This window comes from Rhamphochromis sp. 'chilingali' (genome assembly GCF_963969265.1).
Source record: "Rhamphochromis sp. 'chilingali' genome assembly, chromosome: 5".
Taxonomy (NCBI): Eukaryota; Metazoa; Chordata; class Actinopteri; order Cichliformes; family Cichlidae; genus Rhamphochromis; species Rhamphochromis sp. 'chilingali'.
Genome location: NC_137932.1, coordinates 36746815 through 37035172, shown reverse-complemented (window position 1 = coordinate 37035172; position 288358 = coordinate 36746815). Strand labels below are relative to the sequence as shown.

General features: G+C 39.8%; 11 protein-coding genes and 2 long non-coding RNA genes across 18 annotated transcripts; 8 read left to right on the top strand and 5 right to left on the bottom strand.

The window, feature by feature from the left end:
- The first annotated feature begins 3596 nt into the window (after positions 1-3596).
- On the top strand, positions 3597-4591 carry LOC308397127. The gene is made up of 3 exons (XR_013971693.1): positions 3597-3870; positions 4096-4288; positions 4458-4591. It is a non-coding gene; the product is annotated as an uncharacterized lncRNA (long non-coding RNA).
- A 4453-nt stretch (positions 4592-9044) lies between these two features.
- mpv17l2 (MPV17 mitochondrial inner membrane protein like 2) lies at positions 9045-15221 on the bottom strand. 2 transcript variants are annotated; one of them, XM_080882287.1, is made up of 6 exons: positions 15133-15221; positions 14149-14367; positions 13615-13776; positions 13242-13318; positions 12701-12829; positions 9045-10165 (listed from the first exon to the last, which is right to left on the bottom strand). In XM_080882287.1, exons 2-6 carry the CDS (start codon positions 14336-14338, stop codon positions 10067-10069), a joined length of 657 nt encoding a protein of 218 aa, XP_080738413.1. In that variant the 5' UTR covers positions 14339-14367; positions 15133-15221; the 3' UTR covers positions 9045-10066. The 2 variants fall into 2 exon arrangements, with proteins under 2 accessions (XP_080738413.1, XP_080738414.1); XM_080882288.1 differs by having other exon boundaries at positions 15016-15151.
- A 3702-nt stretch (positions 15222-18923) lies between these two features.
- Positions 18924-42008, top strand: rab3ab (RAB3A, member RAS oncogene family, b). The gene is made up of 5 exons (XM_080883902.1): positions 18924-18996; positions 31217-31441; positions 37262-37380; positions 38099-38223; positions 38725-42008. Exons 2-5 carry the CDS (start codon positions 31217-31219, stop codon positions 38913-38915), a joined length of 660 nt encoding a protein of 219 aa, XP_080740028.1. The 5' UTR covers positions 18924-18996; the 3' UTR covers positions 38916-42008.
- A 1693-nt stretch (positions 42009-43701) lies between these two features.
- Positions 43702-46315, bottom strand: LOC308397209 (transcription factor JunD-like). The gene has a single exon (XM_080883016.1). The coding sequence runs from the start codon at positions 45553-45555 to the stop codon at positions 44734-44736; it is 822 nt and encodes a 273-aa protein (XP_080739142.1). The 5' UTR covers positions 45556-46315; the 3' UTR covers positions 43702-44733.
- Positions 46316-71888: 25573 nt separating this feature from the next.
- LOC308397600 (E3 ubiquitin-protein ligase rnf213-alpha-like) lies at positions 71889-140001 on the top strand. Its single transcript, XM_080883573.1, has 63 exons — positions 71889-71990; positions 72759-72877; positions 73773-74308; positions 76319-76518; positions 80322-80587; positions 80726-80982; positions 81369-81560; positions 81651-81843; positions 84191-84246; positions 84374-84533; positions 87316-87414; positions 87496-87618; positions 87781-87967; positions 88278-88451; positions 89139-89291; positions 90702-91312; positions 91699-91858; positions 91939-92156; positions 101055-101192; positions 101521-101673; positions 101765-103001; positions 103561-103745; positions 103900-104055; positions 104199-107759; positions 108339-108469; positions 109943-110038; positions 110139-110260; positions 110475-110588; positions 110712-110761; positions 111286-111436; positions 112355-112490; positions 112733-112918; positions 113833-113957; positions 114063-114223; positions 114788-114988; positions 115144-115331; positions 116526-116646; positions 117008-117108; positions 117211-117390; positions 118241-118386; positions 118587-118689; positions 118880-118994; positions 119546-119750; positions 119835-120025; positions 123510-123632; positions 123920-124030; positions 127455-127697; positions 128247-128346; positions 129138-129172; positions 129271-129374; positions 130929-131082; positions 131309-131483; positions 131667-131755; positions 131865-132116; positions 133832-133961; positions 134191-134268; positions 134632-134812; positions 135160-135364; positions 136038-136115; positions 136579-136776; positions 136900-136989; positions 137233-137411; positions 138031-140001. Exons 1-63 carry the CDS (start codon positions 71891-71893, stop codon positions 138182-138184), a joined length of 14736 nt encoding a protein of 4911 aa, XP_080739699.1. The 5' UTR covers positions 71889-71890; the 3' UTR covers positions 138185-140001.
- Positions 140002-143690: 3689 nt separating this feature from the next.
- Positions 143691-147385, bottom strand: lsm4 (LSM4 homolog, U6 small nuclear RNA and mRNA degradation associated). Its single transcript, XM_080883352.1, has 5 exons — positions 147269-147385; positions 146702-146743; positions 146243-146341; positions 145576-145756; positions 143691-144577 (listed from the first exon to the last, which is right to left on the bottom strand). The coding sequence occupies exons 1-5, from the start codon at positions 147269-147271 to the stop codon at positions 144462-144464; spliced, it is 441 nt and encodes a 146-aa protein (XP_080739478.1). The 5' UTR covers positions 147272-147385; the 3' UTR covers positions 143691-144461.
- Positions 147386-148689: 1304 nt separating this feature from the next.
- On the top strand, positions 148690-153682 carry LOC308397781 (pyroglutamyl-peptidase 1-like). Its single transcript, XM_080883890.1, has 5 exons — positions 148690-148845; positions 150560-150612; positions 151582-151698; positions 152296-152528; positions 153388-153682. The coding sequence occupies exons 1-5, from the start codon at positions 148812-148814 to the stop codon at positions 153581-153583; spliced, it is 633 nt and encodes a 210-aa protein (XP_080740016.1). The 5' UTR covers positions 148690-148811; the 3' UTR covers positions 153584-153682.
- A 5357-nt stretch (positions 153683-159039) lies between these two features.
- LOC308397152 (regulator of nonsense transcripts 1) lies at positions 159040-173149 on the top strand. Of its 3 annotated transcripts, none has more exons than XM_080882924.1 (24): positions 159040-159437; positions 159813-159955; positions 160615-160704; positions 161083-161250; positions 162691-162871; positions 162959-163120; positions 163451-163535; positions 163838-163936; positions 164108-164216; positions 164440-164599; positions 164857-164975; positions 165078-165242; positions 165358-165472; positions 165907-166050; positions 166307-166520; positions 166645-166762; positions 166958-167114; positions 167393-167535; positions 167756-167930; positions 168667-168745; positions 168828-168992; positions 169369-169589; positions 170204-170326; positions 170627-173149. In XM_080882924.1, the coding sequence occupies exons 1-23, from the start codon at positions 159267-159269 to the stop codon at positions 170321-170323; spliced, it is 3303 nt and encodes a 1100-aa protein (XP_080739050.1). In that variant the 5' UTR covers positions 159040-159266; the 3' UTR covers positions 170324-170326; positions 170627-173149. The 3 variants fall into 3 exon arrangements, with proteins under 3 accessions (XP_080739050.1, XP_080739049.1, XP_080739051.1); XM_080882923.1 differs by having other exon boundaries at positions 163451-163538; XM_080882925.1 differs by having other exon boundaries at positions 163451-163577.
- A 1-nt stretch (position 173150) lies between these two features.
- ddx49 (DEAD (Asp-Glu-Ala-Asp) box polypeptide 49) lies at positions 173151-179839 on the bottom strand. The gene is made up of 13 exons (XM_080882930.1): positions 179578-179839; positions 179271-179394; positions 178221-178306; positions 177727-177848; positions 177304-177491; positions 176709-176849; positions 176376-176451; positions 176000-176076; positions 175717-175814; positions 175554-175628; positions 175119-175207; positions 174863-174934; positions 173151-173404 (listed from the first exon to the last, which is right to left on the bottom strand). The coding sequence occupies exons 1-13, from the start codon at positions 179690-179692 to the stop codon at positions 173234-173236; spliced, it is 1434 nt and encodes a 477-aa protein (XP_080739056.1). The 5' UTR covers positions 179693-179839; the 3' UTR covers positions 173151-173233.
- Positions 179840-182064: 2225 nt separating this feature from the next.
- LOC308397261 (homer protein homolog 3-like) lies at positions 182065-238479 on the top strand. Its single transcript, XM_080883089.1, has 9 exons — positions 182065-182500; positions 212765-212921; positions 215120-215251; positions 215768-215875; positions 224611-224747; positions 227242-227398; positions 231508-231618; positions 232549-232629; positions 233967-238479. Exons 1-9 carry the CDS (start codon positions 182496-182498, stop codon positions 234150-234152), a joined length of 1074 nt encoding a protein of 357 aa, XP_080739215.1. The 5' UTR covers positions 182065-182495; the 3' UTR covers positions 234153-238479.
- Positions 194826-197051, top strand: LOC308397453. The gene is made up of 3 exons (XR_013971768.1): positions 194826-195418; positions 196121-196183; positions 196690-197051. It is a non-coding gene; the product is annotated as an uncharacterized lncRNA (long non-coding RNA).
- A 529-nt stretch (positions 238480-239008) lies between the features above and the next one.
- On the bottom strand, positions 239009-240959 carry uba52 (ubiquitin A-52 residue ribosomal protein fusion product 1). Its single transcript, XM_080883088.1, has 5 exons — positions 240914-240959; positions 240374-240485; positions 239898-239984; positions 239488-239590; positions 239009-239165 (listed from the first exon to the last, which is right to left on the bottom strand). Exons 2-5 carry the CDS (start codon positions 240474-240476, stop codon positions 239072-239074), a joined length of 387 nt encoding a protein of 128 aa, XP_080739214.1. The 5' UTR covers positions 240477-240485; positions 240914-240959; the 3' UTR covers positions 239009-239071.
- Positions 240960-249459: 8500 nt separating this feature from the next.
- Positions 249460-259568, top strand: arrdc2 (arrestin domain containing 2). Of its 3 annotated transcripts, XM_080882183.1 has the most exons (8): positions 249460-249560; positions 250382-250636; positions 256421-256638; positions 256737-256839; positions 256921-257177; positions 257267-257429; positions 257764-257924; positions 258195-259568. In XM_080882183.1, exons 2-8 carry the CDS (start codon positions 250384-250386, stop codon positions 258246-258248), a joined length of 1209 nt encoding a protein of 402 aa, XP_080738309.1. In that variant the 5' UTR covers positions 249460-249560; positions 250382-250383; the 3' UTR covers positions 258249-259568. The 3 variants fall into 3 exon arrangements, with proteins under 3 accessions (XP_080738309.1, XP_080738307.1, XP_080738308.1); XM_080882181.1 differs by lacking the exons at positions 249460-249560; positions 250382-250636 and adding an exon at positions 254524-255071; XM_080882182.1 differs by lacking the exons at positions 249460-249560; positions 250382-250636 and adding an exon at positions 254528-255062.
- Positions 259569-288358: the final 28790 nt, after the last annotated feature.

The following is a 288358-nucleotide window of genomic DNA, read 5'->3' as shown; positions in this document are numbered from 1 at the left end:
GTCTTTCTCTCTGGAATTTAAACCTCTCTTTTACTTTCCACTGTCAGCTTGTGCAACTCTTTAGATCCAAAAAAGTTCAGTTACACTCATAAAAGGTCTTGTGCTTTAACCAAACAAGGCTTTCATGTTAATGCCTCACATCTGAGATTCCCACAGCTTGTTTTTGTGTCTCTCTTAAAGGGTTAAAGGGTTTCCTCACAAAATATGAATCATTTACAGTTCTAATACAAACAAAACCGCTTGAGTGGTCACACTTTCATGTAGCCCATTTATATTTTCATTGGCAGGATGTCTTGGTAATGAGGTCCCAGTCACATTCTTATCCAGACGCTCATTTGGTTTAGCCTCAATCGCCAGTCCTCTTAAATAGCATGGCCTTTTTGGGTAATCCTCACCTTCGAGCCCTGGAGATGTTTCTCTTTATCTTTGGAGTGTGAGTCATGTGTCTGAGGAGCTCTGGCATGTTGGTACATAGCTGAAGACGTAGGTTAAAGGAAGTTGCTGGTGGGGTTTTCCAGATAACTGGCTGGGTAAAAGGTTTACGTAATCTTAACCTGAGGTAGCAACAAGGGACACATTACAGGAAAGTGAAAAACACCACATCAATGTTTTTATTTTCATTAAAACATCACAATTATGTAGTTGGTACACAGCATGTCATCGTCCCGATTTACAAAACACTGACTTATTAAATCATTTTGTTGAAATGGCAGGAAAGCATTCAAGTCACTGCAAAATTGAGTGTAGGATAGCAGATTTGCCACACAGACTCAGTGTGACAGCATTTCATGAAAAAAGTTACTTTGAGCCACAATTAAAATGTCTAGAAATATGACTTTTATCATTTTTGTGCAGGCTAGCTCAGGGATATTAATTATTAAGGCATTTAAAGCAGAAAGGATCCAATTCTATATTTGAATCTGTTTATAAGCATAAGCAAATCTGTTTACATTCATCAAGATTAGCAAGACAAAGTAGAATTGCACGTGTTTTTGTTGGAAATGAGTCCCGAGAATTTCCTGAACCTGGAAACATTTCTGATGTGACTAATGTGAATGGCCTGATATTAATTTTAGAGTGAACATAGAAATAATTAGCGGTACCTGTTTTAGTGCATACAAATACACAAGTATTTTTTCTATCAGTAATAAGAACATGAGCCTATTGTTTAGTGTTTTAACCATAAAGATTCTGTCAGTGGCCCCACAGTTTTTCTGATATTTCCAGTGCATAACACATTTATTAGACTACCTGCTATTAGAAAAACAAAAGAAAAATATTTTTGAACTGTGCCAAAAAGCTCATTTAAAACAAGTTTAAAACACTGAGGATGTCTGTAGGAAGTCAGAAATTAATCAAGCATGACGTTCAAGCAGTAATTGTTCTGTTCAAGAATGCAAGTAAGTAGGTTTTAATCAAAGTTAATTTAATCATAAACTAATGATGCCTTTACTCTTTTTATTCTATTTTTATAACAACAATATTTATATTTTAGCATTAAAAATATGATCTTAATTTAAGAGCACACTGGTGGTTTAACTATTACAGAATCATTAAAAAATGATTTTGGTAAGTACCAGAATTGTTAATTTATAACAGCTATGGCATAAACCTTACACTGGCCGGTGGTCTAAAACATGTGCTCAGCACTGTGACTTTTTGCGTCTGAGCTTTGCTTGCACAGAAGACCTCAGACCCCACAATTCATACATCATATATGCCACTCCAGATAAGATCACATTTGTACACTTGTACATTCCAGTTATGACTTTGTTAAAGCGTTATGTAAAATCGAAATCTGCACTCTTATTAAATCACCAGTGTAAATCTGAGTTGTAGTGCTTACAAGATTATACATGTCACCAGTTTAGCAAGCGTTATGTATGAAGGTTTACCTTTCAGGCTGATTTTCAGATTTTACTATGGAGGAAGCGACAGTTGTAGTTAGCTGATTACACTTAATTAAAACCAAAATGAATGAGGCCAAAATATTTCACTGGCATTGAATAAAGTGCTACGTAAAGCCGAGCCTGATGATGTCAGAGTCGTTCGGCAGGTTGGACCCGTCCCGGGCCTTCGGCGTCCACAAGCGCATTCTGTCATTTCGAGTAGTGGGCGAACGGAGACTCCTCATTCACTTTGCCCTGAGAGTTCACAGAAAACAAACAACCCATTCACAGTTAACCAGCAGTCAGCGTGGTGATAAAGTGCCTGCACTGAATGTCCAGTACCTGCTTTACCATCTGAACTAAAGTGGTTCTTTTACAGTACAATGTGTTCTGTTGTTTTTCTTTTATCCGATTACAGTGATAGGCATTCTTTTCCCCGTTCAGATTAACAATAGGTGAAGTCTTTGCGGTCCCGCTTTAGGCATATTAATGTAATTAACGTTAAGGACTGACAATCAGCTGACGGAGACAAGCCTCTGAAAAAACCGTCTTTTTATCCGTTTTAAATGTTAAATTAGTGAATGTGAGAAGGGATTACCATGTGAAGATGAGGTTGAGAAACTCCTGGGAAGGGAAGCTTAAATGTTTCATACTTATCTTATTCTCTTTTCTCATAATGTCAGGAATAATCAAAAGGAAATTGCTAAGAATGTGTGAAGAAAAAAAGCGTCATGGATGTGGTCATACATGGACATTATCTAGATCATATTATCCGATTTCTACAGGGGATTGTTTGTCATTTATTAACCCTGCAAGTTATCATTAAGTCCCGACCTGCTCATATTGGAGGATCAGTTGTTTTTTTTTAGCTCATGTTGTCGGATATGTAGCTCGTACGGTATAAAGTACACTCCAGCACAATGCCCAGTCATGCAGCAATAAAGATTTACACTCGTAGAACACCTTATAAAGAACACTGGTCCGTACAGCGCTGCAGGTCTTGTTTTGCAGCGGTTACCAGAATAGCAGTATTTTATTCTATTTCACACATATTGGCAGCCTCATTGTGGGTCATCTGAAAAGTCTTTGTGATATTGTCTCTGCACACTAGATACATACATGAACTTGTAAGTGCTCCGTAAGTGTGAGAGAGAAGGTTTGCTTTTCAGAAATCCCATTCTTGATTAGACCCTTGCTGCTGAGATTGAGATATGCCAACAGTTTAAAACTATCTGGCGACGCGCTGATGCGGCTCTAATGATAAGCTTCTCTTGAGAAATAGTCACCACACTTTTCACACACAGACAATCCACTCACACTTCCTGTTCGTGTAAATGAGAAACCACTGTCCTCATTACTAAGGAGACAGGAACAAGAAGAAGACGACATTTAATGCTGGGAAACTTTTACGTGTTACTCATGGTGGGGGGCTGACAGTTAACATCCCCGTGAAGCAAAATCCTGGAACGTGTTGGCCTTGCTCCAAATCCATGTTACGGGCAAATCCATGTTTTCTACGTGTTAACCAGCACCTGCCTCCCCCTGCTGGGATGAGTAACCTACAGCAGGCAGAGCCTCATACTAAAACTCATGAATTATATTCTTGAAACAATATTCAAGAAGTTTGTCATTTTGTGTGTTTCAGTGCTGATTTTTAAGATGTATACCAGACCTACAGTAAGATTAAGATTAGGATTCACCCTCTGGAACTGTGAATATCTGTCACGTTTTCTATCTCACCATCGGCATATCTTCGAGCCTCTCAAAATTGGATCTCGGCGATCGGATACATTTCACTGTGAGTACCACGAGAACGAGGGCGAGGACGATACAGAAGATGCAAATGATAGCGACTAGGCCGGGGTTTGACGCCAGGTCATCTTTTTCCCAGTCGGGTGAAAAACCTGAGGGGGAGACAAACAGAGAAACGATGAGATAAACAAATGCAATATTTGCTGGACCCAGCTGAAATTATACTAAAGTAAGAAGAAATCATATTTGCTTTGCACAAGTCACACCATTGGTTTTATGCCTCATTTATTAATTGACTTAAACAAACAACTGCCCAGGGGACTTTATTTGTCATGACAAATAAATTCCCCTGGGCAGTTGTTTGTCACTTATGGATATAGTTGTTTTTCTCATCACAATGCTTATCCAGTTTATCACAAGCCAGTATTCTTTGTGTTATTGTTCTTTTCAATAGATGCAGCCTTCCAAAAACTTATGATCATGATAACAGAGCTGATCAGAGAAGTCAGGGACCTCCGTGAGAAGTTCAGAGCCTTCCGTTAATCCTGCAGCACTGACCCTGTTCATGCTAGGGTATTGCCTCTGGATTAGCCATTTAACAACATAGACGAAATGAACTGCAATGACCGGAGGCAAATAAAGCAATGGTAAGTTCTTAAAGTTTGCTGATTTCTGCCTTGTGACTTTCATATTAATCAGCCTGGTAGTTTAGATGCTTTCTCCCTGCTGAAGACAATAGACAATAGGTTATTCATATTTAAGCTCTAATTTGGCTTTTTTTTTTTTTCCTTCTTTTTGTGTTTGTTTGTGTCCTAGATGGTCTGACTCAGCGGGTGGGGGTAAACGCTGTTTCTGAGTTTGCCTTCGCCCAAGCAGTGCAGAAATGTCTCCGCTACCCTTCAGAAAACATGGGTGGTGCAGGATGCCTGATATCCAGTTTGATCCCCGAGTAAACTAAAAAAAATAAGTGACCTGTATCCAATACATGTAACAAAGAAACTTTTTCAAAAATATAATAAATTACTTTGTAATTGATACAGAGATGTCTGTCATTTTTATTACATAATGCCAGATGCTTCATTTTATAGGGATATTATTATGGACATGACAAATTGTAAGACAATGTCCAGTATTTTATGGGTTTCCTATTTGGGGATCATATACAATTGTCTTTTTTGCAGGTTTAAGTATTGCTGGTAATTTGCAGCGGTTTTTTATTAATACAAATACCTTTTAAGTACTGATTTTTAATCATGACTTTATTGTTTCAATAGTAACCAAGGGTGCAAAAGTGATGGAAAATCAACATCAGAGTTCAACAGTGATTCAATATCAGAATCTGAGATTGTTTCAACATTAACAGTGTTTGAAAATTTGACGTTGAATCAATGTCAGCGTTCAACATTGATTCAATATCAAAACATGACGTTGTTTCAATATTAGAAAAGGGTGCAAAAGTGACATTGGGTCAACGTCAGATTTCAACGTTGATTCAATAGAAGCACCTGATATTGAAACAATGTTTAGTCAATGTCTCCTTGCTATCTGGGTCTTGTCATCAAAATTTCATTGAAACCTGAGAAGAAATCCACCATAACATGCAAATGAATTTAATCTGTGCATGCAAAAGCATTTTGTTTGTTTTAGGTCATAAAGTATGGCACTGCTATGTATAAATTTGTCCATCTGTATTGTTTCTCACTGTCCTTGAACCCCCAAACGTGCATTAATTTCTTTTAAAATGGCAAAAAAAGAGCGGACTGGATGTTTTTTGACCTGTGTCGGTTGTGTTCACAGTGGTGGTTGCAGTGATGTTTGGTGATGCTGATGCAGATGGGAGCGTTGTTTCAGTTGGCAAAGCTGTCTCATTTGATGTCTGGTTGTTTGCTGTGGTTTGAGGAGGTGGGCTGGGGGTGGTGTCGTCTGTCTGCTGCGTTTTTGGTGAAGCCGAAGTGATGATGGTCGTGGACTGCACTGTCGTTTCAGCTGTAGTTGGATGTGTTGTCGTTTCAGCTGTAGTTGGATGTGTTGTCGTTTCAGCTGTAGTTGGATGTGTTGTCGTTTCAGCTGTAGTTGGATGTGTTGTCGTTTCAGCTGTAGTTGGATGTGTTGTCGTTTCAGCTGTGGTTGGATGTGTTGTTCTTTCAGTGGTAGTCTGGAGTATTGTTGTTTGTGAGTATGGTTTGTTAGTGGTTGTTTGTGCAGTGGATGAGCTGGAGGAAGTGGTGGTTTCTGCAGAGCAGCAAACAGCACATAAATATAAGATGCTGCATTCACACCTTATTGAGATAATGATCAAGTGGTTTGTTGGCATCTTAAAGGTGCCAACAAACCACAAAGAAAGTTTTATTTACATTTTTCCATACTTGCACTGGATGTTTTTAATGCATGAGAGCACTAATGCAGACAAGCATGGCTTAATGCTGTGCACTAACCCTAGCCCTTCCTATTGACAGAGCATGGTGTTATTGTAATCATCAAAAAGTTCTGACACAAAATAATTGCTTTGTATGATTTTTTTCTATAACCAACTTTTAGATCATTGAATATCCCAGAGTTTGAATAGCAAAATACATATCTGATGTCTGACACAGACTAACAGAACGTTGCTGGTACTTAAATTTTTGGTAAACTCTATAATAAGGATATATTTCAGCTGCATTTTACTCAAAATTATTGCTGAAAAATCGTTTTATTGAGTGCAAAATATAGTACAAAAATAAATCCCAGGTGATTCTGAAGTGGTCATGTAGGCTCTTATTTCACATTTGATTCGTTTTAATCAAGTAACCCTACCTTAACCTAAATATAAGCTTTATTATCACAGATTAGAAATTTTGAATGCTACACCTTTAAATTCACTATTCTGGAGTTTTGCCACTATTACTTAAGTCACATGTAATTAACATGATAGTAATGATGCATTACGCAAAGCTCACTTTCATCATGGAACTCTGTAAGTTTCATCTTCTAGTCACCGCCCACACCCACTCACACCACGTTTATCATAAAATCATGTTAAGGAAGCTACGTATGTTAGATTCACATCCCTGAGACAATAACAATCTATATGTGCATCATCTTTGTGGCCTCGGACTGTTTATGAAGACGGTTTTAGATTTCTTTACGGAGCCGTGTGGGATTGAAGTTTGGCAGGTGTTTGAGTGTAGGCACTTTAGGGTTCAGGTTGGGGTCCTCATCAACACTGTAGCTGCTCTACCTGTTACTGTTTTACCCCTAAAATCCGCTTTGTGTACAAAGAAAACACACCGGAAAACCTTCAAACTATGACGAAGCTGAGATTTTAAGTGGTAAATACATGAGCGTTTAGGAGCTTTAAATCACATAACTGTACTTGTACAGTTATGCGATGTGGGCAAAGATCTAGAGGAGCTTAAGGTAAGAATGCTGTGACAACTTTCTGAGGCAAGAAACAACTTTAAACTTGACAAAAGAACAAAAACAAAGTAAATTTCAGAAAACTACGACATGCTGCAAGTGTCTAAAAGCAGATTGTGTTGGCGCATAGCAGTGGGTCAGGTAATATTAAAGCAATTGCAACGTGTGTTCAGTAAAGTGTTTGCCACAGGAGGCTCGACTTCAGCTCACTATCACTGATTAAATATTAGCCCCAGTCTACACCCAGGTGTGAACTTCCCCTTATGTTTTACAGATACACGCTTTACTTATGATATGAATTTTGTAGTAATGAACAGCAACAGAATGAATACAAATGTGTCTGTGACAACACACGGTTGCTTCTTATTACACTTAAAACAAGAGCCAGTGCCGCGCTGCCACAGGCAAACCGGCCGACTGTCTCTCACTGCACGAAGCTTCCTGTTTGCATAAATTTGCACTTCTACAAGACTTCAGCCTAACGTTCAAACATATAGAACACAAAATTTTGAGAAGTGAAAACTTGTTGAAAAATGCTGACTTACCACTGATGACTGTCGCTGTTAACAGGGACACCAGCAGAGTGAGGTGCATCGTTGCGGGCATGTTGAGAGGGGAAGTGGCTGGCAGTCATATCAGTGACATTCACAGACAAACGCACATGCATACACATGCGGTAACTACATCCTTGACAGCAGGATGTGCTCCAAACACGGGCTGTTGCATATCAAGCATTAAACCCTTCACACTATCAGTCAATATTTAAACAAGGTTGTGTGTGTTTGCTTTTGCTTCTATTCCTGCTGCAGGCAGCTGCAGATTAGTTTTTACTTCTAAAATAGATTTTAAACATGAAAGTTGTCTCATGCTGCCAGCTGCAATGACCTATGCTATCCCAGGTCTTTTACTCTGCACTGTGCAGGCTGCTTATGCTGCAGCACAGAGCTGGACACTTTATTTTTGATGAAACAAGAAAATCATTTTGTCCACTGCACGTTTGACACTTTTGTTGAATCAGGTGCAGTGGAGCTTATTTCTGCCTCGCATGTTATTCTTTTTAAGTTGAGTCTTCAACTTTACTTTCTTTCATTTTTATGCTGTTTTAAGGTTTTTGATATTGTGTACATCACTGAAACTTTATACATACAGACCAGTCGTTGTGTAAATTTGACTTCTTGGCATCCATCCTTCCCCTGAGACCATTTCTGATGAGGCCTCAGTGAACAGTAGTGAACAGTAGCTGAAGGGTCAGGTGTGTCTCTCAGGTCACGTTTCGGGTCTTTTCTGGATGTTTTCATTTTTCAAAACGACGTGACTTTCAGACATCGTTCATCTGCTGTAGATATTCAGTTGTCTCTTTGTTTTTCTTAGGTCACACTGCCATCCAGAGGTTCCCAGCTTAGAGCTCTTTAGGAACCTCCATGCTGGCACAACACAACACGCGGTGTTATCGTTGGCATATTTCAGACTCGGCCAAATAAATGGGAACAAATTATGCATTGTTGTGATGGGCTGCTAGCAACAACATGCCCTGCTAATGTTTCCTCTGAAAATGGTACAGAACAAGGACTGGAGTGAAAATGAGTAAAAAGGCAGTCAATGTCCAAAGGAAACAACTGAAAGAGATCTAGGGAACTATTGCTTAAAGCCACTTTAAAAATCCAAGAAAGTCTGGTTATTGTGAAGGAGAATATTTGAAAATGAGGGGTGGCTCAAGAATTTTGCACAGTATTAAAGAATACATTTATATAAATGTCATTCATATGAGAATAACTGTAACATTGTCCCTAATATCTAAACACTAACACAGTGATGGTAATAGCCTCCTCCATTATAAGGAGGGCAAATATAACCATATTTACTTTTGGGTTATAAAAATAAGGGGGGGGGGGGGGGGGGGGGCTTTATCCCATTTAATTCTCAATTGCTTCAATATTGATAACATGTTGTAACATAATGTGTCCAAACTAAAGTATATGGATAATTAGGATAGAACCACAAAAGTGCCAAAAGAAAGGTTTTTTTTTATTTGATTTGAATTTATGTGAAAATAAATTCTTCAGCATTCAGAAATCTTAGCAGACTTCTGATACATGGCTTCTCAGTTCTTTTACACAGGTAGTACACCAATGATGCATTTTATGTGGAGAACTCTGGGAAAATATTTCATATAATAAATACATTATACAAACGCAGCAGCAGCACCGAAGATGGTGTCGCTCCCCACCCTCACAGTGTTTATGCTAACACCATTTATACTGGTTTTTCTCCCCCCATCATCACATAAACTAAATCATCACTGGACCAGCCAAAGCTAAAAAATAAAAATCATCAATAAATTAAACTGGTAGAAATATACAGTCAGTTTTACAGTAACTAGTGAAAAACTACTGCACAGTTAAAAATTACTTATTTTCAACGGTTATTCTATGTGATATGACAAAATACAAATAGATCCATAATCATGCTTCATTTGACCTCAGAGGGTCAAGTTAAATGGAGTGATTGACATTAAAACAAACGCAGCACTGGATGATATATTAAGGCAATGTTCAAAGACGCGGTTTGCTGCTGAAGCAGTTATGTAGTAGAGCTCTCTCACATCAATATTGATTGGTTGTTTTTTTTTTTAAATAAAGCATATTAAAAAAAATAAAGTAAAAGCATTACTAGAATCAGATTTAAAATTTGGGTCCAATGACTTTTGGGACTTTTTAAACCTTCCCCTTAACAGCCGCTCAATTCACTCTGACAGTAAATGCTGTACCTGAGGGCAGTGAAACAGCTTCTCATCCATGCGCACATCATTCACACATAAACAGACACATTTAAACTCTTTGGGAGTTAAGAAGAAGTGTACCAGCACTTTAACTTCAAACTTCCCAGAGACGCATCAGTTTAAATCTGAGTGACCAACACAGGAACACACACTGTTGCATGAACACAACAGTCCGACAGCAGTTCCAAAGGGAGGAAGAGTATAAATGCATAAAAACAGCAACACGTATCATCTCTACTGAGCTTCTTTAAGCCTTCTCCTCCAACGGTTTGGACTGTGGCAGCACTTCCTTCTGTACATCCGCAACGTTGCTGTCTAATGCCAGCTCAGCATGGGGGTCGTCTTTCTGTCAAGACAATACAAATCAGTGGATGCATTGACATGATCAACATCACTTCACTTTTGTACATAAGTGATTAGAAAAGTCAGAGATGCAATGAACCTCATGGGCAGCGCTGGTGAGTAAGAGTCCCAATATACCGTATTAATCCTTTTGAGCTCATACTGAGCCTTTGTAGAGCCCCTCAGTTCACCCACTGTCAGCCTCCTGCTTAAAGCAGCTTTCCTCCGACTGGCTGCCTGTATACTGGAACCTATGGTTCAGCAGGGATGGCGTTGGCAGTACAGGGATGGCCTGTCTATCTGCAGGGAGCTCTGCTGTATGATGGAGGCAGCATACAAAGTATGTGGTGCAACCCATCTGTAGATCATTCCCTCTTGTGCTGTTGTTGGTCAACCAGCCGTGGAGAGAGAGTTCATTTGACATTCAAAGAGCTGAAGTGAAACTGTTACAAACAATGAATAGTGTCCACTGTAGCTGCCTGCGCTTTCCATGCTGCTTTTCTTAATCTTTGAAATTTTCTTCATACACAGCAAAATCTCCAGTGTTAAATTAACACTGGAGAGTGTCTATATGGGTCCACACCTCTGAGTGTTAAATACAACACCGTTGAGTGTTAAATTAACACTTTTGACAGTGTTATATGTTTGGAAAATAACTCAAAATGTTAGAAATATTCCAGTGTTAGAAAATCAGCACTGCTCAGTGTTAGCCATTGTTAATCTACAAAACTGACTAGGTTACTTTTAAACATATAACATAGAGCTGGGCGATAGAACGATAACGATATGTATCGCGATATAACTTTTACTCGATAGAGAAATTAAGCTATCGCGATAGACCTCGCCACTCTTGTCCTCTTTAAAAAAAAAAAAAAAAAAAAAAAAAAAAAAAAAAAAAAGGTCAGCCAATCCAAATTAAGTAGCGCAGAGCTGAAACCAATCACAGCCGCAGCATCACGTCGCGTGACTTGTTACGTACAGCACAAGTGCCAAGCCGCACGTGTGTTTGTTTGGGAAGCAGCCAGCGGGTAATGGAGCCAGCGCGTAATGGAGGAAATGAGTGTGCCGACTAGAAAAATCAACCGAGCGTGACCGAAGAGAAAACAGATGATGGTTCCAATGCCGGAGAGATTGTCGAACGGAAGAGCCATAGAAGTTCCGTAGTGTGAAGGTATTTCGGCTATTTCAAGTCTGACAAAAAACAGAGTAGCGTGCACTGTAAATGTGCCGAAAGCAAGTCTGGAAATACAATGAACTGGTGCATGCGTCACACTGTGCGCCACGTTATTGTTTCGGTGAAATGAATTTCTACAATACTGTTAATTCTACTCTCTGCAGTGTTTAAATGCTTACATATACACACAGTTACTGTCCCTCCACACATACGACTCGGTTCTGCTTCTATGCCCCAGCTTTGTTTACTTTTTCCCACCGAGGCTTCTAGACTTCTGATTGGCCAACATTTCTGCACGGTTAGGAATCTAGCGCCACCTGCTGCTTTGGCATGTTCATAGCAGCGTTTTCCTTCATTTCTGCCTTTGTGTGGACGGGATTATTTTTTAAAACGAAAACGGAAAATCTCCGTTTTCAAAAATACCCGTGTACGTGTGGACGTAGCCTCAGTCTCTGACTGGAAGCGCTAATTCGTCATTCGGCTTTTGTCAGACTAAAGTAACTGTTAAAACTGTTTGAAAAGCTAAGCTATACAACAAGGAGAGATTGAGAATTTCCTTTTAGTTCTCAGTTTATTTGATATTGACAAAAGTTAGTCAGTTTTGTCTGTTCTTCTGTAAAACAAACTAGATTTATTTTTAGAATTAATATTTTGTTTCTAAGTGGAATTGACAATTTAGTCTGTTTCGTTTGTTCTATTTTGAAACTTAAACGCTTTAGCGGCTGCCTTTTGTGTAGTTTGCAATATTTGCCTTTATTTATCTGAAAAAGTCTCATGTTCCTTAAGTACATCTACCCTGTTGAACTTATTATGGGAAATAAATATTTAAATAAAAACAAGCTGCTGATTATTTCACATTTTACTTGTGAGCAACGGCACATTTAAATCTTACAAATATAGTTATTTGGCTTATATCGTGATAGATATCGTTATCGCCTGAAATGAAAAAAACATATCGTGATATGAAAAAATCTCATATCGCCCAGCTCTAATATAACACTGTCAAAAGTGTTAATTTAACACTCAACAGTGTTGTATTTAACACTCAGAGGTGTGGACCCATATAGACACTCTCCAGTGTTAATTTAACACTGGAGATTTTGCTGTGTAGTTCTTCCATTTCTGGTGAACTCCACTGTCACACTCTTCCCTATTTCCGCCCACTTGTCAGTCAATCAGCATAGAGCAGAAACATACCATCTGCTTCCAGTGACACACAGTTTCAGCTCCATTCGCCATCCCAGAGGAAATGTGTATGCAGACAGAACACACACAGCTGGGAGGAGCTGCACACAGCACCGTACAGCTGTTAATTGGTAAAATAAGAGGTAACAAAACCAAAAACTTCCTGTGTGGTTGACTTACTCTGTGTTTGAGGTAAGAGAGGTAGGTGTCCCACCCTAAGGTGACAAAGTTGATGTACACGACGCGGAACTTGGGCGAGAGAAAGTAGAAGTTGATCATCTGAGCAGCGGGCCAAACACAGCAGTCTACCTGTCAGCAAGAACAACACACATAAGATAAACAAGCAGGTACTAATTACTCAGAGAAACAGACAAGAGGGGGGAAGTGTGCTCCGTCTGCTCAGCAGGTTACCAGCTGAGACTGGGAGGTTTTATCTGCTCTGCTGGGTTGGGTTTTTTTTTTTTTTTTTTTAACCTTCTGAGTAACAACAACAACCTCAAGATTTAAGACAGAAGAGCACAGAGCTAAATTACTACATGTAACTTATAGTCGTAACTCGTAAAGTTCCTCTGTTTGCCGTGTAGAGCACAGTTATATTTTATATTACTTAATGTTCAGCTACAGTTTAAACGCTAAATTCTCATCTTCTGTTAAAGACAAAGAAGAATTTCAGTTGGGATGAATGAAGAACAATTAATGTTCAACCTCCAGGTTTACTTACCTTGTAAAATTCCCAGAACTTGCCTCTAAACTCTGCCCATCCTTCGGATAAACTGCGCCCCTCCATGAGATCCATACCTGTGATAAACAGTTTTCTGTCAGACATGCGTCAACGCCACACTTTATTAAAACCACCCTCAGATAAGCGCTCTTATAAACATGAACTGCTAAATTTGAGCCTACTCGAAACAGATACCCTTTGAACCCCATATATGTCTTATACGCGGGGGTTTTCCTTACCCACATCTTTATGCGCAACCTTTGCCTCTGTACATGATCTCTCAAGTGTGCGCGTCACTGACAAACTGTTCATGTGCTCACACCCTGAACAACGTGTGAGAAGCAGGACTTAGTACCAGTAAAATCCTTCTCACCTAAAAAATACCACACGCCCAGGGTCGGGGAAGCAACCAGCTGGTCCACCACAACCTTCTTGACCAAGGTTTTGAGAGCTTTGCCCGCGTACACTCTGTCCAGCCAGATGTACCAGTAGTGCAGGAGAGGACCCATGGAGCAGCCCACGGCAAACATGCGAGCTTTGAAGCCAAACAGAGAACAGCCGTGCATGAAATAAATCATGATAGCCCAACATGAGATTATTACAAAATAGTAGGAGTTCCTTTTTATTTTGTAAGAATTGTTTTTTAAAAAGTGTTTAAGCATAATCCTGTTGGCAGAATCTTTACTGCTGACAACTACATTTGTTTTTGCATATGTTCTTTGGCATGCTCTCCTCTGTATCCCCAAATCAAATGATAATTCTAACAACAATGCAGATGCTTTTGTCCAAAATTACTTGAGTTCATTATATTTTTATTTTAGAAACTGTACAGATCTGGAGCTCTCCTGCATATCAGCCAAAATAAGAAAATGGTGTATGACATTAAATGCATAAAACTCTGTGTCACCTGTTCGGCTCCAGTCTCTGATTTTGCCAGGATCCCTGTGTTTCTCCCGAGTCTGCTGTAGGATGTCTCCCAGAGACAGCATCACCCCTCCACTCATGATATTGGTGACCAGCAGGTAGCGGCCTTGGAAGAACGGCCTCCAGGAGAACCGTATCCGGACCAGAAACTCTTTACCCGCACGGGGAAGCATGATGTTCAGACAGGAGAAAGTACAGTCATCTGTGGAGAAGAAGGAAAAAGACAAACATTTAGGGTTCATGCACGGAAAGCCAGCGGATAGGTAGATTCATTGTACTAAACAAATTGTAATAAAAGGAGTAAAACAAATGACAACTTGATCTTCCAACACAGGGAGAGAGGAAATATAATGCTAGCTGACACGTGGAGGCATGTTTGTTCACCTGTGAGTGTAAATGCACGTGCCTGTGTAAATTACCAGTCAAATACTAAAATATCGTGAGATTTAGCGAGAACACTACTTGGTCCCTATTATTTGTTGATTTTGCGCCGCACTGTTTTCTCACTTAAAACCTAAAAGCAATTTTATGTGCACAACGTATATTATATATACACAAACTGCGAACCTCTGTGAGAAGAATACCACATATGTAGTTTAAACACCACTACAGACTTTATTAATCTCCGAAAGTGCTGAAAAAGCTGTAAAGCTCCGAGTTCAAAGTTCAACTATCCAGCTGCTGCTCGTTAGCTAGTTTCTGGTCTAACAGCTCAGAGACGAACACTTTATGTTTTCTGTTTAAAACAATCCAGTCCCGGTCGGCACTGACGTTTACATGAAATTTTACATTCGGTTTTACAATGATACCAGTGAACGCGACATGCAACAGAGAGACAGATGAGGCGAACCTGAGCCGGTATGTGCGTTTCCGCGTAGATGATGCGTTTCCCTGACTTAACAACGCAACATTAATAAACACACTAATCCACCAGCAATGAAGAGCGAAACGACGATAAAAACCTTACAGGAAAGAGAAGTTTTTTTCTTGTATCCGCAGACTGCATCCACGACCTGACGTGCTCTTGGACGGGTGAGCAAATGACTGATTAGCGCAGTGATGTGATGGCGACACCTGCTGGTCGGGAGGAACAACGAAAACTCGTTGTACAAAGAACACCCACCCCCCACGTTCTTGGACACCCCACATTTCTTTATATTTTGCTTCCAAGAAGCCAGACTCTCGTGTAATTTTTTTAAAGTGGTTGTGAGTAAACGTTTTCCAGACTTCATGATAGTCTTTAAAAGCTTTTCTTGGATATTGGCCGTGTTTTCACCCATTTTGAGTCTAGTCCTTGTTCCTGACCATTTTGAGAGGGATGCTGTTTGTTTGTTAAGCCAGTTAACACTGACATATAAATCACTGAGGCATAGAAGTTACTAGATTCAGTGGATGAACGAGTGCTGTGTCCACACAAGGAGGAATATTGGGACTTTATGTCAAACCAGTGATTTATGGCCCCCTGTCAAATCATTTATGACTTAGGACAGTAATAAAGGAAGTAATAAAAGTTAATGGCAGTAATATTTTTTATGAATATCATAACATTATGATAGTTCATAATTCGGTAATAATCAATAATCATATGTCCCAAAAATATATTTTGCACAAGTTGAAACATGTGCAATCTTAAATAGAAATACAGTATATCTATCTATCTATCTATCTATCTATCTATCTATCTATCTATCTATCTATCTATCTATCTATCTATCTATCTATCTATCCATACATACATACATACATACATACATACATACAAATATACATATACATACATACATACATACATACATACAAATATACATATACATATATATGTATAGATAGATAGATAGATAGATAGATATACTGTATTTCTATTTAAGATTGCACATGTTTAAAATTCCAAAATAAATCAATTTTCCGTAAAGCAACTGCCCTGACACATGCCTTACAATTTACAGACAACAGTGGAAAAGCCTATACAGAAACAACAGTAGTATTTTATGTTTTTGTTTATTGAAAATGCTTTTAACTTTCCACATATTTTACATCTTGTGAAAAAATAGTTTAAGCACCACAATAAAAAAAACAAATGTGTTGTTAATATTCACACTTTGCAAAGCCATAGAGAACGGGAACCTTCTGGCCCTTATGTCTGACTCCACTGCTTTAGATAGCTTATATTTTATTATATGGTCTGATAGTGTTAGTAAAACACTTTATCAGCCTCTCCTTTACAACATACTACTGTTGCCCTGGCCGAATAAGCTGTGAAGAGTAAAACGTGTCTCTCAAGCTGCTCCCAGTTCTAAACAGCAGTGAATGGTTCTTGCATCACCTTATTCAAATGTCTGTGAGCCTCCACACAGGACAATGGCCCCATTAAGTAAAGACACAACACCAACAAAGCCTTTTATTACACCATTATGCAAACATTTAAATCGCTATAATTCAACACTTGCAGGTGCAAACAGTAGCGATAAAAAACACATTAATATTTCACTCAGTCGTTACCAAGGATAGGACACTGTTTGAGTTCTCCAATTATGTTTATATAAATAAATAAAAATTGTGAAATGAAAGCCATATTTTGATCGCTGATGTAAACTACTTATTACTATTGTATTATTATATTACTATTATATAGACTACATGCTATATATATGATATTACTATTATATAGATTACATACAATAGCAAATAGATAAGTAAAGTGCAGGTTTTTTTTATAAAGCATTTTTCACAGACAAGCAGTCAGTTGACAACAAAATACAGTAAAATAAATGAGAACATTCGGTGTTAGGTTTAGATGAGGACGTGTAGCTTGTTGGGAAAAAACTGATTTGATGGTTGTGTCTAAATACAAAAACATGAAAATTACATACAATACATGAAGCATTGAAACTTGACGATTTCACTTTGCTGAAAATCGTTTATGCAGTTGTTGCACAGCTGTCACTTAAAAGACGCGTTTGTCCGCTCAGGAACACTTGCAGTGTGTTTGTGGAATTTAATAAGGAAGAAAATAACAGCAACATAAGTGCATTAATACATGCTCATAAAAAGACACTGACCATAACACTGAATCGACTTTACAGCTGACCATGTTTCAGGCAGCAGGTCATCTCTAAACAGAATGTGGATACAAGCTGTTACTCCTCTCCAGCAAACAGGTTTTCCCAGTAAAATGCTGTCACCTGCTGACATAGTAACAGCACAGCAGAAACTGTGGCAGACAGCCGCAAGAATACTAACACGGTGTCTACAACTGTATTTTCTCTTGCCTTGGACACAGATAAAGGGCTGTTGGGACTAAAACACAATTAGGGGACTATGTGGCATGCTATATGTACATATGCCTATTTTCATGACTAAAGGAAAGCAACATTTCTATTTTTTTTATCCTTATTATCCTTTTAAAAATGTTATTGTGTCTCATTTCAGCTCACTGGCTCATAAATGTAAACAGTTAAACACTAAGATAAAGAACGTTGCTCTTTCTGTGGATACTAAGCATAATTAATAAGTTAAAAAACAAAACAAAAAATAATACTGAATGGCAATTGTTTAATTCCAGTGACATCATCATCACGTGCAATTTTCTACTAAATGTAGGCTATTCTTTAATAATCAGTGACATGCTTTCAGTATAAAAGATCCAGCTGTGCTTAAAATCAGTTTCTTGTTACTTTATAAAATCCGCTCTGCAGCGCTTACAGCTGCCTTATGGAACAGGCGTTGTACCTTACAACGCATCCGTATGAAACGTATATGAGTGTGATGGTTTTGCAGTGCATTATGGGACCGGTGTCTTTTATTGGGTGGGAATGGACTCAGTGGTTACTGCTGACCCCGTAATCAATAATTCAGCCTCTCCGGCAGCTTTCATCAATAATAAAAGACCGCTTCAGTGTTTGAGGTGGAATATTTCAGGACGCTGATTACGGATCCGGATTCGTTAGACAGGACGTCAATCCTTCTCGTACCCCTAAACCACGCCCATTTGTCATTCATTTATGTCGCCTTCACAACCCGAGTTACAAAACGACTGGAACTCGTTCTTTCCCTTTTCAAAATAAAAGCCAAGCTCAAAGACGTTGTTTATTCAAAAAGACCCTAGATATCCGTTATTTATTTACCAATCGCTGGGATAACAACTGCGTGTATGAAACAGTTTTTTCAACCGATGGACGCAGTTAAATGAGATAAGTTGGTTTTTGAGGCATGTCACTCGACTAAATAGTAAGTAACTGTTTTCATAATCACGTGAGATATAGGAATAAAAAAAAAAGTAAGATTTTAAAACCAGCGCTGTGGCTTCTCATTTCTGTCAATTAATTTCGTTGTTTCATTATTATTTTCCTGCATCCTGACCTTTACTACTACAAATACACGTACCTCATAACGCATACACACTTATGTAACAGTCTTAATGCAGAAAGCTGAGGTATTTGCCTGTGTAAAGGGTCTGAGTACTTTCCAACCCTGTTTAAAAAGTTCACCGGGTACCAGGTCTTGCAAAGGAAGAAAAGCATGTCGGTTCTGATGTAGGATTGTGCGTTTTTTCTCTTCACATTACAAAGAATTGTCCATGTTGTTGTAAATTTTGATCTTTACAAACACTTCTGTATATATATATATAGTAAAAAAAATACAGTCGGATCAGTTACTCAGTCAATCAGAATCGTCTTTATCTTTCAAGCACTTTGTACCGTTTAAACCAATCTGCTTTTATTTTGAAAAAGCCAACAGGATGTTGTGTCGCGCAACCATTCCGACTTGACAGTGAGTGGTGGTGTTTCTGCGGGTGCTGGACGTGGAGGATAGCAGCCAGATAGAAATAAAGGTGGGTTTTCTTTCTTTATTAATTTTGGAGTTAATGGAGATAAAATCGTACGTTAAATTTAGCGCATTTAGTGTCTCAGCTGCAGTTTATTTTAATCATCCAGCAGCATATTTCAGATGACAGAAGCCTTGACGTGAGATGCCTGCCTTAACAGCTGTTTCCATTGTGAAAACCATAAACCGGCTTCAGAATAACCCGTAAAAACAGGCTGATTGTTGTTATCTGTGTGGATGGATGAGGGCTGCTGCTGCTGCTGCTGTCCTGGATCTCTGGCTTGACTCACGGCCTGTCCTGCAGGAAAAGGCGTTTCACACTGTCCGATGGGTTAAATGAAGAAAACAGGTTTGAATGGATCTGAGGCAGGATCAGTGGAATACATTACAAACACACGTAGAGCACACTGCACGAGAGTAAACATATGAAACATGTGGGGGGGTTTAAACCTTTTTTTAATAGGTTACACATTTAATAGGTTAATATTCAAATAAGCATCATGACATAACTAAAGGTCGGCACAGAGAATCATTCAACAATCCGAATACCAGGATTACAGGAGTATTTAATCCGTGAAACGCGGCAGCCATATGGAGGACTGTTGTGTTCCAATGCTGAGGTAAAACACTGAGTCAGATCTCTGGGAGTAAGTACTGAATGATATGTTCATTCATTCACAAGAAAAAAAACAGACTAAATCATAAATATCGTTTTTATATATTTTAATTATGTGCAGCTAATGAAGGATATGGATGAAAGCACATATGAAACACATATGAAAAATGCATAGAGTTTCATCTGGTTTAGCTGCTGTTTCAAATCTTATACAGGAGCCTACTGAAAACTGTGCAGTGCAGTTGCATTGTGTCAGCCTATCAGCCTGCATTTTGGCTTTTAAGCTTAATCAATAAGTATAATACAATAAGACCGCAAGCATGTTCTTAGGCTTTTTTTAAAGAGTCTCAAAGTGAGCTCACAGCCTGCAGACCACATCTGAATGTCCTCGCTGACGGTAAACTTACTGGCTGAAGGCAGAAGTGACGCATCTGCTGCTTCACATGGCAAAACACACACTAATGTTGCCTGGGAGAGATGCCACTGATATGCAGGGTGGATGCCTTTTTTATTACATTTCAGTCAGTTTGTCAGCAGTAGTCTGAGATGTGCCTGTCTGAACACATGTGCAGAAAAACAGACTTAAAGATTGGATTTCTTGAGCTAATCTGTGATTATGATGCTTTAAACTATGATTATAGATGCTTTTGAACATTACACACACCCACATAAACACAATGTCTGAGAACAAAAGCTCTACATAAGCAGAGTACAGCTCAGCAGATTTAGGGGGGCGAGACTATTTTAATGACTGTAACAAGCTCTCAAAGATGTATCCAAATACAGCATCTTTCAGCATGAAGTGGGAAGAAGCATTTTCAATCAACATTATAAATTAAGCAATGCACTTGTGTACAAACACACATGACTACTTTTTAATGTCCCGGATTCACCTGCAGACTCTAGCCTCAAAGAGCATCTCTCACATCCTGGCTGCTCTCATTGCTGCTTTCTGTTTTCTGTGCACGGGGGGTTGGGGTGGGGTGGAGAATGAAGTGATGATATTTTTAGCTTCCCCTCCTCTCATCTGCATCTCCACGCTTCCTAGAGAAAGGAGGCACGTGATTGGAGGAAAAAGGGGTGAGAAATGCTGTCTCAGGAAAACTAGGAGAGCCACAGCAGCAGAGTAACGCCACTGCTGTCCAGTTTCAGTAGGTTGTTAGTTATTGTTTCACACGTAAGGCTGGTTAGTAGCTGTAAATGTTGCATCACATTGGTTTTAGTAAACATCAGTGTTTCTAGGCTGAGAAACACTGACAAGACACTTGATTTTTCTTTAACTTCCACTGCATCAAAAGCACCGCACAGAAAGACGGCGGTGCAGGAGGAAAGATGCAGACAGCAGCGTTTTGCTAAAGAGGTCAGAGGTGAAAAGGCTGCTGACTTCACTTTTAAATGGTGATCATCCAGCCAGATCACGCAGATTTGAGTTAAACAAGCCTCTTGGCCAGTGTGAACCGAGTCAGTGAAAGAAAAGAGTTCTGCTGCAGCATCCACACACCCATCGCACTGCATTCAGTCTAGTGCTGGATAAACACTGGAGCCATTTAATGCTTCTGCTCCTAGTTGTGAGTCTGGGGTGAAGATTATGGGTAAAAGTAGTAATGCTACATTAAAACAAGATCTTCTTTTATCAGTCAGTTTATAGATTTGACTTGATTTGACTATTGGGTCTATACGGAGTTGATTATGTGACTGTTTGTTGGATTCACAGCAATGTGTCCGTTTATAAATGCGTCATGCATTGTAATCTGAAAAGTAAGTAATGGAGAAATGTAGCTAAGTCATTAAGTGCAGCACTTGAGTAAATGTAATTCATTATTTTCCATCACTGTCTGTTTGTTCTAATAAAGGAAGGAAGGAAGGAGTTGCATTAGCTTGCCGTATTGCAGATATGGGGATCTCACCACTTTCATCAGGTTAAAGAGGAAGGTGGCATTGACCCCTCGATTAAGAAGTATTGATGGTGCCTTTTCAGGGTAATGTACTAGGACAAGAAGGAGAAGGATGCTGCAAGGTGGGGACTGCAGAGCAGGAGAGCAGATAAGAGTTTGATTTGAAGATTTGTTAAACATCGTCCCCACTATTGAAGTACCAGTCCAAACACAAAATGATCCAAATAACTGATTTATGAAGGAAAGCACCGTGAACCCTTAAACGAGACAATATTTTTACCCACCTGAGAAAATGTCCTCAATGAAAAAAGGTCCAAACCTTTAGCTTCATGGAGAAGTGACACGTATCCACTTCCTCGTCCTCATCTGCACAGCAGACGAAGATTGGAAAAACTCCAACAAAAACTGACATTTATGCTTCTGCCAAAGCCACAAATCAGAAACTGAATGGCATCCTTACAAGAACAATCATTCTGTGACACTCACAAAAATGTTCTAAACAAATGCAGCTTGATTCAGTTTGATGGAACAGAAATAAAACAAAGCAGGCGGCTATCAGTCAGAGCAGTGACACGTGGCTTCTTCATTGAGCGCTTGACAACCTTTGAAAAATGGAAGCCGTTTTTATAACAGATAGAACCTGTCCTGGTACAGGGACCTGCAGGGAGGACGACTTTTTTATTCTGTAAAAATCACAGACGCTCTAAGTTTCTGATTTAGTTATTTGTAATATAATCGACTGGGGATGTTAGGTTCACATAACCGTCCTCTGATGTTGTTAAGAGATGTGAAAAACCTCTGAGTGAGTCATCTCAGTAACCATCTTAAAGCAAGAATGTGTTTAGGTGATCTGGGATCAGCTGTGGATTAGCTGTCCGTCTGCACTAAGCCAGCCAATCCTGATTAGATGAACCTGACTGGCTGGCTGCAGGAGCACTTAGCTCCTGCAGGGACATCAATCTCCTTTAGGTGGCAGGTTTAGAGGGGGAGCTCAGTGATGTCATTGTCCAGCAGTGAAACCTATAACTGTCCTGATTGGATTAGTGTGGGAAAAAAATGGAAAAGACTTTGCCTGTGGCGTTAAGGTGTAACTATTGACAAAGTGCTATTGAGCAAAACAGAAAGACTCAGAAAACCAAGCTTCCCAGAGCTGTGACTTATAAAGATAGCTTATCCTCTTCCTTTATATCACAGTTTTCTTAGTGACTCATCCTGATCTTACATGTATATATATATACAAACAGAGACTTGAGCAGCCAATCTAATATTAAAACCAGAAGTCGCTGCGATAACAGATTTGGTTATTATTAGCCATCTCTGCCTGATAAAGCGTGCTTCCCTTCCTCCATCTTCCCTGCACTCTCCGCGATGGAAGGAGTTATCTTTGAACTCTGAAATCTTTTTTTCCTCCTGGCGTTTAGTCTCATCTCCTTTTTATTCGAGACCGAATGCCATTGCTACTTTTCGGATTGTGAGGGAAGATTTGGAAATTTCAGAGCCACTTTGATGGGACCCTAAATGTGCAAATGTACTGACCGTGTGGATCGGCATGCTATTGTAGTTTTCCATCAAAAACACACTGTGTGAAGCCTTGACTTAGACTCAGATATTATTATATCCTACTTGATGCCATTTAGCTTCAAATTTCTGTTGATAATTATATATATGTCTATATTATTTAACAGATGATGCAGATGATGACTGTCATGTTAGACTGGATTGATCCCTGTGGGGAAATAGGGATGTGAGTCAGCATAATCAGCAGCTCAAAGAACATGCTCAAAAATTCAATATGAAATATTATTATACCAGGAAAAAAAAGGAAAGGGAACAGGAAGAGGGAAGGGATGCATGCGCTTAACAGATGTTGTCACCATCTTTCATCTCAATAACCTACATAAAGGTCAAAGTGAAGTTTGATTATTATTTATAGCTTTGTTTTTTTTAATCAAAAGTGGCAGAAAAAAAGTTCCCGGTTCTCCAGCGTCTCCTATTTCTTTTAGTTTTCAGGCTGTTGCTGGATTGTTGGTCAAGACATGGATGACACTCTGGGCTGTAGAAGATATTGATTTCCTAAACAGGCGCAACAGATAATTGATGGTTCAGTATTAGGAGAAACTACAGCTGCAATAACAACAGGGGTCCCGGCATGGGCTTGTGAACCTTCAAGGGTTGAAATCCAAATATCCAGGCAGCTCTTACAGTGCACATACACCTGACTTGCTTGGAAGTTTGCTAGCAAAGCCAAAAGAAAGCAGCGGCATTCTGGAAGCTGAAAGGAATTTGCATAATGAGAATTTGTTAATTACTTTGAGATTAAACACAAAGGCCTCTCTCTATAAGCTTCTGTATCGAATTAGTGAAGGTTAAACCAACTCTCTTCCTTGCAGCTAATCTCAGAGACGCAGAGGAAAAGCAGCAGAAAAGAAGCAAAAAGCCTGCAGTAGTGTTTGGCAAGACCTACACTTCCAGCATTGGTTGGTCATTTTTAAACTCCTGGAATCCTTGCTGTGAATACTGGAAACAACAACACCGCAAAAGAATCAATAAGAATTTAGGAGCCCAGATTTTATGAAAAGGTTCTAAAACAGGTTGCGAATCACAGCACTAGGATAAATGCAGCAAATGTTCCAGAGGGGGTTAAAAGAAATATGAGCGAATGTGGGTTTTCACAGTACAGAAAGTAGAAGGAGATATAGTAATGCATCTAAACTGACTCCAAGACCTGGATTCGAATGTTTTTAAGAGCAAAACTTTGTGTAATTGCCTGACGTGCTGTCACTGTAACACTGCTGACTCGGCTCGGAGAAGCTCATCGATAACGAACACGTGGGCAGAAATATCTGCAGAGCTGAGCAGACCCTGTCGTGCAGCGGTAACAAGAGCAGATACATTTTTAATAAGGCTCGCCAAAGAGGAAATCAAACACCAAACCCTGACTGTGATCAAGTGCCATCTCACCTCCGGCTGGTTCACCGGAGCTTAGCCTAAAGATAACTGTTAAGTTATAGGTGTCAAATCTTAGACTCTTCCAACCTGACGCTGATATCATACAGCTCTGATCGGATGTGTCGGTAAGCATGCTAGTAGCCAGCTTTTCTTTTTTTTGAGATAAAAAAATATATATACATGTAAAATGTAATGTTTTAAACCAGGAAGTCAATCAGTTTAGTCGGGGATGGTTAGTGTCAGTGCCAAATCATAATAAATACCATCTACTGTACCATAGTAAGAGTAAGATGAAATATATGCTGGATTGTAAAGACAAAAACTACCAAAAAAAGTCCACTTGTTGTCTCCGGGGAGTAAAAACTCAGGAATCAGGAAGAAAACCTCACACAGGTCCAGGATGGGGTCTTAATGCAAACTAGGCCACATAACAAAAAAGATCAAAGTAGTGACATATGGGCCAATCCTGAGGCGGAGCTTTGACTTAAGCCTGCAAATAATACCCAGTTTCCTCAAGAGCTAAGCAGAATTGCGTGCATAGCAAACAATATGAGCATGCAATTGTATGACAGATAAATAAATTAGATTTTTGGGGCTTTTGTCGCTCAGAGAAATTCACCGACACCACTCCGTAGAATGAAGTGCTGTTAGTTGTAGGTGTGTCTTCATTTAAATACTTTTGCAAGGAATTCTGAGATGGAAGCGTCTCCTGTTGTTTAGGTTGGACCTCCGTTTGTCAGGAAGGGACAGGAAAAGCAACACTAAACCAAACTGATTGCAGATCAGTTAATCCAACACGCTGTTCATCCTCTTCAGCTGCACGTTTACTTTTTATTTTCTAATGTTTGTGTAGATTATGCTCATCACACTCAGTGAGTCACACTGCAGTGCCTTTGCTGTGACTGAAACTCCAACTATTGACCGTCAGCTGAGTGGGGTAGAGTTGAGCGGTATATGGTACAACTGCGCAGCATCAATCTCACCTGAAGTCAGTTGATCCCAGATTGAGTGAACAGGGTTGATTAAGCTGTAATAGTGATGATATCAGTGAACCCTAAACTACTTATTAGCTGTGAGCTTTTACAGAATAGAGTCCAAATGAAGAAATAGCTCTGAGTTCAATGTGCTTATGTGTCTATTTCAGTTTGAAAACAAACCTTTTTACGCAATTTTAAGGGGCAAAAATCAGTTTGACAAGTGAACTGAAGTGTTTACCTCTTTTGCTCCATATTCTTTGCAGTTTGTTTATTCAGTTAAATTGTCACCTTGTCTTTCCTGACTGCTATCTTTGTGTTTGTTTGTTTGGTGGCTTTTTGCCTTTTGTCTGATGTTCAGTAAGTGGGACTTTCATCGGATGATGGGCTTGTCAGTTGTTTGGAAAAGAAAAATATTCACTTTATTATGTTTTTGTGACTGTTTCTGGATATAGTCAGTCTGGATAAGATTTCTGGAGAAGTCTGACCATTTTGGCATTTTTTAAAGTTGTCTTGAGCTACAGGGCTTCAGGCTTTCTGAAGGTCTGTCTTTGGACACTGGCTGCTTTTTCACAGATTTTCAGTCCAGTCCTTGTACCTGACCAATTTCCAGTGAGTGTCTGGATCCTGGACTCATGCATATTAATATAAATACAAGCAAATGAAAACAATTGCATGCAGAGGTAAATAAAAAGAATGTAGAACTGATAAATATTGCACATTAAAAACACAGTCTATATGTTAGAGTTTTTTGAGTTCATTGTTCAGTATGGTTATGGTTGTAGGGTAAAAACATGGAGAAGGATCAGGAGAAAGGTAAAACACGGTGGAGGTTCTGTTATGGTTTGGGGCTGTTTCAGCCAGTACTGATTTTTCACTATGATAGTCAACCTAGAAATGCAGTAAAAGCAAACATGAATAGAGAAAACACACACAATGGAACCGCGTCAGTCATGGATTGGCCTTCCCAGAGCCCAGATCTCAACATTTTGTTGAGGCCAAAATCCAAAGTAGAGCTTTGAATGTCTTCAAAAAGCCCGGAGAACTATTACTGAAGACTATTTAAGGAAATTAAAAGAAAGCTGACTAAGTTTGTGAAAATGTACAAAATCTTTTTTGCCATATGTTCTATATTTTCATGTGTTTCAATAAATCTCTGCACCCATTTCCTGTATCCCCAGCAAAATAGAAAGAAATGGTTGGCTGCTTCATGGTTTTGCACAATACTGTATGTTTTTAAAAGAAACCTTTAATATCTAAAGTAGTATTTTCAAAATATATACTGTAAGGTAAAAGTTTAGATTTCTTTACTTGTTACTCAGTAAGTCTAAGTTAATCCTGCACATCCATAATTCTTATTGATTAGGTTCGGCTCTTTTGAAGAGTATGCATGTCTTATTTTTGCACACTCTTGAAGTATTCACAGATCCTCCGAGCTGTGAGGAACTGTTGACGTCACAGGCAGAACAGAAGCCATCAACTAAAAAGATACTGGCAGCCATGTGGCTGCTGCATTTTCCGATGCTCTCAATTTAGCAACCTGACTAAATCCTATTTACATGAAACAGCTTTATGAATGTTTATGAATGTTTTCTGTGATCCTCTGTGCAGCGTTCTCACAGTAGGTTTATCACATCTCGACCCACCTGCTTAGCCCTCGTTTGCATAACAGAATGTGCTGAGGAAGGGTCGGGGCTTCTCCATTATTTAACAAGCATCTCTGTGTTCCTGCGTGTAAGCCGATAGGCCCGAGCTGTGAGGACTGAGCACTTGTTTTCTTTGTTCTTTATTCTGTCTGAGTTCTAGTGTTCCGCTGCAGCCGAGTCGAGATAACAGTCTAAATATAGAGGCGGGTGAAGGGACTGAGTCCTGTGGGCTACAGTCATCGTGCTCTGAAGAGTCACTCACTCTGTTTTCTAAATCCTTTTAGGTCTCGTAGGTTTGAATCTTTGTAGTCCTGGACAGCGAATGCAGTAACGTAACGGCAGTGTAAGTTTCAGTGAAGCTGCTGTTGTTCTTTGGCTGACTGTTAGAGCAGATCTGCAGCCCAATTTAAAACACAGCAGTAGTTTGACCTTGCTGAATAAATATGTAGAACTAGCTAATGCAGTGCATAAGATTCATAAAAAGGTTCAATGTATAATAAGGAACTTTGAGGAAATTTTGGATTTTAAAGTAAGTGCTAGTCTTATATTTTTATGAGATTGTGTTCCTCAAAAGAAATATGGTCTCATTAATAACTGCATGTTACACCTTTAGATGGGTTTGAACCTAACACCTTATACTGGAAACCAAGAGAGTGGAGGTGTCTACAGTTCCTTAGGTTAGGCGCTAACTTAAACTGTGAGCTAACTATGATAGTAACCAGAATCATAGTTAGACCCCAATCTAAGGACTAGAGTAGGTTATTTTCTTAATTAGGAATATCTGTGTCTAAACCCAACTAAACTTTGAGTGAAAAAGGAGGCAAACAGTGAATCAAAGTCTAAAAGTTGTCAGACACATCTGTCCCTGCATCCTTCGCCTGTCTGCATCCTAATGTGGACTTTTTTTAAATGCCTCTGTTAGTCATTTAAAAGAAGCTCGCACGGGCTCTTTCAGACAAAAGGAACAAAGGACCATTATGACTACATTTTTTTCATCCATCGTTTAAAGTAAAACACGGTATTTCAGTATTAGCAAATGCACCATACCAGATCCTATATTGGCTTTACAATGAAGTCAGGATGCTGAACAAGACTCGTTACAAGTGAGCTCGGTGCTCACTCGAGCTCACACCCTGCTACAGCTTTCCAAGAAATTAATTAAATCTGAAGTTTATCCCTTTGAACGTAAAGGTTTCATGCTGTACATAGTTCATGGTTAACATAGACGTAGAGTCCCCCAGAAATCTGTTTGAGGAAAATGGCTAACCATTCAATTCAATTCAATTCAATTTTATTTATATAGCGCCAAATCACAACAAAAGTCGCCTCAAGGCGCTTCATAGATACAGAGAAAACCCAACAATGATATGACCCCCTATGAGCAAGCACTTTGGCGACAGTGGGAAGGAAAAACTCCCTTTTAACAGGAAGAAACCTCCGGCAGAACCATGCTCAGGGAGGGGCGGGGCCATCTGCTGCGACCGGTTGGGGTGAGAGAAGGAAGACAGGATAAAAGACATGCTGTGGAAGAGAGACAGAGGTTAATAACAGATATGATTCAATGCAGAGAGGTCTATTAATGCATAGTGAGTGAGAAAGGTGACTGGAAAGGAAAAACTCAATGCATCATGGGAATCCCCCGGCAGCCTACGTCTAATGCAGCATAACTAAGGGAGGATTCAGGGTCACCTGGTCCAGCCCTAACTATATGCTTTAGCAAAAAGTTTTAAGCCTAACCTTAAAAGTAGAGATATTGTCTGTCTCCCGAATCCAAACTGGAAGCTGGTTCCACAGAAGAGGGCCTGAAAACTGAAGGCTCTCCCTCCCATTCTACTTTTAAATACTCTAGGAACAACAAGTAGGCCTGCAGAGCGAGAGCGAAGTGCTCTAACAGGGTGATATGGTACTACAAGGTCATTAAGATAAGATGGGGCCCGATTATTTATGACCTTGTATGTGAGGAGCAGGATTTTGAATTCAATTCTGGATTTAACAGGAAGCCAATGAACAGAAGCCAAAACAGGAGAAATATGCTCTCTCTTTCTAGTCCCTGTCAGGACTCTTGCTGCAGCATTTTGGATTAGCTGAAGGCTTTTCAGTGAGTTTTTTGGACATCCTGATAATAATGAATTACAGTCGTCCAGCCTGGAAGTAATAAATGCATGAACTAGTTTTTCAGCGTCACTCTGAGACAGGATATTTCTAATTTTAGAGATGTTGCGCAAATGGAAGAACGCAGTCTTACATATTTGTTTAATATGTGCGTTGAAGGACATGTCCTGGTCAAAAATGACTCCAAGGTTCCTCAGCGTTACTGGAGGCCAAGGTAATGCCATCCAGAGTAAGAATCTGGTTAGATACCATATTTATAAGCTTTTCAGGGCCGAGTACAATAACCTCAGTTTTATCTGAATTAAGAAGCAGAAAGTTAGCGGCCATCCAGGTCTTTATGTCTTTAAGACAATCCTGCAGTTTAACTAATTAGTGTGTGTTATCTGGCTTCATGGACAGATAGAGCTGGGTGTCATCTGCATAGCAGTGAAAATGTATTCTATGTCTTCTAATGATGCTGCCTAAGGGAAGCATGTATAATGTAAACAGAATTGGTCCTAGCACTGAACCCTGTGGAACTCCATAATTAACCTCAGTGTGTGAAGAAGACTCTCCATTTACATGTACAAATTGGAGTCTATTAGATAGATATGATACAAACCACTGCAGTGCAGTACCTGTAATACCTACAGCATGTTCTAATCGCTCTAATAGGATATTATGGACAACAGTATTGAACGCTGCACTAAGGTCTAGCAGGACAAGCACAGAGATGAGTACACTGTCAGAGGATATAAGAAGATCATTTCATTCTTGTGCAGTGTGCTGTCATATGCTTACTCCTTAATGGTGTTGCTGTTGGTGTAAATGTTAGGCTGGATTTTTAATAGAGTGTAACTTTGATCAAACATGTTTTACATAAATAATTAAAATAGAAAATTGTGGACGGGACTGGCTTTAAACTACATGGCTAGCTAGTGGGTACAAAACTCTATGCTAGCATGAAGTTCATCCTCATATACCTCCATCCACCGATGAGAATATTGCAATATGTGGTTGTGATTAATGCCCATGAAGCAAATGTGCATTGTGTAAAGCATACCAGTTAATCACTATCCTCTGTTATGCTGAGTCTAACAGATGCTGACAACGTCGTTTGTCTTAACATGCATTAAACGTACGACCTCTTCTGTGTTAAACAGCTCCTCTGCTGTTGTTTCAGCAGCCTCTTCTGTGTGTGTTTAATGAAATCGATGCTCATTAATTTAGCGTAATGTCCTGGCTGACAGTAGAAGCTGCTAATGCGTCTTAATGAATGCCTGCATTTTTATTTACTAGTCTGTGTATCTTTCGGACCCAGAATGTAGCATTTAGAGCCTTCGCTAATTGGCAGTGCCCATCCTTGTTCTTATTGTCACTGTGGTTCTTTGCACTTTGTACTGTGCAGATGGATGCCCCACAGTTTGGGGGTCCATCTGCCATCACCAAGAAGGATGGCCACCCCGTTCCACATCTTACATGCAACTATTTTTAACGTGTCATATATGGTTTTCTTATTAAAATGCTGGTAAAGGGAGAAATTCAAACTGGGGCTTTTGAGGTTTTGCCAGCAGCCCATTATCCTTTGGAAATAATAACTCTTTGGCATTTTTGCTTGAAACATTATTAAAGTCATTAAAGCTGATTAATTCCTTGTTAATTACCTAATCTCTGCATTTTCCTACTTCAAAGACGATACGCATTGTTTTCCCTAAAGCTTTATCAGATCTTCTACGCTGGTTTTCTAGTAACCCCAAGAAAATCTTATATTGGGTATTATCCTGACTGCTGATATCCATCTTCTATTTTCATATCTACACCTACTTCATATCAATTTGTGCTCTTTCTTGTTCTGTTGCTCATGATTTGTGCACCATATCTGAACAGTGTGAATCTCTCTTACTCAGAAAGCTCAGTTTGTCACTCTACAGAGTATTTTAGAAATGGAAGAAACAGAAAAATGTCATTTCTATTTCAGAGAACATTTACTGTGATCTTACAGTGAGGCCACTGCAGGAGTTTGGTTAAAGACTTTCTCTGTTGTCTTTGTCCACAGATGGCTTCAGCAACAGCAACCTACGGGCAGAAGGAGTCCTCTGACCAAAACTTTGATTATATGTTCAAGATCCTCATCATCGGCAACAGCAGCGTTGGAAAAACCTCCTTCTTGTTCCGCTACGCCGACGACTCCTTCACGCCGGCCTTTGTCAGCACAGTTGGCATCGACTTTAAGGTGAAGACTATCTACAGGAATGACAAGAGGATTAAATTACAGATCTGGGTAAGATGACAAGAAAAGAAAAAAAGTGCTATGAACCAAAAAGTATACCTACTTTGCTTACTAGTATCTGGTTAGTTTATATTATACTGGTTGACAGGTGTAAAGAAAAAACTGAGGTTCACACATACACACTTATGAGGGAAAACAAGACAACAGACACAGGGAGACAATATATATGCACCCAGATAACATGGGGAGACGTAAGTGATGAGACCCCAGCTAAAGCCAGGAGGAAGTTAAACCTAACATAAGACACAGTGAGCAACTTCTGTCAAAATAAAACAGGAAGTAACTAAACATGGAATCGTTAGCAGAGAGGAATTTTCACTTCATTTTAATTCAAACAGTCACAAACAGTCACCTCGAGGCCCTTTATATTGTAAGGTAAAGAAAGTACAATGATACACAGAAAGTCCCAACAATCAGATGTTCGCTTAACAGCAAGCGCTTGGCGACAGTGGGAAGGAAAAACTCCCTTTTAGCAGGAAGAAATCTCCTATAGGACAAGGCTCATGGAGGAGCAGCCATCATGGGGATGAAGCCATAGAGAAGGCTAGATTAACGGAACTCAGAACATAAACAGTACTAAATACTGACAGAAGCCAGATAACAAAGGTAACAAGAACTAAAGACTATATCAAGTTTTTTTAAAGATATAAAATATCTCTAAAAACAAACAAGGATTCAGAGCCCAGACACACCAAAGCCCAGGATGATGACAGATAATTTCTTTTACGTTGTTTTCAAAGTCTGCCCATAATTAGTACGACTATATGAATTTTTGAAAGTCAATGCATCTGGTTTGCTTTTGGTATTTGGTATATTTGGTGGTGTTGATTTGATCACTTCCTTGAGTTATTTCAATCTAGGACACACAGATGCTGTCCAATGAGAGGTTAACTTAGCAACACCAAGGAAATGCACCTGAAGTGTGTGTGTTTGTGGTGAGGAATGAGCTAATGCAAGAAGCACTGCACTTCATCACACGTTTCACACACATTTGTTGGTCAAAGCATTTATGCTTCCTTTTCTCCGCTTAGCTTTTCTGCACAGCAAATGCCCAGATGGGCTTACAGACAAGCATGAAATGTTTCCTCTGCACTGACATGTGAAATACATAAACAGGGTGTGTGGATGTGAGAAATAAAGCTGGGTTTCAGTTCCTTGTAAGTCTTTTTTTTCTCCATTCTCCAACTATTTTTGAAAGCAAGTGCAATGCCACAAATACCTTCCAGGAAGGATCGTCCTGCACGCACACACTTTTCAGACCATTTCGCCCCTGTCTATGACGTCAGGATTTTAACCTTGCCTTTAAAAATATTGTCATTGTCAGATTAAGGAATGTAGATATTCATGTTTTCCAATGGATTCTCATAATTGAGCAAATAAAAATAAAAAACAGGAGTTGTAAGACCCTGCCCCGTGGTGCTGTTTTATTATGCAAAGTCAGATTCCAGTGAACACACAGATTTGCACACACCGGTGCCTTCCCTGCAGCCTGCACGTGCAGATGAACACCAACAGAGCAGAATACATTAGACGGTTACGGTGACACGTCCCCGGGAGCAAACAATAAGGTGTTTCCTCAGATGTGTGTTTGCTTCTACGGGCGCGAGGGTTAAAGACAGCTGAAGCTCTAAACTGCTCTAAACTCTTTGGTTTGAGCTGCAGGAAACTGGTGTTTAGGTGCCATGCTGTAGACAATTACATCATTTCCACCTTCACACCAAAGTTCTGCAGCAACCAGAGCTGTGATGGTGAGCAGAGCATTGAATTTGTGTGGCTGTGCACACGTGGATCTGTTTTGTGTGTAAGGCTGCCTCTGTTGTCAGCCTTTCCCAGGTCTTGCCTCTGGTAAGAAAGATACAATCGGCCAATCGGAGAAGAATAAACCTAAGACTGGGTGATGCTCTCCCCTCCCCCATTACTACACATCTCAGAAGATGCCCCCCTCCCTTTCGTTTCTGTCTCACGCACACAGACACAGACACACACACGCACACACACTTCCTCCCCCACTGCTCAGCTAGCAGAGTAAAAATGAAAATGTTGGCATGAGCGCACAGTGCGTATATTTGTGCCACAGTGTGCAGTTATTCCAGTGTATGTTGATTTGTGCAGACCCGTGACATATACTTAGATGTCATACATGTTGTTTAAATGGCCACGTTTGAGAACGCGTCACGTTGCAGATAAAACTGAAGGCCTGAGAGGCCGTGTGGAGCTGCTTTCACAGCGCTCATGACAGCTGCAGTCCAAAGTAAAGACTTCTGGTTAAACGCGACCAATCAAAAAATAAAATAAAATAGAGCTTCAGAATTACCAGATTTATAAAGGTAGACAGATAGGATGAACTATGATGACACTAATATAATCTGTTAGCTGACATCCAGTAAGACAGACATATACACACCGGCCAGTGCTCAGACCCTCCTTTGTTGGAGCTCCTCCATTAGATGTCTCTAGGCTCACACACACAAGGGGAAAACAGCAGAGATGATAATGTTGCAGCTAGTAACAAAATATTATCCGTTCTCTTCTCCATTAAAATGCTATAGGCTACATTATCTCTTGCCAGTTGGAAAGATTATCATTTTATATTCCGTGGTAAGCCCTTAACTCTAAATTTGATGCTTAGCTCAAATATGAATAGTCCAGTGTTCATTATATAACACCACTCAGTGCTACCTACACTGACATTTTAGGTATAGAGCTGATGCACTTATCCAGAACAACTTGCAGCACACACTTAGTGGGTGAGCAAAAATAGGGTGCAAGCTGCAGTTGCAGAACATTATACAGTAACCATCAGTTTGGAAAGCATAGATCAAAGCGACAGCTCTCTGAAAATGCAATTTTCTAGTGACCCGAGTGTGATAATGTATGACTGAGTGAATAGATATATTCATGTCACGCACACACACACACACACGTACTCATCAGTTTTTTGTGCACATGATGCTTTTTTTGTGTGTATTTATCTGGTTATCAGGACTTTTATTAAAAATGTGTTCTTGAAATTGAATTTTTCAACAGATTATTGAAAGGTAGGCATTTAGTTTATAGGAGCGTGTGTGATAAAATGTACCTATAGCAGTAATGATTTAGCTAAAAGTACGAGTTCTTTTGACACAATTTCAGCTTTTTCCATAGCTGATTGTTGAGATTATCTTTGTCTTTCCTTCAAGTAAACCCTTAAAATGACTTAATAAGGATTATAAGGGTTTACTTAAAAGATTAATTCACTTTTTTCTTTCACTCTCTAATTAAATCTTAGCTGAGAAGTCTGACACTACTATCATATCTTTAGCTGAAGCTTCAGGTAGCAGCTGGTTAGCTTAGCATAGTGAGAAAAAACAGACGAAAACAGCTAGCTCTGCTCTGTTTGAAGGTAACTGTTGCAGGTTTGACAGCTCTTTTTGGATTGGCTGAGGCTCAGGAAGAAAGGTTGGTGGTTTGAGCCCTGTCATCTCCAGTCAGCATGCCAAATGTCCTTTGGCCAAATGTCCAAACTCCACTCTTCGATGCATCCATCAGAGTATGATTGTGTGTTAATGTTAGAAAGAAAACACTTAAATCGGAAAAAGCTCACCTGTTAGCATGATTTAAGTTATTCTATCTACAAACCCCCTCAACTTATAAAACCTTTGAGATATGATTTATATCTGTGCTAAGTTATCAGCTACAGCTAGCAAACGTAACATAGGTAACACATGTACCTGAATATCAGTACTAACTAACAGACAGATGTAAGGACTCAAAGCAGACTCTACAGGCTGTTCAACAAACAGCTCATGTTTAATAGTGTAAGAAACAACTATTCAAGATAGAATAGAAAAAAATCCAAATTTGTCAAATACATAGGGAGGAACAACAGGAAGATAAACAGTCATCACAACAAAGACAAGCTGAAGCCATTAAATACACAGGTGGAATAATCAGAGACAAAGGAAGTACAACTAAATACAAGGAAGAAAAGACAAACCAAAACAGGAAGTAACATAAGAACCACTTAGAAACTTGACAATGAGACACAGGAGGCAGGAAAACCAAAGTCTAAGAAATTTACGTATGTGACAATACAGCGTTAACTATAGCTACAAAGAAAACTGGATCTGAAAACTAAAAGAGATTGTAGGCAAAGCTAACAATACAATCATAAAGAAACCAAATATATACTTTGTTAAATAGAACACAAAACCCAAAGAACACTGTAAATATGAGAAATCAATAAGTAAGTACAAAAACTCAGGGTCCATGACACTGTGCCACATGTTATTTGTCAGATAATTAAAAATGTCCATAAGGAACAATACTACAAACACAGTTTGGTCATTTTTACTGGGAGTGGCGCCTGGCAGATAGTGACCAGCTACAGCCTGCAGTGACAGCCCGAAATTTAAGCCTTAGGTTGAACTTCTGGTTGAGCCATAAAAAATGTGCCCATAGTACAACTGTTACCCAGAGAGAAACTACCCATAAAGGCCAAAGCCGACAGGGGGAAAGAAAAACTCCTATTTAGCAGGAAGAAATCTCCTGTAGAACCAGACTCATGGTCAATAGGCCAAATATGTCTTCATTTAAGTGTGTAATGGTTAAGCTCACAGAGGGAACTTTTAATTTTTGGGTTGAGTCAGTGTTTAGTTAGTGAAGTTGTAACCTGACCAAATACAGTATTTGTCTGGCTAATAACCCTTCACCATAACCCAACAGGCAAGAGAGAGGCATTGGTCACCTTAACTGACTCTTGGCAAGAAACTAAATAAGCACATTTCCCAAAATGCCATATGTGTGCTTGCAGAAGAAAAAAAACCCACACACATCTCTGATTGTGTGCACTGGCTGTATGACTATCCAAATGGTTTTGAATGCCAGTGTCAAACAAAGAGTTCATCCTGTGAAGTGTAAACCAGCATGAGACTTTTTTTTAATCTCTGCACCGACAGCTGAGGGATGCTGTTGGAACAGAAGCCGCTCAGCTTACAAGGTGAGGCAGGGTGTTGGCTAGCTGTAACACTGTGCTTTAATTCCCTGAGCAATAATCAGGGTAATGCTTGTATTACCTGCAAAAGTGACTGATTACATTAAATTAAACCTTTAAAACACAGTTATGTACTTGCCCGATGTGTCAAAGCTGTAAGTAAAGATAGGTTTTCTAATACTTTCTGCTCTGAATCGTCAGCACCTTTCCAACAGCAGTGAGGGCTGTAGATAAACTCCCCAATTACACCAACACACACGGAGCTGCTGTTTGCTTTTTCTACTGCTTTTTCTACTTCTACTCACAGTGCTGTGGGAGCGCACTGTGACATTAAAACACACACCTGAGCGATACACTGTGTCACATTGTCAGCAGGATTCTGGCACTGCTTATTCAGCAATATAGATGATGTAATTGTATTGCATGTTATCAGCTTTTCATTACCTGATTTAAACTGCTGTGTGAAGTATGAGGAAATATAATTCACATTTCTGCTCCTGGGTAACCAAATTGTTTCTTTAATTCTTCTTTTTTCAGCTGCCACAGTGGATCCTCTGTCTCCATTGTACCCTATCTATCGTACCCTGCCATCTTCTTCAGTCACACCAACCTTCTGCATGTCCTCCTTTATTACATCCCTAAATTTCCTCTGTAGCGTTCCTCTTTTTTCTCCTGTCTAGCAGCTCCGTCTTTAACACCGATTGCCCAATATGTCCACTATCTGTCCTCTCCACATGTCTAAAACCAATCTTAATCTCCAGACTCTCTTTGTTTGAGCCACTCTGCAGTAACATGATAAAAACAATCACTGTAATTAAATTGCTCTTTTCTTTCCTCAGGACACGGCTGGCCAGGAACGTTACCGCACCATTACCACAGCTTACTACCGAGGAGCCATGGGCTTCATTCTCATGTATGACATTACCAACGAGGATTCCTTCAACGCTGTCCAGGACTGGTATGTCATTGGCTGGGGTAGTGCTGATGATAAGGGGGACTACAACATATAAGCAAGTAGGATAAACACCACTAAAAAAAATATTATTTGGATGCTGTATCCTGTGTAAAACAGTGCTGTTATGTTCTTTTTAAGTTTCTGTTTGTTGCGGTTTAGGCACCAAAAATCACCCTCTATCGCTGTTTTTCTGGTGAGACAAAGAGTTGTGCGGATGATGAATGAAACTGCATCTAGAGATTTAGTATCTCTCTAGAAATAGATGCAGGGATACAGGGGGATAGAAGAACAGAGCCACTGATCCGGTTCAGGTTTCTGTCTATTTTAATAGACCACAGTATGAGCTTTCTGTCTCTGCAGAGTAATGAGATGCGATCGTGATATCTTTTCCTTTTTGTTGTGCTATATAACCTGACCAGCACATCACAGAGGACCATTCCATTTATTTTCCACCTACTCGGTCATACCTTGTTGTTGATATTGCCTGTGTTTATGGGCAATTCAGTCTTTAAGTTTCAGTATGGACTTACAGTAAAATCAAATAAATCACACTGATCCTTTGATTTTTATTGTGTGCGTGCACAATTTGAGAGTTTTTAGATTCAGATTCATTTTTTTACCTCTTCAATCAGTGCGATCCTGAATTTTGGGGGAAAAAAACCCTTTAATGTTGCATTCAGACGTCCCAGCCTTTGACTTTCCTCTCTGACCCCGCCCTCAGGTCGACTCAGATTAAGACGTACTCATGGGACAATGCCCAGGTGCTGCTGGTAGGAAACAAGTGTGACATGGAGGATGAGCGAGTGGTGAACTCAGAGAGAGGTCGTCAGCTGTCCGAACACCTCGGTGAGTTCATGCTGAACACACACACGCACAAAATTCAACCTTGCGAGTTTACAAGATATGTAACTTTTTATATTCAAATGGCTCTTTTGCAGACTAATAGTGCTTGTGATGTTTTAGGAACATGAGTGGAGTCTTCTCTGAGGCTGGTACCGCCTGATAAGCCAGGAAGGAGTTTGCAGTTTGCACTTTATCTGCCCCTTTGGGTTCAAACCTATCGGCCAGCTGTTGCTTTTCTGTGCAGAGTTTGCATGTTACTCCCTGTTCCCGTGTTGGTTTTCTCTGGCTGTTCTGGCTTCCTCCCGCAGTCCAAAGGCAAATACGCTAGGTCAAATTGTTGTAAAAGGTTATCTGTCTCTGTGTGTTAACTTTGTGAGTCACTGGAATGATCTGCAACCGCACCACCAAATGTAATCTGCCCGGCAGATAGCAAGGTGTATCCCTTGTTGACTGACAGACCGAACACAGCTCGGCGACCTCTCTCATGCTCTGTTTCTCCTCCAGGTTTCGAGTTCTTCGAGGCCAGTGCCAAGGACAACATCAATGTGAAGCAGACCTTTGAGCGCCTGGTCGACATCATCTGTGAAAAGATGTCTGAGAGTCTGGACGCCGGCGATCCCGCTGTCACAGGGGCCAAACAGGGGCCCCAGCTGACAGAGCAGCCCGCTCCTCCTCACCAGGACTGTGCATGTTAAAGCTGACTCCTTTCCAAAACCCTTTTCCACTGTCTTTCTCCTTGTCCTCCTTTCAGCTGGACCCCAGGTCCTTGGGTCTGTACTTCATCACCCGTTTCACTCCTTTTCCTGCTCGTCTCTGTAGGAAGATTGGCTAAAGGTCACAAGAATCAAGCTGAAAAGTGTCTGAAAAGTGTCTGAATTGGTGTTTTTACTGTGGTTGCTCCTGGTTTCTCTGCACAAATGAGCTAAAAGGTCATTCAAAAAGTGCAGGTGCTGGTATGATGCCAAAGCACCTTAAATCAAGCTGCAGTTTCAGACTCTTTGCAGCCTGGTTCTTGAAGCTTTTCAACCCGTCGTATGTTGTTTCCCTGATCCTCGGTGTGGTTTTACAAGAAGGATTTGACGGCGTAACGTACACCCTCAGAGTGCCATTAAAATCCTTCCCATGTTTACAGTTCTTTGTTTCATGTCAGTTGAATATCTTGGAAAAGATGCCAGCCTTGGATTTGGTGACCAAGAGGGCCACACTGCTCAGTTCGGTAGGAGTGGTGATCCAGCTGAGATCTGCTCGGTATCAATGTAATGCATTTCATATATGTCATTAAATGTCTCTTTTGTTGTCTCACCAAGTTTCAGAACAGATAGCAAGCGTTCTGTCTTTCCGTTGTTCATCTGACTATTTCGCCTTTTTTCATTTTTTACATTTCTTTTTGTACTTTGGCGCCCCCCTTTTTTTTCCCCTACAGCAAAACACTTAGGGGGGTGAGAGGGATGCGAACAAATTATAACTAAGTGAAAAAATAGCAAAAAATGAAGAGACACATTTTATTTAATTATATTTATTTCAAATGTACATATAAATGTTGTGCAATATATATATCTATATACATAACATCTACAGGTATGCATTTCTGGATAGGTATAAAGACGGTACGAAGCTCTGTGAGGACAGTATCTGGTATAAAAGGCCTGTTTGTTTGGAGGTTGTGTCGAAGCGTGTCTCCTGCGAGCCGCTGAATTTCACTCTTGTTTATGTCTCGTGCTACTTTCAGAAATAATGCACCATCATAAATCGAAACTTTCTGCTAAATTACTAACAAGTCTAAATCCGTCTGGTGTGGTTTTCACTGCTGTGACACGTAGCATCGTTGCGTAAGTTCTATTTTAGAGGAAGGAGATGCATTTCTTTTTCAGAATAGTCTTAAAGCCATTTAGGTTCTCAGTGTTTGTATAATAGAAAAGGTTTTAATGTGTCTTTGTCTTTGTCACTGGAAGATAAAGGGAAAAATAGGAGGCTGTCTAAAAAGCATCTTTGTGCAACACAGTTGAAAGTATTTTCCATCAGGTGGAAAAAATTCTGCAGATACCTTTTTTTGTAAAATACTGAAGTTGAGGTCATGTAACAGCTAAAACCTTCAGACTTCAGGCTTTCATCTCTTTGATTGCTGTCCTCAAATATAAAGACACTGAAATATTTCATCAATCTTTGAAGGACAAGAGCGATGTTACTTCTTTGATATTCCAGGGTATTTTGCTTTCTGTTGGTAGCTTGCCTGCAGGCAGTGAAAGAAACATCAGGATAGATTAGGATGATTCCCAAAACGGCCAGATTGGAGTTTGTTGTGGTTACTTGGCAGATCTACTGATCTTTGACCTCTAGGTGAGTACAGTATGCTGGCTTGCTTTCAAAATCATTCAACAACTACAGTCCTGAGCTTCTGTCTTGCTGGTTGAGACTTACAGAGAGTAGAGATCATGCTGACACATGGTACAGCACCGTAGCGAGATTCAAGACAGGAAAAACATGTATGGCAACATGTGTGGGGTGTAATCCGTATATATGTGTTTGATTGCATTATTCTGAAAGAGAACTCGTTTCTTTTCTGGACGGAGACAGCGTATCAAATAACATGTTGACTCCTCGTGTTTATCTGCTTAATAAAAAAACACTACGCGATTAATACCACTAACACCTCAGTATTACGGATAAATGTGGGCTCTTGTGTGGGCGTCGGTTTATTTGTGTGTTTGCGTTTGATCTCAGTCTTCAGGTAAATTATGGACCGCACTGTTTAAATACGAAGCAAGCGTAAAGCAGCTGAAGGCTCGAGCCAATGCAGGAGTTAAATATTCAGTACTGGGAAAGTATTTGCACTTTGGTTTTATTACAGTTTTAACGGTTAAAACTGGCTTACTGGGTATTCTTTCTTTATACTTCACCAAAGATTGCTTAAGAAGCAGCTCGCTGTTTTTGCTGTGGGGTGCCAGGTCGAGGAGTGTAACCAATTTTAAACGTTTAAACAAGTAATAAAACAAGTTCCTCACAGGGAAATATTGTGAGTCCTGTTCATATCAAAAGGATTTCATATCAAAAGGATTTCATATCAGCGTTAACCCATATTGATGAATGGGATGACATCTATGGACTGAAAGGGCAAAGCGCTACTGGATGAAAATCAGTAATGAATGACTTTGTAAAGCTCGTGTCTCATGTTTGGCAGGAACTTCAATACTATAAAAAACTGAGTCTCCATTCAGAGTGGTGTTATTAGAACAGGAAGTGATTTGGCCAGTAAATATGACTATGAACTGCGGAGATGATTTTGATCCTGCATACATTTTACTTCTTACTGGTTGTGACTGTTTCCTTTCTGGTAAAATCCAAAACTTTGAACTGTTCTCCTTTCTAATATGTCTTCCTCTCCATATAAACCCTGTCTGTAAATACTCTACCTTTGAGTCATATGTGTGGATTGTGTTGTATTGACTCAGGCTTGCATTGAAAAAAGAAGAAGAAAAAAAAGACCTGAAATCCCCCAAAGAGCCATGTTGTACTGTACCCTGCATTCATTTCTAGGCCTGCTTGTGAATGAATGTGTCACTCAGCTACGAAGCAATACACACTACAGTATGTACACAAAAACAAACGCCATCCAGCTTGGTAGAGGTTGCCGACTGTAGAGCTTCTACTAGCACGCAGAAATAACATGTGACTTGATTTGGTCTTGTATCACTGCCTCTTCAGTTCCCTCTCAGCCATTTAAAGTGAGAGAATATGCTGTGGATGTTTTTATCTGTACTTTGTGGTAAAACAATAATTAAAAAAAAGTTGCTAACATTCAGTTTACTGTGGTTTTTGAAGTGTTTCTGCCCTCAGTGAATGCTTTTACCTGGCGCTTCTTCAACATCCAGTGAGGTTTTTACTCTGAACTTAAGATTCAGATTAGTTTAAAATAATAACATATGACAGACGCTTGAGTCACCAGGATTTAGCATGAAATTGTCATTTTGGTGGCAAATATCTAGCTGCTAGTAGCTTCAACATCCTCAGGATGTCACTCTTTCACTTTTCATTTTTGAAAGAAATTTGAAGAAAATCTCAGAAACTAGTCAGTGTCCGTCAAAGACCCAGAGACAGAGAGAAGGGCATTTAAATTTTAAACAACTCACCTGCCACTTTATTAGGTACATTTGTTCAATTGTTTGGTAACATATATGTGCAATCATCCAGTCACATAGAACCAACTCAATGCATTTTAGGCATACAGTTCAAACCAGACATCTGAACGGGGAAGAAAGGTAATATAAGTCACTGTAAATGCAGCTGATAGGCGGGCCTGATGTATTTCAGAGACTGTTGAGCTATTGAGATTTTGCCATGCAGCCTTCTTTTGGAGAATGGTCTCCAAAAGAGCAGCAGTTCTCTTATCAAAAAGCCTTAATGATAACTGAGATGAGAGGGCGTCAGCAATTAAAATGATTACATCTTAAACAACCAAGGTATGCAGAGGAGCATCTCTGAGTGCACAACACACTGAGTCCTGAAGCAGATGGGCTACAGCATCAGAAGATCGCAGTTCAGTCAGCTAGAAACATTAAACTGAAGCTATAATTCACCCAGGCTCACAAAAACTGGACAGCAGAAGATTACAAAAAATGTTCTCTGGTCTACTGAGACTCAGTTTCTGCTGCAAGATTGAGAGGATTATACTGATGGCTCATTTAAACACCACAGCCTACCTGAGCATTGTTTCTGACCATCTATCCCCTTATCACCACAGTGAACTCATCTTCTGATGGCTGCTTTTAGCAGGATAACACATCGTGTCACAAAGGTCAAATCATCTTAAGCTGCTTTCTTGAACACTACAGAACATGGCCTCATAACAGTCACTGGAAGCATCTGTGGGCGTGGGAGATTCTTATAATTTCAGAATAAAATATTGGTACAAATATCTACAAAACAGCTGGTTGAGTTCTGCTCGGAGTTGACAACATCCAAATAAGTGATTCAGGCAGCTGTCATGATTTGGAGCTATCAAAATAAAACTGAATTAAACTGAACTGAATAGATGTGCTGGATGAATCTCGTCCACTGCCACGAAGGTCAGAAACATTTTGTCCTAAAATGCTCTTGTTTCATTTGTAATTGCACAAATAACCAGCAGAGGGGGAAATCCCCCAGCCTGATGCTTTTATACAGAAATCTAAACAACAGATGAAATTATACTGCCAAAATGTGTTAATGCAACACTGAATCACTAATTCTGAACAGCAAGATAAAATTACACTCCTTAAAGGGATCATTTCCATAAAGTGGCAGAGAAAAAAAATAACAGGTAAACAACAGGTAGTTTCACAATCATTCGAAAACTAATCTTAATGTAACTGCCCTTCATGAAACTGACCATGAAGCCTGACCTGTTTAACACCTTATTTACTGTAGACTACATGTGACCTTCATTACGTGCAGGTAAAACCCCCCCAATAAAAAACAGCGAGGCTGGCTAAAATATGGAGGAAACAGTGTTTATTGCCCAGCAGCATTTATTTCAAACACAACCGCATAAAGCCGAATAACTGTAGGCTAGAGGTGATCGCAACAGTCAGCGCAAACAGAAAGATTACACTCTTCTTCACATTTAAAACAAGAACACATTTGCAGTAAAGACTCGGTAGAGTATTAAAAAAAGAAAGAAAGAAAGAGAAATACACAAGTGTGCAGGTTACAGATAATAAACACTGATTAATTCCTCATGTGAACCCAGCGACATTCGAGTTTGTCAGCAACATGCAAATTGTTCCCTACAGAAATCCACAGCATGTAGGCTATAAGTGTAGATCAGATCTCATGTATCAAATATGGGTGTGGTTGGCGTTTTCCCTTCTTCTTTTTACAACCAAATCCCTCATATTTTAAGAATATCAGAATCATAAATGTGTATATTATCGTAGAAACACTGTCTGTCTGTTTGGTCCAGCTGACGACTGCATATAAGCAGTCAGTAAACACGTATACGCGACTCTTTCTCCCATTAGGAAAGCCCATGGCATCATTTCATTGAAAATACTGGCAGTTTAAAGCTGCCTTGTTCAATAGTAAACATACATAGAATTAGTTATGTAGAATATATTAGAGGCAAATGCCCTTCATTTCGGCACCAAAATAAATACACCAATTTGACTTAAAAATCAAATACATCATATTGATTTGTTCTATCCGCCAAGTGGGGGCGAGTTTGAACAAATGGTCGAGGAACGCAAACACAGTTTGACTTGCTGCTGGCTGGTATCCGCGCTGAGGTCCATGTGTTGATGTATTTTGTGCCAGGTGTGTTTTACGTTTGATCAATCATAAAAGTTCAGTTTTCTTTTCGATTTTTTTTGTTAAACAGACGAACATGAATGTACAGTTTTGGCCTACGTGGCCTGGCATTCATCCCCTGCGCGTAACGGCACACATCTGGGCTACGAGACACACGGAAACCCCAACATTAACAAAGTCCAAGGAGCTTATAAGCTGGTCAGTGGCCCAACAGCAGGTTAGTCCCTCCGACTAGTGCACTTGAACCTCGTGTGGCAGCAGCTGGCAACCGCTGTTCACATGGGTGAGCACCTTCTGCTTCAGCTGGGCCACTTGCTCCCTCAGCAGGCTAGCTGTCGAGGCCAGGTCGGTGTTTTGGGTTTTCAGCGATTTGACCTTGTCCTCCAGCCTGGAGATGCGCTCCAGTTTGCGCCTCCGACACTTGGAGGCTGCGATTCGGTTCCTGAGCCTCTTCCTCTCGGCTTTGATGCGCTCCTGAGAGTCCATGTCGATCGGAGACAGCGGCGGGCTCTCTCCGAAGCTCTGAACGTCGGGGACCGTCTGAGGCTCCTCCTTCAGCGGCTGGACCCGAGACAGCTCTGGCTGCGGCGGGGCTGCCCCTAAATGATGTGACGGAGGAGGCGGGAAAGGGACCGTGTCCGTGGTGTAGTTGACAGTGGTTCCCAGCGGCCCACTGCCGTAACTGTTCAGGTTCGTGTACACCGGTAGATCCGGCTGCACGGTGACTGGGGCGATGTTAGCCCCGAGATCCAGGGTGCTGCTGGGCGGCGCGCCTCCGTTCAGCTGGTTCTGCTTGTGTAAATCCTCCAGCGCCTTCACGAAGCCCTCGGCGAACTCCTGCTCGTCCGTCACCGTCTTCGGGTAGAGGAACTGGGAGCTGGTCGGAGTCGTGGTGACCATTCCGTTGGACTGGATGATTAGCCTTTCCAGCTCTGGAGAGGCCAGCTTGAGCAGCCCAAGGTCCGGGGAGCTGAGGATGCTCTCAGCGTCGCGGAGGTGCGGTTTCAGGTCTGCGTCGTCCGCCAAGCTCAAGTTAATATCCTTCTTCATCATTATTTCCGTGGGTACAATGACAAGTGGCGCTGCTCGACACTCCCTCAGAACTGTGTCCTGCCCATAACCTCACAGAGACGAACCGCGCCGGGAATGATCTGCTCTTAAAATGAATACAACACTTGCAACACTTGTGTGAACACCCCGTGTCGCTCTTCTCCTCTCCTACAGGATCTGAATACACGCCCGCGCGCACCGCCCCGAGCTTTTCTAGCCTGGCACGTTCCATTATGTCACGCCGGAGCGCGCGTATTGGATAGAAATTACATTTTCCAGTCTTATATTTGAATAAAAGGACGGGCCGAGCAGAGGATGCAGACAGAGGTCTCACTCAGCGTTGGTTTCAATAGTTTCTCTCCCACCCTGGTTATTTAGTCTCCACTTTGATTTATGAGTCATCCAGTTTAAATCGAGCATTACGCACACCTAAAAGCAGATCACTAACAAAAGTGGCTCAGAAATGTGTGCCGTGGACAGACTGAGTCACCCTGTTAAAAGTGAAGTAGTTTGTAATTACAGTTAGATCGATAAGATAAAGGCACACTCTTTTATAGTTGTGCACTTGTCCACCACCACAGTGGATTATTAAATCAAATGATCAATATAAGACTGAAGAGCAGACTTTCAGCTCTAACTTGAGGGATTAAAAAATCTTACTTTAACTGCATTTTATAGCTTTTTGTTGATTGTAATTTTAGATATGACGACCAAAGTCAGAAAAGTCTGGATGAGGCTTAAAAACAAATAAACTAACAAACTATTTGGTTTATTATTGTCAAAAAGGAATGCACTGACCAACCTGGCTTTATATATATATATATATATGTGTGTGTGTGTGTGTGTGTGTGTGTGTGTGTGTGTGTGTGTGTGTGTGTGTGTGTGTGTGTGTGTGTGTGTGTGTGTATATATGTATATATATAAATAAACCAGCGGTTGTAACGAACAGGAAGGCCAGATCAAACCAAACTTTTTAGACAAAGAGCCTGCACAGTTCTATAAACATGACAGATGAAACCAGAGTTAAGTTGGACAAAAATGATGGGAAGAGAAAAGAAACAGCTCATGATCAGGGGAGTAACACATTATCTGTCAAACACTGTGGACATAGTATTAAGGATATCAAATGGTTAATGCCTCAAAGCATACTGCAAGAGCAACCCAAGAGTTGCTCAAGGAAAAGAAATGAGATATTCTTCGATGGCCAAGTCAGTCACCTGATCACAACCCAACATGCTTTTCAGTTATTAAATACAAAACTGAAAGTACAAAAACCCACAACCAATCAGCAAAAAAGTGGCTGCAATGAAGGCCTGACAGAGCACCTCAAGGGAGGACAGAATTTTTATCCAAGCACTGAAAACAATCCTTATATTTAAAATCATGTTAAGTTGTTGAATGAATGGTGAGCCTGTGATAACGAGGGACCTGTGTGTAAAAATGGCTTTAATTCCAAAACAGTATTTTTTTTGTAAAACTTCTCAAACAGCTGAAAGTCTACAAACTGTAAACGTTGATTGATTTGTCTTTTTTTGTTGTTTTCTGTTTTTTAACTCAGTCTTCAAGAGAAACAGTAGAATATGTTAAGCCTTATATAATATTCCAGATTTTCTGTATGCTGTTAAACATGTAGTGCTTTTACTCTCATTCTACCACAAACTCCAGTCACAGCGAGGGACAAAGTCAACTTATGTGATTAAACATGTGAACCATGAGTTTGTTGGGGTTTTACAGAAACCCTGCTGTCCACAAGTGATCATGCCACATTATTTTTTAACACTTGGATTAAATGTTATTGCAATTGTTGCTGTTTATTGCTGTAGAAAGGAAGCTGGACAGGCCTTTAAACCACTCACTGAGAAAAGGGGTTTAGTGGGTTTTCCCAAAACACAGCAACAGTGGCAATAACAGAGTGCACGTCATTCCTCTTGCATGTGAAACGAAGTCAACAAAAACACAACATGTACCATGGTAAATAACAAATATTGTAACTTGACGATAGCTGCACTTCAAGCTTAATATGATTTAAACTTTAATCAAATGTAAAACAAACCCAGTAATGATTAAAGATCGTGTTGTACCAGGTTCATTTTCTATCAAATATATTTTTAAAAAATGATAACAGCAACACTGCACATTAAAATGGAAATGTCCCTTTGCACAATTCTGGATACGAGTTGTGGTGACCCATTGGTGAATCTGTGTGCTCAGACTTAATACTTTTCTCAGAAAAGAGCGTTCACTTCTGTTTTGTGCTCTCAGTCAGCGATTTTAGGACATATCAATTAGGGGAAGTTGAATCTGAAACTGGTTCAATTTCGACATTTCCTCTGGTCAGTGAACAGTTTCCCGCTTTTGGTTTTGGTCTCGCATTTTGTTCATTTCTTCTCTACTTTGGAGTTTCCATTTTCTGACACACATTCCCCAATTTTCTTTTTTTTTCATTTGTAAAGATATTTTTAAAGTCAGACAGTTTTTAAACATCTCCATAAAATCAATGTTGTATACAGCAACAACACTTCAAACAACAGTGCTGCCACTTCAACAGCAACTGAAAACGACGCAATAAATTAGTTTGAGTAATCATGGCTTGAAGAAGCCTGTATTGTTTGCCCTCCTTTTCATGTGGTAGATGTGATTATTTCTGCTTTGTACATAAAAACACGGAGGGGTGGCTGAACCGACCATGATTTAGTCAGCTGATGAAGAAACCCTGGTTTCACTCATCGGCAGTTGTCTGGCTTTTAAAGGGTTACAGAAAGTGGGTATGTGCGTCACCGGTAGGCCCCATCCATCACTGCAACGCTCTGTGCGGGTGGATCACATGATGGACTCTGTGATGTCAGATCTCTTAACTTGGCGGAAATGGAGGTGGGGGGGAGTAAACCAACAGAGGAGAGATATTTTTGTGTATGAAAGAAGTGAGTGGGGGTGTTGAGACTGGAGGCTCTAGCTGGGAAAGGATGTACCTCTCTCTCTCTAGCTTGCTCTCTCTTTCACACACACACACACACACACACACACACACACACACACACACACACACACACACACACACACACACACACACACACACACACACACACACACACACTTGTTTTCATATCTTAGTGAGGACAAAAATGAATGCCTAACCCTCACTCTCAGCCTAGGAGTAACCCTGACAATAAAACCACATTTTGAGTCTCAAAAATGCCTTCAAACCCATGGGGATGGGCATCAGTGTGTTTAGCTATTCTCTGGTGAACAATGGGCTTGGACGTCAGTTCCTTAATCATTAATATGCAAATCCTCATGACCATAAATCAACAACCCCTGATCAAAGCTCACTGATCAAAAACCACTGATCAATGGCCATGAGTACCATTCACAGAGAGTTGGGGAATGGCTGCAATCACAGGATTGTAAGATGGTGAAAGATGTACCCTTAGGCCCCCTCCTCAATTCAGAGATGGTCTTTCCCTTTTCATGTAAATGGCCTCCTTGATTCCCTGCTCAAACCGGCATTCCTCCTTGTCCAGGATGTGTATATCCTCATCCTTGAAAGAGTGTCCACTGGCCTGTAGGTGTAAATAGACTGTGGAGTCCTGGCCTGAAGAGGTAGCTCTTCTGTGTTGTGCCAGCCGCTTCGCCAGAGGTTGTTTGGTTTCCCTGATGTATAAATCATGGCAATCCTCCTGGCACTGAACTGCATACACTATATTACTCTGTTTGTGTCGGGGGATCCGATCCTTGGGGCGGCATTGTGCGCAATAATTACTAAAATCTCACCTGTATTATAGGAGGAGCACCGTCTGTCCTCAAGTTGTCCTGGACATACGGATTGGCGTCGGCTACCTGGTTTGATAAAACTGGTTTAATAATTGTTGAGCTCAAAGTCACTTGGTTTCTCCTGCTGAAAACAGTACGTCCAGATAAGGAGCATCGACTTTCTGCCATGTGGAAGTCAGTAGGTAAGAAATTGATCTGAAAAAAATTAAAAATTAGAAAAAAAAAATATATATAGTGTCGACTAAACCATAAACGAGTAGATAAATACATGCAGGATCCAGGATCCAATCTCATATTGATTTACACACTAACCGCATTCTGATACCGATTCCTCACATCTCATTGGAAAGTATTCCAGTAAACAGAACTTGGCTAAGAGCCTTTTTACTGTAATACATGCTTGTCATGTGATTTCTGAATGCTCTGGAGTGTTTCAGCATGAGTCAACAAAGACGCTGTGGAGCAAACTCAGGTCTCCAAGAATAATTTTCAAGGCTGCATGTTAAGGCAAACCACTATGAGCAGTCAGGAATGCTTGGTATTATTTATTGTAATGATTCCTCTGTGCTCCAAAGAGCTCATTGGTGCATTGAGCAAAATTGATGTGTGGTTTGCACTTTAAATATTAAATGTGAATAAAGGAGTAGAGTAGCATGGATATGAGCTCTTTGAAGGTCTTACAAGAAATCTGTGTTGACCTCCTGTTTTCAACAACTCCTTCATTTAAGTGCTGTAAAGTTTGAATAAATGAAAACATATGTGATTCTGCTGGAAAAACTTAACTGAAATGTTATTAAACGATGCACACGTTTGTATTTGTAGTTGCTCGTGCTGATCTCTGTAAGTGAGACACTGCCTGCGTTGCATCGTTGCATGTGACACTGTGGGCATCTGTGTTCAAAAATAAAACAGATGTTTAAAAAAAAACATATCTCAGATCTCATTTCCTTTTGTAGCACTTATCTTTCATGCGTAATCATTCTGGTTTCATAGAAATATACTGTACTAGTATCTGTGGTACTGTGACAGCATTTGCCTTCCTCCTACATAAATGTCAGAATTGGCAGGCATTTTAATTTCCAGCAACCATCAAATATACCGTTCCCCTTCATACGGCAGTGAGCCAGGCATGTGGAGGTGAACAGTTAGCAGGATTCAAGCTTATCACATACGCTTTGTTTCATTTTTTTAAATCATAGATTTGAAGCATTTTACACTTAAACAGAAACAAAGGTTCAGTGTGTTGGGAAGCGGTTAGCACTAATGCTTAACAACACCAAGGTTCCTGGTATAAACCTCCAGATTAACTAGAACTTTTCTGTGTGGAGTTTGCATGTTTTCACAGTACCCGTGTTAGTTTCCTCCCCCAGTCCAATAATCTGTTATGTATGCAATATAAACATCACGTTTTCCCCTACAAACACGGCGATAAGCTCCAGCGCTCCATGACCCAAAGTTAGAGAAGTGGTTAAGAATTGTATATTGACTTTTTTCTGTTCCCTACTGAAGTGCCTGGGATTTTAAATGTGATTAAAAGCATCTTAAAGATTCGCTTCCAGTATTTCCTGAAATAAACTCATCTATTTAGTGTCTAATTAGTATTCATTCAGCATTAGATGGAGTTCAGTAACAATCCTTAATAATACAGACACGCATGCAAGTTCCACTAAGCTGCTCCTCTGAACCTACTGACGTAGTTTCAAAGTGTAGGTGAAGTTCCACACTCACGGGGGATGTAGGAACTGTGTGCGTGCGTCTGTAACGCTGCTCGGCATAAAACACACCGGCATCCACAAAAACACGCTCTGACAATTTCAAGCAGGTAACCACAAAACCTCACGGGCCCACACCTTTTCATAGTTATGCATTAGGTGATGAAGAAAAAGGTAGCATTTGATATTTGATTATTATTATTTTCCACTACATGCTACTGTTTTCCACTGGATGTTTTTTCTGCTATGAGGGAACAAAACATTTAACCCCAAAACCAGTCATATTTTTCAGTTCTTATTGGGTTCAACCTTTTAGTTTAATGGTCCAATCTGATACCTATTACATTATGTTTCTGGTACAGCATTACTGTTTTTCTCGATGATGCTTCCCTTAGTAGCGGTAAGGTGTTCACAAAGAGTCTCAGTGATCTCAGACAGAGATTTCCATCCATTTTCCAGATCAGCTTTGAAACTGAAAAATGTAAATTGCATTCTGTGAAAAAAATAATCTAAGGCTGAGGCTTTTAATCAAAACTTTTATGCTGAATGTCAGCCCAAAGACATTTAGCGCTTTCTAAAAATAACAGCCACAGGTTTTGCTCCACACGTCTTTATCGTGATTGCCTTTAAAGATCATTAAAGCCTCGAGAACAACAGTAGGACGATAACAGGTTGTCTCTCACGTGTGAACAGAAACTCAACTGCTCAGTGGTTGATACTGCCACCTCACAACAAGAAAGCATTGGGTTTGAGAATCGGTCCAGATGGTTTCTGTGTTTCGGCATCTCATGTGGGTTTCCTTCACAATCCACAGACATGCAGGTCAGGTGATATGACTACTTTAAGTCGCCCACAGGCTGGCACATATAGGTTCACATCACAGTGCATCACGAAAGTAGTTACATCCTCCCACTCTCTGCCAGAATCAGCCTACAATAAATTTCCCGGTCCATGTTCTTCTTTTGTCAATAAACTCAACCTGAAGTGACGATTTGCTGTGTGTTTTGCTTTTTTTTTTTTTTTTTTTAAATCTGTTGATTCAGTATGTCACTCCTCAATATACACAGCTTCTTAAAAATAATGCCTATTATTTCCAATATGTAGCCTATCTATGCCTTTAGTTATCTTTACAGACAGTATAACCGGCCCGATCCATTTAGCATAGGCCTTTCATAAGAGTCTATTGTAGCAGTTTAGCAAACCCCCCAAGGCCCACCATCCATCCTCCAGTTGGCTAACTGTTATTCATTGAAACTGATAATATATTACGAGTTATTTGCTGTGATGCTATAGGGCTGCAGACTTGCCTTGGCACATTTCTGTTCAATCATAACGTGGTATTAGCATGACAATAGCTTTAATCAATCAGTTTTCTCTCATTACTGTACGGCAGCTCTGCCAGACATGATAACAACCTGTAGTGGGAGTGGACTGCTGTTCATCAGGTGTGACAACATCATGACATTTAGGGGGTGTTGTTTCAACTCTTGGATTTTAAAGTCAAGTTCTCAGCAATAAATGAGAGCGATAACAGTAAAGCTTCCCTCTGGCAGAAGTTGCATGTTTTTTCTGTTTATATTAATTATATCTTAGTTTCATGTTGTTTGTGGTTTTGACAAATTTTCCTTTTAGTATTGTGATAAAACGGTCTGGAATTGACTTGATCAGAGGAGCTGACTTGAGGTCCCTGATATTTGTTGCAAACAGTAAATTTGATTTAACTTTAACTCAAATATCTAAAAATGCAGAAAAGCAAATCCTCAAAAATTTTATCAGTGATATTTTCGTTCACTTGTATGTATTTATTTCTGTTATTGAAGGTCACGTTTTTATGCTCAGATGTTTGGCAGGATTCAGTGAGTGAATCTAATCAGCATCATTACAAATATTAAGTAATGTCAACTGTACCCTCATACACACAATAATAACATGGACTGAACCACCACTCACAACCACTAGCACTTTATATAGCCTCTGTAGAAATTATCCACATATCTCACTTATCTTAACTGCACTACTGTATAATTCTGTGTAATTAATTAATTCATTCTACAACTGTTTATAACCTGCATAGTTCCCATTTCTGTATAGCTGTATATCTCATATTTCTGTATAGTTTTTCATATTTGTATCCTGTTCATAGCCTGTACATAGCTTGTACTCACTACAGCCTGTACATACTTATAGTTATAGCATATTGATAACATACCTTCATACCGTGTACATTATAACATACCATTATAGACCCATTTCTGTAATATACTTACATATCTATATTATTGCTAATATATATTGTAATATATCTATATCATGCCTAAAGTACTTCTGGATGGATGGAAACTGCATTTCGTTGCCTTGTACCTGTGACATGTGCAATGACAATAAAGTTGAATTCAATTCTATTCTATTCTAATGTCTGCTATTACGTATGTCTAACATACTGGATGACTGTAAACTTACTATCTTCATGGAGACTTTGGTATACTTTAATTTTTTTTTCTTCACAAAAACAACGTCAGACAGGAAAATGGCATGTATAGATCCAAAATCAGATTTAAAAAAACTAAAGTGAATGTGAACCTTAGGTTTAATATTTTAATTTCCATTTTATAAAAGTTTCTTCCGAAGTAGTGTGAACATTCTCGAGCATCTGCCACCTCTCTCTCTTTCAGTCCCACATTATTAAAATGTGTGACTAAAAAAATTAGTCAAAAACAGCAGCTGTACATTTTGCTTTTAACATTTTGTGACAAACTGCACAGAAGCAGCTTCTGTGCTGGGTGATGTTTGTTAGGCTGTTTATTTACTGCATTTATGCTCACTCCCTTTAAGTAGTTCGCTAAGTACTACAACAACCACAAATTTACATCTGCACTGTGAACAAATCACAGGGATGAGAAGTGCAAAGGAATGTGGTGAAGTCAGCTATGAGCAGTGTTGGGTAAGTTACTTTAAATTAGTAACTTAGTTACATTACTAGTTACTTCTATCAAAAGTAACTCAGTTACTTCAAGTTACTCGTTACTTTCAAAGTAATTAGTTACTAGGCAAAGTAACTTTGGATTTACTCTGAATTCTCTTGTTAATGTGTTGCTTCCCTAACTGGATACCCAGCAAGATTGCCAGTCTTCGAGCTTGCTTACACGTTAGCACTATCCTGCCACAAGTGCACTGTGCCACCTACCAACAGAAAGGAAAAAATAATGTGCATATTTCCACAAGAGAAATCCCACGCCTGGACCGTCGTCGACTGCCGGCATGATTCTAGCCTACGTCACAGCATCATGTGCGCTTTTTACATCCAACACAAAAACTGCAGTTGTGGTGCTTTCGATTGTACTCAGAACTCGGAAATTCTGCCTTTCGAGTAGGAAGATGTAGGTAACACCAGACTGCCAATAAGCTTGTGTCTTTTTTTTTCATTGTAGCTGAAGTGCAGTTCCTTTTCAGCTCAATACAAAACGCGTAATATTTTCTCTGAGACGATTCCGTTTTTTACAGCACAGCTGGCAACTCTAATAACTAACCTTATGAACAAAATAAAGTTCAATATCAGTAACATCATAGCACCCGCCCAGCAGTATAGAAAGTCCGTCATGCTAGCTAGTAGACAGTACGAGTTATTGTAACTGACTGTAAAAAGTCAGCACAACGAAAATAAACTCCACCTAAACTTGGTTTATATCTGACCCAGATAGACTGCAGGTCATAACATCTTACCTGAAGTTCAGTTCACCTGACACTCGGACCGATGGCCGCCTTGGCTCTCTCCTCCTCCCCACCATCGGCCCACTGAATCCAGCTATGGCTGCATATGTGTTAAGCAGTAATTTCTTTTTATAGAGGGCTAGCAAAACAACCGTTTTCGAGGGCATTGCCATATTGGAATCCCGACTTCTCTGACGAGGCTAACCAGAATGCGTTTACTTGAGGGTCTGTGTTCCGATTCCTGAGGTAGGTCGAACGAAACACACAAAGTAACGAATAATGACCCTATCGAAATCCCAGTAACGATTAACGCGTTCCTGATTTTGGCATAATAACTAGTTACCGTGCTCGTTATCACAATAATAACGTAGTTACTGTAACGCGTTAGTCCCTACACTGGCTATGAGATTCCATTATTTTCTTGTTATTGAGCAAGTAGATTTCAGTAATAATGAAAACAACACCAGACAGGAGCATATTATGAAATAAAGCCCCGATCAAAAGTTTAAGACCGCTTTTTGCATGGCTGGATCTTAACAAGGTTCCAAGTAGAGCTTCAACATGCAATAAGAAGAACTGTGAGTAAGACAAAACATTTTTTTGAGCATGCAGTTTATTGAAAGCAACGCTTAAACTAAAACAGGCTGTTTTACAGCTGATCAAAAGTTTAGGACCACACCTCCAAAAAACCCCATAAATCCCCAAAATATAAATCAAAGTTCCAAACATGAACTCAATAATGAGCAGCGCCACCATTATTGTTGATCACTTCAAAAATAGGTTTCCATGAGGTGAGTTTGAACTTTTCCCTAAGTGGTGAAGATGCCTGCACGAAGGGCATCTACTGTCTGGACTGTTGTCCATTTTTGTATACTTCCCTTGCCATCCATCTCCAAAGGTTCTCAATTGGATTTAAACAGGGGAACACGCAGGATGGTCCTAAAGAGTGATGTTATTCTCCTGGAAGAAGTTCCTTGTCCTGCAGGTATTGTGTACTGCAGTATTGTCCTGTTGAAAAACCCAGTCGGTACCACAAAGATGAGGCCCCTCAGTCATGAGTGATGCTCTCTGCAACATCTGGACATATCCAGCGGCCGTTTGACGCCCATGCACCTCCTGAAGCTCCATTGTTCCAATGAAGGAAAAAACACCCCAGACCATTATGGCCCCCGCATAGAAAACATCCCAGGTGGGATCTGCTTGCCATGCCCGTAACGTTGGAAACCATCAGGACCATCATGGTTAAAGTTTTTCTCATCAGAGAATAAAACTTTCTTCCACCTTTCAATGTCCCAAGTTTGGTGCTCTCTTGCAAAGTCCAAATGGTCAGTTCTGTGGCGTTCAAGGACACGAGGCCTTTGCAGACGTTTTTTGTTTTTGAAGCTCTTCAGTCTCAGATGCCGTCGGATGGTTATGGAGTTAATGCTTATGCATTTCAACAACCCAACCATGTTCAAGGAAAAGTTGTATTTTTTTTGCCTTTGCCATCAGAACATCATGACAGTGTGACTACCTGACAGAAGATGACAATGAATTCACATTTTTTGCACAGATTTGGCCTTTTAAAGGCATGTGGTACTAAACTCAGGACTGTAAATCATTCAGTAGTAATTTGTACAAAACCTACCTATCAGATTTAACAATTTATTAACTGGAGTTACTTGAATGCTGTGCCAGATCTTTCCAGCTGACTTTGACCCCTGTATGTGTAAATATGTATATTTATCAGAAGGGAAAGAACCATTGAAAGAGGAACATAACTGCTCTGATCTGTGGGGCATACAGCACTAGGTTATTAAAGTTTATCCTACAGATGCTTACAATTTGTTTATTTCTTGTATTTTAATTCTAAACATGTACACAGGATAGCTTTTACCTGACCAGCATGTGCAGTATGGATGATCGTGGCTGTGGCAGATGCTTCAGGCCCATCCAAAAATGTCACAACAGTATAGGACACTGATAGCACAGTAGGTAGAGTGGAAGCCCTGTAATCAGAAGGTTGGGGGTTCAAATCCACTGAATAGTCACCTTGAGGTACCCCGGGCACTAGATTGGTGACTGCCTACTGCTTCCCTGAGTGAAAGGGGTAAATCCAGTAAGGCATTTCCCCATGGGGATCAACAAAGTATACATTATTACAGTGCCCCCTCAGATTTTTCTGGTGTACTTTTACAAATATCAATTCAATTTAAGTCACGCAACTTAATAATTAAAATATTAAATAGCCAAAACGATACTGTAGGAACAGCCAAGCATGTATTAATTATTCAGTTAATAATAGCTTACCGATTATACCAACATGACTGATTTTAGTGCACAGTGGACTTTAGTGGGAAGTTAGCTACTGAAAAAGGTCATCATTAGCTCATGAGGCAGACTTAAAAGCATTTCACTTGAAATTTGCAAAACAAATTTGCTATAATTATTTCGTACATTTGAATACCGGTTCTCTTGGTTTCCCATGAGCTTCTTTACACTTGGATTTTTTTGTGTAGGCTGTAGAGATAGCAGCATTGATTTGTCTTGGGTGGGTTGACCTTTTCTAAATTTAGTAACCAACATTTGTTAGCAACCCACTGATGTAGGTAGGTAGTTAGCTATAAAACGTAAATAAATAAAGAAAGACTTTACACGGGCCTATGCTGGTTTAAACTTATCATTTTGAAGGAGTTAAAGGAATCATCTAAAAATACTGATGAAGTCCTTACATGTGGATTGCCTTTGAAGCAGTGTAGATCTTGTCCAGACCAAGACCAGGTTATCACAGAAAGACCACAGCAGGCGAGCAGGATCAAAGGACACAATTACAATACACAAATAAATTAGACAGTCTGAGGTGATACATATTCTCTGTACTGATACACACCAAAGATACACACATTAATACTTTCCATTTTCCTTTTCTGTTATTTGTAGATTTGACATCACCTTAATTTAAAATATTCTGTAACATATTTTTTATCATCCAATACCTGCTCATTGTTTTCTTCTTAAATTTGCCAGCATAGCATAACGATAACTAAATTATGCTGTGAGTATATAACAGTATAAGCTAGTATAGTATAGTATATTCTTCAGTTTAATCAGTGCTTAGCTTTTCAACTATTAAACCACACAGGAGAAAATGGAGCAAACACAGACTCATTATTTTGTAGTAAAATCAAAGGAACTCTGCATAAACATGATGCTAGGGTTCCTCTTTCAGGTGTTCGCCTACTTTGGAAACTATTGCTCATAAAAGCGTTACTTGTCATTTGCGAAGAATGTCAGGGTGTGTCCTTTATAACAAGAATCATGTCTATACCATAATCAGAGCGACCACAATTGATAACATTTGCCAGTTACTGTTGTTGGGAGACTAAACAAATAAAAGTGTTAAATGATTAACTTCGCCCTGGGTTTAGGGTGTGCACACTAGCTATTGTTGCTACATAAGATAAACAGAAAGATGCGGTATGTGGCTGTGTCAGGGACCAAGCAGTAAAGCATAAAGGACACAGGTGGTTTTAATTCAAAAAAGGGGTTTTATTGACCCAAAAATATGAAAATATATTTAACAAAGCCAAAATTTAAACAGGCAGAACAATAAAAGAGGTCAACTCAATAGACTAAACTCAAGATAATAATTAACAATACAAAATACAAAACAATTAAACAAACATGAAACACCCCCCAGGCAATGAAGCATGTGGTGCTATCCAATTAGGCTGTCAGTGGTACTTCAGGTCTCCCAGCCCTTTGCCACACCTTTTGCCAGACAGGAGGAGAAGCCAACCCCCAGGTAACTCAAACAAAGAAAGATGTATTAATATAACATAAAACAGAACTTTGACCTTGCAAGGTTAATATGTGTGCACGCCATATAAACATTGGAAGGTGTGATGGAAAAATAAACACATTTAATAAAGAAAAAATATTGAACAATAAGTAGAATATTTTAAAGTAGTGACTGTAAATTAAACTAAGGTGAATCAACTGGTGGTGAGGTGTGGAGCTTACCATGTGTGGCATGCCATCACAGGCTGCTTTGACTTTTTTCATTTTTGCATCCATCATGTCCTTGATTTGTGGTATTTTTGTAACATTTTCTAATCCCACTCACCTTTATCTCCTCACATCATTATTTCAGTTCTTCCACTAAAACTAACTGCATAAACTGCCTCCTGGTTTCAAAATGACTTCTAGGTTTCCTTCACAGTTATCCTTCCTATCACAACAAATAGGAAGTTATTAAGCTAAAGTGACCTTGAGCAAAACAGAAGATTGGAGCTCTACTGACCCCTGATTTTCATCACATCTCAGTCTCATAGATAAAGAACAGATATTCGAACAAGATCACTCAAAACCTTCACAGGTACTGTCACCTCAGCTCAAGGGGAAAACTGTGCCTTGAAAGGAACAGCTTTTCTGAGAGATGAATGGAGCGAGAGAGAGAGAGAGAGCGTGTGGAGAGATGTTTCCTGGCAGGCTGGGATTAGATGCGCTTCCATAAATATGCTGGGCAGCTTGGTATACTTTGTGCCCACTGGTAAAAATAGGCCTTCTTCCCAAGGGAAGTGATGACGTTTGCAGCCTGCCTGCATCACCAGCCACGAGTCGGCTTCATCTTCATACTGGAACAGCACAGACACATTTGTGGGGGGGAGGGAGCATCAGTGATCACCATGGCAACACATGCAGAGTGACGCAGGTAAAGGCAATAGAAAGGAAAAGAGGTAGTGATTGGCTAGCAACTGCTGTGGTGTGTTTATGTGTGTATGTGTGGGTGGTAAAGAAGAGGAGGAGGACTCAGTAGCCCAGAATTGAGATTAGCATACACACACACACACACACACACACACACACACACACACACACACACACACACTCAGTGTCCAAGTCTGTTAGCACGGTCAACAATTCAGCCTAGGAATGAGATGATGTGATTTAGCACGCTGCTTGAGCAGTGACTTCAGAGGCAGAGGAAAATTGTGTTATTTGCCTCCCTCACAAACACCATCCTGGATATTATGCATGCATACATTTAGGAAGAAATATTCCCCACACTCTGATTAAATGCTCTCAAACTATGCAGATGTTCTATTTCAGTCCTCCTAAATTACACCTTGTTGGCAATATGGTTAGTTTTACAAAGCTTTGTGTCACATTCTTTACTGTCCTTTCTTGTAGAATAGCCTCATTTTTGTCATTTTCATTACAGTCTAATATAAATATGCTTTTAATGTTAATGTGTTAGACATATAACTGAATTTACAAATTATCAACACTGTTGCCAAAAAGCTGAACATTGTGACATTTGCAGTGATGTGTCATTTTTGTTTTTATATTCTTAGCATTTAATATAACGAAGAAGGTAACAAGTCACTCCAGAATACTCTGCAGTAGTTTGGTACTGTGTTGGAAAAGAGTTTTAGCTTGCAAATAAAAAATGAAATGTTGAAATGTTTGAAAATGAGGTAAGTGATCATTTCTGGGGCTTTTTTTGTTTTGTTTTGTTTAGCTGAAATTGCAGTTCTTAATCAGCTGCAGTTAGTATGTATGTATATTCAACTATTTGTGCAATGTAACTTTAACTTCTCATGACTCCTGAATATGAACGCTTTTATGTTTTACATAGTTGAGGGGGATTTTAGATTGATCAATACTGTCACCTAATGGCCACAGTTGAAAATATCTGCAGATAGTTGGAGATTTTTTTTTTAAATGCATGAAACAAAACCATTACTGTAATTGATGTCCATCTAATTTCAGTAGTAAACACAAAAAAGTATTATTTCCAAAGATAGATTTGTTATAGACATTGAAGCTATTTTCCTGAAATGAATATGGATGTAAGAACGTTCTCTTTTCGTGCTATCAAGTATAATCATTTTCTGCTAGTATGTGAGGGAAAATATTTTTGTGTTTTAAACAAAAACAAGTTGAGATGATGTTAGTTTTTGTTATGTCGAAATTCAGGGCTATTCAAGTCTGGCCTAAGTCTTATGTCTGAAAGACTGCAGCAGTCCTGCAGTTGGTTTAATGTCTTACTGAATCATTGCTTACATCAAATTGCTTGTCAATCTTAATACAAATTCAGCGCAGCCATGACTGAACACATGTGTTATAGTATACAGGTAAGTATGAGTGTAATTCTCTGGAAGACAGAAACAGGCAATTCTCAACTAGTAGAGTCATAGATAACTATAAAAACAATCACAATAACGTCACCTTATCAGCACAAGAGGTCACTATACACCATAAATTTGCTTCCATAGCACATGCCTTACAAGTTTGCTAAAAGTAAGGCTCAAACACAATCCTACCAACATAGCATCAGGAGTACTATAAATAATCTATTCATTATTTATAATAGTATAACAGTTATGACAACAGCAATAACATAACAACATTATGCTACTTATCCTGACAAAGAAAGAAAAGTAAAGCACAATTCAATCACAAGAAATTGCGTTACAGCTGCAGCACTCTAACACTGCTCCATTCAAACTGATTTCACTGTGTCTATTTCCCGCTTTGCCTCTCCAAACCATGAAGACACCAGGCAGAAGCTGCTGTAAGACGCAGTAACAGCAGAGGGAGATATTTCATTTCAATTCAACTAAACTAAAAACTTAAAACTTTTTAGGATGTAATCCAGTATACATAAAGTGTAGCGCTATTTGATTTGATATATTTCATTAAAAAAAAAACCTGACAGCTGATCAATTACTCCAGATTAATCAGTATCGTCACCTAGCCACCTAATACCCACAACTGAAAATGTCTGCATGTGTTGTTGCTTTAATTCTTAATATTGACTGAAATAATCTTCAATTATTTTACAGGTGACAATGAATTAGCAGTTATGTTAATGAAAGATTAATAGTTTAGGAACAAGAACTGAACAATATCCTGCCTTCTAAAGTGTTTTGTTAGGGTTTAAGGCATGCAATTGCAGCATGCCTGGACAAGGCTGTTGTGGAAAACAACCAACCGTTTACTGTAAAGGAAAATGAAAGTAAATATGTGACTGAGTAAAGGACAAACACACATAGCAGTTCAAATATTCAAAGCCAGCTATGTAAGGAAGAAGCACAAACGAGGTAGGTTATATACCAATCATCTTTACTAACAATAATAGTCCATTAGGCTGCTTTTAAGATTCGAGTATGTAATATTAAATATTAGGTTACTCATAATCTTTAATAGCATTAAACTTAACATTACACTACTAACTGAAACATAATGTATTCCCTTTCATCCTGTCCTGTATTCTAGTTGACAAATAAACAGGAATATGTTATTAATAAATTTATATAAATCAGTCATGTTAACTGTTACAGTGCTTCTACACACAAAATGTTGGATGACTTTAATTCATATGTAAAATATAAAAAAATACAAATGTAAATAAACAAGATAAATAGCTAATGAATTTGATGGAACACAGTGTAAAAAAGAATTCTGCAAGTACATTTTCTGTTTTTTTTTCTTATGTTGACAGACTTTCCATAAATAGTAAAATAGAAAATTCTGTAGCTTTACAGTATATTCTCTGTACTATTTAGGATATTTGCACATTTAACAATATCCAGAGTACCTTTAAGGCAGAATCACTGCTGTAGTTGTTTTGGCTCAGCCAAACAGTTAAGGTGTGTCTGTGAAGGTTCTCAGTCATCCAGGTCATCGTAGTCAAAGGAGCTTGCAAAGAAAAGCGTCTGGACTTCTTTAAGTTGCTTGAAGACGTTTCACCTCTCATCCGAGAAGCTTCTTCAGTTCTAAGGTCAAATGGTGGAGAGTCCCAGATATAAACCTAGTGGGAGTGACCCCCCACAGAGGGACAAAAGGACCCCCTGATGATCCTCTAATCGCCTGAGCCAAGGTGGGAAACTGGGCGTGGGTCCCAATCAGCCAGAGTTTCGGGTGTGTTCATTGTGAAACCTGGCCCCACCTTATCATGCGAATTCCTGAGGTCAGATGGCCCAGGATGTGAGTGGGCGTTAAGGCGTCTGGGAAGGGATCTCAAAACTGGATTATAGATGGCAGAGAGTTGGTGTCGTAAACCCCCGCCTCTGTTCAAAGATGGTCGCTCACAGTGGACATAGATGGCTTCTTTCACTCCTCTTTCAAACCATCTGTCCTCTCTGTCCAAAATGTGAACATTGGCATCCTCGAAAGAGTGTCCTTTATCCTTAAGATGCAGATGGACTGCTGAGTCTTGTCCTGTGGAGGTGGCTCTTCTGTGTTGTGCCATGCGCTTGTGAAGTGGCTGTTTGGTCTCTCCAATGTAGAGGTCTGAGCATTCCTCGCTGCACTGTACAGCATACACCACATTGTTAAGTCTGTGTTTTGGCGTTTTGTCTTTCGGGTGAACCAGTTTTTGTCTGAGCGTGTTGCTGGGTCTGAAATGCACTGGGATGTCATGCTTGGAGAAAACTCTCCTGAGTTTTTCTGATACACCGGCTACATAGGGGATGACAATGTTGTTGCGTCTGTCCTTCTTATCCTCCCTCGCTGGTGTCTGGTCTTCTTTTCTGTGCCTCTTTGCTGACTTTAAGAACGCCCATTTAGGATAGCCGCACGTTTTGAGTGCTTCCTTTACATGTGTGTGTTCCTTCTTTTTTCCTTCAGGCTTAGAGGGAAAATGTTCTGCCCGGTGGTGTAGGGTCCTAATTACTCCAAGTTTGTGTTCCAAAGGGTGATGGGAGTCAAATGGTAAATGGTAAATGGCCTGTATTTATATAGCGCTTTTCTAGTCCCTAAGGACCCCAAAGCGCTTTACATATCCAGTCATCCACCCATTCACACACACATTCACACACTGGTGATGGTAAGCTACATTGTAGCCACAGCCACCCTGGGGCGCACTGACAGAGGCGAGGCTGCCGGACACTGGCGCCACCAGGCCCTCTGAGTCAAAGAGGAGGTACTGGTCCGTGTGTGTGGGCTTCCGGTAAACTTCGATGTTGAGTTTGCCGTTCTCTTCAATGTGCACAGTGCAGTCCAGGAAAGGCAAACAGTCGTCCTTTGTGTCTTCCCTGGTGAACTTGATGTTTTTATCCACAGCGTTAATGTGCGTAGTGAAGGATTCCACTTCTCGTGTCTTGATTTTGACCCAGGTGTCGTCCACATATCTGTACCAGTGGCTGGGTACTCTTCCTTTGAAAGAGCCTAGAGCCTTCCTTTCCACTTCCTCCATGTAAAGGTTGGCTACAATAGGTGACACGGGGGAGCCCATGGCACAGCCATGTTTTTGTCTGTAAAAGCCTTCGTTGTATTTGAAGTATGTGGTGGTGAGGCAGAGGTCTAACAGTGTGCAAATCTGATCGGGTGTGAAGTTGGTCCTGTCCTCCAAGGAGCTGTCTTCTTGTAGTCGTTTTCTTACAGTCTCCACGGCCTCCGTGGTGGGTATGCAAGTGAAGAGAGAGACTACATCAAAGGACACCATGGTTTCATCTGGATCCAGGGTAAGTTTCTGGACCTTGTCGGTGAAGTCGGTGGAGTTCTTGATGTGGTGTGGGGTGTTCCCCACTAGAGGAGCAAGGATGGTAGCAAGGTGTTTAGCAATGTTATAAGTGGCTGAGTTTATGCTACTGACTATGGGTCTGAGTGGGACAGCTTCCTTGTGGATTTTAGGAAGTCCATAGATGCAGGGTATGGCATCCCCTGGGTAAAGGCGGTGATATGTAAGGCGGTCAATAATTTTGTCCTTTTCAAAGTCTTGAAGGCAAGCTATAACTTTCTTTTTGTAGCTGCTTGTGGGGTCTCGCTTTAGGGCTTCGTAGGTATTGTTGTCACTGAGGAGAGTAGTGATCTTTGTATGGTAATCTGTAGTGTTTAGGACCACGGTGCATCTTCCCTTATCAGCTGGTAAAACAGTGATGTTGTGGTCTTTGCTCAGGGAAGCGACGGCCTTCTTTTCCTGTATTGTGAGGTTGGATGGAGGGACTTTGGCAAGAAGAAGCTTCTCGGATGAGAGGTGAAACGTCTTCAAGCAACTTAAAGAAGTCCAGACGCTTTTCTCTGCAAGCTCCTTTGACTAGTTAAGGTGTGGTTTACACCCATGTCTGTCCACTTATGATATACTTTACATATGCAGTCCTTTATTGCCTCACCTTTGATTAGTGATGTCATGTATTTAATATATATTCTTAGTGCTTATTTGCTTAGTGTCCTTTCACCCAGTTAAGAAAAAGTAAACAGTCCTACAGCCGACACAAGTGGCCTTGAAGGGTATAGCTCAAAGAGTCAAAACACAGTCTCATTATCAAGGAGAGGAATTTGTTGTTTTCAGCCAGCCTCGGCCTTGGGAGCCTTCCAGCAAGATCATTTCCATATAGCTTTCAATAAGGACAATCGGGCTCTCTCGAACCCAGGCTTGTTCTTGAGAAAAGGGTGTCAATTGAGGGACCAGTTGATCATATCCACATGCTTTAGGTTTTAGAGAACAAGACTGAGCGACTCTCTGAGGGTTAAAGTTAGATTAGACTAGATGAGGACATGAAAACCCAAGCAGGAAAGATAAGATGAGGGAGTGGGAGAAAAGATACAACTGCCTCCATTAATACTACTGTATTAAAGGTGATAATGTATCAGAAGCAATTTTGATGATAAATTAATAATTCAAAGACAGCACGGTGGCATGGTGGTGAGCACTGTTGCCTAACAGCAAGAAGGTCCTAAGATCTGCTGCTTTTCTATAAGAGTAAAGGCATTTTTTCCAAAGACAAACACAGTCCCGCTGTGTTTGATGCTGTTTTTGAACATTTTAGCTTGAAACACAGCTAACATAAGGTGTAGGATAATTTGAAGATGAGGGAGTTGGCTATCCCTGCTCTATAAGCAGGTATGGTCAGTTCCAGTATTGTCACCTAATGACCACAACTGAGGATGTCTGTATGAGTTGGTGCCTCAATTTTCTATTAAGAGCGCTAAAAACCCCCATTGAATTCCATCCCATTTTTTATGTTACTACTTTATTCCAGGTGACAATAAATTAGCAGTTAAAATGATGAAATTAATATTTCACTAACAAGGACGATACTCCTTTTCCCCAGCTCCTCGAATGTGAATGTTAGCTGCTGTTTGCTGTGTGTGAGTAAATATAATAGGTTTTCTCAGTAGGTAGGGTGGAAAAAGCCAAAGCAGTCAAACCTGTTACTTCAACTGTGACAGCTTAACTTTATAGAATCAGTCATTACTTTGGCTATACAGTGTTAACGATGTAAGGAGAAGAGCAAAAATGCTAGGTTATCCAATCATTATTCTTACAGGCTATAGTGCATTAGGTTATGTGCAAGATTCAAGTGTTGTTTCTGTAATATTAAAGGAGGTTAGCCATAGTCAAAGGTGTTTTTGTAGTTATATTTTATGATAATATAATTTATAATCTAACTTTACTCTTCCTAGTAAATTTGAGTGGGTCTCCAGTATATCTGGTAATGTGTTATAATTAACAGAGTAATATAAAATTACTTGAAATTAATCTTTTTGTTTGTTTGGGGTTTTTTTTGTTTTGTTTATTTTATTTACAGTGTTACTACACACATAACGCAGGATAACCTAAATGATTTGGTAGAAATTTGCATAACATCAGAATATAACTATAAATAAAAACTAATTTGCAAATAATCTTTCTTTGGGAAAAGTCTGGAAAAACTTTTGTGTACACAAAAGGGAAGTAAAAGTTTTAATGCAGACGTACAGTGGGGCAAAAAAGTATTTAGTCAGCCACCGATTGTGCAAGTTCCCCCACTTAAAATGATGACAGAGGTCAGTAATTTGCACCAGAGGTACACTTCAACTGTGAGAGACAGAATGTGAAAAAAAAATCCATGAATCCACATGGTAGGATTTGTAAAGAATTTATTCATAAATTAGGGTGGAAAATAAGTATTTGGTCACCTCAAACATGGAAAATCTCTGGCTCTCACAGACCTGTAACGTCTTCTGTAAGAAGCTTTTCTGTCCCCCACTCGTTACCTGTATGAATGGCACCTGTTTGAACTCATCATCTGTATAAAAGACACCTGTCCACAGCCTCAAACAGTCAGACTCCAAACTCCGCCATGGCCAAGACCAAAGAGCTTTCGAAGGACACCAGGAAAAGTATTGTAGACCTGCATCAGACTGGGAAGAGTGAATCTACAATAGGCAAGCAGCTTGGTGTGAAAAAATCAACTGTGGGAGCAATCATCAGAAAATGGAAGACATACAAGACCACTGATAATCTCCCTCGATCTGGGGCTCCACGCAAGATCTCATCCCGTGGGGTCAAAATGATCATGAGAACGGTGAGCAAAGATCCCAGAACCACACGGGGGGACCTGGTGAATGACCTGCAGAGAGCTGGGACCAAAGTAACAAAGGTCACCATCAGTAACACACTACAACGGCAGGGAATCAAATCCCGCAGTGCCAGACGTGTTCCGCTGCTGAAGCCAGTGCATGTCCAGGCCCGTCTGAAGTTTGCCAGAGAGCACATGGATGATACAGCAGAGGATTGGGAGAATGTCATGTGGTCAGATGAAACCAAAGTAGAACTTTTTGGTATAAACTCAACTCGTCGTGTTTGGAGGAAGAAGAATACTGAGTTGCATCCCAAGAACACCATACCTACTGTGAAGCATGGGGGTGGAAACATCATGCTATGGGGCTGTTTTTCTGCCAAGGGGACAGGACGACTGATCCGTGTTAAGGACAGAATGAATGGGGCCATGTATCGTGAGATTTTGAGCCAAAACCTCCTTCCATCAGTGAGAACTTTGAAGATGAAACGAGGCTGGGTCTTCCAACATGACAATGATCCAAAACACACCGCCCGGGCAACAAAGGAGTGGCTCCGTAAGAAGCATTTGAAAGTCCTGGAGTGGCCTAGCCAGTCTCCAGACCTCAACCCCATAGAAAATCTGTGGCGGGAGTTGAAAGTCCGTGTTGCTCGGCGACAGCCCCAAAACATCACTGCTCTCGAGAAGATCTGCATGGAGGAATGGGCCAAAATACCAGCTACTGTGTGTGCAAACCTGGTAAAGACCTATAGTAAACGTTTGACCTCTGTTATTGCCAACAAAGGTTATGTTACAAAGTATTGAGTTGTATTTTTGTTATTGACCAAATACTTATTTTCCACCCTGATTTACGAATAAATTCTTTACAAATCCTACCATGTGGATTCATGGATTTTTCTTTCACATTCTGTCTCTCACAGTTGAAGTGTACCTCTGGTGCAAATTACTGACCTCTGTCATCATTTTAGGTGGGGGAACTTGCGCAATTGGTGGCTGACTAAATACTTTTTTGCCCCACTGTACCTGTTACTGTACTGTTTGTGAACCCAGTTATTTAGATAACATCAGCTGTTGACGAATCTGCTAGGTTTGCAAAGTGTTATTGTCGTCTGGTCACATTCTTTACAACAGGTTTCTTCAGGTTTCACTCCCTCTATAGCAGCATTAGGGAACAGCCAGTACAAACACCACTTTTAACCATGACCTCAGTAATAAATGCATATTCTGTGGTATTCATTTCATTTCTGTAATCCCCTATATTTTCTGTATATAAGATTTAGATTGGTATTATATGGTTGGTTTATACACCTTTGTTTGTGTGTGTGTGTGTGTGTGCGCGCGCGCGCGCGTGTGTGTGTGTGTGTGTTTACTTTAAACACACAGGAACGAAAAAAATACCTTTTGTTGTATTTCTTCTTTCTTCTTCCCCTAACTTTTCAGCTTTTGTCTTTTACACTCTATATATACTAGATATACAGATAGATATTTTAAGACAGGGTTGGAATTGTAATCTGGCATACCGTGATGCACTGGCTGTACAAGCACTGGTGGCAGCCCATTCATTCAGTTTCATTTCATTACATATCATTTTCATGACAGTGTATTGCCCAATCAAATCTCTTAATGTAACCATACTTTTGCTGTGCACTCATGTGGCTTGTAGAAAAAAGGTTTACTGATCACACAATGGAAAAAGGGGTAAACCTGAAAGAAAACAATAATAAGAAACTAATGACAGATCTCCATTCCCACTGGTCTGCCAGCTTGCTTCACCAGCTGTCTGCTGACCAGGAAGGTGAGGTTTACTCCCAGCATAACATTTTCAAAACCACTGGCTTTCGCCACTCAGTGGAAGTTAATCATGGAATATAATTAACTGAGATGATACCTAACTGGTTTGTTTCAGTGTTTACCTAAGCAAATTTGTTTGGCTAAGATTGAAGTTAGGTATATCACTGGATACTTTTATTTAACTTTGTTTTTGAACTTATCTCACTGGAGTGCTGTCAGTATATTTGAAATAATTATTTAATTATTGTATGTTGCATGTGGGGCTCCTGATGCTCAGATTAAATGGTTGTTGTTGTTGTTGTTTTTTTAACTTTTATTCAGCTCTATTCTACACACCAGCTGTCTGTAAGTTTTGTCAGTCTACTTGAATAAAAATTTAAATCATTCTAACATCTGACCTGTTTGTTTTTGTTCAATAAGCAGAACAAGCTGTGGATACATGTAGAATGTAAGCACAGAGACAAGCAACACCTAATGAAAAAACAAAACAGATACCACATGCCTCCTTAGCAAGCTGTGTTGTCAGGTTTCCTAACTATATTTCTTCCCACAGTTTGCCATATTTTTTCTTGACAAGCTGACATTGTTAAGTTTATTTTTAATCAGGTGTGTCCTGAACAAAAACAGGCTTTTAGGTAAGTTAAACAGGCTGATCAGTTATGTGAATTATGAAGTGTAGACTTGAGGACCCTCAGTCTTCTTGACTTCAAAATCACCACTTCAGAAAAAATGCTTAGGAGCTCTGATTTCTTCAACTACAATAAAACTTGCGTTCAGTGCTGCAACATTTTGTACTAAAGCTCTGGCTATCATAGTCTGCTGAGATTGCAAACTATATTTTAATTCTTGGGCCTTCTGTTTATTTTCTTGATGCCTAAGATTAGCATACTTGGATCTATGCTTGTAAAACTAAAGGTTTCAAAGTGCTGGCATGAACTGTATTCCCCAAGCACCAGCATGGGCTCATAGCAAAGAAGACATACCAGCATGTTTCCCTGTAGCACAAACAAGCATTTGCATTTGCTCTGTCTTAAATTACTTTTCCAATGCATCAACATTTTGGTGTTGCTGATATTCCTTTTTCTTTTTTAAACTCAATGACTTGACTGAAAACTATAGAAGCTATTGTTTCTGCCACTGGGGGAAAAAAAAAAAAAAAAAAAAAAAAAAATTCCTGATTGGGAGAGAGCCAATTTCAGGTTAGTATCTCAAAAGTTATTTGACTTATTTTCTCAGACGTTTGAGTTAGTAAGTTGACATTTTGAGATACTAAAATCAAAGCGTTGAGACACTGACCTGAAATTTTGGCTTCTGGGTGGCAAGATTTTCTCCTTTGTCTTTTTTTTTTTCTTTCTTCAAATTCAGAGGTGGAAACAAGCTTCCACAGAAAACCGCTCTAAAACGCACTGCTGTTGAAATACTGCCATCGGGAGGCAGATGTTGTCATTACGTAGGACGCAAAAGATTCATTGTGGGACATGTAGTTTTGCACACAAACTATGGTCATTTTATTGCTTTTAACTTCCTGTGGGCCACATGAAATAATTTGGCAGGTGGGATTCACCTTGTATTTGGGTGGGTTGTAAGGTGTAGAATATCTGAAGAGGAGTGAGTTGGCAATTCCTGTGTTATTAGCAGGCAACACTTAGGCACGCTGTTAACTTACATGGACCCCTACAAACTTTTTGTTACTACACTGAATGTGTCAAACAATAAAGCTACGTTTTCTTCTTGCTATGCATATTATTTTAATAATGCATATGGTGTTGTTTAAATAACTTTAACTTAAGTCTAACTCTACTCCTGTTGACTGGGTTTGTTTTTATTTATTTATTTTTATTTTTTTGTCATATCTGATAAAAATATTACCCCAAAAATATTTTGGGGGTATGACTGAAAAAAGTGTCAAGACAGATCTTTTGAGTCTGTGTGATTATTTATCTGTCGATTGCATGATTTGAAAAACAGCCACACCTTTCACTGTAAATGAAAATGAAAGTAAATATGGGAACGGTTAAGCTATATTCTTTAGCACCAATGCTCACACAGAGCTGACTGCTGACAATGTAAGGAAGAAGAACAAACACGGTAGGACATCTAACAACTATCCTTACAGATAATAATAATGCACTGGGACATGCCCGAGGTTCAAGTATTGTGTCTGTAATACTAAATATTATCAGATGTGTTTTATTCATCTTTTATTACAATATAAATTGGTAATCTGTAACAGCATTTGACCTAACTGTATACTTCCTTCTTAACTTCTGCATATCCCTAATCACCATGTCCTGTATTGTAATTTAAAGATAAAAAGACAAACATTATGAATCTAAATAAGTATTTTTAACTGTTAAATGCTACTACATAATACAAGATGGCCTAAATTAATTTCATAAAATAAAACACTGTACAAGATTTTTTTGCAGCTATATTTTTTTTATAAAGCAATTTCTAATTTCTTTTGCAAAGAGAAAAGGATCAAGCTTTGAGTATAAGAAAGGCAAGTTAAAATTATGAATCAGCCCCACCATTACTGTAAATGAAAGTGAAAATAACTCTGTGACCCCAGTAAGCTATATAAAGTCTATTGTTGATAACAAAACACATTTCTTACTACTCAGGCTTTTACAATAGTACTCAAAAGTACACCTTCGACTATGACTTCAACAAATAATATGTAACACATTTCCAATGCTTTCACTAAAACCTGAACGTTATAAGATTTGCAAATGTATTGACTGTTTAAATAAATATACACACTCACATCTTCTGTTATCACATTGAATATGTCAAAATATAGAAATGCATTATTTTCAATAATGTGTGCAGTGTAGCAGTATTTAAAGTCTGACATTAAAATCATGTCACTGTAAATTGTTGACGGACAACAACGTTAACACAGATTCAATGTTTTAAATTCCTCAACACTGCCGCCTATTTAACTTATTATAACATACAGAAGATAAGATGATATCAATCAGTTTGGTAAAACAGTTTTTGAAAGAGCTTGAATTATACGTACGATGCTCAAGGGCATTACAATGTTTCTGTCATTTATAATGTTATTTTTTTCAGGCAATCATGTTTTGCACCGAATGTGGAACTCAAGTGGACAGGACATTTAAATTCTGCCCTGAATGTGGCAACAAGTTATTTCTTTTGTCTCAAAAAAAGGCTCAAGGTAAGTTTCCTGTTGTAATAGTACAACTTATATTAACCCTAGTTCAAGGAGTTCATTTGCAACCATAAAACAGTACGGTAGGTGGATGTTTAACTAGAATGAAAATGACAGTGTTCTGATAATCGTCTGAAACACAAGTATCGTCATTTCCATTGGTCTTCCCCCAAAGGGAGGGTGTATGTAATCAGTTTTGTTTGTTTGTCTGTTTGTTAACAGTATACCGTCCACAGTTTTCATTATTTAAAATTTGGTGAGAACTTCATAATACCCCCAATTTTTTATGGATTGTCTTCCAACTTCACAGCAATATACTAGGTCTTAAAGGACCTAGGTTGGCCAAGCATTTGATCTTAACTTTCCTTGTTGTCAAAATTGACTCTGAAAAAAAAATCAAGAAACCATATCAAGTAATATATCATACGATAGGGCATGGAGAGCTGTACAAGACACTTTTATTTTTCAGTACAACACCCTATGACATCCCAATGATGCCAGAAAGTTTCACAAAATAACACACCACAGGAATACATCTTAAAATCTTAAAAAGTTTTACAGCTTATACAAGCCAAAGATATCAGTCCAATTTGCTCGATTCAGTTAATCACTGGGTAAAGATAACAAATTATAGCATTTGAAAATGTAATGCTTCGTGGTCATAGGTCAAAGGTCATGGTCATATGAATAAGGAAAAAAACTGCATCATCTCCAATGCCATGTTCACTCTGAATAGATATATATAAAACTTACATAAAATTAATTGTTAAACAGATGGTGCCACATCGACACATATAATTTCAACCACAGCCAAGGAGAAAAGCCAAAAGGAGGATCAAGACCAGGCTCCAAAAGAAGATAAAGGTATAAAGGAAAACACCACCCAAATACAGGTAAAAAAAAAAAAAAATACTGTTTTACACCAAGATTATCCAGAGCAGTAAACACCCTATTAAAAATACAAGAAAATCCTTTTGCAAACCTTCCAAGTTTAGCTTTGACTGGTGTTTGTACTTTGAGCACAAGAACCCAGGTTTGCTCCTATTTAAGGGTTTTCTGAATTTTATAATTGTAATTGGTGGTGTTTCTTTTTCCCTCTGCCATGGTTATTTTATTGTACCAAGATCTAATTGGATTAACTCTAATTACTGTACAGTCATTATAAGTTTGACTTTTGTTTGAATTTCTTTTGAGTTATGTACTTGTAGGCATTTTTTGATTGGTTTTATTTTGACTCAGTATTACGTTTAGTCTTTTAGGATCCTTAATCCTTAGTTTTTGCTACTTTCTGTTAGTGTTTAGAATTTACATGTTATTCTTGCCTTCCCTAGTGTTCCCCTGTATTGTGTTAAGTGTGTGTTTCTTGCTTCTGTGTTTAGTTCTATGTTACTTCCTGTATTACTTTGCAAGTTCTTGTCTCTTGTGTCCTGCTTTGAGCTTTATTCGTCTACGCTGATTACTTTCAGCTGTGTCTTATTACCCCTGTGTCCTCTCTTCCCCTGATTAAATTGTTTGTGTCTTTGTACCCTGTATTTGACTGTTTGCTTTGTTTTGTCACACAACACAGCATGTGCTTATTTCCACCTGTTCTTTTTTAACGTTGTAACATGAAAAGCCACATTAAAGACCTGCTTTTTGTTAACTTCAAATGTGTCTCTGCTGTTTGCATTAGCCTCCCATCTCTCTACCCTTTTATAGCACAGTAATACAAAAAGTGTTTAATTTCTGCTTCTAGAAATTATCAATTTGAAATGGTATTTCCTGAACTAACTGTGTAGTTTTTTTCAGGGACAGTTGGCTACTGATGTTTCTGAGCTGGACAGCAAAGGTCCTGCATCATCACATAGCAATGCAGACCCAGCCACAGTGGAAAATGAGAGTGCATCTTCATCTCTTCACCAGACACAGTTTGACAGTGAACTAGCAGCTTGTGAGGAGAAACAGAAGCAAAATGCTGTGGCTGCTGAAATTAACTCTGACTCGTGCAGTGGGGCAACACCTGAAACAAACCTGTCTGTTCCTAAAACAACACCCTCCGCTACATCTGCCCACAGTAAAATACCAGCACATCAAACAAGGGATTCATCAGATATAGACAAAGATGACACCCCGGATCCATATCAAATTCCTTCTGACAAGCGAAGTGATGTTCATTCTGGACCCTTATTTAACTCCAAAGATTCCCCAATAACCAAAGAAGCTGAGTCTACTGTCCCTGAATCATCTGAGGACATATTAAAAGAAGCCAAGGCAGCAACACAGCCTGCCCCACACCAAGATGCAAACAAGACAACATCTCATGAGATTCAAAATCTCTCTCGGAAGTCAGCTGATACTAAAAACTCCATGAACACAGATCAAAATACGTTCACAAAACAGGCTGACAGGAAAAAAGACCAAGTAGGAGTTGAGACGTGTTATTCAGATGATCAAAATACCACAAATTCAGAGAAGTCTTCAAGACCCAGCCCAGTAACAAAGGACACCAGCAAAGACACTGAGGTATTATGAAGTCAAATACAGAGTTTTAACCTAAAACCGAATTTTATACAGAAATGCAAAACCATAGTATGAGGAGAAAATATTGAATTTTATAACAAAACAAATCATTTATTAAGGAATATATTTATCTAGCAATAGTTAAACAGGAAACCACAGATTTTTCTTTCTGGAAGTAAAACATTGTTTTGTCTGCTTGTTTCAACTTCAACTGCAGTAAAAAAAAAAAAAAAAAATCTCAAAAATACAAGAACCAGTTTCTCCGGACCTTCAAGTTCAGCTTCCACAATGTCCTGTTTGTCTTGTTCAGACAGTGGACTAACTTACTGGTTCCCTTTAGTTATGAGTTTGCAAAGACAAACATCATGTTTGAACTAAAAAGTGGCACAACTCTGTGTGTATTAGAGATAACATGTTATTAGGATTAATTACAAAAACAGTGTAGGCTCTGCTTCCAGAGAAACCCTATCTCAATAAATACTTAAAAATTTTAATAGGTATTTGGTGAACTAACTCTGTAGCTATTCTTTAGGTACAATTGGCTGCTGCTGAATCACAGCCAGACAGAGAGCATTCTACAACACCAGACAACATTGCAACCCAAGTTGAAGCAGAAAATGGAAGCAGATCCACATCCCTTCTGCAGACACAGCTAGAAAGTAAATTAGCTGCTTTCCCTCAAGGTATAGAGTCTTGTAATAAGAAAGAGGGACATCTTGCTGTGACTGCTGAAAGTGACTCTGAATTACGCAGTAAGGCAACACCTGAAACAAACCTATCTGTTTCCACAACGCCGGTAACAAAGGACACCACCAAAAACACTGAGGTATTCAGAAGTGAAATACAGAGTTTTAACTGACAAACTGAATTTTATTCAGAAATGTAAAATCATAGTATGAAGAGAAAATATTCAATTTTATAACAACAAAAATTATATAAAAATCATAGCCCAGTAACAAAGGACATCATCAAAGCAGTGAGGTATTATGAAGTCAAATACAGAGTTTTAATTGACAAACTGAATTTAATACAAAAATGCAAAATTATAACATGAGGACAAAGATTTTTAAATTGTAACATTTATGAAATGTTTTTTTCCAATCTGAAACCAATTTAAGTAATATTAATTACTTATCAATTTTCAGAAGTAGAAGGACTTAAGGAGTTTTATTTTTATTTTATTCATACATTAAGAAATAATTATTGTTGGGGGGTTTTTAACATTTTTTTTTTTTACATTTATAAGGCTACTTCCACTAACTCAAATAAGGACACAGGTGCATATCTGGCAAAAGAACAGCAACCAGGCAAAAAAGATGTAGTTGGCTCTAGGCCACCAACTTCATCCTGCCCTCCCCATCATAGTGATGTCCAAGTGGGCCATCAGAGACCACAAAAGTAAGTAACAGGATGTAGAATATACATATTTGAGTTAATATTTTTAACCATGAAATTATTTACTTGCTTCTTTCCTTTTATTCCAGTTCATCAGTCAGTGAAGGAATATCTATATATTTTCACGTTGTCGTTTCTAATGACTTTCATTTGGATCCAGAGAAAGACGTTGTTGTGTTAAAATCTGCAGCACTGTTAGGAAACTGGGATGCTTGCATCGAAATGTTCCCCAGGTATTTTGTTTGTTTATTTGTTTTTTCCACAACTGTTGCAAACCAATAGTTTTATATATTCTCCACCGGAAACCAACGAGAGTGAATTTAGATGTGATCAAATATTCCTATTTTTGCCAGTATAGAAACTATATTAGCTTTTATCGAATTATTACATTATTTGTCATCTGTATGTCCCATCTCTAACAATAACTTTCTGTTTAATAGGTCTCGTGGAGATAAGGGATATCTTGTTGAAAGACATGTTAAAATTCCCAAGGAAAAACTTCATGAGCGTATACCCTACAAATATGCAGTTTACAAGCACAGTAAAAAGGAGTTCATTTATGAGGCCATCTACCAGGAAGAGAAAAATGACTTCATCAACAGATGCCTGTCAATCAAACAAGAACTTTTAACAAGAGAAGGTGAATTCATCTTATTAATACAGATTTAGCAAATATTAGATTTAATTACTTTATTTAATAAATGGAAAAAACAGAGAAAAACAAAAAACCCTCTTTCACCTTAATCCAGTGCTAATCTCCAAGTAAGGATGGAGGCAACCTTTGGTCTACTTGGTCAAACAGCAGACATTTTCACTGGAGAGATGTTTATACTATTTTTACTCTGTGAGAGTATGGTTTTATTGTAACGAACCCTCCTCTGCAGTCAGTTGTTGACACCAGAACCACAATTTGCACATATTCTCTCCTCTGATACCACAATAGTTGAACTTTTGAAATACCTCAGTAAAGTATTTCTTGATAGTTTGCTAACTATTCATATGTACAATTTTCATTAGATTGAGAATTTGGTGAATTTTAGTACTGAAAGCGCTTTATCTACATGCCTCATTCACCCATTGACACCCATTCATACAGGCACCTTTTTTCTAAATTTAAGTGCTTTGTGTCTAACATTCACACATATTAACACTCTGAACACTTCGGGGAGCAACTTGGAGTTCAGTGTCTTGCCCAAGGATATTTAGGCATGCTGACTGAAGGTGGGAGAAGCCAGGGACAGAACCATCTTATTAGATGACCTGCTTTACCGCGTACTCCCTATTTTTTAAGCAGGAGCAAAAATAACTTCAGTGATCCTTTATTCGTTGTTTCATTAATTTTTCATTCACAAAAAAACAGCTCACCACAGTGACTTCATTGGTGTCACTGGAACACAGCTGTAGCAGCAAATGTACATCCTCAAATTAAAAGCCTGAGACCCAACCTTTCTGATAGCAACAGCGAAACAAGAAAGTAAGAATCACAAAAAAATCTGAAAATAAGTGTAATATGTTTTACATTGTCATGGACCACCAGATCTAACTTGTGATTCAATCAGTGAATGAAAATCAGGTTAGGACCGATTTTATCATGTAGGACTGTGGCTTATTCTCTCTATCAACTTAGATCTAAACCTGTCATGCAACTTGCTGTGGCAGGCAGTAGGGTTGTGCAATATGACGAAATATATCAGATGATGAAATTAAAACATCTATTGTTTCATATCATACGCTATCGTTTGTTTTGTGGTGTCACAAAATACACTGTTTACAGCAATAAATTTGTTCTCTTCTACCACCTACGCAAGAATCATGTGAAAGAGTATGGAGAGAGTTTACGGATGGCAAGCAAAAAAGAGCCGTCAAGTGCTCAAAATAAACCTTAGACCTACAGTGGGGCAAAAAAGTGTTTAGTCAGCCACCGATTGTGCAAGTTCCCCCACTTAAAATGATGACAGAGGTCAGTAATTTGCACCAGAGGTACACTTCAACTGTGAGAGACAGAATGTGAAAAAAAAATCCATGAATCCACATGGTAGGATTTGTAAAGAATTTATTCGTAAATTAGGGTGGAAAATAAGTATTTGGTCACCTCAAACAAGGAAAATCTCTGGCTCTCACAGACCTGTAACGTCTTCTGTAAGAAGCTTTTCTGTCCCCCACTCGTTACCTGTATGAATGGCACCTGTTTGAACTCATCATCTGTATAAAAGACACCTGTCCACAGCCTCAAACAGTCAGACTCCAAACTCCGCCATGGCCAAGACCAAAGAGCTTTCGAAGGACACCAGGAAAAGTATTGTAGACCTGCATCAGACTGGGAAGAGTGAATCTACAATAGGCAAGCAGCTTGGTGTGCAAAAATCAACTGTGGGAGCAATCATCAGAAAATGGAAGATCTCATCCCGTGGGGTCAAAATGATCATGAGAACGGTGAGCAAAGATCCCAGAACCACACGGGGGGACCTGGTGAATGACCTGCAGAGAGCTGGGACCAAAGTAACAAAGGTCACCATCAGTAACACACTACAACGGCAGGGAATCAAATCCCGCAGTGCCAGACGTGTTCCGCTGCTGAAGCCAGTGCATGTCCAGGCCCGTCTGAAGTTTGCCAGAGAGCACATGGATGACACAGCAGAGGATTGGGGGAATGTCATGTGGTCAGATGAAACCAAAGTAGAACCTTTTGGTATAAACTCAACTCGTCGTGTTTGGAGGAAGAAGAATACTGAGTTGCATCCCAAGAACACCATACCTACTGTGAAGCATGGGGGTGGAAACATCATGCTATGGGGCTGTTTTTCTGCCAAGGGGACAGGACGACTGATCCGTGTTAAGGACAGAATGAATGGGGCCATGTATCGTGAGATTTTGAGCCAAAACCTCCTTCCATCAGTGAGAACTTTGAAGATGAAACGAGGCTGGGTCTTCCAACATGACAATGATCCAAAACACACCGCCCGGGCAACAAAGGAGTGGCTCCGTAAGAAGCATTTGAAAGTCCTGGAGTGGCCTAGCCAGTCTCCAGACCTCAACCCCATAGAAAATCTGTGGCGGGAGTTGAAAGTCCGTGTTGCTCGGCGACAGCCCCAAAACATCACTGCTCTCGAGAAGATCTGCATGGAGGAATGGGCCAAAATACCAGCTACTGTGTGTGCAAACCTGGTAAAGACCTATAGTAAACGTTTGCCCGCTGTTATTGCCAACAAAGGTTATGTTACAAAGTATTGAGTTGTATTTTTGTTATTGACCAAATACTTATTTTCCACCCTGATTTACGAATAAATTCTTTACAAATCCTACCATGTGGATTCATGGATTTTTTTTCACATTCTGTCTCTCACAGTTGAAGTGTACCTCTGGTGCAAATTACTGACCTCTGTCATCATTTTAGGTGGGGGAACTTGCACAATCGGTGGCTGACTAAATACTTTTTTGCCCCACTGTAAATGTTAGAACAGGCTTTTTCCCACAGCACACCATGTAATAAATACTCCCAAAGAAAATGGCAGCCGTTACAACTTAAAAATATATAGTTTCATGCATGGGTCAAAACACTCGACTCCAGGTACACAACGCCCAGCTGGAAACACTTCACACAAGTCAAGTCAAGAAGAGTCACAGAATTTACAGAAAATGCACTATTTTGTGATATGTATCGCTGTTGGGATGAGAAATGTCTTATATCAAGATATGAGATTTTGGTCATATCGCACAGCCCTAGCAGGCAGGAAGAGGACCCAAATGCAGGACTAACGAACACAAAGAAGTAAACTAAAAGGGGCAGCTTTTATTAGGCTGTGACAAAACTCAAATACCAGAAATAAGAAAACATAGCCTAAAATGGAAAACTAACAACAAAACACTGGGAAACTAGAAACCTGGGACCTAGAAGCTCGGACCTGGAAAATATGACGGAACACACAACACATGGGACAACACGACAACAGGCAGAGGAAAACACGGGGCTTAAATACACCAAGGATAACAAGGGAATGAAACACAGGAGGGAAACGTAGCTGAGAGTAATCTGACAAAACAAGACAGGGAGGATGCAAAACTGAATACAGTAAACATAGGACGAGGGACTGTCGAAGTAAAACAGGAAACATGAGACCAACAAAGAGACATGGTCTTGACCAATGACTGTAGAAAGTCATTGGTCTTGACACTGAGACAAGTAGACATGACTGACTGGGGACACAGGAGATGCACGAACATAGAGACAAGAGAGACTAGACATAAACGCGGAATACAGGGGAGGCACAATAACAGAAACCTAGGGACTAGAAACTAAAGAAAGTATATAAAGTTCTGTGGTTATTAAAATTCAATATGCACAAGCCTAAATGTTCTAATCTTATATGCCCCCAAAAGTATGAATGGACCAACTGAATAATACATTTAACCATTACTAAACTTGGCATATTTTGTGCTTCAAAGGTGAATGGCATCAATATGATGATATGATCCATCCCAAATTAAACACTGCCTGGTACTGGAATACTGCAAAAAAAACTGTGATGGAAGGGAGAGACCAAGCTGGCTGGGAGATGTTAAAAATAATCTTTGATCTTCTCACAACCTGGAATGAACAAAATGTAGAAAACTTCTTTCTCCTGCTGCAACAGTTCATTCATACATACACTTATCCTCTACTTCATGATGGTATGGAAAAACAGTGGGGATTACCATATGGCTCAGAACAGGTAAATGATGTGTTTTATGTTGTGTTTTATGTTTTATGTTTCAACATATTACATCCATAATCCAACAGTATAAGATAAAGTACTGAATGTTTTCCAATGTTCCCATGTTTTCTGATATTCACCCTTTGCCTTTTCCAGATTAAAAACCTTCTAAAAAAGTTTCTAGAGGAAATTATTGGTCTTAGGGCCAGAAAGAAAAGTGAAACAGTACAATCCTTGCTACCAAATCTCCATGCAGGGATTATTGGTTTGCTGGTCTGCAACATGCATCTGAAGGACAGCATGAGAGATAAACTTTCCATTCTATGCCGTCTTCTTTGCCTGCCTGAATTGGCGCAGGGCCAGTTTGCCACTTTCTGGGAAAACTTTGCAAATCCTTTGACAGATAAAAAAAGGTAATTAGTGTGTGGTTTATTTTTAAGCATAAACATTGTGACAATGATTGTGTTTTTACAAAGATAATATGGGAGACAAGAACAAACCAGTTTAAAGTCTAAATTTACTAAAACATTATAAAATGTGTTTGTTTATATACAATAGTTACAAAGCCGCAATTTATCCGTTATCGTCAATTTCCCTACGGGGACTAACACATACACATTACATTATTACAATCTGATCAACCTGATTGGACCTGATTGGACTGGTGCAACAAACAATGTTTTGGGTTTTCCAGTGTAGTGCTCCTGTTAAAATATCTGGAAAAATGAATGTCTCCTGTCCTGTATTATGTGAATTTTTTGCTGGTCTTGTATGTTTGCTGATTTCGCTGCATATACAGAGTTGCAGATGCACTGGAGAACCTTTGCCACACTGCTATAAACCACCATATTGAGAAGTGGGTCTTGGTCATCCCTCTGATTCATCTACTGAGAGGAGAAAGCAAACCATTTGAGCCAGTTTCCCCAGTCTTGAATCCACAATCTGAATCTTGGAGAGGCTTGAGGGGAATCAAAGTACCCAGCTACGCACAGTAAGTGCTTATCCCCCATAAAGATGTTAAAATGTAATTAAATTTGTCTGGTCCCATTTTTTCTGCTCTGACCCTAACCCCTTTAACTAGAAATTGGATTGAGATCATGAAAGAACATGCATACCTGGCAGCCATTGATCGTCTTCTTGTGCACTCTTGGATGTGTCTCATACGGGTGGATGACCTAATGAGCTTCATGTCCAGTGTGAGAGTTGAACTACTAGACATTCTTCATTATTTGCAGTTCAACATCAAATCTGGCATAACTCAACCCATGTACAAGGTATTTATTCTTAAAACAGTTATTTTGTTTTAATAAAAACAGAGTTTTAAATAGCAAAGTGAAATTAAAATTAATATTAATATCAAGTTTTACTTATATTTAATATTATAGAACTAAGTAATACTTGGCTGTATAAAATTAAATTGTTGTCACGTCATGTAGCTTCCCTCAGTTCTATAGAAATAAATTATTAATTAATAATACTATTTAATTAATTATTATTAATTAATCAATTTTAAATTAATAGCATTTTATAATTAGTTAATATTATTAATTATTATTTTGACTGTGGCTGTTTTTAATATGAAAAAAAAAATTTCTAGTTTTTGTGAGGGGGTTTATGTCTGCTATGTGACAAGAGACTGAGTGTTGTGTTCAAAACTCCCCCAAGCCAGACAAAATACATAGATAACATAAATAATTAAAAATAAAATGAAACAAAAAAAATTCTAAACCCAAGTAGCAACTCCAAAAATGAAAGTCAACACTGACTTTTGATTTAATACAGGGTTATAATCCTCCTCTGCCAAGTTCTCACTGTAATCCATTTCGCAAATGAATGTTTTATTATGCAGATTTATTGGTTAAATTTATTTATAGCACTCAACTATTCTGATATGCAAAGACCTGTGACTGGCTAAAGTGCCTTGTCTCGTGATATATAGGGAGTGCAGAATTATTAGGCAAGTTGTATTTTTGAGGAATAATTTTATTATTGAACAACAACCATGTTCTCAATGAACCCAAAAAACTCATTAATATCAAAGCTGAATGTTTTTGGAAGTAGTTTTTAGTTTGTTTTTAGTTTTAGCTATTTTAGGGGGATATCTGTGTGTGCAGGTGACTATTACTGTGCATAATTATTAGGCAACTTAACAAAAAACAAATATATACCCATTTCAATTATTTATTTTTACCAGTGAAACCAATATAACATCTCCACATTCACAAATATACATTTCTGACATTCAAAAACAAAACAAAAACAAATCAGCAACCAATATAGCCACCTTTCTTTGCAAGGACACTCAAAAGCCTGCCATCCATGGATTCTGTCAGTATTTTGATCTGTTCACCATCAACATTGCGTGCAGCAGCAACCACAGCCTCCCAGACACTGTTCAGAGAGGTGTACTGTTTTCCCTCCTTGTAAACCTCACATTTGATGATGGACCACAGGTTCTCAATGGGGTTCAGATCAGGTGAACAAGGTGGCCATGTCATTAGTTTTTCTTCTTTTATACCCTTTCTTGCCAGCCACGCTGTGGAGTACTTGGACGCGTTGATGGAGCATTGTCCTGCATGAAAATCATGTTTTTCTTGAAGGATGCAGACTTCTTCCTGTACCACTGCTTGAAGAAGGTGTCTTCCAGAAACTGGCAGTAGGACTGGGAGTTGAGCTTGACTCCATCCTCAACCCGAAAAGGCCCCACAAGCTCATCTTTGATGATACCAGCCCAAACCAGTACTCCACCTCCACCTTGCTGGCGTCTGAGTCGGACTGGAGCTCTCTGCCCTTTACCAATCCAGCCACGGGCCCATCCATTTGGCCCATCAAGACTCACTCTCATTTCATCAGTCCATAAAACCTTAGAAAAATCAGTCTTGAGATATTTCTTGGCCCAGTCTTGACGTTTCAGCTTGTGTGTCTTGTTCAGTGGTGGTCGTCTTTCAGCCTTTCTTACCTTGGCCATGTCTCTGAGTATTGCACACCTTGTGCTTTTGGGCACTCCAGTGATGTTGCAGCTCTGAAATATGGCCAAACTGGTGGCAAGTGGCATCTTGGCAGCTGCACGCTTGACTTTTCTCAGTTCATGGGCAGTTATTTTGCGCCTTGGTTTTTCCACACGCTTCTTGCGACCCTGTTGACTATTTTGAATGAAACGCTTGATTGTTCGATGATCACGCTTCAGAAGATTTGCAATTTTGAGACTGCTGCATCCCTCTGCAAGATATCTCACTATTTTTGACTTTTCTGAGCCTGTCAAGTCCTTCTTTTGACCCATTTTGCCAAAGGAAAGGACGTTGCCTAATAATTATGCACACCTGATATAGGGTGTTGATGTCATTAGACCACACCCCTTCTCATTACAGAGATGCACATCACCTAATATGCTTAATTGGTAGTAGGCTTTCGAGCCTATACAGCTTGGAGTAAGACAACATGCATGAAGAGGATGATGTGGACAAAATACTCATTTGCCTAATAATTCTGCACTCCCTGTATTTCAGAATAGGAGCAGGAGCTGAAGTCTCTAGATTTTATATCCAGTGGCATGTGTGTTGTTGCCTTTAACAGCTATGTGTCTTCACATTCAGTTAATATCTTCTATGATTCTGATTACAGGTTCTGAAAAATTTGACATCCCATGTCATCAAAAGAGAAAGTCGCCAAAATAACAGGTACAATAAAAAGCCTCTGTCTTTCATTATAACCCAGTATCTCTGAAGAAGGATCAATATTGATTTTCAGCGTCAGTGCTGATAGCAGTCTTTCCTCAAACAATAATGTAATGTTTTCTTCTCCTAGTTTCGATGACAAAAATGGAGAGTGTTGCCTGAAAACTGCAGTAATGCTTCTTGGCTCTGTCTGTAATTTCACAAAAGGTCCAAATGACTCTGACCTTCCTCTCCACTTCCTTGAACTAGTCTGTCTGATAGCCAAGGTCTACGGCCACAATGATTCCCAGGTCAGAGCTGCTTGTTAGTCAGTTGGACTACCGTATGAGCAAAATGTCTTTATGTTTCTTTTAGCTAAACCTCAAAATTCAAAGAATACTTCAATTCTAATGCTTAAATACAAATGTAGATTTATCACATTGACAGCGTTTAGTTTATTTTATTTCATAAAGAAATTTACAACTGTTACAGACAAAAGAACGAATTCAGGAAGAGTCATTTTGGGAGACATTAGAAACAATGAGGAAGTGGCGAAGAAATACTTTCAGTAATAAACTGCTCAATGAATGGAATCATTTGCCGTTTTCTGTACCCAATGAAATAAAGGTAAGTAGAAATTGAGTAATCTTGTTCTCTGTTATGGTGTCATAAAAATAATTTATGACTTTTCTGCTCAGCACAGTAGCCACTTTATAGTGAACTTAGATATAGCTCATCTTACAAAACAAAAACGAGGGAATCAATGTACACTAACAGTCAAAGGTTTGGACACACCTTCTCATTTAATGGTTTGTCTTAATTTTTACTACTTTCTACATTGTAGATACAAACTGAAGACATCAAAGATATGAAGCAAGATATGTGGACTTATGTAGCAAAGAAAAAGAAGATAAATAAATCTAAATATGTTTTATATTTTACATTCCTCAAAGTAGCCACCCTTTGTTTTGTTGACAGCACTGCAAAGCCTCTGCCTTCTCTCAGTGAGCTTCATGATGTAGTCCTGAAATGGTTTCACTTCACAGGTGTGCCTTGTCAGGGTTTGTTTGTGGAATTTGTTGCCTTCTTAATGGGGTTGGGACCATCAGTTGTGTTGTGCAGAAGTGAGGTTGGTAAACAGCTGACAGCCCTATTAGATAACTCTTAGAATTCACATTATGGCAAGAACCAACCAGCTAAGTAAAGAGAAATGACAGTCCATCATTACTTTAGCAACAGAAGGTCAGTCAGTCTGGAAAATTGCTCAAACTTTGAATGTGTCCCCAAGTGCAGTTGAAACAACCGTCAAAAATGGAACTGGCTTGCATGAGGACCACCCCAGGAAAGGAAGACCAAGACTCATCTCTGCTGCTGAGGATAAATTCATCACCAGCCTCAGAAATCGCACCTCAGATTAAAACCCAGATGAATGCTACACAGAGTTGGTGTAGGGGGTGCTTTGCTGGCACCACTGTTGGGGATTTATTGAAAACTGAAGGCACACTGAACCAGCATGGCTACCACAGCATTCTCCATCCCATCCGGTTTGGTTTAGTTGGACCATCATTTATTTTTCAACAGGACAATGACCTCAAACACACCTCTAGGCCATGACCAAGAAGGAGGATGATGGAGTGCTGCACCGTGGCCTGGCCTCCACAGTCACCTGACCTAAACCCAATCGAGATGATTTGGGATGAGAGTGAAGAGTGAAGGCAAAAGGGCCAAAAGGACCAACAAGTGCTCAGGATCTCTGGGAACTCTTTCAAGACTGTTGGAAAACCATTTCAAGTGACGACCTCATGAAGCTCAGAGAGAGAGAATGCTAAGAGTGTGCAATGCAATCAAAGCAAAGAGTGGCTATTTTGAAAAACCTAAAATATTAAACATGTTTTGAGTTATTTCACTTTTTTTGTTTACTACATAATTCCACATGTGTTCATTCATAGTCTTGTTGCCTTCAGTAAGAATCTACAATGTAAATAGTCATGAAAATCAAGAAGAAACATAAAAGGAGAAGGTCTTGATTCATGCTCAATCATCCAGGGAAGTAAATCTGCAAAAGTTGATTTTATTCATCTGGACGTTTTCAGTGGGAGAAATGTTTCGTCACTCATCCAAGTGACTTCTTCAGTCTCAGCTGACTGCAGGTTTCCCCAATCTTATAAACAGTACATTTGCATAATGACTGAAACCTGCACCACTGAAAGAAAAATGGGATGGGAGGTCAGTTGCTTGATCATTAATATGTAAATTCTCTGGATATTAATGATGAGTGACGAAACATTTCTCCCACTGAAAACACTACGTCCAGGTGAACAGAATGAACTTTTGGGGATTAAAGGAGAAGATGTGTTGAAAAATATGACCGGTAGTTTATATATACCTTGTGGCCTCATCTTTGCCCATCTCAAAACATCTTCATAGTTGGGGACCAAAGCAAGTGAACAATAGTCTCATTTTGCTTTTAATTGCTTTTGTTTTGCTTCATTTTTGTTTTTAATTAAATGTGTACCACATTTATTTTCTGTGAAGTAAAGCACATTAATACAATATTTTTTTTCTACAAGAATAGCATGTGTGATAGGTGCATTAAAGTACGGATCAAGTGTGGACTTGATCCTTATTTAGGCTTACAGTCTGCTCTAAGCCATTGTTTTACACATATAAAAAGAGCCTGACATATCTACAACTATGAATTCGTTTTTGAAAAAAGAGAACTAAAATCAAACGAATTTCATGAAAAAAATTTTTTACCTCGCCTCTCCTTTTTCAGAATCATTTCAAGTCATTTATCATTTTAAATATAGCAACAAACAAACAATAAACAAACAGTAAATACAGTAAAAAAAAAAAAAAAACAGTAAATACTAGGACCAGTTGTTACTGTCAAGCATCTAAGTCTAATGCCACTGCAATTGGTGGTGGTGGTATCAGACAATCTTCTGTGAAATTTGAGCAGTTTAAGTCTTTTGTTTCCTGGACTGTAATTTCAGAGTTTCACATTTTCATACTTTTTTTTATCAAGCACAAGTTAACATGCCTATTAGTGGACACTGCAATAATCTATTAAAATGCACATCTTTTTTGTAGGTATGGAGCAATATCCTGACAGTATCTTTTAGTCGTGAGGAACACACTAAAAACTGGAGAAGTACATTCATGAAGGATTTTGAAGGCAAACTGAAAAAAGTAAGAATGAATTTTTATTTGAGTTGTCATCATTGCATGTGCACCTGAAAAACATATTGATGATATGTGCTTGTGTGCTAGGAAAATTATGTAAATCAAATTGGAATATACTGTACCACAATGGAAAAGGCGAGCAATACATGTCCATCATTATGCAGCACAATGGAGAAATGTGCACTGGAGGCAGTTGCACGTATTTGCCAGGTATGATTTCAAAAAATTTTGAAAAATGCTTATTAATTTCACATGATATTATTGTACATTCAATGGAAATTGAGAGGGGGGGGGGGGGGGGGGTTAATAGAAAAAGTTATAAATTCATATTAACACACACACACATTAACCTATTCCCTTTTTTCTGCTTAGGATAAATCTGGTGAAGGGGTGTTGAATCTTTTGAAAAGACATAATATCACAAAGTTTCTGAAGCTCATGTCTGTTGTTGTGGTGGAGTCATGGCCCAAAGTCAATGGAGAGTACATTCAAGGCGAAGACTCAATATTTGAGTATCTTATGAACTGGCCCATGGCCAAAACTATCTTCCAGTTGGCAGGTAAACTTTAAAATTGAAAAAAAAATGTACTACTACTCTTTATTAATGTCTAGATTATTGTTACTCTCTAGCATAATATTAATTGCACATTTCTGTGTAGTGCCCATTTCATGTTTATATTATATTTTACATAAATATGTGAACGTAAATGCCAGGCTGTGGGTTTGTAAGGCTGGATGTGTTATTTGTGTAGTATATCTATTTAACAAATTTTAGAAAATAAATGTAGAAAGCCATAAACAGACTTTCATTTTATTTTATCTAAAAAGTCAGTAAAATGTGTTTGGGTTTTTGTACTCTTGTTTTCCAGGTGCTAGAGAGGGACTGGTTGAATCATTTTCAGATGAAGCACAAACCATGATAGCTTTGGGGGCTTCAGCATTCAAATCTGTATCAGAAAAGTTCCTCAATGGAGACATTCAGTTTAAAGCTCTACTTCACATTTTCCAGAGAAAACGTGAATTTCTTGATTTGCTGAAGACAGGTGAATACGAATATCTATCTACTTCTGCCAGTTCTGCTTAGCATTCCTCTTTCTTTTCTTCACTCTTTTGTCTACTTCCCATTACTTCAGATTGTTTCTGTGCACTACTCTTTTCCTCTGAAGAGTTTTTGTTGTTTTGTGTTTGATTTGTTTTATTATTATTAATATTATTATTATTTCACCTTCTACAACACATCCCAAAGTATGAAATGAAAGTTATCTAGACATTTGAATTTAGTAACACAATTTGCAATTTTAAAAATGACGTTACATGAATAAACTCTCTACAGTTACATTGCAGTTTCACATAAAATGTAAAGCGTGTTATTGCTCCCAGTACCACGAACAAATTAATAACAGCCAATGTTCTTTAAAATCAGCAGAAGTTTGAATGGTCTATTTGATAAAATCTAGGTAAACAAAGATATTTGCATATTTACTGAATAAATGGTTTCTAATCTGTTTAATTCACAACCCAGGAATACAAAGAGGTGTGTGTGTGTGTGTGTGTGTGTGTGTGTGTGTGTGTGTGTGTGTGTGTGTGTGTGTGTGTGTGTGTGTGTGTGTGTGTGTGTGGCAGGAAATGTACAAGTAAAATGATAACAAAATTTCAGTTGTGTTATGTATTATGGAGCATTACCTTATTTATCTATATTTCTGGTCATCAAAGTGTTTATGCTTCTCCAGATGGTCTATGTGATGATGGTCGCTGCAAAGATGAGCAAAACATGAAAACATTACTAAGACTGAGGGAAGAAGAAGCAGCGGCAGTGAATACTGAAAAGGAGCGGGTCAAAAGTCTTCTGCAAATGTGCCAGGACGTTCCAGAGCATGTGAAAGGTGGGTGGTGCTAGCAAACTGAGAAAAAAAGAAGCTTGCAAACTAAATTCCAAAAATGTTGAGATGCCCTGTAAAATGTAAATAAAATCAAAGAACAAAACCTATATTTTGTTTACAGTAGATATAAAACATATCAAATGTTTACACTGAGAAAGTGTACAATATTAGGAAAAATATTAGCTTATTTTTAATTTGATGGCAGCAACACATCTCAAAAATTTGGGAAATTGTGCACCATCTGGTCTTCTTTTAACTGTAAATGTCTGGGAACTAAGAAGACCAGCGGCTGGACTTTTGGGAGAGGAATGTTATTAAATTTTTGTCTTACATAGTATTCTAACTGCTCAGCAGTCTTCTTTGCTGTAGCTTTTGTTTCATGATGCTTCGACGGTTTGCAGTTGGTGAAAAGGTCCCAGCATTTTCAGAACTTAATTTTTACTATTATATTTTTATATCATTATACTCTTTTTATTTAATTGTTACAACTATCATCTCAGAGTAAAAGGTTCACAGTTTAAACCTCCCTGTTCAGTGGAAGCTTTTCTGTATGTACTCTGTGGGTTTTCTCTGAGTACTCCTGCACATCAGGTGCTGTTAAGGTGGTGATGGAGCTTTTGGCCCTGTTCTAGATAAGACTGCAGAAAAAAAAAAGGTCTGATATCTCCTCAATGATAGAGATTTATTTTTTTTTAAAAAGAATACCTCTGGGACAAATTTACCAATGGTCTACATGAACATAAAGCATTTTTTTCGTGTTATAAAGTTATTCTCAGGATTTTCCAAGGAGGCATAATGTCAGTTTTGCAATGAAAGGTGTGGGCACAGGTTCTTTTATGCCTGGAATAGAATTTAGCTTTTCAAAAGCCAAACGTTTTGAAGAACATTTAAATAAAACATGCTAACATGATTTACAAAAGAATGATTTTATTGCGTCGGATACGGCAGTGACAGTTTCCAATCGAATGTTTTATTTTGCTTGTTCATATTACTGGGAGAGGGTATGTGAGCATGCATTTGGCCTGGGATGGTTCAAGGGTGTCAATGTGGTGCCAGAGCTTCTGCTGTGTCCTGAAACTCTTTTCTAAGACCTCACCCTGAATGTTTATAGAACCAATTCATTGTTTTGGGTAAGAAGAACATATCTTAGTAGTTTTTCATTAGAAGTGTGGACATTCATTTTTTTAACACTGTAAAAATAAATAGATCCATATAGGAGCCTCTGGAAGGACCGAATTCAGGAGGAATTCTATTGATCTTAAAAGGCTGTTGCTACTTCATATTGAAAGAGTGAATAATGAACTCTTTGGGTCTAGAAATAATTAAACTAGGAAAGGACTGGGAAAATAATTTTTGGTGTTATATTTTCACAGTAATTTTTATGCTTACATCTTTTCCACATCTAATCCACAGTTGATTTCAATGGATTGGACAAAAAGCTTGATCAGAACACAGATACAATGAAACTGAATGAATTTATGAAGGTCCGCACTCTCGATGGACTGATCTCTCCTACATCCGTAAATGTCACTTATTTCAATCTGTGTGATACAACCTGCCAAATGGCTTCAGAACTGAATGCCATCAAAGACAGCATGATCTTCAGAACATGCTGGAAAAACCAAGTGGAGGAGCTATCAAGAGACCAATCGGATACAGATAACACTGATAGAAATGAAGAAATCTATACCCTTGACCAGGTCTACAACAAAATATTTCAGAGCTGCTACAACAATTACAAAAAGCTTTATGATAGTCTAAAGAGTGGAGAACTTCTATTGGAAGAAATTGACAACATCTTTGAAGGCTATAAAGGAAAGTGTGAAAACTTGAAAAAGGACTTAGATATCATGTGCAGAGTAGACACATCTGATAACAGAACATGGATCAAAGAAAGGGTTAACCAAATTCAGCAATACCAGGATGTTCATCTAGCAGTTGAATCTTCCAAAATCATTGAGGACATCAAAAGCATGCTATGTCCAGAAGGGGACTTCAGTGTACTGGAGAGGTTGCTGCAAATGGTATGTTTAAAATTACTTAATATTATTAAAAACAAGGTAATTGAAATAAACTCTAGCACTTACCTGCAAAATATTCACATTTGACTTACTTTTGACTCCTTTGATGGATGAATCCAGTCATGTTCAGCTGAAGAAAATATATTCTTGATATATATTATATAATTGAGTTATTAAGATAAATTATCATCCATTAGTGATCATGTTGAACAACAGACACTGTTAAAAATCATTTTGATCTTGTTCTCAGATGTAAAATATTCTAAAAGAATGACAGACATGAAATGTGCGTGATTTAAACAACCATCATAAAACATTTATTTGGGGGTATAAATACTCTTCTATAAAATACATTTTTGTGGGATTTAATATCATTGTATATTTTTCAGAATGACTCCAGCTTCAAGAAAAACAACCTGAACTGCATTGATGATGCTTTCATAAATGCAAAAAATATTCTTAAAGGCATTACAGACAGTCGCAAGGAATGTCTTCAAAAATTCCTCCAGAGTAAAGATTTTATCCAGTGGATTAAAAAAGAACTTAAAGGTATAAAATATTCTATTTTTTTTATCATTAACAATTACATATAGAATTTCATAACAACTAAAGAATACTTGTAACTGCAGATATCAATGAGCTGAAAGTTTTTGTTGACCTGGCATCAATCTCTGCTGGAGAAAATGACATGGATGTCGATCGAGTGGCCTGCTTTCATGATGCTGTCCTTGGTTTCTCGTCCATGCTGTATGACCTGAAGCAGGATTCTGATTTTCAGAAATTCAATGAGTCACTTGCAAAATTGTGGAAGGCACTTGATAATGACAAAGATATACCCAAGAAGCTGGTAAGACCTTCCTTTATGAAATATAACTAACATCACTGCTATAAATGGATAGAAGTACTAACATTAAGAATATGTCCTGATTTATCACTGAAGCTGTTAAAAAATTAAAAACCTTGCTTCTTTTAAATATCATAGGGTATTTAAAAGATATTTCTTAATATAGATATTACTGATACTAATCTATATTAACAATATAATCAGTAGTCTGAGGTTGGATTTAGTTAAGGAACGGTCTGACTACTGTGGATGAATTTTGCTATATGGGCTGTGAAGGTTCTCAGTCATCCAGGTCATCGTGGTCTAAGGAACTTGGAAAGAAAAGCATCTGGACTTCTTTAAGTTGCTTGAAGACATGTCACCGCTCATCCAAGACGCTTCTTCAGTTCTAAGGTCAATTGGTGGAGAGTCCCAGATTTAGCTCCTAGGGGAGTGTCCTTCAAGAGGGACATAGACCCCTATCCTTGAAAGAGTGACCTTTGTCCTTTAGATGTAGACAGAAAGCCAAGTCTTGTCCTGTGGAGGTGGCTCTTCAATGTTGTGCTGTGCGTTTATGACGTGGTTGTTTGGTCACTCCAATGTAGAGGTCTGAGCATTCCTCATTACACTGTACAGCATACACTACATTATTAAGTTTGTGTTGAGGAGTTTTGTCTTTGAGATGAACCTGTTTTTTTTTTTTCTGAGTTTGTGGCTGGGTCTGAAGTACACTGGGATGTCATGCTTGGAAAAGACTCCCCTGAGTTTTTCTGATAAACCAGCTGCATAGGGGATGACAACATTGTTGCTTTGTCTTTCTGATCTTCCCTAGATTGTGTCTGACCTTCTTTTCTGTGCATCTTTGCTGACTTGATGAGTCAGCAAAGATCACATGTTTTAAGGGCTTCCTTTACTAATAATAATGATAATGTATACTTTATTGATCCCCTTGGGGAAATTATTCTCTCTGCATTTAACCCATTCACTCAGTAAAGCAGTGGGCAGCTGCAAATCAGGCGCCCGGAGAGCAGTGTGTAGGGACGGTACCTTGCTCAGGGGTACCTCAGGGTAGCTGTTCAGTGGATTTGAACCCCCGACCTTCCGATTATGGGCCGGAACTACTGAGCTATCCCTGCCATGTGTGTGTTGGAGGGCTTAGAGGGAACATTTTATGCCCGGTGTTGTAAGGTCCTGATTACTCCAAGTTTGTGTTCCAGAAGGTGGTGGGAGTCAAAGAGGAGGTGCTGGTCCAATGACATCTAGGTCAAAATCGAAACCCAAGAAGTAGAATCCTTTAATGCTCACATCAGTGCTGTAGATAAAAACATAAAGCTCACCAGGGAAGACACAAAGGATAACTGTTTGCCATTCCTGGACTGTGCTGTGCGCATTGAAGGGAATGGAAACCGTTGAACGTTGAAGTTGAGGTTTCCATCGGACCAGCACCTCCTCTTTGACTCCCACTACCCTCTGGAACACAAACTTGGAGTAATCAGGACCCTACAACACCAGGCAGAAAATGTTCCCTCTAATCCCTGAAGGGTAAAGGAAGGAACACACACATTAAGGAAGCTCTTAAAACATGTGATCATCCTAATTGGGCTCTCATCAAGTCAGCATAGAAAAGAAGGTCAGACACCAACTAGGGAAGATCAGAAAGACAAACGCAACAATGTTGTCATCCTCTATGTAGCCGGTTTATCAGAAAAACTCAGGAGAGTCTTCTCCAAGCAGGACATATCAGTGTACTTCAGACCAGCTCACAAACAGAAACTGGTTCAGATGGTTTGGAAGAGCACTGATAGAAGCCATCTATGTCCACTGTGAACAACCATCTTTGAACAGAGGCGGTGGTTTACGACACCAACTGTCTGCTCTCTATGATACAGTTTTGAGATCCCTTCCCAGATGCCTTAATGCCCACTCACATCCTTGGCCTTGTGACGTACAGAAATCACATGATAGGGTGGGGCTACGTTGCACAGTGGGTTCACCCAAAACCTTGGCTGATTGTGACCCACACCCATTTTCACATCTTGGCTTGTGTGATTAGGTAGAGGATCAAACGGGGGTCCATTGTCCCTCTTGGGGGGATACTCCCATAGGGCTCAAATCTCAGGCTCTTCGCCAAGTGACCTTAGAACTGAAGAAGCTTCTCAGATAAGATGTGAAACGTCTTCAAGCAACTTAAAGAAGTCCAGACACTTTTCTTTCCGAGCTCCTTAGACTTTTCTATATGGGCTTAATATTACAGATTTGTAATATTAAAAGATTTGTTGATCAAATATGGTAGATCTTTACAAAGTTGATGCAATATCCATGATTTATTGCTTTATAAATTTTTTAGATGTGAAATAAATGAACTTAGTAAGTACATTTATTTATTTATTTATAGAGTGACTTAGACCAGGAATAAAATGACACCAAAAAAGTGAAAAAACCATAGCCTGACTGTCAATTTAAAAGGATACATTTTTAGCTGCTTTTTGAAAGAGTCCACTGAATTTACAGATTGCAAAGTGGATTGTGGAAAACACGGAATTCTCTCCTCAATCTTAAAAAAAGATTATTCCTTTTTAAAATGCTTGTGAGTAAAGTAGCGGGACCAGACGGTTTATGTGCTGAGTTTTATAGAGAATCCCGAGAAATTTTAGCTGGCCCGTTGTTGAACATGTACAATGACTTCTTTAAAAAGGGTCTCTTGCCCAATTCTTTAAGCCAATATATCCCTTATACTTAAAAAAGGTAAGCTATCTGAAGATTGTGCCTCCTACAGGCCAATCTCTTTGTTGAATGTGGATCTGAAAATCCTCTCCAAGATATTAGAAAAACATCTAGAACTTTTACTCCCCTTGCTAATTAAAAAGGACCAAAGGGGTTTCATTAAAGGGCACAACTCATATAATAACATGCGTATGTTGTTGAATATGATCCAGTTCTTCCAACAAAAGTCTCTACTTGGTTTGGTGATCTTCCTTGATGCCCAGAAGGCATTTGTCAGTGTTGAATGGTCTCACCTGTTTTTTACACACTGGTTTCAGTGGAAATGTTATAAACTGGATTAAGTTACTTTATAACAATCCCTGCTCTGCAGTTCTCACAAACTGGGGTGCGGTCCTCCAACTTCCAGATACTGAAGGGAACTAGACAAGGCTGTCCCCTCTCCCCTTTGCTCCTTGCCTTGACCATAGAGGCAGATGCAGTACGAGCTCAAGTAGACATACTCAGGCAGACATACATGGTGTATCCATAGGACAAAGACAGCATAAGATTACTTTGTATGCTGATGATGTACTTGTTGTGTTGACTCGGCTGGAAACATCAATCCCCTCTGTGGTTGAAACTGTTAATAAATTTAGCAAGATCTCAAGCTATAAAATTAATTTCAATAAATCAGAGATGATGCTATTGGACAGTCTGAGACAAAGACCACGGGTCCCTTCTGCATTTCCCTTCACTTGGTCCTGACAGGGCTTTACGTATCTGGGAATTAGGGTCACACCTGCTTTTAACCAGATAAATAAAAGTAATTTTACGCCCCTATTTGAGCAGTTCAATTTAGATTTGGAGAGATGGAAGTCCTTACCTCTATCCTGGCTCGGTCATATCGCTCTTCTGAAAATAAACATTCTACACAGGCTACTTTACCCAATACAGATGGTTCCAACCCTTATCCCACCAAAAACTATTCAAATTCTAAATGGCTGGTTTACCTCCTTTGTTTGGGCAGGGAGGAAACTTTGTCTTAAAATATCCACGTTATGTCTTCCATCCTCAAAGCGGGCCTTGATTTAGTATCAGCTAAGTATCAGCTGAGCACCCATATGCGTATAGCTGCCGATTGGGTACAACAGCCTGCTCCTGTCTGGTTGGATATCGAGAGCTCTTTGTCCAACTTCCCTTTGAAAAATGTGCTTTTTGTGGGAAAACCTAAGACCTTAAGGATGTTCTGTTCTGGATCTACTGTTAGAGCTTGGCAAATGGTTCAAAACCTAGAAGGAAAGTCTCACTTAACATCTCTTTTCACCCCCTTATCCAACTATCCTCTCTTTCTGCCTGGGACCACTAACCCTGGCTTTCGGAACTGGGCTACGAATGTTTTTTTTCTCCTTCTTCTGACTTAATGCCCAGGTCGAAGCTTATGTAAATACAACATTCATAGGTACGACTTCTTTAGATATTTACAAGTGAGGGACCATATCCAAAGGGCTACAACAATGCGTAATAATCAAACCCTCTCTAACTGTGAAAAGCCAAAACCTTATTTCAGCCAAACCTCAGAACTTTTATAAAGAAAATTATGGCCTGTTAACAGAGTTTGGGGTCATGGACACAACTTATTTGAAGAGGACTTGGGAAAAGGAATTGCATATTGAGATTAGTGACGAGCATCTGTAATAAAGTAAAGGCAAGCCAAATTAAAATTCTACACATAGCTCACATATCACCTTCTCAACACCATAAATACAATTCAGACCTTTCTCCGCTGTGCCCTAAAAGTAAAATAGAGGTGGGCAACCTCACGCACTGTCTATGGTCCTGCCAGAAAATACAATTTTGGTTTGTCATAAAGCATGAACTGGATAAGATCTTCACCACTGACACTGAATGCAATCCATTCTGTATGCTACTCGGAGTGGCGAATGACCAAATCAGGGGGAAGTTTGGAAAGCAGTTCTATGGGCTGTTAACTTTCTGTGCAAGGAAATGTGTCCTTTTGAACTGGATCACGAACACGACCCCATCTAAGACTCAGTGGCACCGGACTGTACTGGAGTATGTGTCACTAGATTTCCTAAGATGCAAGTTACATAGTAAGGACAAGAAGTTTCATAAAATATGGGACCCATTTGTGGCGTGTGCCGGCTTGGATATTTCTGCTATTTTCTCACGGTCCCTGGTATAATACAAGCATGTCACTGCTATTTTACATATGAGCAGTGTTGGTTCAAGTTACTTGAAAAAAGTAATCAGTAACTAATTACCGATTACTTCCCCAAAAAAGTAATCCAGTTACTTTACTGATTACTTATTTTCAAAAGTAATTAATTACTTAGTTACTTAGTTACTTTTTAAAAACACGATCTACAACCTGAATAGGTGATGAAGCGATAGATCTTTCAGCCCAATTCTACTTTTTCTGCATAATCCATCATACAAAATGTAATCAAATGGAAAAGTCTCTTTTTAAAACTTGTTTATTAGTTTTAACCTTTTAACTTTATGCATCAAGCAAAAATGTAATTATCAGTGTTGGGTAAGTTACTTTAAAATAGTAACTTAGTTACATTACTAGTTACTTCTCTCAAAAGTAACTCTGTTACTTCAAGTTACTCATTACTTTCAAACTAACTAGTTACTAGGGAAAGTAACTTTGGTTTTACTCAGAATTCTCTTGTTAATGTGTTGCTTCCATAACTTTGCCAGTCTTCTAGCTTGCTTACTTGCCACAAGTGCACTGTGCCACCTACCAATAGAAAGGAAAAGATAATGTGCATATTTCCATGAGAGAAATCCCACGCCTGGACCGTCATTGACTGCTGCCATGATTCTAGCCTACGTCACGGCGTCATGTGCGCCTTTTACATCCAACACAAAAACTGCAGTCGTGGTGCTTTCGATTGTACTCAGAACTCGGAAATTCTGCCTTCTGAATAGGAAGATGTAGGCAACACCAGACTGCAGATGAGCTGCATACAGGGCTGGACTGGGACAGAAAATCGTCCCGGGAATTTTGACTAGAGACCGGCCCACTATTATAGGAAAAATTATAAAGCCTTTGAATGAAAACAAACGCTGTTGTGACAGTGATGAACACTGTTTTGATGGTATATATGCATCAATCTATCAATCGTTTGTTGTAAGATTCAGATAATTATTTTTTAAAAGCTAGACATTTTAAATGAGAATAAGAAAGAAAAATATTTCTTTGTGCCCCCCTCTCCCTGTTAATGTCCTACCTGCCCCCCTGGCAACACTTTGCTAGACCCGCCCCTGCACAGTTACCAGCTGTCAGTTACCTAAAAAAGGATCCTGGGGTTATTTGTCTCTCAGAAACAGTTCATAACTTCCCTTCAACTCATTCATGTCACCTAAAAGGTAAACCTGTTTCTCCATCACCTGTTCAGCTCTGATGATCCAGTAAGGACATCTCCTGGTTTCATCTTCATGTTTCCCTCTCACCACATAACCAAACCATATCATGACCAGCAGCTTTTTTACAGCTGTGGCTCCAGCAAACATCAGCTGATACTAGAAATTAATATTTAATAAATTCTAACAACAGCTGATCAAACGTGCTGCTGTTGTTTAGCGCGACATCCGCTGGTTTCCTCTTTCGGCGCAAAGTGGGCGATAAACAAACAAGAGCCGATCAGCTGATCACTGATCAGTTTTCATGACTGAAGTAGAAACGGGAGAGGGAGGGGGAGAATGAAAGAAGAAGAGGCAGCTGTGCAGCAAAGACACAGAATAACTCCAGCTTTGTGCCTTTTTCATTGTAGCTGAATTACGGGACAAACTGTTCCTTTTCACCTCAATAAGAAACGCGTAATATTTTCTCTGAATACCGGACGGGACGGTTGGCAACTCTAATAACTTATGAACAAAATAAAGTTCAACATCATTAACTTCATAGCACCCACCCAGCTGTATAGAAACTCCGTCATGCTAGCTAGCACGCAGTACGGAAAAAGTCAGAATAACGAAAATAAACTCCACCTAAACTTGGTTCATATCTGACCCAGAGAGACTGCAGGTCATAACTTCTTACCTGAAGTTCAGTTCACACTTGGACCGGCGGCTGCCTCGGGTCTCTTTTCCTTCTGCGTCCTTTTTTCTTCATCCACCTGCTGGCCTCCACCACTTGCTAATGTTACTGAATCTGTGGAAGCTCCGCGATAGCCACCACACGAAGTAACGAGTAACGACCCTATCTAAAGCCCAGTAACGACTAACGTGTTCCTGATTTTGGCATAATAACTAGTTACCGTGCTCGTTACCACAATAATAACGTAGTTACTGTAACGCGTTACTTAATAACGCGTTAGTCCCAACACTGGTAATTATATGCAACATTCTCTGACTGGAAGAAATTTGTTTAACATTTAAACTTATTTTCTGCACATTCCAGCACATAATTTTTTGTTTTTGTGTTTACACTCACTCTTTCAAATAGATGCAAGTAAAACACAGCAGAAAATAAATAACATCAAAGACTAGCGGTCCTTTTGCTCTATTTTCACCTGTAAAGCAGGAGTGGCGTAGGCCAGCGGTCCCCAACCCCCGGGCCTCAGACCGGTACCAGGCCGTAAGTCGTTTGGTACCGGGCCGCGAGAGTTGAGGCTCAGGTGTGAAATGTATAGTTTTCAGGGTTTTTATCGGTTTTCAGCGTTATTTTGTTATCGTTTTTCCTGGGTCTTTTCATGTGTGTTATGAATAAATCTTCTTTTTTTTGGTACCGGTACTAGTTTTATTTTGTTGTATTTATCCGCGACACCTTAAAGGCCGGTCCATGAAAATATTGTCGGGCATAAACCGGTCCGTGGCGCAAAAAAGGTTGGGGACCGCTGGCGTAGGCGGAGGTTTGCCCTAGTGCAGGTGTGCCGCAGCGGTCAGTTGAAGAATCCACGAGTTTCTCTGTGAATTTCCCATTACGTGGTAGCGCACTCCTGGTGCTTGCTTGGAAGTTTAGGGGGTTTTTTGCTGTAAAAAGAAGTTTTCTTCCCACGCACAACGGACACTAATGTTTTTGTCACTTTTTATGGAATCAAACTCAAAGTAAGGTCAGTACTTCCACGCTTTAAACGCTGCACGCTCATACTCTCTCCCGCACTCGATATATGATCCATTGTTGATCTGCACACAGCTGTTGCCACGAACGTCGCAAAAAAATCACGGTTTTAGTAACGCAGTAATGCAGCGTTCCTACGGGAAAGTAACGGTAATCTAATTACCGTTTTTGCAAGAGTAATTCCTTACTTTACTCGTTACCTGAAAAAAGTAATCTGGGCAGTAACGCGTTACATCTGATGGGCAATAACGCGTTACTTGTAACGCGTTCCTGCCCATCTCTGCATATGAGTATTGCTAATTGTGTCTCAACATCAAAGTGTCTTAATTTTCTATTTATTTATTTGTATCCTTGAGCTGAGTTGTTTGTTTTGTCTGTTTTGTTTTGGTTTGGGTTTGTTTTGTTTTGTTTTATGGTGGTGTTATTGTAAAGATTAAAACTCAATAAATGCCTTTAAGGAAAAAATGCTTATGAGCAGGACCACCAGGATCTATAAGAACTTTCTAAACTTTATACTAAAGTAGTTCCTAAGGCAGTAAGTTTGTAAGTTGTGTATAAATTCAATATTAACCACTGGACATAACAAACAAATAAAATATAAACTAAAACTGCTGTTGAATAAAAATGAAGAAGAAACTTAAAATATTCAACAGAAAAACAACCACATTTTGGACTACGCTCCAGGTTTGCCAAATATATTTTAATGTGGCACAATAACACTCTTATTACCTAACTGATTCTGAATGCCAAAGTGGCTACAATACTACTCATCCTCACCTTCATCAGGAGTGGGAGCAGTCAAATAGCAAATCTAAATAATGTAGATTACACAAATTTAAAGTTGTGTCTATTAAGGAATTATTTTGGGAAGGAAGCCTTCTCAATAAAAGGATTTATTTGGAAGTCAGTATACAGCAAAATAATTACTAAACCACTGCCACAAACCAAGTATATAAAAAGAAAAACTACAGTCTGTGATATGCTCGGGTTATCTCTTTTGATTTACCATGTCCGTAGTCTGGAACACATATTTCCAATTAACTCATCTTCAATTATTTTATTGGACATTTATAAAAACATTTAGTCCACCTAGAAATACATAAATTGTTTTGTTTGATGTCTCATTTCAGCGGGATACTTCACGCCACCTGGACTGGTTAACAACTGTTAGAGAAAGCCATGGATCTGTTGAATTTTCATCTCTGTCTCTGGCTACATCCATCAATGAAAGGGGAATATATTTTATCAAGGCACAAAACCAGAAAAAGGTACACAAATGAATTACATGTCAGTGTTTTATAATTTCAAAATAAATAAAAAATAGTTTTACAATAAAACATTGTAAAACTTTTTCTTGTAGTAGTTAGTGTCACCTTTTATGTGAATTTCTTTGTAATTTTATTTGAGTATTATGTATATAAATTCTAAAAAACAAACATATTTGAACAATAAATTTTTTAGATAAGTTCCCCTTTAAGCTGATTTTCCTGTTAACCTTTCACTGTACTAATGTGCGTATGTGCATGGAATCATAGTTTCTCGGTCGAAGGACAAACACACTTCTACAGTAATCATTTTTTATTTTTCCCTTTTTAGATTACTTTAGAGAATTCACTGACCTTGCAAATTGAGGATGGACATGCAAACATGACATATACCTATGAGGACCTGAAAGAACTGCAAAATAAACTTATGCTTATGTCTGGAAAAAAGCAACAAAATCAGAGCGAAGTGGAGCGCTTCACTGAGGTATGATTTTGTTATCATTTGCTACATTGATGTTTTAACAATAGCTTATATTTTTATGTCACCTGTAATCTAATTTCTTCTTCATATTCAGGTGTTTGAAAACATCCAAAGATTTGCCAAAGCATTCGTAGACCTTCACACTGCAGGGAACCCACTTTTCAGGTGTTGGGAAGCTAAGATTTTTTGTAAAACTCAGAGTGACCCATGTATCATTATGGAAATTAGGTTTTGCAAGACCCTGTGTGGCTTCCAAGTAAATGGAAACTTAGTTGAACAGCTTACGGCTCTATCCAAGAAGATGGAGATGTTTCTTGATGACTGGCAAAACTTCATGGACACACAGAGATTTAACCACTACTACTTAAACTACTTCACAGCAGAACAAATATTCTACTTGTGCAGTGTTCTGATTCCAACAAACATGAATGCAGAACTCGAAGACAAAGCGCTGATGATGCTTTCTTTTATCAAAGCAAACTGCACAACATCAGATGTCCGGAGTATTTGGAGAAGATTTTATAACCAATATGGCAAAAGGGATAATGAACACAGTGAGCCATCGTCACCCAGTGTTAGTCATTTTGCACATGACAGTGACTCAGCAGATGAAGCAGACAAGGCTCTTGGATTGAAAGAGTTGGAGGAGTTGTGGAATGGCTACATGAAAAACAAGGAAATATTTTTCCATGACTTATTAGACATTAGGAGTTTAGGACGTCTCTTGCAGTTGATGACAGAAAACCGAAATCAGAATGAGTTGGAAGATGAACCGGTACTCTCAGAGACGAAAGACCATTCACTCAGAAGGGAGTTTCCAAAAGGCCTAAAGTCAAAACAACCTAATCTCATAATCTGCCAACATGATGAGATCCTGACTTCAAGTATCTGCTTGTACATGACCAGTGACTTTGAGCCATTGCCAACTTATGATGAAGTGTTTTTGTGTACCCCTTCAACATCTTATGAACAAGTAGAGCTTTTCCTGAGAAGATGCCTCACATCAGGTGACACTGGCCAGAAGATTTACACAATGCTGTGGGCAGACCAGCTTTCCTATGATGTTAGCTGTGCAATGGAAAAGTGTTTTCAGAAACTGCATTCCCATAAAAAGGATTATAGGCTAGTGATCTTTTGCAGCTCTGATAGAGAGCACACTTATATCCCTACTGCCTTCAGTCAGTACAAAACAGACTTTGTGCCACAAGAGCCACTGGAAAAGATCCAGCAGTACTTGTCCCTTCATTACATCGTTACCTCAGATTACAAGAACGCCATGTTCAAAGGTGGCCATTCTCTGGGTATTGTTGCTTCCAGTCGTGCAGGAGTTGGTGAGTTTTAAATGTGACTTTCTCTCCGTCAATCCATTATGTAAAATAATTGTTAAGATGGGACATCAATAAAACCTTAAAAAATACATCTCTTTTTACGTTTATGCATAAATTTGCTCTAAAAGCTTTAATCCAGACTTTAATAAGGTTTTATTCATGCATTTTGCAATATCATCTACTATAGATAAAGACAATATGTAGTTCCTTTATCACATATTTTTTAGGGAACCCCATGTAATTTTGTTAAAGTGGTACACTCCTTTAAAATCCATCTTAAAGCATGTTTGTTGTAATTTAATAACATAGTTATTTACACAGCATACAGCAACTTTCAGATTTCAGTTATTTTACTTTAAAAAGTCCAGTAATGCTTAGCAGTTACTTTAATACTGACAACAAGTGCAAATATCTTTGAAATACGTTTTAGAATAAATATTATAAGTTTGCAGTATTTATATAGAAAACAGGGTACTGAATTGTATCTTGCGTTGTGTGAAAAATACAATTATTGACATGATTTCTGTCAACCAGTTAATAGATTGTTATTCTACCATTTTAGGCAAGTCACTGTATGTCCAAAGACTGTATGAAAAGCTAAAGAAATGTGCCACACAAGGAATGCCATTTAAGAAGTGCATCAGACTAACTGAACATGAGGTTGATGATAACAAGATTCTTCAGTTTTTGTATGACACACCACAACAAAATGATATTAAGGTGTTTCACTTTGATGTCACATCTTCGGTAAGTCATTTTTAAGTAGCCATAGTAAAAGTGCTATTATTTATGAAATTATTCAATTTAAATCTAAATTTTGATTCTTTGAGAATCCCTTAGCTAGTCATAAATTGCTTTATCTAGTAATACCGATTTTTTTTTTCTCATACGTTGTTTATAGGTGCAAAAAGGCCTGAATGAGCTGATATTCAAGCTATTCTTTTTGCGGTACCTGATGGATTCAGATGGACAGATGTGGCACTGCAGCCAGAACCACTTATATATCATTGAATTACTAGAAACCACAAATGATCAGAACAGATGTGCCACCAGATCAGTGAGTGGAGATTTTACTGCTTGTACAGTTTATATACAGATAATTGCTGAACTTGCGATTTGCAGCTTGTAGGAGAAGATGATATTAAGATTGAGAATAGACCTGAATGTTCTAAACATAATTATATATTTATATACTTTTAGGGACGAAAGGAAAACTTTGCATTCTTGGATGTTTTCCCAAAGGTGTTTTGCCGTCCACCAAAAGAGGTTATGACTTTGGAAATGCAGAAAGAGCAAAATCCAGACATGGACTGTGATGACCCCCTCATGGATGATGAATGTTTCAGGAGTGAAGCTTATCAAAGACCATACCAGTACCTCACACGTTTTCACAACAATGACAGTCTTGACAACTTTACTTACCGAGGCATTGAAGGGACTCATGCAAAGTGTCTTCAGATACTCTTAATCAATTGTGGTATAATCGATCCATCATGGGCAGAGCTGCGTAACTTTGTGTGGTTTCTTAATCTTCAGTTGAAAGACTGTGAGAATTCAGTTTTCTGCAAATTTGAGTTGGTTGGAGACACTCTTTGTGGGTTCAAAAACTTTGTGGTTGAGTTCATGATCTTGATGTCCAAAGACTTTGCAACACCATCACTATGCATCACTGACCAGAGCCCAGGGAAGCAACACATTGACATCAGTGGACTAAAAGAAAAAGATTTAGCTCCATTCCTCATTAGAAAAAGGTGGGAATCAGAGCCACATCCATACATCTTTTTTAATGATGACCACATGTCCATGACATTCATTGGATTTCACCTTAGGCCCAATGGCCAGAAAGGGGTTGATGCAGTAAATCCTTTGACAGAAGAAGTGATAAAGAAGAACATCATGACGCAACAGCTGTACAATGGCTTAGAACATCAGAGAGTTCCTTTCAATGCAGACTTTGATCAGCTTCCTAGAGCTGACAAGATTGAGCATCTGTGCAGTGTTCTTGGCGTCAAGTGGCCAACAGATCCCGATGTAACATATGAACTGACCACCGACAATATCCTCAAAATGATGGCAATTCATATGAGATTCAGGTGTGGCATTCCTGTTATCATAATGGGGGAGACAGGATGCGGTAAAACAAGGCTGATAAAATTTATGTGTGAACTAAGAAGATGTGGAGCACCAGCAGAAAACATGAAACTGGTCAAAGTTCATGGAGGAACTACGTCAGAAATGATTTATGAGAAAGTGAAGGAAGCTGAAACTCTTGCAAGGACCAATAAAGAGAATCATGATCTTGACTCAGTACTTTTCTTTGATGAGGCAAACACCACAGAAGCCATCAGTAGCATCAAGGAGATCCTTTGTGATAATTCAGTGCAGGGACAAGAGTTTTGCTCTAATACAGGCTTACAGATAATTGCAGCCTGCAACCCTTACAGAAAACATACAGACCAGATGATTGAGCGGCTGGAAGCATCAGGACTGGGTTACCGGGTTCGGGCTGAGGAGACTGAAGACAGACTTGGCTCCATCCCTCTCCGCCAGCTTGTGTATCGTGTTCATGTGTTACCACCCAGCATGATACCTCTTGTTTGGGATTTTGGACAGCTCAATGACACAACAGAGCAAATGTACATTGAACAAATAGTACAAAGACAGGTGAAGGCCAGCGCGATTGACAAAAACTATATCCCAACAATAATTAAAGTGTTATCGTCATCGCAAAAGTTCATGAGAGAGAGGAAAGATGAATGCAGCTTTGTCAGTCTGAGAGATGTTGAACGTTGCATGCAAGTATTTCTGTGGTTCCACAAAAATCACCCAATGTTTGCTGAAGCTCTAAAAGCCTTTTTACAGCAGCAATCACACAGACAAAAAATACTACCTGCTAGTGACAGAGTAATCTGGTCACTCTTGATGGCTACTGGAGTGTGCTATCAGTCCTGTTTGGAGAGCAAAAACAAATATCTGAAAACTATCAGCCAAATTCTTCCTGAGTATAAACCACAGAGAATAATGAAGGAAATTCAACTCATGCAGGACCTCCTGCTCAATGGTGTACCCATGGCTGAGACAATAGCCAGAAATGAGGCTTTGAAAGAGAACTTTTTCATGATGGTGGTCTGCATTGAGCTGAGAATTCCCCTTTTTATTGTTGGAAAACCAGGAAGCTCCAAATCACTATCTAAAACTCTAGTTGCGGACGCAATGCAGGGTCCTACATCACATTCTGACCTCTACAAAAAGCTCAAGCAAATACATCTGGTGTCTTTCCAGTGTAGCCCTCATTCAACTCCTGAAGGAATCATCAATACATTCAAGCAATGTGCCCGCTTTCAAGAAAGCAAAAACCTGGATGAATATATTTCAGTAGTTGTTCTTGATGAGATTGGATTGGCTGAGGATTCCCCGAAAATGCCACTGAAAGCACTGCACCCATTACTGGAAGAGGGTTGTGTTGATGATGAGCCAAAACCTCATAAAAGGGTTGGGTTCATTGGAATTTCCAACTGGGCACTGGATCCTGCCAAGATGAATCGTGGAATTTTTGTGTCCCGTGGAGATTTAAATAAACAAGAGCTCATCAAAAGTGCCACAGGAATCTGCTCCTCTGATCAACATGTTCTTGAAAAGATTAATCGTCTCTTTGAGCCATTTGCAAAAGCATATATGACAATATGCAAGAAAGGCAAAGGATTTTTTGGTCTGCGAGATTTCTACAGTCTGATAAAAATGTTATTTTCAATTACCAAAACGTCTAATAAGCGTCCTACTGCAGATCAGATCACCGGAGCAGTCCTGCGAAACTTTAGCGGAAAAGATGATGTTGATGTAATTGACACATTCAGCAGAGAAGTCGGAACTGACTTTTCTAATACTAATATCACAACTATTGATATGGTTGAGCAAAGCATCTGTCCAGCTTCCAAAATGGAGGAAAGTCGTTACCTTTTAGTACTCACAAAAAACTTTGCTGCTCTTCAGATTCTCCAAAAGATATTCTGCTCTCATCAAATTCGCCCAGAGATAATCTTTGGGTCAAGTTTCCCAAAGGATCAGGAATACACACAGATTTGCAGGAACATAAACCGTGTCAAAGTGTGCATGGAGACAGGACAGACAGTTGTGCTTCTCAACCTTCAAAATCTGTATGAAAGTCTGTACGATGCTCTAAATCAGTACTATGTGACCCTCGGAGGTCAAAATTATGTTGATCTTGGTTTAGGAACACATCGTGTGAAATGCAGAGTTCACCAAAACTTCAGGCTCATCGTCATTGAAGAGAAGGAAGTGGTTTATGAGCAGTTTCCAATACCACTCATTAACAGGTTGGAGAAACACTACCTTGACATCAACACTGTCCTCACAGAGGAACAGAAGATCATTGCCAGACAACTGGAGGAATGGGTTAATGATTTTGTCTCCTTAAGTAGTTACTCCTCAGAAAAGAAGTATGATCCAAGTGATGTGTTCATCGGCTACCACTCAGACACTTGTTCCTCTGTGGTCATGCAAGTAACAGAGCGTGAGAGTACTAAGACTGATGCTCAGGTCACTCTGAACAAAGCCAAAGACATTCTGCTCAACTGTGCCACTCTGGACTCAGTGGTTCGTTTGGAAAAATCCAAACTGCCTGATGAGGAACAAGAGCATTTAATGCAAGAGTTTGTTAAAGAAGCAATGCACAGTTCACTGGGAGACTACATTGTGTATCACACCCAGCAGCCTGAACAGTCACACTTCTTATTCACTGAGGTAATTTTTTTGTTTGCTTTCAAATATTACACAGCAGCTGAATAACTTTGTAACTTGTTTAAACCAAGTATTGATAATCTGTCTTGAATTCTAGGCCCGTTGAAACTGCTATAATTTTTAGTTCAAAAGAAGGAATATTAAGTGTCATTATGGGCATATGTTGGGTGTTGATGTCAGGTTGATGTCAGGACTCTTTATTTGCACTGAGAGTAAGTTTTTAAAGAAAATATGTTCTTCATATTACAACTAGTTTTTACTTAATATACTCTTAATTTCTCACACTATTTTCTGCTAACGGTTTTTCAACTTTCATATTATCATGGAAAGTAGAAGCACTAGTTAAGATTTTTTTAAGGCTTCAGTATAATTCTTATTTGGTTTTGTTAAAAGACAGTTAGAATTTCACGTGGCTAACTAAATGTGAGGAAAACCTGATACTGTGTATAAACAATACCAAATAGTTTGTGGAATGCTTTATTAATTACATATAATGACACATGAAGGAGACATGAAAATACACAAAATGTGGCTTGTCTTTTTTTGTCATTTTGTCATTCTTGGTTCTTTTCTATTCTCAAGGTTACAACCTTTTCCAGGCTGCTCACTGCAACAGACATTCAACAGCTGCAGAACCAGATAAAGCTGGATGCTGTACAGCTGCTATCACTCCAGCAGTTTGATACTGAGTACTCTTTCCTCAAGAAAATCAGGTATGCATTCATAATATAAATAAATAAATCATCTGCTGGTGTTCATTTTAATTAAACTGATCACCTGTCTTTTTTTTTTTTACACCCTTGTGCTTTTATATCTTGTGATCTTTCTTATTATAATCAATTAAAATTAATGGTGTCTATTAGGGGTGCAACTATACATAACATTCAAGGTTCGGTTCGATACTTTGGTGTCACGGTTTGATATTTTTTCGATACAAGAAAATGTTCATGCTTTTTTAATTTGTAATTTATTAAAATTAGAAATATATATTTTAACTCAAACGTACAGTTTTTAAATTTAATGTTGCTGAAACAACAAAGGGATAAAATAATAAATCTATCTGATCGAGAAATACTCATCTTTGGAAAAGAGAGTTTATTAAAGAGAAATGGCTTTTTCAAAAAATAAAAGCTATACTATACGCTTCTTCTGGGCTATATTCTCAGCAACATGTTAAACATATCAGGTCCCCATAAGGAGAATCATGTGCTAACGGCTGTCTAAATGACTCGGGTAAAGTTTGTAGCATGCGTGCTTGTTGTTTTTCTCGGCTTCCACTTGTCTTTGCACTAGGATGATGTTGGAGTAAATGTGCAGTCATATTCGTTGTGTTCCCACTAGTGCTGTCAGCGTTAATCTCGTTGAAATGACGTTAAAGCCACAACACGGCAAATCTCTGTTAACGAGCTACCGCGGATCGCCCCGTGCGTGGGGCTGGATGGCGTCAACGAGCTAACTGTGCTAACGCAGTAGTTCCCACCCAACCGGTCGCAGCAGATGGCCGCCCCTCCCTGAGCCTGGTTCTGCCGGAGGTTTCTTCCTGTTAAAAGGGAGTTTTTCCTTCCCACTGTCGCCAAAGTGCTTGCTCATAGGGGGGTCATATGATTGTTGGGTTTTTCTCTGTATCTATGAAGCGCCTTGAGGCGACTTTTGTCGTGATTTGGCGCTATATAAATAAAATTGAATTGAATTGAATTGAATGTAATTGAGCATTGCGTGGCGCATCCGACATACTGTTTTACTTTTGTCCGTGACGCGCTTAACTTCAGGGTCATACTTCACATGAAGACCAAAATAGTTCCAAAGGCCACATCTGAATGAGGGTGGGGGAGGTTCAATTTGCCATGTTGCAACGAGCTTAGCTTCTGTCTTGCTAGCTTGCGCTGCGCTCAGTGGATCTGCGCTCGACAGTGCAGCCTAGGCGGAGTAGTCGAACGCAGATCCACTGAGCTCTCAACACAGACAGCATCGTCAGAAGAAAAGTTGATCAAATAAATTAAAAAATTTGTATTGTTCGATACATATGTGTAGCAAACCGAAAGCACTGTATCAAACGGTTCAATATCGATACGAGTATTGTTGCACCCCTAGTGTCTATTATAGTGAGTAGATGCATGGATCCACATACCACTTAGTTATTGTTGTGTTTATTCAAATATATGTTTTAATATATGTCTCAATACTAGGGAATTTCTGGGCTCAACACTTGCAGACAAAGTGCTTATTATCCAAGCGGAGTATGATGAAGGCTCCCACAGAAGGAATATTCTTTCTTCAGCCAAGTGAGCAGGAAGATCATCCCATAATGACTTTTATTTAATTTGCTAACATTAATGCAAAATTTCTAATTTTCTCTTTTACTTTCTTGTTTGAATTTCAAAGATATTCATGCTTCAATGAAATAAACAAGTATGACACTACTGATGACATGAAGACGTTTGTGTACTTTGTCATCAAGCTACCTCGAATGGAGGGTGGGACGACCTATGTTGGTTTTCAAGGCGGTTAGTCCTGCCACACACAGACACACACACACACAGACAAACAAAGGTTTTATTTCATGTCAGCGAATTTGTGATGTTTTAATGTTAATATATATTTTAATAAACATGTTTCATGTTTAATGTGTTATGTAACACATTAAACGTCAACATCAAAAAACTGAGTGTTCACAGAGGACAACAGTTAACTGTGTCTTTTTTATTCATACCTTTTCAGGTCCTTGGAGATCTGTTCACATCGATGATCTCAGAAGATCAAAAGAGTTTGTTTCAGATGTTCTTTCTTTGAAAAACCAACGCATCAGTGATCTTTTTGAAGATCCACCTGAGGGTAAATCACCATTTTTTTTCCTGTGGAATATTTTGTATACTACTACTACTACTACTACTACTACTAATAATAATAATAATAATAATAATAATAATAATAATAATAATAATTCTTTTTTCCAAGCCATGGAGACAGAAGATTACACCGGTGTACCACAAATAGCTGAATCCACTGTAAGTGTTATTTACCACATTTAAACCTTGATAGAATATCGGTATTTCCACACGACCAAAGGACAGTTTATTCATCTCTGAGAAGGTTTAATATTTATTACCACTTTCCCTCTTTTACATTTATTGTCTTCTTTTTTCAAAACTTTTAATCAGTGGTACCAGGCTTATTCAGTGTAACTACTAAACATATTTGTCAGTGCTGAAATAGATAAAATCCAATCCAATCCAATATCCAGTGATGATATTTAAAATATTACAATGATATCAATATGGGAAAAAAAATTGAATTTTTTTTTTAATGTTTTTTTGAATTCAAACAGCTGCATCTGTCAGAAAATCTTTGATTCTGAGTTATGTAAGACAGTCTCACTGGTTGACTAATATATCCCACCCACTTGACAGTTACTCTTCTGAGAATGCTGTGATAGCAGTAAGCAGTGGTTTAAATGTTGTGTGTGTTAATCATTACTATTCATTTTCTTATTAATAATAATTCACAATTATTTTGTAATAATTTTTTTCAGGTTTTGGAAGATGTATTTGATACTACAGATCTGGTGAGAAGTTGTGTGCAGAGTGCAGTGAGCATGCTGAGAGATGAAGTGGACAGTGGAGAATTTAGCACCAAGAGGGTTGAAAATCTGCTCACTCTTCTGGATGGAAATTATACTCAAGGTAGAAAATAATGATGTAAATGTAACACCCGTCCCACATTCTATTGAGAGGGGTCCTGGGTTCCTCTTGTTACTTACTACTGATACTCCCTTTTTGATGCTTGTGACATGACATGTGCAATAAAATAGACTATATGGAAATGAACCACAGACAAGCAGGTCAATTATAAATTCAACTCCACTTTAGTAATGATTAGCTCCAATAACACAAAAGGTAAGGTATCTAATATCAACTGTAACCAAATAATTAAATAATATGGTGGGCCCACACACACTCTCACCGACACACACACCTTAACTGCAACAGTCTTTCTGTATTAACAAACACCTTGTTGCAGGCCTGAGTCGTGGCTCGGGTGCGTTGGGACCTAAAACAACATGGCCGCTTCACTTGTTGCCAAGCACTAAAATAAAAGCACGTGCAAACAACAGTACTCATGGCTCCAGGCAGTTCAAGGGGCTAGTCGGGGAAACTGGGTCAAGGCCACCAGCAAGGCACAGCAGCAGCACTCACAGTTGCTGTATTCACATATTCTCACGTTAACACATAAGAAAAACAGAAGGGACCTCTCTGGCCTGCCAGCAAAGACCTCTGTGTCCTCCTACTGAATTAAATAACCCTGCTAAATGCCGATTTGCATACTGTTACATACTCTGTCAGCAATATTAACATTTGCTAAATACATGAGTACAGAGCAGGACATGAGCTAAGCAAACATACTAGGCTAAGTTAGCGGCTAATCGCAGCTAACAGTCAGCCCGTTTTACATGGCAACTTAAGACACAAGTTTCAAACAAAACTCACAGATTCATATTTACCTCGCAGTAGGGTCAGTGTTATGGACAGCTACAATGAAACTGCAGCCAAAATGCATTTTGATGAAAAAATGTGATGACATAAATTAATTTTGTTTTCAAGGAGTGTTTGCAGAAATTGTGAGGAAGCGTCTTCACTCACTGTTAAAGGATTATGAGGTCAACATCCCCAATCCAAAAAGCTGGGTCCTGAATGAGGCATCTAATGTCATTTCTCTTCAAGAAGGAGGGACATTTCTGTAAGTTTCTGTAACATTTGCCTCATGCCATACTTTTTTCTCTTTTTTTTGCCGGGGGGGGGGGGGGGGGGGGTATTTCATTAAATCACTTATTCATCATTTATTGAAATACATTTTATGTCAAATGTAAAATACGCAACTCCAAACAAGATACAACAGTTACTTGTCTCACCTGTAACCCTGGGTTGATATCAGCAGATGTCAGGCTGATTTTATGAAAGTTGCATGAATATTTCTTTCAGACACACACTGTGGAGGAAAATCCAAGCGGTTGTCACTCCACTTCTGGCCTACTTGGTCTCAATCATTGACCGAGACTGCAATATGGACCTTCTCTTGGATGATGAAGAAGATATCAGGAATCTCTGGCTTGAAATTTTTGGGAACAAAGAGATGCTCAGTGTGCCGTATGTGAGGGTGGAAAACAAGTAGGTATCTTTTGGTTATGGTATTTGCTCATATCAGATTGGACCCCTTTGCCTTCAGAACTGCCTAATTCTTGTGCATATTGATATGATAGCATCACACAGTTGATGAAAATTTGTTGGTTGCACATCTCTGATGTCAATCTCCCACATCTATTGGATTGAAATTTGGTAACTGTGGAGGCCATTTGAGTGCAGAGAATTCTTTCTCATGCTCAAGAAACCAGTTTGTGATGATTTGATCTTTGTGACATAGTGCAAAGCAGCCATCAGATGGGTACACTGTCATCACAAAGGAATGAACATTGTCACCTGTAATACGTAGGCTATGGTCTTTAAATTACATGTAGTTGGTACTAAGGGGCCCATGGTTTGGCCAAAGGATATCTCCCACACCATTACACCAGCAGCAGCTGGAACTATTGATACAAAGTAGGATGGATCCATAAGGGTGCAATAGAAGAATTTGACACTCTCCAGCTTTGGCAAGTTCATACAAATGGTAGCCTCACTTTCTTGTTCTTAGCTAACAGGAATTGTGTCCAGTGTTGTCTTCTGCAGCTTTAGAAGCCCACCTGCTTTAAGATTTGATGTGTTTGTGTTCAGAGATGCAACCCTAGCAATGATTATGTTTTAAAATACCAATTGATGATCAGGTTGTTTTGTCTAAATGCACTGAGTTACTGTCTTTGGCTGATTAGAAAGTTAATGAGCAGCTGAACAATTGTAACTAATTAAGTAGCTGGTCAGTGTATTCAGTGCAAATTGTGTGACTTTGGGGTTTTGTAAGGGACAGTCTTTTTAAATGATCAGTGGTAAAATTACTCTTGTCAAAGTGGTTAATTTTCTGGCACATCATCTATTTAAAAATAGCATTTGTAAAAAAAAATGTAATCTTGGCCCTCTTACTTTTACAGAGTATTAATGGTACAAAGCCACATCACAGGTGGCCACACCATGTGCTGCCGCATGCCATTCAGTTGGTGGATCAAAGACTTCCTAGATGGGCTCATGATGCAAGCAAGACAATCAAAACATCAAAGTAAATATGCCTTGAAGTTGTGCTTTAATTGTTAGTTTAAACCTTTTTTTAAATTGAATCCTAATATATTAATGGAACTCTTACCTTTTTAAATTTTTCTTACAGAGCATTCGTTTGGGGATTTCCATGATTTGTTCTTGAAAACTCCACTTGGCACTTACATGGCAAAAAATGTGAATGAAAAATTGAAAAAAGAATTTTTCAAAAAGTACCTGCAGGATTTTGTTTCCATGACCATGAAAGTGGCATCAGATGAAAAATTAGAGGTGAGATGAATGAAGGAAAATGCACAATAACTGTCTCCATTAGTACAATGTGACTTTTCATTTCCTCAAATATACGGTAGGCTTGCTTCATGTTTTCTTGAAAATGCTTATGTTCGATTAATGTTACCTTTGGTTTGAGGTAAATCCCACTACCCAACAACATAAAATCCAATAAGAAGAAAAAAATCACTGCACAAACTTTTCTCAGTTGTCACAACCGTCCAGTTTACTACACTCTAATATAGTGGAGCAATTAGGAGTAGCTAAATCTTTTCATCAAAGTACTGGTAAAAACGAATCATTAAAGGTAACTTTAAAGGTTCAAATATAAGTTTGCTGGAATGAGTGTGGAAGTATTATAATGCATAGCAACAATGTGGAGCAGATCAAAGCAATGCTTTGTTAATTACACTTTGTATTTGATGCTTTACATGGCTCAGAGTGGGACATAATCATTCGGAATTTTTTCAATCAAAATAATACATTAAATGTAATGCCAGTTTAAGTTGCTAATATTCCAAACAAATATTGTGTCAGTAATCTACTTGGGCCTTTACTCCTCAGCTACTTTGTCAGGCCATGGCCAGCTGTGTTGACGAAATACAGAGACAAAAACGAGATGATGAGCTTTCTCTACCGCTCATCCACATTGCCTATCATTTTTGCCAAAGCCGTCTTCAGAACCTTTCACGGATGATTTCTCTACACACTGAAATTGTTTCACCTTTGCAAAGAAACCAGCAAATTAGACGTTGTCCTGAAATGGTAAGTGTATTTCTTCATTCCTGGTGCTCTGAGAATTTATTTATAAAATTGCCTTTAGGGTGTGGATATTTTTAACAATCATAGAACTATTCAAAGGATATTATAAATATTAGAAAACTGCTTAATCACTTACAAACTGTTTTGTTCTGCTGTAGGTTTTGGATGTCTATGCAGCCACGGCATGTGTTGAAAGCCTGGAACCTTGTAATTTAGAGAGTGATATCCGCTGCCAGCATTGGCTGAGGAAGGTGAAGAAAGTGCAGGCTTCACTGGAATTGATTTGCTCTCAAAATAATCTTCAACAATATGGTGAGCACTGCAAGAAAGTACTCCGTGACGTCAGGTAAGATACTGATGCAGTGAAAGTAGAATTTTGTTGCCCAGTTCTCTCTAGTGTTGACTGAAAGAAACTGCGAAAGATTTTTGTAGTTATTTATTGTTATGACTTAAAGTTATGGGGATTTTTTAATGCAGTATATTCTTATTTTAGCAAAGATGTAGCACACCTATTTAAACATAAGATCTGGGACATTAAAGTGTCAACTTATGCTTCCCCCCATTGCTAACCAACATGTTTAGTAAATCCTAGCACAGGTGTAAAATGCTGACTTTGATAGTGCTGTAGGGGTGGGTGATATAGCCCTAAAGTTATGTCAAAACATTATAAGAAATATAATAATGATATTTCTGATGATATAGAAACAAAAAACTGAACTTTTTTTTTGTGTGATTGCAGCTTGCGGGCAGCAACATGTATTAGTGCAAACAAAATAAAGGGCATTGTCCTCTTTTCCAATGAGCTGCTGTCAATGATGGCACAATCTCATTTTAAGTGTGAATATATTGCCAGTATAAATGACCCAGTATAAGTCAAATGTAAGCACAAAAGTAGCCTATGTAATATCTTCCTGGAATAACCACTAGTACTAGTTGAACACTAACTGTAACTCAACTCAACTGTGTAATTCTACAATGCTGCACAGTATCATCACATAATAAAACTGAAAATTATTTTCTATTTGGGACATTGTATGTTGGGTCAAGCTTTTCAGCCAACTTCTTGTCCTGCTTTACCACTATTTGACCACAGCATAAGTTTCCATCCACCGCTGGCTCTTCCTGATAATTAGCAAGTGTAGCTTGTTGAGTCAGTTGTTTACATTTGGGTGGCACATCAACAGCTACTAGTGTCTCCTTCTTCATAGTCTTCCATATTTTGTACTCTGCTTTGTTATTGGTCATTTAAGTAGCTCCATGTTTTTTACTCAATTGTCTTTAGAGGCTGGCACGGAGCTCAGTCGTGCCTAAGCTTATCTTGTTGTTTGAAGCATAAATATTTTATATCACATAAAAATGACCAGGATGATATGACACAGCTCATATCATTAGTCTATCATTAGTGTATATATATATATATATATATATATATATATATATATATATATATATATATATATATATATATATATATATATATATACATACATATATAATCAAGAACATACTAACTTTGATCATGGTCTGTAATATTTTGCAGTCATGGTTGGAAGCGCATCTACATCCTCTCGTTGTTTGTGGAACATTTGATGCTGGGTTTCCAAAATGAAGACAATCAGCTCAGGACACTGGTCCTGAACCACATTAAAACCCTTAGTAGAGTAAGTGTGTTTGTGTATATGTGTGTGTTTGTTTTTAGTTTATGTTTTGTTTTGTTTTAAATCAAAGGTCACAGTCACACCTAGTCAAATAACCAATCATTATTCAGCGCAAATTGTTTGATTTAGGTTTAATTTACAAAATGAAAAGACCTCTGTATTCTCCAATACATCAGCAATTTCGCCTACGCAAGATGATGGAGGCACTCTTTTTGTCTGTAACCTGTCCATATTGCACAGAAGTCTGTTTTAATGAGACAAAGCACCTTAGTTGGGCATAAGATTTTTTTGTTCTTCTGTCTTAAATAAATTAATATAATGATTATAATTACTGTGTTCTTTATTATTTTAACCTATGTTTAAGGCTGTGGAGACAAACTCGGATGTAAAGTCTACACAGGCTTTTGAAGCAGTAGTTGAAGTCCTGAAGTCCTGTAAACAGGGGGCAACTAATCAGATTTTCAGGTAAAGCCTTGTCTTGCTTTAAGCTGGCCTTTAAATGAATTTATATGAAATATGGAAGAATTTAAAGGTAATTTGATTGATGTTGGTTGCATTTTCCTGAAGGTTTGGAGGTGAATGTGGGGTGTGCATGAGAGAGCCTCTAGAACCAGTGGGGCTGCCATGCTATCACATCTACTGCTTAACGTGTATCAAGGAAAGCCTTGATGCAGGACAGGCGTTCTGTCCCACCTGCCGCCAACAATTACCAGATGACTTCCAGCCACATGTTTCTGAAGACACAAGGTGAGATTGTTTATTTGTGTAAATAGCTGATAACGCATGTGTAAACATTCACAGGAATTGGCTGTTTTTCACATTCATAACTATACAGCTGCTTTATATTACAACCTTCTCAGAAATACTTAAACAGCTTTAAACTTAAAGAGTATTTGCAAAGTTTTTCAATCTTAAGGCTTCAGCAAAGGTTCAATCCAGAGTGCTGACATGATACGTGTTACAGGCTTATCCTACTAGAGTATTTGAAGGAATTACCTAAATGATAATAAGTAGATATGCAAAACATCACACAGGTGGAACCTACTACTGTCTGTATGCGTCAGGGTAACAAGATCGGCTCCTTTTGCCCCTTCCCTGGTTCAACTGTTATGGCAGGATTGCCATATTTGCCTTTATGAAATATAGTTACAGGCTGCCACTTATAATCGATGTGTCACCCATTCATTCTACAACATTTTCAAATATAGAAGACGTACAGTGGCTTGTTGCTTAGCACTTTTGCCTCACAGCAACATGGTCATGGGGTCAAACCTGGGTAAGGTTGTTCTTTGTTGAGGTTGCATATTTGACCTGTGCTTGTGAAGGTTTTCTCTGGGAGCTCAGGTTTCTTCTGCCTTGAAAATAAAAGCTAAGTTAATGCTATGTCATCCCAGGACACTCTTGCAAAAGAGAGTCTCAATCTCAAGAGTTTCACTTTATAATTAAAAATATTGTTTTGTAGTGTGCATAAAACACAGTATCAGTAAGCACATTGAGATCCTGAGAGAGAATCAGTTCTGGGGAATCAGGTTACAAAGCTTAACGTTTGGCATAGTGCATATACATTATGCTTAATTTACATTTTGTATCTCTCCAGAGCATCTATCAAGAAAAATGCAGGATTCAGGCAACGTTGCAACAGTTTCTTTATTGATCTGCTCTCTACTATGTGCTTCAAGGACAATACACCTCCAGATGGAGGTGTCATCGCACACCTTTTTTCCTACCTGATGACGGAGACAGGTACCACTTTGGGGGTTTTTCACCTTCTTCTCTAAAGAATCTGGAATCCAGGGATAATTTCTCATGTGATCACTACAACCATAAATAATATAAATCATTTTCTTCCAGATTTCAAAAATTACAAAAAAGTGATCAAAATCTGCTAGAATAAATTACTATTGGTCTTTTTTAATGTTAACTTTAGATTATTTTCCAAACAGATCAGAAAGAGATTCACACCAAAGCTTTATCACCTTTTGACGAGTCTCCAGATAAAAACCCAGTTGTGCGATCTGTAATTCTCAAACTGCTACTGAAATTCAGGTAGGCATCCTACTATAAATATGTCACTGTACAATTACTCTTAGTCTGAATTAACATAGATGTTTCAATGTTTTGAGCAGTGTTGAAAAGTTTCTCAGCATTGGGAATTTTGCATGTTTAGTGATAAAATGTGTGAAAAGACTTGAACTTGTTTACCTTACCCCCTATGATTGACCTAACTGTGTTTCAGCTTTGAAGAGGTCATGAAATATTTGCAGCAGCATTTGTCATCTGTTGAAGAAAGCAGATTTGTTGATGATGTTGATAAAACAGAGCTCTATGCCTTATACATCAACTGTTTGGAGGTAAAACTAGAAAGAAAACCTTTGGAAATTGCATTTAATAGTGTTACATTACACAAATAAACTGATGAGAAGAAGGTTTCTCCTTTTTAGGAATAAAAAAGGATTTATAAAGACTTTTTATTCTATTTTTCTAAAGCAAGTGGTAACTAAAGAATAACCACAACCTTTTAGGGAGCATGTATTATTCTCCAAAAACAAAAGTCTCTAAAAGGACATCTGAAATTCTGTTTTCTACTGTTTGGTCTTTTTTTTACTTATAGTTGTGAACATGAACGTGAAACCCACTAACATAATGTAAATATTCTCCTTCTGGAATGAAACTTAAACTAGTGATCAGCAGAAGGAGGAGTCCTCTGTGCTGGATTTAATGTAAATGTAAAAGTAGTTTCAGTATACAGGAGTTGTTTATGTATTCTCAAACATATGTAGTTATCCAGTTATATCTGAACAGGGCACAGTTTGAATACCAGCAGTATGACAAAGTCCTTGGTTTTTTTGCTTGTTGCTGATAGACGTCAGATGAAGTGACAGTTAACTGGTGATATTTGCAGGACTCCATCTGGGAGAAAATGCCTCAGGAGGGCAACAAAGCTGCAGAGTTACAGTGTTTCATTAATGAAACACAGTTCCTGCAGTCCTTTTTGGCTGAAGTCACTTCTGCTCCAGCAACAGTCTCTATTCAACACCTCCAGCATATTGCCCGACTGCGTGTGACCCTCATCATGGCTTCCCAGCTCATCAGTGATAGACTGTCAGGTGAGATATAACTTCACTACTGCATTGCGCTACTATAGTTTCCAGTGCTTAGGAACTAAAACAACCAGTCTGTCATTGTTGCAGGCAACCATGTCCCAGATGGAGCAGAAGATTTTCTAAACATGGTGATAAAGCTCTGTGAGGACAGTGGGAATAACTGGTACCGTATTTACCTCATCCGCAAGCTCAGCGAATCACAGGGTGTTGAGTACGTTCAAACAATAGTGAAACAACCTGAGTTCTTCTGGCTTTTCCCTGAAGAGATACATCAGCAGGTACTTCAACAGTCATGAGTTATTTTACTGGCAAAAATATGAGTCAAAAAATAAATTCATGTACTTTTCTCCAGAGTATGAAATTACATCAAAAGTTATTTCATAGCACTTTATTATATAAGGTAAAGACCATACAACATTTTAGACAGAAGTGTAAGCCGTAGTATCAGGTGAATGATAAGAGGTAGAAACGTTTATACTGGGTTGTTGTTGGGAGGGGGATGGAAAAATACTAAAGGACAGTCATTGGAGTAATGGCGGGGCTGTGTCTCAATATGTGTACTTGTGTGTTCCTCCGTTCTCGTGAACTTGTGATATGTCATCTGTCGGAGACCAAGTACTGTTCCAATTCAAAGTACGCATCAAGCTGAGAACGATAAAAATTTCCAGATGTGCTCTCGCTCCTTCCGTTTTATCGAGCATGCATTGGTTATGACTTGTGTGGACTTGGTACAGCCAAATATCCCAGAATGCGTTTCATCCAAAACTCAAACACTAAAAACTTTTAAATACTACTCTTTCTAGATCACAAAATAAACTTTTAAGTTATTTTCAGGAGAGAATGTAGCTCTGTAAACTTCAAATATCTGCTTGATTTATCAAAACATCACATATTTGCAAAAGTGCTCTGACATTTTCTGAGACGTTTGTTACACACCAGCTTGATAGCAGACCGGGAGGTCAAGGTTAGAGATGGCACGATACCACTTTTTTATGTCCGATACCAATACCGATATTATAAATTTGGATATCGGCCGATACCGTAATGAATCCGATATAGTGTGTTTTTTAATCAATAAAACTGTTGTTTTTTTTTAAATATCTTGCTGCCTTTTGTATAAGTTCATACTCAAGTTTTAAAAAAAAAAAAACACTAAAGCTATTCTGTTACACCTGTATGCAAAAAATACACTACACCCAAAATATTTCATGGTTCAGCAATACTGATCAATCTAACAAACATAAACCTACTCCATCCTCCCTATTCTGGTATTTTAAAGAGTAAGCAACTTAACTAATAGGGTTATAAACTCCCAGCAAAAAAAAAAAAATAGGGAACCACCCCCCACCTCATAATGCTTAATCGACGTAATCAACTTTAATTTGATGCAGTGTGAAAAGAAATGCACAGAAATAAATTATTTTTCAAGAATAATTAAATAGATTCAACATCTTTCTTCAACTGAATTACAGACTGCACAGATGGTACCTTCCCAAAGGAAAAAGTACTACAGCTTACTAGGGTATATTAGACTTAATAGTTACTATATACAGTAATGGACTTCTATACATTTTACATCAAATTAAAACTTTGGGTATAAGATTCAGATAATTATTTATTAAAAGCTACACATTTTAAATGAGAATAAGAAAGAAAAGTATGTCTTTGTGCCCCCTTTTTCCTGTTAATGCCCTATCGGCCCCCCTGGCTAAACTTTGCTAGATCCGCCCCTGCACAGTTACCAGCTATCAGCTGCATAGAAAAAGATCCTGGTGTTGAAAGTAATATTAAATAAATTCTAACAACAGATTATCAAGCTTAAACGTGCTGCTGTTGTTCAGCCGCTGGTTTCCTCTTTCAGGCGAAGTGGGCGATAAACAAACAAGAGAGACGGACTCGCGACAGAAAAGCCAATCAGCTGATCATTAAGCAGTTTCAATTGAAGTAGCAGCAGGAGAGGGAGGGAGAGAGAAGAGGCAGTCGCTCCATATATCGGTTGTTAAGTTTAACGCAGGAATGCTTTACAAACATTCAGAGATGAACTTACACACTTGCTTTACTTCTCTCTGGTATAACTTTCTCGGAGATGAGATGCCCGTTTGGTAGCGAGGCTACAAATGCTCAACCAGACCACCACAGGCAGTGGCGGCCCTAGCCTGTTTGGCGCCCTGGGCGAACACTCCCCCCCCACACACACACACACACAGAACATACACTCAACAAAAATATAAACGCAACACCTTTGTTACTGCTCCCATTCCCCATGGGATGGACGTAGAGACCTAAAATTCATTCCAGATACACAATATAACCATCCCTCCCAAACAGTGGTCACAAATCAGTCCAAATGTGTGGTAGTGGGCACATCTGCCATATTGAGATAATCCATCCCACCTCACAGGTGTGCCACATCAGGATGCTGATCTGACATCATGAGTAGTGCACAGGTGTACCTCAGACTGCCCACAACAAAAGGCCACCCTGGAATGTGCAGTTTTGTCTCACAGCAAAATGCCACAGATGCCACAAGCAATGAGGGAGCGTGCAATTGGCATGCTGACAGCAGGAATGTCAACCAGATCTGTCGCCCGTGCATTGAATGTTCATTTCTCAACCATAAGCCGTCTCCACAGGCGTTTCAGAGAATATGGCAGAACATCCAACCGGCCTCACAACCGCAGACCTCGTGTAACCACCAGCCCAGGACCTCCACATCCAGCAGGTTCACCTCCAAGATCGTCTGAGACCAGCCACCCAGACAGCTGCTGGAACAATTGGTTTGCACAACCAAACAATTTCTGCACAAACTGTCAGAAACCGTCTCAGGGACGCTCAACTGCATGCCCGTCGTCCTCATCGGGGTCTTGACCTGACTCCAGCTCGTCGCCGTAACAGACTTGTGTGGGCAAATGCTCACATTCGATGGCGTCTGGCACGTTGGAGAGGTGTGCGCTTCACGGATGAATCATGGTTCACATTGTTCAGGGCAGATGGCAGCTGAGAATGTTCCAGTTCTTGCATGGCCAGCATACTCACCGGACATGTCACCCATTGAGCATGTTCGGGATGTGCTTGACCGGCGTATACGACAGCGTGTACCAGTTCCCACGAATATCCAACAACCTCGCACAGCCATTGAAGTGGAGTGGACCAACATTCCACAGGCCACAATTGACAATCTGATAGACTCCATGCGACGATGTGTTGCACTGCATGAGGCAAATGGTGGTCACACCAGATACTGACCGGTTCTGGGTCCCCAGACCCCCAATAGCGCAAAAAACTGCACATTCCAGGGTGGCCTTTTGTTGTGGGCAGTCTGAGGTACACCTGTGCACTACTCATGATGTCAGATCAGCATCCTGATGTGGCACACCTGTGAGGTGGGATGGATTATCTCAATATAGCAGATGTGCCCACTACCACACATTTGGACTGATTTGTGACCACTGTTTGGGAGGGATGGTTATATTGTGTATCTGGAATGAATTTTAGGTCTCTACGTCCATCCCATGGGGAATGGGAGCAGTAACAAAGGTGTTGCGTTTATATTTTTGTTGAGTGTATTAAAGATTGTACATCAACCCTTTAGAGCCTTACATCAACCCTTTTGATTGTAGCTTTTTATTTACAAACACTGAAACAAACCATGGTGTACAACTTATGCCAGTTATCTAACTAATTCATAGTCACCAGAATAACTCAGGTCTAATTTATGTACTAAACACATTTGCTTTGTAATTTCATTCACAGTGTCAAAAGAATGAAGATGGAGGCCTGATGGACCAGTATCTTGTGTATGGAGAGGAGTACAAGGCTGTGAGAGATGCAGTTGCCAAGGCACTAGTAGACGGCAACATTGAGCAGATAGAAGAAGTCTGTGAGGTATTTCTGTCCTGTAATAAATATATTACGGACACTCCTTCATGTTTCATCTACCTATTACTGTTATATTGTTTTGATGAAACCGTGGGTGGGTAGTTTATTGAAACATTTCTCATTATTCATAGAGCACTGCAAGTGATGTTGTACAGTATCACTGCTAAGACCGTAAATGCTTAGTTGTATAGTTATTGTACTCACCATAGTGCTGTACTCTATATGCCCATTTTTACTTTTATCTTTATTTATACTTGTGATTTTTATTATTGTTTTTATTTGAAATACACTAGAAATGTATGGCTACACGAAGGAATCGGACAGTGTTCCTCCTGCTGGCTCTTTTCCGAGAGGTCACAACTCTGTACAGATCTGAAAACAGGGGTCTTCATCCTACTCCCAAGGTATGAACAGTGGCAAAATTAGAATCTGGATAATAATAATATCCAATAATTAATAATTTTAAGAAACAGCTCTACTCTACGCTCTATCCCAATGTCTTAATTCCTAATCCTAGCTCTAAATCTGAGTCCAGCCACCTTGCAGAGGAAAGTAATTTAGTCATTTGCAGTGTTGGGCAAGTTGGGCAATTATACTCACTAGTTACTTATTCAAAAAAGTAACTGAGTTAGTAAGTGAGTTACAAGATTCTAACAGTAATTAATTACTAGGAAAAGTAACTATTGCGTTACTTTAAAAAAAAAAAAAATGTTTAACCCTCTGGGGTCCAGGATATAATTGGCATATTTTTGACTACTTTAGATTTTCCCTTCTACATTTCACCTTTAAAAACTATTTAATTTGCCTTGTTTGGTATCATCCTTTTCAGCACAACCTCATGTGTCTGAATTTACAGTTATGTTTTCATTTTGACATGCTATATTAGCAAAACTGATCTAAAATCAGACAAAAACGTAAAAATCAGAGTAGAAAAAGTTATAGTTTTTACTGTAACAACCACAAACATGTTTTTCATAACTTTAAATGCAAATATAAATTGTAAATTTTAAAATCATATGCACAAGTTTTGCAAACAACAAAGTTATTTACAGCCATTTACCTTTTACCCTTTTTTAACTAACCATTTCAAACTATTTACATAACAATCATCTGAATTCAATAAGATGCCACACAAATTATTTGTGCCACTCCAAAAAATAATTTCTGTCCACTCTAAAGGAGAACATCACAGCCTGATACCTGCAGGTCTGACAGCAGCAGGTGTATCACTCCTCCTGTTTTCTACCTGGAGACACCGTTTACACTGTAATCTGCCTTTGGTGACTTTTTGGCAGCACCTGTAACATTCAGCAGTCGCCTCATTGTTCTGACCCACAACACAAAACTATCCACTACACTACACAAGACAACACATTAACTACACACTCCAAACACGCTAAACGTCACAAATGTCTCACATCTCAAAACTCGCTCTCTCTCATTTCCGCTCTACTTCTTTCTGTCTCTCTCTTTCTCACCGTCACTCCTAAAACTTCCCCCTCTTGCTAAACAACCAAATGTCATGTTGCCATATCATTTTTTGATTGGTTGACATTGTACATTTTTCCACCAACACGAAAGGGCTGTTTTTTGTTTTATTTTTTGGTCATATGTAGAGAGTGCTTGCTAGCACTGCCCTTACACAGTAAACGTGATGAAAGTATTCAAGAAAACAACTCTTATATATTGTTTATCATGACTCTGGTTTTACGTGGCCTATCAACACAATTAAAAAACTGGTATATATCACCTTGTTGCTTTGTCATCTTGAAGTGGTCATGTGATTGGTTTACTAGGACTACTTTATTCTTCCTCAGCCAAACAGCAGCACTCATGTGATTGTTTTGCCCCCTTAGCTCCACCGTTACATATAACGCCGTTATTCCCATCACTGGTCATTTGTACTCGTGACCCTGTTCTTTTGGTCACTCCCAAGATTTCATGACCGTAGGTGAGTGCTGGAATGCAGATAACTGATAAATTACATCTTGGTTCTCTCTTCTCTATAACAGTCTGGTACAGTGCATTACTGCTGAGGCTACACCAATCTGCCGGTCCAAGTTGCACTCCACCTTAACATCACTCATGAATAAAATCCCAAATCCCATTGGTAAACATGAGTAAACCCTCACTAGGTTTTGGATAAAGTGTACACTCACAAACCTGCATTTGAAACATTGGCTACCATAGCAGTATAGTATTGCAACATGGCATTTGTGTCTTCTAACTAAAATAGGAACATAAAAAGTACCATCATTGCCAGACCTGGCCCACATCTGGTTGACATGCACTGTTACCTCCCCACAATGAAGGTCTAGGGGTGTGTATGGGGACTGGTAACAAATGAGTCCATAACAGAATGAAAGGAGAACAGACAGAGGTGTTTAGTAAATAAAATAGTTTTTAATTATGGATAATCTTAACATAAAGAGCCGGCAACACCGTTTTACAAATAACACTAGAAAAAGAAAAAGGTTGCAACAACAAAGAACACAACAACCAAACAAACTCCACACCACAAGGAGGCACTTCCAGGGGCCCACAAGCTCACCCTGTCACTAGCAGCAGCTAACTTTACTGCTGCCGAGGCCCACAAGCCCACACTACTCACATGTAGCAGCTACACTGCACACTCCTTCCACAACTCCACACCACAGGCAGGACAATCACACATCTAGACCACAAAGCGGAGACACCAGAGAAAACCACCCTCATACATCCAGTTCAACCCCAGCTTATATAACCTCAGGCAGGTGATTGCTGACTGGGCCCAGGTGGTAAATGAGGCCATGGAGCAGCAGCTGTGACCTGGGGAGAGAGAAGAGCAAGAGAGAGACAGAGGGGTGGAGCAAGAGAGGAAGAGGCAGAGAGAAAACACCACACCCACACAAGGGCAGTTTCAGGAGGCCCAGCTAGGACCGTAACATACACTCTGCCATGACACCAGTCAGTCAGAAGTGCCAGCTTGATGCCAGATCCGGGCCAGACCTGTTTTCTATGAGCCTGGGCCACTTAACCCAAACCACAATCGAGCCAGATATGGCATGCCATCGGATAAACAGTGGTATCAAGCTAAAACACTGGCCTACATCTTGATTTATCATAAAGCGTATTAAAATATTAATTTAAAAAATGCTAAATTAGAGGGCTTGATCTGTGTATGACATGGTTAACTGTCAATATCTACAGCTAGTTAGACTATTATATCACAGATTGCCTTGCTAATGTATTAAGGCAGAGGTTGCCAAAGTGGGGGCGCAGTAAGAATTTAAAAAAAAAGGATGCTCGCACACTACTAGCATATGGACGGATTTTTGACGGGGCTCCCACACAAATGCAAAGCAGAGAATGAAGCATCGCCAAATATGCTTACAAACCAACTTCCTTCAAAACCAAAGAATAGAAAATATGATGAAACATATCTTGTCTTTGGCTGCGCCTGCACAACAGCGGTGCCAAGGTAGGTCTCCCCAACAGAATTTGTTTCCCCTGCGTCAGGACCACACACTGGGCTGTCCAAATCACGGACAAACAGCATCCCAAATTATTGATTTTTAGTTCACAAACACTTCTTATAATGAAATTTTGGTGATATTAGCTCTTTATATATATAAAAAAAAATACAGTGGGATACAAATATCAGGATATCAGGCTTACCCTGCCACAATTTGTTCCCCAGTTCAAATCATGGACAAACAGTATCCCACAGTTGTTTATGTTTTTAAACCCATTTTGCACAGAGAGACATTTATTATTATTAACACTGTTACACAGTAAAAAAAAAAAAAGTGTGTTGCTTCTCTTAGATGTTTTCTGTATCCCCAACAGCAATGTAATGGATTTGATGACCTCATTAACGGCTCAAGATACCTGCCCCAAAGAGAAGTAAGAAACTTTGCGTCAGCATTGATTTATAACAGACTGGGAGCTCTTACCATCCAACCTGGTAATACCATTGAGGAAAACACTGTTATCGAGCTGATCATCCATCTAGCAGCTGTGCTGCTCACAGGGAGTCACCCTCTGCTGATGCCACTGAAAAACATTGGCCTGTCACCTGAAAATATGCAGGTAAACAGTGTGATTGTATATAAAAGATTGATTTAGCCACATGGTTTTACCCATTAGTTTGTGGAATCACATTTCAAACCCTTGATTTTAGTTTTATTTCCAGAAATGACTAGGTTTGGATAAGATAGTGGTATTCTAATGTGCCTTTGAGCTATGTAATATGGAGTCAGGTTTATCTACAAAAAGTAAACAGTTTTGGGAATTGTTATTTCAAAATAGTGCTCAAGGATGGACAGTGACCAACACATTTAAAATCTTTTTTTTTATATTAACCATTAAATCATCACAACTCCCACATATTAGATATTTTTCCCATTGCAGATACTCTGAGATAATGTCATAGTTAAGGCAGATGTTAAAACGAAGCAGATGAAAGTGAAGCTAGTCTTTACTGGCTCCAGGAATACAACTCAGCAAACACAATAACACTCAAAAATAGAAGAAGGATACATCTGTGCTGCTTACTCTCTGCAATGGATAACTTCAGCAAGATAAGATTAATGTTACCTTTATGGCATTTATTAGATTTTCACTTAATTTAACCTACAGAGGGCTTTTATACCCACAATGCCTGATGACATGTTAGCTGTTGCCCAGGCAGCCATACAACAACAAGAAACACACTATCAGGGCCAGCTCACTTGGTATGGTAAGTATTATTCCTTTCATATATGCAAGTAAATTCATTTTTAATGATCTGTTCTTGTAACTGGGTATTCTGACAATTTGACAACCTTTCAAATTGAGGAGAGGATTTCCTCTCCTCACCAGGAAATATTTGGATGACCTATATTTCAGTCATCATGCTAAACCTTAAATGATTTGAAAGACATTATGAAAAAGAGATATGGCACCCAAAACAACCCTGAATTGAAATCTTTGGTAGAATTCTGCTCCACCAAAGGGTTAATGGCCTGTATTTGTATAGCGCTTTACTAGTCCCTAAGGACCCCAAAGCGCTTTACACATTCAGTCATCCACCCATTCACACACTGGTGATGGCAGCTACATTGTAGCCACAGCCACCCTGGGACGCACTGACAGAGGCGAGGCTGCCGGACACTGGCGCCACCAGGCTCTCTGACCACCACCAGTAGGCAACGGGTGAAGTGTCTTGCCCAAGGACACAACAACTGAGACTGTCCAAGCCGGGGCTCGAACCGGCAACCTTCCGATTACAAGGCAAACTCCAAACTCTTGAGCCACAATCGACCAATAGCACTTCCAGGGGACACAAAGCTTTTAAAAAGCTTCATTATGGGGCAAATTCACTAGAGATTTAGTTTTTAAGATTTAGCTGGTCATTTTTGCTGACCATTGAATAAAAGTTAATATAGATTGGTCAGATGTTTTACCAAGATGGCAGACTTGGTTCAGGAGTAATTTGCATAAACCTGACCATAAATTCACAGATTAATCTATATTATGTCTTTTTCACAGTCTGTCCAAATAATCACCCATGCTGTGTTGATATGGTAAGCCATTTTTTTGCTGTTCCAGTTAATATATTCTTCACAATTATTACAGACTCGATGTTTTATAATTATACTGTATGTTTAATCTTGCATTGCAGTGCGGCCGGCCCATGGAGAGAGGCCGATGTCTGGAGTGTGGCGCAGACGTTGGAGGGGAACATCACATAGCCTTGCCTGGATTCACACAAGTTCCATTGCACGAGTGAGTGTCAGTAATTGTAAAGCAAAATACTGCATTAAATAAATCTCTTTACTGATAAAGTAAAACTTTGTAGAAAAAAATTGCTATATAATTTGTGCTGTCTATTAAAACAATACTGGAATATTAAAAAGAAATTATTCTGGTATTTCGCACGAGGGAACCATCAAAAATGCAGATAAACTGATTTTGTACAAAACTTTCTCTTGTATAAAATATGAACGACAGAAATCATTCAAGTTTGGGTTTTTTTATTGGTAAATCTGTTAAAAGAAGCACATTTGTTATTCTAGTGGGTTGTTTTTTTTAAATCAACATTATCCTTTATTTTGTGAAGTAAAATAAACTAAATTCCCATTGTCAATTTTTTAAACTTATAAGTTTTCATTTTTGTGCATTTAAAAAGTTTAACAATGAGACTGCACCGTGAACAGAAAATTCTGACGAGACGATTCCGACCAGTAGTTTGATATCATTGAATTGCTCTGTCACGGCGATGTCTTTTGAGAATGGACCAAAAAGCAGACACTGAGAAAGGAATCTTTAAACAAAAGCGAGACTTTATTTGGGCTGATGAAAGGAGAAAACACAAAAGCTAAGGCAAAACAGGTATGACAACTAAACTGGAAAACTAACTATAAAAACTATGAAGACTGTGAGAACTATGATGTGGAATAAACAGATGACCTGACAATGAACAAAGGAAAACAGAGGACTTAAATGCACACAGGAGGTGATGAGGGGAAGTGGAAACACATGGGGAAACAGCCAACTAGAATAAACATAATGACGCCACAGGGGAAATGACACTAAACACAATGACAAAGACACAAAGACTGTTTCAAAATAAACCAGGAAACACTGAGAAAATAACAATAATCAAAAAATAAAAATAAAACACACAAAACACTGGGTCACAGACCCAGTACCATTACATACTCTGTGTATTCATTGTGTTGGAAAGGTTTAGTTTAAAAAAAAAACTGTAAAGAATGAGTTCAGATTTTTTTTCATGGATACTGCAGAAAAACTGGTTAGTATTCACAACCAGTATGTATTAAAAAGAGGCTGTCACATAGTGATATCAAATTTTCCACAAAGAAAGAGTAACACATATCTTCAAAGACAAAATGTCAGTCAGAATACTTTTTTGTTTGTTGTATACAATACAGTTTTTTTTTTCTTTAATTTCTTTGTTAGCTGTGTTTGCTGGTTTTTCTTCCAGAGATTATTTCTTTTGAGATTGTAGATGCTGCGTGTGTAATATAAGAAGCAGAGTTCAGTTTGTTTTAGAACGGCAGCAGTTTGGTCTGTTTTTGTTAGAGTGGGTTTATTTGTCTTGTTATGGCTGTACTTCAAGTATACTCTTAAAAACAATACATATTTTATGCATAGTATAACCTTGTGAACTAATTGTCAAAATTAAATTTTCTAAAAGCAGCACAAGGGTAATATTATATTAACTTTCACATGTGTGCTTGCGCTTCTAAAGGTCACCTGTTTTGCACTGGGGGGAGACCTACTCTACTTTTTACTCATGCAAATCTGTTGTTTTAGGGATCAAACACGCCCCGGTCACATTCTGGGAGACCCTCAACGGAGAAACAACCCAGATGCCTTAGATACCAAAAACATGTCTCTGACTCCCTTTACTCTGGTCCGGCTAGTTACACATCTCGCCATGATGCTGGGAGCCTCAGAGAAACCTCAGGTGAGCTCTAATTTAGAGGCTCTTAACCATCATAAATAAAGTATCTAAAGCTATTTTGTACAGTAGCTGTAATATTTAAGCAGCTTTTGGTGACTTGGTGAGACTAGCATTGTTTTAGGTTGTGTGTAGTTCACTGATTAATATTCTGCAAAATAGTTCAACTCAATGAACGATGTTGCTGTCTTGCATGTAGTATGATGCTATTATCCACTGTTTTTTTTTTCAGGTTGTCCAACAGATAATCCAGCCACCTGTGGAGGATGTCAGTTTGTTTCTCAGGCTGCACATAATAAAGGATCTTGAACAGCTGTCACAGGCACTGGGAAAAGGAGCTGACGACACTGTAACATCTGTTCACTTGGTGCTCAGATCACTTCAAGAACTACCACATGCCAGTAACTGTAAGGAAGCCATTTGTTAAAGGACATACATGGCAGGACAAAAGACTGTGAAAAGAAACTTAATAATAATTTGAATAAAGCAGACCTCCATAGACAGGAATTGTTCGTGAGGATTAAATGTCAACAAATATGGAAACTGGTATTTGACTGTTTAACCAATGGCTATGTAAATGTTTTTTCTAGCTACTATTGACCCTCACCTTACATCCAAAGAATCCAGAAACACCTGGGAGACTACTGTGGCTACAGATATTATGACACCAAAGTTGAAGGTAATTCTTTAAAATCACTATTTACATGTTTTGACTTTTTTCATTTTATAACTGATATTTTTTCAGTCTTATTTGTACATAACTGCCTTTGCCAATATTTTGTGTCCAGGATCTTGACCAACTCCTACAAGAGGCAAAGGGAACCATTAGAAATGACTCCCGTGTATCTTCCAACTTCATCATAAGGACGATCCACGGTGATGACTGTAGCTTCCTCGCCTCACTGCAACAGGGCTCTGAGGTCGACAGCTCAGCAGTGTGGAGCTGCAGGGAGAGGCTGTCGCTGCTCAGCCTCACACACATTATGGAGACTAATGATCAAAAGGAGGAGCTCCCCCTGCTCTGGAGGTTCCTGCAGAAGGTGTGTGTCTCACAGATGTAACGCTTTCACAAAATTATTTGGAATTCACTGCTCTTGTGCATTTCAAACAATCCTGAAATTTTCCTTTTGTGCAACCTTTATGTAACACCCGCCCCACATTCTATTGAGAGGGGTCTTTACTACTGATACTCCCATTTTGATGTTTGTGACATGAATTGTGCAATAAAATAGACTATATGGAAATAAACCAGACACAAGCAGGTCAATTATAAAATACTTCTAAAAAACAAAAGAAAATAAGTAACATTAATAAAGTTGTCGAGCAATGGTTAGGTATCTAATATCAACTGTAACCAAATGATTAAATAATATGGTGGGCCCACACACACTCCTTAACTGCAACAGTCTTTCTGTGTTAACAAACACCTCATTGCAGGCCTGAGTCGTGGCTCGGGTGCATTGGGACCTAAAACAACTTGGCCGCTTCACTTGTTGCCAAGCAGTAAAATAAAAAGCACGTGCAAACAATAGTACTCACACCTCCAGGCAGTTCAAGGGGATAGCGGGGGAAACTGGGTCAAGGCCACTAGCAGGGCGCGGCAGCAGCACTCGCAGTTACCGTATCCACGTGTTCCCACGTTAACACATAAGCACAACAAAAGGGACCTCTCTGGCATGCCAGCAAGAGCTCTGTCTCCTCCTACCAAATCAAATAACCCAGCTAAATGCTGATTTACATACTATTACATACTGCAATATTACCATTTGCTAAATATATGAGTAAATATATGAGTTTCAAACACAACTCACAGATTCGTATTTACCTCACAGTAGGGTACTACAGCTTTCACACTGATCGTCAACCTGAAAATAAAAGTTTGTCACCTTCCCATGAACTCTGCGTCCACATGACACTGTTCCTCATCTCTCCTCTCTCTTTCCGCGGAGTGAACACGGCTCCCCACTTACTCCAACCCACTCTACCTGTAACCAAATGATTAAATAATATGATAATACTTCAGGATTGGCCCGGAACTGTAGTACATACCAATACCATTACAGAAAATAATGACATACACCTCAAAATGCAAATAAGAACGCTGTGCATCTAATTAACACACATTTGTATTCATTCTTAAACACACATAACATTTACATTCAACCATCAAAATAAATGAACTATTTATATAGCCAGGGCTACATTTAGACTAAATGTCAAATTTGTCCTTATATATTATGACTTTTGATTTTTCTGTAGTTGAGCTCTTTCACTGCTTTGATTTCTTTTTTCCAATTTGAATCCCATTATTCATAATAATGTTGTTTCTAAAACTATTTTAGAAATATTATTGATTATTACTATTATTTCCTGTGTGCACTAAAAGTTTTACTTATAGAGGGTCACCAGTATCTAACACTGATAGAAAGGTGGGGTCAGTTCTGGGCAGTTCACAATCCAATCACAGGGCTGACATGTAGCTTGACTTCAGACTACAAGCCCAAATTGGCATATAAAGACATGCAATCATTTGTGCCTGCTGCTAATTTGGAATTACAGATTAGCCAAACCTGTGAAATCTATAGATTTGATTAAACTACAGTATTACTTTGCAACATGTATTATCCTGACATTCTATATATAAAATCATAATAAATTACTCTTTAAAGTTTCAATAAGTGGGTCAATATTCTCAGTAACAGAATTAGAAATGACCAAAGATGTGATAGCCATTTATCTAAACTTCTTTTTACAGGAAAGAGAATTTCGACATATCAAATTCCTCCCAGAAATCCTAATGCTGCAGAAACGTTTGGTGAGAAAGTACCAGAATGCAACTGAAGAGATCGCGGGTTCCATCAGAGAATTTATTGATCAGCAAACAGGTACAGAGATTAGATGGACTTAAACTTGAACAATTGACTGTTGTACTAATTTGTATTCATTTGGAAATCAAAAACAAAATCTATCACCAAAGTTAATATTTGCTGCAGGGACAACTGACATATTTTTTTCTCTCTGTTTCATTTCATGTCATAAAAATGTAGTCACTGTTTCTTTGCCTTTTGTCTTTTTTTAAGTTTTTAGTCACTGTTTCTAAATTATTTGTTCCAGACATGAGCCCATGGTATCAAAAACACATTGAGACCTTCCTGAAAACATGGAATGAGCTAAGAGTCTCTGTGACCGGCAGTAAGTAAAGCACTAACCTGCTCTTTGTCTCACCTTCACATTCAATCTGTTTATGTTATTACATATTTTCTTGTCTCTCCTTAAACTATTTTGTTCTGTGCATTGTGTTGAAATTAAAAAGATAAATAAATGAATAACATGTCTTCAATTTAACTTAAAAGAACAGTGCAGTTCTTGATTGATTTCAGTTGCCCTGTGAGAACATACATTTACAGTGTACTCTACATGACAATAGTCATCATTTTGTCTGCTACAGTCGAGTACAATAATTGATGTTTTTGTGTATATACCACATAAGTCAAAGTAATGGAAAAAGCTGTATTACAAATAAGGAATTATTTATCTGTCCTTTCAAAACTATAGATGAAATAAAAATTCCAGAAGAATTTTGCAGCAGGGATTTGGACCTGGACAGTGACCTCAGGTACCTCCTGCCCCGTCGGCAGGGTCCAGGCCTGTGTGCCACAGGGCTGGTCAGCTATCTGGTGACTCTCCACAATGAGTTGGTGAATGCAGTGGACCGTCACACACGAGAGGACAACAGGTACTTTATTCTGTACCTGTTGTACCATTTATTCTGCATTTTATTTCTACCTATCTATTTTCTACCTGAAGTTCAAGTGAAACGTCAATAGTCTTAAGTTAGGTGAGTCAAATGAGTATCATTCACAGGTGTTAGTATTAAAAATCCTTCCTTTCGCCTTGGAGCTTGACATAGGAACACAGAGCCACATAACCGATGCCATTGATATATTATATATTGTAAATATAATACAGTTAAGTTTTGCTCAACAAACATTTTTCTTCATTCTAGACCAACATTTATTCAAAATTATTTGGAAAAGAAATGTTGGAAGATTAAAGTTCATATCTACATTGTGATGTCTGCAGTGACTACACAGTGAGTCTGTTGGAGCTAATGGAGCAGCATGTGATCAGCTATGATGTGGAGAAGGACCTGTTTCCTCTGGTTTTGTCCAACTGCCAGTACAGCTTGGAACGTGGCCACGAGACAATATCTGAGTATGACCTGCCCAGGATCCAACAGCAGATCCTCACCCGCTTTCTGCAGGGAAAACCTCTCATTACCCGCGCAGTGAGTCCCCACAGCCTGGTTTGGTTAAAACATGTGTCCCACACCTTAAATGACCCAAATTCCTAACTACTGTACGATCTGGTGTTGACTGGATTGTGCATTACCTTCAGGGATCTTTCAAGCTCAGAATGAATCTTTGAAGGTGGTCATGCAACACCCTTAGTGTATATTTATTTGTTTTTATTTTTTGCATGATTCAACATACTGAAATCTAAAAAGCACAAATGAGAAGGAAGTTCACTTCCTGTTAAACTTCTGTCATGACTCATAACAGATGGCAGGGAGCAAGCTGAAGCTGAACTAAAAACAATACAAACACAAGCAAGACTAAGCTATTATTGTTTATTCCAAATGTTTATCACAGGAATTGCTACAGCATGTAGATGTGGGTGTAAAGACCTCTGTGCAGCACATTGTTAAACAAACAAGTAGTGTAATCAAATGTGTAGACCACTTCACTACAGAGATTTTATTTATTGTGCTGGTTAACTTCATCATTTGAGTTCTCATATTGTATCTGTTCTGTGTGGTCATACTTATTTTGCAGTAATATCTATGTGTTTATATTGATTCACCACTTTTGAAATCCAAGCTCAAAACCATTCTGTTTAAAACTGCTTTTTTGTGATCCCTAAACCAAACCCCTTCACTAAACCCCCTGTTTTTCATTAAGGGAATTCCCACGTTGGTCAACACGCAAGAGAGAGACTATGAAACCATTTTCAAAACTGTTCATGGAAAAGTGCCACAGGTACAGTACTGCGTTAGCAAGTTATCACTACACTTTGATGTACTTTACAACCCTACATGATTATAGCTGTCTATGTGTAAAACCCAAAATACATATTTAAGGTACAAAATTTCCAGGTTAAACAACAAATTTATTTTCACTTGGTTTGTGCTGAGTCAATAACTAACAGTACCAGTTAACAGCAAAAGCACTGACACATGATATGTGGACTTTAGATAGTAATGGATTATTACAGTTATACCAGATTAAATTCTTGTTTTTTACCAAATCACAGATTTATTTCAGGCCTAATAGTTACAGCAAATAAAGCAATACTCCTGACATTCATCCAGCTGTATTTGACTTAAAAGTACTACTCAAGCTTTACATTTGATATTTATGTACATGTGCATGCACACAGCAATAAAGGGATTTACATAACTTGTGTCTTTGAGGTTCGCTAATATTTTTGTTTCTCTATCAGAGTGTTCTGACATCTATGGCACAGAATACTGTGTCCAGACAGCTGGACTCCTACAGCGAGGTGTGCGAGGCGCTCAAGATTGTGGAGCTGCTTCTGGGTTTCCTCTCAATGACGGGTGGTGATCCCACAATGAAACTGGTCACTTACCTTCAGGAAATACTAAAGATGGACCAAAGCATTGATCATCACATACTGAAGGTCATTACATGTACACTCTTTCACTCTGAGCCTCACATGTCAAACATCAATATTAATAATAAGACAAAAACCAGATAGAACAAACTGTTTATAAGTTGTTGAGGGGTTTTCACTTTTTTGCAGGCTTTTAGCAAATGTGAACTGCAGCAATGTGTTTGTCTGTGGCAAGTCCTGTCCTCTCTCAACTCTGAAAAAATGCTGCAACTCAAAAGAGTAAGTTTGATTTTTGCTGTATTTTTTTTTTCAGATTCAAAATTGCCAGATTAAACATCATATGCTTATTTTTCACTAAGCATAGATAAATTGTAAGTTTTGAAGCTTAGCTTCAGTGTTAGATTAAATGAATGTGGCTTGTACTAAAAAAATCACTAAATGGTCAGTATGACCATTAACCATATATGCCAATCCATCTACCATATACATACAAAATGCATGACTGCATGTCTTGTTAAAAAGGAGCCCTTTTCGGGGTATCCAGCCGAGTACCAGGTGCCACTGACTGAGAAAAACAAGACTGAGCTGAAAGGATTCATGTCCAGAGGAAATGTGGACCAGTGGCTGCTTGAGATGCATGAGTTCCTCTTGTTGCGCCTGGGCCGCCTACGGGCAACTGAGGACTACAATCCATCATGGAGGTAAACCTGTTGTATAGTACCAAATTTTTGTTTGGTAATGCCAGGGTTGTTTTTGGCCCTGATTTAGCAGGTGTGAAGAACGATTTGCATCCTAAGCCTCACAGTCACTGCAGATGATCCTGTGTAGCCAAAATATGGATATATAAGAGTGATCTCAGAGATGCAAAGATATGCATAAAGTTATAGATTAGTCAGAATGAAACAAAAGATTTTCATCTAAGTATTAAAAACTTAAAATTATTTATATTTAAAACTGTGTTAGTTTGTCTAATTAATTTTCAATTAAGTCTCTGAAAATGTGTGACTGTGTATAAAAATGACTGTAATTCCTAAACAGTTAAAAAAAAATCTGCACTTCCATCAAGTCTTAAATTTTCCATTTAAAATCAACTGCAATGGCGTACAGAGGCAAAGCTATCTTAAAAAGGTCTTTGTCCAATTACTTTTGAGTTTTTATGCATATTTTATTCAACATCACTATAGTGCCCCATCGTTTGGCCTTGTCTATACCAAAAGTGTGTCTTTATTATAATATGTTTTTAGTTTTCCTGCTAAGTAAAAAATTATTTGCTCCAATGTAAAGTTATCTATTAAATGAATATATTCTGTCTTTTGACAGTCTGAAGGAGGCGGTCAGTGCCTACATGGATCGTAAAGAAGTAGAAGTCCCTACTTACGTGGAGGAAAACCTCTCTGAAAAGGTGAAGCTGTCTCAGATAATTGAGACCTGGAAATACACCATCACAGCCAAACAGGAGTTGATGAATGAGTGATCAACTGAATGAGTGCATAGAGAGATATTAGTTATCTAAAGAAGTAAACAAAGGTATTTTTTCTGCATTTATTGATGTAATAATCATAGGACGTGTTGTGCTGTTAATTTGTTTTTGGAATTATTTTACAAATTCAATTCAACAACCAAAAACTATATTTACATTTTAATATTTTATTTTTCATTTTATTTTACTTCTCTTGCGAATGGTTTGAATTTTAAAAAGAAGAGTAATATTATCATGCTGCAAGGAGTGAATAATATTTCTCCATTTAATAAGAAATTAAAGCAATAGGTGATTGATACGCATAGAAAAAAGCAAAATCGTGTAATCCAATGTAAATGTGCGTGGTTCGTTCATAAATATGCAAGGGAATGGTATACTGAGCATTTTCTACTTTTTCATTCATATAAAATTTTTCTTATATTTTTTAATTCTCTAAGTTTTTATTTGCATTTGTGTAAAAGTTGAGATTTGCTAATTTTTTATGTTTTTTTTTTTCATTTAATAGCTTGAGTTATCAGATTTCTATGACGTGTGTTGAACCGCCTCGAGGCGACTTTTGTTGTGATTTGGCGCTATATAAATAAAATTGAATTAAATCGAATTGAATTGAACCAGAGATCTTAGTTTATCATTTAACTTTAAGTCATACTACTTTTTTGAACTCTTTTATTTGTTTATGGTCTTGTTGATGTTTGTCTTGATTCGTTTATAATAAAGATTAGAAATTACCTTTAACCTCTGTGAATACAATGAAACAGCAAAGCAGAATAAACTCAAGCACATCCTCAGTGAGCTGCTCATGTATTCACTGTGAGAGTATATACAGTATGACTGCTTTCATATATTTTATATATCATTTTTACATGATTATGTTTTTGTTTTAAGGTGAAATCTTTTAGGGTGAAGTAACAACAGGATAGATTGATAAACTAGTACGAAAACTGCACATTTTCCATTTTTTCTTACATGTTAAAAAATTATAAATGTTCATTTGCATAAAAGTGACTTGAATACGTTCATTTAAACAAAACATTTGATTTGCAGTAATGAGATCATTTCTATTTATCTGTGGTGGAAAGTTTTTTTGTTTTGTTTTTTTTATTTTTGTGTGTTAAGCAACTTCATCAAACATGAAGTATGTAAGGAGATAAACTGGATGAGTTTATCATTTTTATTTTTTGTCTTTATAAACCAACAGGTTTTACTCTTCTATGTTTGTATTATTTTTTTTAATTTTTCATTCCTTTACTGAGAAAATTGATGATGATTCACTGTTTTTATGGTTTGTTTTAGCATTATTCTTGCATTTATTTTACAGCTAAAGAACAAATTATGATTTAAACATAAACTAGTAAAGAAATTAAAGATTGATAGTTTTCTTTTTACATTTTACTAACAGTGTCAAATACTTTTTGTTTGCATCAATATAAAAAGTCAATATTTTACATTTTATCTGTTTTCTCTAATACTTGGATTTGAAAATTTAAAAATAACACTGAGGCTCAACAAAAACAATGATACACAGCAAGGCAGATAAAACAAGTGCATTATTTCTTCGATATGAGCCACCTGCTCATGTGTTGCATTTTGTCAATCTAAAAAAGTTACTAAGAGTTATTTAGAAAATTCAGAAATGCATTGTTGAATTTGACAATCATATAGTGTGAAACTTTGTTGATTTACCCTTTATGTCGAAGGATTATGTACACATTTCTTCTTTTTTTTCTGCTTTCTTTTTTTTTATCAAGTATATTTTTACTATTGACCAGCACTCAGAGACAAAATTGTATTTTTTCTTACATATATCAAGTATCCTGTATTGATTATTTGTTGTGTATCTGCTAAAAGATTAAAGTACATTGGAAAATGTTTCCTCTGATATAGTCAATGAAGTAGTTGTAACACACATGTGACCTAAAATGTATTATTTCTGCCATAGTTACACATTTTCAGTCACTTATTGAAAATTAACCCCCTCTGAAAAAAAAAATCTGTTCAGCTTTAGGAGACTGTCTGACTTAGATTATCTGGTTATTTTATGATTCATTGTGAGTAAATCAATAGTGTTTTTAAAAATTTTAATACAATAACATATTTATGTTTTATGGTTGTTTACAGTGCATTGAAAAAAATTCATACCCCTTCAACTTTTAAACATTTTGTCACCTTACAGCCACAAACTTCAATGTTTTCGATTGAGATTGTCAGTGACTGACCAACACAAAGTAGCACATAATTGTTATGTGGTACAAAAAGGAGACATGGATGTAGATAAAAGTTGTAGGGTTAGGTTGAGCAAGGAAAGCACTGGTCAGAGGAGTTTCTAAGAGGCCCACGGTCACTCTGGAGGAGCTGGAAAAATCCACAACTCATGTGGGGAGAATCTGTAAGTCGTGTACTCCACAAATCTGGCCTATAAAGAAGAGCGACAAGAAAAAAGCCATTGTTGACAGAAATACATAAAAAGTGCCTTTTGCAGTTTGCCAGGAGACATGAAGGGGACACAGCAACTGTGTGGAAGAAGGTGCTCTGGTCAGATAAGACTAAAGTTGGGCCTAAATACAAAGCGCTACGTGAGGAGCAAAAGTAACACTGCCTGCTCATCACCCTGAACACACCATCCCCACTGTGAAATATGGTGGTTGCAGCATCATGCTGTGGGGATGCTTTTCTTCAGCAGGGACAGTGAAGCTGGTCAGAGTTGATGGGAAGATGGATGGAGCTGGAAGAACCTGGAAGAAAATCCTGGAAGGTCCTGGAAGAAAACCTGTTGGAGGCTGCAAAGGACTTGAGACTGGGAAGGAGACTCACCTTCCAGCAGACAGTGACCTTAAACACGAAGCAAGAGATACAATAGAATGGCTGGGATAGACCCCACCCCCCACCCCCGCAACCAGGCTATGAGGTCAGTTTCCTGATCATTAACATGCAAATTGTAATGACCACTGATCAATGGCCATGAATACGAGTCACATAGATTTGGAGAATGTCTCCAATCACAGCATTGCAAGATGGTGAAAGATGTATCCCTACGGCTCCTCCTCTTTCCCTTTTCATGTAAATAGCCTCCTTGACTCCAAACGCTCAAACCAGCATTCCTCCCTGTCCAGGATGTGTACATCTTCATCATTGAAAGAGTGTCCACCGGCCTGTAGGTGTAAATAGACTGCAGAGTCCTGGCCTGACGAGTTAGCTCTTCTGTGTTGTGGCATCTACTTAGCCAGAGGTTGTTTGGTCTCTACAATGTATAAATCATGGCAATCCTCCTGGCACTTAACAGCGTACACTATATTACTCTGTTTGTGTCAGTGGACCAGATCTTTGGGTGAACTAATTTTTGGTGCAGCGTGTTTTTGGGTTTTAAAGTCACGCAGACGTGGTGTTTAGAGGAAATGTATCTCAGCTGTTCCGATACTGCTGACACATAAGGGACCAGTAGAGGTTTCTGCTTAGGCAACAGTTGTCCTGCTCTCCTTGAGCCTTTTTTAGGTGTCTTCCCAGCTTTGACAAAATTCCAGCTAGGATAACCACATTTACTCCGGGCCTTTTTCATATGATATTCTTCTTCTTCCCTGGCTGCTGTATCTGTGTGGATGGTGTTCATTTCAGGCTGTGTTGAAGGATAAAGGTGATCATACCAAATACTGACTTCCAAGCTTATTAGAATTGTACAGACTCAGTATTTACTTTATACAAGTGAAACTCAAAAAAATTAGAATATCATGCAAAAGTTCATTTATTTCACTAATTCAACTTAAAAGGTCAAACTAATATATGCCAGAGACTAATTACATGTAAAGCAAGATATTAAAAGCCTTTACTTTTTATGATTTTGTTGATCATTACAGCTTATGAAAACCCCAATTTCAAAATCTTGGAAAATTTGAATATTACATGAAATCAATAAAACAAGGATTTTAAAGAGAGAAATTTTGGACCTCTAAAAAGTATAATCATACATATGTACTCAGTACTTGGTTTGGGCCCCTTTTGCATGAATTACTGCCTCGATGCAGCATGGCATGCATGCTATCAGCCTGTGGCACTGCTGAGGTGTTATGGGAGACCAGGATGCTTCAATAGCAGCCTTCAGCTCTTATGTATTGTTCAGTCTCATGTCTCTCATCTTTCTCTTGGCAATGCCCCATAAATTGTCTATGGGGTTCAGGTCAGGCGAGTTTGCTGGCCAATCAAGCACAGTTGCCCCATGGTCATTGAACTAGGTTTTGGTATCTTTTGCAGTGTGGGCAGGTGCCAAGTCCTGCTGGAAAATGAAGTCAGCATCTCCATAAAGCTGGTCTGTGGAAGGAAGCATGAAGAAATGTCCTGTTAGACGGCTGCGTTGGCTCTGGACTTAACAAAGCACAGTAGATCAACACCGGTAGACGACACAGCTCCCCAAATCAACACAGACTGTGGAAACTTCACACTGGACTTCAAGCATCTTGAATTGTGTGCCTCCCCATTCTTCCTCCAGACTCTGGGACCTTGGTTTCCAAATGAGATGCAAAATTTGCTCTCATCAGAAGAGGACTTTGGACCACTGAGCAACAAACTAGTTCTTTTTTTTCTTTTAGCCCAGGTGAGGCGATTCTGTTGTTTGTTCTTTAGGAGCAGCTTGACAAGAGGAATACAAAGCCCATGTCCAGGATCTGTGTCTGTGTGGCAGGTCTTGATGCACTAACTCCAGCCTCAGTCCACTCCTTCTGAAGGTCCTTCACACTTTTGAATGGCCTTTCCCTGACAATCTTCTTCAGGCTGCGGTCATCCCTGATGCTTGTGCACCTTTTTCTTTTGCACCTTTCTCTTCCACAGAACTTTCTATTAATGGGCTTTGATACAGCACTTTGGGAACATCCACCTTCTTCTGAAATGACCTTTTGTTACCTTCCCTCCTTATGGAGGCTGCCAATGATGGTTTTCTGCACAACTGTCAGGTCAGCAGTTTTCCCCACGATTGAGATTCCTACTGAACTGAACCAGCCTAATGGACAATTAAAGGCTCGGGAAGCCTTTGCAGGCGTTTTGGATTCATTAACTGATTAGTGTGACACTTTGAGCCTACAACATTAAACCTTCTTACAATATTATAATTTTCTGAGCTTCTGAATTTGGGGTTTTCATAAACTATAAGCCACAATCATCAAAATTATAACAAATTAAGGCTTGAAATATATTGCTTTGCATGTACTGAGTCTATATCATATATTAGTTTCACCTTTTGAGTTGAATTACTTAAATGAACTTTTGCATGATATTCTAATTTTTAGAGTTTCACCTGTATATATCTAGGTGGTGGTACCTATGGCTCAGAATGTGTGTGTGTGTCCATTACTTTAAAAGCCCCAAAAGGCACAGAATAAATCAGTGTATGAATTAATGCACTTTGACTGTTCAGACTAGAAAAGCTTGATATCAGCACCACTTAATTCACCACAATATTGAACAAGACCCTGAACAGCAAACTGAGACTCAGACATGAGTACTTAATAATTACAACTCCTTTAACAAAAGCTGTTTTATTCTCATGTTCTCCTGTAAATAAATTACAATATCGTCTTTTGTTACAAAAATAAAATGAAACCCAACCAACACGTCACATGTTGGACTCTATCCATTTCAGACTTAAGAATATGAGAATCTTTTTGTCTGTATATCCTAACTGGTTGTCTTACAAACGTTTTAACAGAAGTGTTAATTTACAGGGACTGAATTTGTGTCTCCTGGTTATCAGTCTGCTGTTCACCTGCTGTGACTGACCCCACAGCGGAGCAAGCAGACAAAAAAAGAAGAAAGGTCTCAAACCACAAAACTTCACAAACAACGAGGAAAACAAAGTATTCTTGCAACAGAAGATGGGCCACTACACCATGAAAACCACACCTGAGGAGACAACCGTCAAAAACTAAAAGTAAAAACATTTTCCCAGTGTACCAACAGATGCAAAGTGGAATTTAGATAATGTGGTTTATGATACAAAATGTTCTTGTTATAACGATATACAAACTGATGCTAAAGGAGGAGTCTGCCAGCTCTGGCCGATACACTGGCATTTTCATAAAAAAATGTTAATATCAACTTCCAGATGTTAAAAAACAAAATTCAGTGCAAAAGCACGGCTTCTCTTAACGTCTCACAGTGAGATTTCTGTGACAATCAGTCCTAACAAAGATCACAGCAGAAAAAACACACCACAGAGACTTTTTTTCTTCATGTGCCGAAGGAAGAATCACTGATTAACAGGATGTTGTCAGAGGTGCAGCGTCGTCCTTCAGTGCTGGTTCTTCATTCCCTGTGGTTTTCCTGGTTTCTTATCCGACTGCTGCTGCTGCTGCTGCTGACCCCGACCGGGGCCAGTCATCCCTCGGCCACGGCTGCCAAACAGACCTACAGAGAAGATACAAGAGAAAGTCTGTGTTAGAGCAGGTAACAGAAAGTATCCCCATTCCCCTGTAAACATGACCAAATCTTAATATTTAAAATTGATAGAAAAAAAATAAATAGAATTAATAATGCAGTTAAGGAGAATTGGTATGTGACATTGAAAACAGAAAAAATTTAAAGTTATAAAGAACCTGCCACCAACACCAAGTAAAGACCAATATATGTTTAATAACTGGAAATGCCTCACACCTGACTATCACAGGTTTGTCAGAGGAAAAAGAAAATCGGGGGTGAAAGATGCACTTGGGAATCAAAACTTCATTTTCTAAGAAAAGTACCTTAGCTAGGTCTAGGGAAATAGGGAAATATCTGGTACTACTGCTCTAGCAGTACGGACTTTCAAGAGTGTATCTTAAGTTAACATAGATCCTTCAAATCCCCAAAATATTTGTGGATGTCCAACTTTGCGAGCAGATTTGGGGGCCTACAGAAACCACAATGCAATCAAACCCAGGACCTTTATTCTGAGAGGCCACATTTTTAACTACCACACCACCGTGCTGCCCAACTGGAAAGATCTGTTTGATATCTTTTACAAATCATCAGGTTTTGATGTGAAGCAGCCAAAATTCTCTCATGTGAACAAAAAAAGGAAGGTAGTAGATATGAAAAGACTTTAAATGAAACACTTATAAGAAAAAGTTATGAGGCTCCTGTTGGTCAAATCCTGCATAATTGTATGTGGTAGAAGCTGTCAGAAATTTCAGCTATGATTACGATAATAGTCATGGGTTCCTAGATTGGTTAGGGATTCGATAATTTTTTAACCTCAGTGAAATTAAAGTTGAACTTAGATAATTTATTTTTACACTTATCAGGTGTAAATTTGTTAACTTATGAACACTCTGGAAAGAACTGACAGAAATGTGGAAACGATACTCAGTACTCTCCCATGTTTATTAAGACATCCAGCACGAACAACAAAAGCTGCTTCCTCTCACCTCGGCCACCTGCTCCTCTTCCTTTGCCCTGCTGTTTGTTCTGCTGGGCGCCTCCACGTCCACGCCCCTTCGACACCACCTCCTCCTTCACCATATCGATGATTTCATCTGGGATTCGTAGATATTTGATGGTGCTTCCTCGGATGTAGCACTCAGGCATTCTCCAGAACTTATCTCCATCCTGTGAGAGGTGGAGTGGGGCTTTCGGTTCATCAAATTGGCTTAACAATTAACTCAAGATTTAAAAAAAAAAAAAAAAAAAAAGCACTCTCTCATAAGACCGAACAGCTACATATATAGAAATATCTGTACTGAAACAATACTTTAGTAGTGTATTTACAGCAAAAGGGGGGGGGGGGGGGGGAATCCAAAAGTTCACTCTCATTCCATTCAAAATTCCCTGTACCCATTTATCTAGACTAATGTGTGGCTCAGTCCAAATCAGTGTTTTTGGAACAGTTAGAGAAAAGCAGGGCTGTGCACAAACACCAGAGCGCAGACAGCCAGCAGGTGTATCCACCAAAAAGTGTAAATAACTTACTCAGCCTTAATATAAAATGATAACTCTGCACACAACAATGAAAGCTTCAAGTAATCACTGAAAACTGTCTTTTTTAACCATCAGTCATTAATCTAGAGTTTAATGTAAGAGCAAGGTCAGTGTTACCCTGGATGTGCAGATGACTTCTCTCAGGTTGATGTTCATCCAGTTATCACAACTGACCAGGTGACCGTTGTACGTCTCTCCATTCTTCAGCTCCACCAACTACAGAGAGAAAAGACGAGGGGGGAAAGCTTGTCTTACAATGTTTTCAGAATTCACAGCTGTATTAAAAGTTTCAATACTCACTACAAAAACTAAACTGAACTTGTGCCAATTAAAGTTCTAAAAAGAAATTAGGACGGGCGATAGTTTAGCAAAATAAAATGAGACAGTCAGAGCTGAATCCACAATTATATACAGTATAAATTTCAAAAGAAACCTGAATCATTTTCTGCTCACACATTTACAATTCACTGCTTTCTACATGTAAGAAATCTTGAGATGTCACTTTCTCTCCTCATGACTATTATTATTTTACAGCCTGTTATATAAAATTGTATACACGGTCCAGGTTAGTCTCACCATAGGGTGGTTCTGGGCAGTCTTCAGCAGAGACAGGGGAAGCTGCAAAACAACAGAGAAGCAGGTCAAACATGGCAAAAGATGTGTAATCAACAGCATTTACCGAAGTGAGCACTGAAGCGAGAGTGCATAAAACAGCCAGGAGTGTTTTATTCCAGAGAAAACGTCTCCATAGCCGCGGTGTTTGGCGTAAAGACATGAAGGTGATTTTATGTTCAGGTTTTTTAAGAGTGCCTTTATGTCTACGTCGTTTACTCACCGACTCCACTGAACTGTCAGTAACCTTACAGCTGCAAGAGTATGGAGCTAAACGAGATAATAAATCCCCGCCTCAGCAAGTGGAGCACGACCTAAAAGCTTTCCAAAGCTGTGTGTTAAGTCTGGATATATATGCTTATTAAAAACGACTAGTTTACGTAAACGATGCTTAATTTAGCTGCTAAGCTAACTTCCCATAGCTAACGGACCGAGTATAGAGAGGCAAGGCGATGCTGCTAGCACTGAAAATGCTAGCTGAAAATCTAGCACTCAGCGCCACTGAAGAGAATAAAAGTTTTAACAACTCACCATTTTGATGGTTTCTTGATTGTTTCTTTTTTTCTTTTAGTGTCTTACTTGCTAACACGATTTTCCCACCTACTTTTACTCTTTGTCTTCCGGTGTGGCGAGGCGCATTCATGGCTGTATTATATGATGCTGCCCCCTACTGTCAGAAACACGCATTTCCAATATCAAATGAGCACAAATGAAAGGTGCGAAGATTAAAATGTGCATCTCTTTTCGTGTTTGCCACTTTAAAGGGATAGGAATAAGAATAAGTAAAGTAAAAAATATCATCAAAATAATCAGATCAAATATTAAAATTGCATTTTTTATTTTATTTTAGCTGCATCTCTCCTATTCCCAAGATATACTTAAGGTATACTTATTTTGTTTTATTTATAAAGATAGTTTACTAGTGGGTGTTTAATTTAGCAGAGAATCCCCTTTATCTGAACCATGTTTTCTCCCAGATTTTAAAACTGATAACCGGAGACTGTATGGCGTTCTGGTGGTGAGCAAACAGTTAGATTAGTTATTTAAAGAATTTTATTCTTCTTTCTTCTTACATTTTTAGTCCCTTACCAATTGTTTGAAACTACTGATCGTTAAAGTCAACAAATACACTGGGAAATGGAGGCGAATGATCCAAATAACTGAAAAGTTTTCAGATATGAGACACAGGATTTACATGAAATCCAAAAGCAGGTCAACAGCCAAAAACACACTGAGTTCAACACATTGTTCATCATTATAATGTAGAATACAACCATAACCACTTTCTTCTTATTTTAAAGCAGTTATTAGCAACAGCTCTCCAGGCTTTCTGAAGGTCTTTCAAAGTTTTTCCTTAGAAATTCATTGCTTTTTAACTCATTTACAGTCCATCCTAATAGTTGACCATTTTCAGAGAAATGCTTTTTGTTTTTTTCTTTCTTTCTTATACCACTTACACTGACCTATATCATTTAAGTATAAAACAGCCATATTAAAAAAGGTCACGAGAAAGCTTAATAGAGTTCAAGTTGTGTTGAAGAATAAAAGAATAAAGGTAAATATTGACTTTCATGCTGGTTAGAATTGTATAGACTCTGTTTTTTGCTTTATATTCTGTATTTTCATGTATGTTTGCACATGCTTCGATATATATCTGCACCTATTTCCCATTTTACTTGCAAAATATAAAGAAAAACGGGTAGCTCAAGACCTTTGCACAGTAATGTAAATAGTTTAATAGAAAATGAAAATAATATTCATTTTTGAAGTTACATCTTCAGCGCAGGCAATGAATGGATTTATATTTTTCAATTAAACAAATAAATAAATGAGCAATTTAAAAAAATCTTTCAAAAATGTATACTGCCTTTGTATACATTTTTGTAGCTTTTCGGGGGGTGCTGACGTAATCACGTCACGTCTTAGGCTGCCTGCGGAAGGAGGGAGTACCTCCGGTTTGGTCTGTGTGTGGGAGAAGGAGCCGTCAGCTCTGCGGGGTAGACTCTCGTTCTAACCCTGTTCAAAGTAAAGACCGAGAAAAAGAGGCAACGGTTCCTCGTGAACGGGACGGGAGATGGATAACAGTAAACGGGCTGTGGTCGTTACAGGTTTGGGCTCTTTTATCCGCTGTCGTTGTCTCTTTTGTCTGTTGAGGAAAAGTTGAGGAGACTAAAGCTGCTCCATTAATGGCGTCAGGTCGTTCCTGCTCCACTCTGTTGCAACTGTACAGAAAGGAACGAGTTGTTTTGTGGGAGTTTTGACCCTTTAGAGTTTTGGGGGGGATGCATTATTGACGCTACAGGCCGGTTCGGTGGTCTCACCATTGTTTTAGATGACTTCAGCTGAAAGGCCGCAGACAGTAAACAAATTACTCCTCCAAAAACAAGCGCCTTTTGTGTTGTCTACACATTTGTTTTGCTCTATGGCTACGGTATCATATTTGTTTCTAAATGCTTTCAAATAGCTCGTGTTCATCTGAAGTATTAGTCACTAATACTGAGCACAATACCATATGGCAGCAAAGGTAATAATGCATATATTTTCATAAATATTAGATGTTGTTAGTTGTGACTTGGGACATTATTGAAATTATTTCAGTTTAAAAAAACTGATATCATAGGAGTTATGTCAGTAATCGACAAAATATAGATAGATGAACAAAAGATAAAGGTGAAAACACAATACAGAGAGATTTTAATAATGAACCGTTTAGCCTAAATTATTGTTTTTTATTCTTTATTGCTTTGAATTATTCGTATCTTCCTCTGTCCAGTTGTTGTGTGTGATGCCTTTATAGATCTGTGGCTAAAAATACATATCCTATTCCCAGATGGTGACTAGGTTCCACTATTGATAAGTTATTGAATGAGTTTCTTTATGCTAGTTCATCCTGTTTAGTCTCATTATTTTGCATTATGGTAATCTAGTGTAGACTTAGAGCTGCTGTTCATCAACCAGTCTCTGTGTTGTATTTCAGAAAACTTATTTTGCATCACTTGCGATTCAAAGTTACATCCCTATGTAATAATCACCAATTTATAATACTTGTTAATATAACAAGTACTGTGTATGCACATATTTGTTTATCTAAATCACACTCCGATGCAATTTCAAGTCCAGCTATATGAACATATTTTCGTTAGTGCAAACAGCAGTGTTAAATGGTGACGTTTGGCAGAACAGACACATTAATTTGCTGTTTATAGACACAAAGGGGTGCAGAAACGTGTCTCCCCAGCTGATAGGAGAAGTGTAGATTGCCTGGGAACAGCACCTTCACAATAGCAGGCTGGCTGGCAGCTGCCGGCCCCTCACTCTGCTCCTTTTCATCAGCCTGTCAGACTGACTGATCCCCTCTCCACCCAACCCCCAGGGACCCAGTGACCCTAGGATAGACAGTGGGGCGGGGGAATCCGTGGTAGAGCCTTATATAAACAGCCCCGAGTGAATTTCCATGGGCTGCTGAGATTTTACCGTTTTTCATTTGCAGTTGTGCATCAGCGGGTCTTTATTTTATTAATAATGAGGTGCATTCTTCAAAACAACAGTTTATAATTTCAAACAACAGGTAATTACATCTCAGTCATGCTACTGAAAAGGATGTTGCATTTGACATAAAAGACGAAATGTATACCTTTATATTGCAAATCAGCATTTCAGTCAACCCAAATCTTTAACGGCCCCCTTTTTCCATTAGAAACTACCTTTAAGGTCATATCAGTAGAAGCATTTAAACAAATAAATAAATCTTATAAAAAAGTCTGTTTTTGCAGACACCACAAACATAATCCACATTAATTCAGCAGCTGACATCTTTTGCAGGTTTCGGGCCATTTGGAGAGCACACTGTCAACGCTAGCTGGGTAGCAGTACAGGTATTTATTGGCTTTCTTTGTTTGTTTGTTTCATTTTTTTAGCATCTAATAAAGAGGTAATAATTTGCAGAATTGGTATTTACACTTAAATGACTTTTGGAAAAGTCTATTTGATACAAGTTAATGTGCCATACAGTTAAAATGTGTGACGGTGTTATTTTTATTTATTTATTTATTTATTTATTTATTTATTTATACTAGCTCCAAAAATGCTTTTCAAAAGTCTTGAAGGTTGTCATGTGGTTTTTGCCGACACTTGGAAGATGTTTGTGCGGCAGTTCTGCGATGCTGACAGCCGGCTTCGTACTATGTAGCAGTGTTAGTCAGAGGTTTTGTGGGGGGGGATGATGGTGGTTGTCAGGGTGTCTAGACGGACTTGATAAGGATATTAAAGGCAAACAAAAGGGCACATTGTGGCAGGGTTACAGACGTGGTCAAATAAGCCTCCTTTCAATACAGCTGGGAGGTCAGTGTCCAGGGCTATTTGTCCTGCAGGGAGACTGGGGGAGCTGTTGGGTTACTGGCTTTGAATTTGATACAGATTTGTTTGTTTTTATATGTGAAGTCGGTGTTTGGCATATTTTATTTCTTGATTTTGCTTTTGAAGAAGCCTGAGTTTGGGGTTGAAGTATTTGTTCATTCTGTTTGCCAAGTTGACTGTAAAATTATACCATTTGGGAATGGCAAAGCATTAAGAGAGCATGAAGTCAGTGATGTCAGTGAGCATGAAGTAAAAATGATAAGAGCATAGGCAAAGGAGGCAGCCTACAGTATCCTGTAAAACTACTTTCAGCTGCTCTTTTATTCACAAGGGGTCGCCACAGCGCGTAGCGCCGCATGACGAATGCATTTCATGGCTTATCTACTGCAAGTTTTGTAAATTATCTAAATTTAACTGAAGAAGCTGAAACTGATGTTTCAACATGTGGAATGATTTCTAAACTTCAGGTTTTAATTTTACTCTGACAGGAACTGAAGAAGCTCGGGCTGGGCAGTGATGTGAATCTGCATGTACACGAGGTTCCTGTTGAGTACCAACAAGTCCAGAGTTTGGTTCCTTCATTATGGAAGCAGTATCATCCACTGGTAAGAGGAGAGCCTAATTTAACCTGACAGCATTATTGCGCTTTAAGACTGCCGTCCCCCAACCTTTTTTTGCGCCACGGACCGGTTTATGTCCAACAGTATTTTCACGGACCGGCCTTTAAGGTGTTGCAGATAAATACAACAAAATAAAACCAGTACCAGTACCAAAAAAGATGTATTCGTAACACACGGGAAAAGACCCAGGGACACAGACTTAACCATAAAAACTATTAAAAAAAAAATAAAAATAGTGCTAAAAACTAAAATCATGAATTTCACACCCGAGCCTCAACTCTTGCGGCCCGGTACCAAACAACTGGTCCGGGGGTCGGGGACCGCTGCTTTAAGAGTTAGAAGCCCCGATGAACAATACAATGAATTATGGGCTTGAAAGTGCCTTTGTTAAAAGCTCGCTATGAAGGGGCTACATTGTAAAATTCTGCTTGAGCTTTTATCTTGAGTTTCCTTGCTTTTTTTTGTTTCAGTAAAATAATCCTAGGCCCTGTTTCGAGAGCATGGATGCCTCAGGTGTAAGGGAAGCCTACAATAGTCTAGTCATTCTGACTTTGTGTTTTTATTGTTTTCTTTGTTGGACAGTTGGTAGTTCATGTTGGAGTTTCGGGTATGGCCACAACTGTCACGCTGGAGAAGTGTGGAAGAAATCATGGTTACAAGGGCCTGGACAACAGCAGCTTCTGCCCCGATTCACAGTGCTGCGTTGTTGGAGGCCCAGACTGCATCAACTCGATCATTGACATGGAATCGGTCTGCAAAAGAGTGAATGCATCAGGGCTGGGAGTAGCCGTGTCTGTCTCCAGAGATGCCGGGAGGTCATTATTTAATGTGTTTTTTCTCTTTTACCAAGTTGTGTATCTTTATCCGTCCAACTGTTGCATGTACTGCTCACATGGCGGTACTTTTAAATAGAGATGGCTAGCTCAGAACTCGGCACAGATATGTTGCTATGATTGTAAATACTGAGACCTTATCAGCGTTTTCTGCTGAAGTTCAATTTTTGGAGCCTGACTAATATTTTTTTTTGTTTTTTGAGGCAAATGTTTGAAAGAAACTGTAATCACTATTTTTACTATAATGAGAGATCGAAAACAAAGTTCCCAGTGATGAACAGACAGAGAACTTTGACTTGAATCTGAGCTTTCTGGAGTTTATTTTTATATTTTCTCATGGTTTGAATTTAGGCTTTTTGAAAGTTTCTACACTAGGCTGACAAATTAGCTAGTTGCTAGTTGCAGTGATAAATGCACTTAAGCTGCTAAACTGATGCTTTACTTGAAGTAAAGTCTGTCTTAGTTGAATCTAGAAGTTTTGACTGAAGCTTTAAGCTTTAGATTTCAGAGGCAGCCTGAAATTGTTCTGCTAGGCCACAAACAGCAGTGTTTCTGATATACTGACAGCTGTCAGGCTATAGTAATGATATAAACAGTAGTCACGTTATGCAGTTTGGCCTTTGGGAAAAGGCAAAATATGTTTACTGCTGTCAAGGTCTAGCAGTGACATAACAATGCTTCAGTGTGACAGGTAGTGATCAGGGCCCTTTGAAGGTATGTGCACGGTTGAGTGGCTCAGCTGAGAGGCGAGTTTGCGTCATGGAAATGCTGTTTTATTGTTTGTTTGTGTTATGGAGTCAGTCTCTTCATTTATTAAATACCGTGCTCCCTTCTTTGACAGGTATCTCTGTGATTTTACCTACTACACCTCTCTGTACCTGAGCCACGGCCGCTCTGCCTTTATTCATGTGCCTCCTCTTGGAAAGCCTTACAGTAAAGAAGACCTGGGTCGTGCACTGCAGGCCGTCATCCAGGAGATGCTGGAGCTTATGGACCAAGCTGAGGGGAAGATTCACTGCCAACAACACTTCCACTAAGTGACCTCCATATACCAACTAGCCTCTCCAGCTCTTACCACACAAGAGAAATTGCACTTAATCACAAGTAGCCAAACCTCCCCCCCCCCTTTTTTTAAACTGTATCTTTAATTGGTAATAATGACACTTCACAGTATAATCTGCTTTCAAAGTTTGTCTTGCTTCTTTGCTTCTTGCTTTGCTAGGCCTGATTCTGTTACAGTCTCATTGTAACGTAAGCTTTAAAAGAACTGGAAGCATTCTGACATTGGAGCAAAATGTGAGGAAAAACCAGATAAACACAGGAGCAAAATGCTGCTTGTGTTGTTCACATGCGGACGCAGCAAGTGGTCTCTAATGTGGCAGATATTATAACCTGTAACCCCAAATGTGACTCCTAATAATGCACCTTATAGGGGTAGGGTTATTAAAATTATTATAGAAGACACATTTGGGGGAAACTGTAATCATAATGGTTCTTTCTCTGATTTTTTTTTCTTACTTGGTCACAATAGGTTTCACGTAGCACACATAAAAGTCTGCATTATGGATTAATATGAAACATCCAGCAGTAAACTGCTCATTTTATTTTCCTTCACATATTCTCCTCTCTGTATTCTAAAGCTTATCTGTGCTTTTCTCATTTATATTGAATTGTTTTCTTGAGTCCTTTTTCTTTATAAGAAGTTGTAAATTTGCCTTCTTTGACAAAGGTTATTTAAATCAGGGAACGGGTTGGTTCCAGCTCACATTTCCCCAGTTTGTCGACCCAGTTCTGACAGAAACACCCCCTTCTTTCCACCCCCCACCCCCACTGAGATCTGGCCCCGGGATGTGCAATGTTACTTCACAGATCTCATTCATTGATTCAGTGGGATAATTATGTCATACATCAAGGCTGCACAACTGGATTTTAACTGTAGAAAGTCTGTATTAAACTGTAACAGATGAGTTATATAGAGTGAAGTAGTTCATATCATGTAGCCTTGTTGTTAAAGCGCACTTTGGGCATGACTCTCCCAGACTCACTGGATGGTGAAATAGTGACACTTGCTGTGATTTGTGTCTGAGGATGCCTGCTGGCTTTGACATTGCATATTTTATCTTAAACCTTTTGGAAATCATTCTTTTGTGGTTGTGCAGCTCTAACTGTTTCCTTGATTAACTTTCTGTCGTTCCTGTCATTAAATCAGGTGTAGCTGCTTATTTTATCTGAGAATCTGATTTGATGAAGTTGGACTTGGCTTTCAGTCAGAATTGGGCCTCCTGTCTTTTCTGTAGCACTTGGTTTCTTTCTTTTCTTGTGTATTTCAGTTTTACTTGATCTGGAATTTGGACAGCATTTCTCAAGCAATGTGAAAGCTTCTGTTTTGTTTTTATTTTCTGTCACTTTAACTTGTGTAGCTTTCTAGACCTCCATTGTCAACCCTTTTCCTCACGGTGATTATGACGTAGAGCAGGAATGCATGGCGATGGCAGTAACACTCCCAGAGTAAATGCTCTTTTTTTCTTTTTTTTAAAAAAAAATTGGATTGTGTTGTGTTTTGTCATCTCGATCACTCCCTGGCTCCTGAGAATCTGACTGCCTACACCTAACACAGCTTCAGTTCAAGTAATTTTGGCCTGTAATCATTTATATACTGCTAAATACAGTGTTCATGCCCCAACGATAGATCTGCAGTGGTGTGAAAACGTGTTTGCTCGCTTCCTTTTTTTTTTGTATGTTTGTCACACTTAAATGTTTCAGATCATCAGACAAATTTAAATATTAGGCATAGATGACCCAAGTAAATGCAAGATGCAGTTTCTAAATGAAAGTGTTTATTATTTAGGGGAACCTACATGGCCCTGTGTGGGAAAAGTGATTGCCACCCAAACCTAGTAACTGTTTGGGCCACCATTACTAGAAACAACTGCAATCAAGCGTTTGCAATAACTGGCAATGAGACTTTTACAGTGCTGTGGAGGAGTTTTGTCCCACTCATCTTTATAGAATTGTTGTAATTCAACCACACTGGAGGGTTTTAGAGCAGAAACTGCTTTTTTAACTTTGCCTAGGCCACTCCAAAGCCATTCAGAGTTGGACTTGCTGGTGTGTTTTGGATCATTGTCCTGCTTCAGAACCCAAGTGCGCTTCAGCTTAAGGTCACAAGCAGATGGCCGGACATTCTCCTTCAGGATGTTTTGGCAGACGGCAGAATTCCTGGTTTCATTTAGCACAGCGAGTCTTCCAGACCCAGAGGCACCAAAACAGCCCACCACCATATTTTACTGTTGGTATGATGTTCCTTTTCTGAAATGCTGCACAGAACATTTTCCTAGCTCTCTTGGGGATGATCAAGATGTTTTTGGCAGATGTGGGATGAGTCTTTCTCTTGTTTTTGGTCAGCAGTAGTTTTCTCCTGGAACTCTCCCATGGATGCCATTTTTGCCCAGTCTGGTTCTTATTGTTGAATCATGAGCTGTGGCCTTAACTAGACAAGTCTGTGATTCTTTAATTTTATTCTGGATTCTATTGTGACCTCCTGGATGAGTCCTTGCTGTTCACTTGGAGTCATTTTGGTGGGCCAGTCACTCCTGGGAAACGTCACCACTGTTCCAAGTCTACTCCATATGACATAATGACTTTCACTGTGGTTCACTGGAGGCCCACAGCCTTAGACATGGCTTTGCATTCCTTCCCAGACTTTATTGCTCAGGTGTTTCTTTAGATTGTGGCATGATGTGTTGCTTTTTGAGATATTTTAACCTGCTTCACTTTGTCAGACAGATTATAGTTAAGGATTTTTTTTGATTCAACAGGTCTGCCAGTAGTCAGGCCGGAGTCTATTTAGTGAAACTGAACTCAGCTTTCCAAAAAATGTGGTTAATCGCAGTAAATTCATGATTAACACATAGGGCAACTACTTTTGGATAATTTCTCTCTCTTAATCAGTGAAATCATCATGTAAAAACTGCATTTTGCATTTACTCAGGTTATCTTGGTTTAATAGGTGACAAGTATAACAAATATGTAAAACACTTGGAAATCAGGAAGGGGACAAACACTTTTTCACACCACTGTATCTATGTCATAATACCTGACACTGTGTAGTGCTTCAGTAATAATTAAGCAAGTTGGTGCCATTAAATTTGAGTAAATTGCCATTTTTAGCTTTGTATTTTGTTTTAATGCTGTTCTGTACATCACAAAGTGAAGCACGGAGCTGAACATAACTGAATTCCATCTCAGACCTAAACTTTTTTATCACAGCTCATTTCTTGGTTGTGGTGTTTCAGAAATCTCTGATGTTGTTTTAGGTGCTGATATTTTACCTTGTGACTTTGTGTGTGCAGAGAAGTTTAAAAAAAAAAAAAAAGAGTTGTGTAAGAACAGAATTTCTTCTCACAAAAGTTAAAGCCTCAAATTTACATGAGGTGACCTCTGACCCCAAACTCCCTCCTGTGCCTTGCTGTTGGGTATGTGTTTTATGAAAAGGCCTTACTAATTCTCAGTGGGTCAGGTCAGAGATGTAGTACTGATGCTGTCCTTGTGGCTACCTCAAAAAGTACTTTCTTTTTTTTTCTTTTTTTTTAATATCAGTGTGTGCTCTACCTGTGTTTTGGGAGTATCCTCTGAAAGGTATGCTCTTCAGCTTCATTAACAAAGCACTGTTACAGTAAGTAATCCTGGCTTTGTAAAGGAAAGGCTTTGAAATAAAAGAAGTACAAGTGATGTTTGTGCTTTTCCATTCAGTACTCACTCCTATTGAAACCTTGTAATTGACATGTTGGTACAATGACCATGAAAGGCCTGTCACAGTTATTACCACGAGGCTCCACTCTATTGTTAATGACATCTACATGATTGTGACTCACCATCACAAAACACGGGTCACAACTCACAATATTATGAAGAAGTTAGGTTGCCTATATCTTAATCAGATCAGATCTCTAGCATCCTCTTCAGTCACACATGCCCATCACTACATCCATGATCCTTCTCTGTGGTCTATCCTAATATACCCAGCCTTTTTCTCTAACTTTGTCTCCAAACTATTCAGCCTAAGCTGTGCCTCCTTCTCTTGGTCACTAACTTTAACTTTGTCACCTCCACTTCTGCCTCCTGTCTTTTTTTCCCCTCCCGTTTCATTCTTGCTGCTATCCTCCTGTCACCAATTCCATTTGATTCTGTTTTATTTATATAGCACCAATTCAAAAAAGCATTGGAATATTATATTGGAAGATAAAGACCCTGGAATAAATCCCCAACAATCATACAACGCCCTCTGGGCAAACACTTGGCAACAGTAGAAAGGAAAAACTCCCTTTAACAGGTAGAAACGCTCAGGGAGAGGTGGCCATCTCCTGTGACCAGTTGGGGGTAAGAAGAGGAAGAAGGGACAAAAAACCTAATGTGGAAGAGAGCCAGAGATTAATAATAACTTATGATTGAATGCAAAGTGGTGCATAAACACAAAAAGTGAAAATGAGGTGATTGAAGAAGAAACAATGTATGATGGGAAGCTCCCTGCAGTCTAGGCCTTTTGCGGCATAACTAAGGGAAATTTCAGGGTTGCCTGATACAGCCCTAATTATAACCCTTTTAAAAAATCAGTTTTAAGCTTAATATTCAAAGTAGAGAGAGTGTCTGTCTCCTGAATCCAAACAGGGAGTTGATTCTATAGTGGAGGGGCCTGAAAGATGAAGGCTCTTCTTCCCATTCCACTTTTAGAAACTCTAGTAGAACCACAAATTCTCTATTTATGCGGTATGGTACTGTGAGATCTTTAAGACAAGTTAGGACCTGATTATTCAAGACCTATTACCTGTGGAAAAATCACCTGACATTCATCTTTATCCTATGTTAACTCTTTCTCACCTCTCTGTCCATTGCTTTGCATGGTTGACCCCAAGTATTTCAACTCACCCACTCCTCATTGCATCTTGACCTTTCCACCTGCCTCTCTCATTCACAGGCATGGCTCACTCCTATTAACGTTCATTCCTCTTTGGTACATACCTTCATATCTTAGTGCTCTCGTAGACCTCTCATTTGATTGAATTCTTTAAAATACATTTTGGCATAGGAGCCATCTAAATGCTCACATTTAAGTTACTTAAGCAGACCCTGCCTTGGTTGATACTATTTTAAACAATTTTGCTGTTAACGTAATTACCTAAAACTCAATGATAAACTCGTGGGACCGAGTTTTTACTCGTTGCTATCCATACAAAACATACTAAAAACACGATTAGATTAAAAAAAAATTTTAACCAGATTTGGACACAAATTGGGAATCATGCAATTTGTATAAAAAAAATTAAAAACAAAACCTACTGAAAAAACTGTCAAAAGAGCTAGGAGTATTATATGTATTAGTATTGCTATTTTTAATGGATTTCCTCACAGCGTTTCGTGACGTTGCTTTGAGACCCGGATATGGGATCAGAGTGAGAGCTCTTCCCTGTAGAGACCTGTCTGTGAGCTGAGCTCCAGCCTCCGGTGAACGTCACACGTTGGGGAAGTCCGTCACCGCGGCTGTTGGACCTGCTGCAGCTTTCGAGGTTCCGATCGGTTCCATTTTTTTTATTTAGGTTCAAACTGAGACTGTTAACGTCGGGCTCTAAACCAATTGTCGATCAACGAAAACGCTTTGGATTTTAACTGTCTTTATACTAATCCCGGAAACCCGTCAGTAAAGCGAAAGTTGAGAGAGTCGAGATGAGCGTGGAGGCGTACGGGCCGAGCTCCCAGACCCTCACCTTCCTGGACACCGAGGAAGCGGAGTTGCTCGGAGCGGACACCCAGGGCTCGGAGTATGACTTCACCGACTTCACCCTTCCCAGTCAGACGCAAACTCAAGGGCAGACACAGAGCCAGCTGGACAGCCAGGTCTGAGGTTTTCAATTTCACAGGAAGGCACGAGAAAGCGCGCTTTACTGACGCTAGCTGTAGTTAGCTAGCTGACCCAGCGCTACCTGTTAGCCCGCTAAATTGGATAGCATTACTTAGCTCAGTGTTAGCTGGGTTGCAGCGTTAGCAAGCCCCCTAACTAAACTTCTGAAGTAACAGTAATTGTATTTTTATCTTTATTTTGAACTGTGTTAGGTAAACTAAACTCGTGAGCGTAACTGTAAAAATCATAGAGAAAATTCATGAGCGCTGACAACCTGTCAACTTATAATTTAGTGGCTCTCTCAGCGCTGTGTGCCTGGCTGCTAATCGTTAGCGGTGAGTTTGTTCAGTAAAGCAGGTGTTGTGCTGCAGGTAAATGGTCCCGATGAGGGTCTTCACAACGGTGGAGTGGATGATTCCGTGGCCAAAGCCAGCCAACTGTTGGCCGAGCTGAACTTTGAGGAGGATGAAGAGGACACGTACTACACCAAAGACCTGCCCTTGCACGCGTGCAGGTACGCTGGAAAAAATCGCACCGTGGCAGGATGTCAGCAGACTGTGCGTTACCGATGAACTGATTGCAGTACATTAGTTAGTGATCGTCATCTACATCACTAGTATGCTGTACAATTTTTAGCTACTCCCAATGGTTGAATTGTAGTGCACTATCAGAGGTTTATAATTTTAGTGCTACGATACGATTCACGTGGCCCTGATGAAATGTCAACCAGCTTTAATACTTTTCACATTACTGCTTGAATCTCATTCCTGTTTACTTTCATAATCCTGTAAGAATACTAAACATTAAATTGACAGTGCAATTTAGGTAAAAGCTTTTAATAAGAATTGGCAGTTAAATATGCAATTTAAATGTATTTAACTCTCTTAAATTGGCTTTCTGGGAGTGTTTGTGTGCATTCTTGTTGAAACTTATGAAATACTGTACATGTTTTTGACACCTATTGAATATGAATTAGCTTCAAGAGTCCTGCATGTATGGCGGCAACATATTCCCATGACATTTCATATTTGTGTTTGAGGCATGTGAGCATGTAGCATTTGACAGGGTCCGTATAATATGCTGACTCCTTTGACATCCGATATCATGTGTGTACAGTTGGTCTTTTGCTCTTGTTGTGTTTGCTCTGAACACTGCTGTGGTTGTTCCTTACAGCTACTGTGGTATCCACGATCCAGCGTGTGTGGTGTACTGCAATACCAGCAAGAAGTGGTTCTGTAATGGGCGTGGCAATACATCCGGCAGGTGCGTCGTCAGCTTGTCTTTATTTAATTGCATGTAGGAATCGGAAAGTGAAACTACTAATAACCTGAAACGATAACAATGAAATTTTCACACACTTCTGCCAACACCAGCCATATTTTGACAGACAGGTCATGTGGCATGTGTGTAATGAGAGATCTGTGAGAAGTAGATGGCAACTCTTGTATTTGCATTGGTTGAACAGAGGGCGTGTTCAGGTTTATTTACTGTAGATGCTACCAAGCAGTGTAATAGGAATCGTATCCTATTCACAGCCTTTGTTCATAACTGTGAAGTGGGCCGTTTCCCACTTTTGCTCTCGGGCTCAGTGTCAGTTTTTTAATTTTCTGTTTGGTTTGACTTCCATTGTCTGCCTCTCAGCCATATTGTGAACCATTTGGTGAGAGCGAAATGCAAAGAAGTGACTCTGCATAAAGATGGGCCGCTGGGCGAAACCGTGCTGGAATGTTACAACTGCGGCTGTCGCAACGTCTTTCTCCTGGGCTTCATCCCAGCAAAGGCTGATTCTGTGGTGGTGCTACTCTGCAGGTATGTTGCTGGGGACTGTCCTGATTGAAGCAGGACAATATTCTACCTCTGTGAAGCTTGATCTGAATATTTACATTTGACTCTGGAAGTTTATGATAAAGTTCTTTTCTTCTCAGTTATTTAGGTTTCTCCCCCTTACTTTAGACTTTAGGACACTGGTAAAGAGGCCTTGAGATGCCTGAATAATGAGATAGACAGGAAAAAATGGCCAACAGATGAAGGTTCATGAACAAAATTGATGAACCTTTTTATTTTAATGTATTTTTGCTAAAGAGAGCTCTTCTTTTGCAAAATGGAATAATTTAGGGTAAATAATCTTGTCAGAAATTTATATGAAACACGTATTTAGAAATTTTTAATTGACCTGTGTATTGCAGCCCCCCCACATAGGCTCATATTTGTTTTCAGACATATTAAAGCAGCTCAAAAGAGACTCAGAACAGTCAAGAAGATGTTCTAGGTTTTTTATGGTTTTGTTTTTTTTCAAGTTAATAAAAAGAACTGGGCAGGCTTTGCATAAATGTTATGGTTTTATATTTTTTACCTTCAGTGGTCTGCTTAGACTGACTTAGCGACCGTGGCTCAGGGGGTTGGGAATCGCATCTGTAACCGGAAGGTCGCCGGTTCGATCCCAGGGCTCTCTGTCCTGGTCGTTGTGTCCCTGGGCAAGACACTTTACCCTACTTGCCTACTGGTGTTGGCCAGAGGGGCCGATGGCGCGATATGGCAGCCTCGCTTCTGTCAGTCTGCCCCAGGGCAGCTGTGGCTACAACCGTAGCTTGCCTCCACCAGTGTATGAATGTGAGAGTGAATGAATAGTGGTACTGTAAAGCGCTTTGGGTGCCTTGAAAAGCGCTATATAAATCCAATCCATTATTATTATTATTATTAGGATTAATTGTTCATTGCTGTTTGTGAAGGAGGTTAATGGAACTTGCTGCTCTCGTGATACTTTCTCTTCATGGTGGAAGTGTGAGAAACTCTCTGCTTTTGCCCTCTGATCAACAGAGTTCAGCACAGACACAGAGCTGTGTGTGTACATACATTATGTACTATGGCAGATGAATAGAGCTACAACACTTCTGGACTGTTACTTTCTGTTTGTGCTGGAAGTGGGAAATAAAGTCCCCAGCATGGATTTTTCTGTCACACAAACACCAATGTGTTCAGCGAAGACGGAGCCAGTGTTCTGACTATAGCACATAATATGCACTATCAATCAAAGTAGTGAACAGGCAGTCAGCTATAGAGTCTGCAGCTGTTGTCTCTGGACCGCCCTACTAATGTGCATTAAGCTTGAAATAGAGCTTGCGGCTCTGACAGTAAACATAACCCTCTGTATGGCCTCATGGACTTGCAGTAAGAAGTACTGTGATTTAACAGTAGTTCGATTAGTTTGAAACCTCCAATACTTGGCCTGAATTTTGTGCCTCCATTCAGGCAGCCCTGTGCCAGCCAAAGCAGCCTGAAGGACATCAACTGGGACAGCTCGCAGTGGCAGCCGCTGATCCAGGACCGATGCTTTCTGTCCTGGCTGGTGAAGATCCCATCAGAACAGGAGCAGCTTAGAGCCCGTCAGATCACGGCCCAGCAAATCAACAAGTTGGAGGAACTCTGGAAGGTACGATCCACTTGTATGCCTTTTGCTCTTTCAGGGCTTGTAAGAGTGTTGACTTTGTTTTTATTGTTTTTTGTGGTTTTCCTACAGGACAATCCCACTGCCACCTTGGAAGACCTGGAGAAACCTGGAGTAGATGAGGAGCCCCAGCATGTACTGCTGCGTTACGAGGATGCTTATCAATACCAAAATATATTTGGCCCTTTGGTCAAATTGGAAGCTGACTACGACAAGAAGCTTAAGGAGTCACAGGTACCTGAACATGGTTCCACACAGAGGTGCCTGGAATGTGGTTACTGGTGTTTTACTTCCAGAAATGTACATGGCTAAAGTTTTTAATCTTTAAAAAGCCTTTAATCATTTAATGATTTTAATGGTATGGTGAGGATTATTTTATTTTCATGCTGAAGCAGGATGTGATGATAGATTTTCCTGACTACAGATGCGATCTGAAATGTGTTTTTGTGGCATAAGGCACTTTTCTGATCAGGTGTTTTTACTTTATTTTCTGCAATATTGTCATAGCTGTGATATCTGTATTATTATTCCTGATGTTTTGATCATTTTTTCCTCCTTTTTCAGACTCAAGATAATATAACAGTTAGGTGGGATCTGGGGCTGAACAAAAAGCGGATTGCCTATTTCACTCTTCCTAAGACGGATTCAGGTGGTAATTCTCTAAACTTTCCTTCCTCCCAGTGGTTCTGTGGTACAGATGTAGCTCCCATCCTACTCCCCCCCCCTCAGGCCTTGCACGCAACCTCCCCCATCCCTGCATCTTTTGGTGGCATGTGTGCGTGTTTTGTTTTTGTTTTTTTTGTTTTGTTTTTTTTCTCCTCTTACCTCTGTTTTGTGTTGTGGGGTTAGATGAGGGCACGGTATTGTATCATGTGTTTTCATAAACTTAGCCCTGTCCTTAAATACTTCTGTATGCAAGTTTCTAACTTGTGTCCTTTCACTTGACCCCAGATATGCGGCTGATGCAAGGTGATGAGATTTGTCTGCGGTACAAGGGAGACCTGGCCCCGCTGTGGAAGGGCATCGGTCATGTCATCAAGGTCCCAGACAGTATCCTTTGCACAGCTGATATGATCTGTTTCTTAATGTTGCCTTCCAGCGTGGCCCTTTACGGCAGCAGTGACTGTCCTAACCGAGAAGTACAGACAGCAAAGCCCACACTCACCCACTAGAAGTATGTTACAGATAATGCTGGATTTCCTTAATAGCCCGTGTTTAAAGACTATGGAGATGAAATTGCCATTGAGTTGCGGAGCAGTGTTGGAGCACCTGTGGAAATCCCCCACAACTTCCAGGTGGACTTTGTGTGGAAGTCGACTTCCTTTGATAGGTAAGCTGTTTTATGCCAGAGCATTTAGCGACATGGCGTACCAAAAGGTCTTTTCTTCCTTTCCTTTCATTTCCACCTCATGTTTTCAGTAGATTCATTGTGTCTTATCTTTTCTTTTTTTTGATTTGACTACCAGTTGTAAAGATTTCAGCTTAATTTAAATGCATTTGGTAAGCTATTTTTGGCAGTAACGGCTGACTTAGTTGTTTATGTCCTGCTGCAGGATGCAAAGCGCCCTGAAGACGTTTGCGGTGGATGAGACCTCAGTGTCTGGCTACATTTACCACAAACTCCTGGGGCATGAAGTTGAGGATGTCACCATTAAGTGCCAGCTGCCAAAGCGCTTCACTGCCCCAGGCCTTCCTGACCTCAATCACTCACAGGTCAGACTTGGACATCGTAACTCATACGAGAAAACTTTTAGATGGCCATAATCTCAGTGTAGGACATAGTGTAATTTTAGTTGATTTATTTACTGTACATTAGTGCAACAAAGACATTCATCTTTGTAAATTAATTTAGAAAACTCAAAGAATAAGAAAAGATTTCTGTTATGATCGGCAAAAAGTGTTTTGTGTTTTTGGCAAACTGCGTTTGTTTTAAGTATCCAGTTGATTTATTTTGTTTCTTGCATGTTCAGGTGTATGCTGTGAAGACGGTGCTTCAGAGACCTCTTAGTCTGATCCAGGGGCCTCCTGGCACTGGGAAGACCGTCACCTCTGCCACGATTGTGTACCACTTGTCCCGACAGGGCAACGGGTGAGGCAAAAATTGAGTTAACCCTTTTATACTTGACGCGTGTTATTATTCCAGTCGTGTAATTCTTGTTCCCTTTCTCTCTGTGGTGCATGTGTCCTGTAGACCAGTTTTGGTGTGTGCTCCCAGTAACATTGCTGTGGACCAGCTGACTGAGAAGATCGATAAGACTGGACTGAAGGTTGTCAGGCTGTGTGCCAAGAGCAGGGAGGCCATCGAGTCCCCTGTGTCTTTCCTTGCTTTACACAACCAGATCAGCAACATGGACAGGTCAGTAGCATGAGGGGAAATAGTCCTTCATTTTCCAGGTGTGACCATGTTATATCACAGATTTGGTGTTGTAATGTACTGGTGTAAATAATCTGATGTGTCTTTGTCTCCACAGTATGCCGGAGCTTCAGAAACTACAGCAGCTAAAAGATGAGACTGGCGAGCTGTCGTCTGCTGATGAGAAACGCTACAGGGCTCTGAAGCGCACTGCTGAGAGGGAGCTGCTCATGGTGAGGAGGTGTTGGTTTTCACTTTAAATGCGGCTGGAAGTCGGCGATTTCAGGCATTCTTGGTGCAACAAGTGATTTCAGTCAAATGTTGTTTGCCTCTGAGAATTATTCTGCAGAAGCAGTGGCCTAATTTATACATTTAATTTTTAACTACAAGTTGTGGTGCTGATCACTGAGGGCAGCAGCATTTAAACATCCACCACATTAGTTGTCCACATCCTTAGTTGCCTCTCCCTATTATAGACAGTTGCTGCTACACTACTGTGTAGCTAAATCCTGCAACTCCACTGGCCTCAGCCAGTCAGCACATGACAGTACAGGAGAAGAAAATATCCCATTTCAACTGGCTGTCTGTACCAGTCCATTAAGATGATTCAATAGCTTCTTCAACCTGAGATGCAGATAATGATCATAATTTCCTCTTTGTTGTCCAGAATGCTGACGTAATCTGCTGCACTTGTGTCGGAGCTGGAGACCCTCGTCTGGCCAAGATGCAGTTCCGTTCGATCCTGATCGATGAGAGCACCCAAGCCACTGAGCCCGAGTGTATGGTGCCCGTGGTGTTGGGAGCAAAGCAGGTACAAAACCCAAACAGCTGCATTAGTTCCCAGCTGCTGCTGTTTGCTTTGGTTTCTGTCGTTTTTTTGCATTAACAGTAAATGAAGAAATACTTTGGCACATGTCAACTAAAAATGTAAAGCTTTGTCATTTAAACTGTAGTAGCAGCTACTGTCAAGTATTAAAACTTTCAACAGTCTGAACATTAATATCTTGTCTTGTGTTGTTAAACTAACCAAAGCGTCACACTTATGTGGCTCTTCTTCCTCCACACAGCTTATTCTGGTGGGTGACCACTGCCAGTTGGGTCCTGTGGTGATGTGTAAGAAGGCGGCTAAAGCAGGTCTGTCGCAGTCCCTGTTTGAGCGCCTAGTGGTCCTGGGGATCCGGCCGATCCGCCTGCAGGTCCAGTACCGTATGCACCCGGCTCTCAGTGCCTTCCCCTCTAACATTTTCTACGAGGGATCCCTGCAGAATGGCGTCACTGCAGGTTTGTTACGATCCGGCAGTTCACTATCTGGTTTGATGAAGGAGCAAATTGATTTCCACACTGATTAGTAGAAGATCCACCAACTTATAACTTAACAATAATTAGACCGTCCTGTTCTCCTCAGCTGACCGCATCAAGAAGGGCTTTGATTTCCAGTGGCCACAACCAGACAAGCCCATGTTCTTTTACGTTACTCAAGGTCAGGAGGAGATTGCCAGCTCTGGAACCTCGTACCTTAACAGGTAAGTTCTCACATTTTGTTTGTTACTTGGTGGCATTTCACTTCAATCCTACTTAAATTTGCTGACGTAATTTGTTTTGGCCCCTGGTTTAAAGCAACTGTGGACGTGATTGCTTTTTTTTTTTTTTTGCATCAGTTTGCCATAGTTAACTTTAAATGATTGTCCCAATATTGATACGATTGACTGTTTTTTCAGGACTGAAGCTGCCAACGTGGAGAAAATCACCACCAGGCTGCTGAAGGCGGGAGCCAAACCCGATCAGATCGGCATCATCACCCCGTACGAGGGTCAGCGCTCCTACCTGGTCCAATACATGCAGTTCAGCGGCTCCCTGCACACCAAACTCTATCAGGTATCACTTATAACACAAATGCAAAAATACCCTTTTCCAGCAAACACTTTATAGTTACACACAGATATACCAGGACAACATCAACATGGAGCAGTTAGGAGTAGGACGTCCCGTCTCCTCCACAGAGGAGATGGACAAAAAAGAAAGTGAACAACTGGAGAGCCAGAGTTGAGAGTAGACCAACATGAAGTTATTGTTTAAAGTTTAGCACACGACCACTCAGATTTGGTCCTCTGTTTTTACAATGCAATTTCACCTTTTATCGTGATTCATTATAGCAAGTGGAAATTGCCAGCGTGGACGCCTTTCAGGGCAGAGAGAAGGACTTCATCATCCTGTCTTGTGTTCGAGCCAACGAGCACCAGGGAATTGGCTTCCTGAACGACCCTCGCCGTCTCAACGTGGCGCTGACCAGGGCCAAGTAAGAACTGTTAAAATAATCACAGTGGACAGATGAAGCACGGCTCAATCGATCGTGCGTTTCTGATTTGAATGACTCATGTGTCAAATTTAGCTTCATTTTAACGATCAGGCTATATGAACACACACTAGATTGACTCTGTTCTGCGCACACAACATTTCACACTGTGTGATTTGTGTAAGCTGCAACCTACCCCTCATCAGTTGTCTTATGTCTGAAGGTATGGTGTCATCATTGTGGGCAACCCCAAGGCGCTCTCCAAGCAGCCACTGTGGAACAACCTGCTGAACAACTACAAGGAGCAAAAGGTCCTCGTGGAGGGGCCCCTAAACAACCTGAGGGAGAGCCTCATGCAGTTCAGCAAGCCCCGCAAACTGGTCAACACCATCAACCCTGTGAGTAGGACGCGTCATACATTTTTTTTTTTTTTTTTTAAATTTTTTAAATGATGTATGAATCCAAACTAATACTGGGAATTGGCACCTGAGTAACAGTGGAAGTTGAGTTAAAAAGTAGTTTAGGATCGTGATACCTTTCCATTACTACCTGCTTGGATTGACTTGACTCTGTTCGACTGGCATTCCATTACAACCTAATGTGCATGGTCGTCGTCACAGCAACGCGGCCAAGCGTCCTGTGACGTAAATTAGTATCCAACAAGATGTGTTTTTGTGAACAAGATGCTCGTGACTCATTGAGTGACGCCATTGACCTGCTAATCGGTGGCATGCACAGTTTGACATCCTCACATTTTAGTACCTGGTATCAGGTGGCGAATCGATCAGAGTAGGTACTAATGGAAAAGGGGCTCAACCTTTTGGTCACAAGGTGTTTTTGTGTCTTTGCTGTCTATTTGTTTTTAAATGTGTCTTGTTTCTCTTCTGATGAGGAGTGTTGTGCTTAGCAAGTTGAGGAGAGTCTGATTAAAGGTGTCAACATTCACACCTGCTTTGACACGAGGGGGTCTCCCAAAACTTGTGCCATGAATGTAAAGGCTGCATGCATCCAGTCAGCTGTCACAGGAAGTAAACTGAAGGCAGCAGTGGTTTTGTTGTTGTTGTTGTTGTTGTTTTTTAAGCTGGTTAGTGCAAATCAGTCAAATTTGTTCTAAACATCACCGGTGTTTTCCAGGGAGGACGTTTTATGAGCACTGCAATGTACGATGCCCGTGAGGCTCTCATCCCTGGTTCTGCATACGACCGGAGCAATGGTAATATGTCAGCTTTTTTTTTTTTTTTTTTTTTTTTAAATCATGCATGTCATGTCTTATCGATACTGATGATCTCTTTCAGGTGGACGTCCATCTAATATGTACTTCCAAACACATGACCAGATTGGGATGATTGGTGCAGGCCCAGGTCCCATGGCTGCTATGAATATTCCTATACCCTTCAACTTGGTGATGCCACCAATGGCTCCACCTAGCTATCTAGGTCAGCCCAATGGCCCTGCTGCAGGTACGATAACAGCAAAAGGAGAAGTGAGGAAAGTTTGTTTTTCATTGAAACTGCAAATCTAAACCTAAGAAGGAGGAAAAAAAAAAAGGGGGAGAGGGAAAGTTGATAGACCTCCTCCAGCATTGCTCGGACTACTCCCACCTCAGACTACCTTAATAACGGCACGCAGACGGGTTATTCTGGATGTGTTGTTTTTTTTGTTTGTTTTTTAATGTTCAGTGATTCCAAAAAATTGCTGCTCACTGAGGGCATAATTCAAAGTCCTTCAATGATATTTGATAACTGTCACTTCTCATGCCTTATACCTACCCAGCATAATGACTTGACAGGTTGTGATTTTATTTATTTATTTTTTCCTTCCTCCCCCTCCTTAAAGGGCGTGGAGCAATGAAAGGTAAGCCTGGGCGTGGTGGGCGGCAGAGGGTCCGTGGTTCAGCACACCAGGGTGCCTGTCAGGGTAATGGACCCAACAGTCAGGCCAGCCAGGATGGAGCCTCCCAATCCTTCTCCCAGGGGCCACTGACACAAGGCTACATCTCCATGAGCCAGCCCTCACAGATGAGCCAGCCTGGCCTCTCCCAGCCGGAGCTCTCCCAGGTAACGCGTCACTGTTGCTTAAAGAAAGGAGATGCAGCAGAGAGTAACGCTAATTTAATGACAACCAAGTTTAACTGCTGCCATAAATATCATCAGTGTTGCTGTTTCATTAATAATCTCTTGGGTTGTGATCATGCATTAATCCTCTGAGAAATTTTTGTTTTGAAATTAACCTGGAATGATGAGTTGCTACATATCTTTTAAAATCATTATAAATACCAGTCTCCTATCTAGACCAGAGAAACTGTATTCTAATCCAGATTCATTCAATTTAAATAAATAAATAAAAGCATTACTAAGATTGAATTAGAAAAGGTTAAAGAAAAAGTTTCCTGTCTAAACACTTTGCAGTGTTTTCCACCTCAGGAACTACCAGGCGCTTTTTGATTCGCCATTGTGTGTTCTCACTTTGCAAAAGTTCTGCAGCAGTTCATTCAGGGCTGTTTTCAGGGGAGATAAAACTGCTTGCTCAGGGGCAGGTACGTCTGAGTGTCCCTTGAAAACGTCTGGATGACTCTCAACACTTATCGGTTAAACTCTGAAGGTGTCGGTGGACAAACTTGAACAATCTTGGATGGAAAAACAACTGATTTGTGTACCGTTATGTCCTCCAGGACAGCTACCTGGGTGACGAGTTCAAGTCCCAAATCGACGTGGCTTTGTCCCAGGACTCGACCTACCAGGGTGAACGTGCGTACCAGCATGGCGGCGTGACTGGACTGTCGCAGTACTGAAGTGTAAGTACATGAACTATGTCTTTAGCTGCAGTGTAGTGTCAAAGTATTCAGAGGAAAGCTGATCTCATGACTGATTGCCACAAGCTTCAGGTGTCTCACTGATCTTGGCTAACTTACAATATATTTTAAGTCCAGTTTCACATAAAACTTTGTGAAAGTGCCTGAAACCTCAGGAATCATCCACTGGAAATGTTATATAATAATTGACTTGTGGATGAGCTAAAATCACATCAGGCATATAAAACATGTTATGCAAAAGCTCTAACCAGCTCAACTTTTCTCATCCGTGTTGTCTTGCAGGTTACCCAAAGAAGGGAGCTAGGCTTGAGCTGAGCTTAGTTCATCAGCTTTTTAATCTGGGAAATAATAAAAACATAAAATGGATACCTGTTTTCCTCTGCTACAACCGAAGCACCACCAAGTGAAAGCGACGGGATAGCGAAACCAAACCAATGACCAGCGAGAGAAACAAAGAGGGTAGAAGAAGAGAGCACGAACAGACAGGCAGGGAGATGGCATAAGAGGCCGAGTGAACAAGTGAGAGGCAGGAACCAATGCCCGTGAAGGAGGGAGGTCGAAAAGATGGCGGCTTGTGGTCGGGCTGCTGAGGGAAACACGAGAGGTCCAAACGGTCTCTCATGGGAATCCAAATGAGGTTGAGCTCCAAATAAAATAATCTTCCCAACACCTTCCCATCCACAGCGTCTGAGAAAAGTTTATACGCTCGTCTTCAGGTGAAGATCGTAGATTTTCAGCAGAATTTGAAGAAACCTGGTTTCACGACCTGGTTGCCGTTCTGCTTCCCCATGCTTAAAAGCTGGTTGACTATCAACCTGTGCAGTGCCCTGGACTGTTTTTAAAATTAGGTTTGACATGGGAGAAGCGTGCTACCTACTGTCTTCTACTGGACCCTCCAAACCTCAGCAGCCTCTAAAGAAAGCGGCAGTCGACGGACCCTCTCAGAGAGGAACGACAAACTCTGTTTCTGTGTCTGAGTCTGATATTGAAAGGCCTTTCATTTGCCTTGAGAACCACTGGCTCGTTCACAAGGTCTGCAGTGGGGTGGTTTCGACCACCCGTCAGTGGTGGAGGGGCATGGGGATTTCAGACTTTTTTTTTTCTCCTTCGTTTTCAAGACATGAGACGCGAATCCCGACGATGTCGCGATCATCATGGGACAGTTTACCTTTCTTACCACAGAGCACAAAATTGCAAAAAAGTCATTGAAACTATCAAACGTGACCAGCATTGAATATTCAGCTCGGCGTCATTTGATGTTTCAGCAAAGGCTTTTTTTTTTTTCCCCTCTTATTTTAATCTTTCAGACGACGGCGTCTTTGACGTCCCGCTGTCTTTTTAAAACACCCTGTGTACGCTTACATTGGCAAATGCTTGAATGCTTTTGCTCTGAGTGATTTTCTCAGGGGATTGTGGACTGTCCACACTCATCACGTGAATCCCTGCTTAAGGTAAGAGAAACTAAACGGGGACATTTAGATGAGGCTAACAGGCAGTCGTGGCGATCAATCAACCGCAAGAAAGTAGAAGAAAAGGAAGGTGGCTGAGGCAGAGAAGGAAACATGTTAAAGTCAAAGTTTTAGGGGAAAGAGTGGACTTTTTCATACCAGATGCCACTGTGTTTTCCACCTTAATGAAGCCATATTAAAGGTCACGTTGACCACCCAAATACAACGAAAGCTAATCAGGTTGAAAAGAAGTGTTTGAAATTCAGAAATGAACTTGACCCGAAAGACTTTTGGTTCCTGTGGATTCAAATTGTTCTGTTATTAACCCCCAGTCACTCACAGCAGAAAATGCCACCCAGTACTGATCGGGCGGTGGCAGAGAGATGAAATAAACAGCGAATGAGACCAGAATCAGTGCCTATAACCGCTCACCCTCAGATAAACAGCCGCAGCACAAGCATGAATGTAGTTCCAGTCAAACGACCAGCATTTCCAACAACCTTTCTGACACCAGAGGGCTTAAGAAACCCACAGAAAAGGACTTGTTTTATTTATATATTTTTATTGTTTGAATAAAATGCGAGTGAGTCTAGCAGCTGGGCTGATTGAGGGGCAGGGGATACAAAAGCCACCTTCCTTCTCTGTGAGGTAAAAATGGAGGTTGTTAGATTTTATTTTCCCCTTCTGTGGCTGTTTGATTTGTGCTGAGCAGTTCCTCCTGAGTTGATCCACTTTGCTTTCGTCAGACATTTTGCTGCCGTGTGCATCGTTTCGTTGTGTAGTTTTACTGAAATATGGGATATATCTATTTTTTTCGTAGCAACTTGCTGAGTACAGGAATGAGCGGGACGCCGTTTCCTTTCTTTTTTTTGTATCTTCTCTTCAAACTGTCCGAAGGATTGTAGTTTTGTAACTTCTTCCAGGAATGACACTTTCTGAACACAGCAAGAATGTACTGCACCGTTGTTTCTCACCTGCTTCTTATTTCTGCACACACGTGACAATCATGTTGCGCTTTACATTGTTATGTTTGAGTTAGAAATAGTTGACATTTTAGCATATCAACTTGTTCCGGTGAATCCTAATGTGTTAGCTTTAAAAAAATGTTGCCGTAATATTTTTTTCCTCCCATCTTCTGAGCTCCAGTCAATTCCAACATGTGCAGCAATCATTGAAGATGTGATTCTGTTCCACACAGAGCGTTCATTCACCACGTCATTAGGCCGAGATTTAATTCATGAAATAAAGTCTCAATGTGATGTAAATACATATTTGAAACAGTCTTATTTGCAGTGACGTTTCATCACAAGATGCTGATTCTCTTGTTAAACTGAATCAATAAACGCTGTCAACTTCAGTTGTTTCTGTGGCTTGAATTTTATTTGCAGGTACAAATATTACAGGTTATTATACAGTGTGCAGTATATACATGAGGCGGTTTTCATGCAGTTGCCTGCGCCGCCTCTTTCTTTTTCGTCTGTCTTCTCTTCATCAGTTTCTTTTTTAGCTGTTTCTGTTTCTGAATGCTCTCCTGGATTTTCTGTTTGAACTTCTTCTTCTGGCTCCTGATCTTCTCCAGCTCAGCTTTCCTTTTGGCCTCCAGCTCTGGATCCTGAAATGGCAGGAAATGACTTCTTGAATACCAGAATGCCAAACTCACCGTAGGGCAGGTACCAGGTATTTTAGGCACTCTATTTAAAACACGGTGAATAGAGAGGTGCCTGCTGCTATCATGTGTGTCCATATTCATTACACCTGTGCAGCCAAAACATCACACTGCTACTAAAGGCTTGTTTCACACAGGCTAGTTATGCACATGGTCGTAATAACACGTACTGGTTATTCCATCAGTTCTCCGCTGCAGAAGGGCGCTGGACACTTATGATGGATTTTCTCTTGTAGAGAATCCATACTAAAAGTAGACATGGCCACAAAAAGCTACTGCCTGTGAGTGTGAGCAGCGTAACCTTTGACCCTCAGCGACCACAGCTGTGTTGTAGTCGCTGGCTTGACAAGATACAGAACCCCAATCAGAGATGACAGAGTGGTTATTAAATGTTCTCTGCTTCATGCTCTGTGTGGGCTCTCATTACTGTTACATTACGTTGTCATCACAACGGTGATGAAAGAACAAAAAAAAATGTAACAGTTAAATGCAACACTGCTGCAAGGCAGACTCGTCAAATAAAAACATTTCAACTTGATTTAATTTACTTGAATCCTGCGCTTCACTACTTTATGTCAGGTGAACATCAGAGCTCCAAAACTTTAAACTGGATGTATTTAGTCACAGGTTACTTTCCGACAGCCTCGCAGCAAAATATTGTGTGCTGTGACAAATGCCATCGTCAATTTTGCTCCAGCAGCTGCAATTACAGCACTATAAAAGACTTACACACAGTTTGCACTGGTGGAACTTTATAGCTAGCTCTAATTTTAGTTGCATATATTATTCCTTCATAATCTATATCACACAGTATCCTGTAAATAAATGAAAAATAATAATTAAAAAAAAATCCAGCTCATTTTAAACTAAAACTTGGCTAAAACATCGTGCACAGGTGATGTATTCAGCATAAGTTACCATGGCGATTTAGCCCGGTAAAAAGAGCTCACCGAGTCATTAATCTTGCTTTGCCGTTCACCCTTCAGGAGTAGGTGATGTCATCAGGAGACGGTCAAATACTGGATAACATTTAATTTGTCTCGTATTCATAGTTTTGGCGAGTTGATGTGTAACGCTGCTGTTCTGAATGTTTATGATCTTCAATCAACCTTAAATGTGAAGTAAAAGGCATCAAGCATGACTCATAAAAATTTCAGAGTTTATAAGAAGCTGTTTATTTTTTTACAGACCTTTCATAGACTCTAGTCTAGTTTTACTATTTATATTTATATCAAACTATTAAAATTATTTTGTCACTTCTGCCTAAGTAGCAGTCACCCCGAGATCTGGAAAATAACGCCTCACTGTTGTTCAGACGTTCAACTCGACTTAAAAATATAATAATGATGCTTCTAATCAAAAACAGAATAATGTTTAAATAGTTCACTAAGAGGCTGCACTCACCTTCCCCTCCAGGATCAGCTGTTTCCTCTTGTTGATCTCTTTTTTCTCATCAAAGTCTGTTGACTCGAGTTTCTGCAACATGGAGTTTACAGTGAAAACACTTAACTGGTGAGGCAGGTTCAAAACAGGCATCCCTGACTAACGGGACAATTTTCAGACTGTCAGTCATCGTGTGAAACAACAGCGATGTTCCACTTTAACTGGATTCAGCACAGTGAAAAGCAAGAGGTGAGCATAAGTGATAAAACATCCGTACTATCTCACACTCCCGCCGGGTCACGTTGACCTGGGTGAGGATCTTCAGGACTTCCTTCTCCTCCACAGGATATTCCTTCAGCTTGGTTTCTGTAAGAAGACGAGAGGCCAGTGTTTAAACACACACACACACACACACACACACACACACACACACACACACACACACACACACACACACACACACACACTTTGTGATATTTACAAGATGGTGATGAGCTGTAGATCTCAAAAAGCAAAAATCATTATCTAATCTCTTTTGCAATCAGAAATTGTGCAAACATCCAAGTTTAAGATAAAATACAATCTCTAAAAGTCAAAAGTTTTACATGTTTTACTTATTAATGTTACCGATGGACTACAATCTATCCTGAGGTGCAGCTTTCCTACCAGCTTTATTCACAGGTCTTTAAACTGAGCCCTAGATGCGACTTACGAATCTGTTCTTCGATGGAGTGAATCAGGTGGATGTCGTACTGCGTGACCAGCGTGATGGACACTCCGTTCCTCCCTGCAGGAGGAAAACATCACAGTGTATGAGTGGTGTTTATGTCGCGAGGAAGACGATTTCAGAAGAAAAAAAGAACCAGAAACAAAACCTGCTCTGGCTGTTCGCCCGACTCTGTGGATGTAGATCTTGGGAAGGCCGGGGGTGTTGTGATTAATGACGACCTGGACAGTTGGGATATCCAAACCCCTGTGGGTGGGAAGTAACAGGAAAACGCATGTTTCTGCATTGAAATGCTTTGTGGTGTCTCCATTGAGGAGTGACAGAAGCCTTAAACAGGCTCACACTACATAATGTTTGTGTCAGATTTGTTGATTAGAGTCATAAAAATGTGGCCTTTTCATTTCTTTCCAATGCTCTGCGTGCATTCTCACCTGGCAGCTACATCAGTCGCTATCAGGATTTTGTAGACGCTGGCTTTGAACTTGGCGAGGTTTGCAAATCGTTGTTTCTGAAGAACAAAAAGCACAGTCTGTTATTCTGCGGGTTCATTTATCTGCTATAAAAAGCTTTTCAACAGACTCTTTGTCCCTTTAATGACACAAATATAATTCCCAGATATTTGTAGAGGACCTCTGAGGAATTGTGAAATCTCCAACACAGAAAGCAAAGTCAAATGCTTTGTAGGTGCAAAGTTAATTGACTGCACCTCACTCAGCTGTCATTGCAAAGAAGCTGCCCTTAAAATGTCTCAGCAGGCCCCCTGCTGATGTCAGTTTGTGCCCTTGCTGCTGTTCACACAAGCCTCACCTGTTTCATCATGGAGTGCAGAGAGATGGTTGGAAAGTTAAACTCCCGCAGCATCATGGTGAGGATCTGACAGCTCCTGAATTGGTCAAGAAAATGTATTCAGTGCGACGTGAGCATAACCACAGCTACAAAAAGGCGAGAACACTCAAAGACCTGCACGCAGAAGTTTTACATCATTCATATGATCGTTTTTTCCCTCTTCTAAATCAAATATATGTTATAACATGTGGAAAATTAATGATCACAGTCCAGACTGTGCTTCATAAAACAGCACCGCCTTGCTTTAATCTGTAAATGTGCACACAGGATGCTGAACCCCTCGTGGCTTCTTACTTGCACGTGTTGGTAAAAATGATGATGGACCAATCATCATGCTCATCGGTGAATGTCTGGATCAGATGAACCAGGTAGGCGTCCTTCACCTTCTCTGGAGTGAGGATGTATCTCTGGTCCAGCTCCTCTACCGTTCGTGTTCTGACAACATCAATAACAAAAGATAAATCACTGACCACTGATTAGATTTGATATTTCAAAAATATAACAGACAGCGTCGCTGAAGGTGACGGGGCTTCAGAAACATCAGGTGATGAAACAACTGAACACTGTGGAGCCTCTGTGACACAGCGCTCATGCACAGTTAGATTCTATTACCTTTTTCTGCCCACCGAGATCAGAAAACAGATTTAACCTCACCAGGAGGAGAAAACATGTAAAGCTGAACAGAGAACATAAAGCTCAGCTGCTGAGCTGCTGTTTTATTCTGTACACACTTTCACATTTTACATCGTTTCTTTTAGTTTTCTGTGAACGTATCCGGTGAAAATCTGCACACGCCGTTTCCCAATCTGAACCCTGCTAACAGTTTTATTCGATTTCTCACTGGACCATGAATAACCTGCAAATCGCGAGACAGATGCAGGTCACTCACTCCGATTTGCTCTCCCAGAAGAACGGTTCGTTCATGGCGATGCTCTTCAGCTCCTGCAGGGTGTCGGTCAATGTGGCGCTGAACAGCATCGTCTGACGCTTGGCCGGCAGGATCTCCAGGATCACCTCCAGGTCTTTGGTGAAGTCGGTACAGCCCTGCTCCAGCAGCCGGTCTGCTTCATCCAAAATCTGCCACAGACAAAAAGGAGACACACAAACAGTCACTAAAACCAGGAGATATTATATCCAATTACATCACAGTTACTGAACATCTAACTGTGGCTCCACAAGGTGGAAAAATACTAAACAGTGTGCACACTGGTGAAAGATTACAACTTGTACGTGACATAAGTACTTCATATAAACAGAAGTTTATGTAATAACAATAATCTTATCATTGGATCTGGAGTTTCGGTGAACTCACCAAGAACTGGATCCTCTTCATGCTGAAGGTGTTGGAGCTGCGGATGTGATCGGCTAGTCGGCCTGGCGTTGCTACGACTACATGTGGTTGGTTGGACAGCTCCAGGGCCTGGGTCACCATGTCTGCCCACAACACAGCAGAGTCAGCACAGAGCACGAGTATCAGACAAAAGCAAACCAAGTTCATGGAAAATGGCAACACTGTTTGGTTCCTGCAGCTGAGCATCATCACATTTTGAGCAGGACTCCCACCTTTAACGGTGAACTGTGAATTCTGCACAGGTGGAATAAATTCACTCAAAGCACAACAGAAACAGGTAAATCTGGCACATTTTTACACTCTGATTAAAGGTCAGCTGCTCAATTATTTGCTTCAAAAATACTGATGAGAGATTTCAGGGAGAAAGAATCTCTGATGTTTATTCTTTTCTTTTTTTTGTTGTTGCAAAAAACAAAAAAACAAAAACCTCAACCCAGAAATAAGAAAGTAGTTACCCATTCCACCGACGATGATGCATTCTTTCAGACCCAAAGGTTTCCCCAGGACTCGGAACTGCTCTGCAATCTGATAGGCCAGCTCCCTGTAAAAATGTGTGTAAAAATCTTGAACGACCCCTCATTTCTTTATATTTTGTTTCCAAGGATCAGACTTTCTCGTATTTCTTTTTTTTTTTTAAGTGGTCTTAAACAATAGTTCTTTGGGCTTTCTGAAGGTCTTTCAGAGTTACTCATTGGCCTGCTTTTCACTCATTTTCACTCTAGTCCTTGTAACTGATCATTTTCAGATGAATGTTTTTGGTTTGTTAAGCCAACACTGACCTATGACTCATTCAAGGATAAAGGAGACACTTAGCTCAAAGGATGAACCAGTATTAGAATAACACGCTCCAAAGTAACGTGTTAATGTAATAACATTAGATTTTTCAGTAACTTAGTAACTCTAATAAATTCAGTAATCATATTGCAGTTATAATTACTACAGAGTAACTTGCCTGTGAGAAAAAAAGCAGTTTACCAAATTACTTTCTCTGACGTGCAACTAAGCAAAGTACTGCATTACTTTTAAGAGAAGCAAAGAGCAACGTGTACTGCTTTTTTAAAACTACGAGCCCAACACTACACACAACAGGCTGATCAACGAAGCAATTTTAAACCGAATCTTTAAGCACTTTGTTACCAGCTGCCTGTAATTAAAAACACATTTTTTCCCATTTCTTTAGTTAAATCTGTGAAAATGAAGATAACACAGCACAAAATAGTATTTATGCACCAACCCAGTGATTCTCAATTATCACCATGAATCTTGAATGTACATCGAGGTTATTATAATGTATAATAAAACTAGATATGAAAGAAGTTAGTTACCTAAATTTAGCTAGACTTTTGGAAAAATGTAAACTAATTAAAATGACTTTGTGAACTTGAAAACGAACTAAAATAAAATACAAACATGAAGGAAATATCCTTGGTAAAAAACATTATTACAGCTTGTCTGATGAGGCATTACTGAGACTCTGGATGCTCACATCTGTCCCCTGCACTGACCTGGTAGGAGTGAGCACCAGGCAGAAGATGCCGTACGGGTCCTCTGAGAGTTTCTGCAGCACTGGCAACACGAACGCTGCTGTTTTCCCACTGCCGGTCTTGGCACAGCCCATACAATCCCGACCTGTGGAAAGAAACACCTCAATAGTGATGGAGCAAATGTAGAGCTGCCGAGGAAGTCCACCTCCGCTGTGTAAATAACAGAGAAAGTCTTCCAGACATCCTCAACACCAGCTTAACAGTTACTCAGAGATCCTCCGGCAGGTATTACAAGCATATATGTGACAGTATCCCCGCCCCGTCTTACCTTGGAGGATAGCTGGCATGCAGTTTTCCTGGACTGGAGTGGGTTTGTTGATTCCCAGCTGTTTACACTGTTTAACCAGCCAGTCTGACAGACCGAGGGAGGAAAAGTCGCCCATTTCTGATTTACCTCGTCCTCTGAAGCTCTGTGAGATCAGCTGTGGACGCGTTTTGATAAAAGAATCGCTAAAATACTCTTATTTCAGTAAACACTAACACATCCTCGTGTATCAGGTCCGCGGGCGCTTTCTGATTACGTAACAAGAATGCGTCTTCTTCACTGGAGGAAAGTGCGCGTTGCTGCCATCTCCTGGTCGGTGTAGCGAACGACACTGAAAGCAGAGAGTGGAGCAAAAAAAAAAAAAAAGTTGATAGATCGGTTAATTTATTTCTGTCCCCACAGAAATCCAATCTCATCTATTCTGGAACGATGCTAAAGCTGACCCTTCATATATGAGCTGTTTCTCTGTGACATGCGCATCATTCAGCGTTTTTAACGCATTAAAATTAAAGCAGGAACATGCAGAGCGTTCTTATGTGCCTAAATAATGATGTAATGTAATGAAACTATATATGAGACCTTGGGCCCCCTTTGTAAGACTCAGTTTAATTAAACGTTGCATATTCACAAAGAAATATGCACACGTAGTGGAGCTTGACGCTTTGCCAGGTTTCGAGTTCTTTGTGTCCAGCACTACAGATTTGTATTGACCTCTGAACCTGCCAGAGCCTCAGTATTTTCATTGTAGAGCTGGGCTGTCTCTACTTTGTCTTTGCAGCGCACATTTAAAGGAAATATTGAATAAAATGTGCCTATCTGTAAATCCCCAATCTTTACAGTAATATATATATTTACCTGGATTTCTAAGATTTGGTTTTTATTGTGAAACACAAGCCTTCAGGGTTCTGAGAGATCACCTGTCGTAAAGTTCTCGCCATTCACGTCACAATGATGAAGTGAGACAAAGTTTCAGATCGATAAAAACCTGTTATTTTCTCTATGTGGCAGATTGTGTCAGACTGATCGCTTCGTGGTGTATTGTCACGTGTGATTAATGACCAGCAAGATGAAGGGAATCTTTCACAGGCATCATAAAAATACACTTTCTCTGGTCAGAACTTGTTAAATTTCACATCAGTCAGAAAATGTTTTTTTATTATCAGAAGGTGGTCCGTGTGGGTTTTAGAGGCTTTGCAGTCAGCCACGTATCCTGATCTGTTTGGGCATAAACCTTGAACTTAAACCTTGACTTTTTCCTGGCTCTCTGTGCTTCTGCGCTGCGCAGAACTGCAGCAGTCTCACATGGAAAACTCCAGAATCTCCTTTCAAAATCCAAGATTTGATTCTCTGCATAGATTTATTTGTTAATGTCTTGCAGATGATCATGCGAGTATTTTCTTCACCTGCCACTGTGGGCTTGCGAAGGACAGTGTGAGTTAATTCAGTTACTGCTTGACTAGAGAGGCAGAAGAAGCTTCACCAAGAAAAACCCATCTGTGTCTGTACACCGGGCTGCCAGAGGTGATTAATGCCCTGTGTGTTAAAGGCAAAGGCCTGAAGGTTTAGCTCCATCCTGTCCAGACCGTCCAGCTGTGCTGCAAACTGCCTTGGACCGAGTGAAAAGTGTCTCTCTAAATTAAAAGGAAAATTGCTTGAATGCAAAGGCGAGGATCCGATGTTCCCTGCTGCCTCCCTGCAGCACAGAGGCGCAGTCAGCTGCATCGCTGTAACAGCCCACTGAGCAACATGATTAGCGCTCCCATTGCTCTTCCACCACACTTGAGGCTCCAGTCTCCCATGTTCAGCCTATATTCATGCAGATAAATCAGTGGAGACTCTTTCTAAGCACACAGAAATATTTCCAGCACTTTTAGGGGGAAATATAGAACTTTAACAAGAAAGCAAAATGGTGCAAACAAGTTTTGCTTTTCCAAAAAGAAACCGACTGTGTAGCACTTAACCGACCTGTCTATATCCCAGATCGGCGATGCACTGAAAGCATTTGGCAAATTATGAAATGGAAAAATACAACAAAGGAGGGCGTGAATAGACTTAGTCTCAGGAGATCCAATATGGCTATAAAAACTACAGCAATTGCTCTCAGTTTTCAGAGGCTTAATGCCTGCATCTGAGTTTAAAAAACAAAACAAAAAAGCTCTAATCTAATCTGGCATATATTTGTACATTTCTATACTGATTTGAAATAATTGGGATTACCATATAGCTCTTTATAAACATCTCCATACTCACCATAATCTGGTTTGACATGAGATTAACACATCAAGTGCAGCAGTGCGCATCATGACTGATTGTTTGCTTAAGCTTTTGTCGTAAATAGCTATCGGGGCGGGGGATTTAAGGCTATAACTATGTCATTTTGACATAGTTCTTATTCTGGCATATAAATGAACAGTCGGAATAATGAGGAGTCATTTCCACGGAGCCCGTTAGATGGCACTGTGGAGACCCCGCGGTCCCACAGAAATAGTTGAATGGAATCCCAGTGTGATCTGGCACAGTGGTAGGAGGGGAGCGCAGCACAGAAGTCCTGGAGGAGGTTTGAGCCACGAGCACTGTGCTGCCCGACTTTTCATCGACATTCGTCCGTCTGTCCGAGCCGCAAAGCAGAGCCAAACGTTCGCGGTGCGTAATTACGCACGGATACGACAGTTTCGCGGTGTTCTTGGCTGTGGAAACCCCGCGGACAAAGAAGGGCAGGCGGGCTGGAGTGCAACTGACTTGAGCGGAGAGGAGTACTGTTGGAGGGGAAACTGGAGGAATCTGGAGTCGGAAGTGATTTGTCTTTTTTTTTTTCAGAAATGTAACTTACGTCCAGGGTTTTAGGAAAGGAAAAATCTTTTTGGCGAGAGGGAAATTAGGAGTGGATTTAACCTCCAAAATAACATCTAAATCCTCGGAGCATGGGGTAAGTTGTGGTTTTGTGTCTGAAATCTTTTCTCTTCAAGTGTTGATTTAAAAAAAGAAAAAAAGAAAAGCTGAATGTGAACTTTGTGACGAAGTAGTTTCGTTTCTGACGACGTGGGTTTTTGATTCCGTTGGACGGCATCTTGTACAAGCTTTTGGAGCAATTCTACCGTTAGTTCACACGTGACAGTCTGCTGTTTTCTTTGTTTACATCCCGGTAGCTGCTGAGCGAGAAAGGAGTCTTTAATTTGAAACGTAGATCCCAACTTATTTTGATCAAAACTCTTATTTTTTTGACCGCTGTGCCAACGAAGATAATCGCATTACATGTAACCGTCTGGCTGTCACGCTGGCGGTTTGTTTAAAAGTAATGGTAATTTTTTATGATGACGCACACGGAGGTCATTTAAATGCTCCAACTGCTGAGACTTCCTCTATTCTGTTCCTCCTCACTGAAGAGCGAGTCTGCAGGCTGATTCTGTTGCAGGGGATCCTGGGTGGCTTTTATTGGGATGCTGTTGGTGTCATGCTGCGCTCAATCTCATTAACTCTGTCAGTGTGTTTGCGTGTGTTCAATTATACGTGCAGGTCTCCAGCTAGGCTTCAGATACACCTGAACCCTCTTCCCACTACCAGAGTCCAAGCTGTTAGCTTCCAACCTCTGGGAGACTTATATGGCGCTTTAAGATGCTCCTTAAATGAATGCAAAGCACGAGAGCATCATCTTTTATCTTTAATGTGATTTCACTGATGCGCCACGATAAGCTGGCACCCGCAGGAGGATCCGATTTCACTGCATTATTGCATTATTGTGGTTTTACATTCTATTTATTTGCAGTCTAAACTACTTAATGTAATCGTTCTCAGTGCACAGTAATGCAACAGTGCCGATATTTACCCGTTTACTGCTCAGATTAGACCCCGTTTCCTAAAACGTGTGCTCCTATACAGCTAAAATGTGATCTAAAATACATTTCAAGAACATTTATTTTCTTGCCAGCAAAATATTTGGCTTGGAAATGCCTCAGGGTCGAGCTTGAAGAGGTGTCTGGAGAGAGGAGAGGGACTTTTGGGCATATCTGCTAAAAGTGCTGCCCTGTGACCCCGGATCCAGATAGTCAGAAGAAGATGGATGGAAAATATGTGATAATGGAAAAGACTAGAAATCTGCACTGTAAGACAACTGTCATCCAGGAAACTCAGATTTGAACAGTTTTTCATTGAGCTTAATATTTTCTTTTATTTATTTGGTTGGATCCAGGGCCAAAATTGAGTTGGTCAGGTTAACATTTATGTGGCGGGGCATAGTCCGAGGACGCACCTGAGCGGCACCTTTTCTTTTTTTGTTTACAATTACCATTAAAAAAATAAATAAAGTAAACTGGCCAACAACAAGTAGCTATACATACCTGAAATTCCAGTATGAATTGTAATATTTCACTTGTGTTAGTGCAGTGATTGGAGTACTTTTACAAAGTGATTGCAAACTGCTGTAAAGCACCCACACATTCAATTCTTAGTTTTGAAGGTTCGAGGTTTCAAAGTCATGGAAATATTTGTGGTTTCAGGGCTTTGAAACCACAAATGTTTCTTTTGCTGTGTCAACGCTAAAAGCTTAAAGTAGACTGTATCCACTCTGTTGATGCCAGCGGGGAAATGGTCCTCTGACAGTAACAAACAAGAAAACATCTGCTCCGATGGCCTGTGTTTGATGCATTTTCACTGTCAGAGCTTAAGCCAGGCATCAACTCTGCTTCATCCCTCTGAGCAGCAGAGAGGCAGCAGGATTCAGTCACCTGGGCCAAATGGCAAAAAAGGAGAAAAAAAGCTAGATTTAGTCACTGGGCCACCGTGTACTCTCAAACAGGAGTCTGCAGAACTCATAATATCCAGAGACGGCCTGCAGCTCTTCTGCACACTTGACAGATGGAGCAGAGTCTTGATTAAGAGTCGCTTCAGGTCCATAAACCAAATGAATTTTCACACAGGTGCTTTCAAGCCGTGCTGCTTGTCTTGGAGTTCTTGTTCTTATCCTCTGACATGGGTAGCCTGGAAATGGATGGAGATGCAGTCTTGATATAATGAACACCTTCTAGCTTGAGGTAACAGGCTGCAGATTTAGACAGGGTGAAGTTTATGACCAGTTTCTATTAATTCAACATCAATGCTCGGCAACAGCAATACATTAAAAATGGTTCAGAAAATCTGCATTTTCGGGCAGCATTTGGAGGAGCCTAATGAATGGGTTTATTGTGTGTTAATGACACAAGAACTATGTATAAGTACTATTTTTAAATGGAGCTGTGGTCTTAAGTGTAAGTCTTTTTCATGTGTGTTTTTAAGCAGGTCTAACCTAAATGAAATTCTTTGTTTTTACCACAAACAAATTTCCCACGTGTGGGACTAATAAAGGTTATCTTATCTTATTTATGATCCTTGAAGTGTTTTGTGCAGGATATGATCATGTTCTCTTGGTACTGTTGATAAGTACAACAACCTCCCCAGTTCCAAATAATTGTAACACTTTTACTCTTCCATGGAAAATGTTAGCTCATTTTGAATTTATTGGCAGCAAAACATCTCATAAACGTTGGATCGGGGCAACAAAATGCTGAAAAAGTAAGTGTTACTGAAAGGAAACAACATTTTGCCATAATGACATTTGGCAACAGGTCTGCATTTAATGAAAAAATATGAAGACTTTTAAATGTCTCCTCATTTACAGTACATAATATAATTCAAAAATATTCAGTGTCTGGAGAAATCGCTGTGCACAAGGGACTAGGCTGAAAATCAATACAGGGCGCCTATGATCTTCTGTCCCTCATACAGCATTGCATTAAAAACAGATATGATTCTTTCATGGAAATCGCTGCATGGGTTCAGCAACACTTCCAGAAATCACTGTCTGCATGCACAAATGCAAGTTAAAGGTCTATGATGCAAAGAAGAGGCATATGTCAACATAATCCAGAAATGCTGCCATTTTCTCTGGGCAAAGCTCACTAAAAATGGATAGAGGAAAACTGGGAAAATGTTCTGTGGTCAGACAAATCAAAATTTTAAATTCTTCTGGGAAAACATGGACACTGTTCTGGATTTAAGAGGAGAAGGACTATCCGGCTTGTTATCAACACTCATCACTACATCAGTGCCTACGGAATTGGCAGCATGTGCATCTGGAAAGGCATCAAATAATGCTGAAAAGTGTACATGCAATATAATGCTCCCATCCACATGTCTTTCTCAAGGAAGGCCTTGCATATTTCATTAAGACAATACTAAACGACACACTGCATCTATTACAGCATTGCTTTATAGTAGAAGTCTGAGCTGCCTGCAGTAGAGACCAAATTTCACCAACTGAGAACAATTAGAGCATCTTGAAACCAAAAATACAAGAAAGAAGACACTTTGAGAAGTCCTGTATCAGACAAGAATGGGACAACATTCCTCCTCAGTTCCTAGACATTTACAGACTGTTGTTAAAAGAAGAGGGCATGCTACACAGTGGTAAACATGGCCCTGTCCCAACTTATTGACGTGTCGCTGCCATCAAATTCAAAATGAGCTAATATTTTTCCTGAAATAGTAAAATGTCTGTTGTGAATAAAACATGGGTTTATGAGATCTGCGGATCACGGTATTCTGCTTTCACTGACATTTTACACAATGTCCCAACCTCTTGATGTGGACCCCCTGAAGCAGTGGCTGGTAAGATCAGCAGGTTTTATGCTTCACCTTATAACTTGAACTATCTCCTTCTTGTTCTGCTGCAGAGGAGTGGTCTGCCAGCTGTAAAATGTACCCGCTACACCGAGAGAGGTACAAACACACCGCTGTCTCTGTGTTGTTGCTCTGTCTGATAGGGATGGGTGATACCTCCTACCAATTAATGCTGAGCTTTAGGTCACTGTGTGTACCTTTCACTCAGCAGAAGCTGCTTAATTACAAACGCCTGGGGTATTCAAAGCGTATAAGTTTGGTATCTATTAATATTATTTGGTTTAAAAAAAAAAGTGTAAAAAGTAGCTCAGTATGAATATAGGGACGCTTGTAAAATTTAAAGTAGGGCAGCTATTAATGGAAATGTCACCATTACATCATGAAATTGTGAATTTTTACAGTTAGGTTTTTTTTTTTTGATTCTCCAAAATAAGACATCAGGTATTAATACATTGGGGATCAATTCTCCCATCCCTGCTTCATTAAATATTTATTTGCCTTTGAACAAAATCCACCCTCATCTCATCCTCCCCATCGTGTTAATCCTCTGCTCGGTATCTGTGGAAACTGTAACAAGCTGTAAGATGTGATTCGCAGAGTGGAGGTTTCATGCTTGTCGTGATGTGCAAATGTTGTCAGCATGTTGTGCTGCCCTCGCTGTCATCACCTGGTGTCCCTTTTATCACGCTGTCGTCCTGTCACACACTTTGTCGCGGCTCAGCTGTTCCCTGCGCTGCTGGATTGTCTTGCAAGTGCATCGTGTTGTACGAGCTCTTGGCATGTTTTGCATGTTAAGCCTCGGTGTTTAAAATAACTACAAATGTTAAAAAAATGTTGTGGTGTAAAAATATACTGTGGATATTCTTGACTCAAGTTAAACTCATTGTTTTTTTGCTCTGTTTTTTGGGTGGGGGGGGGGGGGGGTTGTGTGAAACACTTTCTTTGAGCAATTTAGCGCTTGTAGCTTAAAACATGGAGTTTCACATTTAAGATAAGATAAGATAACCTTTATTAGTCCCTCGTGTGGGAAATTTGTTTTTACTGAAATATTTTTCAGCATTCCTCATTCACAGAAACCTGTTGTTGGTTGGCTGAACACAACTCTGCCCACTCAGTGAACACAGTCAGTATAAAAGGCCTCAGGCACATGAAAGCTTCACTGACAAATAATGGACTCTTAAAAGAAACAAAAGTTGAGTCCTCTCTTCTCTTCTAGGCCTTGACAATCAGTTGTATGTTTAAATCATAAAAATAATGAGGTGCTGGTGTCAGCTTCATCATTTTTTTCTTTTTAACTGTTAGTTGAGTAAAGCAAACTCTGATTTTTTTTTTTAGCTTGTGGGATTTTATTGTTTTAGTGTTTTGTGAAATTGAAAAAGCAGTTAGATGCAGCAGGTCTGGATTTAGCTAGCTCATGAAGACAATTTCAATACATGTATCATGCTTCTTTATCCTTTTATACAGAAATGTGGAGCCATCTACATTTGTTGTTTAAGGTGGCGATAACTGCTGTAATTAATGTAAGATGGATATAGCCAGCGTACATGAATATATAGTTTGATGAGGATGGAGCTGATCAGCTAGCTACAGTGGGGCAAAAAAGTATTTAGTCAGCCACCGATTGTGCAAGTTCCCCCACTTAAAATGATGACAGAGGTCAGTAATTTGCACCAGAGGTACACTTCAACTGTGAGAGACAGAATGTGAAAAAAACATCCATGAATTCACATGGTAGGATTTGTAAAGAATTTATTCGTAAATTAGGGTGGAAAATAAGTATTTGGTCACCTCAAACAAGGAAAATCTCTGGCTCTCACAGACCTGTAACGTCTTCTGTAAGAAGCTTTTCTGTCCCCCACTCGTTACCTGTATGAATGGCACCTGTTTGAACTCATCATCTGTATAAAAGACACCTGTCCACAGCCGCAAACATTCAGACTCCAAACTGCGCCATGGCCAAGACCAAAGAGCTTTCGAAGGACACCAGGAAAAGTATTGTAGACCTGCACCAGACTGGGAAGAGTGAATCTACAATAGGCAAGCAGCTTGGTGTGAAAAAATCAACTGTGGGAGCAATCATCAGAAAATGGAAGACATACAAGACCACTGATAATCTCCCTCGATCTGGGGCTCCACGCAAGATCTCATCCCGTGGGGTCAAAATGATCATGAGAACAGTGAGCAAAGATCCCAGAACCACACGGGGGGACCTGGTGAATGACCTGCAGAGAGCTGGGACCAAAGTAACAAAGGTCACCATCAGTAACACACTACAACGGCAGGGAATCAAATCCCGCAGTGCCAGACGTGTTCCGCTGCTGAAGCCAGTGCATGTCCAGGCCCGTCTGAAGTTTGCCAGAGAGCACATGGATGATACAGCAGAGGATTGGGAGAATGTCATGTGGTCAGATGAAACCAAAGTAGAACTTTTTGGTATAAACTCAACTCGTCGTGTTTGGAGGAAGAAGAATACTGAGTTGCATCCCAAGAACACCATACCTACTGTGAAGCATGGGGGTGGAAACATCATGCTATGGGGCTGTTTTTCTGCCAAGGGGACAGGACGACTGATCCGTGTTAAGGACAGAATGAATGGGGCCATGTATCGTGAGATTTTGAGCCAAAACCTCCTTCCATCAGTGAGAACTTTGAAGATGAAACGAGGCTGGGTCTTCCAACATGACAATGATCCAAAACACACCGCCCGGGCAACAAAGGAGTGGCTCCGTAAGAAGCATTTGAAAGTCCTGGAGTGGCCTAGCCAGTCTCCAGACCTCAACCCCATAGAAAATCTGTGGCGGGAGTTGAAAGTCCGTGTTGCTCGGCGACAGCCCCAAAACATCACTGCTCTCGAGAAGATCTGCATGGAGGAATGGGCCAAAATACCAGCTACTGTGTGTGCAAACCTGGTAAAGACCTATAGTAAACGTTTGACCTCTGTTATTGCCAACAAAGGTTATGTTACAAAGTATTGAGTTGTATTTTTGTTATTGACCAAATACTTATTTTCCACCCTGATTTACGAATAAATTCTTTACAAATCCTACCATGTGGATTCATGGATTTTTTTTTTCACATTCTGTCTCTCACAGTTGAAGTGTACCTCTGGTGCAAATTACTGACCTCTGTCATCATTTTAAGTGGGGGAACTTGCACAATCGGTGGCTGACTAAATACTTTTTTGCCCCACTAGGTCAATGCTAGCTAACTAGCTGGATTAGGAATGTGCATCCTTTTATTCACTGCAATGACATTTGTGATGCTAGATGTGCCAAGTGAAAAACAGGCTTCCAAGAAAACAGCCACTGGCTGGAAAAACTAAACAGTAGACTCTTTGGAGAAGGAGTGGCCAGTTAATTTCTCAAAATTCCGCATAAGGAGTTTTTTTTTTGTTTTTTTTTGTTCAAACACTGAATGAGTAAAGGATTGAGAAACCGAGGTAACTTCATGGTCATACAATAGTGATTTGTCAATCATAAGGGAGCCTCAGCCTGAGCCCAGCTAAAACACACCAACGTTTTATTGCCTATTTTAATTTTGGAAAAGCAGTTGTGAAGATCCTAATCACAATTCGGTGCACACCAAAACATTCACACCAAGACCCCTTTGGAAGAGATGGTTTTGGTCTGGGTCCAAGAGAACTACAAAGCAGTTTCTTTAAGATGACTTCCATCAGCTACCAGAGCTATTTCTATTTCCATATCTGGCCAATAAGTGGACTGAATGTGACACATTTGTGGTTTGACCACAGTTTTCTTAGTTTTCTCTGTGTGGACCAGAGGAAATGAACCTGTGAAGACTTGAAATTAGCCAATGAGAAAGCTTAGTGAGAATGCAGATTTAAGGTATTTCTGAATTTGCTTCACTTTCGAGACACCCTCCATGCTACATCCATCGTATATATACAGTCTGTGGAAATAAGTGCATCAAAGCTGTTTCCTGTAGGCAACTGAAACTAGCTGTTGTCTTGCTTCCTGTCGTTATGAGAAGCTAAGCTCCTGGCTATCAGTTTCTCATCTAAAAATTGAAGCTTTTACATAAATGCGCATTAGAGGATTGGAGTTTGTTGTTGTCTGAATTCATGGTTATACAGCACAGCATGTGGCAGAGTATGATTATGATTAATGATGATTAATTACTGTGGAGTCATAGGAAAGGATTAAGATATTTCAGACCAATATAAGCTCATTTACTGTTGAAATGTTTTGTAACGTCACAGAGCAGCCTCCATGTGCATCGTACAGGGTGTCTACACTTTGAACATGTTCAGTTTACCCTCAGTATAATGATAGTAAAGTGGATTATCTGTGTCCTCGCTCTGGTCAAGGACAAAACCAGCTGCTCTGTGGGGAGAATAACCTCTTAATTGCTGTTCTTGAGACATGCATAATTGAATTAATAACCAGTCATCTTGACTCACTTCTATTCATCTTACCTCATTTTGCTGTCTTGAAAGTACATAAAAGTGAAACGATGGGGGGAAAAAATCAGCTCTTTCTTTGTGTTTCTACCTGTCTTTCATGCCCTGAATACAGAAAACACTCTGGCTTTGTGTCACCTACACAAATCGTGACAACAGTCAGCCTCCTGCAAGAGGAGCTGACCTTCACATAAGTGCAGTGCTGCTGTTTAGCAGAGCTGGAGTTCACGTTAGGGCGTTTTTCCAGTTAAAGTGAAATCAGTGAACCGTGGAGCTGCTTGATGAGTTGTTCAACTTCTTCTAATAAAAGAAAATCTAAAGTGACAACCATAAACCTCCAAAGCTTTCCTTACTTTGTGCCAGAGTTGGAAATTTGGACAGATATGGGGACTTGTTTTGCAGCTACAATATGAGCTGGTGTTTCACTTAGCTGTGCTATTTTGGTATGTAGTTGTAGCGTGTCATGTTGCCCGACATGCCAGGCACTTTCGCTGGCTCAGGAAAGGTGGACGCGGGGCTACTGGCTCTCAGAGGTCGGAGGAAGCAGACCCTTTAAAGGAGAAGTACTGTCAGAAGAACAAAGAGAAGCAAAAACATTTTCCTGTTTTGGTAATCCCGACGCTCCCAGAGGGTGCAAAGCCACAGCAGGCTGCCTGTTGTTTGTTGTCTTAATTCACAGATGGTGAACAGTGATGCTCAGTTGATGTGCTCGTTTAGAGTGAATTTAACCCTTTTCAGATGGATGCAGAAATTAGGACAAATCCATGTTTGTGGGTCAAAACCTCACTCATCAGCAGCCACTAGCATCCCCCACCTCTCTGCTGTTTTAGGACCCCTAAAGCAGAAGCATTTGGAAACACTGCTGACCCATTTTCATTTTCTGCACAGCCTGAAACTGAAACTTTAAGATACTTCTGGATCGTGTCTGATCAGTCACTACTTATCCTTCCTTTATGCACCATGCTTCTACCCCATAACTTTTTTGTGGAAGGAAAAAAAGACATCTCTGGCTTGGCTAGCAGTATTGAATTTAAAATCAAATGCAGGTGTCGGTGACCTTGTGTTGTGATAATTGTGCAGGGAAATTCTGCATTCTTTCATGACAATCCTGCCTAAATGCACAGGAGGTACACTCGGTCTACTTGAATGGTGCATTTTCAGGCAGACGGACATGAATGGTATGAATGTGAAACACTCTTCTGGAAAGAGGTCGTTTGCATCAAGATTCTATTTTAAAATGAAAATGTATTCATGTGGACATGGCCTTAGACCATCTGCAGTCTTTGCAATCACATCTCCTGCTGTAGCAAAGCTGTCAGCATTTTTTAAAATTCACACACAGTTTTTTTTTTCAGTCTTTTGAAATATTTTCTCTCCCACATGAATCAGGGTACATTTCCACAAATCGAAGGTCCATGCTCTAAAATCTGTAAAGCCACTTGAGCACATTTGGGATTTTTTTTTTTCAATACTGGGCTTTATAAATGAAACTGACTTGATGTTGGGCACATGGTGCTCTAATACATCAGACTGGAGAAGGTGAAGCTGTCATCTAGCTGACTGATCTGTAGACGAACTCTGACAAACACAGGGTTTTTTTTAGAATCCGGTTGTTCAGTCTGACGTCACTAGCCGTGTCTGGGCCTAAACTCCGCTGCAGGTCCATATATCAAACGAGCACTATGGCATTACTGAGAGTTGAAAAACTGTCTAAAGTCTTTCATCTTTAATAAAATGATCAGCGTTCTGCTCTACCAGCGTTCTGCTCTTATTTGTTTTTGTTTCTAATGTCTCTGTAAAGCACTTTGAATCACCTTGTTGTTGAATTGTGCTATACAAATAAACTTGCCTTGCCTTGCCTACCAGGTGTAACAATTGAGTTTAACATCCAGGCATCCATGAAAACGGAATTTATGACATTTAACGGAGTTAGAAGTTAGCTCGCTAGCTTCTATCTAAATACAATATAGCATGTCCTGACTGCGGGGCTTTGGAAACAAATTAAAACGTACAGCTCTGTTATCACTTCCAACATAAATGAAGACAGAAAACTAAACAGCAGTGACGTTTGTAGGGTTACTGAAGTTTGGCTAGCTGGTATATAATGATGTGCTACATGACCGCTAGCGACACAGCTATGTTAGCATAATATAAACAAGCTAACTTTTTTTCCACTCAATAAAAGTTAACGTGAGTGTTCTCGGTGGTCAGGAACAAATGTAATCGCATGGCAGGATGCTGTAAAAGGACCAAACTTCAGCCAGGAGAACAACTGAGATAATCCATCCACAATACGAGGTTAGTCATTCATATACTGCTGCACGGGCTGGGCTGTAGTTACATCCTAAGGTTTTAAAAACTGAGCTTAAATAAATAATTAGCGGTAATAAAAGCCGAGGGAGGTCAACAGTGATCACTGACTGTTTTAGGAGCTTTTTGAGATTAAATAGAAGAAAATACAAAACATTAAACATGTTAACAACACAAAAGCCATATTAAACACAGACTACTTTAGGCCCGGAAGTAGGATTCGTCACGTCATCACTTAACAACCGGATAGGTAAAGTAGACTTGACTATAAAACTGGGTTCATTTATATTCTGATTATAGGAAAACTACTCTCACAGGACACTGTTAGGTACACATGTTGAATGGCTCATTAATTCAACTGTCTATCCAGCCAGTCACATGGTAGCAACTCTGTGCATAAATGCACATAGACCTGCTGAAGTTCAAACCAAACAAAAGGATGATGATTTAAGTGACTTTGAATGTGACATATTTGTTTTTTCCAGACAGGCATGTCTGAGTATTTCAGATGTGCTGGGATTTTCCCACACCAGATTTTAGAGGATGGTCTGAAAAAGGGTAGAAATATCAAAGGAGTGTTAGGAATGTAACTGTAACCACTGTAACAAAATGTATCAAACCTCTGCAGCAGCAGAAGACCACGTCAGCTAAGGACAGGAAACTGAGGCTACAGTGCACATGGGCTCATCAAAAACACTTAAAAAAAGACTGGATAACATAAGACTAGAAAAACTTGAGTTTAGTTTGAGTTTTCTACTGTGGCAGATAATAGAGTCAGAGTTTGGTGTAAATAACATGAAATTATGGATCCATCCTGCCTTGCTTCAGTGGTTCAGGCTGGTGATGTTTTGGTGTGGCATCATTTAGCCATCACAGCCTACCAGAGTATCATTGCTGACCATGTTCATCGTTTTCTGACCACGCTGTATCCATCTTCTGATGGCTGCTTCCAGATCTCAATCCAATAGAGTGCCTTTGGGATTGCGTGGATAGATTCATATCATGAATGTGCAGCCAACAAACCTTCGACTCTGTGATGCTGTCATGTCAACATGGGGTAAAACCTTTGAGGAATATAATCTATATTACAAAAAATGCAGGCAATCTTCAAAGCAAAATGAGGTTCAACACCATGAATGTGTACCCATTGAAGTGGCCAATGAGTGTACACCGCTGTTAGGGAAAATGTTCTAAAACACTTCTTCAGCAAAGACTCAGAGAAGAGAAACACACAGAACTTCTTGCTAGCAAGGGCAGCCTCCAGACTGAGACTCGCGCTTAGAAACTGCCCCGGTCTTTATTTATACTTCAGTGTGTGTGCGCGCGCGCGTGCGTGTGTGCGCGCGTGTGTGTCCTGCTGATCAAAGAGTCATAAAAGGCACATCCTTGGTCAGGAAGAGGGTAGACCTCCCTCACCCTAGATAACATTGGTGAGGAAGTCAAGCAGTTAAAGCACTTAGACTAAAACAGACGTAACTACGTTAATCCTACCATAAAACAATAAAACCAGGTACAAGCTCTCTCGTTCTCCCAGGACGTGGGGGTGCATTCCTGAGGTGCACGCCAAGCCTGCAGCCTGCTAGAGATCACACACAATTAATTATATGCCTCTAAGTATACATGGTTGAATATTTCCTAATACAAATAACTACATGCAGTATTCTACCATATGCAAACTTATATCACTAAAAGATTATACTGACTACTAAATACAATTTTCCATTAACAACCGCATTCCAAATTATTATGCAAATTGTGTTTAAATTTCATAAAGATTAAATAAGTTGTTTTTCAATTAAACCCATGGATGGAATTGTGTCTCAGGACTCTTTGTATCACTGAAATCAATCTCAGACACCCAGGGGCGGAGCCTGGGGGTGGCTTACTGGGCTTAAGCCCGGGTTGTTTTGTCAGAAGCCCGGGGTCTTTTGGAGTGTAATTTTTTCATAGTTAGATGCCTGGCTGACAACTGTATAAAAGAAAAAGTACACACAATATTCGAAGCACATAGTGCACACTGTGGGAATTTACGACTGTGCGTGAATCCCCCCTGATATTGGTATGATCCGAGCTCAGGCACTAAGCGACTGAGCGAGGGGGCGGGGCAGCTGCTGCCTGTGAGTGCGCTGTTGGAGAAACGGAGCCAGCCATACTAAGGAGAGCTTAAGTCTGACCAGGTACCAAAGCAAATCATTCGTACTGTACAAATAATGTAAATATGACGGTGAATCACGAAAGATTGATATCAAACTGATCACTTGACCAATATTACGTTACTTGCTCTTCAAGTGAATCAACAAATGGCGAAATGAAAAGCCGAACAAATGCTATTTTTTTTTAGTCTTAGCTTACATGTGTTTATTTCATATTTTCAGTTCTTACCCTCCCCGACTAAATCGGTTTCAGTTATGTACTGAAATATAAGAATGGACATTAGAGGCTTCTTTCAAAGAAAAAACTCAGGTAAATGTTATTTTATATATTATGCTTTGTATGTTGTTCAGTATATTTCTATGCAAAACAAGAGGGATTTCAGTACACAGCAGGATATTCACATTTGTAACCAGATATTTACATACACTTTAGGGATAAAACATAAAACATTTTTACTACAACATCAATTTAGAGTAAACTTTTGTTTTAGATAAATATTGAAATATATTTTGAATTAGTTAAATGTCAGAATAAAGAGAGACAGAGCTGTCTATTTTTTATCACTTTGATCAAATTTAGGAGTACATATACATTAAGTTTATTGTTAATTAGTAAGAAACTCCAGACGATTCCATTCTGAGCTGAAGAAGCTTCTGATAGGTTAGTAGAGTCCATATGAGTAAATTGGTGGCACAGCTGTGGATGCATATAAGGCAAAACACAGAGCCTGTTTCTTTGACATGGGAAAATCAAGAGATGTCAACCAAAACACCAGGAACAGAACTATGGAGCTCCATAAGTGTGGCTCAAGTTTGAATACAATTTGGTGCCATTTGCAATTAAGAAATACAGACAGTTTCTCTCTTTACTCTTAAAGTTAACAAATATGTTTTTTATATTTATCAATCTAAAAAAAATAAACATTTAGTCTGATTTGATGTTACAATTAAAAAAGTGTTTGTGTTTTTATCTGAAGAGTTTGTAAATATCTGTATATTTGATGATTGTCAGCACAAAGAGAGAGAGAGGAACAGAGAGGGAGAATGAGGACAGAACAGAGATGAACAAGAGCAGGTGAGACACACATGTTAGTCAAATGGTCGTTTGCCAAAAGTATCACCGTATCATAGGTACTCATGTATCTCGTACCTAGTGTTTCTTTTTAGGTTTGCTATTTTTCAAATTCTATATTTATTAAGTTATGCAGGCTTGTTTGCACAACAAGGCTAAATAATTATATAAACTTTTCTCAATCTAAATAGTGGACTTTGGTAGAATTAAAAAAATTAATGTAGTGCAGGTCTATGATGATTTTTAGTGCTATTATCATCTAGTTCTGATTCTGGTTCTGTCTTGGTTAAGTCCCAAGTAGTCCTGATTTTGAACTGTTGTAGTCCTGTTTTAATTCTGGATCAGTTCTGGGTCTGGTTGAATTGGGGTTTAGTCCTCGTGTCTTGATACAGCCCTGACCTTGTTCTGCCTTGCTGCTTAATTAAAATACTAGCTTAAGGTGTCCCGCACATGTGATATATATTTTTCCCTATATGAAGTCATTCTTTTTTGAACAAAACTCAAAACAGAGCCTATTATCTGTGCTGGGGGAGCAGCACAGCAAAGAAGGACTCATCCAGGCTGGAGAAACTGATCAGGAGGGCTAGCTCTGTGGTCGGCATGAAGCTGGACACTCTGGTGACAGTGGCAGAGAAAAGGACATTAAAGAAACTGATGGACATTATGGACAATGCCAGGCATCCTCTGCACACGGCCATTAACAACCAGAAGAGTCTGTTCAGTGACAGGTTGCTTCTCCCAAAGACAAGAACTAACAGACTTAAAAACTCCTTTGTCCCACACGCCATCAGACTGTTTAACTCCTCTCTGGAGGGGAGAGGGAGGGGAAACAGGAGGACAAAGGAGGGGGGAACAACTAAGCTGTAGTGCCTCTGCACCTCACTGTACAATACCTTGTGCAATACTTTTTGTAAATAGTCAACAGTGCAATAGACTCAATACTTGAAATGTGCAATTCACTTGTATTTTTATTTTGCATTCCTATTTATTCTATTTATCCCCTTCATTCATTTTATTTATATTGTCTCTGTATTTATATATGTGTGTGTGTGTGTGTGTATGTGTGTGTGTATATATATATATATATATATATATATATATATATATATATATATATATATATATATATATATATATAATATTCTGCAACTCTGTAACTTCTGTCAGTGCTGTGCTTTTTTGGAAATCGAATTTCCCAGAGGAACCCACCCGAGGGATTAATAAAGTTCTATCTAATCTAATCTAATCTATTAATCTTTCAGTCATTTCTAACCCCCCCCCCCCCCCAAAAAAAAAAAAAAAAATCCCACATGCATACTACCCTTTAGGGCTAAGCCCCGGGTGTTTCAAATGTCTGGCTCCGCCTCTGCAGACACCTATGATCAATATTTGCCAGGCGAGCCCGATTAAAGGGAAAAACTACTAAAGAAGGATGTTCCACATTATTAAGCAGACCACCATTTTCAAGCAATATGGGAAGGAAAAAGTATCTCTCCTGCTGAAAAGCGTGAAATAGTTTAATGCCTTGGACACGTAATGAAAACCTTAAATATTTCACGAAAATTTAAGCGTGATAACCATAATGTTAATTTGTGGCTGAGTCAGAGCACACATGGGTTTGTGCAGATAAAGGCACAATGATGAAGGTTTCTGCCAGACAAATACATCAGCAAACAAAGCAGCAAACAAATATTTGAAGCTGCTGGTGCCTCTGGAGCCCTGCGAACAACAAGGTGTAGGATCCTCCAGAGACTTGCAGTTGTGCATAAACCTTCTATTCGGCCACCCCTAACCAATGCTCACAAGAAGAAACGGCTGCAGTGGGCCCAGAACGACATGAAGGCTAATTTTCAAACAGTCTTGGTCAATGATGAGTGCAGTGCAACCCTGGATGGTCCAGATGGATGCAGTGGTGGATAGTTGGTGGACGGCCACCATGTCCCAACAAGGCTGCGTCGTCAGCAAGGAGGTGGTGGAGTCATGTTTTGAGCCGGAATCATGGGGAGAAAGCTGGTCGGCCCCTTTAGGGTCCCTGAAGGTGTGAAAATGACCTCTGCAAAGTATGTGTAGTTTCTGACCAACCACTTTCTTCCATGGTAGAAAGAGAACTGTGCCTTCTGCAACACAACCATCTTCATGCAAGACAATGCATCATCTCATGCTACAAGGAACACCTCTACATCATTGGCTGCTATCGGCATAAAAGAAGAGGAACTCATGGTGTGGTCCCCATTCTTCCCTGACTTAAATCCTATTGGGAACCTTTGGAGCATCCTCAAGCAAAAAACTATGAGGGTGGGAGGCAGTTCACATCCAAACAACAGCTCTGGGAGGCTATTCTGACATCCTGCAAAGACATTCAAGTAGAAACTTTCCAAAAGCTTACAAGTTCCATGGATGCAAGAATTGTAAAACTGCTATCAAATAAGGGCTCCTATGTTAATATGTAACTTGAACTGTTAAGATGTTTTTGATTGAAATAGCTTTTGATTTCAGTGAAATTGATCTACAGGGTGGGCCATTTATATGGATACACCGTAATAAAATGGGAATGGTTGGTGATATTAAAGTCCTGTTTGTGGCACATTAGTATATGTGAGGGGGCAAACTCCTCAAGATGGGTGGTGACCATGGTGGCCATTTGGAAGTTGGCCATCTTGGATACAACTTTTGTTTTTTCAATAGGAAGAGGGCCATGTGACACATCAGACTTATTGGTAATGTCACAAGAAAAACAATGGTGTGCTTGGTTTCAACGTAACTTTATTCTTTCATGAGTTATTTACAAGTTTCTGACCACGTATAAAATGTGTTCAATGTGCTGCCCATTGTGTTGAATTGTCAATGCAACCCTCTTCTCCCACTGTTCACACACTGATAGCAACACCGCAGGAGAAATGCCAGCACAGGCATCCAGTATCCGTAGTTTCAGGTGCTGCACATCTCGTATCTTCACACCATAGACAATTGCCTTCAGATGACCCCAAAGATAAAAGTCTAAGGGGGTCAGATCGGGAGGCCTTGGGGGCCATTCAACTGGTCCACGACGACCAATCCACTTTCCAGGAAACTGTTCATCTAGGAATGCTCGGACCTGGCACCCATAATGTGGTGGTGCACCATCTTGCTGGAAAAACTCAGGGAACGTGCCAGCTTCAGTGCATAGAGAGGGAAACACATCATCATGTAGCAATTTCAAATATCCAGTGGCCTTGAGGTTTCCATTGATGAAGAATGGACCCACTATCGTTGTACCCCATATACCACACCAAACCATCACTTTTGTTGTTCCAACAGTCTTGGAGTGATCCATCCAATGTGGGTTAGTGTCAGACCAATAGCGGTGGTTTTGTTTGTTAACTTCATCATTCACATAAAAGTTTTCCTCATCACTGAACACAATCTTCTGCGTGAACTGAGGGTCCTGTTCCAATTTTTGTTTTGCCCATTCTGCAAATTCTGTGCGCCGATCTGGGTTATCCTCGTTGAGATGCTGTAGTAGCTGGAGTTTGTTAGGGTGCCATTTGTGAGTAGCTAATATCCGCCGAAGGGATGTTCGACTAAGTCCACTCTCCAGTGACATGCGGCGAGTGCTACGCTGTGGGCTCTTGCTGAATGAAGCTAGGACAGCCACTGATGTTTCTTCATTAGTAACAGTTTTCTTGCGTCCACATTTTGGCAAATCCAACACTGAACCAGTTTCACGAAACTTGGCAAGCAGTTTGCTAACTGTAGCATGGGAGATGGGTGGTCTCGTTGGGTGTCTTGCATTGAAATCTGCTGCAATGACCCGGTTACTGCGTTCACCAGATATCAACACGATTTCAATCCGCTCCTCACGTGTTAACTTCTTCGACATGTCAATGGCTGTGAACAAAGAGAAACTTGTAAATAACTCATGAAAGAATAAAGTTACATTGAAACCAAGCAGACCATTGTTTTTCTTGTGACATTACCAATAAGTTTGATGTGTCACATGGCCCTCTTCCTATTGGAAAAACAAAAGTTGTATCCAAGATGGCCGACTTCTAAATGGCCACCATGGTCACCACCCATCTTGAGGAGTTTGCCCCCTCACATATACTAATGTGCCACAAACAGGACTTTAATATCACCAACCATTCCCATGTTATTACGGTGTATCCATATAAATGGCCCACCCTGTACTAATGCTGCAAATTCAACAAATGACCATTTTCAATTCTCTACAACCTATAAAATCTTTTGAAACTCTGTGTGCGTAATAAATTGGAACAGTACTTTTTAAGTTTTTTATTTTTGAAAAACATACTGTTTTCATTGGGAGTTTTGTTCAGTAACATTTGAATTATGCTCTATTGGTTGATGACTCGAAAATTATGCTGACTGTCATTTGAATCGACTATTTAGGAAAAACAGAGAAAAATATCATTTACATAATAATTTGGATTATTACTTACATAATTTGGATGTAAGTAATAATTTTCCATGAATGACTGATACAGCACTCTGTGTGGTGCAATGAATGAAACTGTACTTCTGTCTTTTTTTTTTCTTGCTGAGTTAGCACAAGAGGGAAACGGCTACTCACAGCGGTCGTTAGTATTCATAACAAACTTTCTCTTCCTCTTAGGAATGAATATGTCTTTAAAAGCTTCCCATAGTCATAAATTATATTCTCCTTTCTTAAAACTTTGCCACCTTGGCTGGGGTAAATGTTACTAAAACATAATTTTTCTTCTTTGAGAAACGTTCGGCATTAACAGGGCTTCTACAGATCTCACAGTCGCTGCCATCACAGACTCTCGCTTGTAAACTGTTTGCATGACGGTCCATGCTTCTGTGTTAATGTAGTTCGTTTTTCAGCTGTTTACAGCAAGGAGTGTTTGTTCTACACAATGTGTAAATGCTCCTTTTTTGACCCTTTCTTAACCTCCTGTTCTTCTCCGCCTCTACTGGACCTCCTGCAAGCTTTCTCCTCTTTTCCTTTTCAGATTTGAACACTGGCTTTTAAGCACAACCAATACGATTTCTGGCAGTGACTTCATCAGCTTTCCACTTCCCTCAGGCTATTTACAGCCCCTACAGCTTAAAGGCTTCATTATTGCCAGTTAGAGGAGTATTTTCTCAATGGGCAACTGGTCATGTTTGACTGCAGGGCCAAACAGGAGGGTGCAGCTCCTGTTTAACAGATCAGGGTACAGAATGGGTACTGAGGTTAAGAAGAGAGATGGAGAAAGCAGCGAGAGAGGATTAGAAAGTGATGACTTGGGGTGAAGCTCACACAGCAAAGCCATAGTGTGTGTGTGTGTGTGTGTGTGTGTGTGTGTGTGTGTGTGTGTGTGTGTGTGTGTGTGTGTGTGTGTGTGTGTGTGTGTGTGTGTGTGTGTGTGTGTGTGTGTGTGTGGCAGATCAAGACTGAATAAGAAATTCTTTTTAAAAAGTCTAAGCTAAAGTCCACAGTTATAAGTTTATGCACAAAGAAGATATCAGGATGAAAGTATTTCAATGTTTCTAGCATGATATACACTAAGTTTACCAAGTGCACGAAGGACCTCTGGTTGACTTTATGCAAACTTTGCTGAACTATTTAGACTTGCTGATGGGAAAAATCCATACTAAAGAACAATCTTTGACATTAACAGTGCAGTTTAAAATGTCACATCACGGCTAGATCACATTTATTTATATCCAATATAGTGGAATATTTCATAGTTAAATATTTTACATTTTGAACTGACACTACTTGTTAACAAAGCTTCCTTACCTACAGTGCAATACAAGAATCTTAAGCTACCCATCATTTCTTTACATTTTGCTTCCATGACCTGCTGGTAATTTTTTGAAGTGCTCTTGAGTAGCAGTCGGCTTTCTTGAGGTCTTTTCTTTAAACATTGGCTGCTTTTTTTTAAAAATTGAGGAAACTGGACAAGTGGAAGGCCTAAAAAACAAAACTTCAGTGGAAAAGTAGCTGAAATATTCATAAGAAATAGGAAGTGTAGCAAAGACCTAATCATTCAGTTGATCCATCATCAGAAGTGGGCTCAGTGGAAGGGCGGCTGTCAAGAAACAGCTGAGATATGGAAAACTACAGAAGAAGTTTGTTTGTTTTTACAGAAGCATATATAAATATCTCAGTTTCAACATTTGGCATTATGTTAATCTCATCTCTGCATTATCTTGTCATTTACATTTTACGTATCTCAAGGAGCAACCATCTCCTCATCTTTATTATATGAAACAATCTGCCAACAGCTTTCAGTTGGGCGACTCTAATCTAATGTTTATGGCAGACAATAATATTTATATTCTCACCGTCAAAAGATAAAATCCTGCTCAAAACATCAGATATGGATCAAGAAAATTAACAGCACCATGAAAGTACTTAATTAGACTCAATAAAAACGAATTATCTGGCTCCATAATGGATACTCGGGATGTTAAATGCAATAAACCAATAAGCCAAAATAAATAAGAATTAACATCAAAGCAAAGCAGCTTCTGTTGGGATTTCCCTTCTATCATATTTTCATCTTAATGAGAAATGATGAGTGACTGCTTGTCAGCTCACAGCCGTCACAGCAGATCACACACAAATTAATGTCGCGTCGTTCATTTGGCCCGCCTTGACTCCGCTCCGTGAAAAGCCTGTCAAGCTAATCAGCTCAGACAGGATGCGTCACGTTGAAGTTTGATGATATGAGCAGATTAAAACAGGATTAAATTCCTCCTGAGGTGAATGAGCAAAAACACCGCACGGCAGCTTGGCAGTCAGGGAAGCCTCGTCTGAACTAATGTAGTGCAGTAAAGAGCCTCACACCCTCACAAAACACGGTACAGCACATGCAGACATGTGCTGTACCGACTTGTACTCTGCACAGTTTACATGAATCATTAGACGTGGACAACTTTTGTGAAAGTCAAGTAAACACATGCTGATTGGGCCTATTTTAACATCCTCTTTTCTTGCTGATGCTTATGTTATATTTATTGTCAGTCTTCCAGGTGCATTACACCTTTTGTTAAATATCAAAACCACTGTTTAGTCAGTCTTTATGTCTGTAAAGCATCTTAAGCCCAAATTATACTTTCGAGGGTTTTTCATGTCCTTACAAACTCCAAAGTCCACAGCAAGATGTATTGATTCTCCTGCAGGGAAAACAGATTCTGAAACACATGAAACCTTTATTTTAAGTTGACCACTATTCTTCAATGACTTCATCAATGACATCACTATGTAAAACATTTACACAAGGCTATCGAGCTGTAAAATTGCCATGCCCTTGAAATAAGAGCAGTTGCCTTGCAGCTTCTCTGGCTAAAATGTCTCAACCGCAGGCAAAGCGTATTAAATGTTCTGCTGCTGCCTGCCAGAGTAAACACAAGAGTCCTCATGCACTCCTTTAGTGCTGAGGAACAATCAGGAATTGTGCAATATTTTAAGACCCATGAAGGCAAGAAGAAAAGGACTGCAATTTTAAAGACATTTCTGGCTCCACGGTGGAATATAATGGGCACTCTCTGTGCTTAAGCTCTACTTCACTGCATTTTCTAAAATTCAGCCGAGTAATCGTGCTGACAAACAAAGGAAACTGAAAACATAAAAAGCTCTCCTAGCTTAGCAGAGGAACAAATGGTCATGGGGCAAGTCATTTTTGAAGTGGCAATGTCCTTGGATGAAAAATTGTGTTTGGGGTAATGTATGAAGGTCTGCAGTAGCGTTGCCTTGACCTAGATCAGATTCTGGTTCAAATGTGGGGCTGCATTTCAAGGTTTGGTTCCAGGGGTGCCTCCAGAATTTATTCATGGGGTGGCCATATGGGGGCCACTAAAAATATTGGTGTGACAAACCAAAAAAATGGTGTTTGCTGTATTATCATGCTGTTGTCAAATAAAGGTTATTTGAAATATGGCAAAAAGAGAGAAAGAAAAGAATATATGCCCACTTAATTTCCTGCTATTAAATTTGATATCACCAAAAATGGTACTGGGGGGCCAGTACGTTTGGTTCAGAGGGATGCTTATGAAATAACCTTCATTTCCTGTATGCATCTCTATTTATGCCGGCAATAGAATGCCAAAAAGTAAATAAATAAGAAAATTAAGTATGTAAGACCTCAAATTTATGTGTGTTACATACATCAAAAAATGAGCTTCCCACAGTTTAACAGATTAACTGGCAATTCAACACTGGCCATAGGCGTGAATGAGTGTGAGTGGATGAATGATGGATGGATGGCACACTGTTCATCATATTTCATACAATATAATATAGTTTTGTTCTTTATGTGTGAATTAGAGTTGGGCTATGAAATATAGATGCTTAAAAATATATTTAAGCACAAATAAATTCATGTATATAATTATTGTTCCCTCTGTTGCTTTAATTCGAGAAGCATGCTGATCCAATGTCTAAATACTGTCTAAATAAATGTATACTTCAATAAAAGATTCTAAAGCAGTCATCAGAAGCTATTCAAATCTGCTGAATCTGAAGCACTTTGTGATGAGTGCAGATTTTCATGTCAGATCATGTTTTTATTGTACAGTGAAATTTTCATATGGCACTAAAATGCAAATACAAATCAAAAAACAAACCCTTTGTACGATTTTTGTTTGTGACTATTAGAAGTGGATAGAAGGATACGGACAAAATAATACAAAAAAAAATAAGACTATAAAATAAAATCGTAAGTCAACAGCAAGAAAAGAAATCCTACATTACTGACTCTGCTCTGAAAATAGTCTTTAGCATTCAGCCTTCTGCTGTATTTTACACTCTGTGAATGCATTTTACGATGCACACGTAAAACTTTTCACAAAACACTAAACACAAATGTTATCCACAAATCGCACGTAGTTGTTTTGCACACCATCTTATTCCACTGAGAATTTTACAGTTTAACTAAATCCACTATAATGCACGTCTGCTTAATGTAATGTGTGCACACTGTCATTACCACACGATGTGGACATAAACTAGTGGGTTTTAGTCTATGAGGCATGTACCCACTGGTGAACTGAATATATATCATTCATGAAGGGGAAAAAAAACAAAGAATCTGCAGATCCTACTGTACTACTAAGATTTTATTTGGCATGTGTGTGTAAATAATGGATGAGCAATAGCTTCTGAGAAATAGCTTTGGTAACTTGCATTATTTAATGATATGCTAGGCAATGTGTTTGGGTTATCTATCCTACTTAGCTGTGCAGAGCTGTTAGTGGCCGATGAAAGCTGTAATGTTCACGTAAAGAGTGAAGTGGACAGTACTTTGGTTTGTTTAGTTAGTGTAATCAAACAAAACTAACCAAATGAACTAAAAATATTTATCCATTTAGTCTTGTGATATAAATAATTTCACCTTTTGATGCTAACCATACCCAACACGTCTTTAAAAATGAATAAAAATGCCATATTGGCAAAAATGTGACATTTTTATGAAGTTATTAGATATCATTAACAAAAGGTCTGACAATGAGCTGCAAAAAGTTCATGAAGAGACATTTAGGTCTATAAAGATTTTTTTTCTTTCTTTTTTTTGTAGTTTTGCTTCTGTACACCACCACACTGGATTTCAAATCAAACAATCCAGATGTGATTAAAGTGCAGACTTTCAACTGCAATTGAAGTGGTTTTAGAAACAAAACAAAACAGTCCTGCATGATTGGACAAACTAATATCATTTTAAATATAAGGATTAATTTTAATACTCAGATTAAAATCCTTTTGCAGGCTAGCACTCATGGACATCATCAAATACTGTTTCCTCCCCTGAGTTGCTTTGCTGGAGCTTTCACCGCAGCTGCCTTCAGTTGTGGGTCTCTCTGCTTTGAGTTTTGTATTTTAATAACTAAAAAGCTGCTCTTTTGGGGTGCATTCAGGTGACTGATGTGCACATTGAAGAATATCCCATTATCCATTTGCACTGTGATGAGCAGTTGACAGCAGCTGACTCAATGTGAGCAGAGAGTACGGCCATGTACACTCCAGAATTAATCCTGCTACTTCTGTCAGCAGCCCTCAATAAACACTAAGGACTTTTCCCACTGGCAGCCCTACATGCCCATGCCATAATGCTACCTCCACCGTGTTTGACAATGAATGCCTATGCATGTTGTTGTAAACGTTTTGTATTTCCATTCATGAAGGCTCCTCTGCCGCCTGCTCGGACTGTAGACCTTGACAATGATGCCCCTACCTCCTTAATAGTGCTCTTATGAATTTGTTTTTCTTAACCAGGGAAATTCTGCCACTTTAGTTACCGTATTTTTCGAACCATGAGGCGCACCTGGATGTTAAACTTACTTGTTACACCTGGTAAAGCAGCAAAGCTGATCATTTTATTAAAGATGGAAGAACTTAGACAGTTGTAACTCTCAGTGATGCTGCAGCGTTCGTTTGACTTTGGGGCCTGAAGCAGACCGAGTTTTGGCCCCAGAGGCTCCTGACTACGGTAGCCATAATGCTTAGACAATCCATCAAGCATAGCTTATCAAAGTCGTACTAAAACATTTTTTGACAGATTTTTGAGCGCCGTGTACCACATAAAATCCGTTTGAGGTCCGTAAGCACAACCAGAATTCATACATAAGGTGCACTGTCGATTTTTGAGAAAATTAAAGGATTTTAAGTTCCCCTTATAGTGTGGAAATACGGTATCTTCTGTGGTCTTTCACTCCAGCCTAGAATTCTGTTTAAGAATGATGCAGATTATTGATTTGGCCACACCTTGTATTTTATTTAATTTCTCTCTCTGACTTGAGTTAATTGGGGTTTTCAGAATAATGATGTTCTTCCTCAACTCCCAAATGAACTGAACTTTGGGGCAGCTGTTGCAAAGCTTGAACTTACACAGCACTGGTGATAATTACAGCTATTTTTAAGACTCTTAATTTAGTTCACTTCAGTTTATTGTCAGTACACAAGCAGAGCTAGTGCAACGCAATTTTCATGCAACACATATAAGAACAGAAACGTACAAATCCCTTTATAACTTATTATCAATACTCAGTAACAAAAAAAATTAATACTGAAATATTTGTCGTTGAACTGATTTAAGTAGTTCTTTCAGCTATAATGGGAATAATCTATTACAATAAATAATTATAAAATAATGTCTTAATGGCAGTAAAGAGTATCCGGGAGTCTTTGAAGGACTGTTTTGTTGGGGATACTCTGATATACTCTGTTATAAAAGCAGCTACTGCATTTCTTGTTTGTTTTTTGTTTTTTTGTTTTTTTATGTATTCAGGGTCAGAGTGGAGAGTCAGGAAAAACACAGACAGGCAAAACCTGGCAGATACAGGAGAGAAAGCACTGCTGGGACGTCAGCCAGCAGAGCTACAAGGCTGAATTCTCGAGTGCCATTCAAACCTGAATGGCACAATCACTGTTCATGCCTTTCTGGGACATTTTATCTTTCCTTCTGCAGATCTCTGTATCCATGCACTGCACAAGTCTGCAGCTTCTGAATTGGATGGTGATTTTGATGCACAGCCAAAAATAGTAGCGTAGGAATTACACCTTGCCACAATAAAGTCACTTGAAGTTTGCCTTAAATCTTTATTTCCCGCCATTGTCAGAGGATGGAAGAGTAAAGCAGCTGTGTCTGAGCTCTTGAATGAAATTTAAAGTTTCTTTTAATCCACAACATGAACTTCCAGCTCTGACACCACATGGAGAAGGGGGCACTCAGCCCTGAGGCCAGCCGCTACACTCCACCTTCATAATAAATTAATTCCCAAGAAACATTCATATGAATTTCAAGGATAAGGGTGCACATACAGAATGAGAGATCTTATCGAACGTTTCACTGAGCCAAAAAGAAGAAAAACAGATCTCTGCAGTCTGTCTCCTTCAAGCTTTTTCTCACCAATGAAATCATTCCTCGCAGCGACAGAAAAATATTACTTGGCTACTGTGTGCAGCAGAGGCCATAAACAGAGGCACCTGATAGCTACATCTGGGTGACGGGTAATAGATACAGTGCTAATGCTCTATAGAGTGAAGCCATCAGCGAAAAAGACGGCTTTAATACACCTCAGCTGACCTACGTGGCTGTTTTCACTTTGCAGCCATTTGTGCTCAGTTTCAAATTACTGCTCAGACATCTCCGATAACGGTTCATTACCTCCGTTAGGAGGAAAATCAGATCCCAGATAAATTTAAACTGACAGTGATGAAGTAACAATGGAATGAAAGCAATTATTTTGAAATCTCCACCTCCAAGACCATCAGATATGGAGTTTAAGCGTGCGTGATATTATTCTCTGCATTGCATTAAAGTTTAAAGATTTGTCCAAACTTCTGCTGCCTTCAAGTATCACATGGAGAATCGTAATTAGGAGTGGATCGCATATGAAAGAAGAGCTGGAACTTCAGTGTGCTAGAATCAATTCATCGTTTGATCAGTTTCTCTGCTAATTCTCGTCAAACCTACGTAGTTTTCACAGTTTTCATGCTGAAGTAGGGCAGTGCAGTATACACAAAACAAAAGTCTTGCTTGATTGAAAATAGATTTCACACCTATCCATTTTCAGTAGGAAAATGCTTGGTGTAAAATGAATTACTAACTGTTTTCATGACCTGTTAAATGTCAAAATAAAAGCATTACATGAGCTTGTAATTTGTTTGGGCAAGCACTGACTCCAGCAAGAAGGGGGAAAGGGCATGAATGAATGATACTGTATTAAAAATCACGATATGTACAAGAAGGAACAGCGCTGAATTTCTCCCTACAGAAATGGGCAATGGTCTGTGGTAACGACACAGATAATAATACATTTGTAAATGTTTGTCTCAACTTATCAACTTATTGTGAATGACAGTGAAAACCAAGTAAAACAACGGAGTGTAAAGCGATTGTTGTCTAAAACAAGTAATTTAATTCTAATGAGCTTGAAAGCCAATATTTCTTGTGACCATCTTCATTCTTCAACAGAGTCAGAACTGTGTTGGGCAAACTTTCATGTCGTATCTTAAAGTAGTCTCCAGGAATCGCTCTCCGGGCTTCTTGAAGGACCTTCGAAGCTCTTCTTTGGATGTTGACTGACTTTTAGACTTTTGTTACCTTCTCTGTCAAAATGATTCCGCACTACTTCAGATGTTGAGGTCTGAGCTCTGGGGAGGCCCGTCTCTGACTGATAGTGTTCCACTGTGTGTTTTTCTTCTTTTACTACAGTGGCAGTGTGTTTGGGATCATTGAAAAATAAAGCTGTGTGGAATTAGGTGCATAACAAATTAAATTTCACGGTGGTTCAAAATCTAAAGGTACTTTTCTAAATTCACCATTCCATCAATTTGACTAGATCCTCAATGCCACTGACTGAAAAGCCTCAAACTATGATGGAGCGTCCACCATGTTTTAGAGATGGCTGCAAAAAAAGCTGTTTGGTTATTTATTTATTTTTTGTAGCTTCAACATCAGAAATCGGATCAAATGTGACGGACTGCCAGGGAGAAACGATATTAAAAACTGATAAAACAAAAAACTGTAGAAGTGTGACTAACTGTTACTAGTGCAGCTTAAATGTTGCAGTATTAAGGGTTGAGACTGAATGTTCCTCTTTGTGTAGCCATGTCTAATGTTATCAGTGCTCTGAAGTGACTTACTAAGTAACAAATATAGTAGCAGAGTGGAAAACTATTACTGCACAGCTTTTTATTTCATGATTTTAAGTAATCGGTGCCACAAACAGGATACCAGAAAAGCCAAACCAGCTGCCAAACATGGTAGTGGAGGGGTGATGATTTAGACTTGCAGCCAGAGGACCTGGGCACCGTGCAGTCACCGAGTCAACCATCAACGCCTCTTTAATTGGCCTCACATTTCTCTAGAAACGAATGTGAGGCCATCTGTCTAGTAATTAAAGCTTTGCCGAATTTGGGTTATACAACAAGCAAGTCACCAAACAAAAAAACAGAATGGTTGGAAAAAGAAAATAATCAATGTCAAATCTGCAAAGTCAAATCACTTCTTTTTTTTTTTTTTGGCCCTCACAAAAATGTGAGCAAAGCAGTTCGCACTGAACTCTGAGGTCTAAAGGTTTTTATTAAAGGAGTTCCTGCTCTCTGAATGCTTGTGTAAAATCAGTGCCTCACATTTTTCTGTCTTTGGGGACATTATGATGGAACATTTATGGATAAAAAATGTTAGTGTTTCTTTAGCCTCAGTGAAAAAAGTATAAGCGACTTGTCAGAATATTATTAGAATAGGAATGAAACCAGTAAATCCAGTGTGTACATGGACTAATGTGATATTTCCTTACTTGTTTTTTGAGTGAATCCACTTTTGGGTACTATCATTTCTATCAGAAGTCAGTGATAGTCCTTATATCTGTTACTGCAGCCATCCTGGACCTGAAGGACAGAAATCTGCTCGCTTGCTGGTGCTGCTATTGTCTATTGTCTCTTGTACTTCAGCATTTGTGCTGAAACACTAAGAACTATTGTTTGTATGCAAATGTTGAGTAATGCCAAGCAAATCCTGCAGGAACAATTCTTCATATAGTCATTGCTGACCTATATACATGCGTGTTTCTCCTGCTTGGAGAAGGACCAAAGCCTACTCACGTTGCACATTATCCTCATTATTGTTGCTATATAATTGACTTTCCATGAGAATGGCTCATTGGCTACACTGACTTTGTGCAAACTCTATTAGCTGTGTAGTGTTGCGTGAATTCTCCAAAGATCCTGTGTAGTCGCTTATTGTCCAGCCCACAGCGAGTCTATGTCATTGCCTTCAAAGAGGCCGGGACGCTAATTGGACCGCTAGCACATAGCAAATCTTCAGCCTCATTTGCATCAATAGCCTCATTACACCAGGAAGGCATGAATGACCTGAAGGTCTGTGAGAAACACAAGCACATTTAGAGATTGGAGTATTTTAGTTGATGATTTGCATCCTGACAGTTTTACATCAAAGAATAATGATACTGAGTCACTGTTTTTGGTGGATACAGGTGGAATAGTCTTAGATTAGTGAGCTAAAAACTGTTGTACAATTTGCAATTTTCTCTATGGCTCAAAAAGATCAGAAAAGAACTCAGACTACAGTTGTCTTTCCAGAAAAAGCAAAAAACAAACACTTATTAACAGAATTGCCTTATTTTGTCTGTAATTATTCCATCCAACATTAATCTATACAGCGACTGCCAGCTAAAAAGAACCTGCTCCAACCAAAATTAGCTTCACCCAAGTTTCAGGAAGACTCAAAAGCACCGCCTCTGTTAGAATTTCAAGCCAGCTGCTCATTAAAATTGAGTGAAAAAGGTAGAATTATATTCTATAAGGTTGCATCCTGGTAATTTGATAGAAACATTTGATATTACTTGAGTGAGATCCTGATCCGTTCACTTCAGTTCATTTAAGAGAGTTTTGAGGGTTATGGGTGTTACTGCTGACTCCTGCTGTTGATACCTATGATGTAAATAAAATGCTTCGAGTGAGTATTTCACAAGGTTTCTGTGCTTTGTTTATATTGTTTTCTTCCTGTGTTATTATCCTAAAAAGTAAAAACAAAAGAAAACAAACCAAAAAAATAAATAAATAAAATGTAGAGCAAGTTTAACTGCGAATGAAATTAGTGACAGGAAGACTGAAGTGTCAAAACTGTCAGGTCAGATATCCATGTGGATATCTCAGAAACTGTGCAAATACAGCCACAGCTAGTTTGAGTGAAAAATATAAATATGTATCTTACTACACACAGACCCTGTGTTCCACTTAAAGTGATGGTCCAACATTGCTCTGTGATGCTCCAAAGATCACTCCTCTTTATATTCAGAGCCCCTAAAGAGTTTCTCCTCTGTGAAAACTGGCTCAGCCGAGAGCGTCACATGCAGACAGATTTAAATCTCCTGAGAAATCAGGCATGTAACGGCTGACCTCAGGCAAGCCTCTCTGTCTGTGATAGAGCTGAGTGACAAGTAAAGAGTTCAGGCTGAAGGTGATACATTTACCTCCCGGTAGAAGTGACGTGTTGTTACAAAATGATTGATTGCACTATACATAAACAAATTAGGCGCACTCGAGCAAATATGCATAAGTGCCGAAACATTTTTCATTTAATTTGATGGTCCATATGCTAAATGCTGTATTGCTCATAAAATAAATAACATTTTGTATTCTTCTTCCTCTCATGCCATTTCTCTTACTGTATAAATATATTTTAAGAAAATGTAGATAACTGCAAATTTATTTCTGTCAACATGTTGGTAAATATAAACTCCTGCTGGCCTTAAGCAACAAAGCATGTGGCTTACAGATAACACTTCAAACATGAAGAAGCTAGAGATTGCAGGCAGATTTGGACAATAAATAATTCTTAAATTCTCCAGTTATGAACAGATGTGTTGACAGCTTCATAGATTGTTTTCTTCAGAATTCAGACATCAAATATAATCATGACCTTATTAAACTTGTCATTTTTGTAAAAAAAAAAAAAAAATGTTTTAATGTGATATGTAGAAATGTCGTTTGAACATGCTCAAGTTGTTTACGGAGTCCCTTTAATCGTAAGTGTACGTGCCACTGTGCTTTTTAATGAACGTGACACCAAACAGTCATAAGTTAATTTTTTCCTGTCTTTTCCTTTAAAGAGAGCAGCCCATCTTCAGTGCCAGAGCTCATGTCTTCCAGATCGACCCGGCCACCAAACGCAACTGGCTGCCGGCCAGCAAACATGCCGTCACTGTGTCCTTCTTTTATGATGCCACCCGGAATGTGTACCGGATCATCAGTGTGGGTGGAACTAAGGTAGGAGCCCAAGACTCTTAAATCCAGTCAGAGAGTACACATGTATTCAGATCTGTGCCTGTTCACATCACTGAAACACAGATCTGGAATAGTTTTAGGAATGCCAGGACAGATTTGACCACAGCTCTACTGCATAAGGCAAAGCTGCACGGGGGCTGTAAGAATCCTGTACGGGCCGAGTGGTGTCAAACACAGATGCATGAATGGGTTTTATTATAGACTGTATGTAAACAATGGAGGTAGCTGCTGTCATATCATGCAGTGCTTTGCGGACTTTTCAGCTGCTAGCCTTTAGCTGCATCCATAGACTCTACGGATGCTCCGGTACCTGCTTTGCTAAATCTAATAAGACTAAAAAATAAAATTTCAACACAGACTTTTTAAATGTGCTGTATTTTATGCATTAAAAAAACTTCAAAAGGCAACAATACCACAAACACAGAGGTAAAGCATAGCTTGGCAACTAATAGTTTAATAAGGCACAACTGGTGAAAGAGGACCGCCAGTAGTTAGAAAGGAGAAAGTCCTTATATAGACTATTTTTACATACACGCCAATGTAATTTGGATATTTTACAGGAATCTATGCAGTTGATGTATTTTTGGCCATTAGAGGAACTGCAGTTTTTTGCCATATTTTATTTTTAATCCTCTGAAATTGCTGCTTGCTTTTATAATTCCTCATCGGGTCACTTTTGAGTCATTCACGTGTTACCACAAACTCTGGAGTTGAGGCACATTAGACAATGAATCGTCCTCAGGTTTTTACGATGAAAGCAAACCACTTTCTAAACAAACTTTCTCAATTCTTTTAGCATCCATGAATTTTATGAACATTTGTTTCTGCATTTATTGAAAACATTTCTATTAAATACAGGAAGCCTGACGTGTGGGACTGTGTGAATTAGCATTTTTAGGGTTGTCTCTATCACACCTCCCCTCACATACTGTATGTTTTCCTACACATTTTGCAACAGTGGCCCTCAGACCAGCTCTTATAAAAAGCAGCTAAAACTCACCACTTTTGTTGTGAAGCACTTTGTGATACTTCTCTTCAAAGGTGCTGTATAAATATAATTTTACTTTACTTTTATCTTAATTGCAGTTTCCTCATCTGGTACTAGTATAGCACTGATGTAGAGACACTGTTTGTGGAGTATTATATTCTCCTCTCCTGCATTTTATTTAGCAAATGAGATTCTTTGAAGCACTGGAAGAAGATCTGTTTGCTTTGTGGCTGTTTTGGGTGGGATTGCATTACTCAAACACACCCATCGTCAGCAGAAAATCTCTAACGCACCCACATTGGTAACGCAGCCTCCACAGCAGCGCTGAAGCACCTGGGAGTCCCTAACAGGATATCTTGTTAGTGAAAGAAATTCAGAGAAAACGCTGCACTTTGTTGTTTTTCAGCCAGTTGTGCCAATTTGCCACCCTGAGACTGGAGGCTTTTGGAGAAGAGAATAAAGAAATCATTTGGCAACAAATTCACCTCACCAGACTGCTCACTCGAGAATATTACAGAAGAGACACAACAGAACGAGCTTTTTCACGTAGCTCGCTTTCCGTGGCCTGGTTATAGGTTGTTTTTGTCTCTGATTGCAACTGTATGTGACACAAATTTATTTTTAATGTCAGGGATTATAGTCACATGATTCGTTTGGTGATGCTGTGATTGTTGCTCACACACTGCCCAGTTTGCTGTGATGAGCTACAGTGAATAGATGCTCTCTTTTCGCTCAGTTTGTACAAATGAAAAATCGTTTTTTGTTGGCAGTAATTATTAATGTCCTTCTTCTGTTTGATTTGTATATCATCATTTATCCCCGAAAGGGATCTTGGAAAACAGACTTTTGAAATAACTTGACGAGTGCCAAACATCTCACTAGTTAATTATGATGGTGAAGATCATCCCCCCTGACCTTGATTGGTTTATTAGAAAAACCCAAATACTTCATATCTCAGATTTATGTTTATCTGTAAGTCCTCTGTATGCTTTATAGATGTAGTCTGCATGTGCTCCAGTCTACATATCAAATACAACATATTTAACATCTTTTTTTGTGCCTCTTTCTTATTTATGTCCTACATTTCTGGCAGCATTGCTTCATTTATCACAAAAAATAGCCCACTTTTCCTTCAGGGATCTTTCTGCGCTTTATTCATGTGATTTATTGTTTTTACTCTCTGTGGCGCCAGGCCATCATCAACAGCACCGTCACCCCCAACATGACTTTCACCAAAACCTCCCAAAAGTTTGGCCAGTGGGCAGACAGCCGGGCCAACACAGTTTACGGTCTAGGCTTCTCCACAGAGCAGCAGCTGCAGCAGGTGAGCACAACACACACACACACACACACACACACACACACACACACACACACACACACACACACACACACACACACACACACACACACACACACACACTTCAGAGCGTCGCTAATTTATTAGATGTCGCAAACAAAGAGGAGATTTAAGAAAGAGGACTGTGAAGCAGTAGAGGTCACTCCTGTGATGATCAAGGGCAGCGTTTTCTCTTTGGTTTTGAACATCTTTCAGATTATATTTAAAATGCATCCACAACACACGTGTGCATTTTCATTTTACTGCAGTGTTTCCTTTGGTGACGTTCATTCATCTTCAAGATTTCTCTGTTTACCTGAAATGAATTAAAGGGAGTTTAATTTACTAGATTTAGCACTGTAGATAATTTATTGCGAGATCAGAGAAACTTTAGTGCCAGAACATAAATTGATCGGACACTCTAGATATTCTCCAGGAGGAAACTTTGTGACGTTTTCAAACCGAGTGTAATTTCTGTCTTTTCTCTTCCTCAATCTGCAGTTTGCTGAGCAGTTTAAGGAGGTGAAGGAGGCAGCCCGTCTAGCCAGAGAGAAATCCCAGGAGAGGTTTGAGCTGGCCAACCCTGCACTCAACATCGCAGCTCCACAGGTAAAGCGATGCTGCACTTGCTTAAATCTCTAAAAAAGACAGGTTATCCTCTTACTCTGGTTGATTGGAGCATCCTAGAGGGAGAAAATCAAAACTCCGTATCTCACAAGAATCAAAGTGAAAGCAGCTAAAAATCATAACAGATCTGAGAATTACCATCAAAGACATATCAGCGTTCAGCTATACGACGAGGGAGGGATGCACGCAGTCTTGCCAAACAAAACACAAATCGCTGCTTAAAAGGTTTTCTACTTGCTGGTGTGGAGATCTCACTATGTAACAATAGTGTGCGTGGTTTTACTTCAACTAATAAATCATTACAATAAAATGAGGAAAATGTGATATAATTTGTTTTCTTCATCATATTTAAGAGCTGTTGGTAGCAATTTTAAACCATTAAACACACATCTATAAGAATCTCTGAGAGAACATTAAACCATGGACAGCAGGTTCAAGTAGTAGACTTACTGTGTGTCTTTTAAACAGACTTGATGGTCTCCGTGGCCTTTGCCCCAATATGACAGCAGAACGCTAATATCCCGACAAACTCTATGCCTTTGTTTCTATTTTAAACATATACAGAATCACGAGGGATTATATGATCCCCATCTGGCTGCTCCATTATTCTCTCGCCGGCTAACTCCATTAAAAGATTTCATGCATGAAAAATGGAGGCAAAAAGAAATGTGAGCGCTGAAGGTGTTCAGAGGGGCAGTAATGGCTGGGACTCAAAGAAAGGAAGAAGAATGACAGATCCGAAGTACGGAGGATAAAGAAGGGTGGATGGAGGTGGGAGCTCAATCATCTATAATTGAAGAGAATCTGGCTGCTGCTGACAGGACAATGGGCAGCTTTTGTCCTGCCACAGTAGGCAGTTTCTTGGTGAACTCGATAAGTCAGGGGTTCAGGTGGAGAAGTGAAAGTTTGTCAATGGTGGAAATTTTATGTCCGTCATCTCACAAAAGCTGCTGCATTGTGACATTGTGTGCTAAAGCCTAAGGCACAGAGTGGTATTTATAGAAGTTGTGATTTATTAGTTGCTGTTTTCTTTTTCAAATGGAGGAAACAGTATCTCTTGCAAACATTTGGAAGTCTCAGAGTTGCTCTGCCAGCCTTTGTACATTGCTTATTTCTGCCAAGTGTTAGAGTTGAGAGCGGCTTTGGATGTTGTAGCAATGCAGATTCAAAACGGAGTAAAGTGCTTGTTTATGCTTTTGTGGGTGTGCACTGAGCGTAAGTCTTAACAAAGAGCCACTCGGCAGCTACGGGAGATTGCAGAGTCACGCTGCCAACCACAACCTCACCACTGAGACTCTCAGATAAGAGCTGATAGTGTGTCGAGGCTGAGAGAAAACACTCCTGGATACAGCAAAGCAGAGCATTAATTCCTGGAAAGAGCTGGATTTTTATCAAAGTATGTGACAGTTAATGGTAAACCTTTGTTAAATTTGTGTGCTGGTACCTAATAGACCTGCACACAAGCTGATGTGAAGGGTCTGTTCTGAAACCAGGTGAACGGGTTTGTGATGTTTGCTGAGGTTAAAATCTCCACTGTCACAAATCTGCCAAGATTACGGTGATAAGTTCTGCTGCAGACCCAATCTGCTCTTTAGGAGGTTATAGTCACAGTTTTTGATAGAAATGTTTGGAGTGCCACAGTCTTACGCCACTTCCCCGTCCACTTTATCAGGTACACCTCGCTACTGTTGTGTTGGGCAATCGTGGCTCAAGAGTTGGCAGTTTGTCTTGTAATCGGAAGGTTGCCGGTTCGAGCCCCGTGAATGTGTGTGTGAATGGGTGGATGACTGAATGTAGTGTAAAGTGCTTTGGGGTCCATAGGGACTGAGTAAAGCGCTATACAAATACAGGCCATTTACCATTTTTTCCTTCATTCTTTCTTGGATAGATTCGGCAAGGCGGTGGAAACATTCCTCAGAGATTTTGGTCAAGACTGTGGCATTTAAACGATGCTGAGTTGGAACCTAGGAGTCCAAAGTGTGCCAGGAAAATATTCCCACCACCAGCCTCCTGAAACATTGATACAAGACGGGATGGATTCACGGTTAGGTGCTTTTTAGGCCAAATTTGGACCATTCTCCTCTGACCTCTGACAGCAACAGAAAGGCATTTTCACCCAGAGATCTGCTTCTCACTGGTTGTTTTCCCTTTTCAGACTATCCTCTGTAAACCCCACAGATGGCTGAGTGGGAAAATTCCCAGTAGATCAACAGTTTCTGAAATATTCAGACCAGGCTGTGTAGCACCAACAGCCACGCAATCTTCAAAGTCACCAAAATCATTCATCCTCTGATTCTCTGTTTGAACTTCAACAGGTTGTCTTGACCATATCTACCTGCCTTTGCAACATGTAATTGGCTGATTAGATAGTTAGGCTAATAAGCAGTTGAGCCATACCTAATAAAGTGGCCAGTGAGTGTACATTCACATCTGAGGAAATACATTGCCTAAATATGTTCATAGTATATTTATGCTTGGTCCTGATTTGCTGCAAAATAAATCGCAGCAAATACCCATAGTCTGTTTGTAATTGATGAGACTATGGGTATTTATCAGAGGGAATATTCAGTAGGTGAGTGCAATTAAAATAAATTTGACTTTGATTAAAGTAATTTCCACATTTCCTTCATTAAGGGACATCTCGATGAACAACTCCAGTGTCAGCACACTTGCTATATTATCTAAAATCCCAAACAGAATACTTCCTAGTGCTACATGTGTCATCAGTCTCTCAGTCAACGTCTAAAAATTGAGGTAATATATTTTTTGTCATTAATTTAAGTCTAATAAACCCGTGTTCAGCATCTGTACAGATGATCTGCTCAGCTGGGAAACAGTAGCAGTAACACTTGTGGTGCACAAACATAGAGCATGAAATACAACAGTCCTGGGAGTGAATCCTATGTTATGTAGAAAGATGTTTCGGCATGTTGCTGGACTTTCGCCATTTGAAATGATCATGTTACAGAGCTTATAACTACTTCTGTTGTCATCTCCTTTTTTATGGCAACACTAGTTCTAACACATGTTTGACGTTGTTGCTTTGCAGTCGGTGTGCACTGTCAGCACATGCAGGCGTTAGCAGAGGAATTGATAAGTTCAGACACATATGATGCTTTGCAAAATTTGGACCTTGTTCCCAAGTGTTGTCTGCATCTGTGAACGCCACCACAGTTTCTCTCAATCCAGCTAAAGCATGGCTATTTCAAACTAACTTAACGTATCACAGAAAACACCAAAAATTTACAATTACTGTTGCTACGGTGTCCCTATTAGCTATTTTGAAAGCTTAAAGTTTGATCTTTAAAACCATGAACATATCTTTATACATATGATTTCCTGATTAATTTTGAAATGCGTTCCCAAAGTGTTCCCAAATTCGAAAAATCCAGAAAAGAAGTAAATAAAACACATTTTCATTTGCAGTAAGGACACTGGGCATAGAGATATGATTTTAAGCTCTCAGTCAGTTGGTGTAATGTGAAAGGCCTGCATCACTGGGAGGTCAGAGGTCAGGGTTAGTAACATAATAACGAGCAGATGTGTTACTTGCAGTCGCCATGGCAACAAGAGACCTGTTTTGTTGGCTGGTTGATTTTGAAAAAGAAAAAGACTTCTCTCAGCACATGAATATGTCTCAATAAGCCAACCACAGACACACACAGAGAAATGTCACCCGGTTAGAACTGCAAGGTCAGAGGCAGGCGAACAAGCTGGACTGATTTCTCAATAAGACAGCAGTCATTGATTTTGTGGCAGGCCGTAAACGCAGAGGCGCTGTGGCTATTATCACGTCGTCTCTCTTCTGGCTCACCGCAGCGCATTGTAAAACACCATACTGCTGACTGTCTGCGGCGGTATAATGTGGAAATAATACCCAATCAACGTTGTTATAGGCTGCGAGCACACGAGGACGAGGCAGGTTTGAGCCGCTGCCAAGTATTGATGGCAGCTCCAGTGTGGCAGTAATGCCAGTCAAGAGCTCCATTAAGGCTGTTAAGCTTTTGTAAACAGTTGCCAATGTGTGAGTACTGTTTAAAGTTCTCTACAAACACATGGGCACATTCTGCCTGACAGCAACTCGCTCGGTTGTGCAGAGCGGAGTTTAAAGCGTTATGCAAGCGTTTGTTGAGAAACTTATTGCTCTTAAATTAAAAATACAAAAATACTTGAGCAAAGGCACAATAAACCGACAAACGTCTTCCTAACTTCCCCGCGTGCAGTTCTGCAGAGAAGCTGCGTTATTTTGTCTTGTTTTGTTTTCCTGCCAGTGCATCAATAGGTCTTGTATCACCTACAGTTGGTCAGTAAAAGCCCTGTGGTATTGCAGAGCTGTATCTTTGCAGCCTCAGGCTCTACCGAGCACATATTCTACGTGTGTGTGTGGATAGCAGCAGGGGATCTGCATGCAGCGGAGCTCCAGCTTTCTGGCTTATTTGCAGAGCTTAAAGATGAGATGGAAGAGGAGACGGCGAAGCCGGCGAGATAAAATAAATGAACAATGATAAACAGACAGAGCTGTAACTGGGATAATAGTTTTAAGGAACTGAGAAATAATTAGGAAGAATATTTCATTGTATTTAAGGGTTTTAATACTCAGTGAGAATAAAACCCCAACCCAGATAAACTCCTGTATTTTATTGGCATTAATTAGCTTCTAGAAGGATTTTCTTTTATTATTACAATAATATCCAGTTTGAAATGAGTTGAAACACGACTGCACAGTAAATGTATGTCAGAAACAGTCCATATGTATTCGTGTTTCTCTCAGCGTGATCACAGCAGGCTACAGAAGCTGTTACCATCCTCTGATGGCCTGCAAACATTTGTTTCTTTTCCTCTTCGTCTCCTTCACTCTATGCATGTCGAGTCAGAAATGCCAGCTACCAATATTTTAAACCCCTGTCTTGACATTAAAAGCAGCTGAAAAGTGAATGCATTACTGTGTGTCGTTCAGTGGGTAAGGACAGGTGCTTCAAGGGAAACCCGTGCAGGTACCTTCAGATGCATAGAGACATGAATAAGTCAAGTGGGGAGTACAACTGAGAGAGAAAGAGAGGCATTATAGAGCTAAGGAAGCAAATGGACTGAGGCTGGGATAAATAAGTAAACAGTGTAGATGTACTTAAGACAAACAGTGGTGCGGAGCCGTCATGAGGAAAGCTCTCAGGAAAGCAATTTAATATTTACAGTTTCTGGGATTCCACCGATTATCAAGCCGGGATTCTCTCAGGACCCTGAAAAGTTTATAAGTTGCTGTTTATGTGTTTAAAAAAACAACACGCACGTGCATTATATTGTATGAGTGCCTGCTGAGCTGGGCATCACAAACTGAATGTTCTCTTTTATGATGACAGTGGAAAAATATGTGCTGCGTTTATTCTTCTTTTATATTTACTCTTAATGTTTCTTTGTTGCTAAGCTCGCCTTGCTGTTGTTTCCATGGACTGTCCGTCAGTCTGTGTGGGCGGGACTTCTGAGCGCCTCTTAATCTGTTGGTACAGTTTGTCCGTGTGTTCGTCCTTCAGCTGGAGTCAGTGCTTCTGCCAATAACCTTGTGTAACTCCACACAAACAAGTGGCATGCAATGTCTGGAAAACAGTATATGCTTAGTTAAAATAACTGTGCTTAAGCCAGATTTGAAAGCCCTTGAAAGCATCATTTACTGTGATGTGCAGATTAATTCTTGTCTCGTCCCTCGGCCGCTTGCCTGTAACCTTCAACTTTCCCTCCGCATCTGCGAGCTGCACTTACAAGTTCTCTTGCTGGGTAGCACCAGTTTCCTACTACTGTGAAGGCTGTTTTTGTTAAAAGGAGACCAAAGTCACTTGTAAATGTCGAAGAAATTGTTTCACTGTGACACGCAGAGGAAATCCACAAGCAAAAAAAAAGATCCCTCGCCATGCCTCTGATAACTGCCTTTGCCTTCACTTTAAGAGGGTTTTTTTTTATCATATAATAACATTTTTCTCTCTCCTCTTCTTTCTCTTTTGCTGATGCATCGTGGGACGCACGCTCATCCATCTCAGCTTTCACAGGTGCGTGAAAACACAAGCACCAACCTACAACAAACACAGCAAAGATGACTGTTTTGTCGATGGAACTGCTGCTCGTAGACTTGGTGTTGCACGGACACTCGCGCTCAATAATTTATCTGGAGTCTGATCAAAGTCGACTTGAGAGCAAATTAAAGTTTCAGAACAAACCGAGCGTTTTCCGCGAAAGGGAAAACGATCTTTAAGTATGGCTACAACAACAACAACAACAACAAAGAGTGTAATCGACTCTGTATTTTTTCTTTTAATTTAAGTATTACAGAAAACTGAATTCATCACGCCTCCCCCATCATCAGGGGAAACATTTCATTGATTTCTTTTTTCTCCCCAACATCTCCTGAAAACAAATGCACAAATACATCCTTTAAAAACTGGAAGTTGTTTGAACTCTGGCTAATTAGTCCGTGTTCTTAGCGTCTCTGTTTTGTTTCCACTCAGTCTGTTAGCAAACAACACACCAAATTTAAAAAAAGGGGGAACCTGCTGTAAATGTGCAATCCCATTTATGACTTAAACATGATCTGTGCTATGAATTATTCAGCAATACACATAGTCGATTCGTTGGCTTTGGGGGTCCGGACTGGAGTTGTTTTAGCTTTGATTTTCCTCCTCTCTCATTCCTTCCTTTGGACACAGAGCTCATCCACATTGAGTCAGCTGTGTGTTTTATTTCCATATCCATCCATAAGCATAGACTCGGAGCTGCTGAGCTGTAGATAATAAACCGTTGTCCTCAGGGGAACAGAGTCAGGCTCACTCAAATTAATAATACAAGCTCTTTCTACAGTAAGTGCAGGGTTGCGATACTCCAGTGAGAGACTGGGCCGTTGACGAATTCAGGTTTGGGTTTCCATGCAGAAGAAGAAGAAAGAAAGAGGGCGACGGGTGGTATAGAAATGTGCCTGAGCTAATTCATCTGCATGCTTTTAAAAAGCAAGTGGAGCTGCCTTTTAGCCCACAGCCTCAGATTAACCAGAGTGGTTCCCAAAAATGTGTGACAGGAAGCATGAACCGTTTTCTGGGCAGCAGGGAATGTAAATATCAAAGCAGATTGGTTAGACGAGCCAAGTATAATGTCAGATTTTAGGTCTCTTTTTATGTTGCTCAGTTTGATTAAGCTAAATACTTGGGCTAAAATATGGGTATGGTGTTCAGCTTAACAAATATCTCAAATATTTGTGCTCAGATAATGTGTAAAGAAGCGGTGGGTTAATTTTATGAAGGCTCTTGTTATTTCAATAATTCATCTGTTATTTAGTTTTCAGAAAAAAACAAATAGTTTACATTGATGTCTTGGTATATTTCTGTAGCCTCCTATTAATAATTCCATCTTAAATTTAGTCCCTTGCTAACATCAAAGGAGGTTTGGAGGTCAGTTACTGGGTTTACAGTCCATTCTTCAATAATAACACTTAAGGTTGATTGAGGAACTTCTAGCATTTAGGAAACTCTTTAAAATGACCTGTTCTTTCATAAATGTTTGTTTTTTGCTTGATTTTATACGCCTTTGGCAATGGGGCTGAAAACACTTGATTCAAAGACAAAGAGACTGTGTGGATGATTATTTTTGGTTCATCGAGTGAATATTTATTCAAAAAAGGCAGTGACTAAAAATTAGGCTTGGCTTTCATATTTAAGGTGATAAATCTTATATATTTGACAGAATAAAAGTCTGAACATGAAATATTCCATGACATCTGCTGAGGAGGATCATGTGATGTGGAAGACAGCTGTTGAACAGCTGTTGGTGTTTGAAGTTGATTTTTATGTCTGTTATTTACTTTTATTATGACACAAGCTAGTCTGAAATTAACAGTTAATTTTCCCTAAACCCTAAACCAGCTTCCAAAATGAACGTTGAATCCCTCCAGTATGTAACCTGTGCTACCAGTTCGCCTCTTACCAGATGTGCGGTATGTGTCATTTCTCAACCAATGCACACACGGTGACACGATGCACATACTTTTTCTGTACACACACGGAAAGATGAGCCCTTGGAAGGAGCAGCTGTATCTTAGTCACTTCTTGTTGAATCAGAGTCCAATCAGATCTGTGATGCTGTATAAAAGCAGCTGGGCTCCACACATGGCTGCTCGCTTTGTGTAGAGCCTGTTTACAGAAGCCCAGATGGGACATATCAAGCACCGGTATGTTGAGCTCTGTCCTGTGTTGTTGCTACTGTGTTTGGTCTGTTGTGTCCCGATGACAGGTTTGGGTATAGGGATGTTAACGGAGGGGCCACCAGTTTAAACCTATGCTTTGAAGAAAGAGCAACAGAAATGTAGAATTATTGGCCTGCATTTGGCCATGCTGGTCTATCAAAGCATTCACTGTCATTTCTACCACACACTCAATATAACAATGCAGAATACTGGAAATGTACCCTGTTGAAGTGCTCTTGCCACTTAATCGTGCACTTTCTGCTTGAGCACTCTTGTTGTCTGATATGAAAACTGCAGCGCAGCTCCTGAGGATTTACGGCGTAATCGCAAACAAGGAAGAATCCCCTTTTTCCAATAACGCTTCCATGAAAGGTCCTGGTTTATCTAGCCTTTTTTCTTGTACTACACGAAACTGATGGTTTGACATCATGTCATCTCTTCAGTGTTCAGATCCTGTTTGTATTGTTATCCCCGTTGGTCCGTGCGCTGTCTGTTTTAGGAGCTGTCGGAGGACCGCCATTCACCGCCGCTGCTGACAGTCAACGGGCCCGGGGAGGAAAAGCTGTTTCGCAGCAAGAGTGCTGAAGTGGAGCTGACAGCAGAGAAAGAAAGGGTCAAGAAGATGTTGTCTGAAGGGTAATGACAGATTGTGTTTCTGCTCGAGTCACCGAAATGCTTAAAACTCCCTCAACAGATGCATATACAGACAGAAAGAAAGCCATAAAATGAAAATGTTTCAGTCTTTTCTGACATAGCAAAAATATATCATATTGCTATGTTTTTATATAAAAATAAAGCAATAAACTGTTCTAGATTATTTTATAGGTTTCAAACAGCCATGGGCTATCCCTGTCAGATGTGCATGTGGGAGTACTGAAACTTTTAGAAAGCATTCTCTTTAGCTTGCTACCTCAAGAAAACTTTTCTGTATCGCTTAGTCACAGTACAACTGTTTTCTTCACTGGAAATCCAAAAGTATCTTAAACAAATCTGTCACTCCCTCCTTTTACATACTGTACTAAGAATGGATAAAGTAATGCTTTAACTATAAGAAAACTCCCTGTTATTCACCAGTGACATCAGGTTTCTCCTCCTAAATGTATTCATATGCATGTTGCCAGATTTTGATCGTACTGAAGTACTGGATTATCTTTTGATTAAGCTCATCACTTGGATCCTCCATCTTTTGTTTCACGTACCCACTCGTACAATGCAGTGTCTAACCCCCAGCTTGGCTGCACGAGCATATGTAAGAACTCAAAGCACTGAGTAAAAAGTCCCCTGTATCCTGTCTGAGGCGGACTTACGAGCCATTAAATTGCAAAGCCTTTATAGAGTGCACGCCATTGTTAAGGCGTCACACTTCTCTGCTTTTTGCATTCAAAGAAACTGAACGCATGACTTCTTTGGCGCGTAGTGATGGTATCGTGGATGTATTCCACAGATGAGGAAAACCGTTAGTCATCCTGGAGGCAGAAGTGGCGCTCACTCTGCATCTGTATGCTCTCTTTTCAGATTAACATCATTAGTGAACATGCAGTGGAAACCGGAATGAATTGTGCCTTTTTAGTTCATATTTCACTTAACGTTCAGGTGATTTCTGCACTGTGGCATCGAGCTGCATCATGGGAAACGAGCACCGCTATGGCCAGCTTTCCTCGCTTTACTCCTGAGTGGCTGGAATCAGGTGTGTTTAGCCAATCAGAAGTTAAATGGGTCAAGCAGGTCAAGCAAATATGTGATTTTTATTTATTTTTTATTTATGTAATCCAAAATCACAGATGCCTCAAAGTGTTTACAATAAGAACACATAATTTTAAAATGAAACATGAGACTGAGTGCTAGCACAGTAGCAAGTGATGATATATATATATATAGTTCTGCGTGTGGGTACCACACATCTGGAATATTTCGTTTTGATTTATTCTAGGAACTAAAAATCAAGAAATACAGTTTTTATTTATGTATTTATTTTTTGAAAAGAGCGAATGGCCAAGGACTGAAAATGAACCCTCCTTACACATAAGCTCAAACATTGTAGCTAATTACCTAGAAAAGCAGCCGTGAGTCGGTCTGAGCTCTTTACAGGTGGACTCTCCCCTGGTCTGCAGTGTGGTATGTGTGCATATCTGTGCCTCTTCTGTAGCAGGCAGATTAAACACCATCACCTGAGGCCTAACCATAACGTTTGTGCTCTTTTTAATCTGTATGTGTGTCCATGACTTAAAACCACCCAGGCCTGAAAGGTGCTAAATTTTGCAGCTCGTAATCATCATCATCATCACAGCGGTCATTATTGATCCCTCAACCTTCCATCTGGGACCAGTGAAGCACTTCTCAGCTGCTTTACAGCCCATTATTCCAACAGTTTTATTTTATGATTGTTTTAGGCCAATGCAGGCCCTTCTCTCCCGTTGCTATGGTGAGGGGTATTATGGTTGCCAGTTTTAGTCGTTATGGTGGAGACTCTGCTTCCTAAAGAGGAAGCTCTCTGCTTTATTAAATATCCCCACTGAATTATGACCTTTACCGGCACACTGAATCTTTCCCACAACTTAATAAAGCAGAACAAATTACCGCTGTTGTTTTGGGTTTTTTAGTACCCTGTGGTACAATTTCCCACTGATGAAGGTGAGTGTTGCTCTGCTCTGTTGCAGATTTGGAACAAAATGATTCTAAAAAACCCAAGAAAAATTATCATGCCATAATAATTATTTTTGCATTTCTTGGTCCACTTTAATTCCTAAAAAATATTTGCTGAAGCTTTTTAAAGGCATAATAAAAAAAAGCTCACTGTAGTAGCACTTATCCAAAAAAGATATAAAGTCATCATAACGTTCATAATTTGCAGAACTCGTCTGTCTCCTTAAATTCATTAAATGTCAATAGACTTCCTCACACAGCTACTGCAGGATAATAGAAATGTTTCACTCTATTACCTCTGTATCTTCTGCTTTCTCCTTTCCAAGGTTTCGTTCCAACAGTGTCAAACATTATCTGTTTAAAGTAGCATCATTTAACAGTTGTGATTGGTTCATTCGATTGATTTGGTTCAGGTGAACAAAGAGAATCAGAGTACCAGTTCTTCAGGAGAATTAACGAAGTCTGTGTGTGGCGAACTTGTCCTCAGGTCTATGTGTGAGATCAACTTGGAAGCTGAACTCTTCACTCTTCAAGACAGCAATGCCAAGCTGGTGGCAGCACTGCAGGAAGCTAACAGCAGCGTGGAACAGTGGAAGAAGCAGCTGGCTGAATACCAGGAAGAGACCGATCGCCTCCGAGACCAGGTGACCTTATGTAGTGCACAGAGGAGTAATTACAGTAGGCTTAAGTTGAGTCTTTTTCAGTCAGTGTTTGAAGAAATTCACATTATACTTTGAAGATGACACTGAAGATGCTTTCACAGTCTTGGGAAAAACGATAGGGGCCTGATTGACTTGTTAATACAGAATTTTATTTGAAGTCACTTTATGAAACACGATAATGAGACGACCAATGAGACTTATTGATCTAAAAGAAAGTACAGTGCCATATCAAAGTCTTAAGCCACTCCTCGTTTGTTTATATTTCTCTAGGGAAATGGGAAGTAAATGCAGCAGTTCATGGAAATATGTCCAAACATACATGGAAATATAGTAAATGAGTAAATCACAACGTTAATGAGTTTGCACTTCTTAAGGAAGTCTTATCATTTCTGTAGTCTTCAGGACTAATTCTCCAGGCTTCTCGAAGGACATTCAAAGCTCTTCTTTGGATGTTGGCTGCCTCTTGCTCTGTTTCCTGTCAACATGATCCCACGCATATTCAACACAGCGTCAATACTGTTGAGATCCCGGCTCTGGGGAGGCTTTATAACTACACTAGCAGTGTGTTTGGGCTCTTTGTAGCTCTCCCCTGACCTCTTCTGTACATATTAATGATGATTTGAACCAAAGCTCTCACATTTGGATTCGTCACTCCTGTTGCCACTGATTTTTTTCAGTTCATTTCTTGTGTATTTTGGGACATCTTAGCATTTCTCCCAATTTTCCTTCCTTAAGAACAGCTTCTTCACCTTCCAATAAGACCACAGCGGACTTGTTTTTTTAGGCTGGACTGAAAAGCCAATGTCCAAAAAACTTAAACACAGTAAGTGTCCTGTTTTATGCTCCTGCGCTGTATGCTACACTGTGTGATTTACAGTAAGCACTATGGGGGACTTGTAAACTGAATATGCAGCCCATTGTGCATTGTTGTTGTTGTTGATAACTGTTTAGAAATTATATTTATGGGTATGATGTTAACCTAAACTAGCACAAATGCATCTATCGAGTTTCTTCTATAAAACTTTGTTTTACTCATTTATACAAATGTGTCAGTATCACATTAAAATCCCTACAAGGCCTGCTCCAAACTGCAGATGCATTTTTCATCCAGCCCCCCCTCCCTGGGATATTTTCTGTTGACGGGCTCCCGTGATAGTCGCAGGGCCAGAATGCAGACATTTCATATTTAATTTAGGGAGAGGAAATTCTGCCCTTGGTCGAGCTTAACGACACAACTTTATTGCAACAGAATTAAATGCTGCTGCTGCAACCCAGTCTGCTCTATAACCTTTACAGTACTGCCTCTTTTCAGATTGCGTTTTTTTTATTATCTTCAATTCATCTATTTCTGAGTGCAGGTGAAAGTTACACACACACACACACACACACACACACACACACACACACACACACACACACACACACACACACACACACACTGTAGCAAAGTCAACCAGGTGGCTGGAAGTAGAGCAGGCCTCCAGGGTTTGGTAACAGGGTGGCAGGGTTTTGTTTGTTTTTTTCCTTTTTTTTCCTGGAGGGGGGTGAGGGTAGGACACCCTATACTGCCCACCTCCTCCCCCCTCTGTGCCCCAGTTAGTGGAAGAAGATAAATCACTGCAGGAGTAGAAGGAGAGAGGATGGCTGGCTTTCTCCTCCCTCGTCCCACTCTGAGCAGCTTCAGCCATGTTTGTGTTTGTCCACCACAGAGAGGCTGACAGCAATTTGTATGCATTTAAGGATATTTGAATGGTTCTTTTTTATAGTATATTTTTCCATTTTAGTGTATTTTGTTCTTCTGCCAATCTAGTTTGAGTTTCATTGGCACATACCATATAAATATTTAACAATTAATCAAATTAACTACACTGACAAGTTTATGTCAGCGCTCTATTGCTGTTGTAAGCAGATGCGTCTCGGTTATTTAAAACAGTTCAACTTTAGTGGGAATATTACAGATACCACAGTTCTTACAGGCTTTTTCTCATGCTACACTATTTGTGTGGAGTTCAGAGAGATGGAGCTACTGCCTCTGGGGACAATGGCTGTCACTCACAGACCAGGTTAAACCAAAGCCCCCATCCCCCATCCCCAGCCTGCATTGGTTTTTGTTAAGCTCGGCTTGGCTGGAGTAGCGTACCTTGGCATCTTTAAAATGCCACTTTGAAATTACCTGTTAAAATGCAGAGGACACGCTTAAAGGAGAGAAAATGAAAAGTCGTCCATTTCTGCAGCACCGGCATTAAAATAAACCAAAAGTAGAAGATCAAGGGCTTGCTTGAATCCCACGGCTATTTCTTTTTCTCAGATTTGTTTGAGCTCTGCTCTATTATGCATCGTAAATGGGACTCTAAAGCACAAACTGGTATTATTTAGGAACTTTCACACTGAAGCCATAATTTATCAAAAATCTCAACTACGTGGGGGACATCTTCCCACTTCTTATTTCCCATCAACCGTCAAACCCCAGATACATTTATTGTCATAGAACAGTAAAGAGTAAATAATCACATTTAAACAACTGGAACCAGAGATTTTCTTGCATGGTTGCACAAAATGTTAAATAAAATTACTGAGCTGATTGTTTCACTGGAAGAATTTTGTGTGATGCATTTCATTTTAAGGAATTATCAAATAGAAGCTGCAGTCTAGTCACATGTTTTAGTCCCCATTGGCACGCACTCGTTTAATTTAATACAATGCAAAGTGATTAAAATGGTCAAGTGATCTCGAGTAAAACGGTAACCTTTCGTTATTGCTCAAGTGTCTCGTTATCAAATGCTATTCCTTTAATCAAATGGGGAGCAAAATTAAATATGTTATCGTGACCTCTAGCCCTGTCACTGTTTGTGCCTCGGTCTGTCTGTTAAACTACAAAGGCCTAAAAGACGGCTGAATCTCATCGTGTTCAGACTTCAAATGCTGCACAGTTTGTCCTTGTTTCGTCAAACCGTCTGTCAAATCTTGACGGTCTTTGACTTTTTCATTAATATGCTAAACACATGGAAGTGGGTCAGATTGGGAAAATATCTTTCAAAAGGTCAAACCCCCTCAAACAGCTAAAAAAAAGTCTCCAAGGCGAGAGGCTTCAGTGCTGTGCCCATTGGCAGCAAAGCTTTTTTCCACAGAAGCATTTTAAGTGTGCGTGTGCGTGTGCGTGTGCGTGTGTGTGTGTGTGTGTGTGTGTGTGTGTGTGTGTGTGTGTGTGTGTGTGTGTGTGTGTGTGTGTGTGTGTGTGTGGTGGGGAGCAGAGTCAGGAGAGAGGCAATGAATAAAGAAAATGTCCTTGATTCATTTGTAAATTGCACAGCAGTGTGGTGCATGATAATTCTTCACTAAATGGACTTTTATTAGCTGTGAAAATCACTTCACTTGCTGTTTGTCTGCACATAGATGGACAGTAAAGTGTTTGTGCATAGACCGTGGTCATGTTGGTTTCCATTAATAGCATGAATTAATTCTGTGCATTGTGAAAATTATATCACACGTTAGGATTATACTTTGGATTCTTTGGTCTTTTTGTAAGGCTGATTCTTGTTTGTCATATCTGTGTACGAGAAAGATTATGTGAAAACATAATAACATGAAAACTGGACTGATTAGCTTCAAGACTAAATTAGATTTAGCTAAAACTAAATCAGACCGTCTCAGGAAATGAGATTGAAATTGCCTGGCTTCCATACTTCTGGTTTGCTGTCGATTTTCATCAGTCAGATTCAAAACTATGCTGGTTACAAATGAGACTTCTTTTTGCACAGTTTGATACATGCTCGATTACTGTTTACAGTATAATATTTCGCATCGCACTAGTTCTGCCTGAGTTACATTAAAAGCCTGAATCTGTGATCCCATGTTCCCGTCCATGCTTCTCTTTCGATTAGTGAAGCTAAACATGGAGTGACAGTCGCCGCTCCCTATTTCTGGATTTCTCTTCCAACATTTAAAAGGCCCCCGTCTTTTTAAGATTTGTGATATCTCTCAAAACTCACCTTGGATGGAAGCCTTTAGAAGGTGGATTTAGATGGTCTTGCTTTTCTTATCTTATAATGTTGTTTTTAATGTTATTCATTGTGTGTTTGTGTGTGTTCCAGGTGGCCGAGCTTGAAGCCCAGCTGGGGCGTCCTTCTGCTGGACAGCCTGGTAAAGAGGAGCTGAGCCGGTCACTGGAGGAGTTGGAAGCCCTGCTGCGAGCCAAAGACCAGGCAAGACACCAAATTTCCTCTCAGCAATGCACACTGTCCAAATCTATTTGCCACCTTAAAGGGAAGCTCGGTGTATACCACTAGCTTAATTTACAAGAGCATACATTATGTACTGCCAGCAGTCTTTTGGATGTGTGAGCCTGAATCTTCTTCTGATATTCAATTACGCCATAAAAACTCTGAAAGAGTAAGTGTCATTTTGAATATCTGTTCTCTAAATCATCTTGAACGCGTTAAATGAAATATTTTCTTGTACTTGTGTAAAAGGTAACTACTTGATAAAATGCTGCAGAGTTCGTGCAGACAACGACAGAAGAATGTGTTCACTGGCTTTTTTCATTTGTTGTCTGCTAAGATCTGGATTCAGCTTTGAGGCTCTGTCGTGTCTGTCGCTTTGATCACGCTGAAGAGTGCTTTGATAAAATGTCACAGTCTTACGGAACACGACCGAGCAACGCCGAGACTCGAGATGTAGATGTTCCGAACCGCCTCCTCCGTACTGAATGACAGATTTCTGATGGCATCTGTAACTTTTCTAAAACACACATCATCTTGTCAAACGGTGCATGTTTCTGTGGGTAAAGTCAATGTCCGCTAATGCACGCAGGACACGCTGAGCCAAGAAACGTTTCCTCAGGATAAATAAAAGCAAAATGCTCCTTTGAAAGCAGCCCGCTGCTCTCTGCCAGCTTCATTAACATAACCACATCTGTCCCGTCGTTTAAACACAGTCCACTTTTGGCAGCCGGATTCATGCAAGGTCACAGTGGCATGTTTCCCTCCCTCTTTCCCAAGAAGATGAAGGCGTCCCAAATCTTATCACTGACCCCCTTTATAAAATTAATGAGGAACGCTGCTTGTCCTCGGGACATTGAGGTACATGAATCGGAAAGATGGTGTTGTAATTATTTGGAGTTACTGTGTTTTCAGGAAATTCACAATCTACAGAGCAAGAAAACAGATGTTGGCGAGCTAGAAAGGGAGAGGGAGGAGGCCATGCAGAGACTCAAGGTAAGCTGCAGTTTTGTGACTGACTCATCAAATTGGACAACTTTGTCGTGCTGCACAAATAACACATTTGTGGAAAATGTCACACATTTTTATAGCTCAACGACTATCAGTTCTGAAGTTGCTGATTTTCTTCCTCACGCTGTAGTAAAATGAACATTTTAGGACTTGTTTACTCTTTGCTGTACAAAAGATTACATTTGATGATGTCACTTTTTAGGTTGGTAGAATATGCTTTTATATTTGTCAGTTTTCTGATGGCATGTTGGCTAATAAGTAACCGCTCGTTCTAGAAAGTCATCAGCAGATTAGTGTATAGTTAATATAATGGATCCCTATATTAGATTGCAAGTGTGACATCCGTCAACCTGATAAGCAATGAAAATGCTCACCAGGCTGACTGATGTGTGTCAAAGTCTTCAAAATGGAAAATTATTGGCGCCGCTAGCTGACCGGTTGTGATTTTCCACAACAACCAGACATAAAAGGGATTTTTTTTCTTTAACAAACTGTTAAAATACTTATGCATAACCTTTAGAGGTTAGTGCATGACACTGACCTAAAGCACTCTAGTCCTAAAAAGGGTTTATTTTTAGTTGGCAGTTTTCATGATCTGTTACATATAAATGTCCTTTTTGCTGTTACCCAAACCAGGGCATATGAATAATCAGGGACAGCTATAAAAGAGACCGTACAGTTCAGACAAGAGTAAGTGTGGCAAAGAATCTACAAAGGTGAACTGAGGGCTTCAAGGAGAAAACAAATTGGATTGAATTTCCTTCTTAATGCTTGAGATGAGACTTGATGCATATTGCATAGCTTTTATTAGGTCCTCTATCATTCTTACCGGGGGTGTCAGTTGTGAATTATCTGTATTCATATTTGACCTTTGCTGTCCTTGGATTTATTCCATAAAGTACTCATCTCTGCTTTTTCGCATACAGAATTACCCCATAAAACAGGAAACTGCAGATTTGAATTTGGATTATAAACAGTTTAAACTGAATTGCTCCGAGAGGAGTTTTTTAGCAAATTTTATAGCAGTCGGCAGCCGCAGTATCTCCCTGGAATACATCTGTTTTACAGCATATTTTCTGAAGTTTAAATGTATAGAAACACAATATAAAGGCATAAAGGCCTGTACTTTTTCTACTCGGTTAATTGTGATCTGGTTTTTCCCAAAACATAACTTGTCGATCTTGTCAACATATTCTGGCGAAACTAACATTTATGGCATTTTGTGGATAAGAATGTGGGCAAAGATGCACTTTTGGTAGCAATTACTGGGTTAAATGAAAAGAGAAAAATGAAAACCTGAATTAATAACCGTGCTTCTGCAGGATCTGGAGAGACGAAATGTGGAGCTGGAGGATCGCGTTCAAAGCTCAGAAAAAACCCTGGCCTCCAACCGGGAGGAGCAGGCGCACGCGGAGGTCGAGGTACGACGGATCATTGACGTTCTGGACATCAAAATCGGTGACCTGAACAACCTGAGAGAGAGTCTGGCAAAACTGGTCAGCAAGTAGCCACAGCAGGAGCTGGGGTGCATCTCCACAGTCTCGTTCCCTCCAGTTTAACTGATCTAACAGCAGAGACGGGATCAGAGCAACATGGAGGCAAACACACTATAGTTGAACTTTCTTTGTTTTTCACCATCAGTCCAGCATTGGAAACCTCTTAAAGGTGCTATGTGCAGAGCAAACCACCTGTGCTGTTTGCCATTCACACCATTCATATAAAAGTCCTGTTGCTGGTGCCATAAAAATGAGCACTTTTCAGACTTTTTTATCTCCTCATTCAGACATGAGTCAGATTTACATTATAGCTTCCCTCAGACGCACCCACAAAGTGATGCAATCTTTGCAATACATGGAGCATTGGAGAGTTTTAGTGACTTAAACACACTCTGCCAATGCTGAAACATTACTGAGTAAAAAGAGATCTTGTACTGAGCCTCCTGCATCGCCCTCCACATTGCATTCCTCAGATTACCTCGCGTCTTGGCGAGCCCTGTCCTCTTTTTCCCTCTGCTATGCTAAAGTGATCTGTAAATGTTACTCGGTCCACCCTAGTAGGATTGCAGTCGCAACATAGAAAAGTTACTGCAGTGTTCATTTGGATGTAAACCGATGCATTCAAATGCCGTGCGGTAAATGGAAAGAAGTGCATGTCCGAAAGTGGATTTTGTCAAAGTCTGACCTTGTGATTTTCAGTAGTAAAGAAGAGAGGTGAAGCATTTCATCCTAATGGTACATAACACCCTGGAGTTGATTACCGTAGAATTTTGCAAAGGCCGATATTGAAGGAAGATTTTTACCTGACAGGGAAAGTAGGAAGTCTGAAACCCTCGAACCATGAAACTGCAGCGCTGTAAGAGCAAGGGTTTCATCAACCTTGGGAGAGCTGTGAAATCAAATATAATCTGCTTTTATATTTTATAGCTACATTAAACATAAACAACTTTTCATAAACCTCCATATTTGGGTCATAGAAACAAAGTGGCTTTCCATAAATGCTTATTTCAGTGCAGTTTTGGCAGAAGCGTTTTTGCTTTTTTCAGTTCTTAAATGTACGTATTTGTCATGTCTGCTTTTAAAAAGTGACGATCCTCTGCTGATACTGTGGAGATGCACCCGGTAAAAGTGTGAGCTGTGTAAGAGCTTCTGGAAGCAAAGGCCCTGAATAAACTCTGCTCCAGTTCACCATCATCAGCCTAGACTGGTCTGACACCAGCCCGAACATCTACAAACTCAGAGATGCAACAACCTGCTCCCATTCTGTCTCCTCCATCGCCAGCGTACAACTGTTTTTGTTCATGTTTTATAAGGACTGCTCTTTCTCACCACTTACTCTATTATTTATGTTCATCGATGAGTTACTCGCAGTTAGGATGGAGAAAACAGCCACAAATGTTGCAAAATTCAAGCTGCAGGAACTGAGTTTGTTATGGAGAGTAATATCAGCAGCTCTGGTCTGTACACGTGCCGTTTTCCCACCCGGACACTGAGATTGCACTTCACAACGTGTGTGCCAAGTTTTATTTTGTTTACATTTGTCCGTGTTCACAAAGTTATATAACAATTCTGCTTAATGTACTTTTTCCTTGTTGCTTAACACTATCAGTTACCATAATAGTAATAACCCTAGAGAGAGGCTCGGTGGAGCTGCAGAGTAGATCACTACAAGAGCCCTGCATGAGCTCTGCAGAAGCCCCATACCTGCCAAGAAATGTGAAGCTGTGTGTGTGTGTTTACTAATACTGGTTCAAAACCATTGATGTGAGGACATTTGGAACGACCCCAACAACTTTAAAGGGTACTTTAAAGGGACAGTTACCCCCAAAATGTACATGTTTTTGCTCTGGTGAGGGTGACGATTAGAAGCATCTATGCATTCTCTTGAACATAATGACCACAAACACAAACAATGCATTTGAAATCAAAGAAATAGCAGAACGTTTGACCCTGGTACTTTGGTGTGAGCAGGTTTGTGTAGGAGTTAGTTTCTTTCTGCCCAACTGCACTCACCAACCAAACGAAGATTGCAGCTAGTCAAGTTTACAACAGAGCTGAGGAGGCTGCTGTTAACGTTTACATGCTGTCACACTGTTATGAGTAGAAACTTCTCATTACAGGTAGATCCAGTGATACAGCTGATAGGCTTGGTTAAGTAGAAAGAATATAAATCTTACATCAATCTGCTCACAAGGTAAAACTGCCTTTTAGTTCCGTTATATTAACTAGCACATGCCTGTGCTGTAGGATTGTTTGCTGTGTTACAGGTGTGTAAAGTCTAAAATCAGGTCAGTTTAAAAGCCTGTCGCTAGTTGATTGCCAGGCAATCTATACTATATCATAAACAACTGAAACTTTTTGGATATAAATCAGATGCTATTGTTATGAAATAATAAGATTTGATGCTTTTATAAGGTGTTAAATGCTAAAAACAAACAAAAACAGGTTGTTTTAACCCATTACTAGGTGGCTGTCATGTGATATGGATAAGAACCTTCCTAGGATGTACCTGTGTGCCAACTTTAGGTGCTCAAGTATTGGTCGTGTAGGAGGAGCTGGAGGAAACAAATTTTGCATATGATAATAAAATCTGTGTATTATAGTAAGATGAGAAAGTAGATATGTCTACAGCTGAGGTCAAATAGATTTAGATGGATAAATAAAACTATTGATGTATCTTATTTTGAGGTGAAATGTCCCTTAAGGCTTTGCTAAGCACGAGTGTCCTCACATAAATGGTGAAACATGCGAGGATGTGTGCGTGTAACCTCGGACCGCTCCAGTTAAAAGCACAACTGCATAAGTTTTAGTAAATTGGTACTTAATTGACTTGTCTGTCAGTGCTGTATGAGAATTTCTGATGCACAATATCTATCGATCTTTGCTTCTTGCCCTGTAATGAGTTATTGATTCCTTCGTATGACAGTAATAGTCTAGGTACAAATAAGGTGCAGGTCTTTGCAGCTGGTGATGCAGTGACTGCCAGAATCGTAACATGTCAAATTGTGAAATGTGTTAATGTAATAAACTACAATATAATGTAATAGCATCCCGTTATTACCCCCTCTTACTTTCCTTGTTAGTGTTATAGCATGTTCAGCTGCCAGTGTGTATGATATACTGATTTAGGATTCTCTTAAGTTTTAGTGCAGATAATCAAAAGAATTGCTGCAGCAGTTCTAATTCTGAATGTACTAAATATGTTAATAATGACACATTTCTGCATTATATTGCTATTATCACATTAACACTTGGTATAAAGATTGATATTTCATCACTTTGACAAGTTACAAAAGGTCTGGGGGTTTCTAACATCAGCTGCTACATGCAACAATTAACAAATTAGCAATAAAAAAAATTCTAGCTTAATTGCCTGTTAATAGTTGATACACGCATTTTTTGTCATCGCTCCACCAGATTATGCGAATTTGCTACCAGCCTTTAGTAAGCATGAAGAAAACAGGCTAGCAGCTCCTCTCAATAAGCTCCACATGAATGACATCAGAAACACTTCAAACGGCCTTATTCCTGTTTGAGTGCTGCACAATGATACTGTGTTAACACAGGCGTAGTTCTTGTGTGCTGCGAGATTAAATACTTTTTCCTTTTAGAATAAGGATAATTAAGCATTTCACAACACGTGATTATGATACAAAATATAATCAGTGGTCTTAAAACAGACTAATGTGCAGTATTATTGTGTAGCTACATAACATGAAAGGAGTAATCCAACTCATATTTCAGGACCTGTTGAGTTAAATTGCACTTCTGTCTCCTTTTAGAGATTTGGTGTTTTATTATCATCATCATCTGTGGCTGCAATGATAAACCACGTTTTACTACTGCACTTTATGGTTCTGTTCAAATATGCCTGTCCTGAAGAGTTAATAATACACTTTGATACCCCTTATTGTAAAGTCTCACGATACATTTTGTGAAATGCAGATCACCAGATGTTTGAAGGATATATTTTTGAACTTGAGTGTGGATCCCTCAGAAAATACGGTGGAATAAGGACTTTTTAAAAAACCGTCTGTTGCCCGCTCTGAGAGATCGCAGTACCAAAGATGTCCAACAGAAGCCACAACTGGAATCGACAAACAGCCAATTTATGAGTGACACTGATCTTCATCTCATGTCAGCTTTTACCCATCATTCATTGCTTTCTGACACATTTAACCTTTCAGTATGACTAAATACCTCAGAATAGTTTAGTTCAGGTTAGTCTCATTGAAGTGTTGTGAAGTACAAGGTACGAAAACTGAATCTGAGGAGAGCAGGTGCTTGTATGGGATTTGTATATAAATGTTTTAAACATTAAAACTGTCATGCAAAGTCACTGCTGTGGTTCTTGTGTGATGAAAACCCCCCAAAAACCTGGTGTTAATCCTCACATTTCCACTTTTTTTATTTATGAAATAGTTCAAGTTCACTATTCCCTTCATGTTGCTTGGGTTAGAACAGTAATCAGTGAGAAAGCTTGTATTTAATCATCAGCCAGATAAAACCTGCACACTAACTTCTAAATCACTACACCAGCTGCGTATTTTGTTGCCCAACATTGATGTCAATTGACACCTTTTGTTGTAAACTACACAAAATTATCATCATCTAGTTTTGGAACAGATCTTAAGTTTAATCCTAAACCAGATCCAAGAAGCAGGTTTCATGAGTATCCCAGGACTTAATTGGAAGCTCTTGTTAAATCCCAATAGTCAATTACACCAGCTTCACCTTACTGCAGTTAATCTGGTTACTTTTTCCTGGCTGTTAATTTAGCCAGCACAGCCTTATGGTCACTTTTCAAGTGAATTTAACAAACACACACCTTTACATGTTCATTAAATAACACAAATCAGACAAGCAGCAGTTTTTTTTCTACATTTATTTTAACACAAAATAGCACAAAGTGCCAATTTAGTTGTAAATGTTTACTTCAGCTTCTTCTTGGGACGAAGGTTGTTGGTGTGTCCGCACTTCTTCTTGCGGCAGTTGACAGCACGGGGGTGCAGACGGGCATAGCACCTGCAAAACAAAAAGGTCAGCGTACCAATTTAAAAACATTCAGGGTTTAGAAATGAAAAAGATCCTGAGAAAACCCACTTCAGCCAAAAACTAAGGTCAGCTGTTCCCAACTGCCATTTCAGGTGACACTAAAGCACTGTGCAACCAAACCAAAGTAATTCTATCTACCTGATTATTTCTCAATTCAAATATATACAAAGACCTCCAAATGTAGTTTATAAGGTCCTCTACCAACACTGAATTATATATTTAAAATGTATATCAACAGAAATAAGAGCAGGCCTGAGGATAATCAAATTTTCATACTTAGGACTGGACTTACTTGCGGCAGATCATCTTGTCGCAGTTGTATTTCTGGGCCAGTTGCCTGAGTGAGGGCTCAATGATGCCACCACGCAGACGCAGAACCAGATGGAGAGTAGACTCTGGTGAACAGTAAATACATCATGTTAATGTCAAATTTATATTTAAACAGAAAGCCTACTCTACCAGGAAAACTGATGCACACCTTGGTTATTTAAAAGTCAATCAAAAATCATTTAACACAGAAATAATGACACCATACCATAGCTACATATCCAAAATGGTGTTATATACAAACTACTGGCAACTGCAGCAAAGTGCATTTGTGATATAAAGCAAATTTAATGAGTACTTTCTCATAACGCTTATATAATAGGCAGCTTGTCTACTGTGTGCTACTGCCAATTTCAGAAACAACACAGCCGTTACCTTTTTGGATGTTGTAGTCGGACAGTGTGCGGCCATCCTCCAGCTGTTTGCCAGCAAAGATCAGACGCTGCTGATCAGGGGGAATTCCTGTAAACACAACACTAGTCAACCAATCTGCACTTTAACATGAACATTAACTACAACAGAATCTAAAGCTAAATCACTTCACAGGTTGCTCCAAACAAGTCCATCTATGTCACCTTTGTGGTCTAATGTGTGATTTTGAGTGCAAACCTATTTCAACTTGTACCCTAAACCATAACAGTCTTAAAGGCAAAGAACCCACGTTTCTAATTCAAAACCACAGCCACTAGAGTTCTGGACACTAAATATCTACCAATTCGCAGTTTCATGTATTAAAATGTAGAGTCTGGCACACTCGAATTGTCCCTTTTTAAGGTGTAGACCAATTACATCTTGAGCAGCCAAATATTTTTCAAGAAGTCACAAACGTCACTTTAGACGAGTTAGCTCACCTTCCTTGTCCTGGATCTTTGCCTTGACATTTTCAATAGTGTCACTGGGCTCCACCTCAAGGGTGATGGTCTTCCCCGTCAACGTCTTCACGAAGATCTGCATGTTTGCAGGCTGTTCACAGAAAAATGACGTTAGCTTTACTTTTAGCCGTGTAGCTACTTAGCTCGCTGACTGATCACAGTAAAAACCGAATCGCCTGCGAGATGAATAAAAAAGCTAGATCATAAAAGATTTCGGAACTTTTATCCTAATAAATAAAGTCTTTTCATCATTTTGCCGACTGTCGGCGCTTTTGGTAAGTTAGCATTACATTAGCAAGCGCTAGCAGAAGAGGCTCGTTGCAGGCCTTGCCACATGCTTATCGTCAGCGCGGAATTTAATCACAATTATGTCAATTTTATTCGTTGAAACTAATGTAAGACTACATCAAACATACATGCTGTCATTAAAGGATGAAAGCGATATTGTTTTACTCAACTTCAAACATTTATTATAATCTTAAAAACGTTAAATATTGCTGAACAAAACGTTCTACCCACCCGGCCGCTAGCTGAGCCTCAACGAAAAGAGAGCGGAAGAGGCTGACGCTGAAATACGTCACTTCCTAATTTGCTGTCTCTTTGAGAATAAAATGTGATTTGAAGTCAAAGTGTTTACATTTTTAAAACTTTATTTTTTCATTATGAAAACATCTTAGATATTTCCCCTTTCATTTAGCTGTAATAATCAGATCTGTACACCACGGAGGCTTATAAACAGACAACTGGAGCGAGCAGTGTAATTCGCTCTGACACTTCATACAAATCAGTTAATTAAATAATACCGGCATAAAATAAGCGAATATAACGATTGACAGAGTGCCGACTCTCATTGTGAATTATATGAGCCTGTGAAGATTCAGAGTGGTCAAAAATGAACTTTGACGGACACCTGCTGTTGAAGAACTGGAAGTGACTGCGATCACCGACAACCCGTATGAATGAAACAAAAAGAGGCTGCTTTTTCAAATGTATGCATTTCCATATCTAACTTGAATTTTGTGTCTTATCAAAGCTTTTTAAATATATTCTGTATTTTAATTGAGCTCTCGTTATTTAAAATGCTCCCTAAAGCCTATGTTCCACTGTAATGTTGAAATGATCATGCTGTATTGCAAAAGGACATTTTAGGTAATCTACAGCTGTGAAAAATAAACTTTTTAGCTTATTTTGTGACAAAGACGGATTATTTTGTTTTATATTTTAATCATTTCAAAACATAGACCGTTAAGCTTATGCCCATATTTTTAAAATGAGTTAAGTGCCAAATGCATTTTTATTATCTATGATTATGTATTATGGTACCAATAGACAAGACTTTATAGAATTAACGCCACCTTGAAAAGGCAAAGAGGAGTCTACTGTGTCCTCAGCAAGGCATTTTTCTGTTTTGGAAAATTCTCATACCTAAAATAACACATATCCTTATTATGGAAATACATCTTCCTGCTGAATAATTTTGTGTCCACTCCACTCACTGTCTTCGACAGGTAACAGGACACCACAGTATTTATTTTTCTCTCTGCAGGAGCAGCAAGCAGCAGTATCAACATTACCATGTTCCACAGCACAGACGTTTCTCTGGTGAAGCATTGCAGCATTTTCTTTACCTGCTTCAGAATCATATTTATGCTAAACAAGCAATTTACAGTAACTCAAGTAGGATAGTTGTGGTATTAAGTATGACTGTCTTGTTGGAGAAAACACTGATTTCAGCCCGTCGAATGGGGAAAGAGCTGCTCCCATCGACCAACATCCCATTTTTGTACAGAAACGTTCCAGATGCATACTCAACCTGTTTCCAAGAGGACTTCCAGCATTTTAATTTAAAGAAGGTAGAGCCATGTCATCACCCTGTCCCAGCCCAGGGGCATGCCAAGGACTTGGGGTACACTGAGTACTTCACAGAGACAGCGGTGTCCTACCAGCATCACTCATTGCCACAGATTCTCCTGATCCCACGTGCCATGCATAAAACTAACTTCAAGATGGAAACAGACTCTCGGATAGCTGAATACCTCACCACGCATGCCCAGAATTTCCAGGCTCATTCCTTACAACTCCCTCAGAGACCCATCCGACCAACATTCACCACCATTAGGATCCAGCATGTGGAAAAGCTTCTGGAAAGCACCATCCGAGTGAGCTTCATTCCACACTCTGGCTCTCCTTTTGTTAAAGCTACAGTTAAACATCTAGCTTAGTAAAATATACACAATTAAAATATAATCAGATTAATTGTTTTGGATTTTCTGGTAAAATTGAAAAATCCACATTAGATAATGGACTCCTTGCTAAAGTGACATTTGACTGACATGAATATTAATCAGATCTGGGTGTTTACACTCAAGAAGAAGGTAAACCTTTTCAAAATGCCGTCCTTTCAATGTCATCACCTTGTAACAAATAACACGTATGGGACCTCTATGAATCCAGGAGAATGTAATGTTTAACAAAATCATTAATTTCTCTGTAGAAGACAGAGTCCCACAAATAAAGGGGACGTGTGTGATCACAGCTTTGTCTCCGAGTACAACAACACCTTTCAGGGAACTTGGAGCAGGGCTGCTCAATCAGTGAAACGGGTAATAAAGTGGGTGCAGCATCTCTTACGTCATGAGACATCGCAATGATAGCTTTATATTCTGATAACGACGTGGCAGGGATGATAATCTGAACTGCTTGATATAAACTGTTCTAGTAGGACAAATATTTACTCTGATAGAAATTTCCATGAAAAAATTGAAATTCTCAAAATTCTCACAACTGAACTTTTCAACCTTATACCTGATTTAGGTCACATAAAAGTCGTAATTAATTAACAATAAAATTAGCAATAAATTAACAATAAAATAATATAAAGGTAAAATAACCTAACACTGACTACAGCTTTTCAACTACATGCAATAAATGTATTACCCACAGGTTTCTCATACATTTGCACCCAATGCCATAACTGCAGGTCATGATTAATAACTGAATTTAGTGTCTTCCCTGTAAATCCTCATCTGCTCCAGGGAACCCATTTTCTCAGGTCTATTGTCAGCTGTGTGCATAGTCTGACCTTGAGTGTCAACTTAAAGTAGATGTGCAGAAGTGAAAAGAGTATTGACCTTTTCATGAAGTTTTCCAGGACATGGGTGTTATCAGCACACAAATCATAACGGTGGCTGTTGTTTTGTTTCCCTCCAGCACACCTCTTCAGTGCCTTTGGGTTTGATCGTGTCAAGATTGTGGAAAGACAGACGACCCACGCTACATCATTCAGTCAGCCCGGTGTCTGCAGGTCTGCAACCTTTCTGCTTCACTGGAAAACCCCTTCCACATGATCGGCTGTATACACAAAGATGTCAAATAGTAGAAGCAATTAATGCCATAGTGCCTGGTGCCTCTCTTTATAGCTCTTTTTTGATGCAGTAGTCCTGCTTGAGATTTAAGATGTACAGTAACATTTACATCCAGTTGATTCAAAGGTAATTTTAAAATGATGCAAAATACGAAAATTATTACTAGTTTCTGGACTCCCCACTACACAAATAATAAATGAATTATCTATGTTTTTGATACAGGCAGCCTGTGGTGAAAGAGCAAGCACAACACTGCTTCAACCGACTCCTGGTCCTCCACAGCTAGGGAGGACTTTTGTTACCACAACCTGGGTTAGAATATTCTTCCATGCCCACACAGGCTTTTTTTCCCTAGTATTCATTCTTGGTAACTAATAATTCACAACACCGGAATTATTAAATCAAGCTAAGCAAAAGTTCATGGCCCTTGGATACCAAGAAAGAGGCTGGCATCCAAAGGCTATGCTCATTGTTACACGAACTCTTTGTCTAATTTGAGGAGACATGACTCAGCAGGAACACTTTTACTTGATGATGGTCTGCATTCATCTGCTATACTCAGTGTTTAAATGTTAATATTTGACTACAAGTTTAAAACCAGATTATCTTTTTGAGTTTTTTTTGTATATTATGTTTCCAATCTTTCTGTCTTAGTAAAAAGTCTAAAAAAAATAAAATTAGAGTGAGGTCATGGATTACAGTTTGATGCAGGTTTTCACCTGAATGATCTGTAGGTTGACTGTGCGACTAAAAGTTTCTTTTAAAATCAAAAGTATTATGATACGATATTAGGATAAAAATGCAAGGCTATTATATTATTCTGTCTTCATTTATCTGCCTGGATTCGTCTGTTTTGTTTATTTCCCAGAAGCTCCAGTTGTTAGGATTCAAAAGCACAAAATGTTAGTTCTCTACACAAGGGATGGATGAGAGGATGTCAGTCCCCACCAACAAAATCTCCTTCTCTGATGTAAGATAGCACACCTCCTGCTTAGTTTTGTATTTTAAACATTCACTAACAGATAAAGAATGGTTGTTTTTCACTTCAGGTTAACTTGACTCATAGAGCCTGGACTTACATTTGATGATGATGTATTTTGCTATGTTAAGCTTGATGTAATGATCCTCCTGTGTTATATCTGATGCTACTACTATTTTTTCTTTTTCTTTTCTTTTTCTTTCTTGCTCAAAGAGATATGTGAATATATTAAACATTTTCATTGTGTCTGACAGAACAAGGGTTGGGCCTCAGCACCACCAAGTACGACTACCTTCTTTTAAAGACGAACAGGAAAACTCTGCATCGGTCAATCAACACGGTGCAAAAATTAATTTCTCCCCTTTATTGTGTGAAGGAGCCAGGATTGTGATATCTGCTCCCAAATTAGTAAAAATAATATTAGTGGCAAGACTACTGCACTAATTATATACATTCTATTTCCTTCCATTTTTGTCTTATCCTGTGAATCATTAAATAATATTGATTATTCTGTTTATTGATCTTTGTTGTTTAAATAGAGCAACATCAGGTTTCCACTGGTCCAGCAGCATTTCAGAACCACCAGCAGTGAGGACTACGCAATCAAACCCTTGAACCTGCATCACACAGGCTGCAGTCACGTCTCTCATTAGGCGTCATGTGACTGAGAATAGCATTTTTTGTTAACAAAGAGTGTTAAAGAGAATATGTGATTATTACTGATATTGTTATTGTTTTTTCTTTAAAGGCTTCTAAAAATGAATAAATCCATGTTTTAAAATTTCACGTAACTGTTTTCATGTAGCAGTGTGAATGATTAAAAAGGTCAAACACAGGTACTACGTTTTCTGCAAGCTTCTACAAAAAAACAAACATGTACTGTTGTTCAAATGTATCCTCGTGTTAATCTTTTGCCATGATCCTCGAGTTCTTTAAAAATTACAAATCTGTTAAGTTCAGGTGTTTTTTTGTTTTTTGTTTTTCAGAGAACTGCAGAAGAATTCCCATGAACTTGCTGGCCTGATCATAATAAATAAATGTTTACCCAGGCTAGCACTGTGTGAAATGTTGAGTCAGTGTACAAGTGCGGCTTTAGCAGTTAGATGGCTTAAACATAAACCTTTAGCCTCATCTGCAATATCTTGCAGAGTTAAAGCGGCCTCGAACCCGACTGTCCTGCTTCCACCCTGTTTACACTGTCAACGCTGACTGCCAAGAAGAAGGTTACCGTGTGTTTTGGAGAAATATTCTCATGAATGAATGAATGAATGAATGAATGAATATTCTTTATTGTCATTGTCACAGGTACAATGAAATTGAAAGATGTCTCTGGTCAGTGCAACATCACAAAAGATAAATACTTAAAAACTATAATTAAATACTTAAAAACTATAATGATAGGATATAAAAGATAGAAATACATATAAAATACAGTATTCTCATACCGTAGATACACCCAAGCAATCCAGGCCTAAGGCCCCATACAGACACTCAACATACGACCTAGTTGATATATCACTCAAACAATCAATCACTCAATCAATTTGTTAGCGCATCCAACAAAACATGTCTGAAAGCATTCCAACATCAAGGGCACAAATGACAACAGGGGCAATGAAAGTCATCTACTTTTAGTAGCATTGAGACATGATATTGCAATTGGGTAGAAACTGTGTTTGAGTCTGTTAGTCCTTGTGTATGTTGTTCTATACCGTTTACCTGAAGGCAGCAGTTCGAACATGGAGTGTCCAGGGTGTGAGGTGTCCTTTATGATGTTATGGGCTCTTTTGAGGCAGCGGGAACTGTGTAGGTCTTTCAGTTTGAGGAGAGGGCAGCCGATTGTCCTTTGGGCAGCGTTGATTACTCCCTGGAGTGCTTTCCTCTGAGCCACTGTGCAGCTAGCGTACCATATGCCTATGCAGTACGTTAGTATGCTTTCGATGGAGGCTCTGTAGAAAGACACCAGCAGTCTCTGTGTGATGTTGTTCTTCCTAAGCACTCTCAGAAAGTACAGTCTCTGTTGTGTCTTTTTCAGTAGCTCAGAGGTATTCACACTCCAGGATAGGTTTCCCTCTATGCTGACTCCCAAGAAGCGGAAGTCTGCCACCCTCTCCACACAGTCGTCGCTGATGATTAGTGGTTGGATTTCTGTCTTGTGTCTTCTGTAGTCAATTATGAGTTCTTTGGTCTTTTTCGTGTTTAGGAGAAGGTTGTTATCCTTGCACCATGAAGACAGCCGCTCCACCTCATCTCTGTAGGCAGACTCATCTCCCCCAGATATGAGCCCCACCACAGTAGTGTCATCTGCGAACTTTACAATGGCGTTGCTCTGGTGGGCGGGGGTGCAGTCGTGTGTATAAAGCGAGTAGAGCAGTGGACTAAGCACGCAGCCCTGTGGCGACCCAGTGCTTAGATTTAGGGCTGGAGATGTGTAACATCCCACTCTCACTCTCTGTCTGCGGTCGGTGAGGAAGCTATTGATCCACTTACAGGTGCTGTGAGGAAGCCCTAGGTCTTTTAGCTTGGCGTCCAGTTTGTATGGAAGAATGGTGTTAAATGCCGAGCTATAATCCACAAAGAGCATACGCACATAGCTTCCTTGCCTCTCCAGATGTGTTAATGCTACATTGAGTGCTGTTGCTATGGCGTCCTCTGTCGATCGGTTTGCTCTGTAGGCAAACTGGTGTGGGTCAAGGCTGCTGGGTAGGGCTGCTGTAATGTGGTAACGCACAAGTTTCTCAAAGCACTTCATCACCACCGGGGTTAGTGCCACTGGTCTATAGTCATTTAGGCTAGAGATATGAGATTTCTTGGGCAAGGGTATTATGGTGGAGGTCTTGAGGCAGGGTGGGACGTTTGACTGTTCAAGGGATTGGTTAAAAATCCTGGTGAAAATATAGGCAAGCTGGTCTGCGCAGTCTCTCAGCACACGTCCTGGTACGCCATCTGGGCCGGCTGCCTTCCTCGGGTTAACAGCCCGCAGGGTGCGCCTCACTTCATGCTCCTCCAGAGTGATGATGGTACTGCTGCTGTGGGCTGTATGGTGTAGCTGTTCCTCTGAGGCATAGGGTGCAGTGACCTCAAAGCGTGTGAAGAAGATGTTCAGCTCCTCCGCCAATGCTGGGTCACCTTCAGCCATACCTGATTTGGACTTGTAGTTTGTCAGCTGCTGGACACCCTGCCACACCAGCCGGCTGTTCTTACTCTCCAGGTGGTTCTCGATCTTCTTCCTATAGTCCGCCTTGGCCTTCTTAATGCCTTTTTTCAGGTTGGCTCTAGCCCTGCTGTAGCTCTCCCTGCTTCCGGACCTGAAGGCGCTGTTCCTCTCTTTTAACAGCTGCTGGACTTCCCGGGTCATCCATGGCTTTTGGTTGGTGTAAACCCGGATCTGCTTGTCTACTGTGACAGTGTCTATACAGTGTTTGATGTAACAGAGGACACTGTTTGTGAACATTTCCAGGTCTTGATGTTGGAAGATATTCCAGTTGGTTCTGTCAAAGCAGTCCTGTAGCTGTTGAGAAGCGCCCTCTGGCCATGTTGTTATAGTTTTAGTGATGGTCGACGCAGTTTTCCTGATCATCCCCTCCTTCAAGCATGACTGACCACAAAACTCCATAAAAACAATCCATGTTGTAGCAATACACAGCCTTGACACAGAGAAGCAGGCCCTGATGATAAAATAGTAATAATAGTAATAATAAGAAGCCTGCAATGGAAGCAAGTAGGGGTAAACAAACTGACGCTATAGAGTTCATCAACCTTAAAGGCAACAGTCCAGTTACGGGCTGGAAAGTTAGCAGGCCAGCCAGGGAGACAGAGCAATATCAGATTAAACTCCAGAATGACCAGATTAGAAAATATCAGCACTTAAAGTAAATGGAAATGATTAATAATTAAGCTTTCAAGACATAGAAGTTTAATATTAACGAGTGCTTATAAAGGACAACTATGATTTCACTGATTTATCTGAACTGCTGTAGACATGTAAGCCCAATACATGAAAATAATGAATATACAGCATATTGCGCTGATACAACATTAGACAGAAAATGCTGAAAAGGATGTTTTTATTTTTTACATTTGATTTGATTTATTAATAATCACATTTTTATCATTAATTGACGAAACTCTACAAACACAAAAAAACCGAGTGAGTAATATGATCATATCACAACTTAATCAAGTTTAGACCAACATGTGAGCAGATCTTTCAGCTGGGGCACATGACTGAGATGCAAACAAGAAAACACTTTTCATTGCCCTTGTTCTCCTCCTTTTTAAACGCCTGACATGCGTCCAGGCACGTCTGCCTCACAACTGTCACAGAGAGGCTTTTACATTTCAAGTTTAATACACACTTTTTGGTATTTATAATGCAAATAGAAAAACTATTAAGAGAACTAAGCGTTGATAGTTCAAATGAAAAATACACACGGCCTTCAAAATAAAAGCCTGCAGTCAACCCTTCTCTATCCTTAACCTAAACCTTGTTTATATACAGACATAAACACGGGTGAAGTATGCTACAAACTGTGTAAATACAGCGGGGAAAAATCACCTTGTTAACTGATGTACAGCGAGCACACTCCACGCGGTGCTTCCTCCTCCTCCTCCTCCTCCTCAGCGGCAAAGTGGGCGGGCATGTGCGAGCATGTACTCTTCTTCATTGGAGTACAGCACGGAGCTGTCTTGTATCTGGGCGTTGAAACCTGCCCCCGTTCATAAAGCCCGGGCTCCCATTTAACATTCACTGAGTCAGAGCGAACGCGCAGTTGAGCACGTCGACCCTCGCGAGGACCTCTACGTCTCTTATCTTCCGTCGGTGAGTTAGTAGGAGCCTTTTAAACGTCACTTCAGCGGTCGCAGCTGTTTTAATAAGACGTAGTTCCTGTTCTTAACTCTAACCTGCTCTTCTGGACGCTTATAAATTTGAAACGTAGCAGCCGCATAATGGAAATAATATTAGGCTGAACTTGTCTTGATCCAAATGCATTACGATAAACAGAAAACATGTGTTGGTTGTTACTACAGTATTATAGCACGACAAAGCAGATGTGGCTTTGGTGTATATAGGGAAATGTTTTTGTAATATTGCTGACTGAATTTAAATGCATCGTGGCCAAACAGGTAACTAAAACCATCCAAGTAACCATTAGGCCTGATTTGTGTTTAAAGAGCAGAAACACTGGAGCGTTTTATTATTATGAAGTATGTTTGTAAACCGAAACAGCCCGCATAATAGTTGCTATCTTGGCCGACACCCTAATTAAGACCACCCAAACCCCACCCTACAAATAACTCTGAAAGAAAAACTGCAGTACTGTATGTTCGATTCGAGTTTTATTTAATGCATTGTACACGTTTAAATTCAGCCTTTAAACATGGCAGGTAGGACATCATGCATAATTTCATTGTGTCATGGTTCCCTAGTGTTTACAGAAGCTTTAGAAGCATTCATGTCTCCAGCTGACACGCTACAGTATATATACTCTGCCTGACTGTTTCTATTTGCAGTAGACCTATATTTTTTACAGCACCCAAAAAACAGTTTTGCACACTTTTGCATCATTACTGTGGCAACCTATTCAACCTTGGTGAACAGTGTGTGCACATTATGTGCTGTTCTTCTGTCCTCGCATGTAGAAATGGCACTGAGCTCCATAAAGTCCTTCACCCTAGAGCTGGATGGTCCGGCTGATGCGGCGTTCATTGGAGGGGAGGTGGTGTCTGGCCAGGTGGTCCTGGAGCTGCGCAGGGCCACCAGAGTACACTCCGTGAAGGTGCTGGGACGAGGAGTAGCCACAGCACACTGGCTGGAAAACCGTGGCATGAACTCCGTCTATAATGACTACACCTCTAAAGTCACCTATTTTAGGAAGAGACAGCATCTGATCAGAGGTTAGTATTAAAGATTGCAGATAATATTACTGACATGGAGTAATTAGTATTCTGTTTGTACAGTGGTTAATGTTCACTCTGACTGTAAAATATCCCCAGGTGAATTTCCACAGTCTTTTTTTTCAAGGTTCTGTTGAGACACAAACACACTATCAGGCTCACACATAATGCAAAAGTTGCAAGTGAGAAGTAGATTTTTTGCCATTCTTCTTTATATTTAACAAAACAAACAACTGAGTGAGCAAATGAGTTAATTTTTGATGCACTCGATGCAGTGACAGTAGTGGTGAACACACAAACTATTAACTGCGACTGCTGGAAAGGGCAGGACAGCACTTTTAAAGACACTTGTATTATTTGTGTTGAACCTGATGCCATTCTCATACTCTTTTTCTACTTCTTCTGTCCCATAATGTAGCTGTGTAGTCTTATTGTCAATAAAGTTTCTGCAGTTTGCGGCTCTGTTGCTAAATATAAACGTAACAACTGTATTTCAGTGTATGTTGCACCTGGTGGATGAAAAGTGTTCTCTCTGCGCCGAATAATGTGGTGTTAAACTGCTGATCTGTTGTTTGTGTGCCAGCTGGTCAACACTGCGTCTTGTAGTCGATGCAGTTTGCAAACTGGAGCCACCTGGGCCAAATGTGTTGCGCGGAAACCTGCGTGAGCGACCAGATATATCTGCCAGATAGCATAATCTTTGACATTAAACGCAAACCCATTAGTGTAAAGTCCAAACATATGCAGTTGGTTCACTGGGTATGACGTTGTACTGGACGTGGTACTGTAACGTGTTGAATTCTCTGAGCACGGACAGCATCGAGAAGCAGAGAGCACAGGCCATCGTAGCAGTGTAAATAAACACAGTGGTTAATGTTTCATAGGATGCTGTGTTTGACTCCATATTTTGGGCAGATAAGTAGATGCCAGTAGTTTTAGATTCCAGCGGCTGCAGTGCAGTTTAATTGAAATTGCAATTCCAGACAGTGCATCATTATCTGCTGCAACAGTTGTGCCTTCTGCTCTGCGGTTAAAGGTGCACTTAGCATGCTTTTTACATTCATATTAATTCTACAGCCTACATTTAATCCAAATTAATATATATCACTGTCTACTTTAGACCTGATAATAATGGATACTTTATTGATCCCCATGGGGAAATTACTTGTTTTTCTCTGCATTTGACCCATTCACTCAGTGAAGCAGTGGGCAGCCCACTAAGCAGGCGCCCGGGGAGCAGTGTGTAGGGACGGTACCTTGCTCAGGGGTACCTCAGGGTAGCCGTTAAGTGGATTCGAACCGCCGACCTTCCGATCATGGGGCGACCACTTTACCTACTGAGCTATCCCTGCCCCTGCCTTTCCTTACACAACGCAAAAGAGATTTGTTGTTACCACTACACTATGGAGGCACCTCAGTCATATATGTCACTAAAAGAACAGGTTTCCAATTGAACTCATTGTAGTTTTCCTCATCTCATTCATCAATTTTGGAAGAACACTTTTTATTTTATTATTGATTTATTTACAATTAGCCAAACAGGAGAGTTATCTGTGGTTATTTCATCATGTTGAACTTCTAAATCCCACCATACTTACACATAAAATGAAGTGTCTAAAGCAATATAACTGTCAAATCCTCACAAAACTATGTGATTTCACATAGTTTTGTGAGGATTTGACAATTTTTGGTCCTAACGATCATTGTAGCAGTGAAGCCTAAAAAAACTGTTTAGTGTGAATAAGGTGTAGAGCCATAGAACCTGTGTATGAAAGATGGACCTGGTGGTACAGCTTTAGCTTTGCTAATAGCCACAGAAAAGAAAAAAAAAGTCTCATAAATGTTGTCACACAAATGCAGTTTTATTTTGTTTTTTAAAACTTTATTGCACGAGTTGTACGTGTATATTTTACACCGGCGTGGTTTGTACAGAATAATGTTACACTGGCACAGACACTGGGAGGTTTGTCCTGTAAATGACATTTGCAGGACCTCTCCAGGAAATAGCAGCGCTAATTATTTTTGCACAGCCTTAACCTTCTGATATGTGTCCTACATCTTCCCAAGAACAAAATCCTATTTCCTTTTTTAGATTTTATACATTTATTTATTTATTTATACCTGGTGAGTTTAGAACAGGAGTAAATATACATTTAATTAAAGCTGTGGGATGTTGTATGTGGTCTAAGCAGAAAAAAAAAGAGGAGGAGGTAGAAGACAGGAGAAAGAAAGGAAGGAAGAGGGGGGAACGAGTGGGGTGGAGGGGGGCTGTTTTTAAAAAATGCAGCCTACGTCACTATGGCAACAAGGAAACCAAGCCACGGCTCTCCTTGGCGCCGCCCTCTTTACCGTGCTGTCAGCTGCTGCTGTTCCCCATTCTTTTTGCAGTGTTCTTTAAGGCTCATTATTCTCCAGTTGTCTGTGAATTAACGCAGAACTTTATAGAACTGATATTTGCTGTGTCGTAATTTAGTTCGTATATTTGTTTAGTGAGCAGCTCCACACACAGAGGAGCCCCTTTGGTCCCCCTCCGAGAGTAATCATACAGAGTCATCTGCACAGTGGGGGTGATCTATCAGGCATGTGCAGAAAGCCACATGGCCTTCTGCATTAAAGCATGGAGCACTTTACAGCCGGCTTTGCTCCTGCTTACCAGCAGATGGCGTGCTGGCTTTGCTTTTTACTCCAAATCGGAACTCCTTGCATGCAACTTGTTTGCTACAAGTTAAATTTGGGCTTGAGCTGATCGGTAAGTGGCAGTAGAGAGCTGACTCTTCGTCCCGGGAACAAAGACGTAAACAAGTTTGTTTTTCACAGAGCAGACCTGAATGAAGAGAACCTGCAAAAGTGGCGGATTAAAACCCCCACTTCTGCGCACAGATCACTCTGTTCGGACATTTTTGGAGCCGAATGTTAAATTTAAAGAAGTCTCTATTGATGACATAATTAAACTGTCGCAGAGCTTTTCTTTGCGTTTCATCTATGACTTTTCTTTATTTTCTTTAATAACTGCTGCTTGTGTTTGTACTGAATTGCAATAGTATGTTAAAAGAGACAGGGGAGAAGTGGAGTAAACAGCTTCGGTACCGACTGAAACTACCCTGAGCCTCCCAGGGTCTCTCCCAGACCGAGGCATACCCAGTAAGCCTGTTTTCTTCTAAGAACCTGTAACCATCAATCATCCCCAGGCCCCGTTTTCCACTCTACCGCCTCCACACCCAGCCTGCGTGTTTGTTATGCTTCCTTCAGGCTTAGTTTGGAAATGTGGACGTGTGTGTGTGTGTGTGTGTGTGTGTGTGTGTGTGTGTGTGTGTGTGTGTGTGTGTGTGTGTGTGTGTGTGTGTGCGTGCCTGTGTGTGTGTGTGTGTGTGTGTGTGTGTGTGTGTGTGTGTGTGTGTGGGAGAATTGCTGCACCTTAACAGCCCGACAAAATGGAAAGTAATGCCGGGACTTTTTATTTGATAAGCAGGCCAGATGAGCGGCTGTTGTTTTCAGTTTCATTTTCATCATGATTACAGTCTCATGTTAATTCTGACATCATTTCGTAGGCCCTGCTGTGAGCACGTATCCCTGTGGTTTCATACCTGTTGCGTCCTCCTGGAGCAGGAGGTCAACTTGTAAACACGCAGAAAAAGAAAAGAGGTCAAATTAGACCAACAACAACCCCCTAAAACACGGACGCACCACTTGTTTCTCTTTTGCATTTGAAGTGGGTTTAGCCTGCTGTTTACCAGATGTGCTGTTTGAATCCTGGGAAGTTCAAGTTCTGTCCACTTTTTTGAAACCTGATAGGTTTTCTTGTTTACGTTGACGGAGTAAAGAAGCTGTCTCGACTATGTCTTATTTACAACAACAGCAGCAGTCTGAAGGGTCAGCGCCGAGGAGGAGTTCCTGAAGGCAGCATCGCCCAGCCTTCAACCCTCTCCTGAGGCCTTACATAACGATCCGTAGACTCCGCCCACTTTCTCAGCCTGCAAAAAGGCTGCCGTCCGAAAGTGAACATCATATCGAGCTTTCGAGCACACGAGAGTAGGCGGCAGCAACCTGGAGAGCCACTCTCAGCACCCTTTAAACACACTGCGAAGGAACAATAAAGGAATCTCTCACTTCTTTTCGTTTGAGAACAGAGAGGAGTCGCAAAACCTGCAAAAAATGATTTTCGACAAGCTGAAAAAGTTTGACATAGTCTTCGACTCTCCGGAGGTGGACTGTCCTCCTGTGTACAGCAGTGGGGATGTTGTGTCCGGGCGGGTGGTGCTGGAGCTGTCCGGGGAGAGTCGGGTAGACTCCCTGAAGCTTCACGCTGAGGGTTTTGCAAAAGTGCACTGGACCGAGTCCCGATCGGCGGGCTCCAGCACCGCGTACACCCAGAACTACGGCGACGAAGTGGAGTACCTGAACCGCAGAGAGGTGCTGCTGCAGGCAGGTCAGTCCAGTAAGTCTGTCAACTCAAGCAGCCAAAGTGTCCTCTCTGTGATCGAGCGGTCTAGACAACTGTGAAAACAGCTTATCTGTGTGGGGACAGATTGTCTGCAGACTTAAAATAGTGTGTTTCCGGATGTTTGCGTAGATGGTGACTGGGATGAGTTAAAGTCTTAACTGCCCCCACTTCTGTAGTTAACCTTAGATCGGAGACTTTGCATTGGTTACGAATGATTTATAAACTTGTAAACTAGAACAGCAACTCGTGTAAACGCTGGCAATGAAAAAGAAAACCATTCAGGTTCATTTCTTTTACTTCCTTGAAGAAGAATACGTGAGCATGTACATAAAGAACATAGAGCAGCAGCTGCTTCCTCACCCCCAAAACGTCTGTGGGGAAAAATAAAAGAAGTAAGACTGGCTTTTCCAAATTGAAAGCAAATCCAGACTTGTTTTTCCTTCTTTTCTGCATGCTGACTTTGCCTCAGGTTTCTGGCTTCATTCATTTGGACACAGAGCTGTTTTTGGTTTAAAGTACAGGCAGGAAATGGGCAGCCAAGGGCTTTGTCGATTTTTCTGTTGTTTTCCTGCCGAGTTTAGCCTCTATGCTCGGCTGCATGTTGTGTGAAAACCTGCAGCCAGCAATGAGAAAACACATCATGCAGCACATATCAGCTGAATCTGCTTTGGGGGATTTTGCTGATGAGCACGAGAAAGGCTTTCTTGTTGCAGCCTACTTGACCCGTGAAGTTGACATGTTGTTGGTGTTGTTTAAATGAAATCGGAGTATTCATCTAACAAAGGTTCACCAAAACCAAAACACCAGTCCCCGGATTTGTGCTGCAAGAGTGAAGAGAACCCAGGAGAGTTGAGACGAGCTGTGTGATATCGCTCGAGGAAAACATGTTCTCAGTCAGCACAATAGAGAAGGAACCGCCCCTCTGAGCAAGCAAAGCAACCATGTGATTGCAGAGAAACACAGGCTTACGGGACTGTTCCTATGAAACAAGCGTTATTCATGTAGAATACTTTTGTGTCTGTTGTGATGCATAATTTTAAAAGTGGGTATTTGCTGCCAAATAAATAAGCTTTCAGGTAATCAGAGCGCATTCTACTGTCAAGTTGAGGTTTATTTCCACAGTCAAGCAAAGCTGATGCAGGTTATATGAAGTATACATTATACATACCATTAAATCATCAAATAAAACAAAGTCTGCGCTACATGATCGTCTGCGCTGTAAAATTTCCTCCTACCACAGAGCGAGTCTCTGCGCCTCTGTTATAGAAATTGTTTTGGGAAATTAACAAAAAAATGAAAGAACAGGTGACTGACTTAGAATTTTTTCCCCCTCTTTCTTTCAGATAACGGTGAAGTGACAGTCCTACCTGCTGGCAAACACGAGTTTCCATTCAGCTTCCAGCTGCCAGAAGAAACTCTGGTCACCTCCTTCGAGGGAAAACATGGCAGCATCCGTTACTGGGTCAAAGTTAAGCTACACAGGCCGTGGGCCACAGTCAGGAAAATCAAGAAGGAATTTACAGTCATCGAGCCCATCGACATTAACACACCAGCCTTACTGGTAAGTGCCTCAGACTTCACCTTTAATCGCTGGGATCTATTTATTTATGCATTTTGAGGGTTTTATGGAATTTGCTCACTGGTTTTTATAATCTCCAGGCACCACAGGCGGGTACGAAGGATAAAATGGCGCGGGCGTGGTACCGCAGCTTTGGGCAGGTGTCGGTAACTGCAAAGATTGACCGCAAAGGCTACACACCAGGTACGCACATTCTGCTTTTCCCATGTGCTCAAACTTTTGTAGTGTCTCATCTTTCTAAGCGTGCTTTTTCTCTCTCCACAGGCGAGGTGATACCGGTCTTTGCCGAGTTCGACAACTCTACCTCCAGATCTGTTGTCCCCAAAGCTTTTATCATTCAGACGCAGACGTTCATCGCCCGCGGCACCATGAAGCAGAAGCGCTCCGTCGTGGCCACGCTTTGTGGTGACATCGTCGGTGCCAAACGTCGGGAAACCTGGCACGGCCGCGCCATCAAAATCCCACCTGTAGGTCCGTCCATCCTGCAGTGCCGCATCATCAAAGTGGAGTACATGCTGAAGGTAAGCTGCCGGCCTAACATTGGCGCTGCTGCAGTTCTGAGTCCTCACTCAGTCCAGGTAGCATTATAAACTCTCTTTCCTCCCGTCAGGTTTGTGTTGATGTACCCGGAACATCCAAGCTGTGTCTCGAGCTGCCTCTGGTCATAGGCACCATACCCCTCCATCCCTTCGGCAGCCGAACATCCAGCGTCAGCAGCCAGTACAGCGTCAACCTGGAGTGGCTGCGCATGGCCATCCCCGAGCAGCCAGAGCGTAAGTGTCCCGTACTGCTTTATGGGAAGAAAAGGAAAAACTCCCCATATGGCAAACAAGTTTTTCTTTCTTTTTGCCAGTATTATTTTTAGAGCATGCCACTTTTTTCTTTGACAAGAAAGCCAAAATACTGCATGAGTCAGATGTACAAACAAAGGTTTTGGTTCCACAGAAACTCATGTTGGATCAGATCAGTGTTTGTTACTGCCAAAGGCGCTTAATGTTACGTGGGCTTTCAAAATGAAGTCATGAGTCAGCAGCTCGATGTTTGGACCTGTGCTGTTCCGTCGTGTCACGCGAGTGGACTCATCCTGCCTGTGTTTTTTCCCTGCAGCTCCTCCGGATTACAGCTCTGTGGTAACCGAGGAGGAGGCCGAGCAGCGCCACAACGCCGTGGCCTCGCAACAGGCTGAAGACCTGAGCGGGATCCTGGAGCGACCCCTAATGGCTTTTGTCCAAGAGTTTCGCTTCAGACCTCCGCCAATGTACAGCGAGGTGAGTCACCATTGGCTGGAAGCGACTCCTGTTGTTTACTGCGATTGAGTGGCACATATAAAAGCTTACATATAAAGGCCTTTTATTCCCTGCTTACCAAAACCTTGAGATCTCAGCTGTGTTGTGTAACAATAGCTAAATGGAAACAAATCTGTGGGTGTAAGCAGAGTGTAGGTTGAGCATAATTGAAGAGTGTTTTATTCAAAGACTGGATTATCTGCTTGCCCAACCTTCATCTGATGCATTTTGATTTTCTTTTCTTTCCTGCAGATTGACCCCAACCCTCAGCCCATCAACATGAGACCTCGCTGCATGACATGTTGAACCAAGAGCCCTGCCTGAGCTTCAAGCAGCCTCATTAACGAAACAAATCAAGAGATTTGTCTTCTCCCGGATTATGTCTCTCTGATTAATAGCACTTGCTAACAGATTGACTGGAGCGCCAGGAGACGGAGCTCACAGGAACTGGATGTTAGTGGAGGAGATGCCACTTTGTTTCCAGTCCAGTAAAGTGGATGCTTTCCTGTTCTGGCTGAAAGGAAAGCAACTTCTCTGCTTTGGTTCCTGTTCTTCCCAAGTGACTTTTGGTTCCCTGCGTGGTGAGCTACAAATACCTCCCAATCAACGATTCCCTAACGTGAAGATATCTATATATTTTTTTGTGTTTTCAAGGAATTTGGGACATTTTGGGAAGGGTTGAGATCACTTGATATTCACCAGGCGGAAAGTTGGAACTGAACCTGGCATTCAGATGTCTGAAAAAGGCGCTCTTGATAAGATGGCCGACTGTCATCTTTGAGTGGCGTAAAGAGAGAAGTGCAATTATTTCCCTCAGTTTCCAACTTTCCCTATGCCTGAGATTTTTAAAACACACATCACTATGCATTGTGTGCCTACGGTGATTTCTGTTACTCGAACGCATACTGTATCTGTAGGTGTGACGGTGGAGCAGAAAAGTCAGAAAAGAAGATGTAGACGTATTTTATGCATGCAGGTAACAATATGTAAAAGGGAAAAAAATATGTGTGCCTTAATTATCTGCAGTTGAAGTTTGCATGAGAGTTTCAGGGAGCTGTTCTCTCGGACAGAGCTGGATAGAGCTGAATGTATCCTGCAAGAACTTAGAACAAAAAAGAAGCAGTCAGCATGTATGTAGATGTATTCCAAGAGCCTTGTTGTGTTAACACAAGGCTCAAGGCACTGAAGTGTTAGATGGCTATGGTGTTATAATGCAGTGGTAATAAAATAGGGGGTTCCAGTTTGCTTATAAAACTGCACAAGGCTCGTAGATTAGCTCTCCCAGCTGCTAAACAAAAGGACAGGAGGAGTGGAGACCTCCGAGCTGTGTGGACTGAATCTTTCGGTGGGAGCCAGATGCCTCGGTGCTGTGGGTCAAGCCTTTAGGTGGAGATACCACTGAAACATAGGGACAAAGAACATTCCAAAAAAAAAAACCTTCTCAAGGATTATGTTTCTCCTCAACTTCCAAAAAAAAAAAGGAGTTTCAGAAGTCTTCAGGTTCAGCTGTGTGACAATGGCTGAAGTCGACGAATGTATTATTTTTTTATACAAGTGCAATTGTTGATTCACAGTATTGCCCAAATTTTTGTAATTGTTTTTTCTAATAAACAATTTTTGAACAGATGTTTGTCTTCAGTGTTTCCTTAATAGTTTAATTATTTATATAGCACATTTAATTACAACAGGAGCGTTGACCAAAGTGCTGTACAAGAATACAACATACATAATAAAACAACTTAGAGTATTAAAAGCAAACACCAAATATGAATTAACAAATAACTCTCATGCTGTATTAAAAGCCAATAAATAAAAATGCGTTTTAAGATAAGATTTAAAAAGGATTGACAGTGTGAGCCTGTCTGATGTGTAGGGGTAAATTATTCCACAGCTTAGGCGCTACGACTGCCTTGACTGGTACGTGTGCTAGGACGCCCGCTTTTTTTCTTCTTTCTTCTTCTTTTAAAGAAAATAATAGAGAGTCTCTGTTTAGCAATGTTGCGTGCCAGTGAATTGGAAAAGCATCTCCAACACCATGAGTCAAAGCTATATTACTGCCAAGGGCAGGGTTCAGTGGAGAAACAAGCTAGGCTCAGTGATTCAAATTGATAATTACAGACTGAAGTTCAGCCAGTGACATTTATTCTGTTGCGCACTTATGCAATCGAACTTTTCTCGGTGCCTTTGGAGCTCCACAAAATAAAAATGGAGTCACACCACACTGCGGATTTCACTTTGTAATTTGTTTACAAATAATTAGTTCTTGCTTTATTTTTTTTGGTTTGTTTTTTCCACCACATAAACATGTAACACATTGGAGCGAACGAGCATAGCTATAATCATGGCTAAAAGCCAAATCAGAGGAAATTCTCAAGGGTTTCTTCTGCAAACAGCAATTAAGGACAGAGGGACGTCAGATGGGTGTGGATGCAGGATAGTAGTGCGGCTGAAAAGCTTCACACTTTTCAAATGAGTAGAATTAAAGTAAAACCATTTTCTAATCGCGAGTTTACCAAAACATCAGACCAACCTTACAAGTGGATGCAAAGATTACGTTCAGCACTAATCCTAATGAAAAAGCAGAAGATAAAGCAGTAGTTTAAACAAAAATACCCCTCTCATGTTTGCACCACATGCTCAAAGTCCAGACAGGCAGGATTCGTGACAGCAGCAATATTAATATAGTTGTGTGCACAGACAATGCTTGTTCTGTTTGAGCGAGCTTGTGTACACAGATATGTTTTGCTTGGACACCTGTCTTTAATTATATTTCACTCACTTAAATAAGAGTTGAGGCTGTAAGCATAACATGTATTTCAGCTCTCCCAATACGTCACCACACATGTTTGAAGGCCTAGAGTTAATCCAGAGACCAAGTTTACTTTGTGCTGGGAAAAAAAGAAGAAAGATGAAAAGAAGATGCACTGGCCGCATACATCTTCTAGCTGTAAATGAAAGAAGTTACTAACAGAAGTCTTGTAATACACACGACTGAATATAAACAGGGTGTTTCCGAAATGTTGTGAATTTAACTGTTTAACCTTTTCCAGCATGAGGAAACTTAAATCTCATTCTTGTAAACAGATAAGTTCAGCCATGTTTTCACCTTAATTTCGATGGACTTATTCAGGAATGGCTTTTAAAATATGAATCCATGGAGAATGTAAAGCAGAACAGAAGAGAAACACAGTTTAAATTAAAAGTTAGAATGACCTTTTGTATTTGAGGTTGAAATGATTTGAAGCATGTGACATGCAGATGTCTTCCTGATGTTCTGCAGTGACCTCTTGGTGATCCCGCGTGTTTTTTTAAACAAACTCTTCCACACAGAAAACAGAAGTGCCGTCCGCTGTTTTCCTGAAATCGTTTCAGGCGAGTCAATGTTCTCATTTGTCTCGATGAGTCACTAAAAGTATTTTCAGCACCTGCTGTATCAAACCAGCTCATCTGGTTCAGCGTGTGCCGATCATAGTTCAGATATTATGTTATTTGTATTATGTGCAAGTACAATTTTACGTATTCCGTGACTTTGAATGTGTTCTGAGTTACCTGTCATGTCTTCAAAAAGGTTTGGAAGGAAGCACTCACTGTGGAGTCACATATGTTAACCTGCATGCCTCCATGCAGGTTAGAAGTCATGCCCCTGGCTGTTGTGTGGCCCCAGTTTAATGGGACTCAAAAGGCCGAAAACCCCCCAAAACATGCCCTGCAGATCTTTTTGTACATTGCTGAGCTGACTGAATTAAAGAGTCTACCTGCAAAACTCTGGAGAGAATTTTACTTAAAATCGTAAATCTTCTTAGGGATGCAGAAAACAACCAATGGCAAACATTAAGAAAAAACTTGGCTATTTCTTCTAAAGTAAAGGACAAAGAGAATGACAGATGCAGAAAGATGATGTAAACGTTAACCCTAACCACGTGCCCGCTGTCGTGCTTTGAGTGCGTCATTAACAAGTAAATCCAGGAATTTCTGAAGGATAATTTGGTCAGCAAAGCATTCCAAGAGATCTGTGCATACCCTTTATTCCTCCCACTTTCAAAGTTGGAGGAAAAAAGCTGAATAACAAAATAGGCCTTTGACCACTAAGTGATCGTTCCCTCTGACGTCTTTGTTAAGCCCTAAACAGGTTAATATAATGACAACGCTCCATATGGAAACAAAGATGTTGTCCATAGTCGGGACAGGTTGTCAGCATCACATTCCTGATCACTAATTACATTTTGGATTTCTAGGCAGTAATGTTCTGGAACACATGCTGCGAGTGGTAAACAAACAAACCCACGAGTGTGTTTATGTGACTTGCCTGAGGAAAACGATTGCTTTAGTTTGTGCTGGACTTTCAATTAACTCCACGGAGCCAAAACGTCTGTCAGGATGTCATGTAAGCTTGTTGTTTTACACGCATAACATCACACGAGTGTAAAAACAGCAGTGCCACTTTGGGAACGCCGAGGTGCCTCTTCCCTGGAAAACATATTTTCTGGTCAAAAGTTTCTGGAATATAATTTAGCCACAAGAACAGGACTGTGTGCAGGGACAACAAGTTCCTCCACTTAAAAACGGAGTAAACCAAGTAGTCTTTTCGTTGTGTGTGATATATAGAAGCACTAAAACACTGCTGTATGCCATAGCATTAAGATTTACATCACAACAAGGACCAAAGGGATTTACTCAGTATGTAAAAAACAGCCATTTCACATTCTTTTAAAGTATTATCCAGTGAACAACATGTTTAATATACAAGTATGTAAATTATAAATGTGTCAATTTATCAGTTAAAATGTGCTTTTATTTCCAAAATGTCATTATGTCATCTAGTTACTACATGAGTATATATTTTCTGTGTCTAAGTCGCTGTGAACTGTCACAGTTGTTGTCCAGACACTGTTGAGCGGCTGCTGAATGCCTTTGCAGATCCTACTTCCAGACACACACAAGCAGTTGACTCATCAGAAACACTCCCTGCCTCAGCAAACTCACCAATCCATAAGCACATATTAACTCACCTCACCTACGCTGGCCAATAAGCATGCAGGATGCAAACTATATTTATTTTAATTGTAGAGGACGTTTTAGCTGATAAGGTTTACACTTAATAACTACATATTCAGTTTCGGACTGAGTTAAAAATCTATCAATAATAGAAAAAAACATCTTTGTTTAAAAGCCAGATGTGCTGATATGACACAATGAATGGTAACAATGAGTCACAAAGAAAATGGGATTTTTGCGTGACACAATGATGTCAAAGATGTCAAACGGTTCCTCTTTTTAGGACAAGTCGTCTCAAATTTCTGCTGCTGATGAACTTCCCTTCAACACATTGGGGATTATTAAAGTGAAGCAAGTGTTTTGGGGGTAAACCGTTACACATTGAGCCCCTGACCTTCTAAACACAGCTGTCATCACATTTTAAGAGTTTTTGCTCATTCTTTTCAGTCCAGCTAACATTTAACATGTTACCATTCATCCATAGTGGATGAGTCAAACAGCGAACTCACTCACTGACTGATTCTAGGCTTTAAATACTTCTTAAATTCACAGCTACAAAGACAAGGCCTCGTTCAGATAATAATCCTGAAAATATGGCAGCTCCCAGGGCATGTGCCAAATGGAACAACTGCGACATTTAGCAATAAATACCTAACTAAAGAAATTGAAGAAAAAACATAATTACTTAGCTGAGCTGTGCAGTTTTTATCTGTGCTTTTCTTTTATATACTTCTTTTTAAGTTTATAATTTTGAGTCATTTTGAGACACTGGTTGGCAAACAGTCAACAGACCAAGGACTCTCCATAACAAACTTCCTCTTTCGGGCCTTCTTGTATCCAACCTGTCTGAGATCTCGTGCTGACATCAGTGAGCCTTATCTGGACACATTTAGACTCACTGTCACATGTCTCTTCTGCAGATAAACAAGGAAAACAAAAAGTATCCTGTTGGAAAACGTTTGAGCTGAGAACGAGGTTCTTCTTCAAGGTTGCTGGGAGGAAGTCAGTCATCCTGGTTTGTTTCTGCTACGTTTAAAATCAGCATTGGCCCACTTCACATTCCAAAGAGATCACAGCAACTCCAGATGAAACGGTGGCAGACAAACCAAAACAAGCTAGAGCTGTTTTTCCTCCAGCGCCCGGGCATTTCAAGGGGGAGGACACATCATCAGGTTGTTTTAGAGGACATCCTCAGGCTTGGCTTTTTGCTGACTACAGGGAAGTTGCTGGGTGTTTGAGTGTTGAGGTTTGTTCAGGGCAAAATAATAAAGTGTGTTTTGTCTTTAGCATTTTGCTATTTAGAAAGATTTGAGTTTGCTCTCGCAAGGCTAAGAGCAAAAATCTCCTTACTAAAAACAACAACACCAAAAGAGTCTACAGCTCTGCCGACATAACACCAAAGAGGAAACGAACCAGCTAAAGTCTGGAAAAAGTCTTGCGATAATGTTGGCTGAAGTATCACAGAGGTTTGTTTTTTTTCAGGAGGAAAGATTAAATAGGAAGACATCATGTTGCCTTGGTTTCTATCAGCTATAACACTGAAAAGACCAAATCTGTGATCTACAATAGTACAATAGGCCAACTCTGGCTAGAAAATTAGGCTACAGCTTTTTAGGTGCCACTGAGATTATTAACAGTAATCTCATGCTTCACAGGAGTGTAATTATGCACTATAGCAAGTTCAAGAGGGATAGTCAAATGTATCTGTAAACAGTGACTACAGCACAAAGTCTGGGTGATCATTTTGCCATCTGAATTTATGTCTGTCCAACTGATACAATGATACAGAACAAAATCAAAGTCCAACCAAGTTCAACCGAGTTCATTAGTTAAACTATCATCCCGCTTGCTAGACAGATGCCTTTTTACAACAATGAAACCTCATTAAAATTATACTTGATATGGTTGGGTTTCTATGCTGCCTCACGCACAGAAGCTCCAGGGTTTTAAACTTTTTGTTGGCTTTTCCTTGTGCAAGATACTGACCCCAAGTTGCTCTCCAGTGCATTAATCAAAGTATGAATGTGTGTAAAGGTTACATAGAAAGCACTTACATGGAAAGAGCAAAGAAAAAGGTGTTTGTGTGCTTTAAGTGCCAGTCCATTTACCATTCTTGACTACCATACCAGTTCTGTCCTGTGCTAACTGAACTGCGTGCAATGAATGCCATGATGTGGATGATTTGGATCCAGGCGATTTGACATCAGGACGTCAGGGCTGGTTCAGATCAGCACTTTGTTGACCGTGAGCAGAGGAGAAGATCACCTTGCAGCTCCCCTGACTTCACGGAAATCAATGTAACTTCAGAGGGGTCAGAGAGCAGACAGCAGAGGCTGCATGCCAAGCAGCTCCCCAAAATATTCTAGAAGGGGAAAAATACAGAGTAGGAACAAACAACATCCCCAGACATTGAGCAATAAGGACAGCTTTGTTTCTGCTCACTCCGCCTCCAGCTGTAACCCAGAGTTCCATGAAATCTATTTGTTGCTTTGTAGTGCTTATGATCTATCTCCCTTTGTTTTGGTACTCTGTGATGCTCTTTGTTGGGGAATCTCTGCCTGGACAATGGAGGCTGCACACAGAGTCCAAAATGCCTGACGTGATGAATTTTAACAAATAATTAAATCAATCTGCAGTACCTGCAAGTGCCATCACCACAAGCCACAGCTGGATTCTTATCAAATGTAGAGGAAAAGGTGATGATCTGAGGATGACGATCAGCACCTGTGGCAGCACTACATTAGTTTCTCCACTTATCACTGGAACCACATAAATATGTTTTTATTTAGCTTTCTGTTCTCAAAAGACTGAGACTCATTTCACCCCAGGATTATATTTACACATTCACACAGTAATGTGTAAATATATCTTTATATTAAAAAAAGATAATGCATGATAAATGAATAAAATGCAACAAGGGTCCTAAATAAATAATAGTACATCATTATTATTATTATTGTGAGGAAGCGTGTTGTAACAGCTGCTCTGTTTTAGGCTTTGTGATGGTGCCTTTTTAGTCCACTGTATTTACATTTTCATCGAACATGAATTGAAATTTAGAATTTTAGGTAAATAGGTGATAAAATCAAAGCTCATTTTTGTGTGTGTGTGTGTCATATTTTGGACCACTTCAAAGCAATCGGCTCAGGCTGTTCCTGAATCCATTCCCTGCATGTTATACACTTACACACAGACGTATGCATGTTTCCCCCCATCCTGTCCCGTCCTGTACTACAGTGCACGTGGCTCGGTTGTTTGGCTGGTAGAGTTGGTTGTCTGCCAGGTCCCTATAATGTAACGAACATGAAAGCAGAGCTCAGGAATGAGCAAAAGATTAGCACATGATGTAGCTCTTCAGAGCTGCAGAGTAGGAAAACAACGGTCACTGTGAGCTGGTTACTTGTGAGTTTGACTTTAAAGTGTTGCCCAATCGTCTTGCTTTTCAGGGCCAAAAGAACATTATGTCCCACAAGTGCAAAACACCAAGAAAAAGGAGGTGTGGCGGAGCTTAGTGTCAGATATCCTGGATGTTTTTGAAATGTATAGAAGGAGGAGGAGACTTGTGGTAAACACAGGTTTTCAACTGCAGTCACTTCTCTGCTGTTACAGGGTTCAAACGTACACAGCATTTATTTGAAATATTTAAGGCTGAATCCAGTTGAGGGTTTTTCTTCCTGGACAATTTGATATGAAGGATTATACATAAACACAACTGAATAGTTTAATTCTATCAAAGTAAATCAAATCTTCTGATACCGTGCAGCTGAGACACTGAACAAAGCATTTAAACTAGTTTACACCAGAGGGAAGAGGTTGTTTTTAACATAACTGTCAGCTCGGTCATGTGAATAAAAGATTATGAACTGAAATCAGACCCCATGTGACTTTAGCCCGTGTCTGCTGTTGAACACGGCACAAAAACAAGAACATTTGTTAAAGGGTTCAAGTGGATTTAAGGTCCTAAAAACAAAAGTGATGTACTTCTTCACAGTTCAAGTTTCTATTCAGAGATGGAACCACAATACACACTTCCTGGGTGCATATTATTTCTTCTAGTATGAATATAGTAAGTACTTAAAGTTTCTGTTGAGCTGATCACATATAGGACGCATTTCCAGATGTATAGATCGATGACGACACCAAAAGGAAGGTTGAGGAAAGGCGTGAAAGCTATCCATGCAGTAAAACAGGATGCTGCAAACAGAAAATATGAAAGCCATGCATGCAAAAACAAAAACTGAAAACTAAACAGCTGTCGACACTTAAGCGAAGCCATAAAACAACCTCTCGTGTGCACTGGTGGAAGCAATGTAGGACATAACTTTATGTGCATTCAAGTTAATGTGGATATAAAACCGGTTTCCCCAGCCCCCGTAGTCAGGACAGCAGATAACATGCAAATAAAATGCAAGTGGTTTATTTGATGAAGGTGGCCCTGAGGCTGTTGTTTGGACAGCTCTGTAGGGTCAGGACTATTCTCCAAGAAGAGATCAGAAGTATCTTGGCATCAATCATTTGAATACTTTCAAGCTAAGGTAAATATGGCAGGTAATCATCCCTCTTCTCTAAAACAAGGATTAAGTTCAGCTGCCACAAGATTAGGAATAAGAAGTCTTTTTAACTTTCATCCAAAGCATGTCTTTGTCCTGTCTTCAACTACTTACCCCCAACCGGTCGTGGCAGATGGCCTGGTTCTGCTGGAGGTTTCTTCCTGTTAAAAGGGAGATTTTCCTTCTCACCTTCGCCAAACCACTTGCTCATAGGGAGTCACTGTTGGGGTTTTCCTCTGTTTTCTCTTTATTATCTCTATCAATCAGTGATAAATTTAGACAATGAGCAGTATGTAAAAATTGTATTGCTACTCAAAGTAATTAAAATATTTTAACGTCCAACAGCTGCAGCTGTTTAAATCAGCCTCATATAGTATCACTCAATGCGTTCACTTTGCTTCGGCAGCATGGAGGTTAGCACTGCTGCCTCACAGCAAATAGGTCCTGAGTTCAATTCCAATGTTGGCCCAGGGTCTTTCTGTGTGGAGTTTGCATGTGGGTTTCTGGGTACTCCCAAATTTCAAAGACATGCACTTAGTGGGGTTATTAGGGTAACTGGCAGCTCATTATGGGTGTGAGTGGTTGTCTGCCTTTATGTGTTAGCCCTGCAACAGACTGTCCCGGTGTATCCTTCCTGAGTGCCTACGACAGCTGGGATAGGCTCAAGCCCCCCCTCATGAAAAGGAAAAGCAGAAGAGAATGGATGGATTGCCTTGATTGTCAATACTTCATGGCATGATTGGCTCTTTCAAATTTCAAATACATTTAATGAAAATACTTTTCTAAAATATGATTAGTAAATAATTCAACTGTTTTTGAGGCAGTAAAAATGAGTTCCACAGTTTACAAGTAACTTTTAAGGGAGGTTTAAAAGATTAGTTTTGTTGATTATGTTTTCTTTTGTTTTTCTCCTCTGCTGTCCGTTCACTAATTACCACAATGCTTTGTCTTTTGTCATTAGTTTTACCAGGTCACTATCTTTCTAACTCTTGACCTCATTACTTCTCGTTTCCTGTTGTGATGCTTTGCAGTAGAACGTGTACTGCTGCACGGAGCCAATAGCTGGATAAAGGTTTCAAATGCCTGAGAAGTAAATGTTATTGTGGGAGTAATTTGGTTTGCCCTGTCTCGGACTTATTGTTGGAGCGCCAGGAGAGATTCCTTGTTTGGAGAGATTCCTTGTTTGGAGAGATTTGATCTGCTGAGAGGAGGTGTAACTCCCTGCAGGGGAAGGAGGCAGGCTGTGGTTGGTTGACACTTTAGGGGTCGATGTTAAGCTGACCTTTCTGTGGTCAACAAGAGCTGATGGGGAGAAAAGCAAAACATTAGAAACAATTTTGAGTGAGTGTGTAGAAACAGAACTGCTTCATTGTTTATTGGCCACATTATTTGCTTTAGGTCATTAGGTCAGTGAGATTATTGATGCAGAGTCACTTCTGTTTACTCATTCCCAATTATATAAGCAAGCTAGAAAATGTAATGTTAAAAATAATATATGAGCAAAGGCATTTAAGTATCAGGGTAACATCCTGATGGGTGAGAGTATAGCTGTGATAAATGTGTGCATAAAAGCCACATTTGATGCTGTTTGAGACATAAATAGCATCAAATTAGAAAACATTTTGCATCACAAACACGTTTCATGGCCAATTTTTTTAAACTATTTTTTCTTGTTTAGTAAATAGTGTTAGTCATTTTTCTGTAGGCTCGGTGTGGTACATTTAGGGAACTAGGCAGCAATTCTGAATCTTTACTGTTTCCATCAATTGTGTTCAGTTAATGTTCGGCACTATCCGCCCTCTGTGTGAGTTTGTATAGCTTCAGCCCACTTCCCTGGGAAAAATAAAAGGGTAACAATTAAAGCTGGTGTCTGACCCCAGAATGCACATTATCCATGCTTTCAGTGCTTTGCTGGTGCACTTTTATGCCTCTCTGGCTCATGGAAAGAGGAAAGAGAGCTTAAACATCTGCTGTGTGTGAACACAAGGCAAATGTAGCTTCAGCATTACATCTGCAAAAGAATGAAAAGCAGCAATAATGTGAACTATAAATAAATAAGAGAAGTAGCTGTTAATAAAAATGTTCAGCTACACCTAGATTATACTGTAATAAACATTTGTTTATTGCTTATATACTGCAAAAATAATGTATTACCTAGACAACTGAGGCCTAGTCATCTTTCTCTGTTTTGCCATAAATATTTTTTCGCTGTGAACATGCACACAAGTACTTCTTTGGCTGCCTCTCAGATCTCCCCCTTTGCTTTTGTGTCCCACAGGCCTAAGTTTTGTTCGTCTTAATTACAGTTTATAATGTTATTTATGTTATAAAAATCCAGAAAAACAAACACAGAAATGATATTATAGTATGTTTTTAATCGTGTCAGCTTCTCACAGTTCATCAGTGTGGCTGTCCCTCGAGAGGAAGGACTATCCTGGGTTCTGACGTCAGGCTTTATGGGTAAGTAAACAAAGGCTAATCAAGAGGGAAGAGCCGTCAGATAAACAGAGCTGTTGTCACTTTCAATAAGATAAAGATGATGAGACAAACATGGACTCATGTCAAGTTTGGAGATTTAAGAATATTTTTCCATCCATCCAATTTCTTCCAGTTCAGGGTCGTTGAGGTGTGGGTGGAGCCTGTCCCAGCTAGCACAGGGCCACAGACACAGACCCATGACAGGTCGCCTACTGGCTACATTTTCGCATCATTAATTGCAGACTACAAAAATATTTACATATTACAGCCCAAGAGGACACATTATCCGTACACTACATGGTGTATACAGCAGCTGCCAAAATGATGATCTTATAAATCATGAAAATCAGGGAAAGTTTAACTGGAAATGTGATAAATAAGTGATACAACAAACAATTCAACTTCAAGTAAATTAAATATATTAGATTAGATTTTGATTTATTATTTGAGATGGTCCATGAGGATTATGGTGGAGACAGTTGAGGAATGTCTACATTTTCCTTATGTAAGCTGTAATTATGCCTTCTAGTCTCAGCTCAGCTGTTTTAACTGATGGCCACCCATCCTGTCTGGTTCTGTCTGTTAAAGTATTTTCCTTTCTGTGTTATTATATATTGGACTGTTGGGAGTTTCTGCTTATGTAAAGTGCCTTGAGAATAACATGCAATGTGGTTTAATGCTGCATAAATAAGACTGAAGGGAAATGTATTTTGTGATTAACACACACACGTAGATACACGTGAGTCTCCATCTTAAGAAATGGTCAAAAATATTTGTAAACATGCTAAACTGATCTTTGGTTTTGACACTACAGATGAATCCCAAATGATGATACACATCCCTCCCCAGTGCCTCTTTAATATTTCCTTTCCCACAAGAAAACATATTTCCAGGAACTGTGACGAAAGTTGACGGTTTAAATTCTGACTTGTTTTAAAAATCTTTACAGGGAAAGTAAATAACCAGCGCTCCGTTGAGTCCTTGAGAAACATTTATAGCTCAGGTTTTGGTCCGAATCTGCTCTTTTTGATGCTGCGTTTCCCATCACTGTTCATTTGGAGGGTAGGGTCAGTATTTGGCATAAACACCATGAAAATGTGGATCCTACCTGCCTTGTATCAGTTCACCTCAACAGTTCATGTCTGTGGTCTTGATGTGTGGGATATTTTTTGGCACACTTTAGACTTTATTTAAACCCCAAAGCCTAGACCTGAATATTATTACTGACCACGTCAATCCCTTTAGTGCACTCACACAGAGCAACCTTCTTCTGATGGCTGCTTCCAGCAGAATAATGCATCACGTCACAAAGCTCAAATAATCTCAGACAGTTTTCTTGAACATAACAGTGAGTTCATTATACTCAAATAGACTCCATGGCCTTTAGATCTCAGTCCAGTAGAGCCCTTCTGGGATGTGGTGGGACAGCAGAGTCACGTCATGGATGTTTAGGTGACAAATCTGCAGCAACTGTGCGATGCTGTCATGTCAATATGAACCACAATCCTTGAGCATTGTGTTAAATCTATTAGAATTAAAGCAGATGTGAAGACAAAAGCTGGTCTAACCAAGTACTAGCAGAGTGTAATTAATGAAGTGGCTTTTACACTTTTACAGATATTGAAGATATTTCAGTTCAATTCAATTCTATTTTATTTATACAGCGCCAAATCACATCAAAAGTCTCCTCAAAGGGCTTTTTTATTGTAAGATAGACCCTACAATAATACATACAGAGAAACAGCCAACAATCATATGACTCCCTATGAACAAGCACTTTAGTGACAGTGGGAAGGAAAAACTCCCTTTTAACAGGAAGAAACCACCAGCAGAACCAGGCTCAGGGAGGGGCGGGGCCATCTGCTGCGACTGGTAAGGGTGATAGAAGGAAGACACGTTAAAAGACATGCTGTGGAAGAGAGCCAGAGATTAATAACAAGTGTGATTCAATGCAGAGAGGTCTATTAACACATTTTAGTATCTGTAAAAATCTGTAATTTGGAATATTTCGGGAAAAAAGCTGATTTATGCTCTGTTCTGAGCCACCATATAAATAACCTACTAGCCAAGTCACTGCAAAGAAGCTGTGTAAGTTCAGTGTGCAGACACGCCATGAGGTTTACACAGTAGGCCTATGTGTTTCACATATCAACAAAAAATTTCTTATTTGAGCTCAGCTCTTGTTTGAAGACGGATTCATGAAATGTAGCATAAAGGTGACTTTTGCTCACTGCGTAGCATTTTAAATCTGACTCAGACTTTAAAGGCACACATTTAATGCAAGGAAGTTCAATTCATCTGTATGATAAAAATAAATCTAAGTGAGTGTAAATTTTCAAGTTACAAAGTAAAAAAAGCCACGTACACATAAGTGCTTCTTTTGCTTCCACAAGTGTTGACCGATAACACAATGCCATTAATTTGATCTAGTGGCTTGGAGCAACAAAATGTGATTAGCATTTTTATTGTCATGTTTAACCTGACCTTGTGCGATTAAGAGGAGATTCTAAACTGGTTTTAGGTGTGAGTGTGAATGCCTTTCTGTCTCTATGTTAGCGATAGACTGGTGACCTGTCCAGGGTGTATCCGCTATGACAGCTGGGTTGACTCCAGGCACCCTACGACCCTTAACTGGACAAGCAGATAAATAAATGGATGGATGGTTATGTTTAGCTCGAGGCTGAGGTTAGAGAAAAACCATTGGTCAAATATTTAAGCACATAAACAGTTATAAGTAACTATAAACTTTCTCTAACGTTTACTTTAGTGCTTTTGCTGCTGTAATCAAACCACAAACAGTGTGTCTATGTCTGGTTTTGTACGCCCATCAGCAAACTCACCCTCTTCCTTAAACACTCATGCAGCACAAAAATGTGCAAACCATTACCACTGGAACCAATCTGCAGAGGGGTTAGGCATGAAATGCAAGTACTGTGCAAGTATCTAGAAGACAGAGGTTATGAAAGAAACATGTAAAAGTATAACAAAGAGGAGCTAAAAAAACTTGATTCTTCTAGTAAGAGATAAACCCACTGGATGCAAACCCATTCCTGCATCCTGTTCATTAGAAACTTAGTCATGTGACACTGAAGCTCATGGAGGTCAAAGGAGCAGACAACGTGACCTGATAGAAGTGCTGCTGGATGGAGAAAGTGTTTTCAGTTACGACACATCTGTGTGTGCCACTATAGTTGTAATGCTGTTTAAACATGTCAGGTTTTTATGGCTACAAAGATCACACACGTGTACACATTATTTAAAAGCCACATAGCATTTTATTGTCACGGTGTTCTGCCCTTTGTACCTTTTTGGTGGAAGCTTAATTTAGCTGCATGTGTTTCACTAGTTATATAACTATGCTGTACAGGACACAGAATCCATTAAGCTATTTTCACTGACCTTGGATTTTAGATTTTTTACGCTATCTCAGGTGCTTTCCGCCTTGTTTGAGGCGTGCAGGTTATAATCTCAGCTGTGGAAAGCTATAAAGTTGAATGATGTGCAACATTTAAACAGATGACACACAGACAGATAAAGAAAGCAGACAATTTAAAAGGGCTCTCTACTACTTTTAATGCCTGAAGTCAAATATGTCCTGTGTGTCTTATCATTTCCAAACCACAAGAGCTATTTTTAGTGGTTTAGTGAACAGAACACAGAGCTGCGAGCTGACTTTCACTCTCACCTACAGTACATAAGAGTTTAGGAGGATGAAAGCTGTACATTTTGTTCCAAAACCACAGCATCTGAAGAGGAAGTAAAGCCATGCTTTAGCAACTTTACCTCGTCTCTTTTAACTTGTTTGTTATAAAGCAGCGTTGACAGAATGATCTTATCACCAGTTGTCTTTCATTTCTTTTCATATCGCACTGTTAATACTTCCTCAAGGTCAGAGAAATACTTAAAGAGACTTTTAATTGAGGTTTGGATTTCAGTGAAAAGTGAGTGGGTGACGATAAATCATAATTTTGAACTTGATTTAATTTGATTTATGCTTTGGCTTATGAACAAATACACTCGAAACCAAGACACTCCCTTCAGCCTTAGCTGTGTTAAGTGCTACTTGAGAAATGCACACCCAGAAACTGAGAGGATGTCAAACAATACCTTAAACCCAGCAGTATAGGCTTTTTGAGCATTTCTGAACATCATGAAGCAATGCTTTGATTGTTGTGGACTGTCTCTGGCTTATTTTACATTTTAAAGCAAAGAAAGCCAGATAAACCAAGCCAGAGCTGGTGGAATACGGAGGGTCATGAGTGCCAAAATGAGTCAACCAAATACATAATTAAATAATTTATTAAATATGTCATGAATTCATTAAAAAGGTGGAATACTTTTGTCACTCCGTAGAAGAGACCAAAAAGAGAGGTAAATGAATATTGAACTTACCACATCTCGTTGATGAGATAATAGTGGGTCAGTGTCGCGTATCGTCTCGTGGCACGTCATGGACCAGTCATGACCTGACTTGAGATTTTTCATGTCAGCAAACACTTATTTCTAAACAATGCACTTCACTAGAAAATATATGCAACATTATAACCACATTTTTTCTGTAGCAAAAGTAGTGACATTTTTTAACACTTTTTGAAAAATGTGGCCACTCGTGTATATTTTAACCTAAATCATGATATTTTTCTAAGCTATTCACTTTTAATGCCTAACCACAAACAGTATAAAGCATGGCTGTAGCTTCTAGGTTGGAAAGAAGCCAGTGTGGATGTGCTTTAAACATTATCTGAACAGGATCTGATGGCCACCAGATTGCAAGAAGGCATCTGCTTCTATAGAAGTCTATGGGAAAATGGATTCTGACTTAACCCCTGACTTAAATCTATTTCATCCTATGTTTCAACATGGTAGATTTTTTGCGGCAGATTAATATTTGAGACTGCATGCTCATTGGCTAACAACTTATCAATCACAAGTCGTTAGCCAATGAGCAGACTAGCCCCTAATCATACATGATTTTTTTTTGCTACCATGACAACACAAACACTCATCTCCGAGTTTCAAAATGGAACTTCAGAAGTCAACATAGTAACTGTGTCCATCTTTCATACTGTGTGCCTAACCCTCACCAAATAGAGAGAAAGCCAAACCGAGTGTTAACATGTTTGTAATTGATAATGTTCGTTAAAAATAGTAATAATGACGTGTAAAAATCTGTGACGTGGATGACTTCAGTCACTGAAAGGCATCACATATGTACAGCTCAACCTGCTGGTATGTTTATCTCACATTTACAACACATCAGTCCAGATGTGAAACCAAACATGAGGTTCTGCTCAATTCATCAAAACACTGGCAGGACGGAGGAGACTGATGACAAGAATGATGTTGTATTTCTCATACCAACACAAAGATTTAGTGAGCGCTTCCCACGAAAAAAACAAACTTAAAATGAATCCCAGATGATGTTATTCATACCATTCTTCCAGTCTTTGCACGAACAATTTGCAACATGTTACTGTGTGTCTGTTTACATTAGTAATGTGGGATTGAAAAGCACAAATAAGAGTAGAGCATGAGAAGGTTAGAAGAGCTGTGTAACTATTTATTTTCCATTAAGGAGAAATCAGGTTCAGCATCTGAGAACTATCACGTGGAGCCAACTTCACCACTGGACAGTTATCAGTGTTGACCCCCGTTCCTTCACCTTCACAAATTCTTGTAACTATTGTGTGAAATATATATATTAAAAAAAAAACCTAAAACCAGCAATCATCAAGACAGTCATTATAAAAAAATTACATAAACATGACAGACACTTTAATTTTACTGCTTGTAATCAAAGTGCTCCTTCTGATTCAGCCCTTTCACTGCTGCTGTTCTTGCAAATTAAAAGGGAAACTAAAACTTTTTACACTTCTGAACCTGATAACATGGAGATAAGGGATAAAGAATGGTCAGCTGGTTCGTGCAGTGCTGCACTATGAGGTAAAGGGATTTGTGCAATGCCCGGGACTGTACTGGAACTGTAACCCACATAATTTCCTTTAATAAAGTATTCTGATTCTGATCCTGAAAGCACTGCTGGCAGAGAAAAGACAGCTTTCGTCCTGTTTGACTTTCGTCCCGTCTCCCTCTCCTCACCCTGAACCGATCACCGCAGATGGCTGCTCCTTCCTGAGCCTGATTCTGCCAGAGTTCCTTCCTGTTAAAGGGGAGATTTTCTTTCCCACTATTACCAAGTGCTTGCTCATAGTACTGTAGGGTCTTTACCTTACAATATAAAGAGCCTTGAGTTCACTGTAGCTGCCGTGTAAATGAGATGGAATTGAATTATAAAAACGCAGGCATGCATTTACTCCAAATAGAAGTCTAAGCATGTCAGTCAAGATGTGTTTACCCACTTTATCGCTGTAACTCTGAGATAAGGTTTGCTATTGTCAAGCTGGCCTTACAAATCAAACACAGTTTGGGGCTGTTTTTAGTTCCTGCCCACTCTAACACTTGCACCCACACGCTGTAAGTAAGCTGGCTATTTAATATTGTCATTTGAATTTCAAGTTGTTAGCTGATGAACTGTTCCAAGGTGCAGAGATAAAATAGACAATATGACTATAAACATTTATGTGTGTCTGCACTTCTACTAATCAAACTGGAAAAACTGATAAATGGATTTCTTAAGCCACTTAACATTGCACTGAGAGACTGAGTTGCAACAGGAGTGCAGTAAACATATGATTAGACTTTAACCCAGTGATGTAAATCAGTATCTGATACCACTGTAGTGGTGACATGAAGATTTACAGTCTCTCTCTGTGACTAAGAACTGCTTCGTAGGCATGTAGCTAGGGAGACTTTGAAATCTTCCTCATTGGTCATATTTAATACAGATAGTTTGTCTCATAAATGAAATGCTGAGCTTTAAACGCAGCCGTTTCTGTTTGGTTTTAGCAGGACTAGCATTACTTTTCTGCCAGTCAGACTGAAATATAGCACAACAACTACTGCGCTGGATAAGCTGACCCCTGAATTTTACTGTAGCCCAGCTATAAAGTTGAAATTAGAAGCACAGACTGTTGCGTTTAAGAATAACCTGCCTTCATTTCCATATCTTTTCTCGATTTATGCCTTTGGACACTCTGAGCTGAGAGTGATGTCACGATTGGAGGATCGCAGTGTTTTTATTCCGCTCATGCCCTGGAGAGGATGCAGTGCCAGAGGTTTGCACAGACACGCACAGACCGGTTTTCTAAGAAACCAATGGAGAAATTTCAGACCGTGTGATGGCACAGAGGATGTATTCATTTTGTTGTTGTCTGATTCTCTTTTAAAACCCTGTCCAGTTAATGCACCAAAAGAAGCAGCTGCATTTTTATGAAGACCAAAACAAAAAAAGCAGCAAAGAAGAAGAAAAACAAGAGAAAAAAATACCCAGAACAAAAATTCTCTCCATTTTTCATTTATTTGTTTGATTATTTTGCTGTAATTGCTTGAAATAATTAGATCTTTAAAAAACAAACAAAATGAAATGTTATGGCTTTTAGAGCCTAGTTTTTTCCACCTAGCATCTGTTGAACTCATTATTTCGTTGACTGCCACAGAAGACTTTTGGAGTATAGATGAGATTTTGTGGAATTGTGACCTCTTTGCTACTAGTACACAACCTCCCACCCAATTGGACTAATACTTTTTCACAGAACTTGGAGCGGTCTACCCTAACAAACAGACCTATCTCCACCCCCCACACCCACAAGCTTACAGTAAACTGCTACTTCAGGGGAAATCCTGCTGGTCCCTTGTCAAAGGGCAGTAAAATAGCTCTCATATGGTGAGCTTGGAAGGATGAAACAGAGGCCAAACAACCTCACCTCTCTCTCTCTTTCTCGGTTCCTTCTTCCCACTCGCTTCTCTCACCGTTTGTTTTTCACCGAAGGGAAAGCTGAAACCTGTCTGGTTTGTTTTTCTCCTTCTATTGGCAGTGCGCCTGCTTTTAAAGCCCAGGTGTTGGTGAGCAGGGAGTCGTCTTTCACAAAAACATGAGGTGGATCGCAGGTTCATAGGGGAGGACTGAACGTGCGAAGAGGGAGGCTGTCACGGCTGTATTTCAGTACATCTCTGTCTCTAATCGTCAATGTTTTCTTCTTTCAAACCGGTCAGACAGTCTGTCAGCTTCCCGTCAAACAGTCGACAACACATTCTTCTTAGCTGAGTTAATTTGAACCCAGTGACCCTGTTTTGTTGCTTTCTTACGATTACAGTTCTTACTTTGTAAAGGATAAAAACATTTATCCCGCCTTCGTTAGTTGTGAACCTTTTTAAATAGTGTTAACGAAGACTTGCTTTTCCCACCACACCGTAAATGTAACTTATATTATTGAGGCATTTTCTTGATTAATAATTTGATGTAAAATGACAGAGTGCAGAGGTCACTCTGTTAGCTGACTGAAGCGCCACCCAGTGTGGTCTTCTGCTGCTGTAGCCAGTCTGCTTCAATGTTTTAAATGACGTACATTCAGAGATGCTCTTCTGCACACGCTGGTTGTAAAAAGTGGTTATTTGAGTTTCTGCTGTGCGATCATTCTCCTGTTGAGAAATTTTCGACGATTCTCTGTAAACCATACAAAGAGTTGTGTGAGTGAGAATCTCACTAGATCAGCAGTTTCTGAAATAATCAGACCAACCCATGTATGAAACATGCCATGTTCAAAGTCTCTTGAATCACCTTTCATCCCCATTCTGATGCTCAGTTTGAACCTCAGCACTCAGTCCTGACCATGTCTACATGCCTAACTGCACCTGCCATGTGATTGGCCGATTAGATATTTGCTTTAAAGAGCTTTTGAACAGGTGTTTCTTATGTGTTAATAAAGGGACACTTGGCACCTGGTGCCATGCTCTCTGTTCGAACACTGTTTCCCTTACTAGCAGTTAGTTTCATTTTGAATGTCCCTAAACGATAACACCTTCAACATGACACTTAAACAGAAGGTTAGGCTATTTCTGCCTCCCGTTTGCATGCGCCTTACCAGTAATGCATTATTACCTGTTATCATTTAGTCCCAGGCTTTCCCCGTATTGTTGATAAGAATTAATACTGCGTGCATAGAATAGTTTTAGGTTGCTCAGAGTTTGGTTTCTTTTTCAGTTTAAACTTCCCAACATGCAAAAGCATCAGTGTCTTTTTAAAGGAATAACGAACATCACAGGGTGCCAGGCAGATAAGGAAGGAAAAGTCTGACAGCAGTGTGAAACCAGTGTTAGAGATACAGAGCACGAAGGATTTTCCCGATAATTCAGGAAGCAGCTTGGCAACTACATAACTGCTGTTAAATGGAGTTCCCCTTTAACTTCAGCCAGACAACAGTTATTACTGTCAAGTTGCATCAGCTGACTGCATAGGTGTATTAGCTATACTTAAAAAAAACCCTGTAAAATAACACCACAGCACAACTGTGAGCTTGGCAATCTGGATCTTTCCCTCTGGAAAGGAGAAACTCAGTGGGGAATGTTTTGTTGAAACAGAACTGGGAAAGCAAATTCCACCCCTGATGTACCCCTGACATCCACCCACCAGAACCTCATGGGAGACCCCATTATCTCCTCCTTCTCCTCTTTGTTCCTCTCTTCTACTGCTGCCAAAAACCCAGCTGGAGCGTCTGAAGGTCGCTCAGCTGTTTTAATCCCTCGTCCAGGTCACATAAACACACAACACTGAGAAGATGACCATCAAAAGTCCAAGTGAGTGTTTCGAGCATTAGAATGACACTGAAACACTGGAAACACTTGAAATTAGCTACTGTGGATTATGTACAACCCCATTTGGAAAAAGTAGTGTTGTGAGAAATATAAATAAAAACAGAATGAAATCTCATAAAGCCATATTTTAATCACAATAGAACATAAAAACATTTAGAAAACGCGTGTCGAAAGAGTTGGGACTGTGGCAAGAAAATCCTGGAAACGTTCATTGTTAAGGGAAAATTTACAACTAATTAGATTAATTGGCTGCATTGTGTGAAAAAAGAGCATTTAAGATGAACTTACTACAAACTGTGGAAAATGTTCAGAATAATGCTTCTCAGAGTAAAATTGCAAAGACATTAAACATCTCATCTACACTACATAATATCATTAAAATGTTCAGAGAATCTGGAGGCTACAATCCACTCATGAACACATTCATTGTCCATGAACATAGTTCACCATACCATCCAAAAATACAGGTTAAAGCTCCATCGTGCGACAAGAAGGAATAATTAAACATGATGCAAAAACACTGTCATCTCTTCTGGGTCAAAGCTAATTTAAAATGGACGGAACTGACCTGCTCAGACCTTTCAGCTTCTGCAAACAGTTGAAGCATCATAAAAATGAAAAATATAAAAAAGAACATACAGGTTTCCTCAGATGTTTACAGACTGTTGTAAAAAAAATTTAAAAAAAAAAACCATTTGGTTCCATTTCTTCCTTTTAACTGATACATTTATTAGTTTAAACATTTGATCTGTTTGTAAAATGTGTGTGTTTTAACACTTTAAAGACGTTTTTGGTGACGCAACATTGCAATTGACTACAAAGGCAAATACATGTTGAGATAATAGTGGTGGAAGACACAAAAGCACGAAAAGAGAAGCAGAAATTAAGATAAAGGCCTAGATGATGGAGGAAAACCAATGAGAATAAAGGACCGGGTTAGATGTTTTTGTTGGCCTGCATCTTGTTTTGTGATAGTAGTCCAACTTGGTAGGTGATGATATGAGTTTAGCTGAGGGACGACAAGGGCTACCTGTTCCTGAAACCAGTGAAGCGTGAGAATGCCTGGGACACAGAAGGCCTATTGTGTCATATCTGATCCTAACTCAGGAAAACTAGCAACTGAAAAGTAAGGCAGGATGGCCTCGATGGATGGAGGAATGAAGGCAGACTTTGTGACACAGAGTGTACCCAGCAGCTAAACTTTAGGGAGATGGATTAGTTAAGTCAACATCCTGTAAACAAAAGCCTGTTTCACTTCGACACTCTGATGAACAGCGATACACCTGATGCACAAGGATGAAGCATGTGATAAAGGATAACAAAGTTTAGAATAAAAAAAAAAGCCAAAAAGTGCAAATGTATGAGGAGACAAAACCAATCCAGGTACATCACTGGTCATTATCATATTACGAGATCGAATGCTTTAATTTGTATTTTGAATTTTGATTCATGTGACATTTGATAGCATCTTAGCATTTTGCAGACCACACTACCGACTAGCTAACACCAGGACTGGCATTCATGATTAAAGAACCTTATCATGGCATAGAAAATACATTAAAAAATATGAATCCCTGTACGATATTTTCCTGATTAGTGAAAGAATAATGGATAAAATGTGCATTAAAAAAACAAGAAGCAGTCATTTATTTCCCTTTCAATGTGTATGACCATAAATATTTGTTCTCAGCAATAATTTCCTTTCCCCAATCTGGAAGATACACACTCCAGCACACACACACACAACGCTGCACAGTACATACAAATACAACTGCTTTGTGATCAGATCTGAAAGTACAGTGCAGTACAGTTTGTTCACACTCAGGAGGAGAGGAGGAGTCACGTTGAACTCTGATCTTGCTGCGATCGCACTCTTATGCAAACATTTGAGCCGTCATGGACAAATTTCTGTCTCTGTTCTTTTTTTTATTATTTGCAAACTTCCCAATATAAGCAAAGCAGATGTGCGCAGAAGTGTGCACCGACATAAAAGCACAGAAATCTACTTCAGCAGAAGATGTGCACGAGCATACGAATTACATGTCAAATGAACAATTTGCATCAGCACGGCAACAACAAACAGCAGGCAACTGTTTTGCAAATATTAAGCGTGCACTCCGCACACTCACATGAATGCATGCATGCATTCACGCACGCCTGCACGCGCAAACATGCATTCAGCTTCCTGTGTGCAGCTCCAGCTGCGGTGAGGCTGTAGACATTTAATTGTAATAACATGTGGAGGATGTGTGTGTCGAACCATGTGACAAGGCACGTGGGTGCGAGTGTTCTCTTTTGGCGTGGGATGCCTTCCTGCATGTATTTGCTTTCCCTGACTTGTATGTGTATATGTACTTGGGCATGTGTGTGTGTGTGTGTGTGTGTGTGTGTGTGTGTGTGTGTGTGTGTGTGTGTGTGTGTGTGTGTGTGTTGTTTTGCTTGTTTACATTCTAACCATCACTTCTGTTTAGACTTTGCACATGGAAAGTTGTTTGTTTAAATGTGAATGCAGTGACAATGCTCTCCCGTTGGACACGATGCACATCTATAATACTATCCACATGCACAGTTAAGTCCAAAAGAAAACTAATGGCTGTGTTGACTTTGCAGAAGTTAGCAAATCTTAACTGCTTAAGACATGAAGCAATGAATCAGAAATTCCTTCTAGTGACGCTTGCAGCAGTGAGCAACAAAAACAGCGCTGACCTTTGGCCTCTTTGCTGCTGGATGCAACATTTGCAAAAAGAGTTCTGAACTTATTTTTCTGAAAACCTCATTCGACATTAGCAACAAAAAAAAGCAAAAACACTTTACATTAGAGGCCTTCTGTGCACGTACATGTTATTGTTTGTTATTATGTCAGCATGTAGATTCATTTCATTTCAATGACTTCCTGTATAAATCTAGTGCCCTTTAAAGGCGCAGAAATGTATCTGGGAAAGCAGCAGTTTCAAGTAAACGATTTCATGCTTTTACTTTTAAGTTCACGAAGCAAACATAACTTTCAGCATCAGACCAGCAACAAAGGGGAAGTGAAACACAAACAGCTTGTGTGTGTGTGTAAGGACACAGACAGCTGGAACATCAGGTTCTCAGCCACTCTCCTCTCATTGGCTACACTGTCGTCAAGCGCATTTATTAAAAAAAAACAAGTTGCTGCTCAGCCAATCAGGAGAGTGCTAGAATTTCCCCGACACTACAGCGCCTTATCTGTGGTGACATCACATGGCCCTTTAAACGGCACACCGCAAACAAGTTTAAATGGCCTGATGAGACAGAACACACAGAGGTGGGGGACCTGTTTCAACCACGAATACAAAGTTAGCCTACTTATAACAAACACACCCTTATGGCATATGTGACCACACCGTATACATTCTCAAAAAAGCTTTGTGTGTATTTTAGCTGTTAATAAAACACACTAATATCTAATAACCAATATATATATATAACAAATATTTTATAAATAATTAATGCTTGTGATTAATGATCCAAAGTTCAGCCAATAAAATACTGGATCTCTGCCATTTCAACATTTTAATGAATTCCTGCCAAACATGATTTCCCTGGGGAACCATTCAGAAGGTTGAAATCAAAAGTAAAACATCCATCTAAAACAAAACAATTAAGAAATCACTTAAATAACTTGTCTGCAGACTCATCAGGTTAGAAAAAGAACCCAGAACACCTGGCCTCACCTTCCTCAGTCAGAATCAAGGTCTCAGTCCTGCTACATCATGCTAACAGCCAAACATGGTGGTGATAGTGTGTTGGTGTTTGGCTGCTTTGCTGCCTCCGGACCTGGACAACCTGATACAATTAATGGAGCCATGAATTCTGCTCTCCACCAGAAAATCCTGAAGAAGAATGTGAGACCAGTTTGTGTCCTGGAGCTCAAGCACATCAACATCTCCACCTTGGAATGGAAAAAATAAAAGTAAAACAAATAAGGCTTTTGGAGTGGTCTAGTCAAAGTCTTTGACATGACCTTAAACAGCCCAGTTGTGGTCGAAAAATCATCCAGTGTGGCAGAATTAAAACAATTCCTCAGAGAATAGTGGCCCAAATTTCTCCACAGTGATGTAAAACACTGGTGTTTTACATCACGTTAGCCATTCACACACTGGTGATGGCTAACTTGCCATCACCAGTGTGTGAATGTGTGTGTGAATGTGTGTGTGAATGGGTGGATGACTGAATGTAGTGTAAAGCGCTTTGGGGTCCCTAGGGACTAAGTAAAGCACTATACAAATACAGGCCATTTACCATATTTATCTAATACTAACATTTGTTTAATGATCTGAAATATCCTGTCGTCCTCTCTTCCCAGCCGGTTGTGGCAGATGGCCGCCCCTCCCTGAGCCTGGTTCTGCCGGAGATTTCTTCCTGTTAAAAGGGAGTTTTTCCTTCCCACCTGTCACCAAAGTGCTTGCTCATAGGGAGTCATTTGATTGTTGGGTTTTTCTCTATATGTATATTGTCTACCTTACAATATAAAGCGCCTGGAGGCGACTATTGTTGTGATTTGGCGCTGTATAAATAAAATTTAATTGAAAATGTGTCATGTGTCAATATGTGACAAATCAATTAAATAAAAAACAAGAAAGGAAAGGGGCAAATACTTTTTCACAGCAATGTATGTTTAACTTGTCTTCTCACCACACTCACTAATAAGATTCTTTGGATCAGTGTGGACACGACACTATAGGAAAATCTCTTTGTATTTTTCACCATAAAAACTAAAACCAAATTTGTGCTTCATACCACTTCATAGTTCACAAAGAAATCTCATTATATAAAGGACTCAGTGGAGTGTCTCAGGGAGCATTTGAACCCATCACTAGGTCAAAGACAATAACAGGAGGGACCCGAATAACCAGCCTGCATGTATTTGGTAAACACAAAGACATAAACACTAAGAAAACACACAGCATCCACCCGGAAAGGAGAGAAGTTTACAACCTCTGTCTCAGACAAGGAACCATCTCTGTCATAAAATATATTTGGTAGCAAGAGGGAATCCAGGTGAGGGGGCACAGTTTGTTTACGTCCCTGGACATACACGCTGCTATGTCACTGGAGGAGAGGTATATATATATATATATATATATATATATATATATATATATATATATATATATATATATATATATATATATATATATATATATTCTTCGATACCCAACATCCACAATGACGGCGAAACAACTAGTAGCTCAGTGTTCCAACATTCGAAAGAAGGGACTGCTCTCACAGCTAGAGATTGACGAGGTACAACACAAATGCTACGGCAAGGAGGAGTCAGGACGCCAGGTCAGGGGGGAGATATCATCACCCCCACCCGAGATTGGGTACATAGCCCCAAGTGCGATAGGAGAAGGATCGTTGAGTGCGAGAGGAACTGACCTGAAAAATAGGATCATGGCCAAGCTTGAAACCTGGATCCCCCGTAGCCGGTTACCAAGATTACGTGAAGTACCCTCAGAAGGTGTGCTAGATGATGTTAATGCAGCACTACGGGCAATACCTACAACCACAATTACCGACACTAACAAGCTGATCTACAATACGGCAGCAGTGATCAGTGAGATGCTTGGTTACAAGTTGAACAGCCACAAGGGGCAGTACCCTCCATGGAGAAGGAGGCTAGAGGGCAAGATCAAAGTAGCACGGAGGGAGGTTAGCCAACTAACAGAGTTGCAGAAAGGTGCGACAAATAAGGTGCCTAAGAAATACAGCAAGCTGTCCATACCTGAGGCCTTGGAAACTGCCAAGCAAAGACTCACAGCCTTGGCCAGCCGCTTGAGGAGGTACACCAGAGAGATAGAAGGCAGGAGAATAAACCAGCTGTTCTCCACAGAACCAGCAAAGGTGTACTCTCAGTGGCAAGGGAACAATAAGAGAACAGCACCACCAAGGCTGGAGACGGAGCAATACTGGAAGAGCATATGGGAGAAGGATGCAACCCATAACGGCAATGCTCAGTGGCTAGTGGATCTGAGGGCAGACCACAGCGACCTCCCTGAACAGGGTCCAGTAACCATCACAGTGGCAGATATCCAAGAAAGGGTCTCCAGTATGAAGAGTTGGACAGCACCAGGGCCCGACATGGTTCACGCCTACTGGCTGAAGAAGCTGACTGCACTCCACGAGCGTCTGGCAGCACAAATGAACCAGCTGCTAGTTAACGAGAGACACCCGGAATGGCTAACTGAAGGCCGGACGGTCCTGATCCCCAAGGACCCCAAGAAGGGACCGGTCCCCTCCAACTACCGACCAATAACCTGCCTCAGTACTACATGGAAGCTCCTGTCAGGCATCATATCGGCTAAGATGAACAGGCACATGGGTCAATACATGAGCGGGACACAGAAAGGAATTGGCAAGAATACCAGAGGCGCAAAACACCAGCTACTGGTAGACAGAACAATCAGCCGAGACTGCAAGACCAGACTGACCAACCTGTGCACTGCCTGGATTGATTACAAGAAGGCCTATGACTCAATGCCCCACAGCTGGATACTGGAATGCCTAGAATTGTACAAGATCAATGGGACCCTAAGAGCCTTCATCAGGAACTCAATGGGGATGTGGCGTACAACACTAGAGGCCAACTCCAAGCCCATAGCACAAGTCACCATCAAGTGCGGGATCTACCAAGGAGATGCTCTGTCCCCACTGCTGTTCTGCATAGGCCTGAACCCCCTCAGTGAGATCATTAACAAGACTGGCTACGGATACCGACTACAGAACGGAGCAGTTGTCAGCCACCTCCTGTACATGGATGACATCAAGCTGTATGCCAAGAGTGAACGAGACATCGATTCACTGATCCACACTACCAGGCTATACAGCAATGACATTGGAATGTCGTTCGGACTGGAGAAGTGTAGTCGGATGGTAACAAAGAGAGGGAAGGTAGTCAGAACTGAGGGGATTGAACTACCAGAAGGCAACATTGCAGACATAGAGGACAGTTACAAGTACTTGGGGATCCCACAGGCGAATGGGAACCATGAAGAGGCCGCTAGAAAAGCTGCAACCACCAAGTACCTGCAGAGGGTCAGGCAAGTCCTGAGGAGTCAGCTGAATGGTAAGAACAAGATCCGGGCCATCAACACGTACGCCCTGCCCGTGATCAGGTACCCTGCTGGGGTAATAGGCTGGCCAAAGGAGGAGATAGAAGCCACTGACATAAAGACAAGAAAGCTCCTTACCATGCATGGAGGGTTTCACCCCAAATCCAGCACCCTGAGGCTGTACGCTAAGCGGAAGGAAGGGGGCCGGGGACTGGTGAGTGTCAGCACCACAGTCCAGGATGAGACAACGAACATCCAAGAATACATTAGGAAGATGGCCCCAACTGACCGAGTGCTCAGTGAATACCTCAGGCAGCAGAAACCCAAGAAAGAGGAGGGAGACGAGGAACCATCATGGAAGGACAGGCCCCTGCACGGTATGTACCACCGGCAGATAGAGGAGGTGGCTGATATCCAGAAATCCTACCAGTGGCTGGACAAAGCTGGACTGAAAGACAGCACAGAGGCACTAATCATGGCAGCACAAGAACAAGCTCTGAGCACAAGATCCATAGAGGCTGGGGTCTATCACACCAGGCAAGACCCCAGGTGCAGGCTGTGTAAAGATGCCCCAGAGACAATCCAGCACATAACAGCAGGGTGCAAGATGCTAGCAGGCAAGGCATACATGGAACGCCATAACCAAGTGGCCGGCATAGTGTACAGGAACATCTGTGCCGAGTATAACCTGGAAGTCCCGAGGTCAAAATGGGAGATGCCCCCAAGGGTGGTGGAGAATGACCGAGCTAAGATCCTGTGGGACTTCCAGATACAGACGGACAAAATGGTGGTGGCTAACCAACCGGACATAGTGGTGGTAGACAAACAGAAGAAGATGGCCGTAGTGATCGATGTAGCGGTTCCGAATGACAGCAATATCAGGAAGAAGGAACACGAGAAGCTGGAGAAATACCAAGGGCTCAGAGAAGAGCTCGAGAGGATGTGGAGGGTGAAGGTAACGGTGGTCCCCGTGGTAATCGGAGCACTAGGTGCGGTGACTCCCAAGCTAGGCGAGTGGCTCCAGCAGATCCCAGGAACAACATCGGAGATCTCTGTCCAGAAGAGCGCAGTCCTGGGAACAGCTAAGATACTGCGCAGGACCCTCAAGCTCCCAGGCCTCTGGTAGAGGACCCGAGCTTGAAGGATAAACCGCCCGCAGGGGCGTGCTGGGTGTTTTTTTATATATATATATATATATATATATATATATATATATATATATATATATATATATATATATAAAAATAAATAAATATAAATACTGAAACTGTAAAAGTATGATTTCTTTTTTTGTTGTTTTTTGTTTCCTTGCTTCCAGATAATATTCCAGAAAGGCTTTGCGTTTAGATTTGCCTCTCTATCTATCTCAGTGGGTATCTATCTATCTCTTGTCTATCTACTTACAGTTTATTTAGCCCTATATAAGTATTGCAGAGTCAAAAAATCTCTACATTTTTAGAAAATTGTTGAGCCAAGTACCTTTCACAGCTTTACTGAGTAAAATAAATATTTGAGCTACTTTAACAGAAGCTAGTGCCGGCTAAACAGCATCGTATGGATATGTAACCTCTTGTACTGAGCTCGACTTGAAAGTCTTTTTTTC

Bases quoted from the DNA above. Each gene is read 5' to 3' on its own strand.
- LOC308397209 (XM_080883016.1), bottom strand. From the start codon at position 45,555: ATGATGAAGAAGGATATTAACTTGAGCTTGGCGGACGACGCAGACCTG.
- LOC308397600 (XM_080883573.1), top strand. From the start codon at position 71,891: ATGTTTTGCACCGAATGTGGAACTCAAGTGGACAGGACATTTAAATTC. The intron at 91,859-91,938 runs GTATAAAATATT...TTGTAACTGCAG, and splicing joins GATTAAAAAAGAACTTAAAG to ATATCAATGAGCTGAAAGTT. The intron at 131,083-131,308 runs GTGAGCTCTAAT...TTTTTTTTTCAG, and splicing joins GAGCCTCAGAGAAACCTCAG to GTTGTCCAACAGATAATCCA.
- rab3ab (XM_080883902.1), top strand. From the start codon at position 31,217: ATGGCTTCAGCAACAGCAACCTACGGGCAGAAGGAGTCCTCTGACCAA. The intron at 31,442-37,261 runs GTAAGATGACAA...TTCTTTCCTCAG, and splicing joins GGATTAAATTACAGATCTGG to GACACGGCTGGCCAGGAACG. The intron at 37,381-38,098 runs GTATGTCATTGG...CCCCGCCCTCAG, and splicing joins TTCAACGCTGTCCAGGACTG to GTCGACTCAGATTAAGACGT.
- arrdc2 (XM_080882181.1), top strand. From the start codon at position 254,789: ATGATTTTCGACAAGCTGAAAAAGTTTGACATAGTCTTCGACTCTCCG. The intron at 255,072-256,420 runs GTAAGTCTGTCA...TCTTTCTTTCAG, and splicing joins GCTGCAGGCAGGTCAGTCCA to ATAACGGTGAAGTGACAGTC. The intron at 256,639-256,736 runs GTAAGTGCCTCA...TATAATCTCCAG, and splicing joins TTAACACACCAGCCTTACTG to GCACCACAGGCGGGTACGAA.
- uba52 (XM_080883088.1), bottom strand. From the start codon at position 240,476: ATGCAGATCTTCGTGAAGACGTTGACGGGGAAGACCATCACCCTTGAG. The intron at 239,591-239,897 runs GTAACGGCTGTG...ACTGTTCACCAG, and splicing joins CGACTACAACATCCAAAAAG to AGTCTACTCTCCATCTGGTT. The intron at 239,166-239,487 runs GTAAGTCCAGTC...TTTGTTTTGCAG, and splicing joins GACAAGATGATCTGCCGCAA to GTGCTATGCCCGTCTGCACC.
- LOC308397261 (XM_080883089.1), top strand. The intron at 215,252-215,767 runs GTGAGCACAACA...CTCAATCTGCAG, and splicing joins CAGAGCAGCAGCTGCAGCAG to TTTGCTGAGCAGTTTAAGGA. The intron at 227,399-231,507 runs GTGACCTTATGT...TGTGTGTTCCAG, and splicing joins CCGATCGCCTCCGAGACCAG to GTGGCCGAGCTTGAAGCCCA.
- LOC308397152 (XM_080882925.1), top strand. From the start codon at position 159,267: ATGAGCGTGGAGGCGTACGGGCCGAGCTCCCAGACCCTCACCTTCCTG. The intron at 159,956-160,614 runs GTACGCTGGAAA...TGTTCCTTACAG, and splicing joins CTGCCCTTGCACGCGTGCAG to CTACTGTGGTATCCACGATC. The intron at 169,590-170,203 runs GTAACGCGTCAC...TATGTCCTCCAG, and splicing joins CCCAGCCGGAGCTCTCCCAG to GACAGCTACCTGGGTGACGA.
- lsm4 (XM_080883352.1), bottom strand. The intron at 146,342-146,701 runs GTGAGACTAACC...TTCTCTCTGTAG, and splicing joins CTGCCCAGAACCACCCTATG to TTGGTGGAGCTGAAGAATGG. The intron at 144,578-145,575 runs GTGAGAGGAAGC...TCTTCTCTGTAG, and splicing joins AAGAGGAGCAGGTGGCCGAG to GTCTGTTTGGCAGCCGTGGC.
- ddx49 (XM_080882930.1), bottom strand. From the start codon at position 179,692: ATGGGCGACTTTTCCTCCCTCGGTCTGTCAGACTGGCTGGTTAAACAG. The intron at 177,849-178,220 runs GTAACTACTTTC...TGTTGTGGGCAG, and splicing joins CATCATCGTCGGTGGAATGG to ACATGGTGACCCAGGCCCTG. The intron at 175,208-175,553 runs GTAAGTCGCATC...GTCTTCTTACAG, and splicing joins CTCCATCGAAGAACAGATTC to AAACCAAGCTGAAGGAATAT.
- LOC308397781 (XM_080883890.1), top strand. From the start codon at position 148,812: ATGGATAACAGTAAACGGGCTGTGGTCGTTACAG. The intron at 150,613-151,581 runs GTATTTATTGGC...TTACTCTGACAG, and splicing joins CTAGCTGGGTAGCAGTACAG to GAACTGAAGAAGCTCGGGCT. The intron at 152,529-153,387 runs GTCATTATTTAA...CTTCTTTGACAG, and splicing joins GTCTCCAGAGATGCCGGGAG to GTATCTCTGTGATTTTACCT.
- mpv17l2 (XM_080882287.1), bottom strand. From the start codon at position 14,338: ATGCTTCCCCGTGCGGGTAAAGAGTTTCTGGTCCGGATACGGTTCTCC. The intron at 13,777-14,148 runs GTGACACAGAGT...TTGGCTTCAAAG, and splicing joins CAGAGACTGGAGCCGAACAG to CTCGCATGTTTGCCGTGGGC. The intron at 12,830-13,241 runs GTAAGTAAACCT...TCTTGCTGACAG, and splicing joins AGTTCTGGGAATTTTACAAG to GTAGACTGCTGTGTTTGGCC.